The sequence below is a fragment of the Canis aureus genome, chromosome 14 (genome assembly GCF_053574225.1).
Source record: "Canis aureus isolate CA01 chromosome 14, VMU_Caureus_v.1.0, whole genome shotgun sequence".
Lineage (NCBI taxonomy): Eukaryota > Metazoa > Chordata > Mammalia > Carnivora > Canidae > Canis > Canis aureus.
Genome location: NC_135624.1, coordinates 12,474,654 through 12,763,011, shown reverse-complemented (window position 1 = coordinate 12,763,011; position 288,358 = coordinate 12,474,654). Strand labels below are relative to the sequence as shown.

The 288,358-nt window shown below is 37.8% G+C and overlaps 2 protein-coding genes, 1 long non-coding RNA gene and 2 pseudogenes across 10 annotated transcripts; 3 read left to right on the top strand and 2 right to left on the bottom strand.

Annotated features, from left to right (window-relative positions):
* Positions 1-38,612: 38,612 nt before the first annotated feature.
* On the bottom strand, positions 38,613-78,184 carry TRHR (thyrotropin releasing hormone receptor). 2 transcript variants are annotated; one of them, XM_077846986.1, is made up of 3 exons: positions 78,065-78,184; positions 76,629-77,671; positions 38,613-45,956 (listed from the first exon to the last, which is right to left on the bottom strand). In XM_077846986.1, exons 2-3 carry the CDS (start codon positions 77,415-77,417, stop codon positions 45,549-45,551), a joined length of 1,197 nt encoding a protein of 398 aa, XP_077703112.1. In that variant the 5' UTR covers positions 77,418-77,671; positions 78,065-78,184; the 3' UTR covers positions 38,613-45,548. The 2 variants fall into 2 exon arrangements, with proteins under 2 accessions (XP_077703112.1, XP_077703113.1); XM_077846987.1 differs by having other exon boundaries at positions 76,629-77,502; positions 78,065-78,155.
* Positions 78,185-96,970: 18,786 nt separating this feature from the next.
* Positions 96,971-105,397, top strand: LOC144282838 (uncharacterized). The gene is made up of 6 exons (XR_013351249.1): positions 96,971-98,369; positions 98,951-99,423; positions 100,158-100,420; positions 102,736-102,920; positions 104,383-104,420; positions 105,273-105,397. It is a non-coding gene; the product is annotated as an uncharacterized LOC144282838 (long non-coding RNA).
* A 3,770-nt stretch (positions 105,398-109,167) lies between these two features.
* On the top strand, positions 109,168-110,175 carry LOC144283796 (protein BTG3 pseudogene; annotated as a pseudogene).
* Positions 110,176-166,903: 56,728 nt separating this feature from the next.
* LOC144283179 (uncharacterized) lies at positions 166,904-264,212 on the bottom strand. Of its 7 annotated transcripts, none has more exons than XM_077846982.1 (6): positions 264,113-264,212; positions 263,619-263,709; positions 229,132-229,205; positions 185,468-185,573; positions 176,224-176,272; positions 166,904-167,112 (listed from the first exon to the last, which is right to left on the bottom strand). In XM_077846982.1, exons 1-6 carry the CDS (start codon positions 264,127-264,129, stop codon positions 167,051-167,053), a joined length of 399 nt encoding a protein of 132 aa, XP_077703108.1. In that variant the 5' UTR covers positions 264,130-264,212; the 3' UTR covers positions 166,904-167,050. The 7 variants fall into 7 exon arrangements, 3 of the variants coding, with proteins under 3 accessions (XP_077703108.1, XP_077703110.1, XP_077703109.1); XM_077846984.1 differs by lacking the exon at positions 176,224-176,272 and adding an exon at positions 171,816-171,867; XR_013351602.1 differs by lacking the exon at positions 229,132-229,205.
* On the top strand, positions 256,629-257,410 carry LOC144283178 (large ribosomal subunit protein uL30 pseudogene; annotated as a pseudogene).
* Positions 264,213-288,358: the final 24,146 nt, after the last annotated feature.

Genomic DNA, 288,358 nt, shown 5'->3' with positions numbered 1-288,358 from the left:
TAGCTCCAACATGTAATGAGCTTACAACAAGAAAAAGTGAAATAGCCTGAACATAAGTGACTTTTCTTGGACTCATCAGAGAGTGGAGGTCATAGGGCTAGGTGTCATGCTGAAACCTGGAGAGATGGGTGAATCTGGAGAGTCGCTGCTGAAACCTGCTTGCCAGAACCAGAAGTTAAACTGGCAGCAACACTGAAATGGTGATTTTGATAACCTTAATAATAAATCTTCAAGAAATCATTTAGGCGGCCAGTGGATCATAGAATAAATACAAATTGCAACTGTATCACAAATGTACAAAACAACCTTACTGAAGGGATTGGGGGGAAAATGCTGACCTAAGTAGCACTGGAAATGAATCTGCAAGAGTAAAGGCAGAAAGAGCTTTACAAGAGAACTGTAGTTGATAAACTTTTATCTCACTGGGGGATGAATTAATAATTCTTATACCACTATATGTATATACTGGAATTAAATGATTAAATAAATGGATGGCAGATGGTGGGGTCAAGTTTTCTTACTGTTGGAATGGAGGCTATAGACAAGTAAGAGAAGGAAGTTAGAGATATCCACGTGGTAATGGATTAGAGCTAGAGACCTCAGTATGATCTCATGTTTAGTTGCATATAGATACAGATGGCTATGCATGTGTATCTGTACATGTGTGTATGTACATGGGCTAGTATATGTGCTAGTAATATACATATATTTTCTTATCCTGTGAGTTAAGAAGGCCTAAAAGTGATGATACCCAAATGGCAATAAGCACACCTAGCATCCAGATCTTGTTTTTTAATACCATTCTCCAATAAAAGGACGTAGGGCTCCTTGGAGAACAGCTGATTCTAGGACTGGGCAGGAATATACATGATAAGTGTCAAGCCCCTCTAGTGCATGAAATAAGAAAGTGCCAAAAATAGATAAAAATGAAAATAGCCCCCCCTCCACAAACATACATGGGAAAATCATTGAAGTATTTTATTTTATTTTATTTTTAAAAATATTTAATTTATTTATTCATGATAGACACACACAGAGAGAGAGAGAGTGAGAGAGGCAGAGACACAGACAGAGGGAGAAGCAGGCTCCCAGCAAGGAGCCTGATGTGGGACTCGATCCTGGACCCCAGGATCATGCCCTGAGCCAAAGGCAGATGCTCAACCACTGAGCCACCCAGGCGTCCCTCACTGAAGTATTTTAATCAAGACATTGACATTATGTTTTTGAAGAGATCTCTAGCTAAAGTATACAGTGTAGATGAAAGGTGGGAGACAAGAATGCATGTGAAGGAGTTAGAATTCCAGTTCTAATGCTAACTAGCCCTGACTAGCAATTTGAACATGAGTAAAGTCACTGACCTTCCTGTCTCTTAATTTTCCTCTGTTGTTAAAGATGTGATAAACAGGGCAAAATCCAATGTGTAGTTACCTCTTTAAAAGAATTTTTCTACAAATGAATTTTGTGGATTTTCTACATTTGTAGAAAATTCTACAATTTCCTACAAATTCTAAAAAATAAATTTCTACAAAGTTGCAATATTTGACTATTGTTTCAAAGAAATAGCATTATTTACGTCATAAAAATTGAGAAATAATTTGCCTGCTTACCAAAGCATCATGTTCCATTTTGTTCTCCACATCTTTTAAAAACATTTTTAGTGCTGAGAATTAAAAACAACATAATCTCACACAGGACTAGTGAAGAAAGGTTAAATGAGTTGAAATTATTTAGCTTACATAAAAAGAAGAGGAAGAGATGCTTTGATGACTATTTTCCAGTGAAAGAAAAGTCACAGAAAAGGACATAGTTAATTATTGTCTCTTTCACAAGGGCTATAATGAGAAGAAATGGCATAAATGCTAGGAAGGAGTTGGGAAGTATTGTTGACTGTGTCTGAGAGGAACACCAGCATGGACTGTAAAATTTCCAGGCCTGAAATCTACAAAACGAGATCAAACAATGATTTGCCTTCAGTGTTTCATGTTTTCCCTCATAAAGACTGGTGGTTGGACCAGTCTTTCAACCTTCCCATTCCTGGACAGAGGGATGGATATCTCCTGATTCTTACTTGGTGGCAGCAGCTGCTTTTGTGAGGCAGGGAGCTAGGCACAAGGGACAGGGGGATGGACCTTAGATGTCCTGATGGAGAGCCCCAAACCAGGGCCTCCCCATTCCACCCATCTAGCCATTGGTCTGTGGTCACAGCATCCCGGCAGCCTTTAAAAACACTTAAAAATATTTTTAAAGACAAAGCAGCCTCTTGTTCTTATGTGCCCTCTGTCTCCAGGATAGAGAGAATGTTGCAGTTTCCTACCCCGGCAGGTATTTTGAATACATCATGGGAAAGGACAGGTGTAGTTGGCTACTTATATAATCCAGGACTGTTACTCAAACGTTGGGAGGGGTTCCAGAAGCCTCTGTCTTTCTTGACCAGCTGCTTCTCTCTTGGAATGTACTTTAGTAAAACTTTGGTCTGCTTTACTTTTGTTTCTCTGTCCTGTATTTCTTTATTGGGGCAGCAAAAAGAACAGAGGCTTCTTTCCCATCTCTCTCTCAGTAACACTTTCATCATGTTCCAGAATCCTTATAGTAACCCTAGGAGTTTGGATAATTATTCCTGCTTTATCCATAAAAGACACATACTTTCCTTCGTTTCTTTCCCCAAACCTTGCAAGAAGCATCTTTTTGGATGTGAAGGACATACCAACTGGGGCCTCAGAACTGCATGTAAATCTTTTTCTGTGCAGCAGTTAAATGGTTTATAGTCACAGACTGAGGGTTTGCAAAAATAAAACTTTATTCTTCATTTCTGCTTGGTGGTGAAAAGCATGCTTTGGCCAAGCTAAGGAAATTCAGTCATTTCCACTCAGAGTGGAGTCTCTGTGCCCGTCCTCCCCTACCTTCCCCTTATCTCCTTGGGTGGTGTCTAGGGTCAGGGCCCGGCTACTACCACGGGGCGGGTGATGTGCAGATTCCATGGTCATCGCTGACCTTGCTCGCGTATCCTGATGGGTGCCTGGCCCTCGTAGGTCCCATGGGTCAGTGTCTGCTGCTGCTGCATCTGCACACTGACATCTCCATCATAAGCTCCAGTTATCTGGGCACCAGGGTCTGCATCTGCCTTAAGCTATCGGCTTTCTTTTGGTCTACTGTTAATTTCTATGCCTCTCTTGCGACCTAAGAACCGTTAGATCTTCTGCCAACTGGCTTTCGATCTGGAGAAGACCTGGAGGGGTGTATTAGATCCACTTTTCCTCCCTGACTGTTCCATACCCATTGCTTCTCCACTCTCTGGTGTTTGGATGCAGAGCTTCCCCCAGAGGTTTGCTATTTCCTTGGGCTAATGCCTGGGAAGAAAGGCCCTCGCCTCCATGCCCCGGGGTTCCTCACGCTGACCTGCTGCCTGGGATTATAACGGGAGGGAGGACAAGACAGAGGCTCAGGCGCTCCACACGTACGTCTAACTCTTGCTGCTGCTTCTTCTTCTTCTTCTTCTTCTTCTTCTTCTTCTTCTTCTTCTTCTTCTTCTTCTTTCTTTCTTCTTCTTCTTCTTCTTCTTCTTCTTCTTCTTCTTCTTCTTCTTCTTCTTCTTCTTCTTCTTCTTCAGATTTTATTTATTTACTTATGAGAGACACATAGAGAGGCAGAGACATAGGTAGGGGGAGAAGCAGACTCCCCGCGGGGAACTGATGCAGGATTCGATCCCAGGACCCTGGGATCACGACCTAAACCACCCAGGCGTCCCACTTTTCTTTTTGAGTTGTCAAATTCCCCTCTTCCCCCACAGCCCCATAAGATGTTTTGATCACCTGCCTGGTGTTAACAAAGTTACTCTTGTGCTATCACATGCTTTTCCCTGTTCTATGTTTTGGGTCTTCTAGGCTTTGCTTTTAATCAATAAAACCACATTTTTAGAAATCCCCGAAGTCCATCAGAAACTTCCCACAGAAAAAGCAAGCCACATACAGATTGTTTTCTCTTTCAAATTCCTGGTTCTTATAATGGAAAACCACTGCTTTCAAGACTATTTTGGAACAAAAATCACAAAATTTGACAATTTTTTTTTCCTTAGTGGATTGCTTTATATTCTCTCTTCTAGGGCTATAAACCTCAGCTTTATGGTGTAAGTAATTTTGACATTGAAACGTAACAAGCATACAGAAGAAAAAGCATAAACTAATCTGTTTACTGCAAAGTGAACACCAGTGATGCCACCACCCAGAAAGAGAATATTGCCAGCATCCCAGGAGTTCCTTAGCGCCTTCCCAGGTACTGTTCTACTTCAAAAGTAATCACGGATCTAACTTCTAATACTATGGATTAATTTTGCCTGATTCTGATATTTTATATAAAGGAAATCATGGAAGATGCATTATCTGTGTCTGACTTGTTTAGCTCAATGTTACATTTGTGAGATTCATTCTTGTTGTGAATAGCAGAAGTTTGTTCATTTCCATTGCTGTATCTTGCATTTCATGAATATTCCATAATATATTTACCCATTTCATTGTTGATCAACATTTAGGTTGTTTCCAGTTTGGGGCTATTTGTACACAATACTTCCAAAATTATACTTGTAAGTCTTGTTTGGCACATCCAGTATGCATTTCCATCAGGGAAATTCTTTCAAGTGACAATCTCCAACTTTTAATTGGAGTGTTTAGTGTAGATGCACTCTTAGTATTTTAATAGCTTCCTATCTTGTCTTCTTGCCTTTATCTAATGCTTTTTCTGCACTATAGAACACTCTTTCTAAAATTCAAGCCAGGCCATTTCTATTCTTCAACCATCATCATTGTATTCTTTTCCTCTGGGAGTGATTTGCAAGCTTTTTACATGGGCCCCAGAGCCTTCTAGGATTTGGCTTCTGCTTGCTGTGTCTTTCACTCTTTGCTCTCGATAAAAGCTTGTTCACCTCTCCAAACTGTTTCTTTCACAAACTGTTTCTTCTGCTCTTAACCCAGTTTTCTGTCATTCCCGGTGCCTCTCCTTTTCCGCCCCTCATGATGATTTTATCTGGCCAACTCCTGCTTACTCCTTAAGTCACAGTTTGTCATTTCTGAGATGACACTGAAGGTTGAATTGTCAAATTCAGAACATGTGGGCAATTGCAACCCTCAAGTGAAACATGAAAATGCTCAACCTATAGACAAAGTTCCCAAAAGTCTGTTTTTCCCATATTAGGATGTACATTAGAAAATGTGAGGTTGTAAATGATGCTTGAGTGATGTATGCAAAGGAGCTATTTCAGTTATAGAATATCTCCTTTATATACCCCATTCATCACATAGTTTCCATGATGTTCTCTAGTGAGGTGTAAATTCCAAGTTTAGTTATCATAAGCAAAGTAGGTAGACCACAGTTAGACAATTTCATAAAGAGGACTTTCCTTCTGCCCCCTGAAAACATACCATCAGGTCTCATGTTCATGAAGGGATTTAACTGCGGCATCTCTTTCTAGGCATCCCCCAGAGGAAGAAAATAGAGTTCAGGCCTGTTGTGCATCCCCCCATTTCCAACTTCCATAGCATTTCTGACCCTCTAAACCTGGTTGGATGTCTCTGTTAATTTTCATAGGTTCATGTTTCTCCCCTGTGAGTGATTTCTGATGTTCTGGAAGTTCTTGGTTGTTTCCCGTAGTCCCTTCAATCCTATAAACTCCATTAAGATGGAGATTATATATATTTTATTTACCATTGTATGTCTGATGCCCAGCACAATTCCTGGGGCAGAGTAAGGACTCAACAACATTTGTGAATTGTTGAATTGTTCAAATATATCTACTTGTTGAAAATAAGATCGTTTGTTTACTCGGTATGACATTGCTGGTTTTTCAGCTTGTTTGATTAAAGTTTATATATAGTTGATGAATGATTCTAGCACAGCAGGAAGAAAAAGATTCATGGGCTTCTTGTATAAACCTTGTCATAATAATTAGATTTCATATTCTTATCGAATATAAGGCATAATATGTCTTTGACCTTTCCAGAAATCTTTTATTCTCAGACATATTTCCATTGACTTTATTTCATTGTCTTCTTTTTTTGGGGTCATTTTCTCAGTCTTCTCCATTTCTGTCCTATTTTCTATCCACATCTATTTGCAATTTAGATTTCCTTTATGCCTTTCTAAAAAATCCATTCCTTTCCTTTATTTTTTGTTACTTCACAGGGAGGATTTAAGGAATTAGATTTCCCTGGCATTTTTTATTTTAATTTTAGGTAATCAACATACAGTACAATATTGGTTTCAAGAGTAGAATTCAGGATTCATCACTTACATACAACACTCTGAGCTCATCACAAGTGCCCTCCTTAATACCCATCCTCCATTTATCCCATTCCCCCCACCCCACCCCCTGCCCCAGCATTTGATTTTCAGATTGAAATAGCCAGGTTCTTGTTTCTGTAATTGGCAATTTAGATCTACCTTTGTTCCACATGGCTGACCTCCAGTTTATCCATGAAGTTGACAGATTAGATTCTGATAAGACTGATAAGACTGAAAAGATTACGGGCTCTGCTCTTTCTAAATTATGCCAAAACATCTCAATGAAAAGAGATCTATTCACTTATTTATCTGGATTCAAACCATACCTCACTCAAACATAATTCATAATAATAATATTGAGTTTATATGACAGATGATATTTTTCTGAAACTAAAGCACCATTCACAAAGAGAATATGGTTCTGATTGCTATTTCATGAGTTCTTTTGAATTTGACATGCTTATGTTTTCCTGTGCCATGGGATTGTCCATTTGTGCCAGTCCTTTTTCTCTGGCATGTTTCTCTATTCAAATTACTGCTAAGTCTACTCAAATAGCATTTATAATCTCATTTGATATTCAACAAGGACACATCATTTATGTATTTAGTCCACCTCTGTTCTCATCCCATTGGCCAGTCTTATTAATGGCAACTAAACTACTACTCTTGGTGTTGGTATAATTATAATCCTAAATGCAAATATGAAATTATATAGCAGTAGTCAACAATGAGGCAGAAATCCAGATGTTTAATTTTCTTCAGATACTTATTAAGTAGATACACAAGATTTAAAAATTTTATGGAGGGCTCCTGGACCGTTGAGATTGTTTTTTGATCCCCAGAGGTTGCATATAATGGTTTGAGAAATCCTAGGCTCCCCCTTGAATTCTTAGGCTTGTGATTCTCAAAGCTTGTCCACAGAACAACAGCTTCTGCATCACCTGAGCACTTGTCAGAAATGCAATTCATTGGCCTATCCTGAACCTACTGAATCAGCAGTTTTGGAAGTGGGGCCTTGAAATATGTGTTTTAGCCCCCAGGTGATTCTCATATACATGAAAGTTTGAGAAGCACTGTCTTAGACTCTGAAGAGATGCCATTTGCCCAGGATATAAAATAAAAGTAGGGTAATATTGCTGGATATGTTCTAAATTATGCATATGACTTGATGTATATGGCATGAATCATTTAAACAATAATATACAATCTCAATTACATAGTAGGTAAGGTTCTTATAAGTTTTAAGCACCATGAAGGCAGTAGTAAAACTAAAATAAGGCTATTCTAAGACTTGAAGATGGGAAACTTGAAGTAGGAGGATCAAACTGTTCCAGAAAAGAGTGGTGGGTCGGAGAGCCAAATACCACCAGGAACACACCTGCAGTTCATCAAGGTGGATTTATGACTTATGACATGATGGAGAACACACTCCATGTGATGCCTTTGTAAAAGGGTGTTAGGAAAACTATAGGATTTGGGCTTGTGTTAAGTGATTTGGGGAGGGTTTAAAGAAGTAGGATTTTGCTTTTAATGGGATGATGTCAGCAATCAGGGGTAATTCTGTGATTTTGTATCTTAATAAATCTTTAAAAAAATTTTTTTTAAAGATTTTATTTATTCATGATAGATACAGAGTGAGAGAGAGGCAGAGACACAGGCAGAGGGAGAAGCAGGCTCCATGCAGGGAGCCCAATGTGGGACTCGATCCCGGGTCTCCAGGATCACAACCTGGGCCGAAGGTGGCGTTAAACCAGTGAGCCACCCAGGCTGCCCGGTATCTTAATAAATCTTATTTAGGAGAAGGAGTTTATTTCTCAAAGAAAAGAAGTGTTGCCTTTGAGTCGAGAACAGATAGTTTTCCTACAGCCACTTGGAAATGCAGCTTCATAGATGTTATGTTGTGTGTGTGTGTGTGTGTGTGTGTATGAAAATAGAGAACTAATCATTATTCTTGAACCCAGTAGTTGTTCTTGTTCCATCTTTGACATTTCAGTCACTGGAATGGAGTTGATCAAGTACAAACAACAGTCACAGTGAAGGCCTTTCGGCTGTCTTCCCAGTGTAAATTTATCAGTCAGCAGTGGAAGGACCAGTTGAGTCACAATGTACATTAAGAAAGCAACAGGATTGGGACGCCTGGGTGGCTCAGCGGTTGAGCATCTGCCTTTGGCTCAGGACGTGATCCCAGAGTTCCGGGATTGCGTCCCACATTGGGCTCCCTGCATGGAGGCTGCTATTCCCTCTGCTTGTGTCTCTAACTCTCTCTCTCTCTCTCTGTATCTCATGAATAATAAATAAAATCTTAAAAAAAATAAAGAAAGCAACAGGACTTAAATCCTTTCTGTAATTTTTTTTTAATTGTCTGCTAGATACTGTACTAGGAACCTGGTTGGGAAAAGACAGGTATTATTTGGCCTCTGCCCTCAAGAAACTTATGCTTTAGTGAGAAAAAGAGTCTTATTAACAAAATACAATATGATAGGTACAAAGAGGGAATGTTGTATAATTATAGAAACAGCAGACAGGAAGAAGTTATTCATTCTCTAGATAGAAAGGCTTCAGATAAAATTCTCTCCAAACTGGGTTTTAAAGAATGAAGAAGAATTGTCGAAACAAAGGGAAGATGTGGGGCAGGAGGAAGGTGTTAAAACCAGGATCTTGTTCATAATTAAAACCACAGAATCCTACTTCCAACAGTATTGTGGTCTTAGGGACTGTTAGCTCTCTGCCACAGCAAAACACCTTCAAAATGATGTATTTCGCTCACAAGAAGGTATGGGAATCGTTGAAGAGCCAGAAAATAAGAGAATGCTGAGATCACAGAAAAAGATGAACAGAGACGTGGGGGCTGATGCTAGTCTGGGGCTAAAAGTCTTATTATTGACCTAGAATTGCAGGTATCCATGACCACTGGGCAGAAAGATTAAGTTTGGGACATGTGACTCTATGTTAGATAACACTCACAAACTGAAAAATGCTGTTAAAAGCACAGGCTTATACTAGAGATTATCCTTATGTACAAATCTCCGTGGGAAAAGTAGGACTGCCTAAGTATGCAGACAATCCATATAAAATAAAAATGCAAGGGGTTGATTATGAGTATATATTGAAACTTCTATCTTACAGTCAGTGCTTTTGAAATGATCTTGGCAAGTATAGGAACTAGAAGATATGAGAGAATATAAATAGGAGGAAATGAAAATTGGAAAGGTGAGCTAAAACCAACCTAATAATTTTAGTCCCCAGTCACTGTCAAGAGCTTGGATAATAATGAGTTTGTACTTTCCATGTTGCAGCCTTTTGCTGGGAATCAAAATCCCTCCAAAAGCTAAGATAAATAGTAGCTCCCAAGACAACTCTCTGAAGCTGTAGAAGCAAACCCTTTGAAGAATTTCTGTAAAATACAAATGATAACTGGAAAAGTAAGGAGTTATTTAGAACCCACAGAGGAACATAAATGAAAATAAGTGAAATGCTGTCAAAAAGTATAGCAAGTCTCTGCAGAACTAAGTCACAAAAAGGGTGGGGAGAAGAATAAAGTCTTTGAAGGACTTTCATATTGCAGGTGAATGTGTGCATTTCACAATTCACTCTTTTTGAAAGCTGTTCATTTATTCACACTTGCGTTCATTCACTTAATAAACATTGAAGGCCAAGTGTGTGCCTGTGTCAAAAGCTGAAGGTATAAAACTGAATAGAACTCATTCCCTGGGGATCCCTGGGTGGCGCAGCGGTTTGGCGCCTGCCTTTGGCCCAGGGTGTGATCCTGGAGACCCGGGATCGAATCCCATGTCGGGCTCCCGGCATGGAGCCTGCTTCTCCCTCTGCCTGTGTCTCTGCCCCTCTCTCTCTCTTTCTGTGTGACTATCATAAATAAATAAAAATTTATTAAAAAAAAAAAGAACTCATTCCCTGTGCTTCCATTGTTTATGGTCTAAGGTATGGCTTTCATGGTACACATGACTGTAAGACTGTGAGTTAAAGGCTAGGATGAGAAATAGCCATGACATATGCAGCCTGGGAAGGAGAGTGGGGAGGAAAGTATATTATCTTTTTATTTGAGAGAGCTGCATGAACTGAACTTCCCCTCAACAAATGTGTTTAAGTGTGCACTAAGAAGTGATGACACAGAGCCACTCTCCAGAGTGTCCCTGAGGACCGAATGAAACGATCCCTGGGATAGATGTCTGCTTATTTCCACCATCTTCATCTTTAGTGTAGGGTGCATGGGGAAACTACCTAGTCAGTGAACAAAGCTATTGCACATTCCTGAGTGCAAGTTAAGAAGCCATCCTCCTCCTCAGAGTGTGTGCTCTGTTGGTAATATCCTCCCCAAAGACACTGTGAAGGAGAGTAGCTGCAGAAGACATAGGTTTGGGAGCTTCCGAATCCCTTTCTGAGCTTTATAAGTGAAATTTTATACAAATCATATTCCTATCTAGGTATATTCATGTCTATGTATATTCCAGCTAGTGTATATGCAATATATCAGCAAAATAAAAAGAGAAGCAAAGCAAAAATAATAAATGAAGGTACAATAAGATGTATCAAAAGAATAAATTAAGTCATATGAATTTTTAGACATGAATCTGTTTCCATGCATAGTATCTTGCTTTTTCTTTAGTGCTGGAGTTACACAGAGAATTCCTTAAAAAAAAAGAAAAAGAAAAAGAAAAAGAAAAAGCTACTCATGGAGCTATAGTTAGGGCAATGATGAAGAGTGTAGGATTCAGAATCTGGGTGGCCAGGTCTCAATCTAGGCAAAGCCACTGCCTATTCCTCAAAGACACCAGGAACAATACTTAATTTAGCAAAGCCTTAGTTTGCTTATCTGAAAAACGGGGATATAATTGCAGTTTTCCCCTTTATAATGTTATTTATTGCAGGGATTAAGTGATGCTCACAAACAGCTTAATATGTGTGAAGACAGTGATGATGATGATGAAAAGCCACCCTAGCTACAGGAGTGAGGCTTAGCTGGGGAACCCCTTGGTCTAATGGCTTTCAAAGTTTTAACATATTGACATCATGTGGTGCAGGGCCATTTTCAGGGATGTGTTACCCTTGTAGTCAAACGACGCCTTATTCAAAGAAGGGCTCCGCACTTGGTTTCTGTTGTGCTCTTGCCATCTTAACCTTCTTCATTTTTAAACAGTCCTGTACTTTTATTTTGAAATGAGCTCTGCAAATTATGTAGCTGATCTGCCTGGGGAATATTTAAAAATCCCAAAGCCTAAGTTCCAACCTATATCAACTACATCAGAATCTCTAAGACTGGGACCAGAGATTCTTTTTTTTTTTTTCTATCAGTTCCATAGATGAATCTTATATGTAACAAAGAACAAGGGCCTTGGTTTTCTGGTTGATTGCTAACAGTCCAGGGATTTTTTGCATCAGTAATCTATACGACCTTGGTGAGGAAACCTTGTTTTTAGGTATGGATTTTTACTGCAGGATAATTCACATAGATTCTCCAACTTTGAATCATGTCTAGAACTAGGCTGCACACACTGGGATATCTGCCAATACGACTGCAAGATGACTGGCTCTGCAGTCAGATCATAGGAACTTCTCTCTTTAATCTATAAAATGGGGCTTAAAATAACACCTCCATCATATGGTTGTTGTTAGACTTAAATGAGATAATTTATATTACTTAACAGAAAACCTGACATAACAAGTGTTCAGTAAATGTGAGCTGTTATTAATATTATACTTTCTACAGGTTGTTTTGGTTTGATTAGTGGTGGGATCCTCTGATGGCCTAAGCAATTCCTATCACAGGAAGAGCAGGGTACTTGTTTCCAAGTGCATATTTAGCTATTCTTTAGAGATAGAAGTATAGAAGGCATTTAGTCAAAGGAGGAAGGACAGTGGCTTGAGGCAAGCCACATCACAGCAAAGGGATAAGTTGTAGATAATTTACTCATACTGCCCAGCCTTCAAATTATTAGAATTTTCCAAAGCAGCATCTGACTGGGTTTTTCAGACCCTCCTCTTTTAAGGAAGACATAGCTAATTAGAAGAGAAGTCTGTCCTCAGTCCTTATGCTCTACAAACATCAAAATGTGCCATCTGTCATTCCTCTCCTCTTAGTTACTACACCAACCAACAAAATCTCTCCATTGGCAGTTGATGTACTTAGATTTTTTCCTTGATCATTATTTGTTTACTCTGATGTCCTTCATTTTTAATAGTAAGTGACAGAATGGAAACCACAATTCACTTTATTTAGAGCCTCAAATACTGCTACATCGCAGAAAGACAGGTTTTAAGCCTTAGAGATTAGGACAAAGAGAACCATAGATGTTGTTTAAAGGCATAAACAAACCATAAAGTTACAGCCTTTATTTAAAATTTTTAATTTCCTATTTTCCTTTATTAAAGAGATCATTTGGCATTTTTCTAGTATCACAGTGGGAAAAAGTTATGAATGCCTTTTGGTAGAGAATTACAAACAACTGTGTAAATACTAATTTAATTAGAATTCAGCAAGAAAGCCAAAAGCCAGAAATCATTTATCTGCCTGACACCTGGTTGTCATGTTTACTTGGAATGATGGTTCTTAACCTGGAAGCACTTCAAGATCACTCAGTGAGCTTAAATAAAATCGCACCAAAGTTTTGGCCCTACTATTGGCCAGTTGAATTTGAATCTTTGTGGATGGAGACTGGAACATCATTTTTTCTCTTTTATTTATTTATTTTTCATTTTTTCTCTTTTAAATAGACACTTTTCTTTCTTTTTTTAAAGATTTTATTTATTTATTCATAAGAGACAGAGAGAGAGAGAGGCAGAGACAAAGGCAGAGGGAGAAGCAGGCTCCATGCACCGGGAGCCCGATGTGGGACTCGATCCTGGGTCTCCAGGATCGCGCCCTGGGCCAAAGGCAGGGGCTAAACCACTGCGCCACCCAGGGATCCCAAATAGATACTTTTTTAGAGCAGTTTCAGGTTCACAGAAAAGTTGAATAGAAAGTACAGTCAACTCTTGAATAACCATAGACTGAACTACACAAGTCCACTTATACATGGATTTTTAAAAAAATAAGTACAGCACAGTTCTATAAATGTATTTTATTTCCTTTATGATTTTTAATAACATTTTCTTTTCTCTAGCTTACTTTATTGCAAAAATATAGTATATAATACATATAACACACAAAATATGTGTTAATCAACTGTTTATGTTATCATTAAGGCTTCCAGTCAACAGTAGGCTATTAGTAGTTAAGTTTTGAGGGACTTAAAAGTTATATGCAGATTTTTGACTACACAGTGCCTTGGTGCCCTTAACTCAGGAATTATTTAAGGGTCAACTGTAAAGAGAGTTCCCATACACCCTGCCTCTACTGCCAACATCCTATAGGAGAGTAGTATATTTGTTATAGTTGATGAATCTGTATCAATGTATAATTATCACTAAAAGTCCACAGTGTACATTACAGTTCATGGTTAGTATGCATTCTATGACTTGGACAGATGTACAATGGTGCATCTCCAACAATGTAGGATCATACATTTTCACTACCCTAAAGGTCCTCTGGGCCTTCACTGCCTATTCATACCTCTCTCCCTATTAATCCTTTGCAATTACTGATCTTTTTACTATCTTCATAGATATGTCTTTTCCAAATGTCATATCGTTAAGACTCATACTGTGTGTGGTCTTCTCAGATTGGCTTCTCTCATCTAGTAATTTATATTTAAGATCACTTCATGTCTTTTCATGGCTTGATCTTTTCCTTTTAGCACTAAATAATATGCCATTGTCTGGAAGAACCACAGTTTATCCATTCACGTATTGAAAGGCATCCAAGTTTTGGCAATTATAAATAAAAGTGCTATAAATATCCATGTGCAGGTTTTTGTGTGGATGTAAGTTTTCACCTCATTTGAGTAAATACCGAGGAGTGCAATGGCTAGATCATACAGCAAGAGTATGTTTAGTTTTGAAAGAACCTGCCAGACTGTCTTCCAAAATAGCTGTACCATTTTGCATTCCTACCAGCAATGAATGAGAGCTCTTATTACTCCTGGTTCTCCATACCGACATTTGGTGTTGTCACTGTTCTAGATTTTGGCCATCTGATAGGTGTGTAACAGTATCTCATTATTGTTTTCATTTGCATTTTCCTGGTGACATATGACAGTGGGGTATCTTTTCATATGCTTATTTTCTATTTACATATCATTTTTTTGATGAGATGTCCATTCATGTCTTCTACCTATTTTTTTAACAAGGTTGTTCTTTTTTTTTTTTAAGTTGTTGAGCTGTAAGAGTTCTTTGTGTATTTTAGGTAACAATCTTTTATCGGTTGTGTCTTTGGCAAATATGTTCTCCCAGTCTGTGGATTATCATCTCTTTTCTGTGATGGGGCATCAAATAATAATAATAAAATTTTCCCCAGTTGATTCTAACATGTAGCAGAGTTGAGAACACAGAGCCCATGCTAGAAATGAGAAGGATTCTTGCAAAAATCTCAAGGGCTACCTGCTTTAAAGGGTTTGAGAAAATGCAAAGGCAATTTAAAAAAAAAAAAAAAGCCCTATTTGATTCTGATTGAACTGTATAAGCAAACAATAATGCTGATGCTTGGTTTAAAAAGTACATACCAAAATACCTTCAGGCATGTAGGCACAAGTAAACCATTTGTTAGAACTTCCTCATGCTAAAAACAACTTCAAGGCTCTTAGCTCCCTGAGCATGAGCAAATTCAGTGCAAAACAGAGTGTGGCTTCTTTTCCTCAGTTGTGTCTCACTTTTGGGCTTTCCCCACTCAGCTTGGCTGTATGGAGTTCTCCTTGTGCACCTACGTCAGACCCAAGTTCCCCTGAAAGGCAGCCACATCAACCTTCCTTTGTTCCCAGCTGAACATGGGGAGTTTTTCTTCATTATTGTCTTTGCAATGCCACCCACCTTCTACTCACTGCTGCCTTCAGGTTCCTGAGGGACCCAGTATTGCCCCCCACAGAAATGAATGTCTGTTTCTGGAAAAGACTTCTGCCTTGAATCTCTACAGAACTGCCTGCATCATGTAGAAGAATTGCAAATGTCTCCTTTACTCTAATTCATAAAAGCCTACACCCATCTACAACTTGCTTGCTTCCTCTAGGTTTGCCTTCCTGGCCCTTGTTAGATTCTGAAACAGAATAACCTTCTAAACTACACAGCCAGCTCTCCTAGGCCAACTGTATGCAAGAAGCAACTCTATAAAGGGAAAGCTGGAAGAAAGACAGAAGTGGAAAGCATTTAATTATTTAAGAACCATTTAGACTGAGGTACAATGTAAATTATCTGGGTTAACCCTGTGTGAAGTCTCTTCTTCACCTAATAGCCAGTGATCCTTACTTATATAAGTCAGATCACATCACCCTTCTTCTTAAAAATCTCCAGTGGTCTTTTAATTCACTAAAGAGAAAGTCTAAAGTCCTTCTGGCCCACAAAGCTCTATAGGATCTTACTCCACTGGTACTGCATCTCTGTCTTCTGCTGCTCACTGAACTTCACATGCTTTGGCCTCCTGGCGGTTTCTGGGACACACCACACACTCCAGTTTTAATTGCCATTTCCTGGGTCTGCAACGCTCTTCCCCCAGAGGTTAGCATGCCCTGTCCCCTCATTATGGAGAGACAGGGTGGCCCTGCCTATTTATAACACCATTTCTACTTACCTGTCCTATTCTCTTCCCTTGCCCTGCTTTCTATTTTTTCATAGTATTTATGTCCTCCTGGTACATCATAAAGTCCTTGGTTTATCGTCTGTTTTCTCCCACTAGAATGCAAGCTTTATTACAGCAGAGGCTTTGTGTTATCTGTGGCAGCTTTTCCAGTGCCTAGATTAGTGATTATTAAATCTATATTGGTCTCAAGTAAAGTTCCAGAACAAATGTGGAGGGATCTTTCAAATGGCACCTCTTGGCAGAGACTTCTCTCTGGAACACTACAGACAGCTGTCTGACATTTCCATTTGAATGTCTTAGCATGTTAATACATTATAAGTCACAACAGGGCAGGGTCTCTATTGTTTTGTTCACCAACTTCTTTTCAGACCCAAGTTAATGAGGGTGTATGGTCTGCATTCAATATATATTTGTTGGATCGAATGTTCAAAATTGAACCCTCCCTCACCCTCCAAGCCAACTATAAACCTGGGAGTCAATCTAGCCTTCTCCCTATTCTTCATCTTGTACAGCAAGTCACTTATCAGTCCTTGTAGACTATATCCTATTTGAATCTATGAAATATATATGCTTCTCTCTAATGCTACAGCTTTATTCTGGTGTAGGCTTTGCATATCTACAATATTCCTAACCAACAAAATACAAAGATAATAAAATATATAAAAGATTATTCATTCTGGAAAGAGAACTAGAGAACCTCTACGGAGATGTTTTTAATGGAGGTAGTCTTTAAATTTTCAATATTGGGTACTTTATGGTGTGGGTTTTAGCTATTTTAATGTAAATCATAGATTAAAACTTGTTTTGGGGGGAGGAGATTAGGTGGATATTTTTGGACACAGCTATTAAAGATGAGTACTAAAAAAAAAAAAAAAGAAAAGAAAAAAAGAAGATGAGTATTAGGAACAACCAATGAATGGACTGTGTGTGAATGATGGCAGAATGCAACACACCATCCTGACCTTTCGGCCTATTGAGAAAACTGGAAAAAAAACCTCACAACTCTCCACAAAAAATGTGTATTGAGTTTTCTGAAGCTCAGCAAGAGAGAGCAAAGAAGCTTTCTTCTTTTGACTTCCCAAAAGGTTTTCTCTAAGTTTCAAGTAATGAGTCATTTAGAAGGAACATCTGTTGCATCTAGAAATGGACTATTGGGAGCAAAAACATTCACTGGAAAACAGAGAATTTGAACCTATGTCACAGGCAGTTTCACAAATAGCTTCTGAGGCTAAAATAAAGAGAATTAGATTCAGCTCTCACGGTTACCAATGTTCTGTTGCATCATGCCAATTTTACTGTTTTTGTTCTATTATGAGTTCTGATCTTTAAAATTCCTAAGACAAACAATCAGAATGAATTCTGAATGTCATCATCACCCAAAACCATTCTCTCAACTCTGCATGCATGTGTATTTGTTTTTCTGAACAGTGGTTACATTAAATATAGAAGACCACCTGTCCAAAATAGACTCTCAGTGGCATTAAAAGGTGATGAAAAGAGAGTAGGTTTTGTAGCCAGGTCTAATGTGAATTTTGTCTCCACCACTGATGAGCTGTGGGAATATGGATTTACTTCCCTTTAATCGAATGGAGTTGCCTCATATGTAATGTGGGGACCAAAGTATCTACTGCCTAGATTTGTTGTTAAGAATATATATTTGATGTGCTTTTTGCTGAGTAATTCTAAATGTTTTCTCTTCTGGCTTCACAAACTCCAGGCCAACTCTAACACCATCTCCTAGGATAGTGGGACAGGGACAAGAAATGTTATTGATGGAAATACATCTTGCAGTGGTCCTTGGATCCTGTGGGTAGCCGTTGTTAAATTTGATTTTCTGATGAATGGTGTTCAGAAGGGATCTAGTGTACTTGATGATCAGCTTAGAAGAAAAACCTTTTGTTTGAGATTTGATTTTGCATACAAATAATTAAGCACTAATATGCCAGTTATTTATTGACTGACTTTTATGATTCAGGTACTTTTTTTTTTTTTTTTTTTTTTTTTTATGATAGTCACAGAGAGAGAGAGAGAGAGGCAGAGACATAGGCAGAGGGAGAAGCAGGCTCCATGCACCGGGAGCCCGATGTGGGATTCGATCCCGGGTCTCCAGGATCGCGCCCCGGGCCAAAGGCAGGCGCCAAACCGCTGCGCCACCCAGGGATCCCTGATTCAGGTACTTTTTATACAATATTTCATTTAAACCTCAAAGCAACCAGACTTAGTTTGCATTTTTATCACTGCCAGCATACAGAGGGAAGTCCTGAGATGCAGAGTTTTGCTTACTGAAAGTCAGCAGCAGATTCAGTGTTTAAACCCAGGCCTGTGTGATCCTAAAACTGGGCACTTGTCACTTCACCACTCTACCTTCTAAAATCATGTCTTCTGAAAGGTGTGTTTTGGGGCTACAGGATTATGTAACATGACCTCATCAGTATATTCTTATCTTAATTTTAAGAAGTTGCTTTCCTTTGCTCCTTTCTATGATTATTCCAAGACCTCCATGTTGCCTTTTATTACTTTAAAATTTTGATTCCAACTTGATGTCCAAATAATCCAAGCTCATACTCCTAAATTGTATTCCTCCTTCCATTCCCACAAACTCCTTGCCTCCTCCCTCTTCCTCTCCTTCCTTTGGCCATTCAAGATCTCTAAATATTATATATGGATATATAAATATGTGCACATAGAAACGTATCAAACAGGGCACCTGAGTGGCTTAGTTGGTTAAGTGTCTGCCTTTGACTCCTGTCGTGATCTCAGGGTTCTGAGATGAAGCCCCATATTAGGCTCTGGGCTCAGTGGGTAGTCTACTTCTCTCTCTTTCTGCTCTCCTCGCCACCCCCATCCTACTCATGTGTTTTCTGTCTCTCTCTCTCTCTCTCATAAATAAATAAATAAATAAATAAAATCTTTTTTTAAAAAATGAAATGTATCAAAGAACTCCAGATGTCCAATCAAGAAATAATGCTGAGACAAATATGGCTCTTTTCCAGTTTTGCCTGTTACTAGCTCTTGCTATGTACCGTTTACCTTGTAAAATATGGATGTGCATCTTAGAACTATAGAACCTGGACTAACACTTCTTTCATGTTTTCTCCATGAGTAGGGCATGTCTGGTCTAGGCCAAGAGTCCAAAGTCCTTCTAATTTTAGATGAGTAATCTCTAAATGGAAGAAACAATATTTAATAAGTTGACTTTTTACTCCTTTTCCTTCTGTAGAAGCAGATTTTGTCTAATTTTGTATTTGGAAATATTTCACTAATCATTTAACTAGGGCTTTTGGAGTTTCTTCATGACATACCTGAAAGAATATATTAAAGAATATGCATAATAAAGGAAAGGTATACGTTAAGGATGATGCTTTAGTTGGTAGAATCAACTTATCCTAAACATGTTACCAGAGTAAAATCCTCAAGCACCATGACATATATGCAATAGTTATATGCCTCATATTTCAAACACAGTCCTTATTTTGATATTTCTGCTACCATATCAGATGCCATGTACATATTATGGCACATATCTCAAGTTTTGGGCTAGGAAATAGTATCAAAGTACACATGAACAAGACAACAAATAAACTAAAAAACAAAAAAACAAAAAAACAAAAAAACAGAAAAACACAACATCCAACAATTTTCTGTTTCAAAGAGACCCATCTAAGGGAAAGAAAATCAGGACACAGAAAGACTGGAACTAATAAGATGAAAAAGAAATGTACTAGGAAAATGTTAACAAAATAAAAGAGAATTGTGGTAGTCTTAATAGAGAAAAAGTGCATTTCTGTGAACCACTATAATTTTTCTGGGATGAGAATATTAAATGAGACACAGAGATATTGCAAATGTTAGGGGACAAAGATTTTATATCAAACAAGTAGATATGGTCTATATAAATCTAAAAGCACAGCTATGAAATAAGTAAGGCAAAAGTATTAGAAATACAAGAAAAAATGAACACACCTACAATTTTTGCAGAAAAATTTAACACACTTTTCTCAGAAATTAATTGATAAAGCATAAAAAAGATATAGCAGATGTAAATAATATAATTATCAAACTACATCTAATAAACAGAGAACTTTGTATCCTTGAACTGAGAATATGCAGCCATTTTTTATATGTATATGGGTAAGGAAACTCTAAGACTCTACATATTAGTCCACAAAATATAAAAATTATTTAAAAAATAGACTTGATAGGAGTATATGTTATTTGGTCATAGTCCAATCAAATTACAAATAAAGAAATTTAAAACAAATTTTCTAGCAAAATACCTAATCACTTAGACATTTAATCCTTTCTAAATGAATTTTGGGTTGAAAAGGAAATCAAGAGAAATTAAAATTTATACTATAAACAAACAAAAATGAGAACATGATTTGAGCATAACACTGATATCAAAATCAGGTAAGAACGACACATGGGCACGTACTCATAAACATCCAAGGCTGTTAGATCACAACACAGGAAGCACAATTGTGTAATTACTTGAGGATGATAAGATTGGAAAAGCTAAGTAAATAAATAACAAAAAATGTTAGTTGTCTAGATTCAAAGTCAACATACAAAATTGGTATAATTTTCTATACATCCAGAACAGCCAATTTAAGAAGTCAGTGGAAAAGAATCCCATTTATAGCAACACCAAAAATCTGTAATGTTTTCAGGAAAAAAACAAGTAGTAAGTATTCAAATCTTATCTGCAGAAAATTACTACTTTAGGAGCACCTGGGTGGCTCAGTTGGTTTAGCATCCAACTCTTGATTTTGGCTCAGATTACAATCACAGGGTTATGAGATTGAGCCCTGAGTGGGCTCTGTGCTCCTTCTTGGAGTCTGCTTAGGATTCTCTCCCTCCTTTTCCCTCTGCCCCTCCCCCTGTTTTCTCTCAAAGGAAGGAAGGAAGGAAGAAAGAGAAAACTACTATTTTAGTGAAAGACAAAAAAGGGAGACTTGAATAAATGAAAAAATACCATATTTCTGCATGGGAAAGTTCAGTGTGGCAAAAATTCACAAATTCATAATTTGATTTGTTTTGAATTAAAATAATAGCAGATGTTTTCATGGAATTTGATATATGTAGGAGAAATATACTCAAGAATTTGATAAAAGAAAAATAAGAGAGAAATAGCACCCTCAAATTTTAAATTAAGGTATAAAGCTAAGGTAATTAAGATACACTGGTATTGGGCAAGAAAGACATAAATAGATTAATTTAGTTGAGGAATCCAGAATCAGAAAAATATATATATATAGAAAATATTAGGGTGTCAGCTCAAATCATTTTGCCCCTAAACAACTGAAGAAGAGGAGTTGTCTGATTTCCTGAAGGCTGATATCAGAGAACCTCACCTAAAAGATGTGACCAAAAGTATGAATAGTGCATATGACAAATGAGTACTTTCAATGCTTGAGGAGATAAGAAAGTCTTTAATTAATGTGTTACATCTGTTGACTTTCAATTGGAAAGATTATTAAATTTTGTTTCATATTTTAGATATTTCAAAATATAAAATAAAAAAAATAGCACTAGTAAAAGACACTAGTGAAATTTTTAGTGCTTTGACATGGGCAAGACTTTCCCAAGAAAGGTAGAAAGCAAGAAATGATAAAGGAAAAGATTAACAAGTTTTACAGTTAAAGAATTAAATTTGTATAGTAAAAGATACTATAAAGCAAAACACCAAACAGGAGATAAAAACGACCAAATGGGAGAAAATATTTGCTATAACTATAACAAAGAATATTCAAAGTATATAAAGAACTTTTATAGAGCAGTGAGAAAACTCAGTCCAAAGAAATGGACAAGGACCATGAAAAAGCAACTTACAGAAAAAAAAAAGAAAATGAGGTGGGGGAGGGAGAGAGGGAAGAAGAGAGAGGCAGGCAGGCAGAATGCTCACTTTATTAGTAATAAGGAAATTAGAGTTTAATGTAATTTTTTGTCTATCAATTTATGAAAACCTTAAAAGATTGATATATTCAGTGTGGAGGAAAGTGTGTCATGATTACTCTCATGTACTGCTGCTTGGAGTGTGAATAGGTATAGTCCTTTTGGAGGTCAATGTAGCAGTATATACCAAAATTTATAATGTGTTTACCCTTTGACTCAGTAATTCTTTTTAAAGAAAATATCCTATAATATTGCTGGGAAATGTATGTAAAAATATCTTCATTATGATGCTCACTGAAGCATTGTTTGTGACGGTAAAGTACTAGGAACAAGCCAGAAGTCACTGAGAGACAAATGAAATTAAAGCACAGTACAGCCATCCAGTGCAATAGCATGTGGTTGATCAGTGTTCTCCAATTTGAATAATGCATGGATCTCTTCTTCAAAGGGATTTTTAAGTTAATTCTCAAAGTAGCATGATGGAATATCTACAAGAACAGACCTTAAAGATATAAAGTTATCTTAAATGACAAAAAATCAGATCACAAAATTACATGTTTAATACAATACTTTTTTAAGACAACAGACTCAAGCTACACACATTCTTTCTCTGAATGCAGAGAAAAGACAAAATCATATCAAAGACTTAATAGTGGTTACCTTAGGGTTTGAATCAAGATGAGGAAATGTGGTACTTTTTTTTTTACTCTCTCTGATTCTGCTTTTTAAAATTTATATTTCAGTAAAATTGTGTTCTTAATTTTAAAAATAAAAATAGTTTTTAAAAATTTTAAAAAATAATAATTTTGGAAAAAGAACAAAACCGCCTATTTTTCTAGAATTTCATTTAATCTTAAAAAATTTGCTAATGGGATGGGAGTTATGAGATTCAGAAGCAAACCGAGCCACACTTCAAATACATCATTGCAAAATGAATTTTTCATTAGTGATCTCTGAAACCAAGTACGGAAATCATGAGATGCATAGGGAAGTCAAACGTTCTTTGTTAGCTTTTTGAAGTGTCATTTGTCACCCTAGCTTGCTCTGAAATATTCTGTTATCTGCTGCATTCCATGGAGTGCTACAGACAAAGTTCAGCATTCATTTTGCTACATGTGAAAAGTGTTCCAGGAGAGAGTATAATAGTATGAGACTAGGGCCTCAAACCTCACTACAGTTGAGGGCTAAGGAGTAAGTCAGAGAAGACAAGAAGGCTGACACCATGCAAGCCTCTTTTTCCTCCTAATGTAAAAATTAAATATGTAAATTCCTAACCTGGTGGCAGGAATTAATATCTCTATTTTGTATAAGAAACTGAAATTTAGAGGACTTCAGTGAATAAAATTTTAGTAGCTTCTCCTGCCAAGTAGGACATTAATTTATGGTTTCTCATTGGTTTTAAGACTTGTACCAAAACATCAGGAATCAGGAAGGAGTGAAAAGTCCTGAAAAAAATTAAGGCCAAATTAAGTAACAAATCACATAGTAAAATTGGGTAATAACAAGAATTTAGTTAATTTTTCAGAGCAGGCAGGTTTAACACTGGTAGTGCTGGGGTGGGCACCTATCAATATGCTATGATGGGAGGGAGAAATGAGTTAATAGCTCATTGGATGGTGTACTACCTTAATGTCCTTTATACAATGATATTTTATTTTTTTCTCATTCAAAACTTATATAAGAATTGCAAGCAAGAACTCCTGTATAAATAGTTATTTATTTATTATACATCTAAAAAATATATTTTAGGGGTGCCTAGGTAGCTCAGCCCACTAAGCAACTGACTCTTGATTTCAGCTCAAGTCATGATTTCAGGTTGTGAGATCAAGCTGAACAATTGGCTCCCTGCTGGGCATGGAGCCTGCTTAAAATTCTCTCCCTCCCCACCTCTCTCTCTCTCTCTCTCTCCCTCTCTCTAAAAACAAAACAAAACAGGGATCCCTGGGTGGCGCAGCGGTTTGGCACCTGCCTTTGGCCCAGGGCGCGATCCTGGAGACCCGGGATCGAATCCCACATCGGGCTCCCTGTGCATGGAGCCTGCTTCTCCCTCTGCCTGTGTCTCTGCCTCTCTCTCTCTCTCTCTGTGACTATCATAAATAAATAAAAACAAAACAATATTTTATGTAAAATTTATCTGAAAAACAAAGCAAATAAAAAACAGAAACCAGAATCATAAATACAGAGAACAAACTAGAGGTTGCCAGAGGAGAGGAGGCTAGGTGGATGGGAAAAATAGGTGAAGGGGATTAAGAGGTATAAACTTCCAGTTATAAGGTCAAGTTATAGGGATGAAAAGTACAGAATAGGGGAGATAGTCAATAATATTGTAATAATGTTGTATGATGACAGATGGTAACTACACTTATGGTGGTGAGCATAGCATGACGTATAGAATTGTTGAATCACTGTGCTGTACACCTGAGACTAATATACATTGTATGTTAACTATGCTTTAATAAAAAATTGCAATAAGGAACTCCTGTATACACATTTATATTTACATCTATTTATAATTTTTTCCAACTCATTTGAGAATAAATTGGAGGCATCATACCACTTTACTGCTAAATAGTTGATTGTACAATTTATAAGGAGATATTATCTTACATAACCACAGTGCATTAGTGAAAATCAGAAAAGTTACCATTGATACAGTAATATTAGGGAATCCAGAGTCCATACTCAAATTCTTTTCAACTGACCTCAAAGTTTCCTTCACAGCTATTTCCTACCACAGTCTGGGATTCAATCACATATTACCTTTACCTATTTTATTCCTAGTGGTCAATTAACTCTTCAAAAAATAATTGTGCCCTATGTCTGCTGAGTGCTAGGTAACATGTTAACATAGGCCAGTGTCCAAATCCCCCTCGGAGGAGAGGAAGGGCAGGCTGGAGCTGGTAGAAATAGAGTGGGCCTAGGCAGGAGCTGTAACTGCTGCAGAATGGTCAGGGTTCATCTCATGAAGCATTTAAGGGAGACTGACATCAGTAACTTACAGATGAAGACAGAGACCTAAAATATAAAGTGGCAAAATAAAGATTAACGCCTGTGTCTCTAGAATCTCAATCTTGTTATTTATTGATTCCTTTACAACCTATTCCTTTCCTGAGATCATCTTAACCATTTTTCTGCACAGTAACATTCTGTGACACTGCCATGCTTGTTCATGTTTTGTGCTTTTGCCCACAAAATTCTCTTTTTCTCAAAATGTATTTTTCAGCTCTTTTCTCTATCTCAAGATTTTACCTATTTTTTTTTTTTTTAAGAAAGGGATTGGGGAGGGACAACAGGAGAGGGAGAGAGAATCTTAAGCAGGCTCCACCCATGGTGCAGAGCCCTTCTCAGTTTAGAGCCCTACCCAGGGCTCAATCTTACAACCCTGAGATCATGACCCAAGTTGAAATCAAGAGTCAGATGCTTAGCTGATTGATCCAACCAGGTACCCTGAGATTTTACTTTAAAAAAAAAAAAATTTATTCATGAGAGACAGAGACACAGGCAGAGGGAGAAGCAGGCTCCATGCAGGGAACCTGATGTGGGACTTGATCCCGGGTCTCCAGGATCAGGCCCTGGGCCGAAGACGGCGCTAAACCACTGAGCCCCACCTGGGCTGCCCAAGATTTTACTTATTTTAAATACCTTTCCTAAATGTTGCCTTTTTTGAAGGGCTGTCCTGAATTTATCAGTCTGTGTGATTCCAAGGTACTTTGCAGATCTATAGGTTAAAAAGCATACTTCACTGAAGATATATATATATATGTCAATTCACAATTTGCATTTGAGGATGGAGTGACCTATCACAGTGCCTGATACACAGTAGATACTTAATAAATAAATACTTAATATGAGCTTTTATAATTTATACATTCACTGACTCCAGTTGGCATGGGTTTATGAATTGGAGAATGTATAACATAAGAAAACTCTCAGAAGCTAACACTTATAGGCAGCTGATATCTGAAGGATTTATAAACTCAAATAACTGCCTTAGATCACAAAGTCTGATTTAAAAAAAAAAAAAAACTGATTTTTGGAGTCCAACAGACTAACTTAATCAGATCACATCAATTCTTCCACTAGGTGAAATGGATTTTAGTTTGAACAATCCTTTATTTGATTTCTACAGAGTACAGCTTAGTTTTGAATATATGCAGACTATTTCATCATTCTGGTATAATTCTATTTTTTAAAAAGATTTTATTTATTTGTTTGACACAGAGAGAGAGGCAGAGACACAGGCAGAGGGAGAAGCAGGCTCCATCTAGGGAGCCTGACGCGGGATTCCATCCCAGGATCCTAGGACCACACCCTGGGCCGAAGGGAGGCACTCAACCGCTGAGCCACCCAGGGATCCCTAATTCTATTTTCAATGCTGGAGAATGCTAGGGGTGCCAGATGGAAACCCAGGCTGAGGATCCATAGGGGGGTTCATATCAGCTGTGTCTGAATGGCTGACAGGGTGAAGTCACCAGCCATTGACTTCCTGGAGGTGATCTAATGCGTCATTGTAAGAAACTCATGCCCAGTGAAGGAAGAGTTAAGGAATGAACTCTTGTGTAGTACAATGGGGCATTTTGAATTTAGCAACAGTATGACTTCTGGCACAATACTACTGGCATCAATGAAGTAAAATGACCATAACTGCTTTTTGTGTTCATACTACTTACATACTGATGACAGAAACACTTTTAGACTTTTAGGAAGTTGTTCTCTCAAGTTGCTCAAAATATAGAGACGTGCCTGGAATTTTCTGAGTAAGCTATTCCCAGTAGATTCTTGGTCCATTGTTCCTCTTTTTCCTACACACATTTCCTCAGAAAAAGAATCTTTCCACACAGCTACTAAGCCAGCGACTGCTGCCTAGCTACCTGACATTCAATGCCTTTTCCTCTTTCCTAATTTTGTGCGGATATCCATTCCTGCCCCTCACAGCTGATTAAGAGGAAACTGACACAATCCCTGGAACCAACATGGATAATAATTAACCTAAAGCAACCAGCATGGTGGCATTTCCTCCACAACTGTTTCTGATGCAGGAGTGGGCTTCTGACATTTTTGGCTCAGACTAAAGTCAAAGACATATTCCAAATGGGGCAATGATTGCCCCCACTCCCTCTCTCTTTCTAGATGTGAATAAGAAACAATGTTGCTATGGTTGCTGCTGGCAACCATCTGATGACCAAAACAAAAAGGACCCCAAGGACAGAGCAAACACTCTAGACAGAAGAGCAGAAAGTTAGAAAAGTCTTGGGCGCCTGATGTGATAGCTTCAGCCACTGAATCAAATCACTCTGCAGTTGACTACTGAACTTCTTGCTATTTGAATAATAAAGCTCCTTATTATTTAAGCCTGGATGAGTTATGGCTTCTGTTACTGCAGTTGAAAGGATACCAACTAATATATTATAGAAACATCTAATTATGAAGACTGAGAACCCAAAGTTTTGTTATACTCAAACAAAACTTAGTTAACCTGACTCATTTAGTGATTTGCATAATTGTTATCACACCATGTAACAATTAGATATAAAGTATAAATAATGCACCTGAATGACTAATTTTCCAGGGAAGGTGACGTGGAGCAATAAAAAGCATACCTTATTCAGAATTTTATGGGTAGAAATCTTCTACTCTGCTTTTTCTACGCAAAGGAGCTGCTCATAAATTTGTAATCAGCTCCCAAGTGAAAAGGGCCTGCTGTTTATTGAATACTTACTGGAAGCTGGGCACAGTCCTGGGTGCTTTTTAGACAGTTGGATTCAGAACCAGTTTCATTGGTGTTATGTGCCGGAGCCAGCCAGTTTTGAATTGAAAGAACAGGGCAACTGTGTATCTTCCCTTAGCTTCATCCATGTTCCACACTTGGATTCCCAAGATTACTGTTCTCTTAGCTAAATCACTGTTTCCCAATGCATAACCACTATGCTTCGGGCCTCGCTCCAGAGGAATTTCTGGAATTAACCACATGAGGTATCAGAATCAGCTCTTCCACACAAATTGTTAGGCTCTGGTGTTAAGGCTCAGCCAAAAGCCTTAAGCTACCCTTTTCATTAAGGTCAACATATCTCAGGTGCCCCCTTGCTATTTCTTGCCAATGAAACCTCATCAACACAATCCCAGAAAGCTCCATCAGGCCTCCCTGAGGTCTTATCTTGTCTTGGCAGTGGTAGGGCTATGGCCCCTTGTCTCCCAAAAGTCCTCTAAATTCCTAGGTAACTCGTCTGAGATCATGACCTGATCTGGCTACATGAATCTAAGAGTGCTTACTTTCCTACACTGGAAAAAAAAGGGGGGCTGTCCAAGCAATTCTTCCCTGGGTAAAAGATTTTAAAGACTTACATAAAAATAACATATTCAAATTATAAACATAAATAAGCATGGAAAATCAGGTCATTACACAAATGCTGTATCTTTTTAATGGTCCCATAAAATTCCATCTATAAGAATACCATAACTTACTTAATATTCCAATGTTGAATTTTTAGACTATTTCTAATTTTCCCCTATTATAAATATTTCTTTGCAATGTACACCAGATGCATGAGTTTAAATGTTCCTGTAACACTTTTTCTTAAAATAGGCTCAATGCCCAGCACAGGGTGGGGGGTTGAGCTCATGACCCTGAGATCAAGACCTGAGCTGAGATCAAGAGCCAGCTGCTCAACTTATGAGCCACCCAGATGTCCAATCCTATAACATTTTGAAAAGATCACTATAAAATGAATTTGGGGACTTCTTTGGAACATGTCACTAAATCTACCAAAGAGATTGAGCCAGAACCACATAGCTGTTCCTTTTCAGTGCAAACACTACCCAAGCAATGGGCCCTAATTCCTCTTTCTTGAGTGTTCCTTTGTCCCTGTCTTGGCGGACTCCATTTGCCTCCCAAATATACTTCCTCAGTCTTCAGTGTCTCCTCATTGCTTTCCTCCAGGTGACTTTTCTTGATGCAAATGAACAAATCTTTAAAAGAAAGAAAGAATTTTTTTCGAGCCCAAGTGAGGACAGATGCCTGGGAAACACAATCTTCATGAAGAACAGAGCACTCTGGAGAATGAATAGTTTTTACAGTTATAGACATTTTTTATATCTTGTAAGAGCTCAAAAGATTATAGAGTAACATATAGGCAGGAATCATCAGTTTTAACATCAAGGGATGCAGGGAGGAGGTGCATTGATGGACAAGATGCATTTCCTTGAGGCCACTCATTCATTCAGCAGGTGTACTATGTATGCTTGGTGGGCCATAAGTGAGGCTTTTGGTTTAAACAAAGTTTGTGTCCAGTCATGCTGACTTTGAAATCTAAAATGTCTTCCCTTACATTTGAGGCCTTTAGAAACATTTTCTCCCAACACCCTTGACCAAGGCCTTGCTCCATTTCTCCCAGCCAGGCATGGGTGCTTCTGCGAGCTCAGGCCAATGCCTCTCTGCACTTGTCCCCAGCTCTTTGCAGAATTGGCAGCTTGTACCAGCCCTGCTGTCAGACGAAGCACAACGAGGGGACCACAGGAGAGTTTGAAAGTGTTCGGGGTTGGATAGGAGTGATAGGAAGGATGAAGGGGGTTGCTGAAGCCAGGTACTCCGGAACTCTGGAAAATCCACTTCTAGAGCACATTCTGGCACTTTCCCCAGGGGCCTTTCAGCCATAGCATTCTGCCACGGTGCTTTCTGTCCTCTTTCCGACCCAGGCTAATGTGTTGGCAACTGCACCCGAGCTGCAAGTTTCACCCATTTTGATTTTTCTCTTTGCAAGTATCTGGGCTCCTACATTTTACTCAGATGGCCTAGCTTCTGACTGGATTTCTCCTAAGCCTTCTTGGATCTCCTGGAGACCGGGCGCCTCTCCTGCATCAGGCTCTCTTCCCAACGAAGAGGCCGCGTTGCTCTGCCATTTATTCAGTCATTCATATTCATAGAAAAGCAGAAAGACAATTTTCTTAATTACAGTACTTGATGCTGCAGTGTGCCTCCCAATTTTCTGTGTGCGGTTTCATCTGTGTAACAGGCGCTCTGCATGAATTCAACACCTTTAATTGCTGGGCAACGTTCTCCAGAAGCAGGAATATGCAAGAAGAGAAATGGACTTCCAGGATTCCATTTAAACGATGTCTATTTGCCTCTGGTCTTATTGGGTTCAGGGGGCCTGGCTGAGCTGCTGCTTTGTGATTTTGCATGTACAAACCAAAATTAAGCTTCTGATTTGCATCCTTCATTTGCTAACGGAAGTTCTGTTTTTTTATTTACCAGCAACTGAAGATTTAAACCTCACTCTCTCCTGAGACCACTGTGAATGGAAGGAATGAATCATTTGATAGTCTTTAACACATGGAGAGAGAAGTGCTGCAGTCTTTCACCATAAAATTAAATTTTGTGAAGCCATCACTGAACAGTTACAGATTGGGGAGAAAGTGGAGCGTAGTGAGCTTCTGTGGCCTCCCTCCAAATGCACTGAATAAAATCAGCGGGTCTAGGTTTGTTGGTTAGAGTGCTGTATGGAATCTCAGTCTGGTCTATAGGATTTCGATAAAAAATGGAAAGCTGAATACCTTTGCTTTTAGCATCGTAACAGCTGAATTTCCCAATTTGACTTCAAAATTCCATTTTTATCAGATATCAGTTTTGGTTAAACTAAGCAGTTTTTTTTTTCTTTCTGTTCATTTGTAGGCTAATGAGAGCCAAGTATGTCTCATTTTGGCCCTTACTCGTTCATTCCACCTGAATGCTTTGGGAACCTGCTGATTGAGAGACAGTCTGAGGCCATGAATGATGATGTGTAAAGTTGATATCAAAAAGTCCTGCTTGATAAGAAAAACAAAACAAAACAAAACCTTCTTGTTTGGGTAGGGTTGAACTCAGATTTTTAAAAAAAATTTTTTTTATTGGAGTTCAATTTGCCAACATATAGCGTAACACTCACTGCTCATCCTGCCAAGTGCCCCCCTCAGTGCCCATCACCCAGTCACCCCAACCCCCGGCCACCTCCCCTTCCATTACCCCTTGTTCATTTCCCAGTTAGTAATCTCTCATGTTTTGTCACCCTCACTGATATTTTCACTCATTTTCCCTCCTTTCCCTTTATTCCCTTTCACTATTTTTTATATTCCCCAAATGAATGAGACCATATAATGTTTGTCCTTTTCCGGTTGACTTATTTCACTCAGCATAATACCTTCCAGGTCCATCCACGTCGAAGCAAATGGTGGGTATTTGTCATTTCTAATGGCTGAGTAATATTCCATTGTATACATAGACCATTTGAAGCAAGCTATGGATCCCTTGAATATTTCTTTCCTTTAATATTTGCTCTCTCAAGTCCCCAAAAGAAGTAAACCAGCACATCTCCTTTGTTCCTCACACTTAAATCTGTTTTCAGTACAGCTGTAATTTTCACTGAATCTAAGCTGGGATTCTGTCTGCTGCTCTGCTGAGCTAGTGACCTTCATCATTTACATTCATGAGCTGATTTATATCAAAGGAGAAAAAGACCAGAGGCAGAAGTTTTGTGAGAAGTGTCTGAGTCAAACAAGAGATTAGAGGGAGGCAAAGGACAGTGTGCTGTTTTTCCTCAGCCTTGCTCCTAGGTTGGATTTGATCTTCTAGCAAGAAAACATTTGCAGGTGGAAGCTGGAGCCTTTTTTTCATAGGAATCATTGTTATACACAGAACATAAGCAGTGGTATATAGAACCAAGTTTGTTACAAAAGATGGTATAAAGTAGGAGAGAGGAGCATTTTATGTGGAGCCAAAAAATAAGTGCAGTTCTTTTTGGCAACTCAAAAGCTTTGTACCTTTTGAAGTCAAAATAAATGGTTCCTTAGGCAAAATTATGTTATAATGGTGAGAACTGGCAGTGTGGCAGCTGGGAGATGCTAATTGTTGGTGGTTTGGGATTAATGAGGAGGCTGAGGTTGAAGAACATAACACAGGATCTGAGCAATGCGATACACTCTGGGTCTGCTCGTAGTAACCGGGATACTGATGCCCTCTGATTAGGCAGGCGGGTTGACCAACCAGTGAAATTGATTTCATTTGTGTTCATGGATTGGTGAAACCCAGGAAAATTCAGGATATATTTGCTTCTATTTTAGACAACATAAACCCCTCTTCAGGACCCCAGATTTCAATTCACTGGGCAATGGAGACATTGCAGTCTTGCCCTAGGCCACCTTGAGTTAATGTCAAATTATTAGCAGAGAAGATCACCCTTTTGGCTGCATTTCCATTATTTCAGTGTATTTGCATTTGATATTTTTTCTAAAATCTTTATTTTTTTAAAGATTTATTTATTTATTTATTTATTTATTTATTTATTTATTTATTTATTTATTTATGATAGACATAGAGAGAGAGAGGCAGAGACACAGGAGGAGGGAGAAGCAGGCTCCATGCCAGGAGCCCGACGAGGGACTCGATCCCGGGACTCCAGGATTGCACCGTGGGCCAAAGGCAGGCGCTAAACCACTGAGCCACCCAGGGATTCCCTCTAAAATCTTTTTTAAAAAATATTTTATTTATTTATTCATGAGAGACAGAAAGAGAGAGAGAGAAAGAGAAAGAGAGAGAGGCAGAGACAGGCAGAGTGAGAAGCAGGCTCTGTGCAGCGAGTGGGACTCGATCTTGCGACTCCGGGATCATTCCCCGGGGCCGAAGGCAGGCGCTAAACTGCTGAGCCACCCAGGGACTCCCTTTTTTCTAAAATCTGATAAGCCTTTTTTTAATTTGCTTTGTATCATTTCAACAATAGGAGACTGTAGAATGTGGTATCCTGTGGTATTCTCCTAGGAGTGACACCAATAAATGTAAAAGCTGCCTTTTGGCAGTCTGGATGGTTTATGGGGTGAGTTCACTACCCTTTTATAGAGGGGTAAGAATGGAGGATGAGGGTACAGGGAGGGTTGAGACTTCTAGAATGTGAACTTACAATGAAAACAGTAAGAAGAAGAGGTACTAAAAGTAACCCTTCAAACATTTAAAGAGAGAATCTGTCACTCTTTAACAATTTAAATATTCAAATAGTTGCCTATTTAGTATACATAATACATTTTGTCTGCCTCCAGTCATAGTGTTTGTGCTTGTAGATGTTCACTACCCACTTGTTGTCTTAAATTGAATTATGTGGATGCCATTTTCCTAATGGACCAGATTCCCCCTCTGATTCTGTAAATAGATGACCTTTGCCTCAACTTCCTTCTCAGTGTTTGCTTCATGGAAGGAGCAGTTTTGATGCTGGATCTCAGTGTCTCTGGGCTTTTTAAGTGTGTCACTCTATTTGACTACATCATTCCAGTCATAAGATACAACAATATTCATTTTCTTTAAAGATTTTATTTATTTATTTATTTGAGAGAGAGAGAGAGCACACACATGGGCAAGCATGAGTGGGGGAGGAGCAAGGGGAGAAGCAGATTCTCTGTGGAGCAAGCAGCCAGGCCTGGGACTCATCAGGGATTGTGACCTGAGTCAGAGGCAGATGCTTAACCAACTGAGCCCTCCAGGTGCCCAATATTCATTTTTATAAAAATCCAAACATATGTAACTGACATAGAAATTAAAGGGCAGAGGGGTGTCCAAGTGCCTCCATCAGTTGGGCCACGGGCTCTTGGTTTCAGCTCAGGTCATTGTCTCAGGGTTCATGCTCACTGGGCAGTCTGCTTCTCCCTCCCTCTGTTCCCTCCCTCTGCACTGCCCCTGCACCCATTTCCTGCAGGCATGCATGCTCAGGGGCACTCTCTCTCTCTGAAATAAATAAATATTTAATAAAGAGAGGGGTGCCTAGGTGGCTAAGTGGGTTAAGCATCTGCCTGCTTACTCAGGTCATGATCTCAGGGTCCTGGGATGGAGCCCCACAGTGGACACCCTGCTCAATGGGGAATCTGCTTCTTCCTCTCCCTCTGCTCCTTATCACCCTGGCTATTGTGCTCTCTCTGTCTCTCAAATAAATAAAATCTTTAAAACAAATAGAAATTAAAGGGAAGCAATTCATACTAATTTATACTAATAATGTCCGTCACTCTTCTATCAGTAAGCAGGACAATATGAAGTATAGCCTAGATGAACGATGTGCAATGTGGGTAAACTTAACAAATGTCCAATATGAAAAAAAACTGTAGATCACCATTTGGCTGTAAAAATCAATGTTTCCACATCCTTCACATCTTGGCATTAAAAAAAAATGTCTTCAATGTTCCAAGCAAAGGCGCCGATTCTTTCAGCTGTCTCATGTCCTTCTGGTAACTAATTACATTCTTCCCAGAGAAAATGACTGATTATGAATGAAATAAGGGCGCTTACATTAAATATTGAATATTAAACACTAAAAGAGCTCTTTCTCCTAAAGATCTAACACAAAATATGTTATTTGGAAGGGTTATTTTCATTGATCCTGGATTTTTTTTTTTTTTTGTTCTTGCTTTTCTTCCTTTCATTTGACTGTTGGGGTCGTGTTTCCAGATATTTCTGTATATCTCTATCCAATCAGAACTGATAGGACTAAGAAGCTAAACAAACAAACAAATGGATATTCTAATCGTTATTATCATCACCAATTTTCACTTTTTTTTTTTTTCAGATCAAGCATTAGTCTTTCTCAGAACTTGGAAGTTGCCACAACCATGTCACCAACCATAATAAGACATGTGACATTCAAGGTTTAGTGGAGGGTAAAAGTTGAAACATCATTTTAATAATCAGTGCTGGAGTTTCTCTGAGAGTAAGTTGGTAAAGGCTGTCATTAGAAATGTGTTGGAGTCAACTAGAGTCTGTTTTATAACACCTGAGAATGACCAAAGTCATGTACTAGATAATATGTTATAGATGATGAATAAATGTGTGGATAAAGTGAAGAAAAAAGGTGTCTATGGTCATTCTGAACTTCCTATTATTTTATACTTCTATAAACTCAGTAATCTGGGAGTGTGTGTATGTAGGTGTGTGTATGTGTTTGGGGTTAGGATGGAGCTTTTCTGACTTTCATTGCTATAAAAAAAATATGAAGCTAACTGCCTCAAGTGAGAACCATTTAAAAGGCTCCCTACAAAAAAAAAAAAAAATCCCTGTTGCCCTTGAATTATAGTTTGACAATTATAAACTTTGTTAGTGATTTTGATAAGAGGATTGGCCTAATTTTGCCATTCAACTAATTTAAAAAAAACTGTATATGTCAAAATAATTTTGGGACTCATAGGGAAAACTTTCTAGATCAAATTGCTTTCCTCCTTGATGTCCATCATCAACATTTAAATTTTTTTTAGTAAACATATTATATTGGAATAATTTAGGTTTATAGACAGGTTCAAAGATAGTACTATCATTCTGCTTACTTTCTATTTATTCTAAACCAGAAACAAGCAAAATAGTATTTATCTTAGCTCATCTGGGCTGCTAACACAGAATACTGTAGAGTAGATGGCTTATATAAACAAAGGAAATGTATCATAGTTCTAGGGTCTGGGGAGTCCAAGATCAAGGCACTGATAGATTTGATGTCTCATGAATGGATGGTAGCCTTGCTGTGCCCTAACATGGCAGAGGATCAAGGGAGCTTATGGGGTCTCTTTATGGGATTAGGGTGCTAATCCCATTCATGAAGGCTAAATCATGACCTAATCACCTCCCAAAGGCTCCACCCCCAAATATCATCATCACCTTGCAGGGTAGAATTTCGACATATGACTTTCAGATCCATAATAGTATTTTCAAAAAATAATATTAGTATTTTCATGCCTGATATTTTCAGGATGTCTTAGTTTGAAAATAAAACAGCTCAACAAAATTCCTTTTTCTAATGAGCACTACATGATTTAGACTATTATTCTGCTTTTGCTATTGTATTGTAAGCAAGTTAATTTTTCATAGTTTCTGTCACACTCCTTTTCTCCACACCATCTTATGCCTTCTCATTTGCTGAAGTGTGCTTTGAATGCCTCCCTTTTTGTCTATTCCACCTGCCTCTTCTTGCTGGCTTAGTCTGGAAGGCTTTCTCTCTCAATTTTCTTGGCGATGATCCTCTATGTTAATTATTGGGAATTCACCATGCACTTCCTTTTTGGTTCTCTTGGCACCTTGAACCGTTAGTTAAATCTTGTGCTATTACCTAAATTTTAAATGTTTGCATTTGGTCTTTTTAACAAGATCATAAATTATTGAGGATAATTCTTCCTTTTTATCTTACCCTAGCATGTAGGAAAGTACTTTGGACACAGAATTTCTCAATGAATATTTGTAACATGATATGGTTGGAATTCTGATTAGCCTTGAGTCTGATTAGTAATTGTTAGTGTTGAATACATATTCTTGGCAGTGTATCTTATAACTGCTTTTAGGTGTAATTTAATTTAATCCTCACAGTGCATGCATAAATTAGGTGTTTCTATCTCTGTTTTACAGATGTAATGATTATATGTTGAGTTAAGTACTTTATGAATTACATAAGAGAGAACGAGGAGACAAAAATGAATTGACAAGATCCATTATCGTTCAGTAGTATAGAGAAGTATGTTTTGTGAATCATAAAACTGCACTATATTAGAGGTGTAATAACTGATTTACATATGCAATGTCAGCTCTTTGAGATTTCAGAAGGCAATATCTGCTTAGAAATATGATAAGATCTATTCTTGGTGTCACTTTCTGACGATGGCATCTGACCCACCACTTATTAGACATCCACTTAAAAAAATTGTAGCACTGAATGGCACCTAAAGCAAAGCCTCAGACAAGGACTTGGGTGGACATATTACATTTTGCAGGAAAATTCAGGAAGCAGAAGAGAGAAAGTTGGGATAGTTGGGACAAGGAAGGAAAAAAGTGAATGAAGGGTATGTTTTTGAGTTGGTTATCAATATGGAGAATGGGGGCTCAATTATGCTGAACCTAAATAGCCATTCTTAATATTCCAAAATATTCCACCAAAACAGGGTGGAGCATTTGTCCATCAGTTCTCTTTCTTCACTTTTCCCTCCTCAGTTCTTGTTTCCCACCAAAGGGGAATTAACTACTCTCTAATTCTTGGCTACCTATGTTGAAGCTGAGTAGTTTCCACAGATTTGGAGAAAGCTGTGAGGAAGAAAAGTAGTCACTTTGGTTTGCTGGAGATGGGAGAGTGGCCATGTGTGAGGAACTGTACACCACAGCTGTGCTAAAATCTTGAGGACTAAAGAGGAGCTGGAGCACAAGGTTCCATAAGTGGCTTGCTACTACCATGCGAATCTTTTTTTTTTTTTAATTAAGATTTTATTTCTTTATTTGACAGTGGAGGGGAGAGAAAGAGAGAGAGAGAAAGAGAGGGAGAGATTGAGAGAGAGAGAGAGAGAGAGCACAAGCAAGGGGAGGGGGAGAGGAAGAGGGAGATGCAAGCTCCCAGCTGAGCAAGGAACCCTGATGCTGGGCTCCATCCCAGGACCCTGGGATCATGACCTGAGCTGAAGGCAGACACTTAACCAACTGAGCCCCCCTCCACCATGCAAATCTATTTGCACAGATTCACCTACATTATCTCACCTTTTATGACAAATTTAGCAGCAGAGTTGGCAGTCTTGTGGAGTGCATGGGGTGGGCACATTGAGCACTGAGGGGATTTTCACATCAGAGGAAACAATATTTAATAATGAAGCTGAATATATTTTAAGGTTAGTATGAATTAGCTGGTGATGTTTGAGAGTTAGGAGGTCTAGGACTTTTCAGTGTCTATATGCAATCTACACTCTTAATAGTTATTATCTGTGGTATAAAATTCTTTCTTTTCATTAAATTTAATTATTTAATAAACACATTCATTTGCATCCATTAATAGATATTTGTGGAAGATCCATTGTATGCCAGGTACTGTGCTAGTCATTGTGCTTTGCTAACCACAGTGAGCAAAAACATGTCGTTATTGATTTTTACAGCATTTTCAGGAGTTTTGGGAAAGAAGAATATGCTACTTGGTATAATTCCACTAAACTAATTTAGTTTCCTGGGGGAATTGAGAAAAATTTACAAAGGCTGGAAGTGCTATACATCGTAATATAAGAACAAATACTTTGAAAGGTAAACAGTGTTAGTGGTGGCAAGATCGCTTTATTCTTGAATAAAGAGGATTCAGAGAATCTTCTATTGTTCACTGAATGTAACAGTGCTTCAAATATGTTTTTTATTTTCCCTGTGTTCTCCAAGAGTGAAAGAAAAAGGTCATTTAAGCAAAGCTTAAGATTTACCTAAGCAAGCATTTCCTTTTATGCCAAAATGGACTTTATCAAATGGAGTCTGTTTCCTAGAGTGGTGGCCCCGGGACTAAATAAACCCACTTTCACACAGAGCCAAACTTCTAGTTTGTGTATTTTTGCCTGTCTATTCCAGGTATATTGGAGATTACTTGGAATTACAAAGGTAATGGAGCAATCTGTCCTATAATAACACACAAAAAGGAACAGGTAGAGACATTTCAAAGAATTACTGTAGACTTGCCCAAATGTCAGCTTATTTAATTAACCCTCATGGTTTTGTCTTATCTAATAACATTAAGTGAATTCATTAATTTCAACATCATGAATTTGATGAGATAGTTGTATTTGTTCCATCCAATACACATTAAATTTATTATTAAAGAGGGAAATGCCTACCTGCCTATTACTTATAATCATCTCAACAAACAAACAAACAAACCCACAGTGGATCATGTTGAGTACCATTAAAATAAAATCTTCTAGGCAAATGGTTTAGGGTTAAGTCACAACAAAAATTAAATGATTAGGAAGGAAAAGAAAGTTAAAGAGCTAGATCTTTCAGTTTGATTCTTTATTGCTCACAGTACACATATTGGAACAGACACATAGTTTTCCACAGCAGCACACATAATACTGCACTTTCTTATAGAAGAGTCTTTGTCCCACAAGGACACAACAGTGAATTCCCAAGGGATGAAGCGAGTCAGCACACAACTTTGTAAAACTGATAAGAAGGAAGCCAATGCATTCAGGAGCACATCATAAGCAACATGCAAGTCTATGAAGTTGTCAGAAGTAATCTGAAGCTAAACACTACATGCTCTTCAGTTTTAGATTTCATCTTAAAGTTTAAGTTCATGAAGGGCCTAGGTCCCTGAGCTAGCTCTGATTTCTATATTTAGCATAATTGGATAAGTCCAGAGTTGTGAAGGACCCCTGAATAATATATACAGGTATAAATACTTTTAAATATATTGTGACAATATAATATAGAAACAAAGACATATATATATATTTTGTATATATGTGTATACACATATATTTTTTCACTTGGAAAATCAAGACTATAAGAACACTTTTAGAATTATAACACCTATAAGACGAATAGTGTAGTATATTTTCTATAGATAATAAATGAAATTCACAAAGATTAGAAAACAAACATGCTAACCTAGAAGCTGTTTTTCTCTTTATATTCATAGTATATGGGTGGAATATTTTCTCATCAGATATAAATTGACTTCATTCACTTTTCCCTTACTTGGGGCTTTATTGTAGTGGCAAATATTAAAGGACTAGCTGTCTTTCTTCATTAATCCCTCATAAAATGGACATGTTTTGGGTAGCTATCCTTAATGTCCAGAAGATTTCTCTAAGATCTATTGTGTCTCCCTATCCCCACTCAGCTTATTTCTCCCACATGTATTGTTTTTCCTTTAAATATCTGAATCTAATGTTTCCTTGAAAGAAGTCCTAATTTTCCTCCAAAGTCCTCCTTGATTACTCCAGGTCCCATTAATGCCTCCTTTTCTCTGTAGCACTCAGTTATTTGTAGTCTGAAATCATACAACTTGGCTTCCAATTATGTATTCTATATTTCTTATATGTTTCTCTGTTAGTATGTTGTCACTAAATTATAATCTCCAGAGGGCAGAAAGAATATGTTGGTCTCCTTTATTTTTCATTATTAAATTAGGCTGTGGACTTGTTTTTGAAATTTCAAGCATTATGTATATATAAGGGATAATTCTATGATCCAGTACACTTAATGCAGTGCCTTTCACTGAGCTGAAAAAGTGTTTAAAAACAAAGAAACCCAAACTCCAAATAGAACTAGTCATCTTATTGTGAGGACAGATCTATAGGTAAATTGGGCATCACCAGAAGATTTAAGATATATTCCTTAGTTTGGGATTGGTCATTAGTTTAACAGATACCTAGGGGCATTATCCAAGTTTAAATAATTTGTGGAGTACAAAGATTAGATAGGCTTACCCACAAGAAGTTTTCCATATAGTTGCTTATTACGATTTGTGAAGTAAATAATGACTTTAAAGGTCCTAGTGAGGGATCAGGACTCAGTAGTTTTCAAGGTGTGGTCAAGGACTAAGGCATCAAAATCCCATAATAAGTGAGAATCTCTTGGGGCAGGGCCAAATAAAGTGTATTTTAAAATAAGCTTCCAGGTCATCTTATGTGTACCAAAGTGGGACTGGTTTATTATTCCTGGCTAAGGTGTGAACACTTGGCTTCTTTCCTAGAGAATTTAATGCCATTCTAGGAATATAGAGAATGTTCTTACTGACTTCTAAATTCAGACCTCTAGTTAGGTAGATTCTTATTCTGATACCATGTTGTATTTGTTTTTCTTTTTTGGAAAGTCTCTATCAGCATCAGTCCATAACATTCTTGAGAAAGTTTATATTCCCTTTGCTGCAATTCAGAGAACAGTCATATGCATACAAGTTAAGTCCATTATTCTGAGAGGAACAAAATAATCACTAAAGAGTGTTGCTTTGGGGCTCAAATAAGTTTGCAGGAGCTCTAGCTAACTCCACTGCTTATCCTATCCTTCTTTTATAATTTTCAAAGTGCTTTCATTTCCATTATTCTAGTTGAGAGCCTGTGGTATGGACTTGATGCAGATGTTCTTCCATGAGGACATACAGGTGATCATGTGAATTTGCTCTTTATTGGCCACAAAATTGTCTTTTTTTTTTTTTAATCTTGCTGAATCCAGATTTGACAGTTCTGACAATGCGCTGTCCCAGCCGCACCATTTCACTGAATCCCTCTATTCTTCTAGACCATGTTTCTAGAACATAAATCAATCACCCCAGATTGGACTTCCCATGAATGCATTTGGTGTAGAAGATGGTAAACAGGCCTAACAATATTGTATACAAGCATTAACGGCTACTCTTTTCAAAAGAGATTATTTGAATTTCAAAATTCGAACCACCAAAATTTGGTTTATGTCAGCATAGCCTGTTGGTGCTAACCATCTCAGCAACAAGACTATTCCCTAGTGTGCAACTTTGTAAATGAGCTTTTCTGCTGAGTAATTTGAAATTATACTTACAGACCAAACATATAAAAAAAATATTACAGGGCCTTATCTGACCTTTTCCCCCTGTGTAATCAGTGAAATGAACAATTGCTATTTCTAATTATAGTTCACAAAATAGAATCACAACACATAAATTATTTTAACAATTGCTTCTTTAAAACATTTTTGACGTCTCTAATTCATGTTCTAAATATTGCCAACAGTTGTATCTTGAGATGGTGCCACATTGGTTTTGTTTGTCCTCATTGGACTGTGAGATCTTTAGAAATGGGAAGAGTCTTTTGTTCCCTTAAACACATTTCTGTAGTAGTTTTTCACATATGATGTGTTCTTCTATTGGGGTCTCACTGAAGCTCTGAGATGCAAAACCTCTGCTTGTTTCTGTGAGGAAAAGGCCACATCGAGTGGCTCAACTCTACACCTGAGCCCCACCATGAAAACAGGGACTTCAGTTAAATAGAAATGTCAGAAGTATACATTTTTCCATACTTGAGACATGATTTTATGAAAATATGAAAATGTTTCAGAACAAAATATTTTCTTACATATAAATATATTTGAAGGAATATTTACACTTTTCCTTAAGAGAGTTCATGTCCAGGTTTAGTCTTGAATGAAGTCAGATGAAATTGCCTGCTCTAAGGAAAGTCATGTTTTATAGGAGAGATAAGAGTTTGATAAGGAGGAGGAGTGAGAGAAAGGAGGAGGGGAGGAGAGAACAATGTATTTGTTATTACAGAGCTCTTTAAGACTTCTTCATGAATATTCTTCTAAATACATTCCCTCAGCCAAGTCTTGGTTTTGATAGATAAACAGAAAACAAATTGCTTGAGGTTTTCATCCTCTGCTTTTTCCAAGAGTGATTCCAAGCATTTGAAAAAAGTCTCCTTTGAACCTGGGATTGACCAGTTGTTTCTGGATGCTCTTTTTCACATCTAGTTTCCTTACTCTATATATGAATATTCCAACACTTTTCTGAGTTGTAGTTGAGAGGCAAAAATAATGTTGAATATAGTACATATGTAATTCACAGGATCATAAGGGGACAATTTAAAATCTCCTTTTCTTCCAAAAAGTTAATATTGTCTCTCTTCTATCAAGTTTGCAGATTGAACATAGTGCAGAATGAGATAACTCTTTTAATCTTTAAGAGCAGACCAAAATTGTATGGACCCAGCTTTACTAAGACATACTGCCCATAGTATTCCAACACATTCTTCTGAAAATGACAGGAGTTTAAGATTCAGTTACACTAAGCCTTATGGTTAGAGTTTTCCTTTTACTTCACCAGTTGTTTTGCTCAAACCAGCCATTTGTTTTGGAATATTTTCAAAGTGTATTGTTCTGTGTACTTAGCTTGTTTAAGAATGAATATGGTTTGGACTTTTCTCATTTCTCTTCAGCATATTTGTGTTGGAGTGAAGCTCTAGAAATACACTCACAATAATGACGGAAGAAGTCTTAAGAGGTAATTTATATTTGCTTGTTTTATTTGTGATCTGTGACCTTTACCTAATTACCTCAGGTGCAAGATCTAGCCAAAGACACTCCGAAATTAATTGAATTGGAAGTAATAAAATAACCCAAAGGATTTTATTAAAGGAGACCCTTAATATTACTGTCCTCCATCAGCAACTTTTTCAAGTTTTTAATTTTTCATTTGATGGAGTATTAAATTTTGATGATTTAAGGAAATACTTTGTGATTTAGTAGTGTGATAAATAATACTTTAGAAAGCCATATCTCCTCTGTGTAAACCCAACTATCTATTGGATCTTGCATGTGAACATTTAATTTCATAATGGCATTTGCTTTGGAGTTGAAACACTATGAACTATGCTCCCTCGAATTTCCCACGTGGTCTAAAACTAACAGGTTATTAGCAAATAACTCCTTAAAAGTGGAAATGGAAAAGCTGAGCCCTTAAATTAAATTTCCAATGGTGAGAAGAGCATATTGTGTTCCATGTATGACATGTAAAATTAACTGTAATTTTTTCAATGTCTAATATTACCACTCAGCAGAATATTTATATTTTTTAGTTATTTAGGCCATCAGGTCACAAGTTGCCATCAGCATGCTGGCTTAAAAAAAGGGAAACAAAAAAGAAAGATACATTTTCTCTTATTAATATCTACACAATTTAGAGAAGCTGCATTGATCCCTGATCCCTGATCCTTGGATTTATCATCAGGGAAATCACAGCTGTAGTGAGACTGTGATGAAGATAATGTGGTTTGCGTACCTATCAGCAAGGCTGAGACATAGTAGATGCTCAATGATATCAGTTCCTTTCCCTAATGAAAAAGCTAATATAGTCCAATCCCTTCTGTTAAGTAATTTATGTACATGTATATATATGTTTGTATGCACCTGCACATATGCCTGTGTGATTTGAGGTTGGGTCACTCTGGTGCTTCTATCCATACGATTTTAAGATTAAGATTAATATTTAATCCAGGATGAAAAGTCAGTTAAAATAGATTTCTTGGTGTCATGCAGATAGACTTTTAGTGTATTTCCCATAAACATTTGCTTGCATTTGTTTGCTTGCATATAGTGACAGGATAAGAATATCTTCCTGGAGTAGACAAGACCAGTTTTCCCAAAAGCATATTCTAGTCTGATGTTCTAGATAGTAGACACTCTGTGTAGCAGCATTTTAAAACTGAAGTTTCCAAAACAGAAATGATGTATGCTTTATAAATAAGGTGGGGAGGGGTAATTGTTAGCAGTGATTAGGTTTCCAAAAAATCCATGAAATAGGGATATAGGCTGAAGAGGGAAAATACCATTATCTGGGGAAGCCAGTACATGAATTATTATTGAACCATCACCAAGGAGATACACTTGGAGATACTGGTTGGCTATATCCCAGGTGGTGACCCATCTGGAAGAAACTAAATTGGATCTTGACCCTATGGCTTGGGCAGATTCACATTCACACTCCTGAAATAATCACTGGAATAGAATAGCAGGTCTAAGTCATACCTAGAAAAAGATATTAATAATGAGATGAGATCAGTTTTAGATCTATTGAAAGTAAATCCAACAGAATTCTGCATTGCTTTGACTTAGAATCTGTAAACAAACTATCAGTTGCATAAAAAAAAAAAAAAAAACTAAACTAAAAAAACCCCAAACCTACAAATGACAAGCAGGCAGGCAGGAAGGGCAATTGCAGACAAGTTAAAAATCCATAGACTTCTATCCTCCGTGGGGAGTCTTCATCTGGAAGTGTAAGTCAGACTTTGGCTGACTTAGAATAGCAACTAGACTTTTGAGAATGTTTCAGACTTTTAAAGCTAGATTCACTAGAAAGATTCACTTGACATGGCTCAGTAACATACACAAGAATGCTCGAAAAGGATTTTCTTCCTTAAAAATTTTAGAGAAAAAGCCAACCCTTATTTTACATACTTGGTCTTGTCCTGGCTCTACTTTTCAATAATTACTTACATGTTAGTTTGTATCTTCAGAGTTACTTAATCTGATATTTCTCCTGTCTCACTCATCATTTAAGAGGCTCAAAGAGTTGCTTAAGAGCTGGATTAATCTAAAAATCAAATCTTCATGTCTTCTCAACTTATAATTCTGGCTATTTTGAGGTTTATTTTACGTTAGAGTTGAATGATGACATCTACTTTATAAGACATAAAAAATTCTCTCGGGATGAGATGTACAGTCAAGGGAATATAGTTGCTGGTATTATAACCATGTTGTATGGCAACAGATGGTATCTTCGCTTGTGGTGAGTATGGCATAATGTATACAGCCGTCAAATCACTATGTTGTACATCTGAAACTAATGTAACATTGTGTGCCAACTACACTTGAATTTAAAAAATTATCTCAGAATTTTATAAGCATTATGACATTTGTTTTTGTTTTTTTGTATAGTGAACATATTTGAAATCTCATTTTTACTTAATAAATTTTTTTTCTACTTTACTCTGTAGTTTCAGATATTCATGAAATAGCACTATGCTGTGTTAAAGTGAAATGCTAGATGCAAACATTGAAACATTGCCAAATTATCAAATGTACAAATAATTTGGGGGAGTTTGAGAAATTACATTTATTATGAATAATGTGAAATCAGTGTCTCAATTTTATCTAAGCTTTGAAGCCCCAGAAAAATAGTGAATTTCTCAACTTAAATGGAAAGAGCTACACTTTTAGTTTCTATCATTTGGCTCCTTCACAAATCTGCTCCATTTTGGGGGAAACAATTTTGTGATACTAGAAGGAAAATATGAATCATTCCTATGGGTTAAAATATCTTGGGCCAGGATTTATTAGAGCACTACTAAAGACTTTTTCTGCTCGGTTTCCAGGTACAAGTACTGGCTGTTTCCTCTTGGGTTGATAACGGCACAGATTCTCATTTACTTTGTGGTCCATTTTCTTCTCATTCATGAATCAGCTTTGGCTAAAGGTTATTTCAGAAGCCAAGCAGGTATCATCAAAAGATACTTTTGTGGCAGATAAATAAGTGTCAGTGACAGTGATGTCATCAAGCTCTGTGCTGAAATGATCTGACTCCTTGATGACACTGTAATTTAGGGCCACACTGTAGTTAGCGGGTTTCTCTACCGGCTTCTGCTTGCAGTTGCAGAGCTTTCTGAAGGCGGCACGGAATTTCTGGGACATGAGATTGTAAATCACCGGGTTGATGGCACTGTTGAGATAAATGCAAATTCTGCAAAAGAGCAAGAACCAATTTTCTTGGAAAGGGCTGGTGAGAAATGAGTTGACAACCACAAGAGTCCTGTAGGGCATCCATAAAAGGGCAAACAGAATTACAACCACTGCCAGCATCTTGGTGACCTATGGAGAAATAAAGAGAAATGCAGTGCAAACACAAATGAAAACAAAACAAACAAACAAATGAAAATAAAACACCTTCCCCCTTACTCCCATCCCAACCATTAGTCCCCAAGATGTAGTCTGAGAGAAGGACTTAAATAAATGCATGCAGTTTTGTTTGTGAGATCATCCCAGGAAGCAGGATTAAGGAAGGGTAAAAGAGAGATTGTGATAGAAGAAAAGCTAAAATAGGGTGTATTATTGTGATGCTGCCTCTGTGGGGCAACTCTGGATTAAGTAAGGCATTTCAGGATTATCTTTCCAGGGAAAGAGAGGCTGGGGCATTTATCCACTGGCTGCCAATCTCCCCACTTTGTTGAGGACTGCCTTAGGGGCTTTAACAGGCCCACACTTCCAGGATTCTCCTGCATGGAAACTCATGGGGGCTTTAGAGACTTTGAGGCAGAGAAGATAGACTGGGGACAGTGGATACTGGAAGCAGGATGTTCTCTGCAAGCAGGAACCATCCACTATCACAATGGCTGAAATCAGAGTCCAGCTAAGAGAATGTGACACAGGCCTCCAAAAATGTCTGTGGCAAGTGTTAGGAGACATAGGGTCTAATCCTGTCTTTACTTACCTTATATGTGATGCTGAGAAATGATCTTAACCTTATACGTCATCTGTAAAATGGAGCCAATATTGCTCCCCTAAATCAAATGAGGTAACATAATAGTCTGAAAAGGATAAAATGTCTTTAAAATAAGCCAATGGTTATGGAATGTCTACTATGTGCCAGACACTCAACTAGCTGCTTTACATATGTTATCACATTTAAAAGGCTGAAAATCCTCCAAAATAGGTATTGCATCTTTCATTTTGCAAATCAGAAAATGAAGCGTAGATGCTGGTAAGTACTTTGGCAGAAGTGGTAGAGTCTCAGAGCCAGGATTGGAATCCAAGTCAGCCTGGATCCAAGGTTTTGCCCTTCCCACCACACAGCTTTCCTGCAGGATCAAGGGAGATGCAGGACAGAGAAAACAAACCTTGAAGTTTTACATAGAGCTGACCCTACTCCTAAAGACAAACAAAGCACAGGAGCTAGAACAATAGGGGGGATGAGGTTAATATCCAAGATTGCCCAGGATCAGATCATCAAAGAGCATGATTTGGATTCAGTCCTTCTCAATACATCCTTTTGTAATCATTTTAAAACCTCCAGATAAAGACCCTACTAGCAATTTTTCTTCATTTCTTTTTTTAATGTGAACTGGATAGATTTCTATCTTCTGATTGTTAAAGTTGAGATTATGGTTCCTTCAGGGGCCACTAGTTCAACTGTGCATATATGTGCTCCAGGTGAAACACCAGGCTAATTAGGTTCTCTATTTCAACCTGCAAGGATCCTTGTATTATTAACTACTATCTCTACTGCTAGTACTATGACTTTTACTACAAGTTCTAAAACTAATAACTAAGGTTTGTATATTGCTTTTTTTAAAAAAAAGTGTTAGATATATGGGAAAGTTGCAAATATAATGGAGTTTCCATATACTTTATACCAAAGTCCTCTATTTTCAACACCTTATATGGGTGTGGTGAATTTGTCACAATTAACAAACCAATGCCATAATTTTGATGGCCTTGATAGTTTTGAGGAGTACCAGTTAGGTGTTTTATAGAATATCTATCAATTTGAGTTTGGCTGCTGTTTTTCTCATGCTTAGAATGAAGTTATGGATTTGGGGGAGGAAGGCCACAAGGTGAACTGCCATTCTCAACACAATATATCAAGGGTGCATGTTATCAACTTGACTTATGACTAATGCTAACCTCATATATTGCTTTATTGAGATATAATTTACATAAATTAAATTCACTCACTTGAAGTGTACAACTCAAGAGTGTTTAGTATATTCATAGAGTTGTATAACCATTACTACACTCAAATTTTAGAACATCTTCATCATCCTGAAAGACACCTTATACACATTAGAAGTCACTCTCACCTTCCCCAGCCCTCTGTTGCCCTATGCAACCACTAATAAACTTATGACTCCATAGGTTTGCCTCTTAAACATCTCATACGAACGAAATTAGTCTTATGTGGTATGACTGGCTTTTTTCACTTAACATAATGTTTTAAGGTACATCCATATTGGGGTATGTATCAGTACTTCATTTCTTTTTATTGTTGAAAAATATTCCACCCTGTGAATATGCCACATTTTATTTGCCTATTCATGAGGGCAGTTTGCACTTTTTGTCTGTAATGAATAATACTACTATGAACATCTATGTAAAAGTTTTTATGTGGTTATATGTTTTCTTTGGTGTATACCTGGGTTGTATATTGCTTGTTAAGTTATAAACTTAAAAAGTTGGGTGTATACCTGGGTTGTATATTGCTTTTTAAGTTATAAACCATTTGGGAATATTAAACATTTAATCATTGAAACAATTCCTAGAGATAATTATTAATATAATACCTAGTGAAAAATACGAATTGGTTAGACATATTAGGACTCAAAAAAGATACAGAATAAAGACAAATCTAAAACACTTGGGACATAGTCTTAGGCTGCTCTTGGAAACTGGAAAACTGCAAGACAGAAAAACACAAGAAGAAATGGATATTTTTGGAGAAATGTATTATTCATTTATACTAATAAAAACTTTCATTTATCAGGCTAGCTTATTTGGAGTGGGTTCAAGAGAAGGTGGAAGAAGTGGATAGTGACTGTAAACATATATTTTTAGGACTTTTGCTGGAAAAAGGATGGCAAAATAGAAGGGTTGCCAGAGGGAGATGCAGAGTCAATTTATTTTTTTTTTTAATGGAAGATATTATATCTTTGTTTGCTTGGGGAACAGTGCCACAGAGAGGGGGAAATTTGTGATCCGAGAGAGAGAGAGAGAGAAAGAGAGATAATTGAAAGAAAGATAACTGAATAGGGAATAGTATGGGGGTGCACAAGTGGTAAGGTTGGCCTCTTCTCAATCATACATACAAAAACACTTGTATAATATATTCTCTTTTTTCTCAGCCACACTTAATCTAAGATATCTAGATAATGCAGGGGAAAATTCTACCTTTCTTGTCAATTCCCTGAATCCTGAGTGGAGTCCTAGTGGCAGCTAATTGTTTAATTCCTTGGAATTAACCAAGTACTTTCATGGTCAGCAAGCCATTTTGTGTTTATATCCCTATGTGACCTATAGGACAAGTGTTATAGTTCCCATTTCATTGATGAGGGATGGAGACTGATTTCAGAGAAGCAGAGAAACAAGGTCATACAATTTACATATATAAATACAAACAGCAATGCTAGTTATTGGATTAAAGTCTTTTGATATTACATCTAGTTTTCTTTCTAGATAGTTACAGAAGTCAACATATATACCAAGTTGAAGACTTCTAATTGTTGTAAATAATGTTTATGAAATATTTGGAAGGGGTAATATTTTTCGGCAGGAATCATTGGTAGCCCTGGGATTATGCATGTTTTTTGCCCCTCATCACAATGCTACATTTATAAAGTACTGATTAGGGAGAAGAAAGGCAGATAGGGCTCATTCATTCAGGGGAAAAAAAAGTAAACAATAAAACTTAAAATGCAGAGGTAATAAAATAGAATAAAAAATAAAATGGGAACTTCTATTTTTGGGGCCACAGTCCAATTAGTAGCATGTCATTCGTGAGAATCTGGTTACCTGGTTTTTGGGGACATTTTGATTAATTATCAGAGATTATTAGTCTGTCTGGGAAGTCATAAGCAGTTGGTTGATACCTCAATTCTCTGGAAGTTTTAGTTGGAATTCTTGTAATGATTCAGAGAAAAATTCTGACTTTTGATTTTGTGTATGATTCAGAAAAGGTTCTGTGCATGGTCACAGGTCTTGCTATTATCTAGACATTCTTCCTTGAGAGAGACAGGCTGCGGCATACCACTGTATGCCCGTGAGTGGCAAAGTGTGGTGGATATGGAAGAAAGAGTTGGAATTGGCTTGTAACATCTTGGTTTCACAATCCCTCTCTGGGTGGATCACATGACTTAATGTCTGAACCTCATTTCCCAGAGTCAGTAAATGTACAATCTGTATTCCTCCCCAAAGTTTCTCCATTTCCAACATTCTAAGAAAATCTAACTTATATGTTATTAATGTTAACACAATATTCAGACATGTTTGTGATTATTTCCACATAATTGGGTTTTGTTATTTGGGGAAGGTAAGGCCAGGTAAAGGGAGATAGTACCTGGAGCACACTATTCCTCAAGTGCTGATAGACTATAGGAACAGAGTCAATGCTGATAGCAGTGATTGTCAGTAATTACCTTAATTGCTGTGTTCACAGGGATGATGTAGCTTCCTGAAATGCTGAAGAAATTACTAGAATTCATTTTAACTTCCTGTAGCAAATTAAGAACACGGTGTATCTCTAGATCCAGAACCCTGGCTTCCTAACCTTTTATTATTTTCCCTTTAAGGGCATTCTTACTGAAATATTATTGAAGAAATTGAATCATAGAGATGTGTTGGAGCATTACCTTGGGAAGAAAGCAAATAACTGACTCCCCTTTAAGGAGTACTGTCAATTTAAAGATGGAATCTATAGACGTTTTAAGAGGAATGCTGAAATAAAAATTATTTTATAACAGGTACCAGGGTCCACTCAAATATTTAGCTGAAATTCAGTGGTAGAAGATAAAGATTTCAGGGCAACCTTAAATACTGTGGAAAAGCTTTCTTAAAACTAAAAGGGCAAAGCTATGTAATGGGAGATGATAACCATATCAGTAACTTGTGTTGGAAGGCTCTTTGCCATTTTTTTTTTTCTCTTTACCATTTTTACAATGAAAGATCTTCCAGACTGTCATAGCAGGTAACTAATTTGTGGATCATAGGCTCTTTACTTGTTTTGGATCCCACATTCTATAACACCAAAGTTCTGGTTTTGGTTTCATGATCACAGTAAATCAATAAACTTATATTGGCTCTCTAACATTCAAAAGGTTGGGAGAAGTCCTTAGTAAATATGCTTCCCACATAACAAGTGCTCAATGCGCAGCTGAATTATTACTGAATAAATATTTGTTTTTCACAAATGTAAAATATAATTGTGGAGGTATATGTAGGTTTAGGACTCTTTAAATTAGTAAGTGTTCTAGTTCTTGTACTTCTGGCTGGAATATTCCCAATTTCAAAAGTGTACTTCCTTCTGGAAACATTCTCTTGGTTAATGAATACAAAACAGTTAGCTTTAATATTCTAAAGCCATTCTTTAAAGAGTAACAATATGTTCTGTGTTTGGATCCTGTCCATGTTCTCCTGCACTGCTGCATTTTAACAAAGTGTTCTGTCACTGGGAATATTTTGCTCTCAGATGGCCTTCAGCAAAGTGATCAATGACCCTTTGCATTTTGTTACATTAATTGAGCCAGTTGAAGAATAAACTTGAAGAGACAATTATGTAGGTCTGAATTTAGGTAAGCTTCTACACTGATTGGGAGCTCTGGGATTTTCTTCTTCCAGTGTTCTGCCTTGTTTTGACTTAGAGTCTGACAATTTTTAAAAGACGGTTATAATCAACGTGAGGTTTTTTGTACTATGGAATGAGATCATTGGTAGGATTTTAAAAAATTGAATGATGGAGGCACCAAAGGGTTTGGAATCAACTCAAAGTCAGTTAAAATACAATAAAAGTGAATAAGGTCTGAGTGGTGATTCATGGTGGAGAGATCATGGACTGTCAAATCCTGCTTATGGATTACTTAAAGATTTGTTGGCAAGAAGCCATCTCGTGATGCTAATGCATGGGTTCTTGACTCCACCTGTCAAGTACTATATCTAAGTATTCCTTTTTTTTTTTTTTTTTTTTTTATATCTAAGTATTCCATTAAGAACTTTGAGCCATTCTGGCTAGAATTACAGAGTACTTTCTGGACTCTATTCTGATTTTAAAATGTCCATGAAAATAGTAGCAGAGATTCATAGTAGAGAAATTTTGGTTGTATTCAGTGAAGCTTGAGGAAGAAGTAGAGATTAAGGGAGAAGTAGGAATTAGGGAAATAAATAGTGATACAATATTTTTAAGTATGAATTTATAAGAGTAGTATATCTGAAATAGAAAAAAAAAGTCTCCACAATTGTAAGGGTGCTGAGAAAGCAGACTTGTCAAGCAGAGCTGTTTTCTGAGTGAGGCATTTGTGGGGAAAAGCAAGTGGGCTCTATATACTAGGATGGGGGCTGCATGTGCCAGTATGGTCATGAGCTGGCACTGCCCTTGGTCAGATATACGAGGACAGTTGAGAGGTGGAATTACACAGGACATATTTCCATGTAGAACACCATGCGACCCTTCCTCCATGACACCCCCAGATGCTTTACTAAGCATCACCAAATACCAAGTATGAGGACCCTCATGGGAAACAGAGAGAGCTCTGCACCCAAGTCTGATTGTAGGAATGAACCCTCAAAGCCCATAATTTCTTTCAAGAGCAAAGTTAGGGAAAGGTACAAAGAGTGGAGAGTGGAAAACATGATGGACACTGAGCTATTAGTGGAACTAGAATTCAGGGCTAAATCATACCAAAACCTTTCAGGATAAGAGAGACCCTGAGCGGCTGTCAGTCTCACTTTCTGAGAATCTCAGAATCTCTGAGTCTGTTAGAGGATGACTGTGCAGTATTTCTTAACATGTTTCAGTCTAGAATGAGGAAATAGGGATGAAAATGGACGGCATTCTAATCTAGCAGTAGGAATTAGTGGATGGAAGGGAGTAGGAACATTCAGATATATGCAATGCCTACTATGTGCTGGGCAGTGTGCTTGGTATTTTCTTCATATCAGCCCTAATATATCTGCATTTTATAGAGGATAAGACTGATGCCGAGTCACATGCTTATGAATAAAAGCCACACTTTAAGAGCAAGTATATTTCACTGCAAAGTCTCCCTATGCTCTTCTCTACACTTACCTTGAATTGCGCGCAAAAAAAAATTTTTTTGAAGTTTGCAAAACTGAAAAACAAAAGGTAGGATGAAAGTTTGGAAGTGGTGAAGACTGAGTGGATGGAACAGAGAACTTAAAAAATGAATTCCTAGTTCTACCCAAGAGTTTATGCTCAGGACCTAACAGAGCTATCCCATTCCCTCCACTAGGTTCTGAGGGAACATGTTTTTTGAAAGTTTTCTGTTTTGTGGGCTATCCTGGTAACAGTAGAAAACAGCCTGGCGCTAGGCAAAATGTAGTTTTGGAGGATTCTCCACAAAACTTCCCGCAACATTAGCAACTATTGTAGTGTGGAGGTTTCAGGGTTGGTTACAGTCTGATAGAAGTAGGAAAGGAAAGGATGGCTTCCCTTCTGTTGCTTTGATGTTTTCTTGTTCACAGGAGGCCGATATTTGGAAACATGCTGGGAAGGAGAATTGGGATTTAAATTATAATAACAGCTGTAGAAAATAAAATGTCACTAAATTCTTTCAAGAGCCATCCTGGAACAATGCTACAGTGTGTCTGGGGTTGAGTGTGCTACTTAGCCTTTCCTAAATGCTCTCTCTTCCAGGTAAATTACTGGTGAATGAGTAAGCATGTGGAAAAGACTGCCTTATCATCTTATGTTGGTTTTCTTACCTTCGCTCTCTAGGATGTGTTTACTTCTCCTGATCATTTTTCTCTTTGGTCCCAGTCCTTAGAAATTCTGAATGAGGGATCTTGGCTGGCTATGAGCTGGGCAACCAGTTGCTGGCTCTAACACTTCTACGAAGATATTGATTCTTTCTGAGGGAGATATTTCCCAATCTCATCTCTCCCCTGTGCTTCTCTGGCCCTAAAGCCTGGTGAGGATAACAACGTAGACAGTGATACAGACAAACAATCCCTCAGCTCACCCAGCAGGGGATGAGAAATCAATGAGAATGTTTTAAAATGTAAACTCTGAATGATGGAGGGGAAGAGAGGTAATCTCTAAATAGAAGTGAACCTCTCAAGGCTGCCAAAGTTTTAATGGGCATTTAGTGGTCTTGCTCCTAAAGATCTTGGACAAAGTGCCTTATCACAGTGCTAAGAGCAGCTGGAAGGCAGCTAACTCCTTCTCTACCTGGGTTTCTCTCAGAAGAGACCAGCTCTACCATGATTGGGCCTATCTGGAGTTACAGAGTAACTTTTCTAGCTATCCCAAAAGAACTCACAGAAACAGCCAAATAGAGAAAATAAGTTTCTTTCCTTCAGCAAGTCATAAATTCAGCACTTTTTACTGATTTTTAGTTCTCTCATGGGCTAACCATGGGACTCAAAATCAGAAGACTTGGTTTGAAATGTCAGCTTTGCCAATCATCACCACTCAAAGCTTTCTGAGCCTTGATGTCTCAGTTAATATGAGAATATAATATGTTTGAGGATTAATTGCAAAGAGGATGTGAAAACACATTGAAACAAATTATACACCTTTCTAATACAAGGTGCTATTATATTCCCTACCATGTCTTGAAATCTGCTTCCTTGGTAAAGAGGTGCTAGCTTTATCACCCCTTGTTCACCTAACAGATTGAATGGAGCTACTTTGCATTTATCTGCTTTTACCCGTTTGACTAAAAATCTGTATGAGTCTACAAGGTGTACGATGCAAACTGCAGCATGCTGGGCTTGTGCTATGAAGTCCAAGCTTTTACCATAGATTATTTCTATTTATTTAATTTTTAAAAGATTTTATTTATTTATTTGAGAGAGTCTACGAGCAAGGGAAGCAGCAGAAGGAGAGGGAGAAGCAAGCTCCCCACTGAGCAGGAGCCCGATGCAGGGCTCAATCCCAGGACCTTGGGATCATCATCTGAGCTAAAGGCAAATGCTTAACCAACTGAGCCATGCAGGTGCCCCTTACCATAGATTATTAAGTCATTAGTTTCTTTTTAATGGTATTGTCCAGATAGTATTAGCATAGTGGTTGAGGGAACAGGCTGGATTCTAATTCTAGTTCTGTGTCTTTCTAGGTGTATAAAATTGGGCAAGATATCTCATGCCTATAAGCCTCAGTATACTCATTGTGAAATAGGAGTAAGTGTAAAGAATACATGAGATAATTTATGTAAAGGGCCCACATAGAGTATTGTCTTCAATAAATAACAGATCAAAATAATAAATAAATAACAGATCGTTTTAATCATCTCTGGGAAAATGTGGAGGATTTAACTAAATGAAAGAGAAGATTCTGACAACAACAGCAAATAATAATTCCTTACTGTGTTCAATATATCTTAAACATAGTATCAGGGACTTTATTGAATTATTTAATCTTTGCAGTATTTATGAAGTAGGCATTCTTTTCATTTTAAAGATAAAGAGAATGATATCCAGAGAAGAGAATATTAACTTTCTGGAGAGTTTTCAGTACTAATCTTTCCCTAGGTTCCTTTCTCTCATTTCTTCCTGCTTATTTCTATGTACTAACAATCCCATTCTGAGAGAATCCTATTGCATCATCTGTTTGTTTCTTGTCTCTCTCATCTGTAGAATGATGGCTTCTTGAGGATCCCTGCCCTACCCAACATGCAAGGAGCAACATGAACATCTGGCACCTAGTAGGTGCTGAATGTATTTATATATTCAAGAAATGAATGAATGAATGAATGACAATTCACTAATGCTACCCTACATATTGCTTCTTCCATGTAGTTCCATGTGGTTGTTTGGTACTTCCAGTCCTAATCACAAATGCCATTATTATTTTGGGTCTGATTTCTTTTCTGATATGTAAGATCTTGATGGCAAGAATACTGTGTACTGCATATTTTTATCTCAAGCCCCTGAATCAAGGTTTGGCATTAAAAAAATGCTTTAAAGTTAACAATTAAAATCAATGTGAAAAGATTCAGTCTCAAGATGGGGCATGATAGATCAGACTGGAATCATGATGAAGAAAATTTTCTGGAAAACAGCTTGTTATTCTGTAGAAATAAATAATTGTTGGATATAATGTTATGAAGAACTTAGGAAATGTGAAGAACTAAAGAGATGCTAAGTCAATATGATTTATGCTGAGGTCATTTCCCATTACTGATGTTGATTGATAGTGTATTAATATATACCAAAGTGGGGTTTGTCTTTAAAAGATACAAACCCACTCTGACAGTCATTCTTCTCTGTCTGCTGTCACATCTAGTCATGTGTGGTTTCTGTCCCTCATGAAGCTGTAGAAAACCATTTTTCTGGATGTCACTCTGCATCTTAAATTTGTATTTTTAGAGCCCATTGAAATCAAGGATTCTCCCATATAATGGGCAAAGTATTTTCTTCAGGGGATAAAGAGCCAAGATGACATTAGGGAATACACTAGCTACTAATTTAGGCTGCCTGCGATAAGCTTGAACCTTCCTGTTTTCGGTGATTTTGAGATAATTCTTGTTTTCGTTATATTGATTTAATATGTATTTTAATTTATTTCCCACACACCTACCACGTACCTGTACTGAGTATATATTTTCACAAATAAACTTTTTTTTAAAGATTTTATTTATTTATTCATAGAGACAGAGAGACACAGGCAGAGAGACACAGGCAGAGGGAGAAGCAGGCTCCATGCAGGGAGCCTGAGGTGGGACTCGATCCAGGGTCTCCAGGATCATGCCCTGGGCTGCAAGTGGCGCTAAACCGCTGCGCCACCGGGGCTGCCCCACAAATAAACTTTTAAATACGAATAGTTCAAGGGTCAGCAAACCTTGACTATAAGGAGCCAAATGGTAAGTATTTTAGCCTTTAGGGGTCCCACAGTCTCTGTCATAACTATTCAACTCTGCCACTGTACTATGAGAGCAGCCACAAACAACACATGGATGTATAGGCATGGCTGTGAAGGTTAGCTAGAAAAACAAGCAGGGGAGCTGGATTTGGCCCATGACCATAGCTTGCCAACCAATGGAATAGTCTAATACTTCTGGTAAAGCAGATAAATGTCATATAACTTATTTCAAACTACTATGGTGATTTATGGCTAATTTCTTCAAATTATTCATCTAAATATGAACAGATCCTCTGAGAAATATCAAATAATGCTGGCTCTCAGCTTGTGGGCCAAAGTTTTGGTTTTGTTCTTTTTTATTTTTTAAGATTTTATTTATCCATGAGAGACACACACACACACACACAGAGAGAGAGAGAGAGAGAGAAGCAGAGACATAGGCAGAGAGAGAGAAGCAGAAGCCCTGCGGGCAGCCTGATGCAGGACTCGATCCTGTGAGCCAGGATCACAACATGAGCCGAAGGCAGATGCTCAGCTGCTGAGCCACCCAGGAGCCCCTGGGCCAAAGTTTTGATGGAAAATTTGACTTCTCTTATGGCAGAATTACCTTGAGCATTATCACTCTAAAAAATGTCACCTAAAAAAATTATGCTAATATGGTACTTTTAATAATCCTAGGAGCTACTTTCCCAGAAGATGTGTGCTCTTTGGGGTGATGAATTCAAGAATGGTGTAGAAAGCAGTACAGGAGCCAGTTGGAGAGGACGGTGGTGGGTCCTGCTGGCCCAGAGCAAGCCAGTCCCTTGGTTCTCATATCAGACTCTCCTAATTTTCCAATGTCAAATATCCTCTTTTACAGAAGCCACTCTATGCTGGAATCCCAGCTCCAGCACTTAACAGCTGTTGGACTTTGGGCCCGTTTCTATTTCTGAGTCTTAGTTTTCTCTTCAGTAATAATGGTGAAAGAAATTTTACCTGTCTCCCAGAGTTGTGGGGATAAATGAGATGATGTTGATCAAGTGCTTATGTAGTGTTTGGAACATAGTAAATGCTAGAAAAGAAAAGCTAATTTTGAAACTAACAATTAAAATCACTCATTACTTACTGTGCATCAGATCCTGTTCTGTGTTTCATTTACATATTAGCTAATTTAATCTCAACAATAGCATTGTGAGGAAGGTAATACCATTAGCTCCATTTTACAAATGAGAGAACCCATATATACTTACAAGTAGGCAACACTGGGATTTGATCCAGACAGTTTGCCCCCATCTGTGTTTTAACCACTCTGGCTACCACCAAAAAGATAGAAGTCTCTTGTCCTATCTGTCCCTAAAAAAGGAAACTGTTTCTTATTTCTCAGATGGAACTAGGTAGATGTCGTCATATTTTCTCTTACAAAAATGAAGAGAACCAGCACTGTTCTATATAAGTAAGAGAACATTGTCACAAACCTCTCTCAATCTCTGACCTACCTAGAGGTCTCTATCTCCGCCATAGGAAAAATGTTTCGGTTCTGAATTAGACTGTAGAATGCCTTTTCTTCTAGAAAAAAGTGTTATAAAAGTTAATGAAATATAATTGAATACTATCACTGCTATACTTCCTGTGCATAAAAGCTAAATGACTTCTGTAGGCTGGCATGGTGTTTTAACATTTCATTAATGGGAAAAATCCTGTTGTTTCAGGCATTGATTTATAAATGACATTTGCTAGTGTCTGCATATAGAATCAAAATAACACTGCACTCTGAAAATGGGCTATTTATTTTATATATCTGCTCCCCTATTTAAAACCACCTCCCTCCTATTTCAGTATTTCATATCCTCCTCATCTGCTTAATTTTTCTCCAATATCTGATATACTACTTGTATTTTATATACTGTGTTTATCTATTCTCTGTTTTCCCATTTTCCTTAAAATGTAAGCTCCACAAGACAAGGATCTTTGTCTCATTTGTTCACTACTGTGTTCCAAAGGTCTAAAACGGTGCCAGGAACACCCAAGCAGGTGTTCAGCACATTTTGTGCAATACACGAATCACTGTAATCGTCATATGTATATATATATGAGATATGTACTCATCTCTGAGTTACTAGCACTGTGGGCAAGTGCATGAGGGAGCAGAGTGTAACGTTACTGTCAGAGGCTTTGGATTAGATGCTAGGATTAGATCCCTTGTTCTTCCATTTCTTGATTGGATGACTTTGAGGTTAATGCTGTTAACTCTCAGACTCCTCATCTTTAAAACTGAGATGATAACTTATACCCATGTTCAGGTACAAATGTGATGATGTGCAAAAATCCCTGAGCACCATACCTAGCACACGGTACGAGCTCAGTAATACTAGCCGTCTGGAAGGTGAGCACATGACTACCAGCCATGTAAGTGGGACATACTGTTTTCCGGGTTAGGTTACACTGGTGGGAGGGAGACCAGACAAGTAACCTGATGCATGATATTGACTAAAGAATCTAAGCTAGAATATTTAAACAGTGACTCAAACTGGGATGCAGAGATTTTGAGGATCACTTGGGAAAATTTTTCAAAACACTTCACACTCCTGGGGAGTTGGCGACATTGCCTCCCTTTACAATTTGTGGGAGATGTGCTTCTGTACTGAGGGAACATGTCCTATTCCTCAGGGGCTTTGGAGTAAAATAATAGTTGATAGCAAATTTACAATACATTATTAAGGTGTGATATATTCAAATCTTTCTGATGACTGTAAGCATGGCATATGTATGAAATATTGGCTAGTTAGTACACAGGGAATGAATCTCTGCTCACTAAAGAGGCTTTCGTGCACAGCATTTCCCTAGCATGACTATGTACTGAGATGTTTACTTACTTACATCTTACTTACATCTTACTTACTGAGATGTTTTACTTCTGTGAAGGTGTTTCTATTGCTCTGTAGGGAAAAATGGTTTTGTGAATTTTATCATAGCTAATTATCATAGTTCAAGTCACCCTTATGATAAATTTTGTTTGTGGAAGAATTCTTTATATTCCTCAGTGTTACTAAAGAACTTGACTCTATCCTTAATACTGAGATCGTATTGGGTCAATTTAGCTGAGGCAGAAAGGTGATCTTGAATAAATACATTTCTAATTACAATAGCTTTATTCTCACTCTTTATGAAAGACAGCAGGATTGTCTGAAAGTGGGCTTACATTTAGGTTTTGGTTTGCAAAAACTAGAGAACCTTCCTCTAATGCTACCAAAATTTCTTAGTGATCATTAAAAATTATTTAAGAAGATTATTCACACTGTCACAGCCCAGAATTTTCTGTCTTCTAACTGGGCATAATAGGAACATGAGTTTTCTTTTAGGACCTCAGTGTTCATGATTAAAAAAATAAATTCAAGACTGTATTTTTTACTTGTGGTATATGCATGGATAATTGTCTGTATCAAAACATGTTTAGGGCACTTGCCTTGGGCTCCGGTCAATGCCAGGGTCCTGGGATCAAACCCCAAGTTGGGCTCCTGCTCAGTGGGGAGTCTGCTTCTCCTTCTACCCTTCTCCCTTGCTCATGATCTCTCTCAGAAAAATAAAATTCTTTAAAAAAAAAACATATTTAGGATGAATACAATAAGCCTGATTTGATTTAATAACCATTCTTAATTAATTATTCTGAGGAAATGAGCAGAGTTGGGAAGGAGCCAGTAACAGAAACTATTCATTAGCTTAAAAGCCACAGCCCGTAACGGCAGGTTTTCCACCTGTCTGAAGTTTGGGTCTGCACTGGATTTTGAGTGGCCGACACAGACTCCTTGAGTTGGGAGAGCTCCTCTCAGGAATACACAAACATCGTGTGGGATGTAGTCACTGATAAAGGAAGGGTTATTCTGTGGAACCTCTCTGGCTTTTGCCTTTTGTATCTCAAGAGTCTCAGTGAGGCACAGAAACTCCGTGTGCTAGCTTCTGCACGAGAAGGGTCAAGCACCCTCAATTCCGCCCACCCCTGTTTATTAAGAGTGTTTGCACTTCAGAATGCCCTCTTCCTATGAGATAAAGTCAGTAGCAAAGTAAAATCAAGAACCATCTGCAAAATGGAGTTATGTTCCTTTTATCAAAGGCTAATTGCTTTTAAGTATGTTCTGGCGTCCTTCAATGATAAGTTAGAAAGAGCCAGGATGTTTAAGGGGACGGCAAAAGACTGTGAACATCAGATACATCAGCTGAGGGTGCTGATAAAGGAGAGATCTAGCTCAAGATTGTGAGGAAAGAGTTATGGTCCATGAACTGGTCCTATTCACAACTGAGGCTCCTGGCTTCTATGGATTTAGAGGCAGGGCTTCAGATGGAACTTTGTGGCAAATGAAGAAATTTCTGCCCTTGGTAATGCATCAAATCCTATCTATCTTTATCATAAGACCCTTGCCTCAATGAAAGGGAATGAAGCACCAAGTGTAAATTGTACTGGTTGTGTGGGGGGTTATTCTTTGTAACAGAAGAGGGAACAATGAAATGGCTCATGTACATATGGCACCACACACATAAAGACCTTCAGGATCAGTGCCTTGGTTGCCCAAACAGAGGGATGGATTTTCCTAATCCATGCTTAAGATATTTATTGGGAATGAATCCCAGAACAGAACCACTACAAAGTGTTTGGGTGTCACTAAGAAATTCAGATTTTCCTGTAATTTACTATTATACCAGTTTCTTGTTTCTAAACATGAATGCCTTAATCCTGTCATCCTTCTACCTATCATCTACCACTCCTGCTTCTCACAATGAACTGCCGTGCCTCTGTTCATACCCCCTCCCTCTGCCACTGTCTTTTCATTTTTAGTCCATGATTTTCCATTCTGTTTCACCAAGAAGAGAGACCAGTTTGTGAAAGCGAACCACCTCCTGCCCCAGAACCTAAAAATAATCTGCAACCAAGATCATCCTTATCTGTTTTTCTATATCATTTATTCTCTTTAAGTCACTCATTTATCCATTTATCTGACATTGGTGCTTCTATATGCCAGACACTGTGCTAGGTGCTGCAAATGGAATGGTGAATTAGATGCAATCCCTGCTCATAGGTAAGGAAAGAAGTCCTGCCTCCTCTCCAAGATCATGGCTTTGCCTTTGCTCTTGCTGGTATCCCCTCGTGCCTCCTGTGGGATGGACCCAGCCCTATCAACAGTGAGTCTGGCTCATGTATCTGCAAGTAATTCCTCCCACTCTGCTCGCTCTTTCCATCAGGATTTTAAAGCTTCAGGTTTCTCCTGTCTTACGCAGGAAACAAAATAAAATAAAATATTCTGACTTTTTTTTCTCCCTTTCATTACTGTACACTCCCCACTTACCCCTCTATCTCACAAACAAATTTGTTAAAAGTTGTCTACTCTTACTCTTTGCCCGGTTTCCTGCTGCCCGCCCCCTCCAATCCATTCATTCACAACTTCATAAAATCTAACGTAGTCCCTCTAACACTTTATGGGAATTGTACTCACAAGGGCTGCCAATGCCTGTTTTGGATGGTTTTTCAGTTATCTTTACCTCTTTCTATTGACCTCTATGGAAAGTCTCCTCCTTTGTTTTTTGTGACTCTACTTTCTCCTGGCTTTCTTTCTCCCCCCTCTGGTAATTCCTTTTATTTATTTTTTATTGTATTTATTCCTTTTATTTGTCTATTTTATGGGCTCTTCATCTCATTATCCCCAGAATTCTAGCTCCTCCAGGGTTTCTTTTCTATTCCACAAAACTTCCCCCAATAACCATGTCTACCCCAGAGTCCCCAGCAAACCATCTGCATAGTGACTGCTCCAAATCTGTATCTCCAGTCCAGGTGTTTCTTATAAGCCCTAAATCTGTATTTTAAACTGTACCTTTGTATTTTCTAGACACTTCAAATGCAACATGGGCAAAGCTGAACTTAATATGCTCACTGCCCTGAAATGTGTTCCTCCACCAATGTCCTCATTCAGGCAAATTACACTATCCAATTAATAATAATAGTACCTAGTGTTTATTGTTTCCATGTTCCAGGCACCATGCATGATGCCTTATATGGATTTTAGCACTAAATCCTAATAATTACCTTGAAAGATAGGTCCATTGTTAGCATCCCTTTTATAGACACACAAAATGAGTCAAATTAACTGGCTCACATCACATAGTGGCCAACCCTGGTTCTGTTGTGAGGCATAAGACTCTAGAATGCAGAATCTCAACCATCACACCACTTTCTCAATGGCTCAAGTAACTTATCTTTGATTCCCTTCTCTCCCCCTTTCTGTACATCTACTCATACCAAGTCTATTGATTAGATCCCAAATGTATCTCTTTCTAGTCTTACTGCCATTGACTTCATTATGTGAAGCCTTTGCAGAATCATCCAGATTATTTTTTCCCTATTGTTGCAGTCCTTTTCTAACAAATGCCCTTACTTTGGTCCAGTCCTTTGCCTACATGAAGACAGTGATCTCCCTCAAGCACAGATCTGATTAAAATATGCCTCACCTTGCAATCTTCCAGAGACTTTACATAGCCCTTAGAATACTGTACAAATCCCTCAGTATCCTAGCTAAAGACTTTGCTTCCTGATCCCTGCCTGTCTCATCATTCTCAGCTTTTGTTGTCTAGTCTTAATGGGCTATGTGCACTTCTCGGACAGACGGTTCTCCTTTCTGGGCCCCTGGCCTTTCCCTGTATAGTTTCCACTGCATAAACCATTTTCATTCCCTTCTTTACCTACAAAATTTCTATTAATTTGCAAGGTGAAGCTTAGGAATTCTCTTCCAGAAAGCCTTTTTGATGCCCATCTGTCGCCAAGCCATCTAGGTCAGTAGAACTAAAAGTACACCACTCTGTGCTTTTTTTGATGATCATACTTATTCCTTTACAGTTGTAATTATCAGTTTCCTTTCCTGTGTTTCCTATTAGACTGTCAACTTTTTGTGAGCAGGAGTTCTAACTTGTTCACGTTTGTATCCTAGTACATAACCCAGTGCCTGATACATAGTAGGTTTTCAAAGAAATCATAGATGAGTAGGGGCAAATCTGTCCTTACCTCCACGATTTTCCCATTTCCTATAATAACACATTGAAAGGATTGTAATAATTCAACCAGGATAATACTTCCACTGTGCACAGAGTTGGTTTATACAAAAGTATTGACTTGATTGCTCTTAATTGATTAACAGAGAAATAGCTGGAGATCCATCCTAGCACTTTATAATCTCTAGTTTACTATTTCTGTAAATTTACCCTGAATTGGAGCCTATTCCCATCCTTCCTTGTAGAGCAGAAAAATCTATCAGCGCACATTTTTTTCTCCTGCCCTCTCCCACCCACATGCGTGATCTTTCAAATGTTTGCCAAGTAGAATCAGTCACAAAGCCGAACTCCCATCAGAGGAAGCATGGGAGGGTGTCCGTCCAGCACGTTGCTGGAGGCTCCAGTTACTTGACTTTACAAATGATCTTTAAAAATTCATGGGATGCTCTGCACTTGCCCGGCCTCTGTTCTCTCTCACTCTCACGGTGGGTCTCCTTCTCTATGCTAAGAGCTGCTGCCTGCAGAAAATCTGCCAAGTTCTCCTAAGCCATAAATTCTGTTCAAACTCAAACAATGAAGGCACAGAACAGAGAGGCACAGGATGCTTTACCTACTTGCAATTACTCTGCGATTATGCTCAGGCGAACTATCCTACAGGTACAGGATAAGAGTCACCAGTGCTGTTTATGAAAGGTCACAGTATTTTCTTTTCCAGAATGATTTTATCTATTTTTATTACAATTGAATAGGGCTGTCAGGTGTTTTGCATTATTCATTCTATTTCGTGTGCACACTTAGCCTTGTTCAATTTTCAGAGCGAATTTAATTTGTGGCTTAAGTTCTTCTCGTGCACCTTGCATGCAGTTCTGAAGAGCTGTGTTCAACCCTAGTGGCAAGGCCAGGACTTCAGTTTTAGATAAATCCACTTACTCCTTCAACCAAAACTTGTGTCTCCTTGAACCTTCTCTCTCTCCTTGGCTCATTCTTCTTTCTTTATTTTCCCTCCCAACTGGAGGGAAAGCATCAACTAAAACTCTGTCTTTGGCCCTTTGGCTATGTTCCAAGAGGGGAAACTAGGTCTTTTAACTTCAGCAAAGACTCCAGTCCTCTTCCAGCCTCCTAATTATAAAGATTCCTCCAGAACTCAGTTTTTGTCAGCTGTCCTCTTTTCAGATTCAACCCTAATTATACTTTCTTTCCATTATTTTAATGAGCCCCAAAGGCATGTATCTTATCCTGACCACTCATCTTACAATGTAGATTGTTCTAGATCCCAAAGGCTTACAACCTAAATGTTCAAATCCTCTTCTACTGAAGATGTCTGACAGTGCTTTTGGCATTTTTCCCTCCACATTTCTCTCAACAATTCCACCATTTGCAGTCTCCTGAAAAGAACTGCTAGAGTCATGCTTGACGCTTTCATCTTCCTCATTCCTTGCACCCGGTCTTTACTATTATTTATCAGTATGTCCCTAGGCGCCATGGCAGGCACCATGGACCACAAACCAAATGGGATAATGTTGCCACCACTGTGGGATGCAAGATCTAGTGGGAGAGACATTTGAGCAAAGTATTAGAGCAAGTGGTGTGCTGTACAGATGGGAGAACAGAATACTGCCCAGGGGAGGGAGAAGCACCAGCCACTGCTGCTAGTGGGCTTTGGTTGTAGGTGACAGGTCCAAGGAGGGGCTGCAGAACCCTGGCAGTAAGGGGAGTGTACCCTGGCGTGGACACATTATGAAGTGGGGCCAGTTTAGGAAACTGCTTGTGGAACGGTATGGGTGTGCTTGTGCTGGGGGACAGGGAGAAGGTGGGCTTGAGGGAGTAAGCAGGGAGCAACCCCAGGTGCCCCAGGATGCCATGCTAACAATGTGGTGTTTATACCTGGAAGACATATATGGTTATTGGCAATTCCAGGTGTCTTAGCGGTGTTATCAAATGTGCACTGTATAGGATCCTAGCAGCACTTTGTGGGGTGAACTGGAGGAGGGTGATGAAGGACTGCAGGAAGCCTGGGTAATAGGTCAGCAAGGCAGGGGTGGGCCTCCCGGTCGACAGCGCAGAGGGCTGAGGAGACACAGGTGCCAAGGAAGGAGCCCTAGAAGGAGAGGTTGACACCAGAGCACTTTCCGTGCAAAACATTCCTGGTATAATGGCTTAAGGAGAGCTGGGAGCTTTGAAATAGGCATTTGTAGCATGTAAAGAAGGAACTGCTTAGAGTCCTGCAAAGGGCCACACAGAGGTCACCAGTGGGAACTCCAAGGGTGATGCAGCTGCCGGGTACCGCGTGCCACCTTCCCTGGCATCATTGGATGGCAAGCCCGAGAAGCTGGCAGGCCGCAGCTGGTGGCGGTGCACAGGGTTTCTGGTCTCAGGGATCCATTCCCAGCCTGTGTGTCCTCCAGATTTACTTCCCTTGTCTCCCTAACATGAACCCTTGGCTCACGTCTGGCTAATCTCATCACTATTCCTCAGACAGAACATGCGTTCTTAAATTCTGGGCTTTTTTCTCCTATTGATGATACATCACATCCTTCCCTTCTCCCTCCTTTATCTGGGACGACCTCTCTTCTCTCCTCTTTAACTAGCCCCCATAAAACCTCTAGATCCCTTTCATCTTATCAGCTCCAGGAAACTTCCTTGAACCTTTACCAATCTCAACTTTATTTGATTTTCTCTTGCCCTTATGGTTGAAACTGTAAACTCTGGAGCAGAGGAGTGTGGGTTCAAATCCTGGCTTTGCCACAACTGTTTATGTAACCTAGACCACAACACTTAGCAGCCCCCAAAGCCTTCAAATCCTCTTCTATAATTAGTTACTACTTCTCAGAACTGTTGTGAGAATATAATGAGTCAGTTCACATAAAACAGCACAGAATACACAATAAGTCAGTGACAGTTTCTATGTGTGTGAGTTTTGTATTGCACTTGTATTTCTCTCTGGGCACAAGGTAGGAGCTCAGGAAGTATTTGCTAATTTGATCTTTTTTTAAAACTTTTTTTTAAGGGGGGTTGGTCAGAGGGAGAAGGAAAGAGAATCTTAAGTAGGCTCTATGCCCAGCAAGGAGCCTGATGAGGGGCTCTATTTCACAACACTGAGATCATGATCTGCACTAAAATCAAGTCAGTCCCTTAAACAACTGAGCCTCCCAGGTGCTCCTAATTTGATATGCTGTTAGATGAACTTGGAAGATCTATCTCTATTATAACCTCTAAACTTAGTCTTCTTCAGGAAATAATGACCAGTCCACATCTCTGCTATTTCATGAGTAAGGAGGGAATAAATGCCCTTTAAATATAGCATATAGTTTAAATATATTAAATAAGAATTACTGAATACTTTTTATGAACTAGGCATTTCCTCACAGCAATCTTAATGCTAATGGGAGAGTGGGTCTCATTAGCATCCTATTTTGCGTATGAACAAATTGAAGTATGAAGAAGTAAAATAACTTATCCAAAGTAAAAGAGCTAGGATGTATATTTTTCTGATTCTAGAGCTAATGCTTACCTGCCTTCTAATACATGTCTAATATATGGCACCTCTTGACCCAATTGCAGCCTGAGTTGGAAACTTGAGATTCACAGATAGGTATAGAAGTGTCAAGAGTAGGGAGGGCTTTACAGGTGGGAAAAAAATTACATGAGCAAGGTTGCAAGATATAAATGAGCCTGGTATGCATGGGAGAACCTGGGAGAACCTTGGTTTACATAAATGACAACTTCTGCTGGTTGAAGGTGTTCTTGTTTCTCATGTTGGCCGGGTAAACGCCCACTTATCATTCTAGAGTAGAAGTGACTCTTACTCTGTTAGGGGCTTGCTTTCTATCTTTAAGTACAGCATTTGCCCTTCTCTGTTGCCTCTTCCACACACTGTACAGCCCAACTTTCATTTCCAATTGTGTTTTGTTTTTTTTTTTTTACAGATTTTATTTGAGAAGGAGCATGTGCATGAATGGGAGGAGGAGCAGAGGGAGAGGGAGAAGCAGACTCCCCACTGAGCATGGAGACCATGGGGTTCAATCCCAGGACTCCAAGATCATGACTTGAGCCAAAAGCAGACGCTTTACCAACTGAACCACTCAGGTGCCCCTCCAATTGTTTTCAATGGCAATCTTTCACATTTCACTGAAAGTTCCTTAAGATAGTGACTATCGCTGGTTTTTCGCAATGCCTGACTTGAAATTGGCACTCAATAAATGTTTATTGAATTAAAGAAATAATGGATAAACAAAGCCAAAATAATGATGAGAGGGTCAGATGTTAGAGTTTTAAAAGCTAGTCGGAGGAGATTGAGGATATTCTTTTTGAAAGATGATGTGTACAAATTGTTTTAGGAAAATGAGTCACATAGGGGCACTCAGATTTATTCTCATTTTTATACCTCTGCTCATGTTGTTTCTCCTTCCCTGGGTTGCTATTACACTGCCTCTCTGCCCATCCTGTCCAGTGAGCTCTCTCATTACAGAAGGTATTTTAAGGCTTATTGGAAAGCCAACAGAATTTTGTATAAAAAGCAAATTATGATTTGAGTCTGCCATATTTCTAAGTTAGCATGTCCTGTCTGGGAGGGGGAAATCTCCATAAAAGTAAGTCTTTTCTACTCACATAGTCACCATCATACTGGGTAGCTGCTAGTTTGGAGTAGAAAGGGGATTTAAGAGGGATGCTTGGCTGGCTCAGTCAGTGGTGCATGTGACTCTTGATCTCAGGGTTGTGGGTTAGAGCCCCATATTGGGTATAGAGATTACTTAAAATAAAATATTTTTTTAAAAAAATAAGCTTAAAAGGGGATTCAATAAAAGATAAGAAAATTTTAGTTAAAATCAGAGAAGGATACGTCATAAATCAGCAACAATTTTTCATGGAGCAAAATAGTGTTGGAATTGATTGAGCCCCAAAGTAAGTAAGCATGCATATACTCTTATACTTTCATTTATTACATATGTAAAATTATACATCACACACACACTCACACACACAGAGAAGTGTGCTGATAATTACTTAACAATTGGCTCTCCACAGAAAAAGAGGGAGGCGCTGAATTATCATATTTCCTGATTTCTGTAGTCTACAAAACTTCACCCACAGCCAATTTTTAGCAACTAGTGTGACACCACTGAACACAGAGTCAGGAAGAGATGCTAACAACCTGCTCTTCCAAAGCCTATGCTTTTAGGCCACAACACACAACTGTGTGTATACATACTTTGGAACGCCCACTATATGCACTAGACACTGCACTGAGGTCACTGAGGATATAAAGTCCAACTCTTAAGGATATTAGCATCAGTGGGAAGACGGACAGATTAACAACTGTGAAACTTCAGAATTACTAAACTAGCAGTATATGCAAGGTATTATGGGAACATAGGTAGAGCACCTCACATACGTAGTTATAGTTAAGGTTTTAGTTATATAAGTCTGCCTGGGAAATTCTGGGAAGCCTTGATGGGGTGCTTGGGGCCATCATTTGATCTGAGACTGGGAAGATAATTGGGAGTTTGCCAGATGAAGGACATTCTAGCCAAAAGGACATAAAAAGTTCAGAGAACTACAAATAATTCGGTATCACTGTGGCATACCAAGAGAATAAGCAGAGCACACAGGAAGGAGCTGGGATCTTATTTGTTAAAGCTAAGATGCTGAAATTGTAGGCCTCGGAGAACTATACACATCACTTGGATAACATATCTCTGTTAGAGCAGTCCCCTGGTGAGCAGTATACAGAATGACTTGGGGGAGACTGGAACTGGAACCCAAGCAGCTGCTGAGGTGTGTGCTGAATGACAGCAGGGAGAAGTGGTGAACAAGGACAATAGTGGTGGGAGTGGGGCACAGCAAATAGGAAAGTCATGAGCTAGAATTACTCAGACTTGGGAATATAGGGCAGAAGACACCTTCGAAGGGCTCCCAGATTTCTGGGTTAGGACTATCAGATAAGAAAGAGGAAAGTTGGGGTTTATGAGGAAAAATAATGGGTTTAGTTTTAGACATATTGGATTTGATGCACTTTCATAATGTCCTAAAAGCAATGAAATGTCTGCTAGAGCTACGTGCTAAAGACTCATAAGTGGGTGTGGACGAAAGCAGGTGGAATGACAAAGGATGAGGCTGCAGAAGCAAGAATGGAGTCAGATGCAGCAGGTCCAGACTTCCTTCACTGGACAACTGTATTTCATCACCCCACAGTAAGAATACAAGACTGTTCCATCCCTGGACCTGCCCAGTCATCTCCTGGCCTCTCCTCTGTGGAGCTCTGCTTCTTGCTTCTCTCCTGTCTTTGTAGTGCTGCTTTTAGACGTTCTGTGGATCTTTAGAGGCTCAACTCAATGCCATGCACTCCATAAAGCCTCCCTCCTCTCTCTCCTATTTCTTCTCCCCTCCTGATGCCATGCCCTCTATCTGGCACACAGTGAACTGCTTAGGCTTATTTGTGCACATTGCCAACAGTGAGTTCCTCTGCAGACAAAGAGTTCATCTCTGTGTGTCCCTGTGACTTCCATCCTTAGAACAGTGCTAGGTGCTTTTTGGATTGTGAGTGGACATTTCATTAAATTGAGGAGGATATTTCTGCACAATTTTGCTTAATGTTGACCTCCCTCTAGCTTTGTATTTCCCACCCTTCCCCAATTCATAAGGACAAGGTGAGGGAGCCTAAAGACATAGTGCCAGCCACCACACCTTCCTCTATCTGGAACTTAAGATATCTGCTCACAGTTTGAAGAATTCACGAGAGGCTATGTAAAGAAATATAGTTTGTCATTTTCAAGGTTAGCTGATTTTTTTTCAAAGATTTTATTAATCTTTGAAATTATTATTTTATATTAGAGAGAGAGAGAGAGAGAGCATGAGCAGGAGGAGGAGCATGGGAGAGGGAGAAAGCAAACTGCACTGAGCAGAGAGCTCAGTGCAGGGCTCGATCCCAGGACTCTTGTGATCATGACTTGAGCCAAAGGCAGACACTTAACCAACTAACCCACCCAGGTGCCTTGTTAGCTAATTTTTTTTTTTAAGTTTTATTTATTTGAGAGAGAGCATGAGCAGGGGAAGGGGCAGAAAGAGAGGGAGAGAACCTTGAGCAGACTCCCTGCCAAGAGCAGAGCCCAACGTGGGCCTTCATCCCATGACCCTGAGATCATGACCTGAGCTGAAATCAAGAGTCTGACACTGAATCAACTGAGCCACCCAGGCGTGTCTCAAGGTTATCTGATTTTAAGTGTGTGTGTGTGTGTGTGTGTGTGTGTGTGTGTGGCCAAATTAAGAATGCTATAGGAGTATAGGTTTCTCCTTTTTTGTAAGCATGTAGGAAAAATTTATTTTTCTCTACTGGTGAAATTATGGCTCAAAGCTGCAAATATAAAACTAGGAATAAACAATGTTCATCTAACCAAGGGACACAAAGCACGTAACTGCAGGGGAATTTCACAGAGTCAGTTGATGGGGTCTGTATAAAGTCTTTCCTTATATAGGATGTGAATGGGAAAATGGAAAGCTATTTTTTGATGATAATAAGCTGGCTCCCTTAGATACCTGTGTGCTAAGTGACAAAAATCACACTTTTTTTCATTCTTAGTGACCTTTATATTGTGAAGGGTATAGCTGAACCTAGACAAATAAATAAAACTATTAGAAATGAAAAATGGATTAAAGTCCCAGTAAATTTGAGAAACCTCTGAGTTAGGCCTGATGCTGGAGGGTTTAGTATCACGAATTTGCCTGGTAAGATGAACGAATGATTAAGCTCCCCGTACAACCTAAGGGATTTATCCTCCCAAACACCACCCTACTGCCGGATAGTTTACTGTTATGCCTCCTTTCCCTCCTGTTTTAGTGGGTTTGCCTTGTTTCTTCTTTAAAAAGCAAATAGCACTGGAGGCAAGAGTTGGCAGGAGGGAGGGGGAGAAGAGAAAGCATGTATATAAGCCCTTTCTTTATCTCAGTTCTTGATTTTTCAAGAGCCCATTGCACCACTCAATCATGCCTACGGGACTGCCAAAGGGGCCAGAGATCAGTGAGAAGGACAAGCTGGAGGGAGGGGTAGTGGAAAGAACAGACAAGAGGAGAACAAACATGAATTTTGTCACATGCACCTCTTTGTATTTGAACAAAGAGTCTATGAGTAATTGTTATTCATCTTTTATTGATGAGAAAATCAAGCCTAAGAAAAAACTGACTCAATCTTACCCATTTTCTTTTACTTTGCTATTTTCCTTGAGAATATTAATTTCAACATTTTATGTAAAGGCAGGGTATAAATTTTACATACATGTACATATATATATTACTGTAATTATATAAAAAAGACCAAATGAAAACATAAGAAAAAGAATATAAGCAAATGCTAATGAACAGCGGTTTTGGGAGGTAGGTTAAGGGATGCCTTTTTTTCCTTATTCCTAGTTTTCTGTGGTTTTCCATAATACACATGATTGCTTTTATATCGTCATCAACAGTAACAATAGCAACAGCAACAAAAGGCATGGATTGCTTTAAAAAGAAAAGCTTCTTTTGTTTCTTGGGCGAGCAATGTTCCCCTGTTAAGTTGGAAGGCTTGTAAGAAATTTATGGAAACAAAGACTGGTATTTTAAAGGCTTCTTTAGTCAAATAAAACCCATAATGAAAAATTTGCCATAAACTCATGGAGCTTGTACTTGGACTTTGTTCCACAGTTCTCCCACCAGACAAAAAGGAACTAATTAGGGAGACTCAGTGCAAAAGAAAATTGGTAGTCTGTTCCATACAATATTCTGCACACCCCTACACCCTATGGAAAGCAAATATTTGCATTGAATGTGTGTATGTGTGGTATAGTCTGTTACCAAGATGTTCTTGTGCCTCCAAAATACCAAAGGATCCAATCAATTCCTTTGAAATATACAGTCAATAATAGAGATACGCTCCACACCAATGCCCCACATCGGAACTGACAGGCTTTTTTGGCACTGTGTGGATAGAGCTGAGATGTGACAAATGGGATCATTTAATCTGTATCTCACCAATATCAAAACAACCAATTGTAAAGCAAAAGAGTTAGTCAGATAAATCTTTTGTCTACACAGTTCCAAGCCATTATTTTGAGTAGCTTCTTTCATTCAATTTGCCAAATATTTAGTCAGTTTCCTAAAATATAACTGAATCTCTAAATAATAGGGAAAAAAAGATCTGATCTGGATTTTCCACATGGGGGATACAAGTTAAAAATAAACAAAAATGCACATTTGTCCCTTACATATAAATACTCTTTTATTTCCTTTTTAAATGGAGTCCTCTGAGGCTATGCACATTTGACTTTAATAACTTGGTTAGAAAGATCTGTCCCAGAGAAAATATTTATTAAAATGTAAATTAATCTTGCCTGAAAGAAAAAAAATGCAGAGGAGATATTGAAATAAAAGACTCTTGGTTATAGGAGGTGGGGGTTTGAACCTTTTGAAGATTTAAGAAAAGAACCATTTTAGAAGACAAAAATGCCAAATGAAAGGCACATTGATTTTGGACAAAGCTGGCTCCCCTGCACGGTTCTCACTCTGACTCATCAATCAGTGAACTAGTATCTTCTAGGCTCGGAGCCCTGATGCTGTGCTGTCTTCAGCTGGTGCATCTATGATGCTCACACCTCACCCTTTCTTTCTTTGAAACATGTCTCTGGTTCACACTTTCCTTTAAATTCTCCTGATGGAGAATCTTATTACCTCAGGCCTGAACCACTACCGACAATTTCCAAGGTAGCCTTTCTGCCACCAGTCTCCTGCTCTCCAAATGTGTCTCATCCACATATTGATCATCCCCCAAAACATTCTGCTCACTGCTGCTTCCTGCTCACCACCCTCATTATTTGTTGCCCCCGCATGAAGTTAAAACTCCTTTCTCTGTCGGATAGTTGGGATCCTTCACAGCCCCTTCTCTGTCTCTTACACACACACACACACACACACACACATACTCCTATTAGTTCAATCTTTCTTTATACTGCTCCCAGATACATCACTCATTTTCATCAACCAAATCACTCAACACCATAAAAATCCCACCCATGTGCCCTTCTTTGTCTCCTCCTCAAATATAGAACATTCTCATCCCAACCACGTCCTTTCTGTATGGAGGCTGTCCTCTGGACTTTTACTTTCTAAATCAGCTCCATCCTTTCTGAGCCTTCTCAAATGCCACCTCTTCTATGGAGCCTTCTCTGATTCCTTTAGCCCTACAATTTCCTTTCTCTTCTCTGAATTCCCATCCCACCTGTAATCAAGATTGAATTTTCTGACATATTACTTAATTGCATTTTATTGATTTATATGTCATCGCATGTTTCTCTGCGAGGGCATTACTGGCATTTGTAACAGGGCACTTCATCCATGTGGAGGACTGTCTTGCAAATTTCAGGACATTTAGTGCCCCCTCTCTCTTGAATGCTATTTGACAGTGATAAACCCAAATGCTCTGAATACATTTCCAAATGCCTCAATTACTAAAAGGTTTCTTATTTTTTAAAAAATATTTTATTTACTTATTCTTGAGAGACACAAAGAGAGAGAGGGGCAGAGACACAGGCAGAGGGAGGAAGCAGGCTCCCCACAAGGAGCCCCATGTGGGACTTGATCCAGCATCCTGGGATCATGCCCTGGGCCAAAGGCAGACACTCAACCACTGAGCCACCCAGGCATCCCTAAAAAGTTCCTTAGAGAAGTTCTTCTATCATATACACATCTGTTCAACAACTAGTGTGTTTAAATGGTGAATTCACATACTATTTTAAGGAACAAATATGTATTTTTTCTTACAGTTGCCAACACACTATAAAACTAGGAAGAAGGCTAATTAACAGTCAGGTTTTAATTGCCACTTCATTTCATGAGATGTTTCATTGAACCCTCATAGCAACCCCGGATGCTGCTACTTACCTTCCTTTTCTAGATTAGGAAACTGAGACTCAGAGTTCTGTTCATTAAAGGTCATCCTGTTTGATTAGAACCCTAGCATTTAAGCCCAGGACTGTTTGAAACCAAATCTCTGGCTTTTTCTTCTACTACCGGCCTCTATAAAGAGGTTGTAACAGCTTTGAAATAGGAGTGTGAACATGTAACATAATTAGCAATCTAAAGCACATTATTACTGCTGATAGGTACTAATGGCTACAATTGAGAAGGACGCTAGACCAATTTTTTTTAGAATTTATAACAAGAATATAAATTGGAGTCTAATGAACAAATTTACTCACTGACCTTCTTTGCTGCAGACATTAACCCATGGTTGATCTCTAATTGAGATGTACATATTCTTTACTTTCTTACTGTGTTTGTTAATGTTTGTCTTGGCAGATGGTCAACAGATCTCTCTAAATTTCCCTTAATCAAGTTTGGGTAATGGATCCAAACATGCCTTGTATTACGTAACATTGCTAAACCCAAAGCAATAGGGATTGAAGAGCTAGCAATAGTTCTCAGGTCTTCCCTGTCCAGTATCGAGATACCTTTAAAAATAAATGTTCTGCAAATCAAATCTCACAGTATCATTTAAAATGGTGTATACTCCCCTTTTAAGTTAGAGTTTCTTATTCATTTATATCTACAATACCCACACTTATTAGTAAGTAATTTCAGTGCATGCCCATATCTCCAATTAAAATTCTTCATCTATGAGCTAATCTAGAGTTTATGAAGTAATAGCATGTATAATCCACAGGCATACTTTAAAAAGTATGCTCAGTTTCTATCTATGCACACTGGAAGAATTGTATTGCTTGCAGGGGAAAAAAAGAGAGAGAAAGAGCCAGTATTGTCAGTTTCAAGTTTTCTTTTTCAGCTATGAGAATAAATGTTTACTATGTGTTTATTCTGTTTAGCAAAGAAGGAAAAGGAACTGAAAGCTAAGTTCATTAAATAACTTAGAACAATTGTGTAACTATGGCTGAATATGTACATAACAGTATTTTATTTCTATATTGTCTCATAAACCTCGTCTACTATAACAAAGTTGCACTTCATCCACCAGTAAAACCACTATTCAGCTGTAACCACATCCACATTTGGTGATCTGAAAGCATAAAGTCATTTTTAGTTATGCTTATCAGGAGAAACACAGTTAAAAAAAACCTAATCATTCCTTGTAACAAATGAATTGAGCTTGGTGTTAGCCTTTTTATCACAACATGGCCTGAGCAGAGTGCATTTACAGTTTCTGCGTGCTGGGACACTTTGTAGGTTGCTGGAGGAGAGGGTGATAGAATCGTTCCTCCCTAAAACTAGTAAGTCCAAGACCAGGAGCCCCTCTCAGTTATATACCTCAGTGTGCAGCTGTAGAATGGTAGGAGAAGTTTCATTGTTGCTTTGACTCATCTTTCTCAAACTATCTTATCAAATCTTTGTCATGCCATAGAATTCTTAAAGATATCTAGCTGCTCCCCACAGAAGCCACAAATGGTACAAAAATTTTGATAACATTTCTCAGAGAGTCACAAACTCTTTAAAAGTGGATTTCTAGAATTTCTGTTTATATTCCCTTAATATCTTCACAACACCTACACTGATACCTAATGGTGTGCTGTCACATCTTCCCCACTTATTTTTATTTTTTAAGGATTTATTTATTTATTTATTTATTTATTTATTTATTTATTTATTTATTTATTTATTTATTTGAAAGAGGGAATGAGCAGGGGAGAGGCAGAGGGAGAAACAGACTAGCCACTGACTGGGGATTGATCCCAAGACCCTAAGATCATGACCGAGCTGATGGCAGATGCCCAGGCGCCCTCCCCACCTATTTTTAGATCTTCATTTGTTTTAGAGATGGATTTAATAATGTAAAGCAGAAGCTTACACTGTGAAGCATTTGCATGATTGCATTTTGATTTTGCCATCAGCTAAGTAAGGCAAAGTTGATCCCATCCTGTAAGGAACTCTATCCTACATTTCTTCTGTGGACTTGGTGGCTCACGTTTGCTTACCTGCTTCCTTGAAGATACTGTGCTGTTGAAACATCTATTAGAGGTCTTTGAATTCAAATTCTTGTTCTGATGGGTTGAGTCATTTTTCCATGTCTTAGAATTTTCTTTAGGATCTGAAGGAATGGGATTTAAGAACAGGATCCTAGCTATGAATCCATAGAGGACGGTGGCCAGTATCATTGGCACAACATAAAAGACACCAAAGTCCATTAGGTAAATAGGTGAGTAGTAATTCCTGGAGATCTTGTAGCCACAGGACACCACAATAGCATCTTTGTAAGTGCTAATATTGAGATCCAGCAAGAAGAACCAGAGCATACAGTAAATGGATGTGAAAGCCCAGACAAAGATGATGATCTTTTTGGCTCTGGAAAATGTGCAGAGAAACTGGGCTTTGATGGGGTGACAGATGGCTATGTACCTCTCAATGGTAAAGGCTGTGATTGAACAAGAGGATGCATTAATGCCCAAGTACTGGAGGTAAGTGATGCAGAGGCATCCAACATAGCCGTAGACCCAGGAGCCATAGATACTGTCTGTTATGTTGGGGAGGCCTGCGGCCACCAACACCATGAGGTCGGCTACGGCCAGACTCACCAGGTAGCAGTTTGTGGGGGTCCTCATGTGCTTGGTTCTCATGACCACCAGGACTACCATGATGTTGCCCACGATGCCCAAACCACAAATAATGAGCACAAGCAAGATGGTGACCACTTGGTATTCTAGGGCCACCACTGCTCTTGGCTGAAGCTGTGTTTGGTTCAGTTCACTTACGGTCTGGTTTTCCATCTTTACCGACTTGAAGTTTCTCTGAAACACTTCTCAAAACATCCTCTTCCCGGCGGCCTGCTTTTATCTCTGCGGTTCTCTCTCCCTGAGAAGAGTCACAGTCCAAAGTCATTCACAGCGTCACCATTTCAAAGGCAGCCAGTCGCTGTGAGGCCCCTCTCTGTTCCTCTGCTTTCCCCTCCACCTCCCCGATACTGGGTCGCCAGTAACAGGGCTCACGGGCGCTTCTGGAAACTCTCTTCAGTCCAACTGTCCTGTAGGATGGAGGAACTGTTTCTGACCAGCTTAACTAGAGGCACCTGTTTCCTCTTGCGGGGGGGGGGGGGGGGGACACCTAAGAGAAACCGAGGAAGCTCCCTCTTTTGCAAGAGCTCCCGGAAGGAAAAACGAAATATGTGCTCGCTGAGAGCTGAAAGATACAGAGAAACCTCTCCGATGCTCGGGAAAGTGCAAAGAAGTAAAAGGGACCAGGGACGGGGAAAGCCCGGAGGCTCGATGATGAAGCTTCGTAGCAAAGTAGCGTTCGCCCCCTTTGCTCTCGGGAGGGGCGGGGGGATCCCCCGGCTGCAAAACCGCCAGTGGGGGCTGTGGCCGTTCCCGCTGCCCCCCGCCCGCCCTCCCCGAGAGGGGCCGGTTTCTTCTCTTACCTTTCGGTCCGCGGCGCTCGCTGCCTTGCGCTCTCCTCTCCGGGCGGGCGAGGCCGGACTAAGCGCAAGTTTGCGGCCCCGCGGGGGGAGGTCTGCTCGGCTCGCTCGGCGCCCGGACCGAGGCCCCGCGAAGCCCTCGCGCCGCAGCCCAGCGCCGCCCGAGCGCACAGCCGCAGCCGCAGCCGCAGCCGCAGCGGGAGCCGGAGCGGGAGCGGGAGGAGCCGGAGGAGCCGGAGGAGCCGGAGGAGCCGGAGGAGCCGGAGCGCGAGCCGCGCCCGGGCAGCCGCGGGGCCGTCGGGTCCTGGGGCGGCCCCTGACCGGCGCCCCCGCCGCGCGCCCCGCACCCCGCACGCCCAGCCGCCGCCGGGCCTCCTGCTCCCGCACCCGCTCCCGCACCTCCTCCCCCGGGAGGATTTCCTCTCCCAGGTGCCGCCGACCCCCGCCTGGCTCTGGAGGGTGCGGATCGCAAGCAGGGGCGCCGCAGGCAGCGGGGGTGGGGGCTGGCTTCTAGCCCAAGTGCGGCGGGAACTCCGGGACCCCAGCGCCCCGACTGCCTGGGTGATAGGACTTTGGGGAGAGCAGATCCTGCTCCGCCCAGACGCGGCCCTGAAGCTTGAAATAGCTGCGTGAACTGCAATCAACTTCTTTCTCTACGATGGAAACCCTTGAACCATTGCTCCAGTGAACCTGTGAAACTGGCTCCCCCTCCCCTGTTACATGAACGGAAAAATGAGTGAAAATGGCTATTAAAGCATTTCAGCGGCAATCTTCTGAGGCTTATAAAAATTATTTTTCTGACAATTGATTCAGCTGAGAATATTGACTTAAGGCTGCGGACGGTCCGTTAAGTTTGGTTTTCAACTCTGGTTCCGCACAGCTTAAGAGGATCTCTCCACCTTTCTGGGCGGTCTCCGCTCTCCACCCGCCTCCCTGTACCAGCCACATATACCACCCAGCTATGTTTGGTGTCCACTTATTTCCAGGTGAAAACACACCCAGTGGAAATCTAGGCCAGGGCCACTGTGGCACCACAGCTCTGAGATGAAACTTCATGGATGCATCTTTTTCAAAAATGTGTACTTAAGCTTAATTTCTTTCTTTAAAGTGGTCCGCAGGCAGATCCTTACAGTTTTCTCTATTTTAAGATGTTTAGATGCTCTTCTTTCTAGATGTCGATAGAAGTGTACAATTTTGAGTATATGCAACCATGGGGATATCTAAACCATGTTCATGGCTAGGTCCCAACAAGATGAACATAAAGCTCTGGATCATATTGAGTAATTCCACCCTCTGAACCACCGAGTGCTCCTTGACTCTCTACTTCTCTTTTCAAATCATCCTATGACCAATGAACCACCCATGACCCAGATTCAGCTTTGAGACATTTATTGTTTGGTTTGTACAGTGTAGGCTCAAGTGTGATTGAAAATAATTTGATTATTGTCTACTTTTCAAAATCGGGAGATTGTATACTAAATCTGAATTTCTGCCTCTTATAAAGATTAGAAAGATCTGGCAATCCTGGGCCTCTCTCTATTCCTTAATAGAAATAATCACCTGAAGTTGAGTTGTGGCTATGGGCAGCAGTTTGCGGGGGTCCTTCACGCAGGGTGCACCTGCTTCCATTTCCTCACCCCACACTTCCTCCCTTTTGTCTGCCACACATGCCAGCCTCCCTCAGCCATCACACATTCCGGCCTCTGCAACCAACTGAGTCTTGGTTGCTTATCACATGCAAGCTCCTCAGAGAGACAGTGGAGTTACCAGCCAAATGCACATTCTTTCACCCCGAGTAGGATTTCTGCTGGCATTGTCATTTCCACCCCCAACTGGTTTAGCATACTGGCTGGTAGCTGCCCTTCCTGTCTCTCTCTCTCTGGACTAGAGGACAGAGACTACTCTGAACATCACTTTTCTTGCTTAGCCCTTTACATTTGGAATTAAAAAAATGCTCTCGGGGCACCCGGGTGGCTCAGTGGTTGAGCATCTGCCTTCGGCTCCGGTCATAATCCCAGGGTCCTGGGATGGAGTCCCGCATTGGGCTCTCAGCAGGGAGCCTGCTTCTCCCTCTGCCTATGTCTCTGCTCTCCCTCTCTGTGTCTCTCATGAATAAATTAACAAAATCTTTAAAAAAAAAAAAAAAAGAAGAAGAAGCCACTGCCTCCCTACTCGGCCTCAACCCCACCACCCCCAACCCCAAATATCTCTTGAAAGGTCATGGTTCATATAGAACATCTTCTTACTCCTCCCCAGGATTTTAGTCACTTTCAGATCTCCTGAGAAGACCTTACTTCAAGTCCTACCCTTAGGTAGTTAAGATGAAGAGAGAGAACATCTATACCACTATCTGCTCTGGCAACTCCACCTCCACTCCAAATCTTATCTTCTTTACTGTTTCTGTATGAGGTCATCATTCTGAACCTCTATTTTGCATCTTTATTCACTTTTGAGTATGTAATTGTTACCCTCCTACTATGCACCAGGCACCTAGTATGTAACATTTCGTTCTTTTTTTCTTTTCTTAAGATTTTATATATTTATTCATGAAAGACACAGAGAGAGAGGCAGAGAGAAGAGAGAGAAGCAGGCTCCATGCAGGGAGCCTGACATGGGACTCGGTCCAGGGTCTCCAGGATCACACTCTGGGCCGAAGGCAGGTGCTAAACCACTGAGCCACCCGGGCTGCCCAACATTTCATTCTTATCCTCCAGTAGGTTATGGTCTATTGGGAGAAGCAGATTCATACACACTATAGGGAGCAATGAGCTAAAAGCTTATGTTGAGAGGGTTCAGGTGTGATGGGGAAGGCATCTATCTGTCAGTGGCGGGTGGGGGGGGAGGGGAATGGGCCCAAGGACCCAGGAAGACTTCAGAGGTAAGGCAACATCTAAGAACATTCCTGAAGAGTCCAGGCACTTTTTGATAGGTGGGAAGAGGGAAGATATTCTGCGTGGAGGCGACAGGGTGTATAAGGCCTGGCTCTGTGAACTAGGGAGGGTAGGGCTCAATTGTCTGATCTTGCTCTGGCGGTGAGGAGTTGGAGCTCGTGATGACCACTGGCAGGCTTTCTAGTGAGGAGTCCTCCCTTCTGCTCTCGGACCCTCTTCCCCCCCACCCCCCCAGCCTGCTTACCTTGCTGTTCCTTCAACTCGGGAGAGTGCAAACTTCTGACTGCACCTTCCCACACTTGCCTGCTCAGAATGATTCTGTTTTCAAACCACTTCATGCTCTGTGCCAAATGGTATCTTCAAAGTAGCTGTGATTTCATAAGCTAGGCTGCATACCTCAATCAGACTGTATCAGATAAATGTTCTCTGTGGTAAAAAAACTACACAAGCATGGGGTTCCATTCCGATAAACCTTACCTTTTGTATGATTTTTTCCCCTCACAATAGTATCCTAGATTATAATCAACTGTGGCTTTTGTATTGTTTGAGTACTTCTGACTAGGAAGAAGTTTGAAAACAGTCCAGTGGCAGCTGTTTTGAAAAAAAGGCTGGTGAGTCCTGAGTACAGCCATGCAGACGGCAAACCTATATGCCACGCACACTGCTCATGGCCATTTCAGTCCCAGACTATTTTCTCTGGCCTGATGCCCTTAGTGAAGCCTTGTCACTCACATGCCACTTGGCTAGAACCAAGAAAAACTGAGCATGAGACTACACAGGCTCCTTTGTAAAATGTCCTTGGACTTAGAGCTGGGACTTTCTTTTTGGTCTGGACTCAGATTTGCCCCTTCAGCTTGAGGAAAATTTAGCACTTCTGCTTCTGACCCCTGGCATTTCTAGTCACACAGCTTACTCTCAAAATCTGACTTTCTCTTTGCTGGGTACCCTAGGAAACTATTTGCTTAGTGAGTCTCTGTTCCTGGGACACACCGGCTAACATTGTTACACCTGCTGAGCCTACCTGCCTCCACAGGAGAAGAATTAGGGCAGGCCTCACCCTTATCTCTGGAGGTGATCTTAGCTATCTAGGGAGGAGGTGGCTGTCCATGGGTTGTCATGAATCCGTTAGTAGATAGAAGATTATTTATACAATCAGCATTTCTCAAACTTTAGGATGCATCTGAATCTCCTGGAGAGCTTATTAATATCTAGATTCTTGGTTCCATCCTCAAGTTACTGTTTAAGTAGCTCAAGGATGGGATCCAAGCACTTCTTATAAACATTTCTTATAAACTTCCAGCTGATGCTGATGCTGTTGGTCTGTGGACCACACATGGAGTAACATTGACCTAGCTCAGTGGTTCTGATGTGGGAGGCAGGGAGCATTGATGGATCAGAGTCACCTAGACAGAATTTTTTTTTTTTAAACAATTCTTTTTTTTTTTTTTTTTTTTTTATGATAGTCACACAGAGAGAGAGAGAGAGAGAGAGGCAGAGACATAGGCAGAGGAAGAAGCAGGCTCCATGCACTGGGAGCCCAACGTGGGATTCGATCCCAGGTCTCCAGGATCGTGCCCTGGGCCAAAGGCAGGCGCTAAACCGCTGCGCCACCCAGGGATCCCCTAGACAGAATTTTTAAAATGTACATACTGGCTTAGTCCTCCTAAATATTTTGGGTGTTGGTGTATTTCCTAGAATTGGACTAAGGCTTGAGAAAGAGATTGGGACTCTGGGCGAAAGCAGTTGACTTATTCTTCATATATGTATAATATATATTACATGCAATATACATATTATATGTATATATATTTATCTAACTTATACTGTCAAAACTGGAGCTTACCTTGGCAGGTGGGAAATTGTTGAGAAACAGAATATCGGTGCTCACTACAGTCAACTAGCACTAGGGTTCAGAGATAATGTAGAGCATCCAACTAGATCAGTGGTTTATAGGACCCAGAACAGGGTGAGGAGAAGGCAAAATTGCAGGGAGTACCCAAAACCTCAGTAATTAATATAATCAATATTTTCATGGACTATTTTTTAAATTAGTATAAATGTGAACAAATCTATAATGAATAAAATATCAAAATTTTACATAAAGACACTATCAATATTATGAATTTTTCCCTTTCACCTCAGGCTCCAAATACTGATCCTTTAGTTCAAATTTTGATATTTTGCTTATGATGCATTACTTTGCATTTTTTTAAAAAGATTTTACCTATTTATTTTTTTGAGAGAGAGTGCAAGCAGGAGGAGGATCAGAGGGAGAGAGACAGGAAGACTCCCCATGGAGCCTGGAACCTGGAGCCTGGAACCTGAGCCAGGGCCTCCAGGGGGGTCTGCATCTCAGGACCCTGAGATCATGACCAGAGCTGAAACCAAGAGTTGGATGCTTAAGCAACTGAGCCACCCAAGCACTCCTCCTTTGGATTTTTAAAAATAATACATTAAAGTTATATCTTGATTACTATTTTTTTGGAGTTGCCTTAAATTTTGCACTATACCTTGCCTCACCCTATTCTGTCTTTTCTTCCCTGTCTGAATTTCAGAATCATGTGGAGGGTTTTTAAAAATGCAGATTCTTAGGTCTCTCTCCCAGGTGTTCTCATTTAATCAGTCATGAAGCAAAGCCTAAGGTTGGTTGGTGCCACAGTGGTCAAGGATCACTGAATTATACCAACGGAGGTTGGTCTCTGGAGATGAAAGACTGGTGGTCATTGGTGGTCCAGGCTGTGGGAGGATGAAATAAACTGGGTGCACAGAATGTGCAATGATTCAGAAAAGTGGCAGCATCAGAACATTTTGGCAACAGAACACTGGCACAGGATTTAGCTTCCTGAGAGAAACTGTAGAACTATGCAGGTTTCTAGGTTTAAAAGTGTTAAACCCGATACTATTAGGTTAAGATTCAGATGCAAAACCAAGGCAAAGACTTGGTCACTGGAACTGAGATATCAGGTCTGGGTTCTGGAAGTAGGAAACAAAGTCAAAACAGGATTTGATGCTGAGTCACCTGAATATTGAACTAAGGATCCTCTGGTTTCCTCTGTGGAGGTAGAAGCTTTAGTCTGGAGCCTGGGGTAGGAGAAGGCATTTGGCAAACTACAGAAAAATGTCAAAATCCATTTTTGCTGAAATTTAAATATTAGCTAGAGAAAACTGTTGGCTGTTGATCAACAAAAGAAAATACTTTATGTAATGGGTTCATGAAGTTTGGCTTATGGTAATTGAAAAAGGCATGGAATCTTTGTGCCCTAAATGGTAAAGTAGGTTGGATGGCAATGTGTCTTTGGGGCACAAATTGGCCTTCCATTTTGTTTCTCTATCATATATACTTTTATATTACCTAATGTCCACATTTGGGGAGAAAATAGGACCTTAGATTTAAAAACAAAGCACAGTAGAACTCAACCTAAAAACATCTAAAAATGAAAAGTATAAACACAAACACAGAGCTCTTTCTTCTCTGCAGTCTGTACCATTGGTAATCTGGTAGGTGAAGCATGTTTAGGAAGAGCTAACACCCTTTAGGAGTTTCCCCAAAGTGTCACTTGGAAGCATGACCTAAACAAAAGATTTAAGACTAAGAATTTTAATCAAAACATCTAACTTCTGAACTTGTGTTTAATCTTGATTTATCGCATGTTTTATGTAACACTAAATTTATGTTTAAACATTTGTGTAATTCAAAAATGTATTGCAGTTATTGTAAAATTCTGTCTTTGTAGCTGATCATGTTTTTTAAATTAATTAATTAATTTATTTTTAATTATTTTTATTTTTTAATTTTTAGCTGATCATGTTTTATTCTTTATTTTGGCTGCTAGGGATCTCAATTCCAAATGTATATATGCCTACATGAATAGTTGTATAAGACCTTCCTGATAAAATTTTCTTTTGCCTACTAAATCTATCAACTTACTATTTGACCTTTGGTTCATCCTCTGTTCTTATTTCTTTTTTAGGTCATACACACAAATGCAGATGCAAAACACTGCTTCCCAATGTGCATATATATCATTTTTTAAAAATCAATTTTATTGAGGTACAGTTCATATAAAATAAATAGAATTCACTTTAAGTGTACAGTTTTATGAATTTTAACAAACACCACCATAATTAAGATAATAGAAAACTTCCATCATACTAAAGTGTTCCCTATTTTTTTCCCCAGCCAATTCTGTATCTCCTAAACTGTTCTTTGTTCAGGTAAACATTGCTCAGTTTTCTATGTTGAGATTATATATATCTCTTGAAGAATTTCATGTAAGTGGAATTATACAATATATATTCCTTTGTGTCTGGCTTCTTTAAATCGGCATTTTAAAAAAAATAAATATCCATTTGTTGCATCCAGTAGTTTGTTCCCTTTTATTCCCTTTTATTTATTCCATTGTATGGATATATAGAGAGATACTCTATTTTATTTATACAATCACCTATTTGTGGACAGTTTGTTTTAAAGTTTCGGTTATTATGAATAAAACCTTTATTAATATCTATGCAAATACAATGTTTGTGGACATATTTTGTCATTTTTCTTGGATAAGAATTACAAAATTGCCCAAGAGTGAAATTGTTGGTACATAAATTTAGCTATGTTTATATTTTTTAAGAAGCTGCCAAAATGTTTTTCAAAATGATTGTACCATTTTCATTCAAATCTACATAATAGTTTGTTTTCATATAAATCTACATAATGGCTAGATGTAAAAAATTCAAAGCAGAAAATAACCATTCATGTTAAGGGTGAACTCTGTTTTATGCATTCGTGTGCCTAGCAGCATGCAGCAGACAGGATATAGAGAGTCCACAGACAAGGCAGTTTGTATACAACACAAATTGATGTACAAGTGAATGAGTTAATATTCTCAAATTATTGACTTAAAATATAATTCATAGAATAGATGATGAGTTAATGACATAATACATATCAAACACTCAGTCCAGCCCTTGGCACAGAGTAAAAGTTCAGTGTATTTACTACTCTATAAACACAATGCGTTTGTAGAATATAAAACTAGTATTATTAAACTTGGTAAAACACCACATAGTACCTTTAAAATATCTAAGTTAATAAAGGGTGTCTTTCTGCATGCAGTGGAGTTTTTTAGTGGTTTAACTAAATTTCATCTCTATGGAGATTCTAGTACCATATCATCCTTATTCTTTAAAACCAAGTTAATATAAAATATGACACTGAATGTTTTTATGCCTCAGCAATTTTATTAACTGATCAAGTAAAATGCAAGCATTTGTTCATTCATCGTAATTATGTTCATAACAAGTTAGGGAATTTGTGGAATTGAAGTTCTTATTGGTGCCTTTGAAATCAGGATTGTGACAGAAAATTGTGAAAAAGTGATTTGCTTTAGTTGTTAGGAATTGTTGGCTTAAAAAGTATTCTAAGACAGAAAGAAGAGTGCAGATTATTGAGGTTATATATAATAATTATCATTGGATGAACAGGTCACTTAATTATCAGGTTGTTAATTACAGTGCGATATTTGGTGTCACCAACGAGTTCACCCTAGGTGTGATGTGCAGAAGGGACCACATCTCCATGAGGAAAAGTTTTGTGACAGTCTCATGGTGGCTCAAAGCCACAGGAAGGTGGGTGGAGTGGGAGTCTGAGGGTGAAGGTGATAGGAATGGAGGTTTGTTTGAAGGAGTTAAGAAAGATCTGCCAAAATCAGAAGTATAGCATCTTTGAGAATCAAAAGCCATTCTAATATTGAAAATGATCAAAACACAAAAAAATTAAAAAGAGGCATTAACGTGGAACAAATTTTCAGTTTGTGAAATTGTCACAGTAATCTCTCCTAAGGTAAGATGTTTATGAAATATTACATTATGTTATTACATTTTTTCTTAAACTTTTCAGTCTTCAGGGAAATCCTCTGTAAAGGATAGCAAGGAAGCAGTGTGGTGGATCACTCAGGAGATGACATTACAGAGCGATTTCTCACCTTCAGGAGGAAAGGTTCATTTGTCTGTCCAGTTGTTCTTCCATTCACGCTTGTTAAATGCTTACTTAGTGCGTGCCAACTGTTTGACAGGCCCTGTGCCAGACCCTATAGATAGAACCTAATATAAATATGAAAAGCATAGAGCAGCTCCCAGCCTGGCAGGGGTGTCTTACATAAACCGTTAATTATATTGCAGTGTGTTAGCTGCTATAATTGAGGTGTGTACACATTTTTAAAGACGTGCAGTGTTAGAAGAGACTAATTCTATGTGAAAAGGTATGGAGTAATTACTTTCAAAGGCCAGGAAGAAGATCAACAAGACTTGTGGCCAGGAAAAAAAAAACCAAACAAACAATAAAGGGTTAGGCAAATAGCCCCTGGCAACCACCTGAGGAATAGAGAAGGTCGGAGGCATAGAACATTCTCAGTTGGAGAGCAGCAGGTTCCTGGTCTCTCTCTCTGAGGATGTTCCACAGTGAACGCAGTGCCTGACTCCCCCACCCTTGAAGGTAGAGCCCTGTTGCAAAGGCGTATGCTAAGCTCAAGGTTCTTGATGCAGACTGACTGGTCCTCAGTCCCAGCTCACTTTACTGTCTGTGTGATTTTGGCAAATCCTTTAACTAGTGTGTGTCTCAACACCTGCCTTTGTAAAGTAAGGATAACAATAGTAGCTCTCTCATAGGGTCCTGTGTTCTTTTTAAGGATTACATGAAATAGTATGAGTTAAAATTATTAGAACTATGCCCACACAAAGGGCATACTGAGTAAACATTAACAGATAGTATACTTAAAGTAGAAGAAAAAGACTATCTTCTAATTCTGCTGATTTTTGAAGCATGGGCTTCTGAAGTTGTATCCTGCTAACTGCTTATTTGTTTTAAGAAGTGGCAGGGCCAGCTACGAAGTTGAATACTTATCTGTATTTCAGAGTAATGACAAAGAAAAGACAGGATTCAAATCTATTTAATGATGAAAGGGATAGATAGGGTAGGTCCTCTTGTGCTGAACAAATTTTTGAAATAAATTAGGGAGGCTAGATTGTCCATTCTTATGACCTCTTCTGACAGAAGCTTTATGGTTCCTCTTCCTGTTCCAAAGGGATTTTTAAAAATAATTGGCATTTACCAAACTCTAGCAAATGAATATTTAAAAAGAACATGAAATTGTTAAGCATTGTTATTTTCAAACTGCAGTTGAGACCTGATATTTGCTTGTGATATCAATTTAAGTTTCATGAAAAAAATTCTTTTAGATTGCAGATAATATGGGTATTATTTCATTAACTTCTTATTCATATAAGTAATAATATAATGGCTGAGACTGACATAAGAACTCTACACATATGGTATTAAGAACTTGATGTATACTCAGTTAATTTTCATAACAATCTTGTCAGATAGATGTTATTAGTAACTCCATTTTGCAGATGAGGAAACCAAGGGGTTAAACAACTTTATAAGGACAGAGTTGATATATTCCAAAGCCAGGGTACAGACCTGGAAGTCTGGCTCTAGAAGATATGAGGTACATGATTATAATATAAAATGTACATCTTACTGTGAGTCTGGGCCAAAGGAGTTTCGAGATGCACAGCTCCCACCTCCTACAGCCCTAGACAAGTGCACTGCCTTTGCAGAACTTCCCCTGGCTTGAAAGTCATGTTAATGTTCTTGTGATTTCTGAGTTTTAGCTGGATGACTTAATCAACTTAAGAATGAAAGAGGAACCTAAGTGTATGCAAAAGAGCAAGATGTCCAAGTCTTCAAGGGCATGCTTTCAGAGAGAGAAAATGATGAACTAGTAGAAAGTGCAGGTCATAAAAAATTCAGTTATTATCATTCACAAAACATTATTAGAAGATAAACATTTACTATGCACCTATCTCTTGTGGGGCACACAGATAAATAAAACAAGATTCCTTGTTCTCAAGTAGTTTATGGTCCAATGTGAAAGAGAAACAAACACAAAATACGAGTTACAGTATTACCTTGTAAGTTCAATGCGAGAATATGATAAAATGCAGTGAGCTCTTCAGTTGTACATAAGAGTGGCCACCAACTTGGCCTAGAGGATCCAAAAAACTTCAGAAGGAACTAATACTTGTCTTGATTCTTGAGAGGAGAAAGAGGAGGTGGTGTTTCAGCCTGTGGGGAGAATGTGTGTAATAAAGCAGAGGAGTGAAAGGGTGGAGCGTGTCTATAGAACAAGGGGTTGTTTCACCTTACTCATTACCATGAGAATGTCTTTGGAGATAAACATTTTATATTTTTCTACAACATCCTAATAACTGAAGAAATGCCAAACCTTGCCAAGAAAGTGGCATTCTCCTGGTTCTATTGAGTAGGTGTAATTGAATACTAGTGCTGCTGGAAAAAGAAAATTTCTACATTATGCCTGTCTCTAATAAATTCTAGTTGAATTGACTTACCTAAGGGGTTAGTGTACTTCAAAGATCAAAACACTTCCTGTTGATTGATTGTCTGCTTTTCAAGGAAGATACTGCAGGCAGCAACTTTAAACTCTCCTTGCTCATGTCAATTCGATGATGGCAAATGTTCACCATCTCTCCAGGGCACAACAAGCCAGGAGAATTTTTTCTCCTCATTCTAGACACATGCTTTTAACAACATGTTTCAACAAGCAACATGAGTTCTTGGCAACCAGAGTTCAGTATAACTCCAAGGCTATTTTTAAAAAGAATTAGTCCATGTTTGGAAGGACAAGGGGATAAGGTGGTATATGTCATGGAAATGAAAGCCTTGAGTGTCCCTTAAAGATATGAGTATCCCGTAAATCAGCTGGATGACCCTCGGCAATTTGTGTCAGTTCTCTGGGCCTCAATTTCCTGGTCATTAAAATAATGGTGTTGGAGTTATTCCTGGGTGGCTCAGTCAGTTAAGCCCCCAATTCTTGGTTTCAGCTCAGGTCATAATCTCAAGGTGGTGGGATTGAGCCCTGCATCAGACTTGGCTCTCAGTGAGGAGTCTGCTTCAGATTCTCTCTACCTCTCCCTCCTGCTCTTGCACTCATGCTCTCTTTCTGTCAAATAAATAAAATTTAAAAAAAATAAGGATGTTGGAATCATTGACATGTTCTGGTTTTAAATGTCTGATTTCGAGAGTATTTTAAGCTATTCTTAAGAAGCAAGAGATGCTTAAGTTTCAGGTAGCTTAGGGTCCTCCTATAACATCTCCTTTTACATAACCTTTCATTTCAAAGGAACTAAAATGGAAGGAGTCAGTTTCCTCTCTGAAGTTGAACAAAGCTGCCTCTGAATTGAGCCTGGGGAAGTTGAATCCTCTGGTTGTGTCTCTGGAATTTCATCATATCTGTAAAACTGCACTGCCTGCTTCTATTGGCAGCAGACAGGCTGCTCTATTTGGCTCTCCTGTGTTAGTTTACCTCCAGCATGGAAAAGGCCCAAAGCTCTTCTGCATCATAGACTTAATGCCATTGGCTTATAGGGTCTGTGGAGACTAAGAGCTGCATGAGGGAACAGAGCAGAAAAACCCACATGATGTCAAAGAATCAAGCTCTTGGGGACCTTTAAGCCCACTGTACATATGCAGATAAGTCCCCTGGAGAATACAGGGTTAGATTTCCTCTCTGGAGATAATAGTTTTCTTTACCTTCCTGCTTTTTGTTCTTATGGAATGCATATTAATGCAAGAGAAACCCAGAGCTCTACTGGTCTAATGATGCATATTTTATGGTTGTTCTGTTGTAAGTTCATCTCTTTTATTGGTTACTCACTTAACTGTGGTTAAGGAAATGCCAAATCCTGCTCCTGTGCTGTTGCTATAGTGATTCCTGAGAGATAAAAGCCGAGCATGAAGTATTCAGGTGAAATTTTTATCCAACTAATGTTTAAATTAAATGTGGATTTTATTTATTAAAATATTTGAAACCCAGTGATCAGGAAAGTGAAGCACTATTTTCCCAATTACCTTTGCTGCTTCCTCTTTGATTGCTGTTTTATGCACACAGTATCTTTAGCTACAGTGTCTCACTGGCACTCTTCTATTCTCAGGTGAGGATCACTGAGCCACAGTGAAGGCAGGGGTGCAAGGGGTAACAGTTTAACCTATGCTTTGATGGGAGCAATCTAATTTTTAAAAAGATTTTATTTATTTTATTTTTTAATTTGAGTATAGTGGACACACAATGTTACATTACTTTCTGGCATACAACATAGTGATTGAACAACTCTATAGGTTATGCTGTGCTTATCACAAGTGTAGCTACCATCTGCCATTATGCTACGTATTACAATACCATCCACAATATTCCCTGTGCTGTACCTTTAATCTCCCTGACTTATTCCTTCTATAACTGGAAGCCTTCCACTCTCCTTCACCCATTTTGCCCACTTCCCCATGCCCCTGATCTCTGGCAACCATCAGTTTGCTCTTTATATTTCTAGGTCTGATTCTGCTTAAAAAGAGATATTTTTAAAAAAAAGATTTTATTTATTCATGAGAGACACAGAAAGAGAGAAGCAGACACATAGGCAGCGAGAGAAGCAGGCTCCATGCAGGGAGCCCGATGCGGGACTCGATCCCAGGATCCAGGATCACGCCTTGGATTGAAGGCAGGCACTCAACCACTGAGCCACCCAGGTGTCCTTAAAAAGAGATATTAAATGCTTCTTTCCCCCTCCCACTTGAATACTGGCCCCAATATTTTTAAAGTCACAGTAACTATACTTTGGAAACTTGATTTTGTGTCTAGTTCCATTTTGAAGAATGCCATTATCTGGTTTTGCTAGTATACTAGGCTTATATTTCTATCCAAATATTTTGAGACACAATAAGCTAGTCTATTGGTGGTAGGTCAGAAATTTGGCACTGTGTCACATTCACACATAGGAGCAAAGATATGAGAGTGAATAGACGGGGGGTAGATGGGAAGGAAGGTTTGCCAGGACAGCGGTGGGACAGATCATCACTTGGGGAAAGCAGATCTGGAGAATCCTTCTCAGCTCTCGCTCAGCATTGCATAGACCAGGCAATGGGAAACTTAAATGTTTGTTTGTTTGTTTGTTTGTGAGTTTTTGAGTGGGAAACTTGTTTTGTACGAGGCCAGAGAATAAATATTTTTGACATGGCAGGCCATACCACCTCTGTGGTTAACTGCTGACTTCTGCCATTGAAGCCCAAAAGCAGTCTTGGGCAACATAGAAATGAGAACATGTGGCTGTGTTACAATCAAACATTGTTTATGAACAATAAAATTTAAATCTTTCATGTGTCATGAAATATTATTCTTCTTTTGATTTTTTTACCCAACCATTTAAAACTGTAAAAACTATTCTTGGCTCATGGGCCACTAAAATAACAGGCAGTGGACCTATTTGGCTAGCAGGCTGCTGTTTGCTGAATTCTGGCATGGAATATTAAGAAGATGAAATCTTGGTTGTGATTGTCTCCCTTTGAATTCTGGGCTTTTCCTTTTTGCCTATTTTACCTTGGACTAATTAGTTAATTTCTCCATGATTTGGTTTACTCATGTGTAGAGCAAAGTTGGCAATGGTACCTACTCATGGCGTTTTTTTTTTTAAGGTTTAAATAAGGGGACACCCCAGAAGAAACCAACCCCGCCAACACCCTGATTTCAGACTTCCAGCCTCCAGAACCATGGGACAGTAAATGTTGTTTAAGACAAATAAATAAGTAAACAATACCAACAACAAAAATAAATAAAGGGACAGATAAAGAGTATTTTTAACACAAGAAGTGCTCACTATTAGGAGTCATTATCATTTCATCAGCACTCAGGTCTCAGGGTACAATGGAAGCTGCTCTGTCACAATCTCTGGCACTGAAGTAGCTAGATTTGATATCACTAAAGAGCCAGGTGACTTAGAAAGAGAATGTGAACACCCTCCTTTCTTCGGCAATCACCAAAGTATCAGAGGCCTCCTTTCGTCCACCTGCCCTGGCCACCTGCCCCTGGCCACCGCCTACTGGCCCCCGCCTGCTGGGCATCTACAGCTCGCCTATAATCAACGTTTCCTTATGGAAAAAACTGCTTGTGTGTGGCATGCCTGCACCTTCGGTCACCCATGATTTTATGGTTTTTATTTCCCTTCCACTGCACTTTCTAAATGTTGACACGGCGATTCCAGGACTGGTCTCATCATTTTCAGATCTTATGATGGCTGTTTTTATACTCCATAAATCCAGAGAGGCAAATTTTTGCTGAACATTACACAGCTGTTGGGCTGCTGACAACTGCCCTCCCAGAGTCATATATGGAAATACAAAGTTTTTTAATGATGTTTGTTGTTTTCTCTTCTCACTTAACCATTTCCATTTATTTCTGGTTCTTGGGCCTGTAGGGCAGCTTAGAGCTGAGGAATATTTGTTTTGAGGGAGAGTATAAAGATATAGAATAGGCATGTTATGCAAAGGAATTTAGGAAATATCTAGAGGCTATCCGCCTGATGATTTGCTTTCTTTTTCAACAATCAGTTTCAAATTTTTCAAATCTTTCTCCTAAGAGAGGCCAAACTGAAATCATAATGAATTTTGCTTTAAACATACAAGCCACAAGAAGAGTGCTGTACCAAAATATTCTCTCTCGCTTAAGAAAAACCACGTGTCCTTTTGGAGAATTTCATAACGGAGGCTACTGGCAACATGTTTTATTACTTCTTGAAAATGAAAAATGTTTTGGTGTGTGATTCTCTACTGAGTTGTGTTATAATTAGTTCAGTGTCTAAAAACTTAATTATTCATTCATAGAACCTTGGTTCTGGAGCCAGTTCTAATCCCAGTCCCATCACCTGCTAGGCTTTGTGGCTTTCAGTAAGGTATTTCAGCTCTCTCTGCTCCATTTCCTTCTCTGTAAAAAATAGGGGGCCGAATAATCAGCCACCCACTTTTACAATTCTGTAAAAGAATTGCAGAGTTGTAAGGACTAAAAATCAAAATTCACATAAAGCCTTTAGAATGGTACAAGTATAGAATAAGAATTCAAAAGATAGGGATCCCTGGGTGGCGCAGCGGTTTGGCGCCTGCCTTTGGCCCAGGGCGCGATCCTGGAGACCCGGGATCGAATCCCACATCAGGCTCCCGGTGCATGGAGCCTGCTTCTCCCTCTGCCTGTGTCTCTGCCTCTCTCTCTCTCTCTGTGACTATCATAAATAAATTAAAAAAAAAAATTAAAAAAAAAAAAAAGAATTCAAAAGATATCATAGCTTTTCTTATTCATGAGTTATTCAGCAGGGAGTCCGTTTGCCCCTACTGTGTGCAGACCCCCGCCCCTGTCACTTCCTAGATGTGTCTCCTTGGACACATTCCTTCATATCTCTGAGCCTCAGGGTTCTCCTCTGTGACACAACCATAGTAACAGTGCTTGAGAAAAAGAGCTAATACATTTAAAGCAACCACATCAAGTCTGACACAAAGGAACTACTTATTCAGTGTTAGCTATTATTACACTTGCTATTTGCCAAGGTCCTGAGGTGAATTCTGGGTATTTTGAGACAAGAAGGTTGTTAAGCAGAGGCAGCACAGTAGACTCCACACACTGGTGAAGAAGAGAATGGATCAGCCAGCAACTGTAAAGCAGTGTGGTGACAGTGGAGACGCAGGTGTGCACAGGCCATGGTGTTTAGTTGAGCCCTGGGGGAGGCAGGTGAGCTCACAGTAGGGGGAGGCCATGTGCTCCAGAAGAGAGCTGATGGAGTCTGACAGACCTGGGTTTGGGTTTTCTCCTTGCTTATTAGGGAAGTTCCTCAGCATTCTGACCACAGCTCCATTTTCTTCTTCGTGAAATGGGGTTGATCTGACCTAACTGCCTCTTGGGAAATACTATTTTACTCCTCAGCGGGCACATGGGAGGCATGTGGGAATGACTGCAATTATTAGCTGGGAGTGGAAGAAGCAAAGACCACTGGCAAACTAATATTCAGGTTAGAAAAGTAACTATCTCTTGATTTAAATAAGGCCTCATCTCTTGGCTTCTAAAGACAAAACTTCAACATTCCAGTGTTCCAAACTTATGGAGGTTCAAACAACACAAATGACTATTGTAGAGATAAAATAATTTAGCTCACAGGAAAAATATGATTAGAATTTCTAGGAGAATTAATTAAAAATTAATGCATTGGCTAATCATTAATACAGGCCTTAATTGGTGATTATTGAGAGAATGGTTCCCTAGGTGTTTTCCTGAAAACTCAAGTCCTGCTAATTCCAAGTGATGAGGATTCTGTGGTTCAGATATGTAGAGAAATTTTAGGTTAAACAGATTTCTTCATTACAGTGCACTCCATACTTTTTAAGATAATAAAGTGTATTGGATGTCTCTAGGAAGGGATAGAGTGTGGTGTGTAGCATTTCCCCAATGTATTGGACCATGGAATTCCCTCTTCTCCCACCTCTCCTGCTCCATATGTGTGTGTATGTGTGTGTGTATTTCATACCCAAGTCCAGTAGAATTCATTTTGGAAAATGATACTTTATCTTCTCATGCATCCATATAATGCTCATATATATCCTGCTGCCACTTACTGACATTCCTACTGGTGTTCTGAAGGTCAAAACATAATATCATGCCAGATACAACGGTGTTCTTCACATCTCCTAAAACTTACAGAAGTCCTAGAGATTTTCCTTTGAACTGCTTACAGTGAGTTCATAATGAGCATCTAAAATGTTTTTAAAGGAAACTCTCAAAGCATCAGATTAACACTTTGAAATAGAGGGGACAAAAGCAAATAATAGGGAAAGAGTAAAGATGATAGTTGAAATCCACTGCAAATGTGTACTGCAAAAACAGTCTTTCATCTTAATTTGAAAGAATTCTGTTTTGTGCATTAATAAAGGTTTCCCCCTCCATCTGATTCAAGCTCATTGTATAAATTACTTCCAGGTATTGCTTGTACACATGCAATGCTCACAACCAGAAAGAACGCCTATACATGTTGCATAAATAGGGATACACCGCCTGAAAACAAATATATCTTTTTGGAAATGAATGAAGGAGACAGCCATGGCCAATAACTAGAATATTCTACCCATGGCCATGAGTTGCAAAGTACCTAAACACACAGTCAAGGACCCACGTGGCTTCTTCAAATCTGGGTCTATCTGGGAAAAAAGAAACACACTTTTGGTCAAAATTATTGTTTGCATAGTCATCCACACACCTGAATTTACATACTCATGCAAAACCCCAAATGCCCCTTAACATTTCTAGAGCGTGTGAACAGTTTCACAGCAAGAATCACTTAATGTTGGCAGGCGTGCTTGATTGGTCTGCTGTCCTGCCCTCTGTGTGAGTTGTGGAGCCCAATGGATCCATTGGCGCCAGGGCCTTGTAACTACACAGAGGGTGGTCTTGTTTTCGCGTGTGGTTTGAGGATAACTGCTCTGTTCTTAATGAGGAATAAAGATAGATTTGATAAATTCAGTAAAGACTGTAATTAAGCAATTTGAAGATCTTTAAAAGTAACCAACAACTGATTCTACTTTTTCAATTTGTTCGCTCAAACTAAATTTGACCAGGCAGGCTGACACAACTCTAGGTACATAGATTACTGAGAGGAGGCAGTCAAATCATCGCAGAGCACAGAGCTTTGACTCCACGCTCTTGAAGAAAAGCTAGATGAGGAATTAGAGACTGTCCTTTCCTTTCTCTGTAACTTTTAATTTGTCTTCAAAACAGGTATGCTAATTTAGAAGCACCTTGTTCTGCTCCTTCTTTACATTATTGAGAATCTGTTATTTTTAAAAGATTTAAGAAATTAATTATAAAGAGTGCTCCATTTTAATTTTCTTTTAAAATAGCAGGTACTCGATTGTTCATATTTAACTTAATTGCTTAAGAATATTTTGTGAGGAAAAAAATATAAGTTTAATGTTCATACTTCTTTGTTTAGCAATATAGTATTCCTCTTCTGGTTGTTCCCAGGGACCTTATCTTTGCAGCTAAAATAACTTAAACCTGACCTGAAGCCTCAGGTCTGCCCCAGGCCCTTTGAGTAAAACTATTTTTAGTATCCCCACTTTGCAGGTGAGAACATCGAGAGCAAAGATGGGAAGAAACTCACTCAGGGTTGCCCAGCTCATGTGGAGCACAGCTAGGGTTTGAACTTGGGAGCTCTGTCCCTGGAGTCTGTGCTCTTAACCATATGCTCTGGGCCTCCGCAGACAGTGCCTACCATTTGAACAGACTCATTCTTTGAGTCCTCCTTTATTCAAGCAGGATAGAAAACAAGAAGCATACATGACAGTGCTCCCCCACCCCTAATAGCCACACTGTCTTTGAATCCTAGAATATGAGCTCCCCAAATGTTTGGAACAATAGCAGCCACTGGAACCCTGCTTTCCTCCCCCACGACACTTTGAAGTAATTGGCATTCACTAAGATGCATACATGCCACTGCATTTGTAAGATATTAGTCTCGTTAGAGTGTAGTCATATTTCATATAAAAAATCAACATGGCTAAGTGACAAGCAAATTTTGACTAACTTTTTTTTTTTAAAGCTAAGGGGGAAGGCAGTACAAACAAAGTTTGTTTCTTTGGCATAACACTCTTAATGATGAAGACAGGGAAGTGTTTTGACAACAGTATAATCAGGTGAATGAACAACTACCTTTAAAGTAGTACCTGCAAGGAACTGTGGGAAGTTCAGGCTCACGCCCTACGATATTAAACAGACACGAATTCTGTGTCCAAAGTAAATTCTGCATTGCTTCCTCCACTTCTGCAGGTCCTCTGGAACCATATCAAGTTCTTCTCAGGGTCCCCTCCTTCCCTCAATTGGGAAAAGGCCTGCTGGTAAACTGATGAGCCCCCATCTGGCTGACCCTTACAGTCTCCACAAGCTGGTTTCAACCAGGATGGTTTCATGGAGGTCTCTGTGTGCAGCCTGGGCCCCATCCAGAATCCCATCTCCATCAGCCTCCAGCTCCTCTGGCCATCACTGCCCACTGATGTGTACCCAGTGTCCCGCTGAGCTCTCATAACACTCTGCACACCTTTTACAGAAATTCACATTTCGTGTCTTTGACCACAGAATCTGGGTTTCTGTATTATCTCCACTGCTTCAGCTTAAGAGTTTGAAGACTTTCTCTGTAAGACCCACATTGTAAGTGCAGAGCTTCAAAAGTCTTTGTTGACAGTGCTGAATGAAGTCACTTGCCACAAAATTAACTGTTTTAAAGCTCACCTCATATTCAGTACTATTCTCATTCTTAGGAAGGTAAGCAATATCTTATCCAGGTAAGTATGATTTGTGTAGGAAGTTTTTCTTCTTAGGAACTGTGGCAGATGTTGCTATTTCCTTCCCAATATTCATTACCCCTGAAGCAATGTACATAGCTATAATTCTCAGCTCTTGAATTCTCTTGAAGCTCTGAGACACAAGTGAAAGTTGCTCTTCAGGATTTCCAGGAAATCTTCAAGAAATCTGCAAGGGAGCTGGGAGGTAAGCTCTTTGAATTTTTATCTCTTCCTGGAAAGTAGGTGCAATGGTTAGAGATCTAGCAGCCTTCATGGACCATGAAGTAACTTTAAAGATGCTACAACTTATTGATAGAGAAAACTTGAGTTTCTTATGTTCACAGACAAACCAGCTCTAGACTTCCTCTTTTATATGAAAAAGAAATACTTTTTAATTTTCCTTAAAATGCCTTAAAATTATAAAATAGTTTTTAATGCCTTAAACATTTTAAGGCATTATTTTTATTTCTGTGTTTATTTCGATTTAGTGTTATTTGTAGACAAATGTATAGAGAAGTTAATTTAAGTGACAGTATCCTATTAAATTGTAAGTGGCATAGTAGAGGCAAGACATAGGAATTCAGTAATACCTTAAGACCTTTATAAAAGACAAAACCAGTTTCTAGTCTTTATTAAGGTGGGTTATTAATCACTGGAAAAATAGGAAATGCAACTCAAAACTGTCATGAGCAATTAATTGGAAGATATGAGAGGCAGCTTTGTAATGTGTCAACTTTGCTAAACTGAACTACATTTCTCAGAATTCCTTTTTCTGTATGTTTCCAGATGGGGTGAGCCACAAGGGATATTTTTGTAAGCTATATGGAGGACCACTTTGTAACTTACAGATGTCTAACTCATTCACATGAGGCAACTGTCAGGCCTCTGAGGGCTCCACCTTCCTCAGGATTCTTCTTCAGTGTCTCTGAATCCTGTGGCAGGTGTGTGTATTTAACTCTATGAAGAAAGGCCCTGATTTCTGCAGATTCCTACATCATCAAGGTCAGAGGCAAGAGGAAATGGCACAGGTTTCAGTCTTTCCTTGTGGATTCCAGATTATATTCATGGATTCCAACTTTTTCTTGCTCTCTCCTACTGTATCTCCATCTTCCCTTCCTGGGAATGGCTGCCTAATGAGTGGACCTGAAGCTTTAACACAAGATGTAAAGACAAATATCTTGCAGAGACCACCTAACCAGATGCCACAATTATAGAAGGTGCAATACCTAGAACTTGAGGAGCCTCAGTTGTTTAGTCAGGTAAGTGTCTGTACATTGATTTTAGCTCAGGTCGTGATCTCAGGGTTGTGAGATTGAGCCCTGTATCAGGGTCTGCAATGGACATAGAGTCTGCTTAAGATTCTCCTTCTCTGCTTCTCTCCCTGCCCCTCTTCACTAAATAAATAAATAAATAAACAAACAAACAAATAAATAAATAAATACAGAATGGGTCAATTTGTTATGAAAAGTCAAAAATAAAATATAAGCAGACAGAAGTAGAAAAGGAGTCTTGTGTGTCATTCTTGATCTCTTAATTAATTCAACAAATATTTATTGGGTGATACATAAATGCTAGACATTATGCTATGCTCTAAATTAAAATGATGGGTCCTTGCCAACCTGTTACCAGTTCTAGGTACTGGTGATATGGTGATGACCAAACAAATATCCCTGTCCTCATGGAGTTTACATTCCAGTTGGTTGTGGCAATGAATAGACATATAAAGTATATATGTATGTATCAGATCATAGTAAGTGAAATAGAAAAGAGCCACATAGAGACAATAACCTCTTCACTGCATGGTACTGGGAAGGATTTAGAGACAATGTATACAAAGTGCCTGACCCACAACAGACCTTCTATAAATTGTAGTTTTATTGTTTTTATCAGGATTGTGTCAGAGGGATTAAAAAAGAGAGATAGAGAATATGTGATAAAAACCCATGGAAGTGGAATCATTAGAACTCAGTAAATGATTACTCTTTTACTTAAGGGAAGATGCAGTAATGGGATGTGAATTCTAGCCTCCAGCCTATGAAGACCTTCAAGAAAATAAAGAAATAGTTCTCCGTATAGTTAAGATAGTAAAAGAAAAACTTCATTAAGTAGGAGAATCAAAGAAGATAAAGCAGTCTGGAATGTGGCAGAGAAATGTGGAAATGAACATGAGGAGGAATGTGAGCCATTCAGAAGATGAAGCCCTGCATCCACTGCTGAACTTGAATCTCAGAAGAGCCCCACAGGAAATTTAAACAGGTAAAAATTCACCGATTGAGTCACTTTTGTTTGGAGGGACCCAACTCCAAGCCTGTATAAAATTCCATGATCTTCTGATTCCAGGATGCTGCTTCTATGGGTACCTGGACTGGCCTATGAAGGAGATCAGGAAGGTAGCCTGGCTTGTGGTGGGACTTAACTGAATCATGGGCCACTGTGGCTAATGGTATACCCGTGTGGCTCTAGAGATGGGCTCCAAGCTTCCCTGTAGCCGCTGCTCACTCTTTAGATGCCATACCTATTTGCCCTTAATGACTAAATGCACAAGGTAGAAGCAAGGGGAAAGATCTCATTACCTTCTTTAACCACTTTTGTTTCTCCAATGAAGAAAACTGAGTAGTAGGTACCATGTTGTTGAGGGAGTCAAAGGAAGAGTTTGGCAATTAATAAAACCAAGTAAGATATGATGGGCATGATTGTTTCAGTAGGAGTAGTGTAAATAATAATTACACTTTTAATAATTGTACCCAGATGCACATCACTAATCATCTCCCTGTGTGGTGAAAGGTGGCACACTCTGCAGAATTAGGGAGAGACTAAGAACAAAGTGGGAAAGCCAGGAGAGCAGGATAGAATTTGGGGACAGGGAGGGGGGCTGTGACAAATGCCTGATGACAGCATGGCTGGCTGAGTGAGACATCCTCAATTATACCCACATTTATACTGAACTATGTGGAGAACAAATTTTCAGTTTTCTAATGGAAAACATATTGATGTTCTGGCAACATTTCTTTGAAGACAACCTATGAAAAGGTTAGGATGAAAACAATCCTTTGGTTTAGAGCACCAAGGAAGCACATTATTAACACAAATATTCAAAATAGAAGGCAGTGAGACAGAGGCAAAAGCTATTTTTGTTGACCCTGGTATGTGCCTGAAATGTTAAACGTCCTGATGTCCTATTTGGGAAGAGAAGTTACTGAAGACTAAATACACCTGAAACCTGGAAGTGAATTGAGATTAATTCTAACAGTAGATTCTATGAAGCTTGTAAAGAAATGAATACATAGAGAGGTTAGGCCCCTTTCCTAAACTAAAGGCAGAGAATAAACACAGCGTTCTTTAGGATAGCCTTGCTTGACCTAGACCCAGGATCACTTCCCCAAAGCATCTGTATTGCTCCTTGAAGGCCATAGTCAAATTTAGTCTGTATCTTGCCCTCTCACTGAAGGCAGTGATTGGTTCAAAGTAATAGCATGATACAATACTTTTTAAAATACTTGGATTGTGCCAGGTCTTGTTCTAGGTTTTTCTCCTGTATCCCTCCATGTAGTCTTCATAACAATACAATGGGGTGGGATGCCTGGGTGGTTTAATCCATTAAGCGTCCAACTCTTGGTTTTGGCTCAGGTCATGATCTCAGGGTGGTGAGATGGAGCCCCATGTCAGGCTCTACCCTCATGTGCTTAAATCTAGAAAGTCCCCAGAAAACTGGGACTAGTGGATCACCATCTGTAAATCTAATTGTTTATATGATTTAGAAGAAAGCAAAACAACTGTTGTTGGTTTCAAAGGCCATGTGTTTATATAGGGGGAAAATCATGAAAAGATTGACATGCCATTAGGTGAGTTGTCACCAAGAGTGAATTAAAAAATAAATGAAAATATTTATTACATTAAAAGTTGAAGGACATAAACATAGCAAAATGTGAATGCTCCTCCTTCAACTCATTAATATCATGTAATCATAAAGTGTAGGAGCACGGAAAAGTTTTGAGTGGAGGGTAGTTAGTGACCAGTGATGTTTGAAATATTGTTTATAGACAGATGGGATATTTTTCTCTGAGTATTTTATGAGAATATGATGAAGATTAGAACAAAATCCCTGTTTTTCACAACTAAATTGAAGTATCAATGGAATTTTGATAATTATAGTTGACTCTTGAAAAACATGGGAGCTAGGGGTACCAACCCCTGTGCACTTAGACTTGAAAATCCATGTATAACTTTGACTCCCCCAAACTTAACTATTAATAGTGTATTATTGACCAAAAACCTTGCTAATAACATAAACAGGCAGTTAATACATATTTTGTAATGTTGTATGTATTATACACAGTATTCTTACCATAAAGTAAGCTGGAGAAAATGAAAAGTTAGTAAGAAAGCCAAAAGGAAAATCCATTTATGGAACTGTTCTGTAAAAAAATCTGTGTGTAAGTAGAGCCATGCAGTTCAAATCCATGTTGTTTAAGGATCAACTGTATACGGCTATGGAGGTGGAGAATTCAACTTACTACTTCTTCAAAATATTAGCAACAGCTAACATTTACTGAAAACCTACTCTGTTCCAGGTACTATTTGTTGTTCCACACTTAGCCTTCACCACAACTCTGTGCGGGAGATGCTGCCATTACCATATTATATATATGGAGAAATGAAGCATGTTTCACATGCCCAAGTCTATGGTAAAGCTGTGATACAAATCCAAGCCACACGGCTCCAGAGTCCATGTTTCTAACTTCTCTGCTACATCTAGGTATGACAGGAAGTGTTATTTATAGGCCCTCACTTTGAAATAGTTTCCAAATGTCTGAGATGTAAAGTATCTGGGAAGAGCCATAAGGAAGAAGAGCTAGTGGAGGATTAGGGGTGTAGCTGGGAAGAATTACCCACAGACATGCAATGAGCAGGAGGTTTAGAATCTCCGATTCTCCTCGGGTCCTCATCACGCAGTCTTACCTTCAGTGACAGCCTCCTTAGCTCTTGTGTTGTTTAAATACCTAAACAAGACTAGAAGAAAAGGAAATCCATGAAGCTCATCACTGGCCCTGCCCCTGCCTTAGTTTCCCTGAGGAAGCCTGTGGTTCATTCTGTACCTTATTTCTTTTTTAAATGGAATTTTATTGAGGCAGATTTTCCAGAATTGGAATCTGGAAGGAGATTATGGTTAATTTGTGATAACAATAACAACATTCTTGGAGAAATTTTCTTGTTTAAATGTTTCACATTCAAGAAGAGATGAGAGAAGGTTCTCTACCTTTGTGATTATATTAACAGCCACAGATGTCAATTTTTTGTCTATAGAGTAATATTTAAATGTGAACCACAGTAAATAGAATACATTCATTTTGAGTTTCTTCTGTTTAGAGTACTTTAGGTGGGCTTTTCTATAGGGATAGGTGATTTTAGACTTTTCCCCATGACAATGAATCATCCCTTTTATTCTGAAGGAAAGACAAGTACTGATGTATGAGCACCAGGACTAAAGTTGCTATATATCCCAAACCACTAACTGCATATTTCCAAAAGGCTTATGTAGAATTGGCACTTTGTGGGTAGAGAAGAAAAAACAGAGGCTTTGGGGTTAGAATTCGATTCAAATCCTGGTTGCTCCTCTTCTAAGCTGTGTCATTGGTCAAGTTTGTCTTCCTCACTTTCCCTACAAGGAAAATAGAAATGATAGAGCCAACCTCTTGAACTCATAGAAATGTGAGAATTAAACTAAATCATGGAAACATAATAGTAGATAGTAGACAAATAGTAGACATATATTTATTACATAGACCTCCTATGGAGTCTCCTAAAAGCCTTAGGCTTCCTTATGGGCAAAAATTCATTATTTGTAGTAGGGACAAGTTTGTCAAAGTCTCCCCTGCCTCTGGACTTAAATCTATCTTCTTACACAGACATCAATTTGCATGTGCTCTTCCATCCTTAGATGCTGATTTGCTGAAAGAAATGTTGTGCTTATAGATTTCATTCAAATAGGCTTTGATTCTAAAGCAACTTGTGTGATTGGAAGAACCCTTGAATTTTAATTGCTTCTTACAAGCTGATCAGTAAATATTCCCACATGAACTCAGAGCTTGCAGAATTAATGTCCTAGTAATTAAGAATTAAGACATTTAAAAATTCTTAGAGTTAAAATATGAGCTCATAGGTTAAAATGAATAGATGCTGGCAATTGACAATTTATTTTCTTCTACCTTCTCCACAAGTGTATCTGAACAAGACAACAGGTACCTAAGAACAATAGGTAAGGATTAACCATTTCTTTCCTAACGTACTTTAAAATTAATATTATTATCATTAAGTACTCAGATGGATACACATGACCTCACATGCACTTGTTATCCCATTTATGTGAGTTGCCTGGAAAAACTCCCAAAGTACAATTGTTACTAATACATTATATATAATTCAGATTTTCTTCTTTTAAGGGAGGTGGGGAATTCTGAAGGCAATTACAAGAAACTGAATAATGGTTGCCCTTTAGAACCTATCTCTTCAGTCTTCCTGTTTCTTCACTTTTATCCTTGTCCTTTTACATCTTCATTAGAGGCATTTATTATAATTGGACATTTCTAATTGAAATAAAGTTCTCAGAAGCTATTGCTGCAAGCACAAGAGAGAAAATGTTAATTTTCAGATTGATTAACAGTATCTTTAAATTATAGCATGATTTTCCAAACTTCCCAACCATGAAAATTCAGATAAAGTCACTAAAATTGGAGATAATTGTAAATACATTGTATTTCAAATCTCACATGTGCTTATACCCACAATGATAGATTCATTTATTGATACCCCCATAAGTGCAAATTGACATAGAGAAGGTGGTTTAATGTTTTATTAACTAGATATTATGATACGCTAGTGAATGTTTACCCAGCCCATAGAAAGGGAAACAGTTTAGTCAGCAAGGCATGATGCCAAATGATTGAACTGAGCAGTGATTGGACTCAATTACATTTCTAACTTTCAGATCTTATAAACCTCTTTCTATTCAATTCTCTTGCTAGTCTGGGCTATTTTATGTTACAGGAACTTCTGTTGCATAGTCTTCCTTCCTTGCTTTTTTTTTTTTTTTTTTTTTTTTTTTTTGCAGGGTTCTGCAAATGCTGTTCACTCTGCTTGGAAGATTCTTTCCTACCCACTGAAACGTCCACATTCCCTGGCTAGTACTTTCATGCGTCTAAGATTCAATCATCCATTCATACATTTGATGGTGAAGTACAATCCAGCACTAGCTCATGTGCAGGGTGTGGGTGGGAGAGGGATTTCATCATGAACAAGACACTCATGAACAAGTACAGTGCTTGAGATATTTGTAGCTCTGGGAGAAGGAGGTTTCTCCATCCCCTTCCCTTCCTGTTTCTTCTCAGCTTTGTCATTGATGGGAAGAGTCTGTTAGTCTAATAACTTTGACATTAAAAAGAAAGACAATCAAGTCAGACACGGGTTTGTTTGCTTTATAGATTAACTACCTAAGAGATCTATAATGAACCCACATCTCTAAGAGTCCACCATAATCTTCCCATAAAGGAGCCAGGAACAAGGCCATCACTACTTTGACCTTCGGTGCAGCACTACCTGTGTGGAGCCGAAACCCTAGGTTAGTGGCACAAGAGTAAAAAGCCCATATGGTAAGAAAATAGAGGCAAATCCCAATATTCACTCCTCCTCTAAATTAGAAGTCTCTCGTAAGAGTCACCAGTTCATTCTGCTCTCACTATGATGTATTACAATTACCTGTCCCTTTGCTCATTTTCCCCACTAGACTCTAAGATCCCTCCTAATCTTTGTGTCCTCAGAGTCTATCCCAGTGCTTAGCACGTAGCAGACACTCAGTAAATATCTGGTGAATTAATGAATGAACCAGAGCAACCACCAAGTGTAGTCGTGAAAGTGGCCTGCTGCACACCTGCAGAAGAGCCACTCGCCCAGACCATAGTGCGAAGTACTGATTAGAGTTCTCTATTGAACAGCCATATGCTGTGACTCTGGAAATAAACTCATAATACTACTGTTTGATAGATAGTAATATGACAGTGTGTCTAACTTTAGGTGCTAAAAGTATTCCACTTCCATTTTTAGTGCTTGGTCGTACATTTCAGGCTGAGGGAAAATAGATGGGAAAACTTGTCTGTCCATGACACCCCACAATATACAATGTAGTCTACTCACTGCTGGCATATTGAAAATAACATGGAATTTAGACTCAGCAGACATGGGTTTAAGATCCTGTCACTTAATGGGTAGATAACCTCAAGAACATTTATTCTCCACGGCATGTCTCAGTGTCTTCATTTGTGATACCAGGGTAAAAATATCTCGCTCTCTTATTTGCTGTCTAAAGGTCTTTCCACTTTTGTTTTCTCTACAATTAGGTTTTGGTTTTACTGATATTCTGCATTGATTTTTCTATTTCATTGATTTCCACTCTTACCTTTTTTCCCCTTTTGAAGATTTATTTGAGTAAGTGAGAGAGAGTATACATGTGTGCATAAGTGGGGGAAAAGGGAGATGGAGAAGGAGACTCCCTGCTGGGCTCAATCCCAGGAGATCCCTGAGATCATGACTCGAGCTGAACTCAGACACTTAACTGACTGAGCCACCCAAGTGCCCCTACTCTTATATTTATGTGTGATTTAGGTTTAATTTGCCCTTCATTTTTTAAATTTTTTTAAATGTAGAGATAGATCATTGACTTTAGACCGTTCCTCATTTCAATAATAAAAAAAGAGGGTATCTTTGACCTCCAACAAAAACATTTTTGAAGTGTATTTGTCAACATATACATAAAGCTATTAGTAGATAATTGATTGAATATTTAAAAACATTTTTTTCAAACAAATTTTCTGGAATTTTATTTTGGCTAGATTAAAAACAACTGATCAAAAGTTGTCCACAAATAGCTTGTTATTTTAAAATGGATGTCTAGGCACTAAAGAAAGGATGGCAGATTAGAAAAAACATTGAGCTTCAGAGCAGAAAATCTGAATTTTAATCCAAATTTTCTGAGTGATCTTGAGCAAGTTATCTTTCAGAGGTGTGCACATTATGGCCCAAGGACCTGTATTTTGTGGCTCTGCTATCTCCTTCGTGGATACGATTCTACTGGAACACAGCCACAGCCATTCCTTTCAGTCCAGTCTATGCCTTTCACATTCCGGCAGCAGAGCCGAATGGTTGTTGCAAAGTCTTTAATGGTCCACAGTGTCTAAAATAATTACTCTCTGTCCCTTATAGAAAAAGTTTACTGACCATAGCACTATTGTCCCAACTTCTTTATCTGTAAAATAGGAATGATAGCCTTCACTTCATAGGGCTGTTGTCAGGACACTTACTTTGGTATATTTGTGTGAAAACTTTTGGTACAGTGCTTAGCATATGGCCATGGTGCCAGTAGGCTTGTTCAATTGGAATCTAAAATCTCTACCCACCACCCAGTGATTGATTTAAAACTTTTCTTTTAACCTTAGGTTTATAAGGTGAAACAATCATATGTTAGAAAGTAAAATCTCACATTTTCCTTTTTAAAAACACCATTATTTGCTTGTCAACATGACTCCATCAAACAATATAATCTTTATCCATCTTTGTCATAAATAATTAAAATATCCAGAGATTTAAAATGCCACGGCTGATGCAGTGTGGAACTCCATAGACTTTATGCAAATAGAAATGGGATAGGATATGTCTGAGTTTTTAAATGGTAAAGATCATAATTTTGTTTATACAGCAGCAAACAAAAAAGCCTATAATAGAAATCAGGATTATTGGTGGTTCTTTCTTGAATGATATTGTTAAAGGTACAGCATTATTTTTTGCTTCTGTGCTTGATTAGAAATATATTGCATAGAGAATAAAGTGATAATTTGGAAAGAAATAGGAGAATTCTGCATAAGGGACTGTTGTGGCAACTGCATGCTGTGTATACTATAATTCTTAGCTAGTCACGCTGATTATAGCAAGTAGGTAAATAAGGAGAAGCAAGTCACCAGCAGCTATTTCCTCCTTGCAGAACTGCTTTTATTAAATTGTTCTCTACTGTGATCATCAGCCTATATTAAGGTATATAAGAACATTAGTAAGCACATCCTGTCTGATCTTGGGACAGTAATCATCACGTTCATCATGATAAATTGCTGTTTCTGTATTATAAACCCTGTGTGTTGAGGAACTGATCAGGTTTCCCTCTGCCAGTGAACTTGGTAGAGTGCTCAGGGCCAAATTTGTGACTCAGTTGTAGTAAACCATACGGGTCTTTATGATGTACATTTTACACTCATTCTTAGTTGTGTTTTATATCCTTTGTTTCTTTCTTTTGCTCTGCTTTTATTTATGCTTTTGAAGTAGTTTATGTAGTTCTGCAAGCCACATTGAATCTTTTCTGGAATAAGATTAGGTATAAATAGACAGGCAATAGGGAAGTGGATAGGCAATTTCCAGTAAAGTGCTAATACGTCTTTTGGTTCTCTCCTTGAAATACCTCATAAGGAACACAACAAAATAATTCCCAGCTTACCACTTGATAAATCTTATAGTTTAAAGAGAAACATTGAGATGATATGGGAACCACACGCTGGGGACCAGGCTCTCTGAGGGGAGGTGGCGCCTTGGTTCTTGCGGGGCTGGAAGGCTGTGCAGCTGCCAGGTCTGCTGCCCCAGAGCCCAGGGGGTGGTGGGAAAAGTGAAGAAAGAATTTGCTGCTGTTATCTTCTTCCTCACAAGGCGAGTTCAAAAACATGGTAAGTGGAGAAAAGAGGCCATTGTGAGATTTTCTGAGAAATTGACTCTGCTACTTCCAGAGTAATACAAAAATCAGTGATATCCAGAAAAGCCATAAAAAAGACAGGCCTACAGATGTATTCGTGTCAGTGAGTTTCACAGTTGATCCAGAGGTCCTGAGCCTGTGAGAACAGAGGCATCTTGTATGTCGACCTAGGTTGCCAAAGGACTCACTCTGGGTGGGGAGCCATGGGAGATGTGCTATCGGGATGGAGAGAAAAACAAGGCGTTCATTGGTGCTTTTTAATTTTTTTATTTTATTTTTATTTTTTAAAAATATTTTTTATTTATTCATTCATGACAGAGAGAGAGAGACAGGTAGAGGAAGGCAGAGACACAGGCAGAAGGAGAAGCAGGCTCCATGCAGGGAGCCCGATGTGGGACTCGATACTGGGACTCCAGGATCACACCCTGAGCCAAAGGCAGATGCTCAACCGTTGAGCCACCCAGACGTCCTGGTGCTTTTTTTTTTTAATTTAAATTCAATTAGCCAACATAACAGTACATCATTAGTTTAAGACATAGTGTTCAATAATTTATCAGTTGCATATAACACCCAGTGTTCATCACGTCACCCAGTTACCCTATCCCCTGCACCCATCTCCCCTCCAGCAACCCTGTTTGTTTCCCAGAGCTAAGAGTCTCTTCCTCTCTGATTTCTTTCCATTCCATCTTCCCTTCCTTCCCCTATGATCCTCTGTGCTGTTTCTCGTTATCGACCTATAAGTGAAACATACGATAAGTCTTTCTCCGACTGACTTATTTCACTCATCATATCACGCTCCAGTTCTATCCAGCTTTGATAGCATTACCTCTGATTTTCATTCAGGATCCTCTCTTTCAGATGAAGAAATAAGTAAGGAAGTAGGAGTGAAACCCACTTCAGTGACTGCAACCCCACGCCTTTGTACCAGATTTCAGAACTGATATTCTTGCCTCCTCCAATAAGGCACCCTTTGTCCAGAAAGAAGCCAGGAATGTGCTGAGGGAATGGCCATCAGAATCACTATTCTCTTCCTATTCAATCTGGTTGTCCAAATCGGGGAATTAAGAACAAACCATATCACCCAAATCCAGTAACATGGGTACCTCCTCCTGGAAAGCATTGTGACAGGAATCACTGGATTAATCTTCACGTGTTAGCACTCTACTACCTCCTTTTGATTTGGTTGGTGTTAATGTTGAGAGAAGGTAGGATAAGCCTGACCACATATTAAAAGTTAAATGTTCATACTCATAGTAGTAAAGTTAGATAGGCCAAACCATTAAACTTATTTTTATAGATAAGTTGTTGACAATAATCTTTCTTAAAATATATATGTACTTTAAATATATTGATAGAGTTTGAGAAACTTTATTAAAGTTAGTCAAGTACCTGAGTTTTTAATATTGGATTTGAGTATTTATATATCGTGCATCAACTCTGTTGGATATGAGAACAGTACAGCAGCAGGTGATCTGTTCTAGCATCTTTGAGCATTTACTTTATGGGAGGTATGTAAGTTATACACAAGGAAATCTCTTTTATGTCATTGTTTAGAAGAATTGCGTGAACCATGCTGCAAATAAAAATAAATAAAAAGAACTATTTAGTTATATTAGTCATTTGGCTCCCTATACCATACAAAAATATTGAAATAATTTTGGCTGCAACCAACCCACTGTCTTTTCTAAGGGTAAGCCTGTGATTTAAATGCCCAATTTTCATTTAAGTATCAAAAAGAAGGAATGCTTATGGTCTATATTCAAATTATCCAGTCACACTAATTTGATTTGCTTGATAAAGATTATTGGAATTGTTTGCATTTTAAACAGTTATGCAAGTGGAACTATAAAAAAATCTATATTTTTAATAAGTGGCAAATCTTATATCACTAATTAAACTAAGTAGATATTTGTTAAGGTATGTGTGAAATAGTGTTTGCAGAACTGTGGATACAGCACTGAACAAGACAAAACTCTTCCCTTGAAGAACAGCTTTCTTCTAAGAGTTGAGAAACAAATGGAACAAATTTATGGTAACATTATCTTATTGATTCTGGTCTGTGAGGCTTAATGCTGAACGTGTATGATACTTTTTAAGAGATCTGTAACTTACCTAGAAATCATAAAATCCTAGTCAGAATTTGAAGATATAGAAGCAGGTAGATTTAAAAAAAAAAAAAAAAAAGACGAATTTGACCCACTGTGGGCTTGGATCCCTGAGAAGCCATTGGCCTGGAGGTGGCGCTATGAAGTTTTTCTTTAAGTGAGGGGGCTCCCACTACTCTGGAGGGTGACAAGAGAGACAGAGAATGGAAAATTAACACTGGTCAAACAAGTACATCCTGGAGGGCCAAGATTGAGGGAATACCTATTAGCAAAATGAAAACAGAGCCTGGGACTAAAGTCTAGTCAGGAGTTAGAGATTGCCAGAGGTTCCCCTAGAACCATGGCATCAGAAATCACCTCATTGTTAAAAAAAAAAAAAAAAAAGAAAAGAAAAGAAAAAAAATAACCTTGTACTTATTTACATTGCATCTACTGTTTCATGCCTTTTCTCCTTTATTCAACTTGCTCACCTCTCAGCAAGTCTTCTTTTCCTTATCCTTCTAGTCTCAGGGAGGCTTCATCTTCTCCAGAAACTCCGGTTGAATGAAATGATCTTTATTGGTTCTCATACTACCCTGGACCTACTTCCATTATTTCTTGCACCATATTACATATGAAGTTCTCCTTCGAAGTATCTGCCACACTCATTAGACTAAGAGGTTCTTTGATGGTGTGGACTGAACCTTCCTTCATTCTCCTCAGTGCCAAATACTCTAGGTGCTAAGCAAAGATTTATTGAGTTACACTGAACTGCATCAGGCAGTGTTAAAGAACCAGGGAGCATGAAGGCACTATACGTATCATCGATCACATTCTCAAACACCCACAAGGCCTGGCAGGTAGTATAAATAAACAAGTGCATATTCTGTCTATGGAGGACAACTGCTCTAATCCAGATGGTTCTTACCCAGTGGAGCTGCAGCCCCATATTGCCAGGTCTGAAGTTCTGGAGAAGTCAGAAGGGTCCATTTTCTAAGTCAATATTTTTATCTTAGATCTTAGTGGCAATAAATTCAGTTTTAGAGATTTTCTTTGGGCCAAAATACCCTGGCTATTTCCAGCATGGGTATGCCAGTTGTGTTGCTGCCGTGATTTTTTTGCTAGAAACTACAAAAAAACGACTTTACATACCTGAGACAAAACAACAACGACAATCACAAACAAAAGAAAAGAAAAAAGAAAGAAATATAGTGGAGGATTTTGGGGTAGGGATAGTCAAAGAACTGGGGGAATAGTTAAATAACCAGGTTTGAGGCAGGACAGAGCCTGGGTAGTGACAGTGAATCCTGGAGACAAAAAGTAGTGGACAGAAGAGTAGCTGGACCCCAGCAGTCTTCTGTCTGTGTCAGGCAACCAGGACTTTTGATTACTATGTGGCTGCCAGATGTAGCAAAAAAATATACTGGACACGTAATTAAATCTGAATTTCAGATAAACAACCAATAATTTTTTACTATAAGTATGTCCCGCACAAACCTTCATTTTAGCAATTCTAATTACTAGGAGTCAGAGTCTGAGTTCCCTCCTTCATTTGGGTCACACATCTATTCTTTGTCCCCTGAATGAACCATCTAGGAACACTGCACATAATGGTAGAGAGACTTCTAAAAGAAACTTGGCGTCTTCAACCATAGGAAAAGGCAAGAAATGTTACGATGTCAAAATGGACCACTCTCTCTCTTTCTCAAACATCAACATATATATACTCATTATTGTCTTTTTACATACACTCCTAAGAGGGTTATACTAAAAATATTTTTTAAATGTTGATAAGTCTGGTAAAGGTTCTCTTCTTCTATGCTGCATGTTATCTGTTCAGTGGCTGGATTATAGGCAGGAGGTCTGTGGTTCCAGTGGAGGATCCAAGAAAGTGCTAGAGAGGCACGAGGAGCTCTTGTTAGCAGCTGTTTACTGTGCAATATACAAGTATTACATGGCACAAGGACAAACCTTAAGAAAGTGATTGTCTTTGTTTAGAAAAATACCTTGATGGGATGTTTTGACAGAGTTGGAGTGCTGCTATGAAATAACGGAGGAAGAGAAGGCGAAAACAGTCTGTGAGAAGTTAACATGAAGCTGAATCCATGCCAAGGAAGAAATTGGAGAGGAGATGAAGAAGCAGCAATGTGAGGATGCACACAGCCACTGGCTGGGCTCTGTGGAGAAGGGTGGTCATGGAGGAACACCTGACGGCATGGGCGCTAAAGGACTTCTAAATGGTAATGTTTAATATTAAAATTTAAATTGGTGGTTGTGCTAGGGTAGCATACAAATGCCTTATGAGAGTAGTTTTGGAAGAAATAATATAAAAGGAGGTATGTTCTGCATGTGGGTTAGTGCAGACAGGAGAGAAGACAACAGTCATGGGAAGTGGGATGTGAGTGAGCTTGAGAACTCATGGATGCAGAACTATAGAATGTAGGCACCATAGGAGATGTGAGCTGTTAAGAATTCCTTTGAACTTCATGTGTATGGTGGTGGTGGGGGGGGAGTCTAGCATTTTACAAAAATTTAATTAAATATCAGAGTACAGGGTGAGTCCAGCTGCCACATGAGTCATATATATAACCTAGGTGGATAATTTATATTATGCAGTTGTAGCTTTTATATTAACCACAGATTCCTTCTTTCTAGAGACTCTTAACATCTCTGCTGTCAGGAGTGGGCTGACTGTCTCAGCCCTGTTCCTCATTCCCAGAGTCTTCTCTTGTGTCATTCTTTCATCCCAAATCTTGCATAGCTCAAATCTTAACTCTCCCTCTTTCTTTTTCTTTTTAATTTTTTTTTAATTTTTATTTATTTATGATAGTCACACAGAGAGAGAGAGAGGCAGAGACACAGGCAGAGAGAGAAGCAGGCTCCATGCACCGGGAGCCCGACGTGGGACTCGATCCCCGGTCTCCAGGATCGCGCCCTGGGCCAAAGGCAGGAGCCAAACCGCTGCACCACCCAGGGATCCAACTCTCCCTCTTTCTTGTAAGTTGCATCAGTTCTTTATTGCCCTGTGTTTACGTAGAGTCTAGTAATTACTGTACAAGAGTAAGTTAATGGAAAGATAATACATATGCTCCCACTCTTGCTGCTACTATCCATACTATTTTATTTAGTTAGTTTTATCTTTTACATCTGCACATTCCACCCATTTTAGAGCATATGACTAAGATCATGGGCCTCTTGGGTCAGACCATCTGTATAAAAAAATCTTAGCTCCATCACTTGTTATCAAGCTATGAGTACCCTCTGTGCCTCAGTAGCCCCCTCCTATAATTTAATGAGGTTATTATTTTAATAGGGTTCTTATTTTAACTGGGTCTCAGAATCATAAAATTGGATGAATATGATTGTTGATTGATGACTAATTCTCATTAGTCATAATAATTCCATTATTACTCCATTCAAGGCAACTTTTTAAACCGTCTCTCTAGAAGACTCTTATGAAACCATCCAGAAATACAAAACTAGGATGCTGATAATAACTGATTCTATCTGCTACCCCTTTGTCTCTCTTGTCCATGGCAACTACCATCCCAGATGTGGTACTTACCATTGTCTCTCTCCTGGTAGTACACTTCTATTATGTTTCTTTACCAAAATGTCTTAGTCATTTTTAAATTTATAAAATGAAAATGTCAGACTAATATATAAGCTTTTATGACTTATTTTTGAGAATAAAAAATAAGTATTAAATGAAGGGAATATTATCATTAACAAAGAAAGCCCAAAAGAATCTACAATTAGCAATGATGAAAGAAAGTTACCAAGGAGCATATTCATTCTTATACAGCAGGAACAGTTAAGAAAATTTAATGAAAAAGAAGGTTATCTTTGGGCAACAACAACAACAAATCAAAGATACAAAATTAAACCTGACAAAAGATATGAGAGACATCTTGGGAAATCTATAGACATAACTGAAATTAAAGAACTACGTAGATAAAGAGATATACATGTTCGTGAGAGGAAGAACAGACTTTAAAATTAATACAGAAGGCCAAAGGGCCCAAGAGATCTCAGGCACTACCAAATATCCAGGCTTGTTTAAAAGCTACAGCAATTATATCTTGGTGGAGGGACAGAAAAATCAATCAATGAAACATAGATTGCAAGACACACCCACATATATGTGGAACTTTGATATATAAAAGACGTAGCACACCAAATCATTTGGGGAAAACAGCTTTTAAACAAGTGGAGTTAGATGAAGGTTATACCTAAGGAAACAGATGAAACTGAGTTTCTCCCTATACCATACCAAAAAGCAACTGCAGATGCCTCTTTAATTTGGAAATCGGTTTGGTTTTATGCTGTAAAGTGGAGCATATGCATAGACTATGATCCAGCAATTCTTCTCTTAGGTACATGCCTAGAAGAATGTCCTGTATAACCTACACCAGGAAACCTGTACAAAGATGTTTATAGCAGCTCTGTTGCATAGTAACAAAAACTAGGAAATAACAAAATTGAAAAAAGAAATGGAAAATAAACTGTCTTATTTTGGTATGCGCTTAGAATAAAGTACTCTGCACCAGTCAACACAAACTACACCTAGACACCAAGATATGGATAATTCTCAGCAATGCAATTTTAGGTGAAAAAGGCATTCATGATCATGAGAGAAATGAGCTGGCTTTCCGTCCTTTGTCTGGCTTTGCTCTCTTGGTTGCTGTCTTCACAGAAAGAATTTAGGAATCTTTCTCTCAGTACCCATCACCCAGTCACCCCATCCTCACCCACGTCCCCTTCCACTACCCCTTGTTCATTTCCCAGAGTTAGAAGTCTCTCATGTTTTGTCACTCTCTCTGATTTTTCCCATTTTCTCTTCTTTCCCCTATGGTCCCTTTCACTATTTTTTATATTCCCCATATAAGTGAAACTATATGATGATTGTCCTTTTCTGATTGACTCACTTCACTCATCATAATACCTTCCAGTTCCATCCACGTCAAAGCAAATGGTGGGCATTGGTCGTTTCTAATGGCTGAGTAATATTCCTTTGTATACATAGACCACATCCATTGATCTTTTGATGGGCACTGAGGCTCCTTCCACAGTTTGGCTATTGTGGACATTGCTGCTAGAAACATTGGTGTGCAGGTGTCCTGCTGTTTCACTGCATCTGTATCTTTGGGGTAAATCCCCAGCAATGCCATTGCTGGGTTGTAGGGTAGCTCTATTTGTAACTCTTTGAGGAACCTCCACACAGTTTTCCAGAGTGGCTGCAGCAGTTCACATTCCCACCAACAGTGCAGGAGGGTTCCCCTTTCTCCACATCCTCTCCAACATTTGTGGTTTCCTGCCTTGTTAATTTTCCCCATTCTCACTGGTGTGAGGTGGTATCTCATTGTGGTTTTGATTTGTATTTCCCTGATGGCCAGTGATGCGGAGCACTTTCTCATGTGCTTGTTGACCATGTCTATGTCTTCCTTAATGAAATTTCTGTTCATGTCTTTTGCCCATTTCATGATTGGATTGTTTGTTTCTTTGCTGTTGAGTTTAATAAGTTCTTTATAGATCTTGGAAACCAGCCCTTTATCTGATATGTCATTTGCAAATATCTTTTCCCATTCTGTAGATTGTCTTTTAGTTTTTTTTTTTCTTTTAGTTTTATTGACTGTTTCTTTTGCTGTGCAGAAGTTTTTTATCTTAAGTCCTGATAGTCAAAGTCCATTTTTGCTTTTGTTTCCCTTGCCTTCATGGATGTATCTTGCAAGAAGTTGCTATGGCCAAGTTCAAAAAGGGTGTTGCCTGTGTTCTCCTCTAGAATTTTGATGGATTCTTGTCTCACATTTAGATCTTTCATCCACTTTCAGTTTATATTTATGTATGGTGTAAGAGAATGGTCTAGTTTCATTCTTCTGAACATGGCTGTCCAATTTTCCCAGCACCATTTATTGAAGAGACTGTCCATTTTCCAGTGGATAGTCTTTCCTGCTTTGTTGAATATTAGTTGACCATAATGTTGAGGGCCCATTTCTGGATTCTCTATTGTGTTCCATTGATCTATGTGTCTGTTTTTTTGTGCCAGTACTACACTGTCTTGATGATCACAGCTTTGTAGTACAACTTGAAATCCGGCATTGTGATGCCCCTGGCTCTGGTTTTCTTTTTCAATAATCCCCTGGCTATTCGGGGTCTTTTCTGATTCCACACAAATCTTAAGATGATTTGTTCCAACTCTCTGAAGAAAGTCCATGGTATTTTGAGAGGGATTGCATTAAACGTGCACATTGCCCTGGGTAGCATTGACATTTGCACAATATTAATTCTTCCAATCCATAAGCATGGAATATTTTTCTTCGTCATATTCTTTCAGAAGTGTTCTGTAGTTTTTAGGGTATAGATCCTTTATGTCTTTGGTTAGGTTCATTCCTAGGTATCTTATGCTTTTGGGTGCAATTGTGAATGGAATTGACTCCTTAATTTCTCTTTCTTCAGGCTCATTGTTAGTGTATAGAAATGCCACTGATTTCTGGGCATTGATTTTTGTATTCTGTCACACAGCTGAATTGCTGTATGAGTTCTAACAATCTTGGGGTGGAGTCTTTTGTTGTTGTTGTTGTTGTTTTTAAGATTTTATTTATTTATTTATTCACGAGAACACAGACAGAGAGAGAGGCAGAGACACAGGCAGAGGGAGAAGCAGGCTCCATGCAGGGAGCCGGATCCTGGGACTCCAGGATCATGCCCTGGGCTGAAGGCAGATGCTCAGCCACTGCGCCACCCAGGCATTCCTCTTTTGGGTTTTCTATGTAGAGTATCACTTCATCTGTGAAGAGGGAGAGTTTGACTTCTTCTTTGCCAATTTTAATGCCTTTTATTTCTTTTTGTTGTCTGATTGCTGAGGCTAGGACTTCTAGTACTCTGTTGAATAGCAGTGGTGAGTGTGGACATTCCTGTCATGTTCCTGATCTCAGAGGAAAAGCTCTCAGTTTTTCCTCATGGAGAATGATATTTGCTGTGGGCTTTTTGTAGATGGCTTCTAAGATGCTGAGGAATGTTCTCTCCATCCCTACACTCTGAAGACTTTTGATCAGGAATGGATGCTGTAGTTTATCAAATGCTTTCTCCGAATCTATTGAGAAGATCATATGGTTCTTGTTTTTTTTCTCTTTTTGATGTGATCTATCATGTTGATTATTTCACAAGTGTTGAACCAGCCTCGCATCCTGGGGATAAATCCCACTTGGTCATGGTGAATAATTTTCTTAATATATCATTGGATCCTATTGGCTAGTATCTTGTTGAGAATTTTTGTTTCTTTTTTCATCAGGGATATTGGTCTATAATTCCCCTTTTTGGTGGGGTCTTTGTCTGGTTTTGGAATTAAGGTGATGCTGGCCTCATAAAACGAGTTTGGAAGTATTTCATCCCTTTCTATCTTTCCAAACAGCTTTAATAGGATAGGTATTGTTTCTTCTTTAAACGTTTGATAGAATTCCCCTGGGAAACCATCTGGCCCTGGATTTCTGTGCCTTGGGAGGTTTTTGATATCTGCTTCAATTTCCTCCCTGGTTATTGGCCTGTTCAGATTTTCTATTTCTTCCTGTTCCAGTTTTGGTAATTTGTGGTTTTCCAGAAATACATCCATTTCTTCTAGATTGCCCAATTTATTGGTGTATAGCTGCTCATTATACATTTTTAAAATTGTTTGTATTTCCTTGGCATTGGTTGTGATCTCTCCTCTTTCATTCATTATTTTATTAATTTGAGTCTTTTCTCTTTTGTTTTTAATAAGGCTGGCCAATGGTTTATCTATCTTATTAATTCTTTCAAGAACCAACTCCTGGTCTTGTTGATCTGTTCTATGGTTCTTCTGGTCTTTATTTAATTGAGTTCTGCTTGAATCTTTATTATCTCTCTTCTTGTGCTTGGTGTATGTTTTATTTTATTTTATTTTTAAATATTTTATTTATTTATTCCTGAGAGACACAGAGAGAGGCAGAGACACAGGAAGAAGGAGAAGCAAGCTCCATGCAAGGAGCCCAATGTGGGACTCGATCCTGGGACTCCAGGATCATGCCCTGGGCCAAAGGTAGGCACTAAACCACTGAGCCACCCAGGGATCCTCTGGTGTAGGTTTTATTTGCTATTCTTTCTCCAGTTCCTTTAGGTATGAGGTTAGATTGTGTATTTGAGGTTTTTCCAATTTTTTGAGGGATGCTTGTATTGCGATGTATTTCCCTCTTAGGACTGCTTTGCTATATCCCAAAGATTTTGAATGGTTGTACCTTCACTCTCATTAGTTTCCATGAATCTTTTACATTTTTCTCTAATATCCTGGTTGACTCTTTCATCTTTTAGCAGGATGCTGTTTAACCTCCTCGTGTCTGAGTTACTTCCAAATTTCCTCTTGTGACAGTTCTAGTTTCAAAGAATTATGGTCTGAAAATATGCAGGGGACAATCCCAATCTTTTGGTATCACTTGAGACCTGATTTGTGGCTCACTATATGGTCTATTCTGGAGAAAGTTCCATGTGCACTTGAGAAGAATGTGTATTCAATTGCATTTGGATGGAAAGTTCTATAAATATCCTTGTAATATATCTGGTCCAGTGTATCATTTAAAGCTCTTGTTTCTTTGGAGATGATGTGCTTAGAAGATCTGTCATTTGCAGAAAGTGCCATGTGGAACTCTCCCAGTATTAGTGTATTATTATCTATGTATGTCTTAACTTTGGTTATTAATTGATTTATATACTTGGCAGCTCCCACATTAGAGGCATAAATATTCATGATTGTTAGGTCCTCTTGTTGGATAGATCCTTTAAGTATGATATAGTGTCCCTCTTCATCTCTTACTACAGCCTTTGGGATAAACTTTAATTTATCTGATATGAGGATGGCTACCCCTGCTTCCTGTGAGGACCATTAGAATGACAAATGGTTCTCCAACCTTTCATTTTCAGGCTGTAGGTGTCCTTAGGTCTAAAATGAGTCTATTGTAGACAGCAAATAGATGGGTTTCACTTTTTTATCCAGTCCAAAACCCTGTGTCTTTTGATGGGATCATTTAGCCCATTCATGTTCAGAGTAACTATTGAAAGATATGAATTTAGTGTCGTTGTAATACCTTTTCAGTCCCTGTTTTTGTGGGTTATTTCTTTGGGATTCCTCTTTCTTTTACAGGGTCTCCCTTAATATTTCTTGCAGAAGTGGTTTGGTGGTCACATAGTCTTTCAGTTTCTGCCTATCTTGGAAGTTCTTTATCGCTCCTTTTCTTCTGAATGAGAGCCTTGCTAGATAAAGTATTCTTAGCTGTATGTTCTCATTTAGTACTCTGTGTATATATTATGCCATTCCTTCCTGGCCTGCCAGGTCTCTTGGAGAGGTCTGCTGTTAATCTGATAGTTCTCCCCATATAAATTTAATCTCTTGTCTGTTGCTGCTTTAAGGATTTTCTCTTTATCTTTGGAATTGGCAAGTTTCACTATTAAATGTCAAGGTATTATATGGTTTTCATTGATTTTAGGGAGGATTTTCTATTTCCTGGATATGAATGCCTGTTTCCCTCCCCAAATTAGGGACGTTCTCAGCTATGATTTGTTCAAATATGCTTTCTGGTCCTCTGTCTCTCTCGGCATTTTCTGGACCCCAATTATACGTAAATTCTTCCTTCTGAGGCTACCATTTATTTCCCTTAACCTTTCCTCATGATCTTTTAATTTTTTTTCTTTTTTCCTCAGCTTCCTTCCTTGCCATCAGCTTGTCTTCTATATTGCTCACTCTTTCTTCCACCTCATTAACTCTTGTCGTTAGGACCTCCAGTTTGGATTGCATCTCATTTAATTGATTTTTAATTTCAACCTGCTTAGATCTAAATGCTGCAGTCATGAAGTCTCCTGAATCCTTTATGCTTTTTTCCAGAGCCACCAGTACCTTTATAATTGTGCTTCTGAATTGGTTTTCTGACATCAAATTTTAATCCATATTCTGTAACTCTGTGGCAGAGAGTACTGTTTCTGATTCTTTCTTTTGTGGTGAGTTCTCCCTTCTAGTCATTTTGCTCAGTGCAGAGTGGCTTTATGAGCGGGCTGAGTCAAGAATATCAACCACGACTTAAGTAAATTTCACCCTAGATGATTCTGATGAGGTCAGAGACCAGAAAATAAAAACAACGATCAGAACAAAATAAAACAAAAGGACCACTAAAGTGAAAAACAAATCTTAAAACAAAGTAGTAAAAAATAAAAGGACAAGAATCCCAAAGAAGAAGAAGAAGAAAAAAAAAGAGTAAAAAGCAAAATAAAAAGAAAAAAAGACAACAGAGAAGAAAAAAAAGAGGGGACTGGGAGACGGTGGTGGTGAAGAAGTTGTAGTGGAGGGAGAATGTAGTCTACTGAGGGGTCCTAGATGGTGATCCTCTTGGTTCTGAGTGTATTAAGTTTTGTATGTTAGAAGATGCTCAGTCCCAAATTTTGTATAAACCAGTGATACTTGTGGAAAGCCCCAACATTGACCACCAAAACATAAATGAGATAAAAGAGGGGGGCAGAATGGGAATGAAGAGGGAGTATAATCTCACAGAATGAAGCAGCATAGTATTCCACTTGGTTCTGGGTGCATGCTGGTCACGTTTTAGAAGGTATTAACTCCCGCCATTGTAGAACAAAATGAGGCAGAGAAAACAAAAAACACAAAACAAAAAAAAAAATATCTCGTATATCTCCCAAAATTAAATTAAGTATGTTGAAGGGAATCTAGAAGTGGAAAATATATCTAAGACATGTACTTGTAGAAATATGAAAGTCAAAAAGGAAGAAGCTTAAAAATGAAGTGGTAAAATATTGTAGTTAAGGTGGGAAAAGAGAAAAAAATGGAAATTTATAGTCTAATATAAAAACGAGTTGTACTGGAAAAAGGAAAAACAAAATAAAGGAGGGGTACCCTCTGGTTCTATATACTGTAAATTCCTTGACTTCCCCTGGAGCTTTCCAGCGCTGCTCCGCTGAGAACTTGCTCCTCCCCGTCCTTCCAGCGGGTCTTCCGGGGGAGGGGCCTGCTGTGCTGACTCTCAGGTGTGTGCACCTGGGGAGATGCCCCCCCTCCGGGTAGCTGTGTACCCCGAGGCCCCTGTTCCCTGGCGGCCGCCCCTCCCAGGCACAGGGTGACACCAGGAGGGACACCACCACTGGCGGCGGCCGCCCCCCAGCCCTGGAGTCAGCTCCCCAGTAACCACCGCAGCAACCAGTCCGCAGGGGCCTGGATGCTCCGGGGGCGGGGGGGGCGGGGGCGCTGCCCTGCACAGCTCAGGGGCCCCGGGGCAGGAGCGTCCCCGCTGTCCTGGGCCCTCCCTGCCCCCGCCTGTCCCGGGGGAGCAGGGTCCCGGGCTGTGTCCCCCGCGCCCTGGGCTCCGGGGCCTGTGCCGCTGGAATCGCGCTCCCGGGCCACGGCTCCCGAAGGCAGCAGGTGCAGCCCCCTCCGCCCGGAGCCCCCGCCCGCCCCCCGGCTCCTCCCCGAGGCCCCCCGGCGCGGCTCCGGCCCTTCCCCGAGCTCGGCCCGCTCTCCCCCGGGCGCCCTCCCGCTAGCGGCTCCGCTGCCTCCTGCGGTCCCGCCCGAGCTCCCTGCGAGCGCCCTCCCGGCGGGAAGACTCCGGGGACCGTCGCGGCCCCGTCCCCGTCCCCGTCCCCGTCCCCGCTTCTCCCGGGCCCTCCCGGCCTGAGCCCGGCTCCTCGCGGCCCCGCCCCGCTGGAGGCGGCTTCATCTTTGCCCCCTTCCCGCCGCGTCTGTCGTGTTCCGGCCGCTCTCCCTGCAGCTCTCAGGCCGAGTTCGGAGCTGGTCAGGACGGCTGGACAGTTCTGCAGCGGCGCGGGGGGCCGGGGGAGGTGAGGGCCCTGCTCTTCTGCTGTCTTCTGGAGCTACCTTCCACATTTGTTTTAATTTAAATTCAATTTGCCAACATATAACATCCATCAGGTGCCCTCCTCAGTGCCCATCACCCAGTCCTGTAGTTAGAGATGACTTACGGGATCCTGGAGGTCTGCCCATTGTCAAGCCAGGGTTGCTTTTGGCCTCTAGCGAAGCATGAACATTAAGACAGCTGCGAGTTCCTTGAGGAATGTCCCATCCTACTTGTCTCAGGTATTTATCTTATCAACGGGCTGTAAGTTGTAAGGAAAAGTAACTTTATCTACATTTCTCTTAAGGCCTCAGGGTCCTCATTTATAGAATGAGGTTTACAGAAGTTCCTGCCTAATGTCTTTATCATGAGAGTTAAAGAATGAAAAGCTCATAGAATAAGGCTTGGACCATCATAAGCCATTGTTATTTTGTAGCCTTTCTCTGTGCCTCGGTGGAAACTTCGAAATTAGCATCCTTTTGCTTTATTGTTTCCTTTGAGTCTCTTTTATTTTCTTGTCCTGAGATTGATTGGGATTCAAGTCCATCCAAGGCACTCATTCATACCTAGGCTTCTGCGGGTCGTGACATTCTCCCACACAAGTTTTTTTTCCTTTTTTGTGTTCACTATGTACAGTTTACATAATTATGAAAAATGAGCCACTTCATCAAATTTTCCTAACCTTGTTTTTGAAAAAGCAACTGCTAAGCTATTACCAAGCAAGGAAGAGAGCATAGTGAGCATTTTTCTTTTTAGTGGCAGCTAGAAATTAGAGCTTTCTGTGGGAGGAATTTAGGAGTAACTTTCAATGTTGGTTTCTTTATTTTGTTTTTCAAGCAAGTAATTCTTCAGTACGAGTGACTGACTCTTAAAAGAGTTAAGGCAATCATTTTTCATGATGTTAGTGATGGTTGGAAATAATATCCCATTCTCAATTTGTGACATATTCGAGGAAAATACATCTCTATTTCATTGCTTTTCTCTGATTTTTCAAGGGTTATAATATGAACTTTAGGTTCACAATAGATCATTAGAATCATAATTCAAATAATGTGAAACTGGACCACTTGATGCAAGATTTCTTGATTTCCTGATGCAAGACCTCTGGAATTGCAAACTAATCAAACTCCATATTTTACCTACTTAGTAGAATCAGGTGCCAGAAAAGTACTTTGCAGTCTTCCTCACTGAAGGTCGTGGAGTTTTTGAATATTCTCCAGTGGAGATCAGGCCAGGTTATAATTCACACAACTTTAGGTCAGCTTTGTGAGCTGAACATTTCCTATCTATAAAAAAAAGTAGGAAACCTCCTCTAAGGAATTAGAACATCATACATCTCAGCAATAAGAGATTAAAAGCTATTTGTTCTGGGATGGTTCTGGAATCTCACGTAGAAAAAAGGTTTAGCCTAAACATTTTTTTTTTCTGGATTGGTTTTATTAGCCAAATAACAAGTTTTATGTTTTTTTTTTCTCCTCCTGCTTGTTTGAGTTTAGTTGATTATTTGAATTAATCAAATCTACCTTTTGTTTTGGCATTATGAGAACCAACAATTCTTGAATATATTTCATGGGATGATGTTGGTCCTGTGATATATTAATTAATTAATTAATTAATTAATTATTGAATACCTGCTGTATGTCAGAGACAGTTGGGGATAAAGAGGCAAATAAAACAGAAAAGATCTCTGTTCACACACTTCACATTCTAGTAAAGGAGAGGAGAAATAAGCTAATAAACTGGTAATTCTATAATATCATGTAGTGAATAGTACTCTGAAGAAAAATAAGATAAGGTAAAGGCCTAAAGGATAGAGAAGGAGATTATTATTTTAGAAATGATGTCTTATGTAAAACGGTAAAAACTTTCTGATTATGTGATATCTGAACAAGGATCAGAATATGGTCAGTGAGAAAGACAGACATATCTGGGGAAGAATGACCAAGTCAAAGAATAACAGTAGGAAGAGTCCTAAGACCAAAAAAAAAAAAAAAAAAAAAAAAAAGGCTTGACATATTGCAGACATGTCAACAAGGCAGTCTGTGTGGCCCAGGGAGGCATATGTGAAATAGGTATTGATAGAAGTGAGAGACCAGATCATATAAACTTTATGGACCTTGGTGAGAGCTGTGATTTCCATGCCGAGTTGATGTGAAGCCATTGGGGATTTTTGAGCAAAAGGAGAGTGACATATTTGGTTAGTGCTTTAAAAAAGATAATCTTGATGGCTAAGTGGAAAAATGAATGGCAAATTGGGAGTGGAGGTAGGATATAGTATTTTTTTTCTTATGATTCTATGGTCAAACAAGTTTTGGAAACACTATATTAAAAATATACTTTATACTTTATAAAAATACTTTATAAAAAATATAAAAGTGAGTAGGGATTTTTTTTTGTACAGCCTTAATATGTTGATGTATCTCGTGTATCTCAAATAGTGTGATATGAAATTACCAACTTTCACCATGAAAGTATTATTTTTAAGGATGCTCTTCAGAGATTAGCATCCATAGACCTCATGTAGAGTGTTGCTGATGCTGACACCATCTAAATAAATCATCTGTCTTTTGAGAAACATAAACACTTTCAAACAGAGCTGAGAGGGAAGTTTTCTATCAGAGTTGCTCATAATTCTTCTGCGACCATAATTCCTGACCCTGGTGAGATTGTTTCCTGTTTTTTAGCAAGGTATTATGAGAGTAGATTTTTTCAGAATTCTGTGTGAGAATTTATTTGATTTATATTTTAAATCCGTACACAGTCTTGGTCTATGCCTTTTGGTGTCCAGCTTTTGATTAAATACCCACATTTCTCCATTCACCAGAGGAAATAGTGCATAGAAGATTCTTATACATCAGTGGAAAGCAAGTCTGCCTTCTTATGGAATGGCTAGTTTTTAATGGGCAGAAAAATCCTGGATTTATCAAGAGAAATGTTATGTATGCCATTCTTGGTAGGATGTTAACCTGGAAACAAAATTATTTATGCTAGGAAGCATGCTTAGTATTTTAAAAGTAGTTCTTTAGCTAATGGAAACAGCAAGTCATGGAAACCTTAGATTGTTCTTACCTCCATGACATGATATGTGTGTCTCTTTATTATCAATGGCAACACATTCAATGCATAACTGTGTTGTGATTCACCACATTTGAATCTCTCTGAAAAGACACTGGAAAAATTTCTACCAATTTTTCCCTATAACTTTGCTAAATTAAAATGTTTTAAAGGTTAATTGTCAAATCTCTGGGTGGGGTGAGCTTTCAAAAGGTTGAGTTTGCAAACTAAATAATGGGTCTTTATCCTATCTAAAATCATTTGCTTAAGGTGGTTTGGGGTTTGCTTTGCAGAAGGTTTAGTAACCTAGGGAAAAAAGGGGGGGAATAGATGTACAAAGGGATAAAGTGAAATAACCCACATCCTTGGGCCTGATGAGGCTCTCTTCCTCAGGACAGGAGGTAGAGTATGGAGCCCATGAAGTGGGCACCAGGCTATAGGGCAAGGGCTTTGGAATCAGGCACTCTTTGGCTGGAATCCTAACTTTTTCACTTCCTAGATACATGGCTACTAGTTGTTTTTTATGTTTTGAGCCTCCATTTTCTCTTTTAATAAGGAAATGGTGATAGCTCCTTAATGGAGCTGTTGTGAAGATAAAACAAGACAACACATATGCAACACATTTGTCACTATCTCTGGGTGGAGCTTTTGTTTTCACCAGTGGGTCAGCTTTGAAGCAGAACTTGGCTACTTACATTTACTAGAAAGAAACCACTCCAAAACACTAGTGAACAATGTGTATTTTCCTAAGTATATTGGGGGAAAATTAAAGGTGATCATTTACACAGCACAGGATAAAACATTACATGCCCAAACTGGCAATTAGCTATCTCCTGCCAAGTGGGCAGAGACTGCTAAATGTGTCACTGTATCCATATACTCCTTCTTCCTTTTAGCAAGAGAAGGCTCCAGGTTTTAGCTGAGATCATGACTGCCCAGCTAGAAATGACATATGTTAGCATCCCTTGCATCTGGGTGTGACCAAGGAACCAAGTCAGGCCTATGAGATATGAACAATGATGTGTACAACTGCCCGATCATCTTCTTAGAGTCAAAGCTGCTCACCTTTCACTCTTTCCCATTTATTATGATCTAAAGAATACTGACAAACAGCATTAGAAGTTTAGAAGTTCCCAACTATTAATCCTTGAACTATTAAATGCTAGCAAAATAATCTATCTCATTTAAGCCACCACACGGTGAGGTGTTTTTGTTAGAGCAGCATGGTCTGCTGATCATACACAGACCAGTTCTCAGTTTCAGATTTCTTTCTTCTTGTCCTTCATGGCCTGCTTTTCCAGGCTAATCTCTCCCTTCCTCCACCTAATGCTTCCATTCACTCCCTCTTGCTCCCTTTCTCATGCAGTTCAATTTAACTTTTATCCATTCCCTCTAAACATCATTGCCCAGGCATCATTCTTTTCAGTCCACAAGAGACCCTCCAATCATTGGGGTCTATCTTCTTTAGAAGGTAGAAGAGAATCTTAAAACACAAATAATTCTTCTCATGTTACACATGGAAAATACTTCATATACTATGTAACTACTGTGTAAAATCAATGAAAACCATTCAACACCTTGACATTTAATAGTGAAACTTGCCAATTCCAAAGATAAAGAGAAAATCCTTAAAGCAGCAAGAGACAAGCGATTCTTAACTTATATGGGGAGAAATATCAGATTAACAGCAGACCTCTCCAAGAGACCTGGCAGGCCAGAAAGGAATGGCATAACATATACACGGTACTAAATGAGAACATGCAGCCAAGAATACTTTATCCAGCAAGACTCTCATTCAGAATAGAAGGAGAGATAAAGAACTCCAGGGTAGGCAGAAACTGAAAGAATATGTGACCACCAAACCAGCTCCACAAGAAATATTAAGGGGGACTCTGTAAAAGAAAGAGGAAGCCCAAAGAAATAACCCACAAAAACAGGGACTGAATAGGTATTATGATGACATTAAATTCATATATTTCAATAGTTACTCTGAATGTGAATGGGCTAAATGATCCTATCTAGAAGACACAGGGTTTCAGACTGGATAAAAAAGCAAGACCCATCTATTTGCTGTCTGTAAGAGACTCATTTGAGACATAAGGACACCTCCAGATGGGTTCCTCCATTTCCCATTTCCCATTTAGCCCTCTGCCTTCTCCAGGAGTTGACATTAGTTCTGGAACAAACTGGAAAGACTTCTACTGTGGTACTGTAACTGTAACTTTGAGTGAAAGAGAACCTTCTTAGTGAATTGCAAACCTGACTGCTGGTCTGGTCTGAAGGTTAAAAATTCCGGGGTCCCATATGACCAGCACACTTATCATCCAAAGCACTCTTAAGGTGTCTAAACTCGGCTCAGGTTATCACTGATCTGGATCTTTCCCATGGCTCAGTTTGGGAAGTTTGATTTTATAGGTTTGCTGCACAGTACTATTAGCCTATATCTCAGGAAATTTTGATGCAGCCATTTAGCGGGTGCATGAACTGACTAAAATCTCAGATATCATGAGTCTAGGACTTGACAAAAATCAAGTTGAGGAGAGGCAAATGACAGGTAATGCTAATTCCACTACTTCACCCTTCCCCCCTGCCGCCCCAACTCTCAGCTCCCCTGATAACACTAGAAAAGATTAAACTGATAATTCGACCATAGAATAAGGAGTCTTAGACATTTTCAACTACTTCAAACTATGAGTTGGAGTCTATTCTCAAGTTTATCCATATATGGCCAAGGACTGTAATGGGCTTTGAGCACATCCAAGTAAGCATCACAATCTGGCTTTGGTACACATATAGAAATTGCCGACAAAGGGAGAATAACAGAAAATGGGAACACATCTGTTTGGAGGCCCAGCTACCTGATATGTTAGCTTTGGCAACCCTTGTACACTTTGTCCTGCCAATGAAGCTGCTGTCAGGGAAATTGAAACACTGACCTCATATGGCTGGGATCAGCACCAGTAATGCCTCTATACATATTAGGCCTTCAAAAACACTTCTGGATGTTGATCTGGGGCTCAACTTGGCAGCCCTGAACCACACAGATCATTACCTATAATGGGAATTATGTATGTTTATTATTGAGCTGATTTATTTTGAAAATGTTCATGGCCTAGAGCTCCAAAACTTGCATACAGAAAATAAAGTCAACATTTAAATTAAAAGCAGCAACTTCCAAACAGAAAAATAGGTGGTAGAATTTCAGATTCCACACATGATGCTGCAAATGTTAGAGGTCAGAAGACTATATTAGAGGGGAAAGTGCTGGGGAATCAGAGGTGAGGAGACAATCTTCAGAAGATTTCTCTACTGTCCTCTACAAGGAGATGGGTGCCCTACAAGTCATGTCCCATTGCTCAGACATAGGGTCACAGGAGGAGGAGCTGGAGGCCACAGAGTCAATGTTTAGAAGACCTTCACTACAGGACCAAATATATGGGATTTTATCCTCTTTGTACATTATAGTTTTAAGGAACATCAAGAAGCACCATTTATAATGTAAAAAGTCTGGAATTTAATTACATTTAACTTAATGAAAGAGCTCATACAAACCCTCTGGCACTACTTTTGGGCACAGTTGTGAGTACTGAGCTGGCATGTGAACAAAAGCTATTAATAAAAAGGCTCATCCTCTAGATTAACACATTAGATTATGTGATTTGCCAAGTTGTCAGACATGAAGAAGAAATTATTTGCTCTTGTTTTGACAGAAATAAGCTCAAGCACTTATGATTATCTTCCGGGCTTCAAATGTTCAGAGAATCTCAGTACCTTTTGACCCAATGGTTAATTCAAGTTACCCTATTATTCCCTTTTTGTGAAAATTTGTATTCTACATGTCTGATGGCCATTTCTCTGGAAAATTCTATAATAAAGACTTTCTCACCTTTATCTTATTGCTCTTCTTTTCCTGGTCACAGACTTCATCCCCTAGCAAGTTTCTAACAATGTTTATTGAATCCCTACTTCGCATCAGGTTTTGTATTTGGTGAGCCACACACACATATTTATTTAATACTTCAAGCACCTCTAAGTAAGTGATATTATTCCCATTTTACAGAAGAAGAAATTATTACTCAGAAAGGATATGTATATAACTTGATCAAAATAATGAAACAAGACAATGTTTAAGCTAGAATTTGAATCTCTTTTATGTCCAAACCAGTGATATTTCCTGCTTTGTTACCTTGCTTTGCTATCAGTGTAAGTAAGCATTTGGAATTTAAGCATATGCCCTTTTGAAGCAAAGGAATTCCAGAACATATATTATGCTATCTGAATTCAACTTGGTAGAATGTCATCTGATTAAAGGATTGGGATATACAGACCATAGAGTATAGAACTAAAATCAAGTCTTTTTGTTTTATATCAATTAAGGAATTTCAGGAATAAGAACTTCAGGAGGTCTGAACCTGAGAGAACATTCTCAGTTGCTTATGGGACAATGACACAAAATAAAGGAAATTTTTTTTTCTTTATACACTGGCACCCAGGCTAACATGTCTTAGAAAACCATGTTATGATGGAGTGTCTCAAATAATAAGTAAAATAATATTACTTCCAGTTGTAAATTTAATTTAATGGAAAAAAGAAATAAATCTATAGTTATAAATCTACTATTGAGTTCTTGCTCTGACTCTTAAAAGTTATGTAGATTTGGCAAATCTCAATCTAAGTTACTGCCCAGTTATTAGGGACAATTTCTATGTGTCTGGAAGAGTACTTAGCACAGTAGAGGGGTCCATTCTTTATTGAATTGAAGTTAAAATATGCTAATGGATAGAAAAGTAACTTGGAAACTATAGAAGGAACTGAAGTAATTATTTTTCTTAAAAAATAAACATTTTATTTTAGAATAGTTTTAGATTTAGAAATTGTGAAGGTAATACATAGAGTTCCCAGTTTCTCCTGTTATTAACATCTTATGTCAAAAAAACAAACAAACAAAAAAAAAACATCTTATGTCAGTATGGTAATTTTTTTAAAATTCATGAACCAATATCAATACAGTATTATTAACTAAAGTCCATACTTCATATTTTCTTATTTTTCAGGTAATATTATTTTTCTTGTTCCTTGCTCTAGGATCTCGTCCATAGTACCACATAACATTTAGCCATAATGAGACTTTAGGTTCCTTTTGACAGGAACGGTTTCTCAGACTTTACTCATTTTTGATGACCTTGACAGCATTTTGTAGATAGACTCTCCAATTAGGATTTGGGAACTTGGTGTGATCAGATTGGAGTTATGTGTTTGAGGTAGGAAGACCACAGAAGTTAAGTGCCATCTCCATGACATTATATCAAAGGTACACATGATCAATATGACTTATCCTTGCTGGTGTTAACCTTGACCAACTGGCCGATATAGTGTTCATCAGGTTTCATTCCTATAAAGTTACTTTTTTAAAAAAAATCCTCTTCCCATACTGTATTCTTTGGAAGGAAGTCACTATAAGCAGGCCATACTTAAGTAGTGAGGGTGTTATGTTCAATCTCCTTGAGGGTGGAGTTTCTACATAATTTATTTGGAATTCTTCTTCATGGAAGATTTGCCTATTCTCCCCACTTGTTTAGTTATTCAATCATGTATCATACCAATAGGGACTATGAATATTTATTTTATATTTTGGGCCATGATCCAGTGCTATTTTATTTTGTTGTCCAAATGAAATTATTAATTTTACTATTAATATTATTATCAAGCAGAACCCATAGTGGACTGGTATTTTTTTTAAAGATTTTATTTATTTATTCATGATAGTCACACAGAGAGAGAGAGAGGCAGAGACACAGGCAGAGGGAGAAGCAGGCCCCATGCAGGGAGTCCGACGTGGGATTCGATCCTGGGTCTCCAGGATCACACCCTGGGTCAAAGGCAGGCGCTAAACCGCTGCGCCCCCCAGGGATCCCCATAGTGGACTGGTGTTCTGCAAAATTCTATTTGATAAAAAGGTAATTGTGAGGTTCAGGACTTGTGTTTATTCTGCTGACTTCTGTGCTCTCAGAACCTGGTTCTTGTCTCATGTGCCTTGTAAATACTTTCTGAATTATTATTTTTTTAAAAGATTTTATTTATTTATTTATTCATGAGACACAGAGACACAGAGACACAGAGAGAGAGGCAGAGACATAGGCAGAAGGAGAAGCAGACTCCCTGCAGGGAGCCTGACGAAGGACTCAATCCCTGGACCCCAGACACTCAACCACTGAGTCACTCAGGTGCCCCACTTTCTGAATTAATATCTGAAATATTAATTTGAGTTATAACTGTCATTGATTATAAAGATCATGAATAAACAGATTTGTTGCTGCAGGATTTATATCCAGGATCACAAATGTTTGGTAGCCATGGAAACAACTTGCAGATTTATCACTGGACTTCCGAATGTCCTCTCCACCCACACCACGCTATACCATAATCACAGCTAGAACAGAAAATGCCACTCTTTGGTGAATTCCCACTATGTGTATCACAGAGAAACATCACATGTAACATTGAGAAGGCTTGTGTATTCCATGAAATTCTCTGTTAACATAAAATGGTCATTATAGTTTACCCCAGCCAGGCTCTGAAGTGGAGTGCAATCACACGGCTGAAATAACCAGCACTCTGTGACGAGACAGCAAAATCCTGCTTCTTACCTGCCTTCAAAGCTCCCTTCATTTATCAGCTACAAGCACTCAGTTTGAGTTTGGAGTGGGAGCCTTTGACTGTGTGCCCTGCTATGTTCAGTTAGAGAATGAATCTTAAAATTCCAACTGGTGCCAGCCCGAGCAATAGAGGCAGTAAGTTAAGTGGAGTCCATCCCTCTGGTAGTGCTCCACAACAGATATCTGTCTATAACCAGGGACAAGTCCAAGTGTTGGCTTTAATTTATAGTGTCTTGGCAGTTTCTACAGCTGGGATCTTAGCCAAAGCCAAGTTCTCTCCCTCTGTCTGTCCTTATCCAACTCATTTCTCAGTTAATATTTTGAAGTATTCTTCATGAATCCCAAAATATGCCTTTTGGAATTTCATCATGATCCTCCCAACATCTGTTATGTATTCTCAATCACATTTTGCCAAATTCTAGTTCATTCTGGATCAGTAAAATATGAAATTGAATTCTAGTTCTGTCATGAACTAGGCCAGTCAAAAAACTCTCTGAGCCAATTTCCTTATCTGTATGGCATCAAAATAATGCCTGCTAGAACAAGATGGTATTGTGAAGGTTAGAAATGATTGTAGGTGTGCCTGGGTGGCTCAGTCAGTTAAATGTCTGCCTTTCCCCTCAATTTTGGGATTGAGTCCTGTGTCGGTTTCCTGCTCAGTGTGAAGTCTGCCCCTGCCCCCTGCTCCTGCTCGCTCACTCTCTCTCTCTGTCAAATAAATAAATAAAATATTTTTAAAAGAAATGATTATATGAAAATATTAGCCCATTACAGAAGCTAAGTAAATGGCAAACATTTGTTTAGTTAAAGGTGCAGAGGGAACTCTTTTCATGGGATAAATGAAATAACACATTAACTAAAAAAACAAGTAGGACAATGTATTAGGAAATGATTTTTTTAAAGATTTTATTTATTTATTCACGAGAGACAAAGAGACACAGGCAGAGGGAGAAGCAGGCTCCCCACAGGAGCCAGATGTGGAACTTGATCCCAGGACCCCGGCATCACTACCTGAGCCAAAGGCAGATAGATGCTCAACCACTGAGCCACCCAGGCACCCCAGGAAATGATTCTTCAGGCATTATTCATATCTCTCATAAATGGGAGGTTGAGCAGGTCATTGTGTTGGTTTGGCCAATTTATATTTTATCACTTGAATGCCATTTCTCTGATCATTTCTGAGAATAATCCCATTAATGAATTCTTTGAGACAGAAGAAAATTCAAGGAGTTAAGACCAGGAACTAGACTCATCTCCAGGTATGAGTCAATAATGAGAATAATGGATTTGATTTTGGATTCCACCTTAAACTCTGGGATGAACAGAATCAGGTAATAGGAGCAGCAGGGACAGAGAAAGAGCCAGAAAACCAAATGTGGAAATCAAGAAAATGTAAAAGAATATAAAATATAAGGGAAGGAATAAGTCAGAATTAAAAGCCATATCTAGTGGATATGGGGACTGGTCAGGTAACTAAGAGCAGAGTTGGGGTCTTGGTATAAGAACTAATCAAGGACTTGTTCCAATTCTAGCCAGTTTCTAAAATAAATTATACATTTTGGGCATGCATTTTATCATTATTTCCTTTTCCCACACCACTGCATCCACAAACCCACTCTATTGGCTTGTTTTTACCTATATGAAGTTTTACATAGATTCCATAGCTTTTATGCACATTCTAAATAGTAACAGGAAAAGCCTTAATTTTTAAGACAATAAACTATCCAATCCAACTTAATGTTAGAACTCCAAACACTCCTTCAATTTAAAACTTCTCTGCTCCACCCCATCCCACTCATTGGGCTCAACCCAGGCTAGCAACCAGCAGTGGAGGAGAGGGCATGGTTACCGCTTCTCCACCTGCCCCCAAATCTGCCTGGCTGCTTTTTCTCCCCATTTAGAATTCTGCATCAAAGGCTAGAAGAGAAGGGGCAGGGCTATGGCATGGTGGGGAAAAGGAGGAAGGGAGTATTTGATGGGTACAGTTTCACCCATCACTTTGCACCCTGGGATGTCAGACACCGAGTCATTCTTTTTTTTTTTTTTTAAGATTTATGTATTTCAGAGAGAGAGAGTGTGTGTGCACATGGTGGGGGGAGGGAGGAGGAGCAGAAGGAGAAGGAGCAGAGAAGCAGAGTCTCACTGAGCACAGAGGAGGGGCTGGATCTCACGACCCTGAGATCATGACCATAAGATCATAACCTGAGCTGAAACCAAGAGTTGGATGTTTGACTGACTGAGCTACCCAGGCACCCCAATACCAAATCATTCTTGATTGATTGTGCTTTTGTGGTTATTTGAGGTGTCCTCCCCTGTCGGGAGGTTTCCCCCAGCAGTTCCCTTGATGTAGGCAATTGCTCCACAGGTTGGAGGCTCTGGACCTTAGCTGGCTTCAGCACATGCCTCAGGGAGTTCCCAGGAGTTCAAGTCCACAGCAGCCCCATCAATGGAAGAGTTTAGACAACTCCGGAAAGCCCATTTCACTGTGGACTGGGTATTCTTGATCAGCTTCTTATGTTTAGGCTTTGATTTTTCTAAGTACTGTGATAAAATTTTAAACTGGTTCCTTTGAAATCAACTTCACAAAGCTTGAAAGGGCAGTGGTGGTGAAGTTTGGCAGCTATCTTGCAACTGTTCTCTAGAGAATCATCCCTGTAGAACTTCACACCAACCTCATCACACTCATCTTTATATAGTCTAGAGATAAGCACTGGACAAGCATCACAAAACTGGAGTTGGAGTCTCTGGCAGGTTATGCATTGATGGTAGAGCTTCCTGCTTACAACCAGAGGTAGGGAAAAGGAAATTCCAATCTCTGTGGAGATTGATCAATGTTCCAAGATCACACACACACACAAAAAGTCATATCTAACATGTGGTGACCCAACAAGAAGCCTCTCTCGAAGCACTTTCCTGTGGTGCTGTGGTCTAGCTGCTATTCTTGCCTTTGCCTAGGGGAATCTTCAAGGTGTCTGATGGCTTCTCATGTACAGGCTAAATTTTTTTCTGCTGGGAAGTCATTGCAGTTTCATGGTTAAACATACATGGTTTATTGTTCACTGTGTTCAGCTAATAAACTCTGCCCTTTATTTCCTGAATTATCTAGTATAAAAAATTTAAATCTCTCTGTCCCATGCTTTCAAAATATTTTAAGACATGATACATAACTCACTGGATTGTATGAAGATTAAGTGAAAGCCTATTTGCACAGTACCCACTCTTTCGAAGGCACTCTGTAAAAGGTGGTTTCAAAAAGTTGTCTTTGGGGTGTCTGGCTCAGTTGGAAGAGCCTGTGATTCTTAATTTCAGGGTTATGAGTTTAAGACCCATGTTGGTCATAGAATTTACTTTTAAAAAAAAGATAAAAAAGTTGTCTTCATGATATGGATCAGCCTGTTTGAAGGAAGGCTCTTTTTGTGAAGCTCTGGGGAGAAGTAAAGCAGGTTTACTTCTGTGTACTCCAAGTCTTGGTTCAAGAGCACCTTTCTGTAGCAGTGTAGAAGCAAGGTCACATTGTTATATGCATGGCCCAGAGAGAATGTTTCAGTGAAAAAGCAAAATAAACCAGAGATATTTGACAGATTAGTTTGCTTAATATATATTTAATTTCTGAAGAATCAAATCTTGTCTCTTTATATATGATGAAGTGAAACAGTGATAATTAAATGCTGCATACCTGCCCTTTGGGATTTAGTAGGAAGTTGCCCTGGTAAACCATGGTCTGTGTGAGATGCATCTGAGTTGAGAGATAGAAAAAAGCTCCACTGTTCACATTTTGAGCACAGCTGTTCTACCAACCATGATTTTTTTCTTCATATTCAGTCTTTATCTCATCTTCAAGAATATTCTATGAGATGTTGCTAAATATTCCGCCAAATTTCCCAGATAGTATTTCTGAAAAGGTTCCATCTATAAATCCTCTCGCCTTAACTTTAAAAGTCATTAATGTGGTTTAATAAACTCCATTTTAGGAAAACTACCTGCCCAATAGGCCTCTGTATCCTCTTCTCTATTACCAGTAAGTATAACCTAAAATGGACCTTCAAGTTTTTTTTAATAATCCAATTCCTAGCACTTAATGTTTTTACTCTCTGTTTTTTGAGGTAGTAGTTTAAATATGTGGAAACCAATTACATTTAAGAATGGTCTAAAAGAACATTCATTAGATCGGAAGACATATTTAGACACCCACCTGTGACCCAATTTAGGATAAATTACATGGCTAAAAGTTTAAAACAGGCTGTTGGATTCAAGTCAATTCTTTGAGAGTGGAGATGCTAAGTTCAATTTAACATATATTACTGTAATCAAGACAAAAGCATTACCATAGTGATACTGGTCCAAAATATTTTTTAAACAGACATATTTTGAGTTCCTGCTTTTCTGTTGATGAAAGGGGTTTTCTTAATAGGCAACATCAGTGTTCTAAAAAGGTAACCCTAATGATGGGGGAAACTCTGGAACAGAATTCACATTTTACATGTGTCTGTGATTCATACTTTCAAGTAACTACTGTAACTTGGCTTGTTCTAGAATGTGGTTGAATACTAATCCCCATAAGTTATTCCAAACCAAATAGTTAAGACATTTCTGGTTTTTTTCGGTATTTTTTTTTTTTTTTTTTACTTTGGCTTTCTTGTATGAGAGGTCTAGAAATGGCCCTAGAAGGGACAGAGCCTGGAATTTTCTACTTCTATGCTCCCTCTCTCAATCTTCTGCATAATATTTGGTATATAAACTTATCTAGTACAGGAGCAAGTGCTTCAAAATATCTTGGGAATCTGAAAATAGGAAAGAAGTCAAGAGACATGAAGGCTAAGAGAAGTAGATGTTGAGAGAAGGATTCTCATCTACCTTGTCTGTGTGATGGACACACAGAAGGGTGAGTTGGAGAATGGGTGGTTGGAGAGAGCTGCTTTTCCTCATATGCTCAAGTCTATCTCAGTGGGTCAGGTAACACTTTGGATGCATCCTCTTGTAAAAAGCCTGAACACATCTGTCCGAACTAAAGAAAACAATAGGAGCAAAACTTTCCTTGGGGAAAAAAAACAAAAGATTTGTGTTTGAAGTCTGATTTGGCTGCTTGGTCATTGTGTGAGCTGAGAAAATCCCTCAGTATCTCTGAACTTCCGATTCATTAAATATAAAATGAATGCATTAATACATAGTAAAAAGGGTTTTTGTTAAAATCCAGTAAGATAGTACATAACATAACTTTTCAAATAGTTATTTGGATATATTACATTTTATTTTTCTAACTTTACAGGAGGTTTCTTCAATATAAAAGATACAGTATAAGTTTCAGAGATCATAATGTCTAGATGGAATATCCATCAAACATATTAGAAGCATCTTAATCATCAGCAGACCACCTCTGATATCTCCTATGCAAATTTGGCTGCCTCAAAAAAATGTTCATCTAGACTTAAAGGCTATTCAATTATCAAATAAATTCATTCATCCAAAAATTGTGTGTTGGATGACTGCTCTGTGCTAGATACTGTGCATATAATTTTTGCCGGACCAAAGGTAAACTGACATACAGGATTTATTCTGTCATATGTGTTTAAATGACATTAATTAAGATTAATTAAGATAAGTAGCTCCAGACTTAGAGCTATGGTCACAATTCCAAATTAAATATGTGATATGGCCAGGTATACAAAAGTAGGGAATGGCGGGGACTCTGCCCCCCACTGGAGGGCTCAAATCCATCCTAAAGATAGTCAATTTCAAATTAACTAGAAATAAACTGTACTTACCCAATAAAAGATGGTGGCAAGCTGAATTTGGCCTGGTGGTTCTGAGTTTATGATTCTCTGTTATATGCTCAGTTATAGAGACATTTATAGCAGAAACCAGGAATAGGTTAAGCTTTACATTCTCCTTTACGTGATACAGAAACAGAGTGATCCTAAGCAATTGAGGAATAGCTGTCTTCCAGGTAACACACAGTGAACTAATTGATTAATTTATTTCAGAATAAAGTTCTTAGTCTGTCACCTGATACCTAACAAATCTGGTCTGAAACCATTTTTTGATTTTCTTCTCCAACTTTTTCTCCTCTGTGCTACTCTGGCCAAATGAGACTACTCCCTGCCATGTGTTTTGCACTTTCCCACTGATGTATCCTTGCTTCACCTGGACTGCTTTTTCTGCATTTTATCAAACTCAAGTACTACCCACCTTTTAGGACTGAATCAGGAGTACTCTCTGCTTCATCTAAATGTTTTATACATAATAGTCCTCCTTCATGATATATGTTCTTTCTCTGTTGCAGACAACAGAATCCACTCCAGTTGGTTTAAAGAGAAAGTTTTATTAAGGCAGGCAGAAAACCTCAGTCACTGGAACAGTGGAGGAGCAGTATATAGGCCCCCTGAATACCACAGTATTTGCTTGGTACAGGGACTTTTGCTACAACCCACCTCATAACCTTACTGCCTCTCCTGCCACTTAAGTTCATCAGAACAAATACTCAGAACCTCACCTATTTCTTCCATAGCTTATTTCTGAGCCAGAGTTTTATTCAAGCATATCATACTGGCTGAGCATATATCACATATTTGTACCATAGAGGCTAGTAAGGGTGGGAAATTAGATTTTCATTATAGTAAGATTCACAATATAGGGGAACTTTCAAAACGTGGAACAAAAGATTTGGGTAAGCCCGAATGACATATGTCCATTGAATCTGGATTCTCCTTTATTTGAGATTTTGGCTCTGTATTCATTCATTCATTCAGCAAGAATTTTTATGAAGTATGATATATCAAGTACTATGCTGTCGCTGGAAATCATCATCCTCAAGATGCTTATAGTTGGGAAACCCACAGAACTGTAAAACACAAAGAATGTATCCTGTGTAAACTATGGACTTTAGGGAAAAACAATGTATCAATATTGGTTCATCAAGTGTAATAAATGTACCACATGAATGCAAGAGGTTTAGAATAGGGGAGACTGAGGGTGAGGGAGGAGAGAGGGTTTATGGCAACTCTCTATACATTCTGCTCAATTTTTCTTTAAATCTAAAATTTCTCTAAAAATAAAGCCTATCAATCAAGAAAAAAAAGAAGCTTACAATTTAGTAGTTGGAAAAATAATAAGGCAACAATTAAAATACAAGGTAAATAGTGTTATAGGAAGGAGAAGAGGGTTTAAGTCATATTGTAAGGAGATTTGTAGTATGAGTAATGGAAAAGTGAGGAACGGTTTCTGAAAGAAGTACCACTCGGTAGTAAGCTGCAAATGGGAGGGAGCATAGAGGAGGAAATTAAAGAGATTTGCTGTGTTCAAAGGGAGAGTATGTAAAACTGGAGAACAAGAGGGAAACTGAAATTAGTTGATCATAACTGTAGTAAAGAGAGTGGTGTGGGAGTTACACAAGATCAGACTGGAGAGACCCTATGAGGACCAGGTCAGAAAGGCCTTATGTACAAAGCCTCCGAGGTTCAGACATTGTCTTATTATCTCTACGACGGTGTCTGTTTTTGGATAATGTTTATCCCCAGCATCTAGCACAGCACCGAGCATATAGTGCTCTCTATTCATTAATGATTTGCAAATGCTTTTACTTCTTCCACATCTGTTGGTATTCTACTTAGGGAAGGGCTTTCTCTTTTCTTCCATTTATTTATTTATTGGCTTTTTAAATTTTTTTTTTTGATCAGTAGGGGCTCGTGGATTCTTATTCTATTCAATGAGTTATAATCCGTTATTATAATGAGTTATTTTGATGCTCTAGTTTTCCCAGATTTGACCAATAGTAGCCTCTTGAAGCTGGCATCTGTGTCCTTTGACATGTCTCCATCATTCTTTGAGTACTTTCATATTTTTTGGCAGGACAAAGTGTTCTGGATTAAAGAAAATAAAGAAACATAGCTGAATGCAAAATGAATTCTGACCTAGTTCCTAGACCAGAAAAGAAAGTTTTTCTATGTTATTTCTAGAACTTATAGAAAAACTTATAGAATAACTTATAGAACTTACAGGATAACTTTTTCTATAAGTTATTACTAGAACAATTGGCCAAATTTGGTTAGGCCTATGGATTAGATAATAGTATTGTATCAAAGTGAATTTCTTGATTGTTAACTGAGAGCATATTCTTGATTTGGGGAAATCCACAGTGCTATATTTAAAGGTAAATGGATATGATATCTATGACCTACTCTCAAATGATATTTAGGAAGAAATAACAGTAGAGAATTATATATATGCATATTTATGTATACATGTAACTAATATATGTTACATGTAGAATACATGTATTCTATATATGTGAGAGAGATTGATAAAATAAATGTGGTCAAATGTTACCATTTGGGAAATCTGATATATGCAATTTTTTATACTGCTTTTGCTATTGTCTATAATTCTGAATTGTGTTAAAATATAAATTTAAGAAAATAAGCAAGCAAACAAAAAAAGATCTTTACTTACTGGGGAAAATAAATTGCCTGGAAAGAAAAATGGAGAAAAGAATCCAAGAAAGAAGGCTATTATAGTTGTCTGAGGAGAAATGGCCATGACATGGATCAGACAAGAGAGCAGTGGATGTACTTGAGTAAACAGACTCAAGATACAAATTAGGGGTAGAATTGACAGGACTTGCTATGGGTTATATGGGGGTTGAGAAAAGGGACACATGAGTGAGGATGCCTGGGTTTGGGGCTTCGGTAATTTGATATGTGGTAGTGTCATTAACAGGTATGAGAACCCGAAGAGGGAAATTTTGTAAAGAAGGGGAAATCAAGAACTTTCATTTGGACATAACAATTTGAGATGGGCATTAGTCAACCAGGTGGAGATATGGGGCTTAGTGCAAAATAGAAATACAGAGCTCTTTGTTCAAAAATTTAAAATTTCAAGATGGTGACAACAAGGTATTAAACCAAGTTTGAGGTCCATCTAAGGGGTGGCAGGCAGCCCTGTGTGACATCCCAGCACTGTGCAGAAAGAAGCTCCAGTAAAGGACATTGAAAAGGAACATTCAGAGAGGTAACTCTCTGAGAGTGCTCATTTCATAGAAACCAAGTTAGGAGAATTTTCAAGAAAAAAGGATGTTGGTTATTATTATTATTATTATTATTATTATTATTATTATTATTATTTAAAGAATGTATTTATTTATTTGAGAGAGAGGGAGAGAGATGATGCACAAGCAGTGGGGAGGCGCAGAGGGAGAGGGAGAAGCAGATACAGGGCTTGATTCCTGGACCCTGAGATCATGACCTGAGCCAAAGGCAGATGCTTAATCAACTGAGACACTCAGGCGCTCCAAGGATGTTGGTTATCTTGAAAATGTTTAGGTAGGTTCAGATGAAGTAGGAGAAATCTTTGTGATTTGGCAACATGCTTCACTTGATAAAAGTCATCTAAGAATATAGGACATAGAGGGTCACCTAGTAGCTGAGTTGGTTAAGCTTTTGATTTCAGCTCAGTCATGATCTCAGAGTCATGGGATTGAATCCTGTGTCAGGCTCTGGACTCAGGAGATAGTCTGCTTAAGATGCTCTCTCTCCCTCTCCTTCTGCCCCTCCTGCCGTTCTCTCTCTCTCTCAAATAGACAAAAAAAAAATCTTAAAAAAAGGAATATTGGACAGAGATCAACAGAATAAAGCAAAGGTAAAGAAGCAGAGAGAATAAGTGTAATTATTCTGTTTGAGGAAGTTTTGCTCTGAAGAAAAGCAGAGAGGTTAAGTGATAGATGGAGGGGAACTTGGATTTTTATTTTTAAAGTGAAAAATGGAGACTTTGTAGGCTGATGGTCATAATCCAGTAAAAAAGGAGAGTGGTGATGCAAGAGGAAGAGACCTCTCCGTTTAATTGGTTGACTTCTCCAGCAGTTTCTCTGATTGCTTGGATACAGGCATAGATGCATTTCTACACAGATTATGAGTGGAAGCACTGACTATAATTTGTCATGGACTATCTTCCCAGGGATGTTTCTGTAGGGAAAGGGCTCAGAAAATAGAAATAATAGACTCTCTTCCTCCAGAGTAAAAGGTTGGCATGCTTACCCTCCGGCATAATAAAGATAATGTCTTCAACATAATGGTCATGTTTCTTGCCCATTACACAAGATTCAGTTCTCCAAGTTTAGGACTCCTCTCCGGTAATGCAGCCCACTGAATGTGGAGGTGTCATCCAAACATCTTTGTGTCACCCTGTGGGAACTGGGGCTCAGGGAACCAGAGGAAAACTGCTGATAATCTGGCTACCACTACTGCTGAGTAATAAAACTCTTCTTTATCTCTGATCCAGGAGGCTGGTTCTTTCACTAGCATCCAGGAAATTGTGGCAAGTAGTAAAAACAGTTCTTGACAATGAGCTCCAAGGGAAGCAAGAAGCCAGACAGTTGAAGGTGTTTTCCAGAGAGAGGTTAAAATCCTGGGATCATAAAATCTAACCTGAAAAAACAGGCAAGTGAGGACAGAAAAACAGTAGTGAATAGTAAATGTGTGTGAGGGAGCATGTGTGTGGGGGGGGGGGGTGGGGGGGGAGGGGCGCTGAGTATATGTTGCAGAGCTTCATTAGTTGGAAGAATTGTTTGAATGTGTTATCTTTGGGTAGAGATAATAGATTATAAATGCAAATCAGAATGTGGAATGCTTGAAATCCATATTTCAGAGGTGGCACAGCTGCTAGAGGCAAGAAGGTCCAGATAAGTGGCTAAGGTTGGGTGAAAACAAGTTTGGGGAACGTTTCTGAGAAGGTCTCAGAGCAAGGCAGTTGTTCAGGTTTTGGTCTTAAATACTTACCATGCCAGGTCCCTAGACAATTTCTCCTTGCCACAGCTCTTAAAGAAAGGGGTGGAAATGGTCATGTGAATGTCCAGTTGTTCCCTCTGACAGCACTCCCTCATGGATTCTTGACCCTCCTCTACCCTGTGCTGTGCCCATCCCTCTCCCCCGCGCTCCTCAGTTTTCAGCCTTTTTTTGGAGTCAGCCAATGAAAAGCACTCCCCAAAGTCTGGAAGACAGGAGAAGGGAAAGGATCTAGTGTAGTGGCTTCCCTCCTCCATTTCCTCCTTTGTGTTGCCATGGTTCTGCTCATGACTACATCTCTCCAAAATTATAGTTTCTCTCAATCAACCCCTCTTCCACGACCTCACTTGTCCCTTCCGGCCTGTGAACCATAAATGCTTCCCCATATCGCTAGTTCCTATGTGCCTCAAAATCACACGTTGGTTCCCTTAACTCTGCCACACCTCAACAAAGAGCTCCTTCATCAGAAAGCCTCCTCCAAGGACCAAGTTCTCAGCTGTGCCATCTGTCACCTGCTGGGACCCCAAGTGACGCACTGCAATTGGACAAGGAGTTAGTGTCACGGGGTGGGATAGACAGAGAACATTCTTAATGAAAATAGAACAGACAGCTGTTCTCTCACACAGCTGTGTAGGGGGCCTTATCTGCCAGGTTTTGGGGTCAAGGTTATGGCTAATTTAAGGCATTAGAAACGTTTCATGCTTTTTCTAGGAACTTGAGTATAATTACAAGTTCTATTATGAAAAGTATGTACTTTGGGGAACTTTGAAAGAAGTACTTGATTCAAACACCTGGACCGAGTATTTTTTGGCAGTAATTTTAGAAGTGTTTTACAATTTATGTTGTTATTTTCTTCTCTTTTTCTAATTTCATTGTGAATCAAATTTGACATTTATGTTTTTCTTTCAGAAAATGTCCATTTAAATGGAGATACTCAAGTATGTAAGCATGTACTGTATATGGTTAACATATTTATTGGATTTTATGTTCCAGGTACTATTCTAATTTTTCAAATCTCTAGATTTTTCTTCTTCTCATTGGGTTTCTTTCAGTTTTATTTGAATATATATATATACATATATATATATATGTATATATATATATACCTATTTTGTTCAATGTTTCTAGGAATTAGTCTTTTTAAAAATTAATTTAATTTAATTTATTTATTTGAGAGAAAGAGAGAGAGAGCATGAGTAAGAGGGAAAGGTAGAAGTAGGACCCTCACTGGGTAGGGAATCCAATGCAGGACTCCATCCCAGGACCCTGGGATCATGACCTGAGCCTAAGGCCAACACAACTGACTAAGCTATCCAGGTACCTTGAATTTATTAAACTGTTTTTGAGGAGATTTTGCTTCATCTGCTTTCATATTCATTTATTCATATTTTATCTTTATGATTTCCATATTCCTGCTATACAAATTTTTATTTCTTAATTTTCAAATGACCACAATTTTCACTTACTTTTGTAAAATTTTTAACTTGTTTCTATTTCCAAAATTAAAAATAGCTGTCATATAAAATTAAAAACAAAGAGGGATCCCCTTTATCCACATCCTCTCCGACATTTGTTATTTCCCGTCCTGTTAATTTTCACCATTCTCACTGGTGTGAGGTGGTATCTCATTGTGATTTTGATTGGTATTTCAGTTATACTATATGTTGGCAAATTGAACTCCAATAAAAAAATATACAAATAAATAAATAATAAAATAAAAAACAAAAGTTAACATTATGTACTTCCAATAATGAAACTTAATATTTTAGTATATATCCTTTCAATGTTTTTTTTCGGTCAATATTTTTTGTTTTGTTTTAATTTTTTATAAAATTTAGAAAAGGTTATATATGCAGAGATTTATAATTTGCTTTTTTTCACTCGCAGTAGAATGAGAACAGTTCTTCATACTGTTGAACGATATTCCAAAACTTATTTTAATGGGTACATTTTTACACATTTTACATTTCAATTTCTTATCCTTTATTATTAAAAAGGGATAGTATTTCCAAAACTCAGGTATTACAAATAGAATTTCAGTAAAGATCACTGTCATTTTTATAGTTGGTATATACTTAATACTTACTAACAAATTACATTCTACAGAAAGTACACTAAAGTGCCCCTTCTGCCCCCTTCCTGAAGATCTTTTTTATCTTTTCTTAAGTTTTTTTTTTTTTTTTTTTTTTTTGAGTAATCTCTACACCCAACATGGGGCTCAAACTCACAACTCCTAGATTAAAAGTCTACTGCCTGAGCCAACCAGGCGCCCCTATCTTTTACAACTATTTAGTTATATATTTTTATCTGAGTATAGTTGACACACAATGTTACATTAGTTTCAGGTGTACAATTTTGTGATTTAACTAGTTTATACATTATGCTGTGTTCACCATAAGTGTACCTACCTTCTATCCCATTATATCTCTATTATAAAATAATAGACTGTATTCCTTATGCTGTGACTTTTATTCCTATTACTTATTCATTCCATAACTGGAGGCCTATATCTCCCACTCTCCATCACCCATTTTGCCCCACCCTCCACTCCCCTCAACCCCACTGGCAATCATGTTTGTTCTCTGTATTCTCTGTATTTATAGGTCTCATTCTACTTTTTGTTTACTTAATCATTTCTTTTCTTTTTTTTTAGATTTTACTTATAAGTCAGATGGTATTTGTCTTTCTCAGTATGATTTATTTCTGTCTGTTCATGTTGTTTCAAATGGCAGGCCCTCATCCTTTTTTATGGTTGCATAATATTCCCATATATGTATATACCACATCTTCCTTATCCATCCATTTAAATCTTTCTTATCTATTGATGTCACTTTGACTACTTCCATATCTCAGCTATTGTAAATAATGCTGCAATAAACATAGGAGCACGTATATCTTTTCATGTTAATGTCTTCATTTTCTTTGGGTAAATATCCAGTACTGGAATTACTGGATCTACTTTTGATTTTTTGAGGATCCACCATACTGTTTTCTATGGTGACTCCACCAATTTACATTCCCACCAACAGTGCATGAGGGTTCCTTTTTCTTTATATTCTCACCAACATTTGTTACTTCTTATCATTTTGATTTTAGCCATTCTAACTGGTGTAAGGTGATAGCTCATTGTGGTTTTGATTTATATTTCCCAGATGTTAAGCATCTTTTCATGTGTCTGTTAGCCCTCCGTATGTCTTTGTTGGAATAATGTCTATTCAGACCCTCTGTACATTGCTTAATTGAATTATTTATTTTTTTAGTGTTGAGTTGTATAAGTTCTTTATATATTTTGGATATTAACCCCTTCTTGGATATGTCATTTGCAGATATCTTCTCCCATTCAGTAGGTTGTCTTTTTGTTTTGTTGATGGTTTCCTTCACTGTGCAAAAACCTTTTATTTTAGTGTAGTCCCAATATTTTAATTTTGCTTTTTGATTGCCTCAGGAGGCCTATTTAGAAAAATACAGCATTTTTTACAGGACTAGAACTAATAATCCTTAAATTTTTATGGAACCACAGAAGACCTCAAATAGCCAAAGCAATCTTGAGACAGAAGAACACAGCCAGATTTCAAGATATATACAAAGCTCTAGAATACTACAAAATAGTATGGTACTGCCACAAAAGGAGGCACACAGAACAATGGAACAGAATAGAGACTCCAGAAATAAGTCTATGATTACACAGTCAATTAATCTATCACAAAGGAGGCAAGAATATACAATGGGGAAATGACAATCTCTTTAGTAACTGGCACTGGAAAAATTGGAATATAAAAGAATGAAACTAAACCACTTTCTAACACCATACACAAAAATAAGCTCAAAATGGATTCAAGATCTAAATGTGAGGGATGCCTGGGTGGCTTAGCGGTTGAGCATCTGCCTTTGGCTCAGGGCATGATCCTGGTCCAGGAATCGAGTCCCACATTAGGTCCCTTTGTCTATCTCTTTGCTTCTCTCTGTGTCTCTCATGAATAAATAAATAAATAAAATCTTAAAAAAAAAGATCTAAATGTGAGATCTAAAACTCTAAAAATCATAGAAGAAAGCACAGGCAGTAATTTCTCTGACATCGACCTTATCAACATTTTCATAGACAGAGTTTTAAACTTAGCACTTTTTGATTATTAGTAAAGTTGAACATGATTTCAAGTTTAATATTTGTTTACATTTCTCCTTCTTTTAATTATGTTCATATGTTATGCCCATTTTCTCATTTAATGTTGAAGATTAACTCTTTGTTCCATATGTATTACAAATACTTTTCTCAAGTTATCATTCTGCTCTTTTCTTTTATGTTGCCTTTGATATTGAAGTTTTACAGAATTTTTATAGAACACTTTTTTGTGTGTAGACCTGTCAAAGTTTTAAATCTCATTTATTTTTATACTTAACAAAAGTTTTTCTCCACAGAGATCAGATATATAATTTCCTGTTTTTTCTTATTTATCATGATTTTATTTTATATATATATGTATATCTATAAACATATACATAAATATCCCTATAACTATATCTCCTGTTGGTTCCATTTCTCTGGAAAGCCTACACCTACCAAAAGTCATGAAGATATTCTTCTCTGCTTTTTTTTTTTTAAGATTTTTATTTATTTATTCATGAGAGATACAGAGACAGAGAGAGAAGCAGAGACACAGTCAGAGGGAGTAGCAGGCTCCATGCAGGGAGCCCGACGTGGGTCTTGATCCCGGGTCCCCAGGATCACGCCCTGGGCTGAAGTCCGTGCTAAACTGCTGAGCCACCCAGGCTGCCCTCTTCTCTGTTTTTTAAAACAAGTTTATTGTATAATATTTCACATTAAGATCTATAATCTATCTTAAATTGGTATACCATTTTGTCTTTTTAAATTGCATATTAAATTGGTATATATTCATAAGATATTATTGATAGGATCTTTGCCATGATTTGTAATCTTAATAGGTATCTAAAGTGCTTCACCACTAAAACTTTGTTTTCTCTATTTTCTTGAAAGAGAACTTTAAGAAAATTCCATTATGGGAGTATCATTGGATTATAAAACTACTGAATTGTTTTTGAGATAATCAAATTTACAGTGACATTTTAGTCTCTATTGAAATTATATCAATGGTCTCATGATTCTCACATATTTCTGTCATAAATTACATTACTAAATTTCTCAAATTTAAATTAGCATTAATTTCTTGATTTATCATTTTCATTATATTGTTCTGCTAGATCTAATTTTAAGATTCTGATTTAACCTTTATTCATATATAAGATTGCCTACTGAAATTTTTTAAATTAAAGATATATTCTATTATTCACAAAAAGAGGAAAAGAAAGTCTAAGTTCACATAATTAGTTTTTTTTTTCTTTAACAATCTATGAATTTAAGATGATAGTCTATCTTAAATATTGTTGCTTTGGCCATATTCCATACTATTTTTTAATGAAGTGTCCATTAGTGACATATTCTAAATGATCTATAATAGATTATTCAAAGAATAATTTGAAATAGTGTTTTAAATTTTTATGCAACTATTTATAATACATTTAAACTTTATTGGTCTGTGATTCTAGGATATGCTTTGTACATATTGTGATTTTGAAATTAAGGTTACCTTTATAGCCTATGGTATGATTAATTATTGTAACTATCATATTTTTGTTAGGAAAGAAAGTACAATTTTTACATTGTCAAAGTTATATATTAGGTAAATTAATCTTTTTATTTGTAATATTTTAATTGTATTATTCATCCATTAAATAGTTATTTGTCTACTTAATCAATTAAAGCTTAAGAAAATATATGAAATTTAACACTTTTGTGTCATAAAAATTTCTCCTTATATTTCAAACAGGTTGATATGTATATGTATACATACACATTTGCACACATATTCATGCAGTTTTAACATTTAGTATGGTAATTTTTGAATGTATATAAAAGTATAGAGCTAGGTATAACAAACTTGAATTATGTTCTACTGAGCTTCAACAATTATCAACATATGATTAATCTTATTTTACTTATATCCCCATTCGCTTATCCACTCCCATACCTGATTATTTTGAAGCAAATCCAATCACATCACCTGTAAATATTTCAATATGTATTTCTAAAAAATAATTCTTTATTGAATATAATACAATATCATTATTACATTGCAAAGATAGATAATTGTTCAATATCATTAAATATATAATTGTATCCACTTGTCTCAGCTTTTTTAGAAAAAAACTATTTGTATTAGTATCTAAGTAAAGTGCATATATTGATTTAATGTGTCTACTAAATCTCTTGAACTATTAATTTCCATCTTTTTACTTACAAATTTTTATTAAGCAAAATAGGTCATTAGTTCTGTAGAATTTCCCATGTTTTGGGTTTTGTTGATTGCACTTCTGTGGTGTCACAATGTCATGTCACTTAATATATTCCTCTGTCCTTTATATTTCCTGCAAATTGGTAGTTAGATCCAGAGGTCCTTGGTCAGATTTAGTTGTTTTCTGTTTGAGTTACAAGATCTCTTTACTGTGGTGGTGTCTATTTCCATCAGATATCATTTTAACATTTTCTCATTTCTCATTTTGTTGTGCTATCAGCCATTAGTAATATTCCAAAATCCATTAATCCTTAGTACTTGTAAAATGGTGGTATTCAAATTCTATTACCTCTTCCTTGATTAGTTGAAATAATTCTATACTGAGAAACTTTTCTTTATCAACTACTTGGTTATTCTTTAGGTCCAGATTATAAATGATGGAGTAAATCCTTGAGGCTTTTCTTTTATTTACCAGTTTTCAAAATAATGAATGAGACAGCTATATTGGATTTCCTTCGTGGGAAAGCAGAGCCTGGGACTAAGACTTTTGTATAGGTTGTTTGTTTTGGAATGAATCCTGTGGCGCAGGTGTGAGTGGTATGGGAAATGAAGAAAGGAGGAAAGACAACACACAGGCAAGGCACCTATCAAGGTCACTGTTGAGGACAACTGCAAAATGCAGACGACCACTTCTCAGGGTTGTGTCAGAAAAACAGAAGGTTGCTATCAACATAATGTGAGACATAAGCCCACATGGATTGTCCTTTCGATGCACCTGAGGCTTCACTCAGAAGTGTGTCCATGGGAGTATGAGATAGGGTATGAAAGGCAGTTGCACACTTGGTATCTTAACATCCTGCAAAAGTGACAAGTGTGAGCTTGTGTAAGTGTGTGTGTGAGAGAGATCAAGAACCCACAGATTTAAACATATTTGATGTTTTAATAGATTGCATTTATTATTATTATTTTTTACTGATGCTCAATCATCCCTTATATGGCTATCAGGAATCTCTTCAAGTCAGCTCCTGTGTCTTTTTTGACATGCTCCTGGTAGTGGTTGATGGCATCATTGATATATAGTTTGACAAGGTATTGCAGGCTTCTCATATGCACTTTTGCTTGAGACTTGGTATCAATCATTTCTTCAAGAAGCCTTGGTTTCTTTTAATGAGAAATGGTCATTTAAAGAATGTAATTTGATGCTAGGATACCATAGCTACTACACCAGTTACGTAAAAGGCCTTTTTGGTAAACAGATCTAGGAAATAGTTCCGTATTGTTAAAAGAAAATCTTCTGAAGAATACAATACCATATTGTTAACTATAGGCACCATGTTTTTACCACAGATCTATAGAATTTATTCATCTAGCATAAATGAAACTTTGTACCAATAGAGTAGATCGCAGTAAATCATCTTACCACAAAACAAATAAACAAAGAACAACAAAAACCAAAATGATACAAGGAAACTTTGGGAGGTATTGGATATGTCTAGTCCCTTGAGTATGTGATGGTACTGGGGGGTTTTGTATATGTTCATACTCACTAAATTGTACACATTTAATATGTACAGTTTTTTGTATATCAATTATAGCTAAATAAAGCTATTAACAATTTTTTAATAAATCAAGAAATTAAAAAGAATCATTTTCAGTTTATAGTGACACTTTTTATTCAAATTCAGGACCAGAAGGTTTTTCTTTAATCTCATCAATTTTAGTAACAATCTCATCTATCTTCTTTATCCAAAGCCAAAAATTTGTGACAATATAATTATTCACTTGATTTACCCCAAAACATACACATACAAATCTGAGATTAACAATAACATCACCCCCAAGAATATGGCCACTGAAAAAAAGCTCAAATTTTTTTCTGAATTATTTTTGTCTTTTCTTTATATCCTACTAGGGATACACAATCCAGTGTGTGAACTACAGTCATTTGGAATTGTTCATCTCTGTATAGTTATGCCACCAAATGGTTAGATAATTAGGTTTATTTGTTTAATTTCCATTTTATTCTTAGGTATTTAAAAAAGATATTTCATTTTTTAAAATGACATTAAATGGTGTTAAGCTAAAAACAAAACAAGTTAGCTTCTCTCTTTGTTGAAATTATTTTCTTCTTCCTATGATAGATAAACCTTAAGAAAAAGATTATTATTTTTCCATTTTTAAAAATAAAATCAAGAGTGTGAGTATAACATATGTGTGTGTATAACTTATGTATATGTGTGTGTGTGTGTGTGTGTGCAGATGCATGTGTGTGGTACCTCTCCAGTACCTTGCTTAGACAGTGGTACTCTATATACACTTTTATTCACTTTGCTTTCTTCATATAACATCACATTTTTCATTTTTAAACTTTCATTGTGATCTCCAGTGTATAACTGAGAGTTGGATTTTACAAAAATAATTTATATTTTTCGAATTCAGGTCTTTCTTAGGTGAGCTTTTGTCCATTATTTTTTTCTTATGTGCTCCTATTAAGTTTGTTCTAGTATCTTCACCAGTATACACAGTAAGAATTTCCATTCTTTAATGTCTCTCAATGCACTTTTAACTCATTATTGAACAAAGCTTTCCTAGAAAGCTTGAATCCCAAAAGGATAGATTTGCTTTTCCTTAGAGTATTTATTTCCTTTACTAAATTCTGCTATTGCAATGGAGAGAAACTAGCTGAGTGACTCCTACACATTGAGTGAATGCAAAATTACATCAAGACAGGTAGGAAAGGCTGAGACACATAGGACTATGATAAAGAAACCATTTGTCTTTTCTTAGTTCTGGTGACAATGTAACTCATCATAAATACCATCCACAAGGCAAAGGTAAAGAGAAGATGGAAAGACAGCTCAGGGAGACTGACATAGTTGTGCAAGGCTGGGACTTGACACCATTTAGAAGGATTAAGCCTATTGAATTAAACCAGATGATGCACCTGAATCTTGCTTCCTTCTTAGGACTTCACTACTATAGTAAGTTGATGCAATACAACTGGTTTTGAAATCTAAGGAATACTTAACATATATGTGATGCATCACATATTTATTGTCTACTAAGTATTAGATCAGAATAGAGAAGATTAAGAATATTTCTTTTTGGGGAGGTAGGGTGGGAAGGTGGAAAGAAGCAAAGGTTGTATAACTTGGTCAGGGTCATAGTGAAAGCCTGTGACTTGCAGAATCCAAAATAGCATTTTTCTCCAGCACTACCTTGTGCCCTAACCACAAAGTAACACTAGATTCTTTATAAACTACAACTATTGGCAGTCCCATGTGTAATCTCAGCAATATTTTGGCAGAACCATAATTCTTTATTGAGGAGTTATCACTCAGAGTTTTATTTGTCCTTTTTCTGAGTAGAACACTGGGTCACATTTTAGATAGCTGCTTATAGCTTATTGATTTTAGTTTCCCTTGTCATCTAGATGTCTTCTGTTCTTTTCCCCTTTAATAAAGTTTAAATTAAACTTAATACTTCCAAACATAAATCTATACAAAACAAACTTCTAAATGCAAATGTGTTGAAAGAGCTTCCTCTCAAATAATGTGATTTCTATGTATTGGAGTAGATATGCAGATAAAACAATGAGATAAAGATTATACATCTTTGAGTTTATTCCACAGGACAGCTTTAAATGCGTAATTACCATATTAGGATGGCCCCTTAAATTCCATGAACTCTTGATTAGGGAGTATAATGCAATCTTGAGATGGAGAGAACTTAAGAGAATTCATAATTCCCTAAAACTGAATGTAAGAGTTTCTGTATATGTGCTTTTTTCTATAGATAAGTTCCATAGAGTTCTTAAAACTTTCAAAGGGGCTTGTGGCCTCCTCTCTAACCTCCATGTGAGAATTAATGCTAGAGAGGAAAACTAAATATGTTATGAATTAAAAAAAAAATTGTTATGGAAGGGCAGCCCGGGTGGCTCAGAAGTTTAGCGCCTCCTTCAGCCCAGGTTGTGATCCGGAAGACCCAGGATCAAGTCCTGGGCTCCCTGCATGGAGTCTGCTTCTCCCTCTGCCTGTGTCTCTGCCTGTCTCTGTGTCTCTCATGAATAAATAAATAAAATATTTTAAAAAATTGTTCTTGAAAAAGTGCTCTGTAGATTCAAGTATCTTAATCTAGTTGCTGTAGTCTAGGATGATATACTATTGGCATTTCTAATTCTATTAAATCGTAACTGCCATTCATTAAATGTCTATTACTTTAAATGTTTTATCTCTAATCCTCATAAATCTCTCTAGGGTAGGTAATATTGTCCTCACTTTACAACTAAGACACCAAGTCTCAAAGAGTCTAATGGACTTATAAAGTAAGTAATCGGTAGAAACTCTATTTGGCTACAAATCCTGTATACATTTATTTTTCTCAAAAGGCACTGAAATTTCTTGTTTCATTGAGCAACTACTGTATAGACCATGAGCTAAAATCTTTACAGTTGTTGCCTTTAATACTCATATTTACCTTGCAAGATGATATCATTATTCTCATTTAACAGATAAACCAATGAAACTAATGAGGTCTCACAACTGGAAAGGGGCAGAGCTGGATTTAAATACCAAAAGGTTGTAACATGTTTGTTGCTTTCTACACACTCAATAATATCTTCACAGTGATTGACTGAATGTGTTAGAAATATGTTCAGATGCAAGTTTAAGCTCCTAGAGTAAACAAATAAGGAGCTTATTCTTTTTTTTTTTTTCTTTTTTTAGGAGGGAGGGGTAGAGGAAAAGAGAGAATCCTAAGCAGACTCCCTGCCCACCGTGGAATCCAAAGTAGAGCTTAATCTCACAACCCTGAGATCATGAGCTGAACCAAAATCAAGAGTTTGATATGTAACCAAATGAGTCATCCAGACTCCCTGAAGAGTTGTAAAAGGAAATCTAAAAGTGCCTCAGGACTGCTGCCACGCCTGGAAGATATTTAGCAATGAACTAGGCTCATCCTATCTTCCTGTTCTGTCATAATTACTATGTAGTTTTCATCCTGGTAAGATGGCAGCTTTACTTTCAGGCATTACATTCTTTCTCAGCCTAGAAAAATGGGAATTCCAAAAGGCAAAGTAAAGCAAAAAGCAAAGTAAAAAATAAATTTGGGAAGAGGAACCCTCTGTGGAATGTCTTAGTAGCCAGAACTTAGTGGCCACTCTTAGAAACAAGGTAGGGAGATGAACTATGAATTAGGTACACATTGCTGCCCTGTACTAACTCTGGGTTTGGCTACTAAAGAAGAAGAATGGAACTGGATAAGAAACCAGTGGATTTTTATCTCTTTGCTAAGTGATTATTTTCTCTTTGACCTTATTAGTGGACCATTTGTGACTTTATTCAACGACTAAAGAAAACACTAATTTAGAAGACATAAGAGTCCAACTGACCAGTAAAAACTAATTGATAAATAATAGGACCTGCTTTGTAATCTTGGGATTCAGTGGTAAACAAGATAGTTAAGATTCCTGACTCTATGCATTTTAAAACTTAGTGAGGAAAATGTTCAGAATGTACAGAAATACAATGATCCTTGCCAAAATGAAAATATAATGTTGAGTATGGATAAATATTATGGAGACCTAATCTAGGTTGAGTGCCTAGAGATGAGACCTAAAAGATGAATAAGAGTTTGTAAGTCTAAGACCTAAGGGAAGGCCTAAGAGAAGAAAGACTACCTATAGATTTGTAGAAGAGGAAAGAAATATGGTACATGGAATACATAGAGAAAATTAGGTGTGCCAGAACATGGAGAATTTAAAAGGAAGAGTCACAACAGACAAGAGGTAGAGAAAGGAGCCAAATTATGATAGGTTTCTTAGGAGATGTTTAGATTTCGGATCCTTAAAATCTGTGAGGAGGGACACCTGGGTGGCTCAGCGGTTGAGCATCTGCCTTTGGCTTAGGTCGTGATCTTGGGGACTCGGGATTGAGTCCCACGTCAGGCTCCCTGCATGGAGCCTGCTTCTCCCTCTGTCTGTGTCTCTGCCTCTCTCTGTGTGTGTCTCATGAATAAATAAATAAAATCTTAAAAAAAAAAAAAACGAAATAAAGTCTGTGAGGAGGCAACAATACCCGTGATGCATGATTGAATTTTTAACATCATTCTGACTTCTTGTAAAATGTGGAAGAGAGGGAGATAATAGGGCATTTTATTTTTTATAAATGAGAGAATGGAAGCTTAGATTAGTATGGCAGTGGAAAAACTGGAAAGATTCCAGTGATATTTAGGTAGAAGAGTCTATCTGTCTGGGTCATGGATTGGATGTGAGGGCTAAGAATAAGAAGACTATAGCTTCTGGGTGACAATCAAAGATTGGCAAGAATAACAGGTTGGTAAACTTGATAGACATCATTTAGTCCAATATCAATAGTTGACAGACAGGAACTCAAAGCCAGGATGTAAAGAAACTTCCATAATAGTGTTTTTAATAGTTGAATTCAGATGGGTTAATTTGCCAAAATTTATTAAGCATCTTTGATTTTTCAGACCCTGTACTTTTGCACCTGGAAGTGCAGGTAGAAATGATAAAGATTTGGTTTTGGTTCAACCTCTGAGAGTTCAAGCCCAGGATGACTAACTTCAGTCCAAGGTATCTTCCTTGCAACTACATGCATTTATTTCTTCATTTCTCAGCATTTATATGGAGTAATACTTTATGGTACTTTGTTCATCTTTAAATAAGTATACTGAGAAAAATTATTTTACCAATTTGAATCTCATAACTTTCCATAATTGCAGTTAAATCTTACCAACATTTCTCCATACCAACTACACAAATCATCTTTTTAAAAGATATACAATCTTTCTCTAATATTTTGATCTTCCAGTTATATAACTTTATCTCTCTGTTATAGTTTAAAATAGTTAAAAGCACAATTATGTCCAATTTCATTTGTATTTTACATAGTGCTTAAGACAGTATAAATAATTGTGGTTGAGAATTTAATATTTTAGGTTTTAAAATTCTATTAACTTTACTTAGAGAGGAATGTCAGAATTCCACCTTCAAAGTTATTCTGATCTTTGCAATGCTTTATTTGAGAGTTTAAAATTTAAAAATTAAGATCTTTAAATTTTTATGAATTTTTTAAAGCCATATTTTGTTGGATTTTATTTCATATTTTAGTGTTTATTCTGTTTATCTTTCAGGCAATATATTTCATTTGGAAATCAGAGGAAGTTTTCCTTGACAACCATAAAAATAGATAAGAGTTTTTCATCTTAAGGTCATTGTTGCAATCATGATTTTTTTGAGTGTTATGATTGATTTCAGGCCATGTGAAGGTTTATGTGTTTTCAGCATAGGGGTTTTCCTGGAAGTAAGTCTACAGAACCCCTGTCGTATTATTTTACATTAAAATGCTCTATCAGTACATGGGGTTAGTTTTAAAATGTTTTCAGAAACAATAGTGGACACTAAACTCAAATAAATGAGCTGTGGATCAAGAAAGAAATGCAATGTCTTTTATTTTCAAATAAACTAATATTTTCCCCATATTATGTTTCAGGGTACATTTTGAATGATTGACCTTAAATATTACTTACAGCTTGGATTTAAAGGCTTAATCAAAAGTCTTCAACTGTAACATTATACAATGATAGAATTATCTGGCTCTGGAGGTAGTGAGGTTCTATCATTAGATAAATTAATATGATTAAATTATTAGTATAATAAATGTGATAGTACAGAATCCAGGTACATAGTGCTCATTAAAAGTAATGGTGGAAGTAATGATGGTGACAGTAATGGTAGCAGAAGTAGTAATATATAGTATTTATCATTATTATAATCACCTGAGGTGGTATATTCTAGAGGAAGTTCAAATATAGGATAGATGGCCAGATTGAAAATTTGGAATGTTTCCATACTTAAGATGTATTAATTCTCTAAGATTTATATGTTTAAATTGTGTAAATGAATATTAAGAACTTCTCAGTGAATAGTTTCATCTTCCTAGATTAGTTGACTAGAATTTTAAATAAAGTTAATACATGAAACACTTTAAAACTTGGTATTCTAAACTGAGGAATATTCTTTTCAACTAACATTAATAAATATTATGCACAGAATTAGTATCATAGTCATTGTGTAAGTATAAGATTGTCCCATATTTTAAGGCCTTGCCTATCTTGAGTGGTGCTAGATAAGTGGTTTTTCTGGGTGTTATTTGCTGTTCTGGCAATAGAATTGAATCAACTTTGTCCACTATACAATTCCAGAATGGTGTGTGGAGATGAGGCATTATATACACAAGGCATATATTGATTAGAGTGGGTTGAAATGTCATAACAGAGAGACCTCCATATTCAATGGTTCCAACAAGTTATTTTTTTCCTTCCTGTCATGTAGCTAGAGTGGGATAGGGTATCAATAAGTTACCAAGCACCACCCAATCATTCAGTAAACAGTTTCCTTCCATTTAGTTTTTTCACCATTTCCTAGGCTATTCATTGTATGATAGTCAGAATAGAGTCACCAATACATTTGGGTTTCAGAAAATGTAGAGGGCAAATAAGGGATGTAGGATATATACCCACTTTTTGAGGGAAATAGCCAGAAAATCGCACTCACCACTTTTGCTTATGCTAGAGACTACCTAACCACAAGTAAAGCTGGGAAATGTCGTATAGTTGGGCAGCCTTTCGACCAACCTGGCCATATTACTGTGGGAGGAAAGAAGATTATACTTTGGTGGACCAAACTGCTAGCAGAGGTCAGGCTTGTCCCCCTAGCTGTGTGACAGGATGCTTAAAGATCAACCACAGTTGACTCCCTTTCCGACAATGAACTCTTTCCTTGAAGACCAGAACAACACCTATCAAGTACACTTGTGAGAGATGGCCTTTCAAGGATGCTGAAGGTGGAGATATTGTTCAGAGACTCTTGGTCTCTGATACTGATATTTTAAAAATAAAGTGTCATTTTGCTAAGCCCGAGTTTGCTTTTAGAATCAAGAGGGACACAGATGTCTGCAAATGTTTTTTTTTTTTTAAGATTTTACTTATTTATTCATGAGAGACACAGAGACAGAGAGAGAGAGAGAGAGAGAGAGAGAGGCAGACACACAGGCAGAGGGAGAAGCAGGCTCCATGCAGGGAGCCTGATGTGGGACTCGACCCTGGGTCTCCAGGGTCAGGCCCTGGGCCGAAGGTGGTGCCAAACCTCTGGGCCACCTGAGCTGGCCCTGCAAATGTTTTTTATTAAGGATATAGGCTGTTTACATTCTCCCTAAATTGTAATGAAAGTCACTAGTATAAAAGGATGGTGGCCCATCAAGAACTTTGTTTCTCAGTTTCAGCAATGCCTGACTGTGCCCGGACATTGTCAGCTACTAAGGGAACATATACAATAGATGATCTATCTGCCCCTGCTTCTAGGGGCCACCTTGTTGTTAATAAATCCTTTGGAAATTTCTTATTGGGAATTGGGAATATTTATCTCAAAGTGTGATTTGTATGTGGCCTCTTGGCATGGATCTTAATATATATATTATATATGTGATATATATAATTAGATATAAAATTTTTGTTATATAACAAATATGCATTATATATATTTTAAATGTATCATTTGTGTTATAAGTCCTATGTATTTTATTTTATTTTTCTAGAAATATTATTCTGAGAAGAAGAACATAAGTTTTACCCAAAGGGATCCATGAAACAAAACAAAGAAGAACCAAGAAACTTTGAATGAGGAAAAACTGGAAGATCAAGAAACATACACAACTTAAATTCAAATTGAGGCTTCCTTTCTTCTCTTACAGTTAGAATTTGAACTGAACCTTCAGCAACCTCTTGTACTGTTGCAATCTTTTGCAATCTGTTGCAATTCCTTACCTCTTAAGTCTCATAGTATTTTGCTTATTCTGGGACTTCTTGATTTAGTCTGCAGAAGAAGCAAAGCTTTTGAGAGCTTCAAAATATTTGAACTCATAGAGATCTTTTATGTGCATGTTCTTTAAAATAATGTGGTACTGGGAAGTTTTAACTTAATTATTCTAAAAATTTAATAGCATAAACTTTTCATATTTTTAATAGCATAAACTTCTTCAAAAAAGCACAATAAGAGGGCTCTGTGCTGGAGATGCTGAAATCAAGAGGATGACATTTTCTATGAAAACCCTTAAAAATCTAGACATGTTCAACAACCATTTGTGGTAAACTTTTATTGTTTGCTTATTCATTAAGGTCTTAACTTGTGCAGTAGATATGTTTCTAAAATAGAAATAAAAAAAAACACAATTAAACAGGAAGAGTGAGTAGACTAGCTGAGAATCTCTGTTTATTAGGAAACTTTGCTTGACTTTTGACTGTAAAATATTTTAAATGGAAAAATAGCATTAACAGGCTCAGAGTTGTAGGGAGGAGTATGGCAGGTGCTTGTTTTGTAGAATGTCCTATAAGACATATGATTTGGGTGTTCACTTTCTGCACTGCACCCTGGTGGCTTCCTATTTTTAGTCTCTTTCCACTATTCTTAGTTCTCTGATAAGGCATTCCTGAAAATAGGGCAAAGTCCTCATTGATCTCACAGCATGAGATTTTCCTTACATGTTGTAGGATCCTGCATGTCTGGCTTCCTGTATTTAAGAGTAGCTTTGGTGGAGATTGACTATCACATTTGTAGGATTATGGAGGGATCTAACTCAGCCCTGGGTACAGTCTAGGACATGGTACATCTATCAGTGCTGGCTCATTGATTTGTGGACTGCCATTAAAATACGAACAGAAAATCCATGAACTAAATGTCAGGGGTAGGGTGAGGGGGTGGGGGTGGGGAGAGACTACTACTATATTAACTCTTTTGTAAGCCAGATTTATACTATGAGAAAATACCCCATAAATATTCCTTTTTTTTTTTTTTTTTGGTAGAAATGTTCCAGCCACTCATAGAAAAGCTTCTTAACTATCTTTTCATTTTCCAGCTGATAATGTGATTTGAGATAATTACCTAAAATTTAAACTGTGGATTGTAATAGTTGTGTCTGGATATCTGTTAACTATTGTTGAATATTACTAACTTTGGTCTTTTAAAGAGTAAAACTTGGGCAGCCCCGGTGGTGCAGCGGTTCAGTGCCGCCTGCAGCCTGGGGTGTGATCCTGGAGATCTGGGATCCAGTCCCAAGTCAGGTTCCCTGCATGGAGCCTGCTTCTCCCTCTGCCTGTGTCCCAGCCATTCTCTCTCTCTCCCTCTCTCTCTCTCTCTCTCAATAAATAAATAAAATCTAAAAAAAAAAAAAGAAAGTTTAAAAAAAAATAAAGAGTAAAACTCAATCAATACTGAAAAAGAATTGCCAGACATTATCCGATCCCAGTCTGACTTTTATGAGCATATTATAGTTGGCCGAGTTGTTTTAAAAGTTATTTTTCTTTGTCCCAGTGGTCTATAGAGTTTGAGATGTCTCCCATCAGTGATAAATCCATTTTGACCTTGTGCAAAGTTAAGTGCTAAAGCATAAAATAGAATTCCATATTTCAAAGTCTATACTTTGTTCAACAACACAACAATAAAATATATTGCAAATGATAAACTATATGAAATGAAAGTGTCAATAGTTATCTGGCCATTTTTGTTCCAGTCTAGATGGTACAAAATACAAATATTCATTATTATTGCTGCAAATTCCATTATTTTAGAAGACCTTCAGAAGCCAAGATTGAGGTATAATTTATATTGTGTCTATGTTTATCACTGTTCCAACTCATTTAAAAGAAGCTTTGCTTATACAACCTTAGCTATAAAATAGGATATTAAAAATTAACACATGTGCTTCATCTTTCTCTTTCTTTAGGACTTAAAACTAAGATCTAACACTATTAGTTGTTCACCGAGTCTCAAACTGTCCCTCAGCAAAGAAACACACTTCTATCAACAATTATTTTCTTTAAATATATTGATTTACTAAGTCCATTTTATTTAAGGATTAAAATTCTACTGCAGATACTAGTAGGGTATAATTTGATTTTTGAGAACATACTTTGTCAGTGTTGCTTGTACAAATTGATCTTGCAGATTTAGAAAACAAGCACAAAAAAGAAGCGTTGAGGGAAACTAAGCATCAACATATCATTTTCCTCTTTATTTTAATACTGTACTTTGAAATCAAGATTTTGTTAAAATGCAAGTATCTTCCTTTTGCTCATAGTAGTGCAGGTAGAGGAAATAAGTTCTATTTTTTTAAAAAAACGATTTATTTATTTGAGAGAGACAGCATGCATGAAGAGAGGCAGAGAGAGAGAATCTTCTAGCAGACTCCACACTGAGCATGGAGCCCACTGTAGGGCTGGATGCCATTACCCATGAGATCATGACCTGAGCCAAAACCAAGAGTTGGACACTTCACCAGCTTAGCCAACACTTAACCAACCAACTTAGCCACCCAGGCACCCCAATAAGTTCTAGTTTTTTGAAGAGTGATGAGATTATTTTTGTTTAGAAAATACATAAGTTAAAAAATAGCAAATATTCTCTAAAAGCTAATATATCACAAGCTCTTCATAGGGTACTTGTATACATTTTAAACTTTAAGCTTAATAGCTAGAATTGAAACTATGATGGGGGAAGAAGTGGTGGATTTCATTTGAAGGCAAATGGTGTGTGTGAGTGTTTTCTTATAACCCTATGACTTCATTCTGCTAACTACAGGACATAAATTGTCTTGGTGGTCATCATTCATTTTTCACAAGATCCACAATATGTTTTTCATGATTATGCAATGTTATTTTCCTAAACCAATAAATAAGTTTCGATATGCTAATCTGTTTCTACAATTCACATTTAATAAAAGGCTAAAGAGCACAAAAATATTATGAAATGCTTTACCATGTAGAAATGCAAATTAAATGTCAGATTTTAATATTTAAAGTTGCTAAATTTATTCATCTATGTAGGAGCTGGAACTTGCTATACTTTAATAATTAAATTTGATTTAGGACTAGCTGTTACCCTGTTTTTCAATAACATAGTGCAACATTTTTTAAAAGAAGGAAAAGCTTTAGACTTAGGGTTTTTATCACATTTAATTTGAGAAAGGCAAAATACAAGATTTGTTGCCTATATCTTGGAAGACACCTTTGAGTGTCTTTTGTAAAAGAAGAAATGTAGAGCAATTGGGTTTTCAAATTTCCCTTGGAAGCAGAAAAGGAATTCCAGGGCATGATGTTTGTGTTCCTGATACATTTACCCTGTAAAACAGCACATTTCCACACTTAACCAATCTGCCTACCTTCCATGCCGCTAAGCAGTGGGAACCTATTCGTGGACCAAGGCCAAGAAAATTCACACCACTGGGTCACAGGAAGGAGTTTCTAGGGCAGTGACACATTCTTTCCCTTATATGTCTTCCCTTGATCTGCTTAGTCTTTTCTTCACACTCATATCATTTGCCTTTGGCAAAGGAGAGAAACCCCATTTGGAAAGGGAATTTGTAGACATCAGGACTGGTATCTGTAGATAGTGACAGAGTTTTAGACTTACCCATTTGCTAATGATTTCTTAGCATGAGTTTTCAACTAAGTAGAAAACAGTCTGGGTAGTCTCATGTCTACACAGTCTGACAGCTTCAGCCCACTCTATTATCCCATAATAATTCTGTGGTTCCCCTTTTCTCTCCTCTATAGCAGTAAAGAGTAAATGAACTAAAGGGAGGCTGTGGTTTCTCCCTACCTGAGGACCACACAATAAGCAGGTTACCTACAGTCATGTCCTGCGTCAGTCAGGTATTTCTGCCTGCGAATACAAACCTAAGGTTCTTAATTTGGAACTTCTAAGGAAATAATTCAGTTAAGAATAACAGAAGAGAAACAAAATGAATAAAGTGTTCATAAAATTTAGATTTATGGTTTAATCAAAGATGTATCTTTAATTATAAAGACCTTTAAAAATGAATACTTTTTTTTTTTTTAGTTCAAGTTTATTCACTGGTTATTTCTCCCAGGGTAGTTACATTGTTCGGTGGTTTAGAGAACTAGGTTCTTTCTCACATTATTTTAAAATCCTTTGGGGTTTAATATTTTGTGCTCTCTCCATGTGTACCATTTTCTCCCTATTGATGCTTTTATACCTGGTTATCATCTCTTTGGCTATCACTTGTATACATTTTAGAGAAAACTTGTCATCTCTTTTTGAGTACCTTAAAAACTAGCTTTTGCTATCACTAGCAGGGTTTGTTGCACTTAGTAAAACACTTAATGATTTCTCAATTTTCTCTTTTAAAACCAAGATCTGATGCTGCTTCCCCCTTAACTGTTAGACATCCCACTCCCATTTATTTGGCTGAGATGCCCTTGCACTAATTATTTTGGTTTTCTATTCTTGACTTATTTTCTGGCTCTGTTCCTGGTGGATTGAGTTATTTATATTCCTCTTTTCAGGGCAGTAGTATTTTGATTTACAGGTAGTGCCTCCGGAAGGAGAGAGTCACTTGGGAAACAAAGCAAAATATCTCTTGATGGCACGTTAGGTTTCTTCTGTAAGTTTTTTGGAAATAACTTTATAGTACATCAAAGGATAAGATGACAAAAGTTCTGGGACACCTGGGTGGCTCAGCGGTTGAGTGTCTGCCTTTGGCTCGGGGTGTGATCCCGGTCACGGATCGAGTCCCACATCGGGCTCCCTGCGGAGAGCCTGCTTCTCCCTCTGTCTGTGTCTCTGCCTCTCTCTCTGTCTCTCATGAATAAATAAATAAAAATCTTTTTTAAAAAATGACAAAAGTTCTATCACTGCAAATAACCCATTACATATTATGTGGGGTTTCTTAAATATTTAGAAAGAATATTTAAGAATATTTAAGAAATATTTCTTAAATATTTAGAAATATTCTCATCAAGAAGATGAGAATTGTCCTCATTTCCATCAAAATGCAATCTGTTGTTAGGAAAACAGTGTAAGAGACATCTGGTTTTTTGAGTTTATTCCCCACCACTCCCCCTGCCCAGTATGTGTTCTTCTTTTTATGCTTATAGCACTGTAATTTTGCTCTGGGGATCTTTTCTGACCACCTACAAGTGTGAGTGACATTTCGTTCAAGGCCTCCAGCCTCTCCATGTTGCCATCAGGTTTGGAGGGCTTCCTGAGATGCATTGACCCAGTGCTCTTCAAAATTGGTCAGCATAGGGTGATAAGATATCAATAAAAGGATTTCTCTCCCCAGCTCCTATGGGCTCAGAGTCCATGTCAGGATCTTCTTCCTGTACCCATGCTAACTTTCTTTTCTGACCTTTGTTGGTGAGCCACTGCTTCAGATCTGGTCACTACTTGCCTCTTGCATTATACTCTTCACAGTGTTCCTTATAATCTTATTCTTTTTTTTTTAATTTTTATTTATTTATGATAGTCACAGAGAGAGAGAGAGAGAGAGAGAGAGAGGCAGAGACACAGGCAGAGGGAGAAGCAGGCCCCATGCACCGGGAGCCCGACGTGGGACTCGATCCCGGGTCTCCAGGATCGCGCCCTGGGCCAAAGGCGGGCGCTAAACCGCTGCACCACCCAGGGATCCCATAATCTTATTCTTGTTCACAATATGACTGCAGTTCCATTTTCTCTTTGCTCCACAGCTGAAAGTCAAAATTAACTATCAGTGCATCAGCCAAGCTAGGCAATCCTGGAGTCCCTTACTTTTTCAAGATAGCTGATTAGCACAAATTATAGCTGAAAAAGAAGGAGCTAGCCAGTTGGGAGTGAATAGGGGGCATATTAAGGGTTTCAGAAATAACTTAACCTATTGGATGAGTTCCATATGCTGAATCATCTTTTTCCTGTTTTAAAATTCTCTCTGGACACATGCTTCTCTTCTGGCATTATCGACTCTGAAGTAAGAACCACATGGGTCACATAAACCTGGGGAGTATAGCTAATCCATCCTACTCATGGCTATGTTGTGACATTATTAATTAAAGTTTGCTTAATCGACATACTCTTCTGCCAACCTTGGTTTCAATGGAATCTGACACTTACAAATGTACTTCAAAGAAAAGGTATTCCTTGCTTAACTGGTCTACTTGTAATTCTTTGCACACTATCAAAGATAACTTAATCATATTTCAATCAACAGCTATGTCTTTGTTTTCTTTTTTGGTATTACTTATAAATAGATTTTTTTCGTACATTTGACATATTCTATTTCATTAGTGTCAGGTATACAACATAGTGTGATTCAACAACTCTATACATTATGCTATGCTTAAATGTAGGTACCATCTGTCACCATGCAATGTTATCACAAATCCATTCGCTATCTTTCCTGTGCTGTACTTTATATCCCCATGACTTATTCCATAACTAAAAGCCTGTATCTCCACTCCCCTTCATCTTTTTTGCCCATCCCCCTCCCCTCATCTTTTGGCAACCATCAGTTTGTTCTCTGTATTTTTAGGTCTGATTCTGCATTTTGTTTATTTGTTTTGTTTTTTAGATTCTACATACACATGAAATCGTATTTATTGCATGGAATATTACACGGTGGAATATTACTCAGGCATAAAAAATACAAGACCTTGCCATTTGTGACAACATGGATGCATCTAGAGGGTATTATGCTGAGTGCAAAAGTCAGTCAGAGAAAGACAAACAGCTGTTTTTGATATACAACGTGTTTTTTTAATGTTTTCTAATCCACTTCATGTCTTTTTCCTTTGCATTAAAAGGATCCTCCAGAGACTCAATTTGTCCACTATTTTGAAAGAGCCCTAGTGGTAGCTTAATTTTTCTTTTCATCTGTCCACTTCCTCCCATTTTCATTCCCTTTGGTTTCTGCTTAGGTTGACACCACCCTCAGCAGTTTTGACCCAGGTGTGGCCATCAGGGCATCAGATTTCTGTTAGCCACAATAATTGATTCAGGGATCGGCAAGTGACAAAAGCCAAGCAAATCATGGTAAATCTGGGAGATTTGGCCAGAGTTTCTAGGGAAAGCAGCACTCTTTTCCAATTGGTATTTGTAAACTAGTAGCTTAGAGCCTTCTGGTCATTATCTTAGCCATGCCATGTGGTAAACCTATGAATTAGGCTCACACACAGAGGAGCAGAGAGGGAAGACCCAGAGGGAGTAGAAACTTAAGGAAATAATTTGAGTTGACATTTCAGCTATGCTTGAAGTAATATCACTCCCCTATCTCCAGTTTTGTAAGTCAATATTTTATTAAGCTATCAGGAAGAGAATATCATTAATGTTATTAGAAAGGCAAACTAAGAAATTGAATGGGTATCACTCTGCCAAAAAATATAGTTTTTTTTTGCTTTTAATTTTTAATGTTGATTGCCTATAGTCATTTTAATTTAATAATCATTACAGCTTTTATAGTCTTTAGTGTTTTAAAATATGTGAAACAGAAAAATACCACAATTGAGGACTACCACCCTGCTCATTCTTCTATCTTCTTTCTTGGGTTATCACCTGTGTGTGAGATACTGACTGTAGCATAGAGTCTCCACCTGTTTATGAAAAAGAGAAGGAATTTAGAGCCAAAAAATATTTCAGATATGTTGGAGGTTCATGAGACCTTGCTCTGTTATGTTGTTTTAATTCATAATTATACATTTATTACTAATGTAAACATATGAGCATACAGCACAGGTATCTTTCACAGTACCATCTATGCATGTCTTAGGTTTATTTACTCATTGTATGATTTTAGACATGTAGTAAAGGTTGTTTGTTCAAATGTGTATCTCCCTTGCCATCTGTGCCTCAGTATCTAATAGTCCAACAAGAGAGGCTCATTCCAGTAGGTTCTGTCTTTTCTAGTCTCCTAGGAAACATGCAAGGATCAGCTATAACACATAAATTCAGGGCACCCCAGGTGGCTCAGCAGTTTAGCACCACCTTCAGCCCAGGGCCTGATCCTGGAGACCCAGGATCGAGTCCCTCTTCAGGCTCCCTGCATGAAGCCTGCTTCTCCTTCTGCCTGTGTCTCCTTTGCCTCTCTCTCTTTCTCTCTCTCTCTCTCTCTGTCCCTCATGAAATAATAAATAAAATCTTTAAAAAAACATAAATTCACTAATCTGTCATTAGTATCCTGGCTTGAATTAATATATAAGATTATTTTTTCAACAAGTGTAGAGAGAGCATGGTTTTGAGGAAGAGGTCAACAGACAGGTAAATTTTAAAAGTGACAGAGAGCCAATTTTATTTTAAGCAGCATGAATTTTGCTGAGTTTAGGACAGAACATCTTGAGAAAGGAAGCTGTGAGGGAGTAGGAGAAGAACTGAAATTGGATCTAAAATATTTAAATTTCTGATAGAATCTATCACATACCCATGCATGACCTTGAAAACATATTTAACATTAGGATCTCAGTTTCTTAATTTATAAAATGTAAATAACCATATGTTCACCAGAGTTGTGTTGTGAGACTTAAGTTGGGACAAACTGCAACTGGCATATGTAAGCACTTAGGAATTATCAAGAAAGCAAGCAAGCAAAATGATATATCAGAAAAAGCAAAGCTTGTAGAGCTATGTAAAGTAGAATTTATATCTGTCATCCACTAACTGAGTGACCTTGGATTTGTGCTCCAGTTTTTGGATAATTAAAAATATAATCTTTACTTGAAGGAGTTATTGTAAAGATTAAATGAGGTGCTACACAGTTAGCATCTGATACAGTGTCTACTTCATGTCATCCACTGAAGCTGAGTCAACCTAAGCAGGCCTGTGTGGCTCAGTCAACTAAGTGGCCGACTCTTGATTTTGTCACAGGTTATGATCTCAGGGTCCTGAGACTGGCCCCTGTATAGGCCTCTGCATCAGGCTCTACATTCGGTGGGGAGTCTGCTTCAGGATTCTCTCCCTGACTCTGCCCTTCTTCCACACACACATGCATGCATAAATAAATGAATAGTTTTTTAAAAATCCCCAAAAACAAAACTGAGTCAATTTAAATTTCACTGGAAACCCAGAGCACTATTGGGTGTTTTTTGGTCAAAAGGTAAATTTCAAAGAACTCTTTCATTAATACTATTAGAATGAAATCATGTAGGAAGTAATCAAATCTGTGTGTCTGTGGCCCCTCTGACATTAATCAGTACACACTGAAATCCACAAAATTGAGTTTATTTGGTTGCCAAGAAACCTGCCGTATACAAGTTGTAACCCCAGACAACTTTTCCATTTCATGTGTTTTCACTCTTGCTTTGTTTAATCTACTGAAAAGTAATGGCAAGACATACAAGACAGAAGTCATTTTTAATAAAAGAATATTCCTTGATTTCTATTTAAGGTAACTCCAAGTTGATACAAAGACTTGTAAATTTATTTGGAATTCCAAGCACATCTGCTCATAGAAAAAATACTAGCCATAGTGATTAGATTTCCCAGTCAGCTGGAAGGAAAAATATATCAATACAAGCACAAGGTCCCTGAACTGTAGGATTCATGGCACTAGTCTGAGGGCTGCCTTCTGTGGAGAAAAGACTGTTGTCTCTAGAAACAGAATCAGCCAAGCAAAGTAGACGAATGAAGTTTGTATTTGGCCTCTTCACATTGTCCATTCAGCACTCCTCAATGACTATTTGAGCTTTCTTTTCCCAAGACTCACATACTACCTTTTAATAAAACACTTCACACAATTCTACTAAGTTTCCCCCCCTCTCTCTGTCTCTCCCTCTTAAAGCCATCACACTTTAGAACAATTCACCTTTCCTTCATCTGTAATCAAACTCTTGTTCCCTCTGTGTCAGAATTCCCAACTGGGGAGAAGCAAGAAGACTACCTTAATTTGTAGTAAAGTTAATTATCTATGGTTTCATTGGCTAACAGTTCTTTACTTCTTTAGAGGAAAATTATTTTTCTAAATTAACATATAATTAGGAGATAGATACTATATATTAAAATACATATACTTCAGGAAATATAATGAAGTCAAAACAAAAGAAACTGTGTGTCATCTTATGCAGGGCTTCTGCCTAAGGTCATTCAGGTTCAAGGTTGGGGAGATCATAGCAGGTCTGTGTTGGGGGTGAAATCTGTCTTTATTTTCCTGGCCAAGCTTTATTCCTAGATGTTGAGTGGCTTCAGATGAGAGGGAGACACCCTTTGCTAGTTTATAAAAAAGTGTGGCAAGGTCTAGCAGTGGCCCCGTGTGTGGTGTAGGTAAGCTACTTTTTTGGCAAAGCAGAAGCTCTACAGAGTCCAACGCTCTACCGAAGAACATAGCCTTCAAACGCCATTCATGCTTTCTCCAGCTAGTTTCTGTCTCCAGTTTCTGATTTAGGATATTATGTAACATTCTAATTAACTTTTCCCTTTGGAATGGATTCTTGGCAGTACAGTAGTGAGAGAAAACATGATGAGGATCATGTGTGGGTCAGAGTCCATCAATTCTGAGAAAGGGCTGTTTTCTTTGGTGATCCTGTGTACCCTGGTGAGCAGCCTTAGTGCACATCACTTTTTTTGGCCTATTGCCTTAGAATATTTCCCAAACTCTTTTAAGAGATTTACATGATTATTTATAAATTACCCTGCATATACTCTTACCTTATTTACCTCTTCTTTCCTGTCTCTGTTTCTGGCACCCTCTCCTTCTCTTCTCTTGCCATTGTGAACTACTTTCATCTCCTCCAGAAGCCAGGCTTTCTCTTACCTCTGGAGTCTAGATGTTTATACCCTAATTCCCTTTAGTGGGACCCCTTTCCCACAGTACATCATCTGGCTAACTCCTGTTTAGTCTTCAGATTAAATATTACTCTGATAAATTGTCCATATCCTTCATCTGTTATTAACTCTGCTTAACCAATACTGGGTTAGGTGCTACCATCAGATATTAAAGCCTTATTACTTTTAACTACTTGTTATCCTAGAAAGACCGGAAGCTCTGTGAGGAAGGGGCCCAGTCTCTCTTCTCATGGCTGTGTCCGTAACACCTAGCGTATCAGAGATTAACAATGAATTTTTGTTGAGTGACTATTTTCATTCAGGTTGTACCTATACCTTTAGATCTATAAGCCTGTGTAGGAATAAAACTGCCATCTGGATTTGAGGCAATGTAGCTAGTCATGATTAGAAAATGCTCTGATTCAGGGCAGCCAGTGTGGCTCAGCGGTTTAGTGCCGCCTTCGGCCCAGGGTGTGATCTTGGAGACCCTGGATCGAGTCCCATGTCGGGCTCCCTGCATGGAGCCTGTTTCTCCCTCTGCCTGTGTCTCTGCCTCTCTCTCTGTCTCTCATGAATAAATAGATAAATAAAACTTAAAAAAAAAAAAGAAAGAAAATGCTCTGATTCAGTTGTATTAATGAAGGGCTACACATGCTTTAAATCATTCAGTTCTGTATCTTCAAAATCATTTAACATGAAAACCATGTGAAAAGGTAGAAGAGGATTAAGGGTCATTTGGAGGTGGAAGTTGACTTGGGTAGGAAAAGGGAAAAAATATATAAGTCACTTGGAGGATTTGGAGGATTTGGAGGCTATGGAGGGAGTATATGCCCCAATGGTACTGAGGTTTTCAGTCTGCACACAACACTTGGGAGGGAGCTGTTACCAAGACCCTAATGTCTTTCATTCTTTTCTTTCTCTTCTGTTTACAGCAGACTTGGAAATAGCAAAAGTGTGTCAACTAAAAGGTAGAAAGCCAGTTTGTGCTATTCAAAGCAAATTTTGAATGCATTATCCTCACAGAAAGCCAGCAATTATAATGAAGATATTTGTAAGATAGAAAGGAATCTCCAAATGTCTGGAAGTCTAATGAGTGTACCTGTTACTCCATATCCTTCTTCCCTATAATCAAAGAGGCCAGAATCAAAGCCTTAAACCCTTTACCTTTATAATCCCATAAATGATCCTCTCAGGAAAGATAAGTCATTCTATCTAATTCATTTATTTTCTTAATCCAAGAAAAGGAGAAATTGTCTGTATAGCTATTCTGAATTGAAAACAATTGATGTTCCCCTCAGATTTAGCAAGAAACATTGAGATTTTACTTACAACCTGAGATTTTTCTTTGTTTAGGAGAGGGCTGGAAAATTGCTAGGCACAACCAGTCAGCTCGTCTACAATCTAGCACAGGCTATTACTCAAGTCTGAGACTCTGACCATGATATTGTGCATCTCCGGTGGGTGCACCCTACTGGTGTTTTGAACAGGGCAGCTACATGGTAATTTCCTATGTCCCCATGGATGCTTTCACACCAGCACTCACTTTCCTGGGGCTTCAGGCAGACGGGGATTTTCTCTCAATACTGAAGTACCTCCTGGGAGAGGAAACAGAATGAAAACAGAATATTACCTGTTTTCTACGGTGACACCAATTTTAAAGCTGTGCTATTTTAAAACAAAGAAACAGACGGAGAAGTTAAAAGGAAATGAATCCTATATTTGCTCTTTGGAAAGCACTTACTGGGTAATTGCTGGGCTCTGAGTGACTTGAGGTGGGAAATGGGACGCAGATTTAATGAGATCCAGCTTAAGGCACCATTTGCGGAGGCCCAGAATGGCAATAGTAGAGGGTTATTTTCCTCCCTTCTGATTGTGTTTGCTTGGCCTCTGCGAAATGACCAGAATTTCTTAGTCTAGTACTATGGGATGCATCCTATCCCATAATAGTAGCTTTGAGGGACATCAGTCTACAAGAGCACACAGGCAAACCAGTGCCAGGGAACTAATGTCCTCCAGGTCTAGAGGTCAGCCTGTTCCATAACAAAGAGGTCAACGAAGATGCCTGTGATGTTCCCCTCAGCTTGGCTAAACTAGGTTTCTCCCAACTATAGCCTCCTGGCCTCCCTTTTCTTAGAGCATTTACTTTAGAAGACTTAAAATTATAAATTCGTTCTCTGCCCCTTTGAAATATATGTAAATCTTCTTCCAGCCTTTTGCCAGACTGATAATCCAGGAATCTTTCTTGAGGACCTGGGAACCATCTCTTTGAAATATAAACACTGAAAGAGACAACACCCCTCTTTTCCAGTCCCTGTGATAAGGTAGGAGCTCAGCTATAGTGGAGACCAGTTAGTAAACACAGATGGCTTACTTACAGAGAAAAACATTTGCAAACTCAGAATAACCCATCATGCCGGACAGAGTACACAGATGAACCTTTCTCCTAATTTCCTCTACTTGCTCACCCTATGACTTAAAAAATTCTCTACTGTTTGCTTTAATGGATTTAAGTTCAGTCTCTTCCTTTATTTCAATAGTCTTGAATAAAGCCTTTACTGCCTATTTAACTGTGTCCAGTGCAATTTTAATCTGAAAGGATCTAATGCAAAAAAATGGTGGTGAGGATCTTGCATCATTTAACAAAGTAGGTACATTAGTTTGCTGGAGCTACCATAACACCATACCATAAAAAATAACAAACTTTCCCAATACAGGAGGCTAGCAATCCAAGATCAAGGTGTCAGCAGGTTGGTGCCTCCCAAGGCCTCCCTTCTAGACTTGCAGATGATCATCACCTCCTCCCCATGTTTTCAATGGTCTTTCTTCTATGCGCAAGCATTCCTGCATGTCTAAATTTCCTCTTCTTATAAGGATACCAGTCAGATTGGATTAGGATGGTTTTATTTTAACTTACTTACCACTTCAAAGGCCCTATCTCCAAATACAGCCACATTTTGAGGTACTGGGGATTGGGGCTTTGATATGTAAATTTTTGGGGGGTACACAATATAACCCATAACTCTGGGTCTTTATTTTTCTTGCTGCTGTCTCTGACATAGGGAAGCAAAAGGGACACCATTTTAGAATAGCTCCATCTCTGCTGTTTTTCTGCTAGGCTCCATTACTCATGATCTATATTTTGTCCCTGAATAAGCCAAAGAAGCTATGTTCCCATTTCAAGGGGGAAGCCAGGAAGTCAATCATTCTGAGTTTTGTGTCCTAGGCCCCAAGTACCTGATAACACCTAGGAAGAACCAGATCTCAAACATATTCCAGGACATTAGCTTCAAACACACGTTGGCTGACACTGGCATCAATACTCCTGCCTTTGGTATTTGTGGAATAATACCTATTGTTCACCTGACACTTCCCTTTGATTAAACCCTACCCTGGATTCCTGAAGGAACACATCTCTTTTCTAATATAAACTTCTAGCCCCAAGCAATGACAAGACTCACTCTCCTTTCCTTTCTGAGTCTCCCAGATACTCCATCTGTTATTCTCTACCTGTCACACTCTTCAACAAACTCTGTTTCCACTTCTCTGGGTTATATTTGATTTCTATCTTGCATGAAGCCAAGGTCCTGTGGGACCTTCCCTTGGGTTCTTGGACTCAGACTGCCTGCATCATCTCTACCACTTCCTTCTGAGAAGAAACTGCTTTCTGAAGCTACCAATCCAGCCATCTCCAGGATAACAGCCACCCATACCCTACAAGGTCCCTACTCTTAGCACCAGAAAGAATGTAGATGAGTATTCAATGCTTGCCAAAGGAGTAAGTTACACACACGGAGAGGGTGCCAGAGGATAGGACAAAGCTACTGAATAGGAAATGCGGTTTTGGAAGATGAAGATCTTTGTTATGAAAGTTTCCCTTTTGCTCCATTACATTTCCATAACACCCTGAAGTGCTAATCAGTATATCTTTTTAAAAAAAAAAATCCTATAATTGTGTTGGAACTAGCATAATTATATTTTTTGTTGCAAGTGTTAATTAAACAAATATCAACTCTTAATATAATGACAATTTTGGTTACTCTATTTTGGCACTTCTCTTTCAAGAGGCCATCAACTCCCCCTCGCCCTCCCCCAATACACACATACATACACACACACAAACGAACTTCTAAAAGACCCTGCCTAAGGCAACTCAATCAGCTCTTTCAAAGAGCTGTTTCAGAAGAACAGAAGTACAGCTAAAAAGTTCCTTTTAGAAGTCCATATAAAAGATCAGATTCTACTTAATATTAGAAGAACCCAGAAACAGAATAATCCATGAATATATGATATATCTCTGTGTAAGACATGCCATGTTCTTTGACAAATTTATTTGGCTGCTAATTTAAAAGACTGATAAGATTGTGAGCCAACATGCCTCATTAGCAGCCCGCTACCTGCCAAGAAACACTGGTGTTCTCTAAAATAAAACTATAAATACAAGTAGAGGTATTTATTATGAATTGGAACTAAAAACTCCTTTCAGAATGAGAAAATTGTCCTTGGGCAATATGAAGTTGAAAGCCAATTTTTCTGTTGCCAAGCTATCGGATGAGCAAATAAGCAAGGAAAGTATGTCCTTGGCCATTTAGATGGAAGTTCTGCTGCCTCAATAAGTCGCTGGAAAATATGTGTAAAGATGTATGTGTTTTCCTGTCATTCTAATGATAGGAACATTAATGATAGTACACAATTTAAGTATGTATTTGTCTTTTTTTCTTCATTTTTTTTCTAACTTTACTTGAGAGATCCATATTTCTCCTTATTGAAAGTGATTTTATTCCTAGGAATAAACCTAACCAAAGAGGTAAAGGATCTATACCCTAAAAACTATAGAACACTTCTGAAAGAAATTGAGCAAGACACAAAGAGATGGAAAAATATTCCATGCTCATGGATTGGCAGAATTAATATTGTGAAAATGTCAATGTTACCCAGGGCAATTTACATGTTTAATGCAATCCCTATCAAAATACCATGGACTTTCTTCAGAGAGTTAGAACAAATTATTTTAAGATTTGTGTGGAATCAGAAAAGACCCCGAATAGCCAGGGGAATTTTAAAAAAGAAAACCATATCTGGGGGCATCACAATGCCAGATTTCAGGTTGTACTACAAAGCTGTGGTCATCAAGACAGTGTGGTACTGGCACAAAAACAGACACATAGATCAATGGAACAGAATAGAGAACCCGGAAGTGGACCCTGAACTTCATGGTCAACTAATATTCGATAAAGGAGGAAAGACTATCCATTGGAAGAAAGACACAATCCACAATCTCAATTTTTAAGCACTTTACTCTGACCATTATCTCCTATCTTTTTTCTTAAAAGATTTTATTTATTTATTTTAGAGAGAGAGAGCCGGAGCAGAGGGAGAGGGAAAAGCAAACTCATGGCTGAGCAGGGACCCCATGTGGGGCTCAATCCCAGGTCCCTGAGATCATGACTTGAGCCGAGATCAGACACTTAACTGACTGATCCACCCAGGCGCCCCCTCCTATCTTTTCAGATAATCCCCCTAATACCTCAACTCCAGAAAAGCTCTGATCTATGTGGAACTATAATATCCTAATCCTGTCACCATTCATTGCCCTTTACCCCCTTTATGTCACAGTCCCCTTCCTATAGGGCCAATCTCTGTGTCACCCTACCCTGTTTATGTTCAGCTCTCTGCCTCCTTCAGATGTGCACCCAGGCAGCTGAGTGAGGCTGAACATCCTTGGCTGACTGTGTTCATTAAATGTATCACCTTGAGAAGAACATTGGTGGTGACAGAAAAATCCCATTGCATCTGTAAGGTCCTTCCCCCTGCCACTCATCTTGATGATTTCCCATACCTTTCCTCTTCGAACTCCCAGTATGTCCTTCCATCTTCACCCTCAGCTGATGACCTTGCTTCTGTACATCACTATGAAAATGCCAGAAATGAGAGGACATCTTCCTCACACTCACCTCTGCCAACACCAGGGATCTGTGCTGTGTACTCAGCCTTCCTTTTTGTCTATAAGACAGAAACTTTTATCACCTTCTCAGACCACTCCCTCCATTTTTGTACCAAAATCCATTTCCACTTAGTTACCTTGACACGTCACTCTAGTGCTTGCCTCCTCTCTCTTCTATCATGAATTTTCTCTATGGATGGCTTTTGATAACATACAACTGATCTGAAATATCTATCATCTTAAAAATCAAAACAAAAAAAAGCATCCCCTTCCAGCTACTGCTATATTACCATATTTCTCTTTCTCATTTAAATCAAAACTCTCTTGTGAGATTTGACTGTAGTTGTCCCTTATTTTTATTATTCCCCCATTCTGTCTTGAACCCTCTTCAGTCCATCCATACACACACACACACACACACACACACACAAATCTTGAAAATATAAATGCATAAATGACTGCCATGTACTAAAGCCAATTACCTCATCCTGTCCTTTCTAGCAGCAACTTTTTTTTTTTTTTAACTACCCCTGCAAAAAAACAGGGCCACTAGCAGCACAACTTTTGCCCCTCTTCTTTTTGAAGCAATTTCTTTATCTGGCCTCCTAGAAACTGCTCTCTTGTTTCTCTTTCTACTCCACTTACTGGTCATTCTTTCTCAGTCACCTTTCCTGGCTGCTCTCCAATATCTAAAGTTTGGCCTCTGACTGGTCACTATTCTATTCCCAGTGCATAGAGTCATATAGAATGTATAAATATATAGGAATATTTCTTGGTTTTGTTCTAAGAAAACAGGGTCATATCATTCACAGTTTTTTATATATTGCCATTTTAATGCAACAACACTTCATGGAAATCCCTTTAAGTCAATTGGCATAGCTCTATTTCATTCTTCTTAATATCTGTGTTATATACTGTAGAGTGAATATGCAAACATTTATTAAAATATTTCCATCCTATGGGCAAATCTTTGTATGTAGTTCTTTTTTGCTGTGATAAATAATGTGGGAATTAACACAGTAGGATCCCAGAATAGGACTGCTGGAACCAGGGAAACATGTAGATTAAATGATAACTATTTTAGGATTGCTTCCCACAAAGCCTGTATTATTGATGTTTTTGCCAACAATGTTCTCTATTGGTGTATTCAATGGATGTTTTCACTCAAATTTTAGCTAGACTGATACATGATGACTGTTTCTTTCATTGTAATTTTCCTGACTAGTATGTTTAAGCAGCATGACTTAGTGGATAGAAAACTGCTCAGATGTCAGACTTCCTGGATTTCAACTTTCGTTCCAACACTTTATTAGCTGTGCGATCTTGGACAATTCTGTTAAACTCTCCGTGCCTCAGATACTTCCTATGTCAGAAGGAGATAATAGTAACAATTATTTCATCTCTTTTATTTTTGTGGAGATTAAATGTGTTAAACAATGTAAGTCACAGCCATAACTGGTACAAAGTAATAAATTACTTTCAATAAATATTGCTTATTATTATCACTCCTCCCTCCCCCCCTGTTATGGCCTCTTTTCTTATGTTTCAATCACAAATCTGTGTATTAAATTTTATTTCCACTGTTCATTTTTGATTGGATTATCCACCTAATCACATCAAGTTGTAAATACTCTGTGTGTGCTGTAGATATTAACACTCCGTTGGTCATGATAGGCTATGTTACATCATGGTAACCATGTCTCAAGGGCTCAGCACAATGAGTTTATTTCTCAACTTTCCAAAGTTTCTTGTGGGTCAAGAAGTCTTCCTTCATCTTATAGATATGACATCCAGGAAATGTTGCTTCCAAAACCACTGTGGCAAGAAGAGACCTGGAGAGTTGTGGCAGGCAGCTCTTGGTTTGTTTGTTTTTGTTTTGTTTTTTGTTTTGTTTTTTGTTTTGTTTTGTTTTGTTTTTTGAGACAGAGAGCATGCAGTGAACATGAGGAGGGATAGAGGGAGGAGGAGAGAGAGAATCCTAAGCAGGCTCCATGCTCAGCGATGCAGTTCAATGCACGACCCTGAGATCATGACCTGAGCCAAAATCAAGAGTTGGTTACTTAACTGACTGAGACTTGAGGCTCTTGGTTGTCATGCATGTATGTAATCCTCTGTTTGAGCATGGGCTGGGTTTAGTGACTTGTGTGTAGCAAACAGAGTATAGTAGAGATGATGGGAGGTCACATTTTGTTTCAGATCAGGCTGCAAAAAAGACCATGGCTTCTCAACAGTTCCTTCCTTTTGTTCACTGAGTGAAGCCAGCTGTGCACTTGACAGGGGACTGAGAGAGGCCTTCAGGCAACAGACATTGAGGAAGTGACATCTTCAGTCCAACAGCCCTTGAGGAACTGAACCCTGTCAACTACATGAACAAGATTAGAAGTGGATCCTCCCTCAGTTGAGCCCTCAGAGGGATGAAAGCACAGGCCAATACTTTGGTTGCATCCTATTAGAGACCTTGAACCAGAAGGCCTACCTAAGACTCATCCAGATTCCTGACTCACAATAACTGTGAGATAATAAATTTGTTTTTTTTCTTTTTTTATGCCTCTTAGTTTTAGGGTAATTTGTTTTACAGAAACACATAACTAATACAAGGATAGAACAGGGTATTTTTAAGGCCAGCAAGTGGCTTATATCGTATCTGCCCACATCCCACTGGCCAGAATTTTGTCTTGTAGCCCCAACTGTATGTGAGAAGAGAAAGTAGGATGCTCTACACATGGTGTTTTCTCTGCTACTTCTTCCTATCCTCTTTGGGAATATTTTTTTTCAGTATCTATTATTTATATCTTATGTCTATGTTATATTCTGCTACACAATATATTTTTAAAATTTTTTCACAGACAAATATCTATATCTTACATCTTCCAGCTTTTGGTTTTCCAGAATTGGGTAAGAAGGGCTCCATTAGCACTTGATCGGGTATGAATTCTACTTCATTCTCCTGCAAGATTTCTGTTACTTTATTTTTTAGATGATTTTTAATTCATAAGTAATTTATTTTTGCATTTTCATAATACTTTAATTTTTTTCACACATACAATGATGATATCATTTATTAATAACCCCCCCCACACACACACACACTGAATTGAACTACCAACTTAGTCACATGTAACAATTTAGTCATCATATAGATTGGGATCTAATCTAATTCTAGATTTCCTTTTCTGATCTACTAATCTCATGTCTATCAATGTGCCAATACAAAATTGATCCTATTACAATGGCTTCCTATAATTTTCTTTTTTTTTTAAAGATTTTATTTATTTACTCATGAAACACACACAGAGAGAAAGGCAGAGACATAGGCAGAGGGAGAAGCAGGCTGCCTGCAAGGAGCCCTATATGGGACTTGATCCCGGACCCCAGGATCACACCCTGAGCTGAAGGCAGATGCTCAACTGCTGAGCCACTCAGGCATCCCTTACAATTTTCTTATATCTGTTAGGCAGGACCTCAGCCCCATTGCTCTTTTCATTCTTTTTTGATGACTTCTCGGCAATTTTTCTTCAATATAAAATTTAATATCTTTTTATCTAGTATTCTACCTACACCATAAATAAAAACAACAAAAAATCCCTTGAGTATTCTAAGTGGAATTATACTATAGTTTAATATTAATTTGAAGATAGTATTTGTGTGATACATTGTTTATATTTATTCTTTGTTCTCAAAAAAGATACCTTTTCATTTTCATACATAGTTATTATATAAATATAATTACAAATGTTAATATAATTTATATATTTAATATATACAAACTGAACCAGCTTGAAAACCACTGTAGTATCCATCAAATTCTGGTCCTTTTGTGTTGTTTCCTGTTCTGCCTTTGTACCACATAGAAATTCTCTTTTTCCCACACTGTTTCTTAATTTATTACAGGGAAATCACCTTTCCTGTGCCCTACTTCACTCATCTCTAGTTAATTAATTGTTTATGTGCATTTCTGGAGACTTATGTACCTGAACTATTTGGGAAATACCAAGAATTTTGTATCATTATTCACCCCCAGGGACACAAGACCCAAGTACAGGGAATGTCAAGTGTATCTGAAGAAAAGGAAATTATAGGAAATTTCAATTTTTTTTCTCTCCATCATTTTCCTGCTTGGTGTTATGGTTCATGATATTGCTTATGTGACATCAAGGGAATTTCCCCTTGACTGTTTTAGAGCCTGTCCAGTGGTTACAGCATTCATTCATCCATCTGTACTATCATTCATTTATTTATTCAACAAGTAATTATTGAGTGTGTTCTAGCCATTATTCTAAGGAAGCATCATGAAGAAAACAAAAGAAAAACAACATTGCCAACAAACAAAGTTCCTACCTTTGAGAAATGTACATTTTGGTGAGGAATTCAAACAATAAGTGAGTAAATAAATTAATAATACCCAGGAGTCATAAATACTATGCTTATCCAGAGCTGGTCACTCTAAGTAGGTATGGCACAGGGATTTTTTTTTTTAATTTTTATTTATTTATGATAGTCACAGAGAGAGAGAGAGAGAGAGAGAGAGAGAGAGAGAGGCAGAGACACAGGCAGAGGGAGAAGCAGGCTCCATGCACCGGGAGCCTGACATGGGATTCGATCCCGGGTCTCCAGGATCGTGCCCTGGGCCAAAGGCAGGCGCTAAACCGCTGCGCCACCCAGGGATCCCTGGCACAGGGATTTATAGGAAGCCAGGACACCAATGCCACAGAGGCCTGGAAGATTGTAACAGACAGAGGACATCAGGATTACAAATATCCTTGGTGCATTTGAAAATTGGCAAGAAAGCCAATGAGGCTGAGCACATGGGCATGGGGAAAAGCTCTGGGAGATAAGCTCAAAAGGAAGCTGGAGGCCAGATCCTGTAGGTCCTTGTAGATCAGAGTATGAACTTTGGACTTCATCCAAAACCAACAGCTGTGCTGGTTTGTTTACTGATGGCTTTTACCTATGTGGACCACTTGAAGGGACCAAGGGATAGCTGATACTCAGATGAAACATTATTTCTGGGTTTGTCTGAGAGGATGTTTCTGGAAGAGATTAGTCTTTGAATCAGTAGACTGGGAAAAGAATATTTCCTACAAGTGAAAGGAAGACATTGAGGAAGAGTTGAAGACAGGTTGAAAGGAGTGCCAATTTATATTTTAAAATGATATTATATTTATCCTTTTTTTTGTCAACATCATTATCTTCCCAGTCCCCACATTTACCATGTCTGGTAAAGCTGAAAATTTGCTTCACTCAGTGAGGAATGAGCGATGGTGTTAAGCATCTCCATCTAAGAGGGGAATTGGCTGGGTGACTCTGGAGCCAGTCCTGACTCTCCTTAAAAGACTATCTGAGTCTTGTTGAGGTCTCTCCAAGGAAATGGAAGTTAGAATCTTTGGCTTCATCTTGAATGAATATTTAGGCCACAATTATAAGTAAGGCTTTATTCATGCTTTTTTTTCCTTTCATTCACTCATTCAATAAGTATTTACTGAACATCTACCATGTGCCATTGTATGCTAAGCCATGGAAATATAACCACAAATGAAATAGACAAGGTTTCTATCCTCATATCCTCACAGCACTTCTAGTCTATTAACTTACTTATTAACTTATTAACTCTTATTAACACGAGGGTATGCTCTTCCAAAACCAAAGTAGCTAGACTTACTCTCCTGGTTTCAGAAAGTACTGCTTTACAACAATGTATTATATTAGATCAGCCTGGCCACCTTAAGTGGTCATGCATCTGCCAGGCTTCAATATTTATAACAATGAAATGTCTGGATTTATAGTCATTATTAAATATGTACTCTGTGCCTTGTTCCTGGTAGTAGCACATCTTTAGGCAAAAGGCAATTTAAATTAAGTTCATGTTTCTAAGTGAAGGCACTTTGCTGTTGGCACATTGGCCATTCACATATTATGTCTTTACTAATCTAAGACTTTAGAAAGAACTTACTAAATAAAAATGAAGCATTCATAGACACAAAGGCAATCATGTCTTATGAATGTATGTAACAGGATTAAAATTTCCCTCTCTTCTAAGAAGAGCCAACAGAGAAATCAAGATTTGGGGTGCAGAATCAATCATCTTATATTGTAGGTAATTGTTTTAAAGGTTTACAAAGAGTCTAAGAAAGCATCTTTCATAGCTTTATATAGGTACAAATGGATTGGAAATGTGAATGAATCACTTTATTCAGTAAATAAACTCCTTAACCCAAACAAGCATTTGCTGAGACCCTATATGGAGAGAACTGAGATTGCTCTATGATTCTTTCTGAAGATATCTAGGTATCTGATTTTGGCTGTTGGCCATGATAAGGGTAGTGGGATTTACAACATGCTGTTTAAAGTCCAAAATGCCCCAGAGGACAGCTGTTTGTTTACTGATGGCTTTTACCTATGTATATCAACTTGACGGGATCAAAGGATAGCTGATACTCAGATAAAACATTATTTCTGGGTTTTTCTGAGAGGATGTTTCTGGAGAGATTAGGATTTGAATCAGTAGACTGGGTAAAGAATATTTGCCTCACCAATGCCAGCGGCATCATCTTTTATAATCCAATTCTTTCACGCCCTAAGTAGAACAAAACGGAAGAAGGTTAAATTTGTTCTATCTGCTTGGGGCTATAACATCCATCTTCTGTTCTGAGACATCAATGCTCCTGGCTTTCAGGTCTCTGAACCAAGAATGAGACTTATACTATCCATCCCTAGATTTTCAGACTATGACTGAATTATAGCACTAGCTTCCCAGTTCTCTGGAGTTTGCAGATGGCAGATGGTGGGGCTTCTCAGCTTCCATAATCATGGGGGCCAATTCTTATAATACATTTCTTCATATACATAAACAAACATATAATATGAATAAATCTCCACATATTTATGAGTATTATGTATATTTGTGGTGAAATTTATTATGTATATATATAATATATACACTCCCATACCATGTATGAATTGGCTCATGTATATATATAATCTGTGTGTGTGTGTGTATGTGTGTGTATCTTATTGGTTCTGTTTCTCTGAAGAACCCTAACTAATACAAGATGTTGGCAGCCAGGTTTGGTTATGTGACCAGAGGGACACAGAAGATCTTGCTGGGAATTTCTGCTCTAAGTTCTCCTGAATTAAGATTCATCACATAAATCTTTCAGTTTAATGTATAGATGAAGCACATTACTGTATGAAAAAGAACTCTGAAACCCATGACTTGATGTCTTTCCGATTCCCAATGCTGACTGATGTTCTCTTTCTCTTACTGAATGTAGTGTCTGCCTTTAAATAAAAGCTTCATTGAGTATGCTCTGAAGAGTCACAGGAATCCTTTAAAAATTCTAAACTTGTGAAATCTTCACACTATATATATTTAGCACTATTCTAGACAGGTCTTTTGGAGTATACAAGAGTATCATAAAACTGAATCCAGTTGGGAAAATGGCAACAAATAACACATGGGGCAGCTACAAATCATAAAAAAGATATTAAAAGTTAAATAAGATTGTAGGGACTATATCTGTAACTGTGACTGAGAGGTTGAGGGAGCCCTAATTGAAGAAGAGATGGGAGACAGCTACTGAACAAAAAACAGGTAAGAAAAAAAAAAAAAGCCAGGTAAATAAGGAGTATTATTCTAGGTATCAGGGCTATAGTGAAAATAAAATGGGCATATGGGAATGGGCATAAAGTGAATTGGTATGTCTATGACAAATTAATGTTGACCAGACAGGAAACACCAGGGACGGTACACTAGACAACCAAGTAAACAGAATGACTTTGGCAGGGCTGGAACTAGCACAGGGCAAGTGAGGCACCTAGGATGTAAAAATACAGGAGGCACTCACTCACGAGGGCTGACTCTGCAGGTGCACAGCCACAAAGTGAATGTCCTTAAATTTTGTGCCTCAGGCACCTCACTGATCTCACTGAAATCCGTTGATGTCAGGCTTTGTCATTGTTTACATGAATGAATTAGTCATGGTGGCTCTAAATGAGCCTGACAACTTGGGTTCCACTTTACCAAGGTTGATCTAGCTCCTGCTGCTGTGTTTCTAACCTGCTAGTTGCAGAGACCGACATTAGGTTCCTGATATGCCATCATCTCTCAAGCAGACCAACTGGCCACTAAATGGCAAGGTGACTAGATTGAGCTCCTTCCACCATAGAAAGACCAGTGATTCCTTCAAGCAGGAATAGGCACAGATTCCAGGTAGAGTTTTGCCTTTTCAGTCCAAAGAACCTCAACCAACACTATTCTCTGAAGGTATATGGTATGTCTGACCCACCAGCAAAGGATCTCATCAAATAGAAATTCACTGAGGCGCCTGGGTGGCTCAGTCCATTAAGCATCCAATTCTTGATTTTGGCTCAGGTCCTACCTCAGGGTTGTGAAAGTGAGCCCCACATTGGGCTCTGTATTCAGTGTGGAGTCTGCTAGAGATTCTCTCTCTGCCCCTCCCCTGACTCTTTCAATCAATCAATCAATCAGTCAATCAATCAATCAATATCTTAAAAAGAAGAATAGAAATTCAGTATAAAGAAAAAGAGGAGGGAGCCCACGACCATAGAACCTACTGGTTATATCACATATCACATCATCCAGAAGATGCTGCCTGATAGAGCACTGAAAATAGTCTTTTGGAGGCATAACTTGTGCTAGTTGAGAGGTGATACTTGTAAGAGGATCGGGCGTCATCTTCCATGTCACTGTATATATCTTAAAGAACTTTATATAGAACTATGTGTTGAATGAGAAGAAAATGATTGGCCCAGGATTAGGGGATAGAATCAGGAGTAGCTCTCCTTATTATCATTCCCAGTAACCAACTGGAAAAATTTGTGCCTTCTGTCCCAACAACTCTGGGCTCTTTAGGCTTTTAAGTCCTGGATCCTTAAGAGAATATACTTCTATGAGGTGACAGAAAAAAAGTTATGACTGATGCCTGGGTATTACAGTCTCCATGTATCCAAAAGTTATCAAACAAGAAGAGAAGTTATCATCTTGGCAAAAATATTTGACTCTGATCATCAGCAGAAAGAAGGGTTGCTATTAACACAATGGAGGAACAGGGACACCTAGATGATCCAACTGGGCACCACTTGGTATCCCCTTGCCCAGTTTGATGGAAAATGACAATTCTCAGGCAGCCTCAGTCTGAAAGTGTAGCTGGCCAAGCCTCCTAGCAGTGCTTCATGAGGCTAAAGGAAATTTAGATGGGTAGTAAAGGGAAAAAAGCAATGAGTCTCAGTGGTACCTTTAGATCAGCTGTAGCTGTAGGAGTCAGAGCCAGCACCATTAATCTTCCTCTTCTAAGTCTTCCCTCAGAAGAGAGACCTCTCAGAATCCTGGAAGAGCTGCTCCTGGAACACATATGAAGAAATGGATGAACATAACTTGGTGATGCACCTCTGGGTCTCCCTCTGAGGCAGGACATGTTAGTGAAGCTACTGGGGAGGGCTGCTGGCAGACAGCTTACAGCTATCAGTCCTTGGAGGGATTGCTTCAGCTGCAGAGAGAAGCTTGGCCAAGGTCACATGTGTTTCAGGACTGGCTGATCAAGGAAGGAATATTCAAGACCAGCCATTTTGGTCCAAAGCAGAATAAGTCTCATGAGGGGGGCAGAGGCGTCTCTGGGCCAAGTTGACTTCTCTATTTGGCCAATCTTGCTTCTTTCCAGACTCTTTCACAAGAGATGATCCCAAGGATAATCCTCAGTAAGCCCCCCAACTATTGAAATTTTCTGGTCTGCTTCTTATGCCAATTATCTACTGCTTTAAATGGAAAATTAGTGAATTCTAATAACTGGTTGACTTTCTTTCACCCATTTCATGGAATCAAAGTTAAACTCTTGGAAGTTCAATCTGTCATACTGTGATTGCTGTTGTGAATTCAGTTAAGAAGTTCACCAGTAGAGTTAGTTGTTTTGTAGGAAAATATGAATACAAATTTTGGTAGAGCATGGCATCATTATAAAGATAATATTGATGATTAAGAAACTCATGACACAAATATACTTGGAATTCATCATAGTGTATTCTTAGAGGGATAGGGAAATTTGTGTCTTGCAGAGTGCCAGATAGAAAACATTTCCGGCTTTGCAGGTTGTATGGTTTTTGGTGCAACTACTCAATTCTACTGTTTAGTACAAAAGTAGGAATAGAAAATCCATAAACAAAAAAGCATGGCTATGTTCCAGTAAAACTATATTTACAAAACCTGGCAGAGTTCCAGATTTGACCAGAGGGCTGTAGTTTGCCAACCTCTGCCCTAATTCATCAGCATCCAGATGAGCTCTAAAATTTTATCAATCAAAATAGAACTTATGTTTAAAATTTAAAAATATATTTGTACAAAACAGTTAAAGTTCTGAAGCTAAAATGTTTAATGAAACTGATGTATTTTTTTAAAAAGATTTTATTTATTTATTCATGAAAGACACAGAGAAAGATGCCAAGACATAGGCAGAAGGAGAAGGAAGATCCTTGCAGGGAACTTGATGAGGGATTCAACTCCCAGACCCCAGGACCACGACCTGAGCCAAAGGCAGATGCTTACCACTGAGCCCACCCAGGTGTCCTGAAACTGATGCCCTGTATAAAACTACCAATAGCAGAGTTTATAGTATTCTTTCTTTGTACCCAGTATCAATCATATTTTATGTATTTGAAGATCTAAATAATATCTTTTCATATTAATTTAAGTGTCCTAAAATGGTATTAAACCTTTTAAAACACTTCTCTAAATTTTTTACTGTATTTTACTCCAAATTAGTTTGAAAAATTTAATCAACATGTGTTCATAAATGGAGTACCAAAAAGTCTAGTGTCTGAAGCTTTTAGCATATTATAATTACTGAAAACAGAGTTTGCAAGGAATCAGATATTGCAATATATCCTTGTAAAAGCAAGAGAGAAGCTGAATGAGTTAGTTTTTTAGACCTCAATGCACAAGATTTAATTGTGAAATTCAAAAATTGCACTTCTGAGTATCTCAGTTTGCGGGAAGAATCTTCTAATGGGGATCCTACTTTTATTTTTTTATTTTTTTGGGGGGGCTCCTACTTTTAATTTAATATATATATCTTGCATCAAAATAAAATGAAATTGAGAAGGGTTATGACTTTCCCTCATATAAATTTTGTGAAACATTCAAAGAATTATGAATAGTGGCAATTTACTTAACAAGTTTTATCCTGTAAGAATTTTGGTGAAGAAAGATACTTCTCAACACCAAAGAAACAAACAATCCAATCATGAAATGGGCAAAAGACATGAAGAGAAATCTCACAGAGGAAGACATAGACATGGCCAACACGCATATGAGAAAATGCTCTGCATCACTTGCCATCAGGGAAATACAAATCAAAACCACAATGAGATACCACCTCACACCGGTAAGAATGGGGCAAATTAACAAGGCAGGAAACAACAAATGTTGGAGGGGATGCGGAGAAAAGGGAACCCTCTTACACTGTTGGTGGGAATGTGAACTGGTGCAGCCACTCTGGAAAACTGTGTGGAGGTTCCTCAAACAGTTAAAAATAGACCTGCCCTACGACCCAGCAATTGCACTGTTGGGGATTTACCCCAAAGATACAGATGCAGTGAAACGCCGGGACACCTGCACCCCGATGTTTATAGCAGCAATGGCCACGATAGCCAAACTGTGGAAGGAGCCTCGGTGTCCATCGAAAGATGAATGGATAAAGAAGATGTGGTTTATGTATACAATGGAATATTCCTCAGCCATTAGAAACGACAAATACCCACCATTTGCTTCAACGTGGATGGAACTGGAGGGTATTATGCTGAGTGAAGTAAGTCAGTCGGAGAAGGACAAACATTATATGTTCTCATTCATTTGGGGAATATAAATAATAGTGAAAGGGAATATAAGGGAAGGGAGAAGAAATGTGTGGGAAATATCAGAAAGGGAGACAGAACATAAAGACTCCTAACTCTGGGAAACGAACTAGGGGTGGTGGAAGGGGAGGAGGGCGGGGGGTGGGGGTGACTGGGTGACGGGCACTGAGGGGGGCACTTGACGGGATGAGCACTGGGTATTATTCTGTATGTTGGTAAATTGAACACCAATAAAAAATAAATTTATTATAAAAAAGATAGATACTTTAAAGGAAGGGGAAAAAACTAAGACCGATAAAAATTTGAGCTAAATGACTTGCACATTAAAAAAATAATTTTCCCCATGCAACAGATGTTTTTCTGATCTTATTAATAGGGACAATTTTTGGTCAATTAACAGAAAAGAGACAAGATTAATTTTAATTTTGCATTAAGCATTAAGATTAATGCTTAAATGAAAATTTGAAAAATATTGCAGGCAATTAAAAAATAAAAATAATTATATCATATAGAAAATATAATCTTGAGAAAAGTATTAAAAATAGACACAACTAAGAATGACTAATGTGGATAAATAGGTACACTACAAATATCCTATTTATTTGGTAATATAATCACTACAAAAAGAAGTGTTTTAAAATTTTTTCTTTATTTAACATGGTATTTCATTTTATTTTAGAAAGAATTTAATTTTTTTATTGGAGTTCAACTTGCCAACGTATAGTATATCACCCAGTGCTCAACCCATCAAGTGCCCCCCTCAGTGCCCGTCACCCTGTCCCCCAACTCCCTGCCCACCTCCCTTTCTACTACCCCTTGTTCATTTCTCAGAGTTAGGAGTCTCTCATGTTGTCTCCCTCTCTGATATTTCCCACTCATTTTCTTTCCTTTCCCTTTTATTCCCTTTCACTATTTTTTATATTCCCCAAATGAATGAGAACATATAATGTTTGTCCTTCTCCGATTGACTTATTTCACTCAGCATAATACCCTCCAGGTCCATCCGCGGTGAAGCAAATGGTGGGTATTTGTTGTTTCTAATGGCTGAGGAATATTCCATTGTATACATAGACCACAGCTTCTTTATCCATCATCTTTCGATGGACACCAAGGCTCCTTCCACAGTTTGGCTATTGTGGACATTGCTGCTAGAAACATCGGGGTGCAGGTGTCCCAGCATCTCATTGCATCTGTATCTTTGGGGTAAATCCCCAACAGTGCAACTGCTGGGTCGTAGGGCAGGTCTATTTTTAACTCTTTGAGGAACCTCCACACAGTTTTCCAGAGTGGCTGCACCAGTTCACATTCCCACCAACAGTGCAAGAGGGTTCCCCCTTCTCCACATCCTCTCCAACATTTGTGGTTTCCTGTCTTGTTAATTTTCCCCATTCTCACTGGTGTGAGGTGGTATCTCATTGTGGTTTTGGTTTTTATTTCCCTGATGGCCAGTGATGCGGAACATTTTCTCATGTGCGTGTTGCCCATGTCTGTGTCTTCCTCTGTGAGATTTCTGTTCATGTCTTTTGCCCATTTCATGATTGGATTGTTTCTTTGCTGTTGCGTTTAATACGTTCCTTATAGATTTTGGATACTAGCCCTTTTAGAAAGTTCCATGTGCACTTGAGAAGAATGTGTATTCAGTTGCATTTGGATGTAAAGTTCTGTAAATACCTGTGAAATCCATCTGATCCAGTGTATCATTTAAAGCTCTCGTTTCTTTGGAGATGTCGTGCTTAGAAGATGTATCATTTGCAGAAAGCGCCGTTTTGAAGTCTCCCAGTATTAGTGTATTATTATCTATGTATGTCTTAACTTTGGTTATTAATTGATATACTTGGCAGCTCCTACATTAGGGGCATAAATATTCATGATTGTTAGGTCCTCTTGTTGGATAGATCCTTTAAGTATGATATAGTGTCCCTCTGCATCTCTCACTACAGTCTTTGGGATAAACTTTAATTATCTGATATGAGGATGGATACCCCTGCTTTCTTTTGAGGACCATTTGAATGGTAAATGGTTCCCCAACCTTTTATTTTCAGGCTGTAGGTGTCCTTACGTCTAAAATGAGTCTCTTGTAGACAGAAAATAGATGGGTCTTGCTTTTTTATCCAGTCTGAAACCCTCCGCCTTTTGATGGGGTCATTAAGTCCATTCACGTTCAGAGTTACTATTGAAAGATATGAGTTTAGTGTCATCATGATATCTATTCAGTCCCTGTTTTTGTGGATTGTTTCCTTGGACTTCCTCTTTCTTTTACAGAATCCCCCTTAATATTTCTTGCAGAGCTGGTTTGGTGTCACATATTCTTTCAGTTTCTGCCTATCTTGGAAGCTCTTTATCTCTCCTTCTATTCTGAGTGAGAGCCTTGCTGGAAAAGTATTCTTGGTTGCATGTTCTTCTCACTTAGGACCCTGAATATATCCTGACAGCCCTTTCTGGCCTGCCAGGTCTCTTGGAGAGGTCTGCTGTTAATCTGATACTTCTTCTCATATAGGTTAGGGATCTCTCGTCTCTTGCTGCTTTAAGGATCTTCTCTTTATCTTTGGAATTTGGAAGTTTCACTATTAAATGTCAGGATGTTGAATGGTTTTTATTGATTTTAGGGGGGGATCTCTCTATCTACTGCATCTGAATGTGTTTCCCTCCCCAAATTAGGGAACTTCTCAGCTATGATTTGTTCAAATATGCTTTCTGGTCCTCTGTCCCTTTTGGCATCCTCTGGAACCCCAATTAACGGTAGATTTTTCCTTCTGAGGCTGTCATTTATTTCCTTTAACCTTTCCTCATGATATTTTAATTGTTTTTCTCTTTTTTCCTTAGCTTCCTTCCTTGCCATCACCTTGTCTTCTATGTCACTCACTCTTTCTTCTACCTCATTAACCCTCATTGTTAGGACCTCCAGTTTGGATTGCATTTCATTTAATTGATTTTTAATTTCAGCTGATTAGATCTAAATTCTGCAGTCATGAAGTCTCCTGAATCCTTTATGCTTTTTTCCAGAGCCACCAGTAGCTTTATAATTGTGCTTCTGAATTGGCTTTCTGACTTCAAATTGTAATCTAAATTCTGTAACTCTGTGGGAGTGAGTACTATTTCTAATTATTTCTTTTTGGTGAGTTCTTTCTAGTTATTTTGCTCAGTGCAGATTGGCTAAAAACAAGTTGTACTGGAAAAAGGAAGAGAAAAAAGGGGAAAAAAACAAAGAACAAAAAAACAAAAGACAAAAACAAAAACAAGGAGGGGTATCCTCTGGTTCTATATACTGTGAATCCCTCGACTTCCCCTGGAGCTTTCCAGCGCTGCTCCGCTGAGAACTTGCTCCTCCCCGTCCTTCCAGCGGGTCTTCCGGGGGAGGGGCCTGCTGTGCTGACTCTCAGGTGTGTGCACCTGGGGAGATGCCCCCCCTCCGGGTAGCTGTGTACCCCGAGGCCCCTGTTCCCTGGCGGCCGCCCCTCCCAGGCACAGGGTGACACCAGGAGGGACACCACCACTGGCGGCGGCCGCCCCCCAGCCCTGCAGTCAGCTCCCCCGTAACCACCGCAGCTCCCAGTCCGCGGGGGCCTGGATGCTCGGGGGGGGGGGGCGGGGGGGGGGCGCTGCCCCGCACAGCTCGGGGCCCGGGGCAGGAGCGTCCCCGCTGTCCCGGGCCCTCCCCGCGCCGCCTGTCCCGGGGGAGCAGGGTCCCGGGCTGTGTCCCCCGCGCCCTGGGCAGCCCCCTCCGCCCGGAGCCCCCGCCCGCCCCCCGGCTCCTCCCCGAGGCCCTTCCCCGAGCTCGGCCCGCTCTCCCCCGGGCGCCCTCCCGCTAGCGGCTCCGCTGCCTCCTGCGGTCCCGCCCGAGCTCCCTGCGAGCGCCCTCCCGGCGGGGAGACTCCGGGGATCGTCGCGGCCCCGCCCCGCTGGAGGCTGCTTCATCTTTGCCCCCTTCCCGCCGCGTCTGTCGTGTTCCGGCCGCTCTCCCTGCAGCTCTCAGGCCGAGTTCGGAGGTTTTGAGGATGATTTGAAAGTAATCTAGGTTAGTTGGTGGGGCGGGTGACTTGGGGACCCTACTCTTCTGCCATCTTGCCCCACCCCCAGAATTTAATTTTTGAAAATAGTTTTGAATAGAACTGGTTTATAGGCCCGTTAACATAATAAACCAATTTGCATCCGATCTATATGTTTTAAATTATATAATTTTAATTGACTTTAGTGTCTGTTTTTATTTTCAAACTGTCTAATATAAATTATTTGCAGGGTGCCTAGCTGGCTCAGTTGGAGAAGTGCGTGACTCTTGGTCATGAGTTCAAGCCCCTTGTGGGATGTAGGTATTACTTAATAAATAAAATGTTAAAACATGTTTTCTAAATTATTTGCATCTTCTTTTTAACACTGATCAACAAAACCAAAGGATCTTCTTTACAACTCATGCTGTCTTCATGGCAGAGAATGGGAGAATTGCTAATAATTTTCATTAAATATCTTTGATCATGTCACATATAATTTTATCTAATCCTCACAAAATCCCATGCTGGATATTTTCTTCATTTCAAATCCAAAGAGCACGCGGCTTAGGAAGGTAAATTTGCAAGGACAAAATTAAAACTTTCCTTATCTCTAAAGTCCAACCTCTCAATTTTCAGGCTATAATTTAGAGGCCAGATATTCACCTTATTATCAAAATCATGTTTGTTAAATGAACTGATTATAAAATTGAACATACAGAGAATATTTTTAACCCTTATTAATACCCACAAATAACATTAGTCGTACTTTGGGCTATTTCCTCAATGATTTTTCTATGCATGATTGTTTGTATTTATGTGATTGAGATCATACAATGTACTACATTCCTTTAGCCTGAGAGAAGAAACAATGTAATTAATAATTGACACTAAACATCCAAATATCCTTGGAATGTTGCCCTTACAACAACTTAGTCTTATTCCATTAGCCACTGATTTTGCATCTCTAGGATCTCAGAGAATGGCTTTAACAAAAGAACCCTCACTTATACTACATAGATAAGCAAACTGTATATAGAATATTTAAATGGTACTAAGTTCCATTTGTAGGCATCTTTCATTAGACCATTAATTTTTTGAGGGAAGAGACCATGTTTTGCTGAAGTTTGTGTTGGAGTTATACAGGACAGCTACTCAAATTTATAAGGTGCTTCAAAAAGATTCGTGTAATTGAAATACATTTTGCCATCAGAGAAACTTTCATGGTACATATAAGTAATGGTGAAATTCTTATATAGCTGATATATGTAATTAGAGGAAGGTCCAAATGGAACAAATTGTAATATGCTACCTTTTTAGTGTTACTTAGGATGAAAGACTGGTGACAACTTGAAGACTTTTATTTTTTTCAGCATAAGAAGTACTTCTGAAATGCAATCTGACTGGACATTTATAACAACGATTGCTTCTTCTATATGTAATAAAGAATCCTTAAGCAACTCATCATTATGAGTGATATTTATAGTCATTTTTACCTTTCATTGTGAATAGTGGAAAAAGAAAAATATCCTTTTGGTTTGTAATGAAATGCTGTTTGGTTTGGCATTTAGCTCTGGTTTGTACTCACAATAAAAACCTGAGGCAGGAATAGGAGCTTGCCTTTATATAATGTTGACTATATTCTTTCCCAAATATCCATAGTTTTCTGACAATTTTATCTTAGACGTTTTTACATCAAGATTGTTTTTATTACTTGTGTTAAAGTTCTTATTTATTTTTAGATACTTTATTTATTTATTCACGAGAGACAGAGAGAGAGGCAGAGATATAGGCAGTGGGAGAAGCAGGCTCCCTGCGGGGAGCCTGATGTGGGACCTGATCCCAGGACCCCAGGATCACAACCTGAGCAAAGGCAGACCCTCAACCACTGAGCCACTCAGGTGCCCCTAATGTTCTTATTTTATTAATACTTAAGAAATTATTTTATGAATTATTAATTCAATGAGTTCATTATGAATTTATGTATTATGAAGAGACTTCTTGATTTTAGACATAGGTTCTTGTTGTTTTACTGAGGGAGGCAGACTGACTGGGTTCAATTCTAACTCAGCTTTTTTATTTGTTTGAGCCTTAAGTTCCCATTTGCAAGAGAAAAGATAACTACCTCTTAGTGGTATTTTGAACAGGCAAAGACTGAGCCATAATACATGCCATCACAAAGAAAATTGTTTTCCTTCCCTTTCTTGAAAATGCAAATGCAAGAAGAAGAAAAAATATATAAAAAGTAAGGACTGCAATCTCCTTAGAAGATGCATATTCCAAGAGATCAGATCTAGAAAAAGTATGCAGAATTCTTAAAGTATCATATGTGTTGAGACATACTTTTTCCTTGGGTTTCTACAGGAGGGGTTGTGAGATAGAATTTATAAATCAGATGAGGAAGAAGGAAAGCCATACAGGAGAGAGACGAGGTGTCATCTCCAATTAGCAGACACAACCCCCATTGTGTCACGTTTTAGGCCAAATTCTATGGATACAAGTGCAGATCACACAAGCTCTGTCTTCAGGGGAAATGCAGTTCATTAAGAGGGTTATTCAGGGGCAGCTCTGGTGGCTCAGAGGTTTAGCGCCGCCTTTGGCCCAGGGCCTGATCCTGGAGACCCATGTCAGGCTCCTTGCAAGGAGCCTGCTTCTCCCTCTGCCTGTGTCTCTGTCTCTGTCTCTCTGTCTCTCTCTCTCTCTCAATCTGTGTCTCTCATGAATAAATAAATAAAATCTTGAAAAAACAAGGTTATTCATGAACAGACTATGCCATAGAAAGGACTATAGGTCTCTGAGCTAAGCCTGAAGGGAAATTTGGAGTTAGCTGGGCAAAGAAGGTGCATTGGAGTCCGTGAAAACAACAGGAGTGAAGGAAAGAAAGTGTCATTGCTTCAGGTAGCTGAAAACAACTGTGTGTCTGGAGCTTAAAAATCATCTGAGGGGTGAGAAGTGATGTGGGGAGAAGGTGGGAACCAGAAATCAGATCATAAAGGATCCTCTCTGGCATTCTGTGGTTCTGGTCACACATAAATGCTTGCAGTTCCCTGGATATATACCCTCAGCTGTGTAAGTGGCCTTCCTCTCATTCCTCTGTTCCTGTGGCCCGTTCTTTCCTCAAGGTCTTTGAACTTGCTGTTCCCTCTGCTAAGTACCTCTCTTGAATTTTGATGTGCTGTCTCCTTCTGACTGGTCAGTCATGTCTCAAGGCAAACATAACCTGCACAAACCCTTTATGGATGTCTCTATCTCTTAATAGCTTACTCCAACACTTCTCAAAACCTATCGCTCTGCTTTCTTTCTCATAATGCATGTCATGATTTGAATTTGTATCATACACTTTCTCGTGCATCTCTGTGTCAATCTCCTCCCCCCCACGATATCAAGGATAGGACCATAAAAGTGAGAACCTTTTTTTTTTTTTTTATCTTGTTCACTTCTGTAATTCCAGTACCCAGAACAGTGCATGGCACACATCAACACTAACAAATCACAGGTTTTCCTTCTGCTGCAAAGTCCCATCATTTCTACATCAAGCCATTTCCAACTTCAAGTGGTATCTAGGGACCTTTGTATTGGTCTCACCTACTTTTCAGAATGAGCATGTTTTCTGACTTGATGTTCTCTGAGAGAGCACCTTGTGTATATTTCTGTCTTGTTCCTGTCATACTGCACTTTAGTTGTCTATTTGCTTGTCTGTATCTCCTATTTTATTTTGAACTCCCTGAAAGCATGATCAGCTGGTTCTTCTATTACCAATGTCCAACACAGTGGCTGAAGAATTATAGATGCTAAGATTTTTGTTGTTGTTATTGAATGACAGTGAATAAATGAAGGTGGATGGTAGAGGGTTGGGACAGAAATAGGAGAGCAGACAGGAACCTCTGATATCCAATGCTAGGAATCACACCTTCAAAAGTATCCTTCCACATGCACAACAGGTGCACCACATAAGGATGATAGAAATTTATTGATTTGTAACAGTGAAAAATGGAAAACGGCCACATTCTCAGGAGGTTAAATTATACTTCCTGCATCATTTACGATGGAATACTAAGCAGCTATTAAATCACATGCATCTGTAGTGTCTAAATGGGGTGTCTTGATTGGATGGGGGGTGACGATCAGAGTGGAGGCTGGTAGTATGGGTGGTGAAAGAATTCACCTGAGGCAGAACAAAGGACATAGAAGTTTATTGAATACACCACAAGGGAGTGCAGGCAGGACAGCACTGGAGAGGCTGTCCCCAACCAGGCAGTGGGAGGAATTTTAAAGGGGGAAGATGAGGAAGTATGGCGACAAACCGAATATTCCCTCTTTTGGGAATGGTGCCTCATTGTAAGCCCATGGGTCAGTTAGGGCCTATGATATTTTGAGGTGGGTTGCCTGATGGGCCTGTTTCTACTCAGCCAAGTGGTCACTGTGGGACCTTTCTACATTCCATTGTTCATGCTTGTTTGCCTAAAAGCAGCCTCTATAAAATGGAAATTTCTCCAAATCTTTTATATAAAGCATGTTCCCATTTATGTAAAACAAAACAATAACAAACCCTATATCTTTGCATCTCTACATGCATATGCAGGCAATTGTAAGGAACAAGAACTAATGAGGTATGAACCAAATGCTTAATGATGGATATACCTGTGGGAGGAGAGAGATTGGGTGGAATAAGGCAATATGGAAAGAGACAATTTACCCTTTGTACTTTTATTTGGATCTTTTTCAATGATAAAATGCTTACTAATTATGCAATTAAAATAATTTAAGGAATCTCTGTTACTAAAATGGGCAAGAAGTTATGAGGATCTGAAGCACAACAATGACTGAGAAAACAGCATCCTTGGGATCTATTGGGAGTAAAAATGACAGAAATTGATGAATAATTAGTTCTAGGAAATGAGGGAGAAGGAAAAGTCTAGGGTGACCAACATTTCAAGCTTGGATGGCTGGGTGAATGGTGGTATCATCCAACGTGTCAGACAATAAGGCAAAGAATATTAGACTTAGATGAGAAGATGTATGTAGTTTAGGCAGGTAGAATTTGAGGCACTTCTGCAATTTCCAAATGCACCCATTCACTAGTTGAGTATATACAGGTCTGGAGTACTGGAAAGAGATTGGGAATAAAAATTCAGATATGGGTCAATCAACACAGATGGGATATTGAAGCTTAAGAGTATGTGAGTTTTCCCAGCAGGGCTTATAAGTGGAGGGGGAAACTAAGTGCATAATTTGGGAATATGTCTTCTCCAATCTTCCACTGCTCTGAAAGAGTTCCTGGTTTTCTTTTCTTTTCTTAAGTTTGTTTGTTTGTTTATTTATTTATTTATTTGTTTATTTATTTATTTATTTATGAGAGACACAGGGAGAGGGGCAGAGACATAGGCAGGGGGAGAAGCAGGCTCCCTGAGGGGAGCCTGATGCAGGACTCAATCCCAGGACTCCAGGACCTTGACCTGAGCCAAAGGCAGATGCTTAACCACTGAGTCACCCAGGTGCCCCGACTTCCTGATTTCTGACAGATTTTTAAAAGAGGTTTGTAACTCAGAAAGGCTGAGAAAAATGCTTAATGGAAAATAGCTGAGGGTAAATCCTGACAAAAGCTGATATTTTTAATGAGATGAAGTAACGAAATCATGATGAATACTTAGAATGACTTGAATTATTTTTTTAAAGATTTTATTTATTTATTCAGGAGAGACACAGAAAGAGAGGCAGAGACACAGGCAGAGGGAGAAGCAGTTCCATCCTAGAACTCCAGGATAACACCCTGAGCTGAAGGCAGACACCCAGCCACTGAGCCACCCAGGCGTCCCAGAATGACTTCAATTATAGGAGAAGAACAAGGACATGAAGATATTAAAGAAGCCAAGGATATTGAGGGGGAGAAAAACTCAATAAAATGGTCAAAAGTGTGAAATTCTGCAGAGAAGTCCACTAAGTGAAATCTTCCTGCAAAGAAGAAAATAGGAACATTTTAAGGTTATGTTCTGGCAAATAAATATCAATCTCATTGATCAAGAGAAATAAAACAGCTAAGAGGAGGGATGCACAATGCCTATTTATTTACAAAACATCCTATCTTGCCTTGATATTTTGTTCATTTTTCTTGAAAGCTCTGGAAATTATCCAGCTAGACTAATGGTCTATGACTATGAGCCAAAAATTGGAGAACGTTCAGATGGGAAATGTTTATTGGAGGCTGTTACATAGCAACATGTACTTTGTGTAGTGAAAGCATGTAACAGCCTCCAATGAGCCTTTCCTATAGAGGTGTTAATTTGTCACTGTACTATGTACGCCTTATTGTATACATATATTACTGAGTACAGTTTCCTACAAGCCAGTAAGCGACTGAGCCAGAATATAATCTTGGGGGTTTGGCTCTAGATGTAGATTATTAACACTTAAACCATTCCTTCATTAGAGGAGCGACTAGAGGTAATGTTATGAATCCAGTAGCTATCTGGGAAATCAGATTACTTCCTAAGGCTTTCCTGCAAAAAATGATAATTCTTTCTTTTTCTAAAATTTTATTCATTTAATTAATCTCTACCCCTAATGCAGGGCTCAAACTCATGACCCTGAGACCAAGAGTTAGTTGCATGTTCTTTGGACTGAGCCAGTCAGGTGCCCCAGAAAGTGATATTTCAAATAGCATAATGCTGGAACATACAAATGTCTTAAATATTTTCTCCTGGATGCCTAAGCCAAGAGTCTTTGTGGGGTTTGAAAAAGGAGGCCTTGAGTAGGGTTGTGGTGCAGGGAACCAGCACCTAGACAGTAAGCCTTCAGATTAACTGCACAGGACTCTGACTCAGAAAAGCTTCCTTCAGTTTAGGCTTGAGTTACCCTGGAGATTAGTTAGAAAATTAGTCCTAAAATTGTAACGGAAATGTCATTACTCATCTTAGATATCCAATTAGATTTCATTTCATTTTTGCATTTTCCTGCCTTCTCACAACCTTCTGTAGTTTCCCTCTACCATGTACATTCTTTCCAGGACTCAACATTTAGTTGGTATGATTCATACACATTGAGAACCTGTGTGTAATATCTTTAATATCCTAAGTCATGCTGTGGTGTGGAAACTAACTGTTAGAAAGAACAGCTGATCTGTGAGTCAGAGATTTCTGCCAAAGAGGAACACAAAATAAAGCCCTTTCATGAAAATAATAAAGAAAAAAGGAAAAAGAGAGGAAAAGAGCCCTTTGTTATCAAGCCACCCAGTTTCTTGACTACCTGTGAATCAATTTCAGCAGAGACGGTGCCCAATTCCTTTCCAGTACAGAGTGAAAAATTTTCTATGTCCAAGATAGGAAACCAAAGAGGAATTAAACAGACTTTTCTCTGCTAGGATCACATAGCATCTCTGGGAATGTTCCTGCATCTGATGGTGTACAGACAGCCCAGCAATACATATTTTCCCTTTTATTTAAAGTAAAAACTGAAATGAATAAATCTTACATTGTTCTATGTTTTCATGTAGTCTCTCATAATTTGGGATCTCTACTGGAAAGGACATAAACTTTCATGGTAAGAGAGAGATTTGACATGCCATTAAAGTGTTCATTTCTAGACAAACTCTTCCCTTGTCAAGTTAAACTTTTTCCTAAATCGTCTAGTTCACCGATTTTGGTTTTCTTTTTTCCTTTCTTAATCACCGAGTCATTAGTGAAAAAAAAGCAGCAGAAGAATGAATGCATTATAGGTGCCAATGTTTGTAGAAATGTGCAGCAATATGCAATATCATAGGAGTCAGTGTCAGCTTGTTTAAAGCACATATTCTCACATGGATTTTGGTTGTAAATATATATCCTTAAAATTCAATTTCAAGTTTGATCTGTTCCCAAATAATAAAATTGACACTAAATTTGTTCAACTGTGGTTGCTTTCTGAATCATTTCACTTATGTGGTTGAACAAACAAAACTTTGCTTTTTGATGAAAAATAGAGTTCTCAGTGTTGGAATTCCTTTTTTTTTTCACATTTATTCTAAGTATTTAAGAGAATATGGAAATTTTAGGGAAAATGAAGGAATCATGACATTTCTGTATCCAATTTCCTTTTTCCAAAACTGTACATCTCAATCCACATAGTACCAGGTTTGACTATCTGAATTTAGCTATTACAAATTAATCTGGCCTTAGGAATTTTTTAAAGGTGCTTGAGAGATTACAGCTTTAATCTGGCAAATCTATTGAAAACAAGACATATCAAGTGGAGGTGGAGGAAGAAAAAGTTATTCTGGACTGAGAATAAAGCGTGAGAAGACTGGGGGAAAGCTGCAAAGAAAAGACAGGATATGGGCAGCCTTGGTGGCCCAGTGGTTTAGTGCCATCTTCAGCTCAGGGTGTGATCCTGGAGACCTGGGATCGAGTCCCACGTCAGGCTCCCTGCATGGAGCCTGCTTCTCCCTCTGCCTCTCATTCTCTCTCTCTCTCTGTCATGAATAAATAAAAATCTTTTAAAAAGAAAAGAAAAGACGGGATCTAGTGGTTCTAGTCTTTTCATGAGGCTTGACAGCATCTCTGCTTTCGCATTCTGTTAGATTTCTCTGTCTTTGTGGAGTAACTTTGGCTAGTTCTGGAGTGTTTCTTTTGCTAACTCTTCCTCACTCACCAAAAAAAAAAAAAAAAAAACCTAATTAATACACTGCAGGATGTCTAAGTACTTTCCATCATGACTCTCCAAAACATCTGGGTAAGTGATCTGGTTCCAGTTCTACAGTAATGAATTCATGAATGTACCTGTCAGAAGCTGTACTGCATGGGGACATGGAAAGTGATGGATGAGGAACTTGTTGCAGTTCAGTATTCTGTGTATGGGTCACTGGCATTCATTATGTTCCTGATGTTACCTCATGTTCAGCAACTGCACCAGGCCCCAGAATGGTGGTCTTGAGCATTTTTCCAGGTCAGACTGCATCCTGGGTCACTCCAGCTAAATATGTGTAAGGATTGGCTTTCAGAAAGTTAGTTCAGAGTCCGATTAACTCTTACTTGTAGCATATGCTATCATCTACAACTATTCTATTCTGTATCTAGGATATACAAGCATATTCCTTTACCGATTCTTGCTTTTCTGTCTCCTTATTGACCTGATTTCTTTCTGTACCATTTAGACAAGTAAATCTAACTTTTTTTTTTTTTTTTTTAATCTCTGGGGTCTTTTCTACAACCTAAGCCTACTTTTCATATTTGTTATTTTGCTAATTATACACATGAGTGGAGCTTTGTTCTTCTAACTCTTTAGTGCAGGTAATTCATGATCACCTGTTGAACCTCACAATGAATTCATTATATGTGTAGGATCTGGATTTTTTTACTTTTTAAATTTTTTAAAAGATTTTATTTATTTATTCATGAGACCCACACAGAGAGAGGCAGAGACATAGGCAGGGGGAGAAGCAGACTCCCTGTGGGGAGCCCAATGTGGGACTCAATCCCAGGACCCTGGTATCATGGCCTGAGCCGAAGGCAGATGCTCAACCACTGAGCCACCCTGGCATTCCAGGATCTGGATTTAATAGAAAAGCTTCACGAATGCTCCTTGATCCTTAGAGGCAGAAGCAAACCCTCCGTTCTTTTCTCTTCTGTACCATCTTATATACTTTTCTTTTGTTGACTCCATTTATTTTTCTTTCCCTTCTAAGCTATGATATCTTTTAGAACAAGTAATCTTATCTTCTTAATGTTTGTATCTCTAGGCACCTGGGTGGTTCAGTAAGTTAGGTGTCCAAGTCCTGATTTTGGCTCAGGTCATGATCTCAGGGCTGTGAGATCAAGCCCCACATTGGGCTCCAACTTTAGTGGTAAGTTTGCTTGAAGATTCTCCCTCTCTCCCTCAACTCTGCCTTATTTGTGCTCTCTCTCTCTCCCTAAAATAAATCAATAAATCTTTTAAGAAAAAAATTATATTTCTGTTACATATCCTAGTCCTAGTCATGAACACAGGCACCCAACAAGCTTTGGTTTCATGAGGAATTGAATGAATGGTTGAATAAATTAATGAAAAATATCTAGTAAGAAGAATCTCAAGGCTATTTATTACTAAAATCATATCATCATCATAGGCTGGGACCAAATAATACTGCTTTTAACAAAAAGATAAACAATCTAAACCTCCCTCTAAACTAAATTTGTGAGAAAGCATTTAATGATCTATAAATTATATACACATGCTGTGGAAAGGACTTTTTGAATCCTTACTATGGATTTCTTGGGAACCTAACAAAGAAAGTAAGATTTTTTTTATTTGAGAGAGAGGGGTGAGTGGGGAGGTGGATGAAAGAGGAGAAGACAGAGATAGAAACAGAAAGATTATGCATATGTATTTTCTTTCACATATAATCTTGATAAATCAGTAGTTGATAAAAACCAAGTTTGTGGACAATCTTAAACACACAAACAAAAAAACTGTACTTTGTATTTGCTGCAAACTAATAATAAAATACATTTTATTTCAGTTTTATTCTCCTATATTATGTTACTAGAGTACAGATGGGGCAGAGGTAAGGGCAAAGGGAAGGGTTCAGCAGGAAGAGGGGGTAGGGTTAAGATGAAGTCTCAGTAAAATTATAAGGGTTCTAGTACAAATTGGTTGCTCTAATCACTAGAGGTACAAAGTAATTTTTTTGGTTGTGGGTTGTTCGTTTGTTTGTTTTTAGTGATATAAGAGAATAAAACTAAAATAAAATCCAGAACATATGAGTTGAAAGCCACATCTAATAATATTTTGATTGCTGACCAAAGTGGGAGCTGGGCAAAGAAGGACTGTAGGTAGGGGAGAGAATTGCATGCTATTCTCCATTTATAAAATGGTTCTAGTGTGTAACAACAATTTACTTTAGCATCTTTTTTTTGTTTTTGTTTTTAAAATGGGGGTCACTTCCTCTAGAAATCCTCTGATCTCCTCTGATGGGCATTTCTCCTTTTTTCCCATCACATCCCGTACTTCAATTATAATAGCATTTGTTACATTGTAGTAGACTTACCTGTTTGTATTGTGTAATCTTCTTGTGGATGTATTAATTTCCTGGGCTGTTCTAATAGAGTACCACAACTTGAGTGGCTTAAAACAACAGAAATTTACTATCTCACAGTTCCGGAGGCTGGAAGTCTAAAATCATGGTGTCAACAGGGCCATGCTCCCTATGAAACCTATAGAAGATATTCTTTCTTTGTCACCTCTAGCTTCTGGTGTTTGCCAGAAATCCTCAGAATTCCTCGGCTTGGAGATGTACCACTTCAGTCCCTTTTTCTGTCATCACATGATCATCTCTTCCCTGTGCATTTCTTTCCTCTTCCCATAAGGACACCAGTCATATTGCATTAAGGGCCCACCCTACCCTAGTACTGATACATCTAAACTAGTTATACCTGCAATGATTCTATTTCTAAATAAGTTCACATTTGAGATACTGGGATTTCACTGTATCTGGTTTTTCTTTGGGGAGTGGGCCTAATTCAATCCATAACTGTCGTCAAAGATTGTGTCTATTTCAACTTTCTAACTTTTGGATCCCTTAGCAATTATCCCATTGCCAAGCACATAGAACATGCTCAATAAAAAACTGATGAATAACTAAATGTATGAATAAGGGGATGAATTTGTACTAAGAAATCACTTCCCATTCTTGGATAAAAGAAACTCATGGAGAGACGGTAGAGGGTAAAGCAAAGGAACTCTAAGGCCCTCCCAACTCCACAGTTCTGATTGTTTAGTCACAACACTGATTTGACTTCAGTTATTAGAAAAGATCTGTGAATAGTTATCTGCCCATGGGTTACATTTCTGTAAACCCGAAACAGGATGTATGTAAATACAAAGAAATCTTAACATATTGAATTGTATGCCACTGTTTGGAGTTTTAGGGGATTTTAAAGGTCTTTGCCCTTCTATCTTGTTTTTACGTGATTTAGGAGAGAGATCAAAATTGGTTTGAGTTATAACACTGACATCTTCTGGTTAATTCTGGGTAGTGCAGAAAGGTTGAAGTACCAGAAGGAAATAAATGGTCATTCTGGAAATAAATGGTCATTCTGGGTTTAACTGTTGAACATTGGTAATAAGAAAGATATATATATATATATATGAAAATAACAGAAAGATATTCACAGATAGACAAATTCATTCATTTTATGAAGAGAGAGTGTGCATATAGCCTAATGGATATTTGGTGGAGTTGACCAGAATTGATTTTGGTCTTGAAGAAAGTAAGCAAGGTAAAACACAAATGAAGAGACCATTCAGGAAATGAGCATGAGGAAATACATTCATTGTAAATGTTCTTGATGAAAGATTAATGCCCCAGAGTTCTTACAAGAGATGTGGGAAAGAGGTTTGTGCATATTTTGACAGACTATTGTTTTTGCTTTGGTCCAGAGGCAGAGTTATGGTTAGATAGAGGTCTGGGTAGAAGTTTCCATTTGTACTTTCTGCCATTTATGATCGCCATGCCTTGTCCCCATTTCAGGAATACCATGAGGATAATTATCCATTCTTTTATGAGAAATGTGCTGTTGACATCCTTTCTGACCCAATTTTCCCCTAGTTTGTTGTTCTCCATATTTCCAAATGGTTTCATTTTTCCTTTCATTATGATGCAGAGCAGAGCACATTTCTGAGCACAGACGTATTCTGGGTGCCCCTAATGCCTCCCTGCTAGCTAGATCATTCCTTGCTACTACAACCCTGAAAGGTCAGGAAGAGAAAGGGAAAACGAGTGAGATTAATCAGTCAATTAAGCTATTGAGAGTCATTCATATGTTAGGGGTGAGAGAATAGAAAGGTTACAAAGTGGTAAGCAGGATGGACTGGGTTTCTACCCTCAGGGAGCAGCAAAGATAGACTCAAGCAAAAGAATGAAAGGAAAGAACAATTAATTATCATTATTGTGGTAAGTGCTACCAAGGACATACGGGGTGCTAGGGGAGTGTATAACAGAGAGTTCTGATCTAATGTGAGAGGAAGGAAATGTTTTATAGACAGAACATTTAGACTGATATATAAAGAATAAATATTCTTTAGCTAAGGAAAAGGATCAAAAGGCAGCACTGAAACAGAGACAAAAGCATGTCTTAAGTCACTTAGGCAAGAATAACACATAATAGAAATCTTCTCATAGTTCTTTCTGTGTACCAGAAACAAGTAGACACTTTTATATGTAACATTCGATCTCCATAATAACAAAACTGTCAAGTGAGTACCATCATTGCATCCATTTTACATATGAGCAAACTGAGGCATAGATGTATCACATAACTTGTCTAATCACAGAGCTAGTAAGGGTCCAAGTGAGGATTGAAATCCAGGCAGTCCAGCTCCAGAATCAGGGAGCATAAAGAGTGAAAGAAGGTTGGAGTAGCTGGATTCTGGGAAAGGGCAGAGAGGGGAACTTGACATTGGAGAGGGAGGAAGAGACCAGACCCTGTTGGGCCTTGTGGCCATGGTGAAAAATTTGCTTTCTATCCTTATAGTAATTAAATATTGTTGACCAACACCAAGCAGGGAAGGAGCAAGGAGAACTTTGTCTTTTACAAATGTCAGTATGGATACAGTAAGGATAGATTTCCTGTGAGATCAATAGGAGGAAAATACACTTGCTAAATTACATCCATGTTTTCTGTAAAAATGGAATTGCCGTTAAACGCTTCACACTATAGTATAAGAGAACAAAGCAAACTGTTTTCACACATTCCCGACAAGGGAAAGGTTATACAGTGTTATTTGTGCAAAATATATTGAATATTAGATATGGAGGAAATAAGAAATATGTCATTTGTATGTCCATAGCCTCAGAGAAAAAGAAAATATTTTACAATATAATGTAATAACACATGGTAAGTTCACACTACACAATATGTACAAGAAAAAATTATTCATGATTGTATATAGTTTCCTGATAATTCATTTCTGCATATATAGTGCAAACCATTTTAGAGAAAAGTTGCAAGGAAAGACAGGTGTGCTGATGATATACAGGGATACTTAACAAACTTGACAATTTTGAGTCTCATTTTCTCAGTCTCTCAAGTTGATTGCATATTGCAAGTGACATTACCATATACACAACCCTTTTTAAAAAAATTAGGAACAGTAGTATCTCTGTAATAGTTCTTGAACAATCACCTAATTGAAAGTTTGGTCACATACAGTTACCGTAGCAGAAACACAAGCTTCTGAAAATCAGGTACCCTGCCTGGGGCGCCTGAGGGGCTCTGTCGGCTAAGTATTTGATTCTTGATTTTGAATCAGGTCATGATCTCATGGTTGTGGGATCAATTGAGCATTGGGCCCTGCACTGATAAACAAAATGTTTAAATATGCACATATATTTTTTAAAAAGCAGATACCATGCCATATAAGCCTCCCTTTCACTGTGTCTAACTTAATACTTTGCACATGTAAGTGAAGAAAGTTAGTGTTGAATGAATGCATGGTGAATTAACAAATGAAGAGAGAATATTGCCAAATAATTGAAGCAATGTTTTCTTTAGGTGCACTGGCCTCCTACATATTCAGCAAACGTAGTCTGAGCCTTGTTAGCCATCAGCTCATAACAAATGTAAACATTTGCTATACTTAAAATCTGTTTCATGGAGGCCTAGAGGAAGTAAAAATACAGAACTCACTTAACACAGGAGGAGCTCTGAACTTTTTTTTGTTTTTAGAAGGCTAGCATTGAAAAAAAAATTTTTTTAGGCTTGCATATTTTGGCTTGCAAAAGATATCTGCAAGAATCAAATTGTATTAAGGTTAAATTTAGTGGAGACAACCCCCCTGTGTATAACTGGAAGACTAAAGACCAAGAGGATGACAGACCCGGCATCTTACACGTGGCCTTAATACCTGAGAAAGTATTTTAAAGAAGATATGTATGTAAAGCAGCTTTGGAAATATCTTTTCCAAATATTAATGAAAATGTTAATGGAAATATCAATGTAGAAGAATTTCTATTTTATAATTATTATAATAAAGCATCTGCTTGTTCTCCAATGTGTTAAAAAACCAACTTTGGTGTTTGGGTCATTAATAAAACTTCTTTATGCATAATTGCTATAATTGTTTCTTCTTTTCCCTCACAATTTGAAGTGTTTTTCTTTTTCATAGTTGTAATGATTATTCACCTCAATTTTTCTTTTAGCATCTAACATAAAGTCTCATAGACAAGGTCATACAACATTAATGAAAAATATAGATCATTTGTTTATTACTCAGAATGCGTTAAGGCTATCATTCTGCATGCAATTCATTTAATAAGTGATGTAATAGTAGAAGAGTACAGGAAGGGGGTCAAGGCTGTGTCCAGCGAACAGAGAAAGAGCTAGCTGCCATCATGGCCATGCTCCACATGCCCACAGTGCAGGCCCTCCCTGGACAGATTATGCAGTGGCCTGAAATAACCCAAACTGCTGCAACAGGAATTCTCCACTTCCTGGGCTCTCTGGACGCATGAAGCTACACTCACTGCCAACCACCAGTTCCCATGTTTGGTAAAATGAGAAAGAAATTGTGCTTTGAAGGGAAGACAGTGCTGCAGTTACGGTCTTTTACAAATGCCAGCTGTGTTTTCGTTCAGTGCTCTGCAATCTGTGGCTAATTTTACATGTCAAATTGGGCTAAGGGATGCCCAGATAGTTGAAACACACACACACACACACACACACACACACACACACACACACATTATTTCTGGGTATGTCTGTGAAGCTGTTTCCAGAAGAGATTAGCATTTGAATTGGTAGATAGAGTAAAGATAATCCCCATCAGTGTGGGTGGGCATCATGCCATCTAATGAGGACCTGAATAGAACAAAAAGGTAGTAGAAGGAAAATTCTCTGTTTAAGCTAGGAAGGATATCCATCTTCTGTCTTCCAACATTGATGCTCCTGGTTCTCAGACCTTTGGATTCAGATGGGTACTTCTACTATTGGCTCCCTTGGTTCTACTGACTGGACTGGAACTACCATATCAGCTTCCTTGGGCCTCTAGTTGGCAGACAGCAGATTGTGGGACTTCTCAGCTTCCATAATCATGGGAGCCAATTTATATAATAAATTTCTTTGTATATATCTCCTATTAGTTCTGCTTCTCTGAAGAAACTAATACACAATTCTTTGCAAGCAGATAACTGAAGTGGGGAGGACACGGGCAGGAGCTACCTAAGAAGAAGATATGGGAGAAAATATAAACCTATTGGGGAGACCTTTATAATGTAGAGGTATCTCTTGCCATTTCTAGTGTCATAATTAGATATTCTATGCCAATATCTATATTAAGTGCTATGCATACACAGCCTTTAAATTACACAGTAACTCTAAGAAAGAGGTGTCACAATTTCTTTTTAACATATGAAGCAGGGACTCAGTGTAAGTATGTTAATTGCCAAAAGCTTTTGTTTGATTCTAAAGTCTATGGTTTTCTCTCTATAAAGGGGATCTCTGGAGCTCTGGCATGTTTCTCTTTCTCCACCAGACTATGTGCTCACTTAGGATGGGGCCCTCGTCTTTTTTGGTTATAGTCATATTCCAGTGCCTAAAACATTGCCTAGATGCTTAATTTTTTTTCACCATCTGATTGATAAGAGAATGAAATCATGAGCATTTCTCAGGAAATATATGTGTCTTTAGATTGAAAAGAATGATAATGAAAGCTATAAGAATTTGTGCTGGGTAATGTATGAATGCCTCTCCACATCCACTTGGCTCTTGGAGTTTGACTTTGAAGGCTTATATCCAGGAGGCTCCCTTACCATAGGGTTTTGAGTTGGTTTTAGCCAGTGGTCAGTACCAGTGAAAGATCAACAAGCTGATAGAAGGAGGGCCAAGTAATTATTCCACTGGATCCCCTTTTTTTTAATATGTTCAAATTATTATTTTTTTTCCAAGAAACCCACTTTATTATTTTTTTTGTATATTTTTTAATTGGAGTTCGATTTGCCAACATATAGCATAACACCCAGTGCTCATCCCATCAAGTACTCCCCACTGGCTCCCTTCTTTGACATCATTTTCACTTGGCTGGATCTTTCCAACTTGGGTCACAACTTCTACAAGGAATCTACTATGTATGTCCCAAATTTCAATAACTGCTTCTTCTCCATGTCTCTTCAGACCTGGTGGTGGAAATAGCTTCACAATGTTGTCATTCCTTGTTTTTGTCTTTTATTATGCCCACTTATTTAGAAATAGTTCTTTTATCAAATTCTCTTCAATTCTACATGAGTGTGGCATCCATTTTATGCCAGGAACCTGAATTATCCAGTAATGTTCATCCATCCACTTGGCAAGTATTTATTAAATTCCAATTATATGCCTATTATATGTGGGTTTTTTTTGGAGAGTAGTGGCTCTCAGAAACCTGATTGATTCATTCTATTTAGATAATATTGTTTCCCTTTTACCAACATTGCATCATCCAGGTAAACAGATATGCATGGTTAAAGTGTTTCTTCATCTTCATTTTGTGTGTGTGTGTGTGTGTTGTTGTTGGGTTTGTTTTTCTTTTTTTATTCTGCTCAATGGATAATTTTTTTATAAGCTTTGTAACACTGGAGGGAAGACAAGCTTCTTCCCGTGAGAGCTGACTTTTTCATACTAACTCTTGGAAGTCTAGTACATATTTACAATACACCTTAATTTGGACTAGTCCCATTTCAAGTGTTCAAAATGCATATTGACTAGTGGCTACCGAAGTGGATTGTGTAGTTCTACAGCCTTGATGGAACTCTCTCTGTCATCTGTTTTGTTCATATTCTGCCTTTATTATCTTTATCTGTTTATAGATTCCCTACTTCAGAGATCTCGTTACTCCAAAGGAATTAGCTATCTTGATGATTCCAAATATTATATCTTTATCTAGAATGTTTATGGGCACTATACACTCAATGTAACTTAAAGTCTTCCACTGTATCCAAGAAAGGGGCTTCCCCCTCACTTTATCATTTCTAGTAATGGCATACTAGTCACAAGGGGATAAAAGTTAAGAATTTCCCCTTTTACCACCTATGCCTTCATAGTCAACCAATTGTTTCCAAATCTATGGCTACATTCCTAGAGTACAGCTCTCCTTACATTCCTATTTCAGATCCCTTGAAGATATTGCTGTTCAATTTACCTAAAGTGTAGTCCTTATCTTGTTATACATTCTTCAGAAATATTCTAAGGTTTCATATTTCCTACCAAATAAAATTAGAGATTTTTTTAGTTTGGAATTCAGACTGCTCTACAATATTATCTTTATATGTCTTATCTCTGAGTAGTTTCTTATACGTGACCTATATTCCAGGAAAACAAACAAAAAGAATCCCCAAACACTCTTTGCAGGTTTTCCCCTTTTATGTCTCTCTTGTTTACTTCTCTACATAGAATATCTTCCTCCCTTACCACCTGGCTCAATCCTGCCCATGCTTCAAAGGTACTTATTATATGGATCATCCCTATATTTTCTCTTTTTTCTTAGAAAAAATTGAATAATATATTCTCTCCCTCCTTGGAATGCACAATTAACTTTCTTTGAAGGTTTCTTTGAGGGTTATCTTACATTTGGAAAGCCATGGAGATAAATAATATCACTCATACAGAGGGTTTTGGAAAGCAAAAGGATCCAAGTTATCATCTTGAGATAGAACATTTGAATATTAGGTGAATAATAGGAGTAAGTATTCTTAACTGTGGAATAACTGTCTTCCTTCCACTACCGTCTCCAAATCTAGGCAAACTTGGTATTCCCTTAATGTGTCCATTAGTTCAATTAAGTCAGACTTTGAATTTTTGTCTAAATAGACGCTAGGACAAGAATTTCTAATATAGAGGTGCCTGTGTGATTCAGTTGGTTAAGTGTCTGACTTTGGCTCAGATCATGATCTCAGGGTCCTGGGATCAAGCCCTGCATAGGCTTGCTTCTGGCTTCACACTCAGTGGGAGTCTGTCTGCCTCTCTCCTCCCTTTCCCTCTGCCCCTCCTCCCACTCATATTGTCTCTCTCTCCCTCGAATAAAAATAAAAACTTAAAAAAAATTCTAATACAACCTTACCTTGCCAAGGCAGATACATACAACTAGACAACTTGCTTTAAATACTTTGATTATTTCTGTTCACTTTTCCCATTTCAGTGAAATACATAGAGATCTAAAAAGACATTTACCCAAGTTTTGAAGTAATTTGTCCCAGTGATATGATATAAAAGGGTGTTTTCTCTTAAATGTGTCTGTATTTTTGGCTTTTTATTTATTTTTACAACAAGCCTTTATATATTTCTAATCATAAATATCAAGTTAAAAATGAAGAATAGATCATGAGATTTTCTTTTTGGCTGAGCTGCCTTTTATTCCCTATCCAAACCTTTGCCAAGTTGCATACCTCTTAAGATCAAGGTAACAAATAAGAGATAAAAATGGACGTCAGCCAAAGTACTTAGCAGCCTGTCAAAAAGCACTATACTTGCTTCTGATTAAAACCAAACCAAACCAAACCAGACTTTCTTGAAAACAGGTTTCTAAAGTAATACAAAAGTGATAGCAAATAATTCATTTTGAGGGCAATTGCTAAGAGCCTGGAGGAGTGACTCATACAATACAAAGAACTAGAAGTTTCAAGAGTGAGTTTGTAGACTTTGGGGGATACTTATAGAGGTTTCTATAGGGTGTCAGATGGGGAGTTTTTGTAAAGAAGGTCTAGAGCTCTACCCATTACTCCTAATAAGCATAGGGAAAGCCTAAGCTTAATAATGACAAAAGATGTCTCCTTAAAAATCACTGGAGTCCAAACTTGTATGTCTCTGTTTATGAAATTTATACTTCATCTACACCATTTATCTCCATGATAACACAAAAATTTGAGAATCTAAAGTTAGATTAGTAGTTGGTTTTACATTTATAAAAAAATGACTAATGAACATTCCACTTTATGTAAAGTACATGAGGATCATCTTACCTTTATATGTGGCAGGTGAGGTAGGAGGAAGATTACAAAAAGTCAAGTGGATATAACATTAGAGGAATAGAAGGAGGAGCAGGGATTCAGGGAGAAGATCTTGCAGCTATAATTTGATCATTGAGGGAAATTACCACTGCTTTCTGTCTCTGACAGAAGCAAGAATTTCAACAACCCCATACGCTAGGGATAAAGTGGAGTATATTAGGACACAAGTCTAATGACCTGTCACAAAGCAGCCACACTGTGCCTTGAGGGCTCACTGGATAGGTTTGTTGGTCAGGACAATCAAAAGCGCAGCAAAACAAACAAACAAACAAACAAACAAACAAACAAACCTTTGGCTTTGGGGTTAGAAACTTCAGTTAATTCAGCTCTTCCACTTACTATAGCTGGGTGACATTAGAAAATTGTTGAACATCTATGGAATAATTTCCTTTCTCTCAAAGCAGAGAAGAATACTTTTGTTTTTGTGAGAGGTAAATGGGACAGAGGATTTATAGAACATGATCCATGTGGGTACATAATTACTTTGGCTAGATCCATAATTACATAATTACTTTGGTACATAATTTCTCTTTGGTAAGAGAAATCATGAGAAATCATAAGATTGAACATCTCCAGTACCTGCCACTTAGAATGTACCTGCAGCTGCCAAATCAATGAATGAATAAAGCAAGAGGGATCCTCAGGTCATGGAGAACGAGAGACTTGAAGATGCCTTCCCACAAAGCACCTTCTTGGAGACCATAGGTGAGGGGACACTTGAAGATGATAATATAGAATAAGAGGGAAAACAGGAAAATATGGGAAGTGGAAGGAGATAAGAAAATGTCAGAACGATGGATCCTGAATTTTTCCATGGTAGGAAAATTGTATTGGAGTGTAAGGTGCATCTCTGTGTGTGCACATGCATGTGCATTTTGGTTACATGAGTGCACATGAGAAGTTCAGTATACCACTACCTATTCAAGAGTCCTTCTCCTTCTTTTTACATCTATCTCCAATGTGTGCATACTTTGAGTGGAGAACATAAAATAAGCCATGGTTATCTCCTAGAATTGTAGAGCAAGACAAACCAAGTAGAATTAAAGTGAGTCTTTGGAGTTCTTCTTTCAAGAAAAATACATTTTTTAAACTCTTGATAATGACTATTGTTTTACTCTTTTTGCATTATGGTCTGTGTTTTCAAATAAACTTTTTAAAGGGTCTCTTATTTGCTATGTGAAGTATACCTTTAAGCTGATAAATTGAGTTTTTGCTATATTCCTGGCAAGTAATTCTGGCTATAAAAGAAAGTGTTTTTTTTTTTTTAAGAGTAGACACTGAATCCACTGATAAATTAAAATATGTTATCAAAGGAAGAATGCACTCACTTTGGAACCAAAAAGCTCATGAAACACTTTTATAAATCAATTGTGTTGAATAAATGCTCCCTTTAAAAGTATGCACTGAATATTGGGGCACCTGGGTGGTTCAGTGGGTTGAGCATCTGATTCTTGACTTTGGCTTAGGTCATGATCTTGGGGTCATGAGGTTGAGCCCCACATGGGGTTTCATGGTTGGCAGGGAGTCTGCTTGAGATTCTCTCCCTCTGTCCCTCCCCCTGCTCATGCATGCCCTCTCTCAAATAAATAAATAATCTTTTTGAAAAATATGTACTACAGATGCACTGCTCCCCAACTGCTATGAGTTCTCAGCTGAGAGGAACCATATGACCAGGAAGTCACCCATGTGCATAGAGCCAATGGTAATGTGTTGATAGATATGAGTGTTTAGAAAGCTGGTCTCTTCTATGATCCATTTGTGTACCAAAGCCTTACTGCTGTGCATCAGGCCAAGACAGACTTTAGCTGAGATTACATCCCTGCTCTTTTCTTTCCCCTGTTTTATCCTGCTTCCCCCTCTCTTAAAGTTTGCACCTGGGGGTACACTTTCACAATATCTCTTTTACAAGAGTCCACATTTCAGGCTTTGCTTTTAAAGAACCCAAATTAAGTCAGTCATTGTAAGGACTTTGGCTTTTGGTCTGTGAGTGAAATGGGAGTTACTACAGGGTTTGTGACATGACATTGTCTGGCTTATATTTGAAATTACTCTTACACTTGCATTGAGAAGAGACTCAGAGAGAAAAGGGCTGAGAGCAGAGAATAGAAGATGAAGAGACTATCACAGTAATTCAAGTAAGAGAGAATGGTGGTGAGAAGTGATTGATTTCTGGAGATATCCTGAAGTAATACACAAGACATCTTGTCAGATCATTTACAATATTGACATTAATTGTAAAGCGTAACTGTGCACTCAGAGAGCTGGTTGATTAAGTGGTCTGTTACCTGAAAAGCAGTCTTTGTACTTCATTCTCCATAGAAACAGGACTTAAATGGCCATCTGTTTGATTCTGATTCATTGTTTCTTCACTATGAAGCTATGACAATTTTATTTTATTTTAAAGATTTTATTTATTTATTCATGAGGGACATAGAGAGAAAGGCAGAGACATAGGCAGAGGGAGAAGCAGGCTCCCTGAGAGCAGCCTAATGTGGAACTCAATCCCAGGACCCCAGGATCACGACCTGAACCAAAGGCAGATGCTCAAGCACTGAGCCACCCAAGCATCCCATGAAGCTACGACAATTTTTAAAGGAGTTATAGCAAGATCAGTTTAATTCTGTTGAGATCAGCTGCAAAATACTGGTAAATATTAAAAACCTATGCTCAAAAATCTAAAGATCTAAGTACAGTTCACTAAAAGGAAACATTGGGTCAAACATCTTGCTAAAGAATCTATCTAAACCACTGATGTTTTCTACACTTGTTTTGGAAATGGATCTGTACCTTAGTGGCCATTTTACCTTCCATATGCTTTCTCCCCCAAATACATCTTCAGAGATCTTCTACATTTGTCTAGATCCCACGGCTTCTAATATAAATCAAGTTTGACATGAAGAAGCTTGAGTCTGATAATCACCAGATTACAGACTATTAGCAGAGCTGTGAAGGTAGAATTCTATCAAAGAGAACATTAGTAAACCAAGTGTTTAATTTTGTGCACTCTGTAAAGAAGGAAGTTAGACATGAATCCTACTTGAATATACAGACATTAAACTATTCTTTCAAGGCCCGAAGTAGATGGCAAATCACTTACTGAGCAGTAAGTAGTAGCTGTCTCATTCTGAGTTTGACTTCTTCCCCTACTCCCCATTCAACTCTCCACTACCCCCACTGAATGTGGAAAGGATGAATTTGTATCCTCCTAATATCAGATCTCCATCTGTCTGCTAAAGGCAGCAAATTACAGGGAATTATGTCAAAGAGTATCACATGAGGAAAAGGCATGAGTATTTTTCTTGCTCACCTGTTTCCAGGTAAGTTGAGAAGATGAAACCTTTGTAATTGAACCTTCAAAAGCTTTTATTGCCTTAGGATTCTATTCCTCCTCCTACTTTGCAACCTCTCTTACAAAAAAAAAAAAAAAAAAAGCGAAATAAGTTCTAAAAAAAGAATCCCATATCATCACATTTACCTTTTGCTATTTTCACAGGGTTAATGCATTGAATTTCAGGAATTGAATTGTCACAGCTATGTCAACGAAGTGTATTTACTATTCAAATAATAAATTGTATTGTATATCCTCATAATTCTACCGAGATCTCTGAATGAATTGTTAATCACATATAAAAATTCAGTGAATGCCGTGGTTTCAAATTAGATCTATTTTGTTTATTATGTGCCTATAGAAGAGTCACCACTTTAGGACTCACAAGTAGGCACTTAATACAATTTTTTTATTGGCAATACATATTTTGAGGAAGCTTTAGATCACTCTTCTAACAGTTTTCTCTTTTACCTTCTAACTTGACCACTTCTTGAGAAAAATCTTAAAACTGTCTCTCATTTCTTTTCTTTTCCTTTTTAGAGAGAGAGAGAGAGAGAGAGAATGCAAGAGCACAAGCAGGATTTGGGAGGAGCAGAGGGAGAGAGAGAGAGAGAATTTCAAGCAGGCTTCATGCTCAGTGTGGAGCCCATCTTGGGACTTGATCTCATGATCCGAGATCATAACCTGAGCCAGAATCAAGAGTTGACTACTCAGCGAACTGAGCCACCCAGACACCCCCGTATCTCATTTCAAAGCTTAGCTTCTTCTTTTAGTAATGTCATACTTAATATATGATGTGGTGTCTACTTTGGGGATACACAGAATAATACAATCTCTACAGACACAAGAGCAGAGTTTATGGTTAATGTCCTTAATGTAAGAAATTAAATCCTGAAGTTACCAAATTCTATTAGAGTCTACATCTATACAGTTCCCCTGGAAATGTATAATCTTGATCCCTTCAGACTCCTGTCTCCCTTACGATGACTCCTTATTTCCTTATTTTTTTGGCATATGCCTATGCTAGAGTATAACTAGGCTGTCTCCTGCACTTCTGTGATTCTTGCCTTAACAAGTTGCCCTGAATGTTAAATTCCTTTTAGCCACTGCTTTCCCAATGAAAGGTAAAAATATCACAAAACTTTCTCTGAACAGTGTAGTAGAGAAGACAGGTGGCTGAAAGAATTATAGGAGTCAGACTACAGTAAATTCTCTACTTGAATAGAAACAAAGAACTTGTGAGATTTCAATGAGAACAATTCATTTTGATCAAGAGAATTGTAAAAACAATGCAGAAAACATTTCAATTGCCCAAAGAGAAAGAAGGAGGATTTCAGTATGCAGATAAGTGAAGAAGGACATTGTCAGGGAGAAGACGTCCTCAGCAAAGATCAGAAGAGCCATTATTCTTGATGCCTTGGGGAGGAGGCAGAAGAGGAAACTAGGGAGCCGTGGTGTCTGGACTATGAAAGACTTTAAATGGCAGGTGTCGGAGTCTGGACAGAAGTCTGGAAAATTCTTAGCCATCAGCTCTTCATATTGCTTCTGCTCCATTCTCTCTCCCTCTTCTCTTTTTGGTACTTATATTACACATCTATCATACTTTTCACCTAATCTCAAATCTCTCCTGTTCTTTGTTTTTGTATGCTCTATTTTGTAACTCTCCACTTATATCTTTATTATTTCCTTCTGCTAGATTTGAATTTAATCTGTGGTGCTTTTTCTAGTTCCTTAAGGTTAGGTTTTGATTGATAAAATTACTTCTCAGTTTGATAACATTTTAAATTTCTAATGGAAAACCATCAATGGCAGAAGTAGATACATGAGCATACACACACACACACACACACACACACATACATGCATGCACATGCACATGTACACAGGGTTAGGGTAGCTCATAAAAATAAAGAGTTAAAAGAGAATTTCACATAAAGCCATTAAAATGTGTATATTTATATTAATATATTAATTTATTAAATGTAAACTTTTATAACAAATATTTTAATAGTCTAATTTTCACTGATGTCCCTCTTCCTTTATAATCCTCAAAAGATACTTTTTCTTTTTAAAGACCTAGTAATTTGCTAAACACTAGATAATATTAATAAGGACAATAAAAGCAAGAGAACAAAATTTGTTATATATCCTCTATATGAGCTCTATTTTGTATCCTTATCTGCATACTCATCCTAAAAGCCAAAACTTAAATAAGATTATTAATAAACAGAGTAAGATTAAATCATATTAAAAATAAGATTTGTAAATAGTGGGGAGGCCTGGGTGGCTCAGCGGTTAGGCACCTGCCTTCAGCTCAAGGCATAATCCTGAAGTCCTGGGATTGAGTCCCACATCAGGGCTCCCTGCATGGAACCTGCTCTCCCTCTGTCTATGTCTCTGCCTCTCTCACTCTGTGTGTGTGTCTCTCAATAAGTAAGCAAAATCTTTAAAAAAAGATTTGGAAATAGTGATGTTTAAAGGCTTGGTTATGTCAATATATCATATAGTAAAGTTGGTGAGAAAATAAATATGATGTTGAGAGAAATGCTAATAACTCAGAAAAGACCGAAGATAAATTAAAACCTATGCCCAAACAAGGACAAAATTTTCTTTTTTTTTTTTTTAAAGATTTGTTTATTTATGATAGACATAGAGAGAGAGAGAGGCAGAGACACAGGAGGAGGGAGAAGCAGGCTTCATGCCGGGAGCCTGACGCGGGACTCAATCCCAGGACTCCAGAATCACGCCCTGGGCCAAAGGCAGGCGCTAAACTGCTGAGCCACCCAGGGATCCCCAAGGACAAGATTTTCAATGAAGTTGAACTTGAATTGGATATGCAAACCTGAGTGCTTTAGTCAAACATATAAATTACAATAATATTTCCTTATTTTTTATTTTTGTTTCTAACCGAAGGCAAAGTTGCAGTAATTTATGAACATAAGCCTTATATATTTTAAATAATTTCAGATGTATCAGATGGTTGTCTCTGTTAGTCAGGTAGACTAACTGCTATAATAATAACAAATTGTCAAAGGCTTAACACCATAAATATTGAATACTTATTGAGCACAATGAATGTTATTGAAAGGAATATGGGTAGGTTCTGCTCCATGCAATCATTCAGAAATCCAGTCCCTTTCCATTTTGCTCATCCTCTTCTCTCCAGAAATTCCTCTTTACTTAGGCCATAAGTGGAAAAAAACAATGAAAATCATATATAGGAGGTTTCTATGAACCAATCCTAGAAGTGGCAACATCATTGACCTCTCACTGTATTGGCCAAAATTTGGTCAAACTGTCATACTGTTTAATAATAAGAAACATTGAGAAGAAAAAGGTTGTTTGGAAGAAGATGAGGAAAAAACAAAAACAAAAAACCATTGGTGATTACTAATACCATTTGTCCCAGTGGTTAAAAGATACTTCAAATATTTAGGAGAGTTGGACTAGCTTCCACTGCTCTATATGTAAGCTAGTAGTTGAAAGCTGCTGTCAGGTAAACACTTTCAGTTATAGGAACAACAGCAGTTTTAAATTTAAAATGAACCTAAAATATTGGAACACAGTATCTAATAGGAAATTTGACATAATCACAGCAGAATGAGGAATTACTACTATTGACTCAAGAGCAAAATAATTTGCACAATGTTTGTGGATATATTCAAAGGATGGTTGCCAAAAGAAACTATGATATTAATATTATTCATTTCATAGTTTAAGTACTATTATATTGAATTTGTTTTTTGTGTTAGTATAGAAAATAAATAAGTAATTACATTAGTTTCCATCAGCTTTTCACTTAAATGGAAAACTATATAGCTTATTAAATTATAAAAGAAAAGAGAGTACAACTATACTCACTTGAGTGTTTAAAACCCTATGTTGAAGGGAGAAGAAATGTGTGGGAAATATCAGAAAGGGAGACAGAACGTAAAGACTGCTAACTCTGGGAAACGAACTAGGGGTGGTAGAAGGGGAGGAGGGCGGGGGGTGGGAGTGAATGGGTGACGGGCACTGGGGGTTATTCTGTATGCTAGTAAATTGAACACCAATAAAAAATAAATTAAAAAAAAAAAGAATCTGATACCAACTTTGTAATGAAAAAAAAAAAAACCCTATGTTGTTATGTTGCAGAGAAATGTTAATGAGATCAATACAGATGCACATCTTAATTTTTATACTTTATTTTTTAGTGTATCTACATATTTTATTCTTAATGCCTTTAATTTTTGAATAGGTAATACACATGGTTCAAAACACATTCTTTTAAAAAAATTAAAAGAAGATAATATACAGTAAAAAGTCTTGATAATATCTTGTCTGTTAATCACCTTGTTCCAAACTCTAACCCAAACCCATAAACACTTTCTTAAAGTTTCTTATCAATCTTTTCATAGATTCTCTTTGCAAATATAAGCATATATGCTTAATTTTTCACCTTTTTCTCATATGTGATTTTGTATAAAAAGCATTCTATTCTGCACTTGTTTGTTTTCATTGAACAACATATCTTGGCAATTTTTCTACATCAGTGTGAAGAGTACTTCCTAATTTTTTTCTTAAATGCTTACAGGAAATAGTTAATTAACAAGCAAGAGAAGCACATTCAAAATATTGGTTTATTTTGATGACAAATGGTTGCTCTTTAAAGACCAATGGAGGTAGGGCAAACCCATTTAGGTGAAAGGTTATTTCAAATACTCAATGGTTCACACAAAGTTTCAAAAAATGGTATTTTGAATGGTATACAGCTAAGTGTCTGTATCTACCAACAGCAATACAATGTCTTATTTATGATGACTTGCAATAAACAAATGGTTAAAAAGGGAAAACTATATCTTAATTTTGTCTAAGTTGACTCTGTTGACAATCCAGTAATATTTTCCTCCTAATACAATATTCCCTCTCTATATGACTCTTTCTGGGAGCCAGACAGTTTAGGTAATGAAGGTATTAGTTAGAGAGGAACTGCTTGCAGTTTAAACAAACAATAACTTTTGCTTCTCTCTTAGTAGGGCTAATAGTTGTATCTAAAAAAAAAGTGCAACTCTTAAGGATACCATTTCTGGTTACTTTATTATCTGTAACTTTTGGAAACTAATCCCATAAGACTACAAAATTAACAAATGTCTTGAGATCTATCCATGAAACAATCACCTCTTATTTCAACCTCTCATTTATTAGTGTACAACTCAATCTTAAAAAAATAAAACAAACAAAAAACCTGGCTTGGACTCCAAAGAATTTTCTACTGGTCTTTTAAAAAGGGAACTATTTCTTTTAACTTTATGCTTTCCCCATTCCCCAATTTCAAAACTTATCATTTAATTGTACTGGTCATAGAAATTTCCAAGATGAAATTTTACATCCTGCTCCCATAGTTTCTGGTTATCAGAATTCCTTTATTGAAGGTGTTCAGGCTGCTGGTGTTGGTGTATCCCCATTCAATATTCTTTATGCTCATCTTTGCTTCTGGAGGTGTTTCCTGTACTTTATTATCTTCAGCTCCATTAATAGCTGCTGCTACAGAGAGGATTTTTGGAGCAAGACTTGGAACAATTTCCTTAGGCTTACTTGATCCAAGCTTGATGGAAATCTTTGTTTTCTGACTATGGTAAATACAGACTTGCAGACCTTTGTTAAGCTTTGTGGACATCACAGCCTCTTTGCATGGTAATTGGAAATTTCCCCTCCATTACTCTAGTGGCTCTAGACTCCTTTCTGGCTACCCATCCACCATTTTCCCTGCAGTGGCCTCTCCTGCAGCCGTACCAATAACATAACCTCTTTTTATTTTTTTTTGGTAGTATATTCTACGAAGATACCAATCCCCTTTTGATAAGACATTTGAGTGTTTTTATTTTTTTAAATTATAAACTATATAATTTTATACTGATACAAATATATCTATATGATAATTCCCTCAAAGTGGGATTGCTAGTCCCATACTATAAATTACTATATTTGTAATTTTGATGGTATCAGTTCTCCTCCATGGGCAATCCAACTGGCAGTACATGAAAGTACCGTGAATATAAGATTTTCAAGTATAATTTTTCTAGTTCTTCTATTAGCATGTCCTAAAAACTTTTTTTATTATAATAAGGACTCATTAGTCTGCTTTGCATCCCTGATAATCAGGCTTTGGTTCCTAATTTATTTTCCAGTAAAATGGAATAGGATTCTACAAAAAGTAGATGATACACTATTTTGGGACATAAAAAAATTTAAGATGGTCTGGAATATCTGGTTACAGGAAAACAAAGATTAAATTTTGGGGTTCTGTTAGCAGAATCAGCTTAAATGAATTCTTACTTGCCAAGTTATGATAATTGGATTATCAGAAAAAGAAAATATTACAGTTATTTAAAGCAAAGCAAGTCTATGGAAGACATGAACCAATCATAATAATTTAAAAAATCAGAATTTTCATTCTTTTCAATAGTGAGTATCGATTGTCTTTGGCTTGAATTTATTCAGATGAAAACAGAATATATTTATTTGTGTATTTATTTTCTTTCTTTTTTTTTGATTTTTTTGTATTTATTTTCCTGATGGAGAGAAGCCTGTCAATGCTGCCACAGTAAGTCACTATTAATAAAGATTTTAAAGAAGTTATTTCTACAATTTGAAATACCCCTACCTGAATGACAAGGGTAGGCATGCCCTTTGTAACTAAGTCTGTGAGACTTTACAAATTTTATAAATTTGTCCATATCAGCTGAGAATTAGCAGAGGGTAGTAAGACATCAAAAGAGATTTTAAAAATATTAAACAGCTTGATATTTCTGATAAATCAAAAGAAAAAAAAAAAACAAAAAACCAGACTCAATGACTAGATATTTTGCCATAATTTTCCTAAGTAGGAGAAAAAAAAATCCAAATAAATATTGAACTCTTATTCTAAAAATATCTATGAGGCTTTCTGCTAAAATTCAGTGTTTGTCACTTATAAATGGAAGATCTATTAGAAATTAACTTGATAAATTATGACAAAACATTAAGGAAGTAAGTAAAGACATTCTATGCACACATGAGAAGTTCCCAACTGCCTAACCAAATAAGGTATGCCACAATCTATAGCCAGAATACTGTGTCCTCAACAATATTCATTGGAGAAAGATGTTCCTTTAAAGAAGGGACAACAGAAGGAATGATAGCTACTCCTCACTATCATTGTAGTGCCAGATTCCTTTCTTTTTTTTTTTTTTAAAAAGAGATTTTATTCATTTCCTTTATTTGAGAGAGAAAGAGAGAGAGAGAGAGAACATACAAGCAAGTGACACAAGGGGCAAAGGGAGAAGGAGAGGGAAAGGGAGAGGGAGAGAATCTCAAGCAGATTCTGCATCCATGAGCATGCTCAATCTCACCACATGAGATCACAACTCCAGCCAAAACCAAGAGTTGGTCACTCAATTTACTGAGCCATCTAGGCACCCCTGCAGTGTCAAATTCTAAGCCTGGATTGATATATCTCATTGTAAAAAGACAATTACCCATACAGTGTAACAATATAATGGCGAGCAGTTTGAGGGTTTTTTTTTCTAGTTTTTTTACCTTCAGTGTTACATACATATAGACAAGCATGCAAATCATGAATGCACACAAAGTATCACAAAGTGAACGTACTACTTTAGCCACATCCCAGGTCAAAAAGTAGAGTATCATCAGCTGCCCCAAAAGCCCACTTGCCATAGATTATCAGTTTTGTTAAAGAATATTGAAAGATAGCATATATATAGAAAAGCATACAAATCACATGTACAACTCTCTGAATTTTCACAAAGTGGAAACACTAATGTAATCACCGTCCAGGTAAGATAGTAGAATAGAATGAAACAAAAACAAAACATTTCCAACATTTTCTTTTTTTTTTTAAAGATTTATTTATTTATTCATGATAGACAGAGAGAGAGAGAGAGAGAGGCAGAGACATAGGCAGAGGGAGAAGCAGGCTCCATGCTGGGAGCCCGATGCAGGACTCGATCCCGAGACTCCAGGATCACACCCTGGACCAAAGGCAGGTGCCAAACCGCTGAGCCACCCAGGGATCCCATTTCCAACATTTTCAAAGTCTCCACCATTATAACTTGTAACATCTCTTTCTGGACTTCGTGTACATGGAATCACAACAGCAAGCATTTCTTTATGTCTACCTTCTTTGCTTCAATATTATGTTTTTAATATCCATGTTTTTGCATATAGCTATAATTTATTTTCATTGCTGTATAGTATGCACTTTAGAAAGAATCTGCAATTTACTTATCCTTTTTGTCATTGATGGGCATTAGGATTATTTCCCATTTGAACTATGATGAATAATACTGCTCTGGGTATTCTTTCTGGTAAGTGTTTTTGACAGCCCTATAATTAGCCCTCCAGAGTGCTCATTGATGCTTACTCTGTTAGGAGATTGCAGCTTTAGAAGTCAGATTGGATGCAGTAGTAACCTCTCCTCTACCAAAACAAACCAAATGAACAATTTAAGAGAAGAATAATTGAATATATATAGTCACTAAAACCATGCTGTTGGCCAATAATTGCTTTGGTTGCCATTTTCCCTTCTCCATTGCTTCATTATCCCTTTTGGAATGTTTGGGATGGTAATCAGCTTTAATTTCTGAGATTAAAGAACTTTAGGAATTCACAACAAATGGATGTGGCTATATCAGAGGAATATAGGCATTAGGCATTTTCAATATAAAGGTCTTTTTTTTTTTATCCTAATGGCTTATCATTGTGGTGGTGATTTAAACATCTCTACATGCTAGATCTATGCTTAGATTAATTTCAAAGAGGCAGTCCCTTAAGCCATTCTCTTTTACATGGGAGGGCATGTGTGATAATTAGAAACTCTGGATATATAGCACCTAAACTCTACTGAGAAAAGTATTAGCCATACCTTCTTGTTTAAAAAAATGGCTGATATCTATACAATTTGGCTTAAAAACACAGCCAACATCTTAGGTCACATTCTAAAACATGGTGATTTTAAGAATGATGATTTTACAAATTCACATAATTTTTTTCTAGCTAATTAAGACTAGAGAATGTGCTTTCATAGATAATGCTGAAGATACTATCCAGGTAAACAAAACTCAGCAATTTTAAGTATTCATGGTACCAAAATAATAGTTAAAATAATGATCTTCTAATGGTTTTAAAGATCTATTTAATCTATACCACCAAGAAATTTAGAAAGATTTACATCAAATTAAGCAAAGTGGTTCCAGGAAAGGTATTACAATGTGAAAGCAGAATTAAAAAATATTTTAGGCTTTTATTTCTTAGATTGATCGTTGTTACAAATGTGAGTGGTAACCAGGCATTAAAGGACAGGAATGATACCTTACTGTGTTTTGCTGAACTGTTTCCTGATCATCCTCTTTCTCCACCAGATAGTGGAGGAGAGGAATCTTTTCCTATGTTATTCACCCTTGTTTCCTTTGCATCTAGTACTGTGAGGTGAAGCATAAAAATGATGCTTCATAAATATTTATTAAAAAAAGAAAAAATGGAGAGAAAATAATAAGTATAGTTTGGGACACGGTTTATGATGTCTAGGAAAATGGCAAGTTTGGAGCTAGTACTCGTAGTTAATATTATTTAAGTCCTTACTATGTGCTGGACACTATACTAAGAGTTTTATAGGGTATTAACTCAATCCTCAAAAATAAAACGAAACAAAACATTAGGTGAATATTAGTATTATATCTAGTTTTTTTTATATCTAGTTTTTAAGATGAGGAAATCAAAGTAACAAGAAGTTAGTTAACTTGCCTGAGTTCATAGCTGAAGTAGAAGAGGTGGATTCTGATTCAGTTGATCTGGTTTCAGAGCTCATATAGAGTCATTATTCCTTGCTACCTCCCTTGGCTAAGGTGGGACACAGAAGCTTGAGATATGTATATAAAAGACTTGAAAGTTGTATTTCAAAGAGAATTGAAATAAAGAAAATTATTTACCTGGACTGAGATGACTCTAGAAAAGCTGTTCCAACTGTTATTAGGAAGCTTCGCAAGACAACTATATACACCAGAAACCAGCATCCAGCTGTCAGATATGCAAGTTAAAATTCTAGATCTAATCATGTTGCTGTTCATTTAGCTTAGGGAAGTTGACTCACTAATTCGTAAAGACTAAACTGTCAAAATCAGAATGCGAAATGACTCATTTGAAATGAGAAAGTTAATTGGAGATGGGATAACCATTCACACCAGGTTCCTAGTGAGAATAAAATAAGAACAACAACAACAAAAAGAATAAAATAAGAACAAAGAAGTTAAAATACTTTGAAGCTGAAAGGCACTAGGATCTTCTATGTTACCTTTCAATAGGGTATACCTGCCAGATAGACCTGACAGAGCCCCGGCTCCCTTGATCTATGAAGTGGGTGTGGCCAGTTTCTGCATCCGTCACCCTTTTCCATACTTGCTATGCTGTCTGATTTAAGTCCTTTTGGTTAAGTCTTTCTGTTTGTTTGTTTTTTTAATTCCATCTGGTTTGAGTCCTTCATTCTTTAGACTTCAGTCAAGATTTGCTAACATGATTCAGTATTTGTTCATAGCAGACGTGTTCATTTCTGGTTAAGTATGAAAAGGCAATACTGATTTTTCCACGTTATTTCCCTCTTCCTACTTCCCCTTTCCTATACAGTTCACTGACTTTCATCTGCTTCTTTTTAGTCACAGTACAGGAAATGGTATAGAAAACATGCCGTCTCTACTCCAGAGATTAAAACCCTCACTGTCCCTTTGTTCCCACCCCTTTCTTTACTTTCAGGACCCAGGCCATTTTCTGTGGTTCTTTCTTCTGCAGTCTTACCCTCAACCTCACTGACTCATAAACATGATCAAGTTTCTATCACTTAAAGAAAGAAGGAAGGAAGGAAAGCAAGCAAGCAAGCAGGTCTCAATTCCAAATTCCCTTGAAAAAAGAGCAGCGAGCTCTCCTTCAATACTATGTCCTCTTTAAATACTGCTCTGCTTCCTCTATCCACTGTCAGCCTCCTTGACTGATTGTACTCACTATCTCCACCTCCTTATTTCTGTGACTTGCCAATTCACAGCAATTTGGCTTTGGCACCCACTGCTTCAATATAAATATACTTTGGCACATATCCCCAGTGGCATTCCACTTGTCAAATTCAGTGACCTTTTTTTATAGTACATCTTACTTGACCTCATCAGCATTTGGCACTCATGAGCACTTCCTTTGTGAAGCTCTCATCTCTTTCCCTTTAGGATACCATTTCTCCTATCTTTCTTTCTATATTTTCTTCCTAGTTTATTTTGTATGTTCCCTTTCCTTTATCTCCTCCTCAAATATATGTGTTCCCCATGGTTCCATCATTGGCCCTTTGCTATTCATTATCTATATGTTATATGTCCACTATTATTTCCATTTTTATGGCTTCAACTGCCAATCATATCTCTAATGCAGATCCTCTTTTAGGTTCCAAATACATGTGTTCAACTGTATGGTAGACATCTCAAAAAATATCTCGAAATCAGCTTTTCAAAGCTGGATTCAATATTTCCTCAAGTATTCAATATTCCTCTTTCTCTTCTTGGTTCATGATGCCATTTGTCCAACTGAACCAGGAACCTATAAATCATTCCAAACTTTTCTTCTATCTCCCCACTCATTAAATTAATGACAATAGCCAATCCTATTAATTCTATTGCTATACTTCTTTGGTAGTTTTGCCACTCTCTCTATTAGTCATGAGCAGAGAGGAAGTCTTCTAAATTTTTGTTTTTGTCTTAGATCCTTTCAATGTTATAAAAATCTCATAAAAGAAGTTTTAATTATTTAATAGCGTGTTTTGCTAATGGATTTTGTCTATTGACATAAAACTTCTCCCCTATATTTTTTTTTGTTGGGAATGAGTATACTTCCTCTTAGATACTCTAGAGAAAATGCTAAATAGAACCAGACAGAACTCACTATAGTCATTTCTTATTAACAAATACATTTAAGTAAGTACTTAAATATGGTTGCCAGATAAAAATACTATACATCTAGATAAATGACTTTCAGATAAACAAAAAATGTTTTATTATAAGTATGTCCCATGCAATATTGGGACATACTTATACTAAAAACCTCACTGCTGATCTGAGATTCAAATTTAACTAGGCATTAGCTTAATCTGACATCCCTAGTTTTAAGTTCTTTTTTCTCCAAATCTGTACCCTCTCGGATGCAGGGGAAACAAAGAAACTCTGGGGACCTATAGAGCCACTAGGTAGTCATTATTGTCGCAACCAAAAAATTACTGAGACTATCTCCAATTTCCACTATTTTGGGATTTATATCACTTACCCTGGGGCCTGTGAAACACCCAGCCATTATTATGACCATATCACATTTCCTCTTTCCACTGAGGTCACTTACCAAACCTTGCGCTGGCCTTAGAATGTGTCCAGATCAAGACACTAAAGCCTAACTACTTCTCATGCCAAAAATGTCATCTTGCGGAGTTAACCCCTACCTCTCAAGATCTAGGTTTCATTAGGTATCCTCCCACACATACTTTTCTTTTTCGTCCACTGGATCCTAGTTCCTCTTCTCCTTAGTCCTAATTATATTTACAAACAATAAGAATTTGGGTTGTTCCCATGAACCAGACAACTCTTCAAGAAATTTGCTTAAATGTTCTTTGCCTGCAAGCCTCTTTATACAATTACCTGGTGGACAGCATACTGAGGTAATTCTAGTCAGAAATCAAAGGACATGCTTGTCATAATCCATCCTAAGGAGCTGTTACATGAGTCATTATATATATTTCAGTCACCACAAATCCTTCCATATTCATATTCTAGGACATTAGGCAGACCTTCATGGAAACACCAAATTAGTTGGCTTTGAGGCTACATGCAGAATTCTTCCCCAAAGGCCACCTGAGTTCTCTCATGGGTGCAGAATTTTGCTTTCTGAGACTTCTATACTTGCGTTGTCTCTAGGAACCATTCAAGCCACCACCCAAAATTCTTTCCCCCTATCTTTGGAAGAGATCTCCCTCTACATTTTCCCAAATTTGGGTGCTAGTAGATATAAGTTTTGTTGCCAGCCTTTTGTTGCCAGAATGAAATACATATTTGATTTGGTCTTGACCAATAGAACTAGACTAAAGTTTATAACTAGTCTCAAAATATTCTCTATCCTCCAGCAATGTTTTTTTTTTTCTTCTAGAAAGAATCCATATTTCTAATAAAAGTAGGCATATTTATGGAGCCAGGATTAAAAACAACTTTGGAGTCATAACTCTGTTAAGTTTTTTTTAAACTTCTTCATTGACATAGTAGTGCCTAAGTCTGGTTCTTCAGCTGGACCGGCTAGTCCAAAAATCAGTTCTCTCAAAAATTACAATTCCAGTTTAAGTAGTTTTCACATTGCTCTCATAACTATCATTCTGAGAGCTATCATGATCAATTCTGAGTCCACTGTTGCCACTAGTCAAAAATCTGCACCATCCTGTTGAAAATGCATTGTGGAGTCAGATATAATATACTATTGTTAATCTATAGTAAACTAGGTTGTGTGCAGTAGAGCTCAAATTCTGAAAAATTCCCTACTTACTCCTCCCACCAAAAAATCTGAGCTTGAAAGTTGTGACCTTTAAGAGAATTATAGCCCAATATTTATTTATGTATCTCAAACATTTACAGAATTTTAAGCCAGTGATTCACTAAAATGAATTAAAATAATTGGTTTTTTCCTTCTTTTTTACAATCCTTAGATACCTTATTACTCTACCTTTTCTGAAGAATTTTCTCTTCTTGAATCATGGTCTCATATCCCCACTTGTCCTGCTTCTGACACCTTCCTGCCTATTAGAATGGAGGGTCAGAGATGAAAGCTTAACTTACATACCCTCTCTTATTTCCTTATTCTCAGAATTTCCACCTTGACCTATATTTCCTTTTTTCCATCTTGGGAAATATTTCTCAGTTTCTTGGATCATGAAAAAATAAAAATGGTATAAATTTGTGGACCAAGTAAAGTTTAGAAAAGACTGAGGTAAATAAGTTGGAAGATACAACATATAAGAGAAAAAATGGGTTAAAAATTCTCTAAATAATTGCTACTATTAATGTATTGATGAAAGGGCATAAAAGACGATTCAATCAATTCATTCGTAATATTTCAGAATAATTTTGAAAACTAAAATAATGTAATAAAATGAACATCAGACATTGATCCACTTTGATTTCTCATTGAATAGGATTTAATGAAGACTGAAGAAAATCTCAGAAAATTCTAGATACTTGAATCATAGAATGTTGAAATAGGCAAGTCCTCATGATACTAACTCACTATAAAACATTAGATGTAAAATGATAAGTGCCCACTCTGTGCCAGACACTTAACAACTACTGATTATATCAGTTAATACAGAAATTCTGTTAAGGTGAGTATTATTGTCCTCATTTTTCAAATAAGGAAAGAGAAACTCAAGTTACTTATCTAAGATCATACAAGGACAAGTTGGCTGGGCTATTAAAGCTAGGGTTGCTTGACACCAAAGCTCTTTTTTCATTCTTCTTTACCCTGTTCTTTCTAGACTATCTCTGTCATGGTGTAGAGGAGGACATAAGCCCAAATTACTTATTATAACTAGATTCCATGGGGCACTTGGGTGGCTAAGTCGTTGAGTGCTGCTTTGGCTCAGGTTGTGATCCCAGGGTCCTGAGATGGAGTCCCGCCATCTAGCTCCCGATAGGAGGCCTGCTTCTCTCTCTGCCTATGTCTCTACCTCTCTATATGTGTCCCTCATGAATAAATAAAATCTTAAAAAAAAATAAGTAACTAGATTCCACAATCAGATCAACATAAATATTAAATTATTACGCAGCTGAGATTTATTAATCATCTTAACATCAGTAAACTCAGAACAGTTCTAATTATGAACATTCTAAGCAAAATTGTTTGGAATTGTGTTGAAATGTTCAGTAGTTAAAACATTAAAATTGGAGAAAATAAGGTGGTCAAGTCATTTAAAAATATTCTGTTTCTTTTCCAGACTGAAAAAAAAAAATGGTTCCTTTAGAAGAACAGTTAGCAGCTCCTGACACCAAGTGGCCACTTAATGTACTGCTCTTAATATTTTTGAGGACTACTGCCTTTTCTAGGCGGGAATAAAACCCAACAATATGAATGCATGTTGTGAGATGTATGATTTCATTTGTTGCCGTTTGACTATTTATGACTTGGAGAGTTTGGTTAGAGATATTAGTGTGTAAGTATCAAGTTCTTCATATCTGTACTTTAAACATTTATTTCCAGTTTTGTTGCTGGTACTGGCATGTGAGTCAATTTCTCGAAGTGAGCCAAGTGGTTTGTATGATCCCTTTTGAGCAAGCTAATGAGCATTATAGCATGGCAATTAATAAAAATTGGCTTTAGGACCAGATGAATTAGGGTCTGTCTACTTTCTTTCACTATTACCAACTGCACTGCTGAGACCTCTTCTAGCCACAGGTTAGCACATATCCCATAGCAGCATATACAGGACATTATTGGAGCCATCTTGGCTACGGGCTGACGCTTCCACAGCTGTGCATTGTCAGTGCCTCCCAACCACAGTTAATGCCTTTGAAACCTTCTTAGTGCCAATGAACACCCTGTTCTTGAACTACAGATTCAATGGAAGTTATGCTTTATTATCCACAAAAGCGAGAAGGATGAACTTTCTAATGCAACACTCAGTCTCATGAATACCAATGTGCTGCCTTGCACCCTAATGTCTAGCTGAGCTTTAGATGAAATGGGGTCTTGGAAGTCTGTCACCAGTCAGACCTGAAACCCAGTAGTAAATATGACTTAGCTGTAAGCTGGTGTCTCTTTTATATTCTTTTTTAAAATGAGATATATATGGTATTTATTTGTTTGCTTATTTAAGCTCTGCTCCCTATGTGGGGCTTGAATCCATGACCCTAAGATCAAGAGTTGCATGCTCTACCGACTAGGCCAGCCAGGCATGCCCCCTCTTACACTCTTAATGTGTACTTCAGGTTTCAAAAATTTAATTATAGGCTGTTGTGGCAATCACATACATATTCTTTTTATTGTTTGTTTAATTTTGTTGCTTTATTTTTGTTTTTGTTGTCATTCTTCCTTTAGAACTCTCCTTCCCAAAATCTATAGTATAAGTATTCTCCCAAAACATAGACTGAATAAGCAATAGATAGATGATAGATAATAGAGAAAGAGAGGGAGAATGCATACACACAAATATACATACAAAGATAAAAGAGAACATTTAACATATTAATTAGCTCAGGCATTATGCAGGTGGAGAGTCCCATAATCTGACATCCACAAGCTTGCAAACCAAGAAGTTCAGTAAAATAACTCAACCCAGCTCTGAAAGCCTGAGAACAAGTGACTACTGGTGTAAGGCCCAGAGTTCAAAGCCCCAAGAGAAAGAAGCAGCAATGCCCTAGGGTTGGAAAAGGTGGACAGTCAGCTCAGGAAGAGACATGGTGATTTGTTCTTCCTTTGCTTTTTTTTAAATTGGAGTTCAATTTGCCAACATATAGCATAACACCCAGTGCTCATCCTGCCAAGTGCCCCCCTCAGTGCCCATCACTCAGTCACCTCAACCCCCCACCAATCTCCCTTTCCACTACCCCTTGTTCATTTCCCAGAGTTAGGTGTCTCTCATGTTTTGTCACCCTCACTGACATTTTCACTCATTTTCTCTCCTTTCCCTTTTTTCCCTTTCATTAATTTTTATATTCCCCAAATGAATGAGATCATATAATGTTTGTCCTTCTCCGATTGACTTACTTCACTCAGCATAATACCCTCCAGTTCCATCCATGTCAAAGCAAATGGTGGGTATTTGTCGTTTCTAATGGCTGAGGAATATTCCATTGTATACATAAACCACATCTTCTTTATCCATTCATCTTTCAATGGGCACCGAGGCTCCTTTCACAGTACGGCTATTGTGGACATTGCAGCTATAAACATCAGGGTGCAGGTGTCCTGCCGTTTCACTGCATCTGTATCTTTGGGGTAAATCCCCAGCAGTGCAATTGCTGGGTCATAGGGCAGTTCTATTTTTAACTCTTTGAGGAAACTCCACACAGTTTTCCAGAGTGGCTGCACCAGTTCACATTCCCACCAACAGTGCAAGAGGGTTCCCCTTTCTCCGCATCTTCTCCAACATTTGTTGTTTCCTGCCTTGTTAATTTTCACCACTCTCATTGGTGGGAAGTGGTATCTCATTGTGGTTTTGATTTTTATTTCCCTGATGGCCAGTGATGCGGAGCATTTTCTCATGTGCTTGTTGGCCATGTCTATGTCTTCCTCTGTGAAATTTTGTTCATGTCTTTTGCCCATTTCATGATTGGATTGTTTATTTCTTTGCTGTTGAGTTTAACAAATTCTTTATAGATCTTGGAAACCAGCCCTTTATCTGATACGTCATTTGCAAATATCTTCTCCCATTCTGTAGGTTGTCTTTTAGTTTTGTTGATTGTTTCTTTTGCAGTGCAGAAGTTTCTTATCTTGATTAAGTCCCAATAGTTCATTTTTGCTTTTGTTTCTCTTGCCTTCAGGGATGTATCTTGCAAGAAGTCGCTGTGGCCAAGTTCAAAAAGGGTGTTGCCTGTGTTCTCCTCTAGGATTTTGATGGACTCTTGTCTCACATTTAGATCTTTCATCCATTTTGAGTTTATCTTTGTGTATGGTGTAAGAGAATGGTCTAGTTTCATTCTTCTGCATATGGATATCCAATTTTCCCAGCACCATTTATTGAAGAGACTCACACATATATTCTAATGACACAAGAAGGCATGACTCTACATTTTCCTGAAGAGCTTATCAAAATGTAAGGTAAAACCCCTTACAATATTATTATGAAGCTAATATTATGAGTATAAATGGCTGTCCCAAATTATTTGACCTTCTCTCTGACAGGTGTGAGTCATGTTTGCAAATATTCTATTCAGCATTAAAGGTTCAGGAAATGCATAGATATAACTCATGTGAACATGGTTGACAAGCCTTGAGCTATATAACCACTAGGGAGAAAGAATAAACATTTTAACTTTAAAAAATATGTCACAGATAATGTGTTATTGTATATATATTTTCCACTGACAAAAGGAAGTTTTAGTGTTATACATAGTTTTAAATGAAATTATCTTTTATATTAATATTTTCCTCTGAAGTAAATCAGAATTCCTCATATATTTCAGATATTTTTTGCTAGAACTTTTCAAAAACTTTACATAAATATATTACACATGCTTTTCTGTAAAAAAAAAGGGGGCTATTTCTGAGTGCTTTTTTGATTGATTAATATCATAAAAACTATCAAAATTTTATAAGTTGTAGGAAACCCAGTCAATCAATGGCAAGAGTAGCTCAAATGCATTACAACTATGAGTCATGATATTGATGCAAATGTTCTATATGAAACAGTCAGCACTGGGTTGAGTTATATTCTAATATTTTAAAAATTTCTGTTGAAAAGAGGTGACTTTGGATTATGGTAGTTTCCAGGAAAAAAATCAAATAAGTTTACTTCTCTCTCTCTCTCTCTCTCTCTCTCTCCTTTTTTCCTGAAATAAGATGCTCCATGTTAGAGAATTCTAACAAAGTAAGTAAATAAAAATTTGTTACAAAACTAGAGTCTTTTAAAGAAAAAAATGCATTCATGATAGAGTATAGAAAGGGGAAAATAGTAGTGGAGAAGCCTGGCAGATACCACTGTAACCAAATGATGAAGGTTAACAGCAACAGTAATGCCATACAGATATCACGTATCCCCTGATGTTACATGAGAAAGGCATTTACTTCCCCTCTGTGGCATTCTTTCCAAAAACCAAAAACCCTAGTGTAATCATGAGAAAAACTGCTGACAAACCCAAATTGAGGGACATTGTACAAAGGCCTGCCCTGTGTTCTTCAAAATTGTCAAGATTGGGGCAGTCCCGGTGGCGCAGCGGTTTAGCGCCGCCTGCAGCCCAGGGCGTGATCCTGGAGACCCAGGATCGAGTCCCACATCAGGCTCTCTGTATGATGCCTGCTTCTCCCTCTGCCTGTGTCTCTGCCTCTCTCTCTCTGTCTCTATGAATAAATAAATAAAATCTTAAAAAAAAAAACCTGTCAAGATTGTGAAAGATAAGAAAAGGTTGAGAAACTGTCATAGAATAGAAGAGACTCTGGAGATAGGACAACTAAATGCAATGTTATACTCTGAACTGGATCTTGGAACAGAAAGAGAACATTAATCAGAAAACTAATGAAAGTCAAATAAATATGGAATTTAGTTAATAATAATAATAAAACCTCCCTGAGCCACACACACACACACACACACACACACACACACACACGTGTGCGCGCGCGCGAAGACAATACACTTGAAGTGAGTTTTTCAATTGCAATAGGTTATACTGGATTATTCAGTCTTTAGCAAACTATTGAAGTCCTGTAGAGGATTATGACATTGTTGTTCAAACCAAAGGACTTTCTCAAAATAATATTTAGATTTTCTTTACTGCAATCCTACTTCTCTGCAACTGTCCATTTATGTCAGTGTTGGAATATGAACATTGTCAGATATTCAAGAATTCCTGGGAAGCAATAAGAAATTTTAGTCGTGCAACTGTCTGAATAGTAGAGCATTAATCCAAGACACAAGAGAAGGCAGATACAATTTGGTAGGGAAAATAATGAATTTAAGTTTTGGACATGATGTATTTAAGGGACCTATGGCAGCAGTTACAGTTGTGGCCCAGAGCTTGAGGGACAGAACTGTCGGGTGACAGAGATGACAGAGGTTTAGGAGTCATCTCCAGGATGACAGTGGGTCTTCCAGGTCAAGTGAGGACAGAGAGAAGAGAAGACAAAGGAGAAAATCCCTTTCAATGTACCTATTTCTCTCATCAATGTCATAAGCACACAGTCATGAAACAACCAAATGAGTTAGCTGATGTTATTTTTCCAGTCTAGATGGCTACAGTAATTTCAACCTCAAGGAAACTCTGCACAATAGTGATACCTATAGTCACATGGAGAATGTAAGCAATCTACAGATTACTAACTTTTTCAGCAAGTTACAGATATTCCAGTCTATTCTCTCACTCTTAGGCTGCAGTGTTCTGTTTGACATCTGACAGTGAAGCGGGGGTTAAAAGGCAAAAAGCCACTCGCTTTCATGAATGCAAAATGCATTCATCCAGGCCTTGAAGTCAACATGAGAGGGCCAAAATGAGAGAAGTTTTTCTGGTATCTATACCTGGAAGAAATCTTACTTTTGTTTTTATTTTTATTGTTCGGTAGATAGATGTCAGATTATAAATTGTTACAATTCTATGTAATATACACTCATGTTCCAATCCTAAAGAAGAAAGAAGACTCTTAAAGTCACAAGTGTTTGTCCACATAGATTCCTTAGGCTTTTAAAAGATATTTTCCTGTAAATCATTGTAGATTTTTATAAGGACCCAGAGGCTTTGAACAAAACTTACTGGTGCATTTTTAAAAGTCCAGATACAGGTTTTGGTGTTTGCACTGCATTCCTTTCAATGATCTCATTTTGTTTACACCCAGCAGCTTTCCTGTAAGAGCTCTTTGAGGTGGCTCTGCATTGTCCAGCTTAGAGGCCAGAGTGATCAGTCGATTGCTAGGAAGCTGGACTTTTGCCAAAAATGTCTAGGTCGGGAATTGCTATAATTTCCCACCAGGTAGAATTTCCTGAAGGTGAATTTGATATCAGGACATGGAAGGAGTAGAGAGAAAAAGATGTGGAAGAGGAGGCACCATACCTAAGAAAACAAAAACAGTAAAACCAAAACAAAATGAAAACAAAGATTAATCCCGAAGAATAAGAAGTACAAGGAAAATCTGCAGTAGATTAGTACTTGCCAATTCCTTTAGGTTGAGCTCTCAAATCTAATAACATTTTCTGAAAGGTTGAAAAGAGCATCTAGAATAATATTGCCTTGGGCATTAGGTGAAGAGAGATCTAGGAAAGTAAAATATTTAGGAGTGGTCTAATGTGATGAAACAAACTGACTTGGAAAATATTTCAGGCAGCAGTGTTTGGACTAAATGGAAGACAGAATGGCCTTAGATGGCAAAGTTGATCTTGGGAAGCTTCCTGCTGGTCCTCCCTTTAGCCAGTCACTGTTCTAGTTTTCCTGCCATGGCTCAGAATCTACCCCCCTGGGGCTCTTGTTTTCTCACAGGCTCCATAGCAATGCTGCTTCCTGCTCTCATTGCTTGTATAGTATGACCAATATCTATTGTGTGGTTAGTTCCCATACTAAACTATGCACTCCTTTTATCCAGGCAACTTCCATTCCATTCCTGGAGAATTTATAAACCCTCACAGTCACCCTGGAAGGTTGCTAAAACTCTTTGATTTATTGTTTGCATGTTTACTTCTCTTCTCACCAAACTGCAGGCCCCAGTAATGCCAATATCATATCTCTCTGGTTAAGTGGCGTATCCCTAGGGCCTACAGTAGTGTCTGACAAGCAGTACGTTCCCAGTAAACATTGATTAAATGAAGAATGGTCATAGAATCATTAACTCCATTTCTTACAAGATCATATGGCACCTAAGTAACAAAGAAAGATTTGAACCCAGTTCTGACTTCAGAAATCAGCTGTGTTTGACTTTTGTATGGATTCATGACTAAAACCTACTCAATATCCTAGGCCATCAACCAATAAATCAAGTAATCAATATCAATCAATCTCACATAATACATAGGCAGAGATGGAGTTGTAACTGGCACAGCACACATTGGTATAACTTTCATATCTTTATCCTAACAACTCTCAAGACCTGAAATGCCCAGAGCATTTAGGCCCTCCTCTTAAATAGCCAGTTTTTTTTTTTAATACTTGATATGTATTAGAATTATTTTAACAATGAGGTATATTCCTATATAATACTACAAAATCTGAGGACAAATTACTATTATTATGAATGATGCAACTGAACACAAAGAGTTTAAGTAACTGTACTACATCACTTGCTGAGAAGGGTATAGGTAAGATCTGAACTTGTGATGTCTTCTGATCATGCTTTTGACATGATATATTGCCTTTCTATGAACCTGACATATTGATGAGGTCAAGGGGAATAGTTAGCAAAATAGCCAGCTGTGTCTTTGCAAGGGCTAATTTTTCTTTCCAGTGCCTAAAACAATTCTGGAAACAGAAAGTGCTCATTAAATATTTATAGAATTAATGGGTGAGTGAACCTGATTAGCTATTGCCTTGTAAGATCAGTAAGATAAGAGGATAGGATTCACTGGAAAAGTGGGAATTCTTGAGCTTCAAATAATACTCCAGGATAGTAAGAACTAAAGAGAGGTATGTTAGAAGAGGGGGGTGGCTCAGCAGTCATGGAGAGGATGAAAGAAGCTCTTAAAAAAATAAATGGGTTGAATAAATGAGGTCAGAAGAACTACTACAATATCCAGCTTTACTAATGGTGTCCTGTCAATGAACTTTAATAAGTCCTTCTGAGATCAGCCTGGTAGCAAAAACATCACCAGTGAATCAAGCTAGCTTTAGATCTCCAGCTCTTGACAGATGTAACAAGTGAAGCATTTGGACCATGGATCTCTTCACTCACCCCTTCATGGCAGCTTCCTATCCTTTCAAAAAGTATGGTGAAGATATAATTTACTGTTCACACCTGGACACGTGGTCACATATTAATTAAGCATGAGTGTCTATGAGTCACCATGTTAGGTTTCTAATAATAGGCCACATATGAGAAGATGCATACCTTCAATGTGGCTGTTAATTTGGAAAAAGAAAGGATTGTTGAAGGAAATATTGGGACCAATCTCAATAGAACTTGATGACTGACAAAATATAAGGTGAGAATCAATGAGTTAGGATTGACTCAAAATAATGATGGCTAAGCACTGTAAAAAGTCAAGAAAGGGGTCTGGTTGAGGGAAACTCAGTGGTGAGAAAAGATGATGGTTTCAGTTTTCAAACTATTGGATATTTGCAGATGGAGTGACATCCAGATCAAAATATCTAAATACTACTTAAAATATTATGGAGTGTTCTCCATGGAGGTGATGGATGAAAACTTGAGAAAATTCATTTCCTATTTGTGAATTCCAGTGTTCCTTGCATTAGGCCAGAAACAGGGGATACAGAGAATGATTACATTTTTTCTCTCTAGAGGAAAGCCCTTATCAACCCAACTGGTGGCAGAAAATGACTGAGAAAAAAATTATGGCACAGTGAAGAAATTAGTATTCAATGCTTAATTAAAAAAGAAGAAAAGAGGAAGTTTTAGAGAAGTAATGAATGAAATGGTTATCAAGGATGGAAATAAATAAGTATGTTAAGACAAATGTGCCAGAGTGGAGGTAAATTCAGGGAAAAGATGATGGCAAAAAGAAAGTGGCAACTTCACCTAGGGAACAGGAAAGATTCTGGTAATACTACACTGAGAATAAGACAATTAAAATTGTATCCACAGATCTTCTCTATTTTGTTCATTGCAGTATTCCTAGTAGTGAATATTGTACAAATATATGAGTTGAATCTTTATGTATTGACCTGGAAATATAACCACAGTTGTTTTTTTTTTAATTTTTATTTATTTATGATAGTCACAGAAAGAGAGAGAGAGAGAGAGAGAGAGAGAGAAGCAGAGACACAGGCAGAGGGAGAAGCAGGCTCCATGCACCGGGAGCCCCATGTGGGATTGGATCCCAGATCTCCAGGATCGCACCCTGGGCCAAAGGCAGGCGCCAAACCGCTGCCCCGCCCAGGGATCCCTATAACCACAGTTTTAAATGAGAAAAGCAAAAGATAGAGTATGTCACAACCATTACCAAATTCTTTAAAAAATGGATTGGGGGGTTGTCAGGCATTTTCCACATTCCAATGTTTTCTTCATCTGTGAAGATGGAGGCTTGCTAAATTGTCACTAAAAGAACATGAAACAGGATAGGCCATTCTACTTCCACATGGTAACTTACTTATCACATACTAGGGGAATGTAACAGAATATAGGACCTTCCCTTGTCTTTATATCTATCTTGCATTAAGTCACAAGAGATTCTTACATGCATGCTACTTAATATTAACCTCTATTACAGATTAGAAGGAAACTTATTGCTCTGTCTCCCATGAGAAAATTTGTGTTTGGTTAACAACACCATCAATTATCTGGGAATAAAGAGAGAGACAATCGTCTCAACAGAAAGAGGAAAGGTTGGATCCTTAAGTTTAATTATAGCAAATCTCTTCCTGTCTCCTAGACTTTGGAGGTTGGGAATAATGGATGATCCTCAAATAATTGATCATGGTTTTCAGATTCTGATCCTAAAATTTTAGTGAAAGACAACAAAAGTCCAAGAGTAGCCAAAGATCTCTTGAGGTAAAAGGCTATCATAAAGAGGACTTTTCTCTGTAAGATATTGAGTTTGTATAAAGATGTAATAGCTAGTAGAGTGCAATACTGGTACAGAAATAAGCAAGTTGACCAAAGTAGTAGAACAGGGAAATTAGAAACAGACCAACAACCACATCTGTGGAAATGATACATGCAGAGGTAGCATTGCAGACTGAGAAAAGGAGAGCCTACTTAATAAAGAATATCGGAAAATCTTATATTCCACGGAAAGCATTTCTTTAAAAATATTTTAAATCTTACATACAATGTATGATTTAATTATTCCTTTAAAAGATAGGGCAGATAGGGATCCCTGGGTGGCTCAGCTGTTTAGCACCTGCCTTCGGCCCAGGATGTGATCCTGGAGACCCAGGATCGAGTCCCACATCAGGCTCCTTGCATGGAGCCTGCTTCTCCCTCTGCCTCTCTCTCTCTCTCTCTCTCTCTCTCTCTCTCTCTGTGTTTCTCATAAATAAATAAATAAAATATTAAAAAAGATAGGGCAGATAAAACTAAAATTTCTTTTACCTACAAACCCCAGGGCCAGCATTTATGTTCCCTTTCCTTAGGCAATAATAATAGCTAACGTTTGTTTAGTTTGACAGGGAAATTTGGCTGGGGCACCATGAAACAAAAGGTACCACATGTCAAAGGAGGTGCTAGACTATATGCAAAATTTATAAACAAATATCAAGAACAAGTTACCTGACATCCTTCCACTCACTTCAGTGGAACAAAAGTATTAAGAGTTAGAAATCAGAATGGGGAGGTTTATTTGGAGAATGCTGCATATTGAGTCCTAAGGAAGAGGGCTGAAGGACACTGTCCACTGAAGCCTAATAAAAGGGATTTGAGAAGCTCAATATGTGTCACATGTACCACAAAGACCAGAGTGGATGGAGACCTGTGTCACACCTGGGAAATCCAATGGCAGTGGCCAACTAGCTGCTTTGACAATGTATGGAAAAGAGGTGGCTGCTGTGGGACTACACAGGGCTTCCAGAATTTTCCAGGGTAAGAAATATGTGTTTCTCAAGAATCCAAATTGTACTACATGTAAGACAGAGCTCTTTTGAAGTCACTGTCTTAGTTCGTATCAGGAGAAACAGACCTTGTAGACAGAAGCAAGTAGTTTTTTTGGGCTGAAGAAAGAGTAAGCTATCAGCAAGAATAGGGATGCTTTTGTTCTCATCAAGGACATTCTTTTAGGAATTTTCCAGCAAGGATGTTTTCCAGAGAACACACCTAAGTACCAACAAGAAAAAGATTCAGCTTTGAACATCTATCAAGTCCAGTCTGCTGGACTTGATACTGGGCTGCCATGACAGTACTGTCCAAGTAGGAACTTCTCTGCACCTTATACATCTTCTCTCTTCCTTACTGCTTTTAGCAAGAAAGGATTCAAGTAGAAGGTTAGGTGAAGAAAGTAATTAAAAAATTGACCAAGTTACTTCCTCAACCACAGGCTTCCTTCCTGTCATAGAAATGAACTGAGAGAAGGGAGAGGGGAAGTATTTTGGCTTTAGAGCAAGACTGAAGATTTGACTATGACATGGAGTAACCATGTTGCATATTAACCTAAGATTGTATTTTATGATTAAAGAACTGTTTGTGTTACCTAAAAGTTAGCAGAAAGATCATGATTTACATCCAGGGACAAAGAAAATCTAGACCCACTGAGTAAATATAAGAGTATAGCAGGAGAAACAATGAGTATAGCTGTATGACTACATCCCACAGGTGATGCTATTATATGTAATGATTCGAACTCATTTAATCCTAAAAACAATCTTACAGGAGAGATCACATTATTATCCTCACTCAACAGCAGAGGAGTCAGACTCATAGAAAGGTTAAATAATTTATCCAAGTCAACCCACACAGTAAACCATGGAGCAGAATTCCTTTTGTTGCTCTTACAACAGGACATGGAAGTAGCTTCAGGATAGACAGAGTAGAAAGTTTAGAGAGTATGTGATAAAGGTTTATTTCTTCTTTCAGGGGAAGGTGGTGACTTAGGAGTAGAAAGATGGGAGTCACCTCAGTGTGGAAGAGCAGAATACTCCCACTTCTTGTTTCCTATAAGGTCAAGTAAGGCACAAAGGGAATTACTGTTTCCTTGGAGTCAGAATTAGCCAAAAACACAAGAGGAGGTATATATTCAAGGTTCTGTTTCTGGGCTTTCTTATTCGTTCTATCAAATTATTTGCCTATTCCCACATTATGCTGTGCCTTTAATTACCACAGTGTTAGAATATGTTTCCTGATCGGGTGGGTCTATTTCAGTCTCTTTGATCTTTTTCTAACTTGGTATAGTTGTTGTTATACATTTACAATTCCATATTAATTTTAGAATTAAGTTGCAATGATCCATTAAAAATCCTGGTGGATTCTACCTATCTGGGAACAGATATCATTTAGTATTTCTTGATTGACCTTCTGTATAGTCTTATAGTTTTTCCCATAAAGATCTTGAAAATTTCTTGATTAATTGATTACTAGGTTTTAACAGTTTTAGTAGATATCTTCTACTACTTCTTCTAGTACATCATGTTGTGTATTGGACACACAATAACTGATGTGTGATGGAATAACTATTGATAACTATTGATAACTATTGATTTTAATTTTGATATTATATCTCATATCTTATATAGTACTTTATATCTTGTTTAGTTATCTAAGTGACTATCTCATTAGTAGTAATGGTCTATCATGATTCTCTGTTTATCTGTAGAGATAGATATTCATTGGTGTAAAGAAGAGAAATGTGAAAATAGCTTTTTATCATGGCAAACATGTAGAAAGTCCTCTTTTTTCAGTTTGGCAAATTCTAAAGAGTGAATCTGTATTTTGGTATTATTAATACTTTTCCTATTTTATTTTCTTTATTCAGACATATGTAGGAAATGTGAAATAGATATTTTCCATGTTTCTGGCATTACCCACTTACTGCACTGGACAAATTGTATACATGAGCTCAAAATCCTCATGCTAATCCCATAAATTAAGTATCACTCACCATATTTTACAACCGTAGGAAGTGAATTTTAAACAATTTAATTAATATGACCTAGTGATTTAGCATAGATGAGCTGATGGGCCTTACTTTTACTGAAATAAAGAAAAAAATGAAGAAAAAAGATTTATATTAAAAGTAAAATGTAGCATATGAATTGGACTTTTCAAAAGAATCTCTCATGAGCTTTAATTTTTTAGTTTTTCTCATATATTTAAAGTATGATTTGTTTAACCAAAAAGAATGTAGTTAAACACAGAGACCATGCTTACTGAATAAAATAAATTGTATTCTTGTTCAAGGGAAAAATAAATAATAATGTAATGGGCCTGGACCAACATTCCCTGGAAGGCTGCCTTTTAGACCAATAAAGGCATCAGTTTGGTTCAAACACTTATTCTGCTAGCACATTAAACACATGCATACCTGAGTTCTAGAGAAGAGCTGAATACAAGCACACCAAGATAGGCTGTGGAATGCCTGCTCAATAGTCACCCCCTCCTTCCTTACTGGTGCAAGTGTCCTGCTAATCAACTACATTTCCCAGCCTGCCTATATACGTGAGAATTAAACGAAAGTACTTGGGTGGGGCTTGTGGGCAGCTCACATTGCCTTCCCTCTTTCTCCTGCTTCTAGTCTGGAACTCAAGTGGAAATCTAGGTCAGTCTCAGGAAACTTGACAATGGAAACAAATGCTATGATTGCCAGAGCAGAAAAAGAGATGAAATATGGGGCCCTGGTGATAGTGGAGCTGCTATGTCAGGCCTACACCACCTACTTCTGGACTTCACGAGAGAAAAATGAGCTTCTATAATGTGCATGCCACTGTCATTCTGAGTTTCTGATATAGCAGCTGAATATCCTGCCACAAATACTTTATTAATAAAAGATACTTTGAGGTAAATGTCACATATATGTGTATACATACAATGTGTCTCACATACACATATATGTACACACAGGTATATATTTTGCACATATGCATTACATACATGTATGTGTGCATGTAGCATGTGTATTTCAGTACATATATCTTGTGTGCACACACACACACAATTTTACACTGCTCTTGAAGCTGTTACCTTGGACAAACAACAAAGTTACTCCATTATAATTGCTATGGGATATTTGCTGTGCTGATTTGACAAGAGCTAGCCCAAGTTGTTGGTCATGCCATCAGCAATGTTCATAGAAAAAGAAGGAGGGGGAGGTGGAGAAGAAAGAAAGAAAGAAATTTTATTTACCATGTGTGCAGCCTTGAGGGGCTGTGGGTGGGGTGGGGAATCACTAACACTTGTTCAGTTGAAAACTGAAGATTGCTGATTCTTTTTTCGAATAAGTGAGCTAGAGATTTCATATTAAAACTTTGATAGAAGTGTAAACTAGGGGGGAAATATCAGCATTTAAATAAGGACTAATACCGAGCCAAATCTTTGTCTGGTAACACTTTATTTGTAAGGGTGATATTAAAACTACCTTCCATCCTTCTTCCATCTGTCAAGCTACATTTTACTTGGATTATATAAGTACAATTATATCTTTAATAAAAAGCTCCTTCAAAGAAAATTGCATCTAATTAGAAAAGAAGTAAAAGAAGCATGTTACACGTGGTGATCTGCAGCCACTTCACTTGTGAGAGTGTGAAAATCGTTCTCCAGATGGCAGCTTCCTGCTTTGCTGAGCTCATGATCCCCAGTAGGAAGCCTTTTCTTTTTTCTTTCTGAAGCCCATTTACTTCCTTGTACATGTGTATAATTAATTTTTAATTATCTGACTTGGCAAAAACAAACACCAATAAATTATACATAAAAATGAAAAATGTATCCATGATCTCTTTTGAGAAGCATTTTGAAAGCAAAATATTGTGTTGATGACCTTCATCTGTTTGTAAGATGATAAGTGATGATTAGCTACATTAAAAACATAGTTCCATATAATACAATTTGCAAATTTAGCAGAGCTTAAAGGTTGATGGAAGTGATATATCAGGTCTGCCAAGTCTTAATAAGCAATTTTCTTAATAGGCAATAGATACCTTCCATGCATGTATGAGAAATAAATAAGAACATACTGGTAGTTTTAAAAGTATTGCTTTATTATTAACTTGAAAAAACCCACAGTTATGCTGTGTGCTAGGATAACAAAATATATTTTTAAAGATTTTATTTATTTATTCAGGAGAAAGAGAGAGAAGCAGAGACGTAGGCAGAGGGAGAAGCAGCCTCCGTGCAGGGAGCCCGATATGGGACTTGATCTCGGAACTCCAGGATCAAGCCCTGAGCCAAAGGCAGACGCTCAACCCCTGAGCCACCCCACCCAGGGTCCCTAGGATAACAATATTGAGCAAAACATGTTCCTGCCCTCAAATGGTCAAGACTGACAATCATATGATCACATATTTATTGTCCTAGTATCCTTTGAAACAAAGTGCAGGCAGTTATGAAAGCATGTCTTGGAAAGAACTGATATATTGCAAGGGGTCAGAGAAGACTTCATTTTAGAAATAATAATGAAATGAGATCCCAAGAAGGACTAGAAGTTAACTGGCAAAAGTGAGGAAGAACTAAAAGGAGGTCAATGTGTCTGAATGTCAGAAGGCAAAGAAGAGAGAGATCCAGGATAAGTCTGGAGAGATCACTAAGACCTTTCAGATCTTATTTAGGATTCTGGTCTTTATTCTAGGAACATAGAAAAGTCTTTAATATTTTAATTACTGACATAGTAAGATTTACATTTCAAATGATTACAATAGCTATAGTGTAGAACCTGCAGTATAAATAATAAATAAATGGAAGAGGTTAAATAAACATAGACCTAGTAAAAACACTGAAGAGGACATTGATGTAATTACTTCAAATTAAAGGGAATTAATCCCCAATATTAAATTTTATTCAGACAAACCTCCTGTCATCCTAGATATAAAACAAAGCTGTATATATGTATGCACATTATGGTATGGACAGTGAGAATATAATGAAAGGAATATAGGAAAACAGTAGAGTATCTATTAAGGATGATGATTAGACCTTACAACAGATTTCTCATCAGCAACATAGAGGTGTAAAGATCTTGTAATATTTTTAGATTGCTGAACCAAAATAGTGAATGTAGAGTTCTATAATATGCTGAACTATTACACAAGAATGTGTATAAACTAAAGATATTTCCAAACATACAATGATTGAGAGATTTTCCTAGTCACCTGCACTTACTAAAAGAAAATGTATTGCAGGGAGAAAGAGTGAGCCAAGAATAGAACTGGATGCTAAAAGCAACAACAAATAAAGAAATTGAGTCAGGTAGGAGTATATCTAAATTACATAAAGAATAAATAATATTTTCATTCTAAAAACAAGATAATACACATTACTAAGAAGGGGGTAATCATATTTATAGCATTTGAAATCCTTTTTATTAAGGAGGATGATATAACTGTAGACAAAGTTAAGATATGGTTGAATGAAATTTATGTGTTATGAATTTAAGGATCACCAGTAAAATAGCATAAATAACATGGATAATTTCCCAAAATGGTTTTAAAGCAAAAGGATGAAAAACAAGCCTTAAGAAATCCAACAAAAAGTAGAAAAGAAGACCAGAAAGACCCCAACCTTAGTATACAGGAAGCCCAGAATAAGAAATAAATTTAAATATATAATCTCAAAATATATAAATGGAAGATGATACACACATCATTAAACATCTATTGTCACTATTTCTCCTTCCACCTAAACTCACATGATAAATTTAGCACGGGGATAGGTGGTTTTAGTGGGAACCCAGGCTCAACTTTGTGGAGTTTGCATTTCCTTTTTTAGAGAATGAATTTAGGAAGCCTTAGATATATGCCTCTGATTAATAGGCTTCCGTACTACATTGACAAAGAAGGAAATGCCTTTTTTTTTTTTTTGGCTTATAGTTCAGATTTAAATGAGATTGTATCAATTTCCTATCGAGTAAATCATACTCTAAAACATACAGGCATAATTTCACAAATGCTTATCGTTAGTGAAAGCTCTTTGCAGAACAGATATAACTGACCTGATCTTACAGATATGTCTTTCTAAATATACCAGAGTGGAGGTAGCAGGCAAGAGTTTTCATATGCCCTGAGGATCTACATCTGTTACAAGTGGCTCCTGTAGCAGATGGGAGAGTGTGCAGAGATCCTTACTGGCTTGGTAGTACCTTTGTTTACAAACTGTACTTCCTATTCATCTGCAACTTACTAATCAGTAAGTTCATGAAGCCCCAAGTACCTGCTCATTTACATTGCCCCATTTTTTGAAGTAAGAGATCCCAATTCTCTTCTGGCTCACTTGATATGACTGTGCCTGTAGGTTAAAGGAAACCAATATTACTATCCTGGCTCTTATTGATTTGGCTGGATTTTGGTACCTTATCTGAAGTATCTTCATGTCTGAACACAAGAGAGATCCATTACCTCAGAACCTCAAGTTAGGTTGTAAAAACTGGTACAATCATATCCTCTCTTCTTTAAACTTAACAAAAAAAAAAGGAGGAGGAGGAAAAAGAGTAGTTGTTTTTCTGAACAGTGTTTAGTTATTATTCTGGTAGTCACGTGTCTGCTATACATCTAAGTCCTGCTTGCCCTGGGTGCAAGGTAACATTGCTGTTCTCGCTACCGTCTGTGGAGAATTCCTACCATAAAACCACCAGCAGTGAAGGTAATCTGTACATTAATTTCTCTTTGTGACCCTAAGGATCATGAAAATTAAAGTAAAAAATGAAATCGAGGCTGGAGCTATCAGTCAGGGAACAAGGAAGGGGACTTTAATGTAAATCCAGGTTTAAGCAGATTTTAAAATGCCAGGTGTTGGAGCCGGTGTTGCTATATCCCCAATGTCAGATCAAGTCCTGTAGCAAGATGGTTTTAAGGTAGAACAAAAGACCTAACCTCTCCCACCTGCCTCTAACCAAGACAGGGCTGAGGAAGCCACATAATGGGATTATTTCAGGGACAAGTGAACTCTGGGAACAAAGAGCTAATGTAGAATATGTCCAGTATATTATTCTAGATGTAGTTTTCTCTAATGTTCTATACAGGGAATTTCAATATTTTATACAATACTTTGACTTTTTTCATAGCACTGAGATACAGAGTTACTACATGAATCTTTTCCCAAGTAGTTGGAAATGAGTCACAAAATAAATGACTTGTGTTTGACTTTCAAGTATTTCTAGCACCAAGCATTAGCAGTAAGTGAAAGTCTCCTAATATCTTCAATGAGTAGGAATGTGTCAGATGCCTATGGCTTTTAGATTAACTAGGAACAATTTAAATTTATTATGTTTCATCACATATAAAGTAAGTTTACTCAGAAACTATCAAGCATATGTCAAGGTGTTATCTGAAAGTCAGAAAATCTACTCTGCTTCAGAAATAAATACAGGTGGGGGGTGCCTGGTTGGCTCAGTCAGGAAAGCATACGATTCTTGATCTCAGAGTTATAAATTGAAGCTCCACATTCAGTGTAGAACTTACTTGATGAAAGAAAGAAAAAGAGAGAAGAAAGAAAGAAAGAAGAAAGAAAGAAAGAAAGAAAGAAAGAAAGAAAGAACAGAAAGAAAGAAATTCAGCTGAACCACTTCCCTCGTATACCTTTTTTTTTTTTTAAGATTTATTTTATTTATTTTTGAAAGAGACAGAGAGAGTGCCCTCACCCCAGGGGGAGGGGAGGGGCAGAGGAAAAGGGAGAGATAGAAAGAGAGTCTTAAGCAGACTCTGCAATGAATGCAGAGCCCAAGGGCCCAATCTCATGACCCTGAGACAAGGGCCCCAGCCAAAACCAAGAGCCTGATGCTTAACACACTGTGCCCCCCCTCCTGTATCTCTTCAAAACAATTTTTTTTTCTTCAAAACAAATTTATTTTGTCGGACATCTTAGGCATTCTGCCCAGAATGAGAAAATACAGAATGTCTTAATCAAAAAAAAAAAAAAAAAAAGAGAGAGAGAGAGAGAGAAAACTAATGAGATCAGCTAAGCTAACCTTTAGTTCTACATAAGAGGAAACCAAGACCTGCAAGATAAGTTTTTCTCTTGAGGTCACACAAAAAGCAAGTTGCCCAGTTACTGGTTTCATGGCAACCACTCCATGAACCTTTTGTTTATTTATTTTGTGTTTTTATTTTTTTAAGATTTTATTTATTCACTTAAGAGAGAGAGAGAGAACATGAGCAGGGGGATAGGGAGGGGCAGAGGAAGAAGCAGACTCCCCACAGAGCACAGAGCAGGACTCTGGTGGGGGCTAGAACCCAGGACTCTGAGATCATGACCTGAGCTGAACTCAGCCGCTTAACCAACTAAGCCTCCCAGGCACCCTACTCCAGTGGTCTTTTAGCAGTAAAATAATCTTCCTGGTGTTGAAGTTTCCTCTCTACCCATGCTGAGAGTATAAATTCTCCCATAAAGGGAATTGTGATCTTTTCTTTGCTTCAAATATGTTCCAGGTTTCTTTTCCCAGTTACCCCTTCATCTTACATTCCCTTCTACAGATTTCTAGGAATTTGTCTGGTTCTTTGACAACTAGGTGCAGTTTATCTGCCCAGTCCCTGTGGGAAGATGACTCAGTTGGATGGCCTGCCCTGGCTTTGCTTGAGGCTTTGTGCCCCTCACTCCTTGGACTTTCCCATATTAGCCTCATCGTCTATGTCAGCACTGACGTAGGTGACACAGCACCCTGCACCAGATGCTGCCCATTCTCAAGACCTTGAATTTTGAGCCTGTTCCCAGACTCAGCACAGTCCAACATCCTGGAATAGTCTTGGAAGTTTTAGGCATCTCCACATTAGTAATTGCTGCACCATCCAAAGCATGTATCCTTTCCTTAGTAGAAGAATTCTTTTCTTAGTAGAAGTATTCTTTCCTTAGTAGTAGAAGTACAAGTTCTCTAGAGAATTTACAATAGGAAGAATTTAAAAAAGAAGCAGAAGCCATCCATATTTTCATCACTCAATTATAAACATTTTGGGTTCATTCATGTTTCCAGTTTTTAATTATGAGTTATGCTGCTATGATCATTGGACTATAAGTATTTGTGTCAAAATACAGTATGTTTTTTATTTCTCCTGGGTAAATACATAGGAGCGTAATTTCTCATTGTGTGGCAAGGCTATATTTAACTGCATAAAAATATACAAAACTGTTTTCAACAGTATTCTTACTCTCAAAATTTGAGAGTTCCAGTTGCTCTACATTCTCACCAACAGTTGGTCTTTGCCCAGAAAGACTAACTTGGCTGTACCTTGCTGTTATCTGGTGTCCTCACTTTTAAATCAAAATTAAGTATCAATATTTCAAACAGACTTGTAGTAACAATACTACTCAAGAAATACCAGTACCAAAGCTTTAGACTGGAATCACTTTATTCTCTTACATTCTACTAAAGACTATTCCCCAAAATATGCCACCACAGTATCAGTACAGAACTGAGTTATCAAAGGAACTTGCAGAAGTTCTGATTGACTGCAGGCGTAATTCCCACTAAATGAGTGATTAGAATTAGGGAGCTCTTTGAACTGTCCTGTAGGTGGTAGGGGTCTAGGTTCAAATATAATATAATTTTTCTCCATGGCACTCCATCCTACAATTTCTTAATTATTAATAGGACCAACTAGTGATAATCTGCATTCTCTTGTCTTAAAACATGATAGCATCTTACTTTCTCCCTTTATCAGGTTAATGTGTAGGATTTGCGTAATCATATTTGATCTACTTCTGCTAGATGTAGAAGAGTATATAAGCTGGGGTGTCAAGCAGAGCACAATCAATCTGAAAATATGTTCAAGCTTATGGACAGATGCTATACATCATAAGATACCAACAGCTCTCCAAAAGCTGAGATCTGCAAAGTCAAATTATTTAAATCAGGATAAAGGTGGCAGTCTCTTTAAGCTCATCTTCTTGGTCCATAGGTTGCTATGATGATGAGAGAGGATGCTTATATATGAGTATTATTCAATATTTCTTTTTTTAAGAATATTATTCAATATTTCAATGAGAAAAATGCATGCATGTGTGTGTGCACATGTGCATGTTTAAATAAGCTATGGTCAAAATATATATTCTTTGGGGCTAGGCTTGGGAGAGCCATGGCTTTGTTCTTACTATCTAGGCAGGCATAAGCTCAATAAAGCATTCCAAAGTTCTTAAGCCAAACTGGGCTCTCTGCCCTTATATGACCCTTGGGACTCCAAAGGGGTATGACTGTAAAATAGAGAAGAGTCTTGACACCAGTAAATTTTTTTCTTCCAAGTTGCTGTATTCTTGCCAAGTTTGTCTTAAGGGGTTTTAAAATCTTTTATAGTTTTTCATTCACTTCGATTCTTTAAAAACTGGAGACATATAAGTATTTTATTTATCAAGGTTAATCTAAGTGTAAATGAATCTTTGGAATCATTAGAACCTGGAAGCAGTGTGGGAGTGAGATGGAGTCCAGTAACATGCCTTGCAACCCAGACATCGTTGCCCCTACTAACAGTTGGAGTGAAGCTGTGACACCAGCTGCCTAGTTTTGGAAGCAAGAAAGAAGAATTTTGAATTCACTGTGGTGAAACTTAAAGCTTTCATGCGAAAATCCTCCTCTCCTCCCGCTCCTTTCCCTTTTTAGGAAGCTTGTGGCTGACCACCTGGTGTTCTGAATCATTAATTCATGGAAGACATTCTGTCAGGAATAACATGTAACAGGCAGCCTGGCAACTGCTATCGAAACTCTTCCAGCTCCCCATTCACTTTAATTCACTTCAGTAATTATTTATTGTACACCTACTATTATGCCCAGCCTGGTGCTAGGCAATGAGTCTTTCAAGGGAAAAGAGCATAAAATTCTTTTCCTGGAGATTTAAAAAATTTATTTAACATTATACTTATTTTAGGAAGAATAGATGAAATATTTCATGAAACAGAAAAATGTCTTAAATTTACCTAAGTGTCAAAGCAATATAGAAGTAATAAGATCAAAAAAGATATGTTAGCATCACTGCTTAAATTCTTATTAAGTGAGCGGTACTACACATGTGTAGGCACTGGGTGCCTCTCATGATCATCTCGCTCAAATCTTAAAACTACCTTAGGAGAAAGATACAAAAAGCCACACATTAAATGTGAGGAAATAGAGGTCTGGGGTAAGACTGGTTAACTAATCTTTCTGAATAGTTGATTTTTTAGTCAAGGAATTGTGAGTCTAATTATCTATTAGAATCAGGTATAAACTTCCACGTGACTGCAATAATAGGTAAGGGACTCGAGTGGGCTAGAGAAACCACAAAAGCCCCCAGGTGGAACAGATTGTCAAGAGGCTGGAGTCTGAAGCATGTGTAAGTGCGACAAGAAAGGGGTGCCTGGACGGATCAGTTGGTTCATCCAACTCTTGACTTCACCTCAGGTCATGATCTCAGGGTTGTAAGACGGAACCCAGCATTGGGCTCCATGCCTGGCGTGGAGCCAGTCTAAGATTCTCCCTCTTCTTCTCCTTCTGCTTTCCCCTCTAAAAAAAAAAAAAGTGACAAAAAAGATCAAGAATACCAAAAGGCAGACGAGATGGGTACAGAAAACCAAAAGACAAAAAGGTCGCAGACACACACAGTCTGATATCCAGACAAAATGATCAAAAAGATCCTGTAAGAACTGAGGAAACAGTATCACAATGAGCATAAAGCAAATCACCGCTTAGGAGACTTTATTAGTAAGGCAGTCCTGGAATATGGGTCTGGATTTTCATGGTTCCCAGGTGGTAGAAACAAACCTATTCTATAGGAAAGAATGAGATAAGTGGGAGCAGATGAGCCAAAGATGGAACTTTAATGAACTGACTTTTTTTCCACTTGAAATGTCTGGAATTATAAGAATCTCCTTTAGTCTATATTGTCTTCAGGAAGCTTTGAAATAAATAATTTTCATTATGTTTCTCAATTATAATGCTTAGTTAATTGGCTAGGCTTAACTGATATTCTTTTTAGGTTATTCTACGCAAATATTTTGTGCTTTCATTTTGTATAGACATCCTAGGCCTAAGATCTGGTTTTTAGAATATATTGGTTGCCAAACAAGCAAATCAGTAGCACAATTACTTAGCTCCACGGAGAATAGCATGACTAGGGATTTCCTCTTTGGTTAAATCTTCTAGGTGATCCATTTGAAATTTGATGGTCATTCTCCTAATATAATTTTCCTTGTGTTCTTGCATGCATTTAGAACATAAGCTCCAATCTGGAGAAGATCTCTCCATCAAAAAAAGATGGTCATTATATTCTACTGAGAAATTGAACCAGAGGCACAGGGTTATAAGAGTTCCTGAGTGAGCATAAGTACCATGAAGTACTGTAGTGTCTGCTGGGTCACCGGAGAGCTGAATGTACTAGATTCTTGTGTAGGCAAACAAAATGGTTTCAAGTGCTTTACTACCTGACTGCAGGATGTGGCTGTTTGATAAACATGTGACAATTAGCTGGCCATGAAAATAATATATTAAAATAATTTAATATATATTTGAAAGTGTTATGCCCCTAGATAATTGTACCTGGAAAGAAGTAAACATTTGTGCTTTTCTGTTCCAGATTCCATTTGATTTGGAAATAGTCGGAATGTGTTATTTAACTCCAGGAAGGAGATTATGTGAGGCAACAATATTGACAAAACGGGTAGGAATTTGAACTGCCTCTAATTCTGTATTTTACAGAAACTTTGCATAATTCTGTATTTTAATATGTCCTGCTAGTTAATATATCCTAGTCGCAGTAAAACTGGCCCTTTCTCCTGATTCAATATTCACTCTGATGACTGAGGAAATATCTAAATCAGTGATTCCTAAACTACAGAGTAAAGAATCACCTAGAGACTAGTTTAAATGCAAATTCTCTTAGTTATTCTGATGCAGGTAGGCTGCACAATACACACTGAAGGTTAAACAAATGCCAGTGTAGCTTTTATTAATATAAAAATATTTGTGTTTGCTAAAAGCAATGTCAAAATTTTTTATCCCCTTCATAGGTTGTATTATGGCATGGTAGAAATAGCACTATGTTTAGACCCAACCTAGGTTCCATATACTTCATCATCTACCAGTTAAATTATTCAGGAGACATTTATTTCACCTTTAAAATGAAGTTGCCCTATCTCTAAAATGAAAAAATAAAGCAACAATCTATGTTGTGAGAGCAAATGGAATAAAAACTGTAAATCACCTAATGCCTGTCACACAAAAGATACTCAATATATGTTTGACTTCTCTTTTTTCTTGATTTAGTGTTTTGACTAAGTCATTTTGCTTCTTTTTTTAAAATCATAGTTCTCATAAGAATTTCTATATGAAAAATGCTAAAAGTGATCCCAAGGGACGGATATCTTTCCAAACATTCTGTACAGCTGTCATCATCCCCAGGAGAGCCAGGACATCTCAGCACAAAATATAACCAGGTTGTCTCTTACCAACTCAGGACCATCACCCTCCCTTGCAAGGATGGGAACTACATTTCCCCAGATCCCTCACCTGCATGATCCTGGCTTCAGAGACTATTTATGAGAGGAACTATGAGACCTGGAAGGCAAAAATGAGGAGGAAGCCATATTTTCAGAAAGCACGGCAGCAAGGCATGGTGGCTTTTTATGGATATCTCTGTGGTTGCTGTCTTCTGGGTCCTGGTGACCAGAATCAGTGGTTCTCAGATTCCAGTTCTCCACCCACTCTAGTACGTCAGGCTGAAGTCATCATGGATTGCTTCCCAATCCTTCAGCCTGCTAGCCCTTCACTTTTCCAGCTCCTTCCACATATGTGTAAACCTTAATTCCTCTATCAATTTCCTGATTCCAGTGACACTTAGAGTGGTTCTATTTTTCTACTCAAACTCTGACTTGTATGTCAGAGCATCCTGGCACTTACTCTGATGTTATACTTCTTAACTAATATGTTTTCTAACAAACACTTATTTGATAGAGGTTACCTCCCAATCTACATCCCAATTCTCTTAAAGTACCTCCAAGGAAATATTTTTGCTTTAGAGCAGCTTGGCTGCATTTCATCTCTAATATGTAGGTCTCTGCTACCATGTTTCATAAAGTTGAGGGCTGGGTACACCAGGTTAATGACTTCTGGGCCACACCAAAGCACAGTCTAGGCTCGAACAAGTCTAGGGCATATTCTATCCTAAAATTTTAAGTGGAAGTGTTCCAAAAACAATTAACATTAGCATTTAAACTAGCTATTGCATGTTTGATTTTAATCATATTTTACAACATCATCCATCAGTTTATTTATTACCTTATTTGTCAAATGGCACAGGACTTTGTTTTCAAGACTGGCTTTAAAATAAAATCTAAAAATAAACCCGAACCTTAGCTCCCAGTTGTGAATTTTTGTCTTGCTAAAGCCCCCTACAGCTAGACAGAATAAGGCTCCTGTCTACTAACTGGAGCGATTAATTCTACTCTTGTCAGTGCTAGATCTGACTGTCAGAGACTAGCTCATTTCAAACCATAAAAATGCTACACCTTGTCAGATATGACCTATGATCAAATTAGATAAAAGAATTTTACTGTAGAGTAACAACCATCATAGACACAAGATTGATAGTTCTTGTTAGTGCTATTTTGATTTTGGTATTTGCTTATTTGCTTTGTTTTCATTTCGGCCTAGAGATACCTAATTTATGGAATTCCTATTATGAGCCAGAAACATTACATGAGATATTCACATATTGATCATTTGATTTATATATTTTTATCCTCATGTTATAGACAAACAAACTAGAACTGAGAAAGATTAATAAACTTATTCAAGGTAATTAGCTAGGAAGTGACAGACCTAGTATCCAAACCCCTGGTCTGTTTGATTCTATAATGAGTGTACTTCCTACTCCTCCAGTATGCTTCACATGATCAGTCTTATTATTTTCTAAGAAAAAATAATTCAGAAGGAAGCATTTATTATGACTCACCAAACTGACTAAAGAATAAAATTTAGTGTTCATTTGCTGCCCTTTTATATCTCCTTAGGGGATTTTATTGAAAATGAAGTCTTGTGTGACCAGGTTCCTACTTCTATGCACAGCAGAGTCACAATAATTATTTTTTCTGCCAATCTATAGGAAATTTGAACATTGTGTGCCAGCAGGCACTCTTTGTAAATGAGGCATTAGATGATTCCTGATGCCAGTGGGACATTCTTCTGTATTTTAGCTAGACCATACTGATTTCACATAACTCCTCCCCATGCCTTAGTTTTAGGCATCTTTTTAAAAGAAGGTATTAATTAAATAAAGTATCATTAGAAGCTTTCTTGCAAAGTTTGTGCTGTTCTGTGGTTAGAATAGTACCATACAGACAGCTATAACCCAGTAGCTATGAATGAGTACATTTAAAAAAAAAAAAAAAGAATGAGTACATTTGTAGTAATGGTCTAATGCCCAACAGGAGACATGAAAATCTCCCTATCCCACTGGACTCTACTCTTTCCTACAGAGAAATGGAGAATTGAGGGGATGGTTGTGGTATGTGTGTCAGGGTCAAGGATTACAACACCTCATTTTTTGGTTGGAGATCATGGTCTCTTGACTCCACTAATGAAGGGTTTGCCTATCATATTTCAGATATAACACAGATCAGGACTGCCTCTTGCTGGTGGGTCTAAAGAGCCTTCAGGTGGGCAATTGAGTTTGGTGTGCTTCTTGCCTCCTGAGTGGCATAATCTCAAGAGCTAAGATAGAGGGCAATATTTGGGTAAAAGGCCCTAGGAGCCCAGAGTCTGTGTCAAAAGTTCCCAGCTGTGTTCCACGGAACGTTTTACTTAGATACTAATGGAAATTCCAGAACTGAATGTGACTAAAATGAAAGAGAGCATAATATATTAGTTGTAAATATTCACAATGTACAAGAGTTGAAGATCAAGCGTCTGAGAAAAAAGTTTGCCCAAAAGATGCTTCGAAAGACAAGGAGGATGCCTATCTATGAAAAAGCTAAGCATTACCACAAGGAATACAGGCAGATGTACAGAACTGAGATTCGCATGGCGAGGATGGCGAGAAAAGCCAGCAACTTCTACGCGCCTGCAGAACCCAAGTTGGCATTTGTCATCAGGATCAGAGGTATCAATGGTATGAGCCCAAAGGTTTGAAAGGTGTTGCAGCTTCTTTGCCTTCGCCAAATCTTCAATGGCACCTTTGTTAAGTTCAATAAGGCTTCAGTTAACATTCTAAGGATTGTGGAACCATATATAGATTTGGGGTACCCAAATCTGAAGTCAGTGAATGAATTGATCTACCAGCGTGGTTATGGCAAGATCAACAAGAAGCGAATTGCCCTGACAGATAACACATTGATTGCCCGATCCCTTGGTAAATATGGCATCATCTGCATGGAGGATCTGATTCACGAGATCTATACCATTGGAAAACGTTTCAAAGAAGCAAACAACATTTTATGGCCCTTCAAATTATCTTCTCCACACAGCGGAATGAAGAAAAAGACCACCCATTTTGTAGAAGGTGGAGATGCTGGCAACAGGGAAGACCAGATCAATAGGCTTATTAGAAGGATGAACTAAGGTACCTACCATGATTATTTTTGTAATCTGGTCAGTTAATAAATGACTACTTTTAAACAGGAAAAAAAAGAAAAGGTCTCGTACTACCTTTGGAAAATCTTAACAAAGCCTCCTTACCTTTCTTTAATAGTTTCCCAAGCTTATTTGAGCATGGAACATTATTATTTTTTTCATGCTGAACAGTGTTCCACATGACATTAAGTTTGGAAAACTCTGATCTAGATATTACTGTGAGAGGGCAACAGGAGACCTCAAGACACGTGCCAGAGCCAGCAGATCTGAGGCCAACAGCCTGCTATGAACACACACACACACACACACACACACACACACATACACGGTATACTTTTTTCTTTCTAACAATACTGATCATAGCACAGATCTTTCATTGCAAAATAGCAAATTCTTTCCATTTGTATTGGTGAATTGGACATCCTGGGTTATATAGGCTTGCCTAAGTGCTGGAGGAATATTAAAAAAGTTGTGCACCTATCTTTTAGCTGCTGATTCTATTTTGAAGATAAATCAATTCTAACTAGATTGACTGTATTTTATGCTTTCGGTCCTGTTCATTTGCTGCCTTTTGTTACATTCTTAGCAAAACATTGATTTCTTTTGTTTAACTTTCTTGTCTCCTGTAATATTAATCTAGAAAATTTGTTGAGGGAGCAGGGACTACAGAATATTTTTTCTTGGGATAGTTACCCATGTCAAGCATTCAGTGATTGGCCAATTGCTCTTCATTGTAAAAATTGTTCATCCAGGAAATAACTGATTGATCTTTTCTGACAATTGGTGCCAACCTTCCCTAGACTGAGAATGTCTTATTATAGGTAAAGATGAACAGATAATTAAAAATCATACCCAGATATTAGGTGCTTGGGTAAGCTCTTAACAAAATGTCTTTTTTAAAAAATGGAGAAAGCCATTAATTAAATAATGTAACCTTAGGGGGATCCCTGGGTGGCTCAGAGGTTTGGCACCTGCCTTTGGCCCAGGGCGCGATCCTGGAGTCCCGGGATCAGGTCCCGTGTCGGGCTCCTGGCATGATGCCTGCTTCTCCCTCTGCCTGTGTCTCTGCCTCTCTCTCTTTCTCTGCCTATCTAAATAAATAAATAAATAAATAAATAAATAAATAAATAAATAAATAAATAAATAAATTCTTTTAAAAAAATAATGTAACTTTAAATATAAACTTTCTTTGCAAACATATAACTATAGTTATTTATTTATATATGTGTGTTTAAGGAGGTAGAAGAACAGAAGGAAAGGGAAAGACTCTCAAGTGGACCCCCTCCCTGAGCATGGAGTCCCAGGAGGGGCTCAACCCTGACCTCGAGATCATAACCTGAGCCAAAATCAAGACTCAGAGGCTTAACTACCTGGGTGCCCCTAACTATAGTTATTTAAATAAACAAACTGCTTTTCTTTATTTCACGAAGAGCAAATAATGTGTCAAGAATTCAGGTCAGGAGCACCTGGATAGCTCAGTTGGTTAGGCACCCAACTCTTGATTTTGGCTCAGGTCATGATCTTAGTATTGAGATTGGGCCCCACGTTGGCACAGAGTCTGAGATCCTCTCCCTCTTCCCCACCCACTTATGTGAGTATGCTCTCTCTCTCTAAAAGAATAAAAGAAAAAGAATGCAGGTCAGATACACAATAAAATGCATTTTCTTGCATGAAGAGAGGATAAATAACAAAGGAATATTAGCTTCCTTAGAGTGAAAAATTTTTAAAACTAAGAGAAAATGGGGATCCCTCGGTGGCTCAGCGGTTTAGCGCCTGCCTTTGATCCAGGGTGTGGTCCTGAAGTCTGGGGATCGAGTTCCACATCCGGCTCCCTGCATGGAGCCTGCTCCTCCCTCTGCCTGTGTCTCTGCCTCTCTCTCTCTGTGTCTGTCCTGAATATATAAATAAAATCTTAAAAAATAAACTAAGAGAAAAATGTGTCCTCTGAGAGTTTAAAAAGTAAGGTACATGCACAGTCCAAGAGATCTGATGCATTAAAGATGGAAGAAATGGAAAATATTAGAGTCTGTTGGTACCAGACTGATATATCTGTATTTATAGCCAAAGGAAACTACAATTTATCAGACACAGGAAACATGATGCTGGACTAATCACAAGTTGTTATTTTCTGATTAAAGCAACATCAACTTGATTGTATGCTGTTTTATATATGAAGAGATGCTATAAACTGCTATGTGGGGAAGATGGAGTCTTGAAAAGAAAAAAACAAAAACCATTCTCCATGCAGGGAATCTTAACTGATAAACCAAAGCACATATTTCCTTGACAGGCCCCAATAGTGGGAAGTAGTGCTCTTTGTTATTTAAACTTGGAGATATTTTTTAATATCACCTAAATCCCTTTGTTCTGTGTCTATAATGACCAGGTAAAACTTTGATTTTTATACTGGCTACCCACATGGCTTACCTACAGTGACAGTGTACATATTTACAGACAGGAATATTATTACCCATTTAGAAAGAGCTTTCTGGTGGCAAATCATCCTTGGGAAAGGAAAAAAAAAATCTAGCTCCTACATTTGCAAATCTGAGGTCCCCTGTTCCTCAGATGTTGTTCATCCAATTTAATATTGTCCCCAAAACCACTTACTGCATAGGAGTTTGAACTTTATTGAGCTACCATGTGTTTTGCCAAATTATGTTTTCCAATCTACTGACCATTGTACCTTTCACCTTCCAAACAAGTAGATAACAATGATTTTTTTTCTTGTAAATTTATTATTGGTGTTCAATTGATTTTTATTATAAAATAGCTATTTTTTTAACAGTTAATGTATTAATCATTGTCATTAAGTCTGGTCACCTGTGAGAGTGCTACAAAACTGACTCCATTTTTGGTCCTCCATTTGTTCATGTCTATGTGTTCTCTTAGGGCTATGTGTTTTGGGCCCCTTGAAGATTAATGTATGCTCTGACCATGCAAGCAGGTTTGCTTTGATCCTCTGTAAAGCTGTTTAGATAACTAGCAGAGATAACATAGTTTCTTCCCCTCCCTTCCCTCTGGTACACAGATGGTGCCATGAAGTCTGTGAAATGTTAAACTCTTTGACCTCAATGACCTCTGCACATCCCCTCACTCTATAAAAGCTGTGAATTAGGGTCTGGACTTCGTAAAGAATATATGTGCAGCAACTGGATAGTTGTTTGCCCTATTCCCTGTCAGTAAGTTACCCTGAATAGAATTGTATAAATGGTATGGAGTGGCTTGCTTCAAGTTTTGGTTCCAAAGTGTCTTCTCAGTCTGGAGGATACTTTACTCTCCCTCCTCCACCTTCTAACATCATCCAACACAATTCCTTTTCCATAGACAACACTACCCTATAGTAGTAAAATTCTTTATCCTCACAATAATCCTCTTTACCAAAAATTAGTTATAAGTCAAATCCCTCAACTTATTTATTCCCAACAGTTTTCTTGTTATGATTTTTAATTTCCACAGGTTGTTAAAACTAATATAGAGACACTCCAAACAATTATACATATTTGTGTGTAGAGAAATAAGTTTTTCTAATTTTTGTCCTGAAAGGAGTAAAATAAACAGGAATTTTTTATTGCTTGGGAATGAGAAATGAGAGGGATAAAATATTCCTTCATTTGGCTTACAATGCATCAGTATATATATATAAAAGAACACCATAAATACAGAGAGAAAGGAAAAAAGAGAGAAAGGAAGAAAGAAATCAAAAGCAGAGAAGAGGTATAGATATGGGAGCAGAACCCTGCCATTATTATCACTGTCTACAATATTTCAAGTAAAACAGCAAAAGAAAAACAAACAAACAAACAAAAAAACTCTGGAGTACAAGTAAATGCATCCCTCAATCAATCCTTCTCACCCTCACCACCAACTCCAATACCATTCCCTTCATACTCAACTCTTAGGACAGGGATGCATATCAAGAGAGATCATATTTATGAGACCATGAACTGAGAGCATAAAATAGAGGTGGAGAAAATAGGACAGGTCAGAATGATTTTAGGGAGTAGATTAGGAAGGAATTGATGAAGAACTGGGCACTAGAGTAAAGGTAAAGAGGGGAGTCTAGAATAGCTTGTAGGATAATTACTATCTTGGGTGGTTAAGAGAATGACTTAGGAAAAGACAAGAATAAACAGACTTCAGTGGAAATGATCAATTCATTTTTAAAAACAGATTTATTAAGATATAATTCACATACCATAAATTCACCTATTTAAAGTGTGTCAATTCAATAGTATTTAGTATATTCAAAGATATATTCAACCATGACATGTCAATTTTAGAATATTTTTGTCAAAAAGGAAAAAGAAGCCCTGTGCCTTTACTTATCACCTTCCCTATATACCTACTCTTCCCTCTATGGCCCTAAGCAACAACTAATTTATTTTGTCTCTATAGATTCTAGACTTTCATATGAATGGAATGAATGGAATCATATAATGTATGGTCTTTTGTGAGTAGCTTTTTTCACTTAGCATAGTGTTTTCAAGTTTCATCCATGTATCAGTATTCCATTCCTTTTTCTGACTGAATAAGATTCCATTGTGTGGATATATAAAATTTTGTTTATCCACTTACCCACTAGTGGACATTTAGGTTTTTTCCAACTTTTGGCTATTATGAATAATAATACAAGTGGCTATAAACATTTGTACATGTTTCTGTGTGGATATATGTTTTCATTTATCTTGAGTATATACCTAGAAGTACAGAGGCTTTAAATGGTTGTTTTTTAAAAATAATTTTTACCAGTTTCGTTGGGGAGCAGATCAGTGGAACTTCTCATGTTGCCATGAGGGAATGATTGATTTAATTTTGAAAAAGAGTTTGGGATGCTTATCATTTATCTAGGTGGAGAGTTTGAACAGGCAGAAAGATAACATAGAACTAACTGGTTGTCCAGGAACAGACATACTGGATATGTAGATTTGAAAGTCAGTCCAGTGGCAGAAGTAATGGCAGAAGAGTAACAGAATTAGAAAGTCAAGATTAGAGCTTAATAGCATATTAGAAGAAGGTCAAGATTAGAGCTTAATAGCATATTAACATTTAAGGGATTTAGTGAAGGAATCTGTGAAGAAGTAGTTAGAAAAGTAAAAGTAAACAAAGTGTTTTCTATAGAATAAGACTCAGGAATTTCAAAGAAAAAATGGTCAGAGTATCAGAACAGGGAAGAAGAAAGTAATAGCTAAAATAATTCAAGATTTCAAGATGTAAAAAACTTTATATTTTACTTTTTAAAAATTCAAGATTTTCAAGATATATAAAAACATTACAAGACTGACATATGCTGTTGAATTTGACAATTAGACAGACACTGGTGAGATTTTGCCAGAGTTGTTGGGTGTTCTGTGGGTGGGGAAACCAGATTGCAGGAGGTGGACACAAAAGGAGATGGGGTTGAGGGGTATAAACTATTAGGAGTTTGGAGTGAGGCTAGGTCCAAATTCTACCACTTAACTCTGACTCTCCAAGATTCTGGCCAACGCTGTATATACATAAAGACCAGTCTGCATGATGGAGATCACAGCTTTATTCAGGGCTCACTGGAAATCTCTAGATTGGAAAACATAGTGGGCCTCTGATGACATACAGCCAAGACCACAAGCACTAATCTGACCTGATTTACCCCATCTATGGTGAGTGGAGGAGCGAGAACAGTCAGGGCATAAACCTGGCTGGTCCTACCAGAGAGGTAGATCATGCCTAATCTGCTTACACTTTGAGAGAGGGACTGAGAAGACGCAGGCCTTCTTAAAAATCCATGAGAACTACAGTGAGAAATGGAAGGGAATTGATTACTTTTGGAGGGGGGCTACAGTAGTTATATGCACAATTAATATGGATCAAGATAAATCAGATTTAGTACTTTACTAGGGAGAAGTGAATAAAGAGAAGGTGAAGGCTGGAACAAAGATGTCAGTGAAGAAGTAGAGATTGAAAACTTCAAACAAGTGGAAATAAATAGAAGGCCTATACTCCTAAAAAAAGATGTGTAGAGATTTAGATAATTTGTATATATGAAATCAAGAAACTTGTCTCAGTTTTCTTGAGAGGGAGGAAGTGAGGCTGTCTGCTGGGAGGGAGAGTGCAGAGGTAGGGGCTGGGGGAGGAGGGGAGAATCTTTGTGAGGTTCAACACAACACTGGAGATTGGTGTGGTAAGCTACTTGGAGCCACTGACAAGATGGAGTTTTAGGCTGTATAGACCATTGGCCTCATCAAAACTAAAGCCTCACATGTTTTATACTCACTTTTATTTTCCTACTGTCCCCTTGGGAAGAAGTTTTCAAATATGTGTTTGTGGAACAATCAGCATATGTCCATGATAAAATGTTCAGCAGTCTAATAAAATGAATAAAGGCAATGTGACTCTTATGTTACAGGCTTCTTCAAATTAAAAAATGTCCCTTATTTTAAATTGTCCTTACTGCTTTGAGGGGACAAAGTGTCCATTCTTTATAAAACTAGGGAAAGGGGTGGTTATTTTAAAATTTTTGTCTTTACTTAGCAATAATAAAAGTGGACAAGCAGATATTTATTCCTCTAATGTTTAATGAGTTCTTCTAGTTCATAAAATCCCAAATTCTGAGCATCAGTGCTCTTGAGGGTATTTTCTAACTTTCTGTACTGTGAGCATAATTGAAGCAAATGGAGGAAGATAAAATAATTATTAAAAAAAATAATTATTATTTAGCAACTGGAATATTAGGCTCTGAATAATAAAAGAAGGTAATGTAAAGTAAACCTCATTCTCAGGTACATGCACAGCCAGGTTCAGACCGGGGCTGGATAGGGATCCATAACAACAATATCTCATTGTGGAATTCATTCCGCTCATTGTGGAATTCTGCAGAGTAATTCTCAAATAGTTGCCGTGGCAGAGACCATAGCTTATAATGTCATAGTCTATGTTGCCATGGTAACAACACAGCCAGCAACAGAGGCTGACATTTTGAAACACGCATGTGATTTCATTATTTACAAGTTATAGAGAGGAGAGCAGAGCCATTGCGGTGACTTAGAAACATCTGTTCTGATACAGCCTACTTATATATATTTTTTAAGGTTTCATTTATTTATTTGAGTATGAGCAGGGTGGGGGCAGGGGTGGCGGGGAAGGGGCAAAGGGGGAGGAAAGAGATAAGCAAACTCCCTGTCAAGCAGGGAGCCTGACTTGGGGCTTGATCCCAGGGCCATGAGATCATGACCTGAGCTGAAGTCAGACACTTAAACTACTAAGCCACCCAGGGGCCCCAGCCTACTTACTTTTGAAAAATAGTGCATTATCATAGGTGGCTACATTCAGAAAGAGGATATGCAGACTCATTCATTCTTTCATCCATCCATTTATTCACTTACTAATTCAACAAGCATTTACCTACTGAGCAGCTCCTACATGCCTAACACTGGAAATAAAAGAGTGCACAATTTAGGCAGTCTTTATTATTTTTGCTATATAACTCATCTGTGAGATAAGGAATCTCCAATGGAGATCAAGGTACAGGATCTTAATTTTCGGGGAAAGGCAGTGCTCAAACAGGAAAAGGTTGTGCTTCTTTCTCCCTCATACTCATCATGAACATCCGGATAGTGATAACCTATGCTACTATTTGTTTTTATTCTTCCTTCAAATGGCAATTCTAATGGGGTATTTAGCCTTCAAGATATTTTCTGAAAGAAAGATTTCTAATCAAATAACTTTGAAAAATGCAACAGAGCATATTTTGCTTTTACGGATTAACAAAAACATTCCCCAGTAGATGTTTCCATAGAGCTCTATTATGCAGTGTTAGTGTTCCAAGGAATGTACTTTGGAAAAAGCTATCTTAATATCTGTTGTAAATGAAGATGGTAGTGATGACACTGGCAATACAGGCATGAGTCATGGGCCATGGATAGACTATTGGCAAACATACATACCATGGTGTCAACAAAGACTGCATTTGTAATTTATGAATCCCAAAGATATTATCCAACCTTTTATTACATCTTCTTATCAGAAATAAGCAGCAGTATTTCTACAATTTGAAAGTGATTTTCACAGCATGCTTCATTTATAGGTCACTGATGTACCTGCCTGACGAGTTTGAATTTAGTAATCTGGAAGCCAACCCCATGGTTATGCCTAGGAATATTGAAATAGCTGAATGCAATATCCTATCTTAAAGAAGTTGTTTATTAAAACACAGGTGCAAACCCAAAGATACAGGAGGAGAGCAATTGTAGAGATTTGTAAGGGGACATTAGAGGGCATGGCTTGGTTGCAGATGGGTACACTGTACGTCAAGTTGACTGTTAGTGATACCTGGTCTGTGCTGCTCCTGGCTTTAGATTTAGTGAGCAACACCACGGTGCTTGCATGGCACTAAGGCTCATGCCTTGCTGAGTTAGTGCCTTTGAAATAAAATCTGTCTCCCAGGGATCCCTGGGTGGCGCAGCGGTTTGGCGCCTGCCTTTGGCCCAGGGCGCGATCCTGGAGACCCGGGATCGAATCCCACATCAGGCTCCCGGTGCATGGAGCCTGCTTCTCCCTCTGCCTATGTCTCTGCCTCTCTCTCTCTCTCTCTCTCTCTCTGTGACTATCATAAATAAATAAAAAATTTAAAAAAAAAAAAAAATAAAATAAAATAAAATCTGTCTCCCTCAAACACAGCTGAGCACATTGGAATTCTCCTGTCTGCTTTTGTCATCAATTTTATTCAGTTGGCACTGCCCCGTTGCTACCTGGTAATACAATTTAATTCGTGAGGGGAAGAGAAATCATAGTTCTTATTCCCTACAGAGGGCGAGAATATTAAAAGACCCATGTAGAGCCCCTGCTGTGGAGTGACTACAAAGGTGTTATTAGATGGAGATAGTGCATAATTCTGATGCTCCTGCAGCCCCAGTGAGCAAATTGTATTCATGGGCAGGTGCTTCTGAATAGCAGCATTGCCACCACTATTGTGGAGGATGAGGTCTGCATGATGGTTTGGCTCAAAGCCTTTCTCTGAGACAGCTTGGTGCAGGCACAGATGTCCCAAGTAGTAATGCGACAGAGCAGCCCTCATGCTGAGAAATGCTGTATTGTCTGACTCTTTTCTACACCCTCTGCATATGTTCTTGTATTTTTATATCCATTTAGCTCTCACACTTCACTGATCTTTTAAATTTGTACATTATCAAAAAAGATGACTGTTTCAAATGAACCTAAACTAAATTGCCTACTAAAAGAAGACTGCTATGGGAAGGGTGCATATGTGGGAAGAAGACCACCATTTTATCCACATTTCAGTTAAATGCCAACTGGGGATTTTTTTTTTTTTTTTTTGAGACAGAAAGCGAATATGTGTGACCAGAGTAGGAAAGGGCACAGGGAGATGGAGAGAGAGAGAGAGAATCTTAAGCAGGCTCCAAGCTCATCCCGGAGTCTGACGAGGGGCTCCATCCCATGACCCTGGGATCATGAGTTGAGCTGAAATCAAGAAGGGGATGCTTAACCAAATGAGTCACTCAAGAGCCCTCAATTGGGGACTTTTAAAATGCAGATGAATTAGAATGAGATCTTGTCATTTGCAACACCATGGATGGACCTAGAGAGCATAACACTAAGTAGAATAAGACAAAGACAGATACCACAATGATTTTGCCTATGTGGAATTTAAGAAAGCAATCACCAAAACAAAGAAAAAAAGAGACAAACCAAAAAACAGACTTCTAAATACAGAGCACAAACTGGTGGCTACCAGAGGGGAAGTGGGTAGGGAGAGGGGTGAAATAGATAATAGGGATTAAGAGTACATTTATAGTGATGAACACTGAGTAATGTATATGATTGTTGAAACATTATAGTGCACAGTTGAAACTAATATAACACTGTATGTTAATTATTCTTTTAAAAATGTACTCAATAATTGAGATTTAATAAAAATAATAATTAAAAAATAAAATGCACATGAATATTAATTTCTATGATGTTAAGAAGTCACAGAAATCTAACAGGAGAAAGCAAAGGCAAAGGCTTTGGGGATTAGCTCTGTTTGAAGTGAAATATTTTCAAACAGTTTGGTCATTCTAGTTTCATTCATTCCTTCTTTGTTACTCTACAACAGACCCTTTGACACATGCTGGATGATACATAAAAATGAGTAAGACTAGATTATGGCATATGGCATCAGATACAAGTGGGTTTGAAACCAAGCCTTTTGGGACGCCTGGGTGGCTCAGCGGTTTAGCACCTGCCTTTGGCCCAGGGCGTGATCCTGGAGTCCCCGGATCAAGTCTCACATCGGGCTCCCCTGCATGGAGCCTGCTTCTCTCTCTCCCTGTGTCTCTCATCAATGAATATATAAAATCTTAACAAAACAGAAAGAAAAGAAACCAAGCCTTTCAATGTAAGAGCAATATGTAACTTAAACCTTCTAAACAATTTCCTCAACTATGTAATGAGGATAAGGTTGGAACTTATTTCATAAGAATATTGTGAAGATCAAGTGATGCATATAAATGCTTTACATAGTGTTTGGCATAGAACATGCTTGTTAAATAGTAGCTAATATTTTTCTCTAAAAGTGAATAATATCTGTTAAGAACTTAAAAAGATGAAGTAATGGCCTTATTCTCATGGAAATGTATGCATAGGGATCCCTGGGTGGCGCAGCGGTTTGGCGCCTGCCTTTGGCCCAGGGCGCGATCCCGGAGACCCGGGATCGAATCCCACATCGGGCTCCCGGTGCATGGAGCCTGCTTCTCCCTCTGCCTGTGTCTCTGCCTCTCTCTCTCTCTCTCTCTGTGACTATCATAAATAAATAAATAAAAATTTAAAAAAAAAGAAAATATTAAAAAAAAAAAAAGAAATGTATGCATACTTGTGTGCTTGATTCTATATGTTCCGTTTTTCCAATTGAAGGTGTAGAGGTAAGGAAAGTCACCGGTATACTTGTTTGAGCTAAAATTCTACTCCTCTGTGTGATTAGAGATGATTTAGACCAAATGTGAACTGAGTTTTTAAGAGTGTTTGGCAGTCACTAAAGTGGTGTGGAGGGCGGTGAGGAAGAACTCTGGGTTTATAATTCTACTTTTGCCACCAAGTTACTTTGAAGTGAGAATATTCTGAAAAAACACAGACTTTTAGAGTGAAACCAGAAAGTACAAGTAAATTGGAAGCATAGTGTGTAGTGTCATTTGAATTTATTCATTCATAGATTAATTTTCTAAATAAATATTAATAGCGCATCTGCCATGTGTCTGTGAGAGTTATGAGGTGTAAAAAAAGAGATGAATAAGAAGTGAGGTCCTAATGGAATTTGCAGCCTCAGAGGGAAGACAAACAAGCGAAGAAATGACATCAATGTACTAGAAAAGGAATTCTAATAAGCACAAATTAGCAAATTAGGCTGTTTGATTTGCAAAGTAAGTTTAGCCTCTCTCCCCTATTCAACGGAACCGGAAGTCTTTTTTTTTTTTCTTTTTTTAAAGTAGGCTCTACACCCAACACAGGGCTTGACCTCATAATCCCCAGATCAAGTGTTACATGCTCTCCTGCCTGAGCCAGCCAGCCAGGTACCTCAGGAACTAGAAGTTTTAATTCACAAATACATAGCAACAGTTCTTGAAATACTTAGATAATTTTATTTCAACTTACTTTTTTCTACTTTTGCTCTAGGTATATTGTCTTTGTCAAGAATGCCCAGCCTGGGATATTCCTTTTGAGTTTATATTAGCTTTTCATATATTTTAATTTTAGAACAACTTGTCATTCAGCTTATTAAATGCCATCACACACATAGGTGTGTGTATAAAATTTTTTAAAAAAAGGAATCATAACCCATTTTTAAGCAGTTGATCTAGGAAGGGTTTCATCCTGTTGTTACTTTTGTTACAATTGTAGATGGATTTTGTTTTGATTTGGTTTTTTTAACAGTTGCATTTCCAAGAAAAATACCACACCAACTGGCAGTTGAGGTGGTGGGAAGGGTTGAGAGTTGGGGAGCTGGGGAGCGGAGAACGAACTTCAGAAATGTTCTTGAGAATGTAAGTTACACTGTGTCATGCCTGCCTTCTTTTTATTAAAGAAACGATAGCTATTATAATGCTGGGTGGACATTTGCATCTACTGTTGTGGGTCTTATCTTTCTGGCAGAGTGATTCTTTAGGGTAAAGAAAATTCCTTACATATAATTTGTCTTACATTTTCATATGTTAATATTCTTTATACCATGAGATAAAATGTACCTCTAACGATTCTTAGGTGTCTTAGTCATGTTGGAAATCTCACTCTATTTTCACACATTATTTGTTCTCAGTATTGAACATAGTGAACAAATTCTATCATGTGTCCCAAGAGTAGCCCTCAAGAGGCTGTGAAATCTGGGGTTCATTTACTGTGACTCAGAAGAGCTTAATAGTTATTATTCTCCATCAAAAATAATTTTTAACAGGGGTATTTTTCTCATCCAGATGATGTTTTGGCAGATATGTTTTTCTCATTCAGATGTACATGTTACATGTACAAATGATAATTAATAATATTAAACTATCTGTAGAGTATCATGTTAAGAAAATGAGACATTGCATCCAAGATCAAGAGGAAGAATGCCATAATCAGTAAGAATGTCTGCCATAGGTACAGGGGGAAATGGTAATATTTGCAATAAATATGTTATATTACATGATTAAAAGAATATTTCACATGTTAATTTAGTTATCTAAGTGCAGGATTAAACTATCTTTTTTTAAAAGATTTTATTTATTTATTCATGAGAGACACACAGAGGGAGAGAGAGAGAGAGAGAGAGAGAGAGGCAGAGACACAGGCAGAGGGAGAAGCAGGCTCCATGCAGGAAGCCTGATGTGGGACTCGATCCCGGGTCTCCAGGATCAGGCCCTGGGCTGAAGGCGGCGCTAAACCGCCAAGCTACCCTGCCCAGGATTGAACTATCTTGTTCAAAGTTCATCAGGAGGCAGTTTTGCTCACAATTAAACATTCTTGGTATTATATTCTGGTTCTACTACGTACAGTACATGAAGCAACTTCACAAAATGACTCTATAATCTCTATTATAACTCTGCTATTAAGAATACCCTTCCTTACATTTTCAATATTCCATTTATAGGGTAGAGTCCCTATAGATGAACAACTTCTTCTGGAGTCCAGCATGTGAATGCATTTATGGCTACTGACTAATTGGCTTACTCTAAACCACTAAACACTAAAGGTTGAATGCTTCCATTTTTGCCCTGATTGCCAGGAAACCTAGGTACAAATATTCCATTCAATTGCTGCCATTTTATTCCAACTTGGGGACTAAATATCTTCTCATTTACAATGTACTTTTTTGCCTTTTTGATTGTGTTAATGTGCTGTGGCTTATTATACCTGTTCAGTGATCATAACTGCCTCAAATCCTATTTTAGATACATTTTAAGATAAGGTAAATATCTACATCTTGTTTATCTTATACACATCCATCCATTCTCTTCTCCAACTTTTCATTTCTTGCTAGTTATGATTTTGTTAGCCTGAGATTTCTTTGAAAGCAGAAACTGAGACAAGCATTTTCATGTAGATAATCTACTAGGGAAGTGAATGACAAACTAGAAAGTGAAATAGAAAAAGGAAAGCCAATCCCTTAACAAATGCCACATTGATTTCTGTAGTGGACAACTGATGCTTGATCCAGCCAAGACCTTTTGAGGTTTCAGAGATAATATGCTTCAGATTATCTACTTCACTGAGAGAAAATACCATATTCTATCTACTATAAGTGGGAAATGCCTTGTAGAGTGTCAATAAGTGCTCACATCCATCCCATGCTGCATATCCAAGAATTCCCCAAGCCAAAACAACAGATACATTGTGCTGTCAAATTATACCTGTGAAAATTTATTGCTGCAGCAGGGACTTAAAAGTAGTGAGCAATAGGATATAAGGCAAGGTACAAGAAATGTCCTTTATAAGTTTCAACCTGGTAGGACATCCCCAGAGGCTTTACCTGAGTTTTCCTTCTCATCAGGACCTGAACTCTCCATTACAATCCACACTAAGACAGTATGCTACTGCACCTGTTCCTTAGTGGGAGAGACCAATGCCAAATCATTTTATTTATTGGGGAAGTTTTTTTTTTTTTTGAAAGGACTTGATTTAATGGCAGATAATAGGGGTATAATTAAGGATCCAGAAGAATGTGCCAGTAAAAGAGAGTTGGAATTATTTCAGTGGTATTCTGAAATTTCTAACATGGTGAGATTATTCTTTCTCCAACTTCACATCTGTCAAACACCCATGGAGTTAGGGTAAATAGGAATTATAGTTTGTAATAGACTTTGGAATTATAGGAGTTGTCAATTAAGTAGAATGGAGATGTTGTTTTAGCAAGGGCAGTACAAAACAGATACTCCCACACACACCTGTCAAAGCAAATCAAACATCTGGTATCTCTAAGAGCACAGAAGAAATAGTTTACCAAACAGGGTTTAGAAACCAAGAAGAAGAAAGATATTACATTGATCTCAATAATTAAAAGCCATTAGGTCAACACTCATTGACCAGATATTTCTACTTCATCCACCTTAGAATTGGTACACAATGATTTGTTTGATAACCTTTGTCTCCGAGTCCATAAAAAATGCACCATTTTTAGTTTAGAAATCTATTTGAAAACATTGTTTTGTATTATTGTTGAAACCAAACTCAAAGTTAATGAGATAATCTTCTATGCAACTATCAGTGTTTGAGAAAAGTTGATAAACAAATAGAAAATCATGCAATTGCAGAAGATGGAGTTCTAAACTACTATTAATCTTTGCTTATTTTAATATTGCATTTTTTTAGTTAGTTCTCTTTTCAATCTAGCTAATCCTCTGATCTGTGAGCAAGAAGCCATGTCATGGTGTTTGGAACAATGTAAACTGCTATTAATCTATGCCTTTATCGTATTCTTTGATGAGATATTGAAAATAATATTTTCTATTATTGATTTAAAGGGACTTCTTTTAGTAGTTATTAACTAACTAACAAGCGTGTCGACAGAATAACAGGCAATCTTCTCTGAAAATGTGAGAGAATGCCTTATATTCTCCAGATAAGGAGTCATTCTCTTTCCACATGGGATTAAGCTATAGGGTGAGCTACAATTAAACTTTAGGACTTCTCAAGTACTCAGATAATCATTGAATTGAAGATTCTATAAATCAAAATTATTCAGCCAGTTGTTAGGTCAAGTGGACATAAATGAGTCTCAGAGGAAAAAAAAAAAGAACACTGCTGGTTGTTGGGGGGAAGCTCATTGTGATGAGTCTATCAAGGTGAGTAAGATGTTAATAATCTCTTCAAAGTAGCTAAATTATTTGATCAATTGAAGTGTTTCCCACATTTAGGGATGTGTGCCACAGGTAGTATATAGCATGAAAACACATTGACTCATTTAAGAACAAAGTTATGCATTTTTCAATTATTCTGATTATGTTAGTGAGATAGCCTCAACTTGGGCTAATTCTCTTGTCTTTCTAACATTTACTAATTTCCTTTTTTAATACATGAGGAATCAGAACTTAGGCTTATTGCTTTTCATAAGCAAGAACATTAATAATAACCTAATTAATAATAGATAATGATTTTTAGAGCTTACTACATACCAGCTGCATTTCTAACAACTTTATATATGTAATCCATTTTTAAAATTTCTCAGAGAAGTTTAATGTATCATACAGAAAGGCACATAAATCATATGTTTATAGTGACAAAAAAACCTGAACCCAGCCTTTTAATCAGCACACATATCAAGAAAGAATATTATAAAGCACTCCTTTGTGACTCGTTTCAATTTCTCCCTTCTCAAGGATAATTGTATCCTGATTTCTAAAAGCACAGGTTAATTTTGCCTGTTAATATACTTATAGAGACATCTATATGCAGTTTTTGCTTAATATTATGGTTGCAAGACTCATCCATATTTCTGTGTGTAATTATAGATCATTCATTTTCATCAGTGAATAGTATTCCATTTTATAACAATATCTCCATTTATTTATTCATTCCATTATCATCCATTCCATTACTGTTCATTTGTATATTTTCCAATTTGGGGCTATTAGGAATAGTTCTGCTATGAATATTCTAGTACATGTCTTTTGATAAAAACATTTTTTTTTAAAATATTTATTTTGAGAGAGAGAAAGAAACATGTGTGTATGAGCAGGAGGAGGGGCAGAAGGAGAGAGAAAGAAAGACTCTCAAGCAGACTCCCCGCTGAGCACATAGCCCCATGAGGGACTCCATTCCACCACTCTGAGATCATGACCTGAGCTGAAATCAAGAGTCTGCTGCTTAATAGATTGAGCCACCCAGGTGTTCCAATAAATACATTTCTACTGTGAATGCTCAAGAGTGGAATTATGGAATCACAGGTGTATATAATCAGCTTTAGTAGAAGAGTTTTCCAAAGTGGTTCTATCAATTTACATTCGCACTAAGTTCATGAGCATTACTTATTCCACATCCGCCTTAATAGTTGATGTTTTTCAGCTTTTTCATTTTACTCGTTATAGAAGAGCTAAAGAAAGATACAACACACTCTAGACTGTGCTTCTAGGAATGTAGTCATGCTGAAGAACTGAATTGCCTGTGTCTTTTCTGAGACCCATACCAGTAAAATGGATATTCTTTCACTATTTATTTTTTTCTTATTTCAGCTTTTAAAAATTGGGAAGTAGAGCATAGCATATACATAGGAAAAGTATACAGTTTAAATAAATCACTACAAAATGAACATTATTCATCAGTATCCAAGTAAAGAGAGAGAACATTACCTCCAGCTCCCAGAAAACCTCGTCTAACCCTTCTTATCCAAATTTCTACATCTTATGGGTAATTGCCATTCTGATTCTTGTGATAATAGTTATGTTACAATTTCCTTATTTTTTCATAATGCATCCACCACATGTCTGTAGACATGTTAGTTTATTTCCTTTCTGCTTTTGAAGAAAGTCATGCTGATCTATTCTTTTATTTCATGATTCTCTCTGAGATTGTTACATGTTGCATAGTCCATTCATTTTCATTACTTTATGGTATTCCTTCTTTGACTATACTAAAAATTATTTACCTATTTACCCATCAAAGGACATTTGGCTTGTTGTCTGTCTTTAACTATCTTAAACAATGCTATGAGAATTCATATGTATTTTTTGTACATGCAGATGTATTTATGGTACATTCCTAGGGGTACTGGAGAGTTATCAGTCACCTATCTTCATCTTTAATTGATAACATCTAAATGGTTTCAGGAAGCAGTAGCACTAATTCAAACTTCCACTGTTTACAAGTAGATGCTGTTCCAAATTCTCACCCACAGTTGCTAAAGTCAGACTTTAATTTTGCAATGTGGTCATAATGTAGTGATATCTTATTGTGGCTCTTAATTTATTTCCCTGATGATTAAAAAAGTTGAACACCTTTGCATATTTATTGGCTCTTTGAATTTCCTCCTTTGTGAAAGACCTGTTCAAGTCTTTTGCCCATTTTTTAATAGGAACTTTGTTTTATTGATTTGATTTTCAGGAACATTTTACATATTCCAGATACTAGTGTTTTGTCATGCATTTATATTACAGATAAGTCATCTTCTACTGTGAATATTTTAATTTTCATTTTTCTGATGGCTCATGAAGTTTGGCACTTTTTATGGTTATTGGACATTTGGGTATTCTCCTTTGATAAGGGTTTGTGTCTTTTTGTACAGCTTTCTATCAGGTTGTCTAATTCATAAGAAATTATTGACTTGCAGGAGTTTTTTTTTTAATTTTTTTTTTTTTAATTTATGATAGTCACACAGAGAGAGAGAGAGAGAGAGAGAGAGAGAGAGAGGCAGAGACACAGACAGAGGGAGAAGCAGGCTCCATGCACTGGGAGCCCGATGTGGGACTCGATCCCGGGTCTCCAGGTCGCACCCTGGGCCAAAGGCAGGCGCTAAACCGCTGCGCCACCCGGGGGATCCCCGATTTGCAGGAGTTTTGAGATATATTGTGGCTATAGGATCTTTCTCATAGAAATATATATAAACACTTTTCCTGTACATTAGGTTGCTTTTAGACACTATTATCAGTGGTTGAAACAGAATTCTTAATTTTAATATAATTCCAATAAATTAAAAAATATATAGTTAGTGGATTTTTCTTTTCTGCCTAAGAAATCTTTGCCTTTTCCAGGGCCATGAAAATGGTCTTCTCTAAGTTTTGTTTTCTCTTTCACATTTACATCTTCAATTCACTCGGAATTGAATATTTTGTATAGTGTGAGGTAAGGGTCAAGGTACATATTTTTTCTCACATTGATATCCAATTAATGCAGATTTATTTAATAAGAAGATCATCCTTTTCCCACTGCAATGGACTGCCATATTTATTGTATTTCAGGAGACTGAATATATGAAGGTCTGTTTCTGACACTCTATTTTATCCCATTGATCAGTGTCTCTATCATTGCCCCACTATCTCAATGTTTTGATCAATGTAACTTTAGAGTAATCCGTGAAAAGCTTCCAAATTTGTTCTGTTTCTTCAAAATTGCATTGGCTAGTTTTCAAATAAACTGCCTTCTATTTCCACATAAACTTTAAAATCAGACTGTCAATTTTTTTCAAAATAAGAAATCTGCAAAGATTTTGATTAGGAAAAAATGAAATCTATGGATCAGTTTATGGAGAATTGACACCTTTATCTCATTTAATTTTCACTAAAATTCTTTGAAATAAAGATTATTATTATCTACAGTTTATCAATGAGATAACTGGTGAAAAGCTCAGTTAAGAAACTTGTCTTACGGGATCCCTGGGTGGCGCAGCGGTTTGGCGCCTGCCTTTGGCCCAGGGCGCGATCCTGGAGACCCGGGATCGAATCCCACGTCGGGCTCCCGGTGCATGGAGCCTGCTTCTCCCTCTGCCTATGTCTCTCTGCCTCTCTCTCTTTCTCTCTCTGTGACTATCATAAATAAATAAAAATTAAAAAAAAAAAAAAAAGAAACTTGTCTTACACCACCCAACTAGTTAGTACTTGACTCTGGATTCCCAACCAGAGTGCCCAGGGCAGAAGATAACTAAAATCTAATAACAATGTTTGGTTTTCATAGTATTTGATTTTATGACTACTTTGTATTTATGACCTGAAATACAAGTCTCCAAATAAATAGTAAAATAAAACTACTTAATGAAAGCTTTAACCAAATAGTGTGGGTTCTAGGCAGGCAGTAGAAAATGAGATATTGTATATATGAAAGGTCGTCTGTGTTTGAAGGAAACTCTGATCAACTGAAAGTGTTTGCCTTGGCAGCTACTAAATTAATGTAAACTGGTTTGGGGCAATAACTAGTCAAGATGTCTAGTTAACGTCATTGGCATCAATGCAGGTAGTTTCCTTGATTTTACTCCTTCTAGCTGGATGATTTGTAATTCTAAAACCATTAGCTACATCAAAATAATTTAGGAAATAATAATGGAAACTAGGACACAGCCCTATTCCAAATTGCTTAGAATTGGCATCTAATCTATCAAAAAATATTTTCAACAACTCTCATTCTGGTAATAATACTAACTTTGAAAAGCAAGGCTAACTTGGGATTTACAGTAAAATTATTTTGCTTGGGAAATAGAAACATTCAGTTATGAAGGAACTGAGTGTATAATCCTGAAGTTTCCCCCAAGGTCTAAAAGTCTATTATTTTATGAAATCAAAGAGATGGAAAAGGTTACTGAGTAGCACACAAAAAAAGTTTCTTTTGTTATCCTATACCATTTTCTTGATGAAAATGAAACAGAGGTCATTCTATGGTGGCTATGTCTTTAACATGAACAGTCAGCAAATGTCTACTAAGCTGCAGGCACAGAGTTAGGTACTGGGTATATAACATAGAACCAAACATACACAGCTGTCTTTATGAAGCTTATGGTTTAAGAAATTAGTCTCGTGTAATATTACAAGGAAAAGCAGGTCTTAAAATTTATTAAAACATTGAGAAAATTACTTAACCCCATCAAGTCTCATGTCCTAGTTTTTTAAATGGAGCAATATAAAACCAGCTCATAAAAAAACTTATTTTGTTTTTGCTAGAATGTAGCATAGATTATTGGGAGTTGATACAAAATTTTACAGTACAGGTGAGTAGATTAATAGGTTTATCATTTGAGGATTTAAGGGAGTAGATGTTTTCCAGATGGAGTAGACTTTATGACTATCTGGATAGAACTGTACTCAGGGCATTAGAATAAATAGTAAGGCTTTGAATTTACCACTAAGGATAAATCTCAAACTATTCCTAATGTAATACATTTACTTGTGAGTTTTTTAAACTTTTAGGTAACTGATATTATCTTGAAAAATAAATTGTCACTTAATGCCTAATATAGAAAACATTACCATCTATGGATTGACAAATAGATGGGGTAAATATTTTATGTGGTCATCAAAAGAGATTTGTGATTTTATAGTAATTTCACAGAATTCATCCACGAGTAACCCCATTGCCTAATCTTAATTTTATATTGACCTTTATATTAGGACCAAATTTTCTTTTGGCTTCTAGTGAAGTCATTTATTAAACAAGATATTAACTTTAATATTTCCTAGGTCTAATCTCAAAAATTCACCAGGATTATTTTTTTTCCTGTTCTTTTCATTACATTGAGCCCAGAGTTGCCTATATTCTGCTACTCTGTAGAGTTTCTATGTTGATACAGATTTAGAAGGAAAAAAATCCCTCTCAGAAGAATCATGAGCAGAATACTGGGCATTTTATTAACTTCCTGAGATCACCCATGACATTCTAAAGAGCCTCATTTTGCTTTCACTATTGCAGTTTTATGCTTTTTCAGATCAGGTGCAACACTGAAGGACAGAGTGGAGTTAAGGGGGCACGGATGATCCTCACCTGAATCCAAAATATCTTCTTTAGGGAAGGAGGGGGAAAAAAAGTGTTGATCATCACATAATTAAGTCTATTTCTCCCTTAATCAGAAATGTAAGTCAAATTTCCTTTGGGCTTAACCAGAAGCCTATTTAGTAATTGAAAATTATAATCATATAAAGTGTAACCAAGGATTTCCATCTTTCATTAATATAGTTACTCCACTGTAATAGCCAGTAGGAAGCAGTTTTTCCAAATGAGATTTTCAATGTAAGGCTCCTTTCCAGAATTATTGCCAGTTCTATCTTGCTGATCTCCTAATATCATGATGTGAACTAAGAGACTATATTTGGTTCAGAAAATATGTGCACTCATTAGCATCAGCAGTTCTCTGTGTTAAACTATATACCAAGACAGCTTGTCAGAAGCTTGAATCAAGGAGCGCCTGGGTGGCTCCATCAGTTACGGGACTGACTCTTGGTTTCAGCTCAGTTCATGATCTCTAGGTGGCCAGATCGAGCCTCTGCACTTGGTATGGAGTCTGCTGGGAATGCCCTCTCTCTCTCCCTCCATTCCCCCCGGCCCCTCCCCTCCCCTTTTCTCTCTCTCTCTCTTAAATAAATAAATTAAATCTTAAAAAAAAAAAAAAAAGAAGAAGAAGAAGAAGCTTGATATCAAATGGAATACTTTTTTTGTTACAAGAATGAACTATCTCAAAAGCTAATATTTGGGAATTACCAAGATAAATGTGGTTGGCCCAGTGTTGTTTCTATCAAAATTATTTTGTTTGAAGGCAGAGTAAGAAAAAAGCCTGAGATCCCATTCCCTAAAAGTCAGATCTCTTGTATTTATAAGAGCCAACTGAAGCCCAAGGCAGACAGAGGAAATAAAAATCACCAAGATAAAGGGAATGTTCAATTATTCAACTCTTATTTGTTTTTGTTTTCTTTGTCTTGTTGGTGCTTTCGATGCCCCTAAGAAAGAGCCTCAGATCACAAAAAGCTGGATTTAATGCTGGTGAAAAGAGAATTAAATCTCAAGATAAGTGAGTTGTTTGCAATAATATATAATCTCAAAATGAGTCTGTCTCCTGACATAGGCAAATTATAACCTGAAAAATTATAAGTTTTTTCAAGAAAAACTGCATATTAGACTATTTATTCACAGTTAGTAGTCTCTGAGAAACAATAAGGAATGAAAGGGAAATCAGGAGACTGAAAGTGATGTGAATATCTTGAGAGAATATTCTGGAAACCAAGTGTGAGATTTACTTACCTAATTCCAGAAGAGGAATGGGTTACAAATTATTAGATTAGCAAATGATAATCCGAGGGCAAATATAATTGTTTTTCTTCTAGATGTGTTTCCTAATCTGGCAGAAAGGGAATAAATATTTGAAATGTTTCAATAAATAGACTGTAGAAACTCTTCATCTAATTTTCAATATAGTCATTTGACCCAGGCAGAAATAATCTCTCACTGTTCAATCCATAGCAATATATTTGTACATAGGTTCTTTAGAGTTTCCAATAAATATTTTATTTAGGAAACCTAATTCCAATGTGTACTTTGATAACCTACTCTTAATGAATATAAATAAAGAATTATTCAGAACAATATTATTACTTTGATTTTCAGAGTAAGATATGAATAAATACTCAAATTATTTAATTCTTAACTAGAATCTGTGTTAGCATTTCTGCTAAATAACTTCATTGATGTTCCTCCTGAGACATAAAGGATTTTATTGACCAGTTTTTGCAGGTGAGACATTCTGTGTTCCTGTCTGTTTCTACATCCCTAGAAACAGGATTGGGAAAGCATCTCAGTTTGCCCTAAAATTAAACTCTTCAACAGGGATCCCTGGGTGGCGCAGCGGTTTGGCGCCTGCCTTTGGCCCAGGGCGCGATCCTGGAGACCCGGGATCGAATCCCACATCAGGCTCCCGGTGCATGGAGCCTGCTTCTCCCTCTGCCTATGTCTCTGTGCCTCTCTCTCTCTCTCTCTGTGACTATCATAAATAAATAAAAAAAAAAAAAAAAAAAAAAACTCTTCAACAATCCCAGTTTGAGCTTTTCATCTAGCTAATTAGTACTTATTTTTCCGATTGCATTGCTGTCACCCATATGGGGAAGGAACAGCAGATTGCCTGCCTATTTCTTTTGATTTTCCTGCTAAATTGTAAAGAATGGTGTTTCCTTTCTGGTTTCTTGTCGCTCTTCTCTACAATCAAGAGCATTGTGAGGAAAGAGTAGGAGTAACTCAATCTCTGATGGAAAAGTCTTGATGTACCTGTTCAGATGCGTTTGGGCATGTAGGGCTCACCTGTACAAAACAATGGGTATGTTAATTAAAAATCTCAGGACAATAAAAGCTAGCAGGCAAACTGTTGTCTAGAAGTCACTGATGGCCAATGCCCTCTACATACATCCCTAGGTATGTGTATATAAACATGATTCATAACAACAGTTTCACTTCATGATGTTCAGTGGTAAAGATGTCTATTTTGAAATATTAACTGTTTTACACGATTCTTTTTTGTTTGTTAGTAACGAACAAATTCTTATCGCAGTGAGGCAGGTGCATTTATTTATCTATCAGTTGGAGTCCAGGCAGGGAAGAAAAGGCTCACACAGATGGGATTTTGAAAACAATGTAATGAAAGGACTGTCTACAAAGGGGTGGACAGAGATAAGGAAGCCAGGAAAGGGTGTACAGGCACTCATGTACTGCCAGAAAATAAAAGGCATTACCACCGCTAAGCCTGAAGGAACAAGAAGAGAAAAAAGTACTACTAGAGCCAGCTGAGAGAAGAAAGGGACATGGAGACAGTAAGGTAAGCAAGATGGAAGCAGAAATTCCCTGGCTTCTCCTCTCCTGCCCTCCAATCTCTTTCCAGCCTTGGGCAGAGGTTAGATGGGGTAAGAAAGCAGGGATTGGGGTATAAAGTGAGAAGAAATAAGCTTGCTAAATTAAAAAATCAGTATTGGAGTATAATTTGAGACCACTGAAAAATTCTATTTTACTTCATTAGTCTTTTGTTGTTCTTCAATCCAATTCTATGATCCAGTGTTGGAGATGAATATGATGTAAATTTCAAGCACCTATAGGATATCACTAGGGACGCCTGGGTGGCTCAGCGGTTGGGCGCCTGCCTTTGGCTCAGGTCGTGATCCCAGGATCCAGAATCGAGTCCCGCATCAGGCTCCCTGCGAGGAGCCTGCTTCTCCCTCTGCCTGTGTCTCTGCCTCTTTCTCTCAGTCTGTGTCTCAAATGAATGAATGAATAAATCTTAAAAAAAAAGGATATAATAAGCACTAAATAAATACCTCCTGAATGAACAAATGAATGAGTGAATAGGAAATTTGGTCGAATCATCTATTTGAAATTTTTCAAATTTAGATTAATAAAAGCCTTGGTTCTATTTTTATAAAGTAATTTTAATATTTCCAAAACTATTCTTCATAAATGTATCATAAATGTATCCTTCTTATTCCTATAGTCCCATTTTAATCTTGAAGTTTATCAATCTATTTCTCTAAGCTCACTGAGCTAGAAGAACTTCATATTTTCCACTGTTAAGCTAGAGTGCATAATTCAAATCAACCGTGACCTTAACAGAGTCTGGATAATTCAATCCCTGTCCGAAAGTAGGGGGATGAAATAGTATTAATAGAGTTGCATGATTCTTAAATCAAGCATTGTACATTGTGTTTCATCCCTGTTTTGTTCCAATAAAACACCAAATATTTTAAGTTAGAAAATGGCCCTGTGTCAAGGTAGAGATAGTCAATTTCTGTGGTGAAATATAGTTAAATAGAGGAGTGAGAGAAAACTTCAGTGCAGTGAAGACAAAAGAGACTTAACTGAATAGATTTTAAGCTGCTTCTTAGGCTGTCCTGCAAGTATCAGCGTCTCAGAATAATAATACGCAGATCATGATCATTGTAAGACCCATTTAGTGGATGCTCATTGCTTGCCAGGAGAAATCTGGGGCACTTTAAATAAGCTCTTTCTCCCCTACCATCCATACACTGCAATTGTATCCATTTGCACTGCAAATGATAATAATATCAATAAAAATAATAGCCATCATCTATTGGGTGCTTACTATGCTTAAGCCTCATTTTCATTCTCTAACTCAATTACCCAAGCAATTTTAAGAAGTTGGAATGAATATAACGTTGTAACCTTGCTCCGGGCCATTGTAACCTTGCTCGGGTCATGCAGAGCAGTAGAGTAACATAGTGAGTGAGTAAGTAGTAGAGCATAGGTGGGAGCTTGGTGTCTGTTGCCAAAACCTTTACTCTTAATCGATAAAGCGATAACTCTCTTTTGAGTCCCATTTAATATAATACATTTCTGGCTGAAATTAGAAAAGCTCATCTCTCCCCTTTGGCTCTGCAGGGTGCCAGATGCCTCTAAGAGCAGAAAGACAGAAATTTCATTTCTGACACTTGAGGTGTAGAGAAGGGCAATTCAGATCACTTTATTGAGAGTGACTATCATCAGAGGAGAGAAATCAGGAAAATGTACAGTGAGAAAAGTGGATATTTGAAGGAAAAAAATTTCCTAGATGACTAAGGGAGAGGATATTGTCATTTCACTCCACGTTTCCATCCGCTTGTACATATTTTCAAAATGAAGCTGGAGACATGCAACCTGACCCATTGCTGCAGCCTCCATATAAAAGCATTGGTGACAGTACCCCCTGGTCCAGATGACTCTTTTTTATCTTGATTATTGCTTCTTGCTAATCATGGTGACAATGGACTCCGGGTTTCCATATTAGTTTTTGGTCTCTAATCTGGTGGCCCATTTGCCCTTCCTTCTCTGGCTTAGCTCTTAACCTTTGACAGTGTCTCATCTTCTCATGTCATCACTGGCAACAGCCTAGAGGGAAAACACTCTTCTAAGTCTTGATCCACTCATACATTTCCAACTGAGCCAATCCCCAGCATACTCATTCAGAGAGGGATAGTTAGGCCTAAATTTTTTTTTAAGAAAAAATTAGAAACTTCTATAGACATTATTGAAGTATGTCATTTCACATCTCCACTCTTCAAACAATATTTACTGTACTTTTGTGTATTAAGTTCTGTAATAAGTACTTCTACCCCCAAGTTTCTAGCTAAGGTTCTTTTTTTACATATATAGGAGAACAAGACTGTAGAGTTCTTCACAGTAGAGAATTTTTTTGCAGTCAGTTAATTTCCAATGCTGCTTATAAATGATTTTTCATTATTTTTAATATAGGCAAAGTTAAGAGTGTCCCAAGATCTAATCTGCATAGTCACTTCTGGAATTCTAAAATGTTAAAGCAAGTGAGATGTATGTACTCAAAACCCAAAGAGAACTCAGAAAGATAGGAGACATGGAACTTAAAATAGACATTGCACCATACAGCGGCTAAACACACGAGCTGTAGAGTCAAATCTCCTAGGCTCAAATCCCACCTGTGATACCTATACTAACAGTATGACTTTAGACAATTTTGTTAACCTTTCTCATTATCTGTTTTACCTGTAAAATAGGAATTATTATAATTATAGCACATAGTATCCGGGATTTTATGAGAATTGAATGCTATGCTACTAAAGCATGGGAAGCTCTTAGAACAGCACCTAGCCTAGGAATTACTTGATAAATGGCAGCCATCATTGTAACCAGCAATTAGCTATGGAACTATTATAAGTCACAGATCTCAAGAGCACACTGTCTTCCTCCTTACCAGCATCAGCCTTTGATCTAGAAGTCCCTTCTGTCTTGGGTAATAGATTCTCACACTAGAAATAGGCTCCCTTGACCAAAGGCAATCAGTTAAATTCTGCTTGGTGGCATCATGTACATTTTAACATTTCTAAGTTCTAGTGTAGATCCGCCCTCTGCACCCCCTGCTACCACACACAGAATATGTCAAACTAAAGAAGGGGACAGTTAGAGCAGAAATTTCCTCAGTCTTATTATCCTCCATGCATGATGCAAAATGTACTGCTGTTTGTCTGGTATCTGCAGTAACTCCCAAGAAACCTCATTCTGTCACTAGAGATACAGCCTTTCAGGATTTGCCTGTGCTATTTGTCAAGCTTTGCAGCCTTCACTTTAATCTCTCAGCCAGAGTGGTTATCTTCTAAAGAGAGGTCATTCTAAAGGCTGGACAGGTAACGTATTTTCTGCTCTTCTTTTGTACTCTCTTTATGGGCTCCCTTTCCCTTTGTGATTAGAGACAAGAATTATAGAGAGGATTCATTCAAAATCCGTGCCCTTCTCTTCCCCTTTGTGTCAGGAGAATACAGTTATTTTAGTTCAACATGGGCGGCAGACAGATGTAATATACTGACTCCGCCACATATTAGCTGTGTAATACAAGGCAATTTTCTTGATATCTTTGAGCCTTACTAAATAAGAGCAACTGTGAGAATGAATTAAAAGAGGCGATGTATTTAATTGCACACAGTAACTTTTCAATTGTGGTATGTATTATTGCTATATTTTCCTCTAACGTCTGACACGTTCTTCCACATTTCCTCTCTGCAACTATGTCGAGATCTTTATATTTCATCAGTCTATTCTCCTCTCCCCTCCCCCATCAAAGCATATCCTCTTAGTGATCTACTCTGAATACTTTATTTACCACATGCTATTGCTCAGGATTTGTACCCTGCTCCTCTCATTAAAACATTTCTGGTTTGGTGATCTTTCACATTCCTTTCAAAACAGTTATTCCAATTCCTCTGCTTGATTATCTGCAGCACCACACAATATAAAGCAATTATCATTCCACTCTTCCTAATGCACAAGGGTAAAGCTTCAGTAATTCCTCTCACTTTCTATAAAGGCCACTTTTCTGAAACACTAGAGCACTCTGGAAGAGAGCACCTAGAGCCGCTGGTGATACTGATATTGAGGCAGATTTGAAACTGACCACAACTGCCTCAGACGATGCTCTTGGCAGAGCCACTGTCTCTGAGGTCACTCCAAAACCTGAGAGTCCAGAAGCTGAAGACAATCCCTGATACCAGTGCAGAGGGATAGAATCTACACATATTCTCCAGATCAGGTGGCAAGTGCACAACTGGGAAATGCTTAAAGATAATGGATTTTAGAATCAAGACACATATGAGCTCAGATCCCAGCAACACTACTTTCTACTGTATGGCCTTGAGAAAATTATTTTACCTTTCTGACTTTTGTTTTAATTTAATAACAGAATGATTAATAAAGAAGTACCTACTTTTTAAAAAAGAGGTTCTAAGCATTAAGTGGCATAATGCATTTGAAAGGGCTTAATAAATTGTCCGGCATTTTATTTTATCACTATCATCATAATTATTATAAAGATGGGATGCAGCTGAAGATGTATGTATATATGCATTCCATCTTTACAATAATTATGATAAGATAATATGCCAGACAATACACATATAAAATATTCATCCATCTCCTTCTCTACTGCTATGATGCTTCCTTAAGCATCCTTAAGCTATTATACCCTCCCTGGAATAAGATCATAGCTTTTAAGTAGTCATTATCCTGTTCTGCTCCTGTATCTTTCTACTCCATTATCTACAGAGATGTCAAAGGATTTTTTAAAACGTGTAGACTGTATCATGTCATTCTTCTATTCAAAATGACTTTTCACTGCATTTAGTAGAAACTCTAGTCTTTAACAGCTGCAATCTGGCCCCTGTCTACGTCTCCCTCTTCATGTCCTCCCACTTCCCTTCACTTTCAGCCCCCTTAGTCTTCTTGTGGTTCTTCAGGGGCATCTATTTATTCTCCACCCACAGGTCTTTGCATATACTGTCCCTCTGCCTGGCGCGCCCTTCATCAAACTCTTTGCTTATTATCGCAGTCTGCTTCTTCAGGTCTTAGCAATGCTTCCCCAAAGAGGCACTTCTTCATCTCTTGGTCTCCATCCCCTTTTGTATTCCCCATAGCCCACAGTGAATTTTTCTTTAGAAAGTTTATCTTTATTTGTATTTATATATTTACTTTTATGATTTTCAGCTTAATATCTGCCTCATGACCAGCATATAAGCATAATAAACACAAGAGTCGGATCTATTTTGCTTTTTTCTTCATATCAAGTGTCTAACCCAGAGTCAGACTCATGGTAGATGCTTCATGAATATCTACAGAATCAGTTTTGAATGAATATGACAAATACAGGAAGGAAGCTCTTTCTACTCTTGCCTTAGCATACTTATCACCATCAGCAACATCAGCAAGATCTTCAAAATAGCAGTAGTTATGATTTATTGAGTGGCTGCTGTGTGCCAGGCCCTGTACTAAATGTATTCTATGTATGTTCTCATATACCGCTCACTATCATCCTACCATACCTTACAGAGAAGGAAAAAGAAGAATACTCAAAGTCATACACTGGAACTCAGGATCAAGCCTATACCTGGTTGACTTAAAATCTATGACCCTGACACAGAAGAGAGAACCAAGCAGGTTACAACTTTCCAGAGAAATGAATTAGTGCTTTTCTTTTTCTTAAGAAAGCCAAATTTTCAAAATCTCCCTCAAAGGATACATTCCAGTGCTTAAATTTCCAAATGACCAAGAAATCAGGATTGAGTCAAAACTGCCTTCTTTCAATGCTAACTGGAAAGGAATAGTAAATTCCTTGGGCCCTAAGCTCAGTAAATCTTTTCGTGATGTTTCTACACTTTCAGTCTGTCACTAAAGTAAGAGAGAACTAGTAATATTGCCCAGACATTGCTGAACCACTGCATTGATCCTGGAGGGGTCATATCCCCTGTCATTTTATGAAGCTACCTCATCACCATCAGTGTCCTTTTTAATTAGTAAATAAAAACAGAGTCCATCTTAGTTTATAAACAAAAAAGAAACACTGAAATGTAACAGAATTTTATTTATGACTTCCCACAGCAGAGGTATTATGTCACATTAAATGGTCATAGGTAATGTGCCTTAGTTACTTAATCAACCCAGAACTGAATTAAAGACCAACGATTTTAATAGATTTTTTATTCCACTTTCTGTTCCTTTAAGAATAAAGAAAAAAAGACATTTACAAAAGTCGTCATGTATGAATGACATGACAATCACAGAGAGATGGGAGATTCTCAAAAATAACTCCAAGACTTTGTATTGACAATATTCAGACCACCAAAAAAAAAAAAAAAAAATCTCTTTTCTGCTTAGTCTTTTAAAATGCCATATTATTTAGCCTAGGGTAACAGATGGCCAATTGTATACAATTTGAAAGTAACTCTGAGTAACAAGGTCACCAGAACTCAGAATTTTTCTTTAAATTCTTCTGTGTGGCTTCCATGTGAGTGTTTGAGAGCATTAGAAGTAACTTTCTGGTTTTATGCTTGTGATATTGAATACATTTGCTCCCTTTCAACTTGACCTTATACCTCTAACCAAGAAAGAAAGTTCTCCATTATTTTGATATGACTATTATGACCTATTTCATTTGCTTGGAGTACAAAAGTGGTCACTGTATTAGTTGGCTCAGGCTGCCATAACAAATACTATTCACTAGGCAGTTTAAATAACAGAAATTTATTGTCTCACAATCCTGAAGGCTACAAGTCCAAAATTGAGATTCTGGCCAATTTGCTTTCTGGTGAGAGTTCTCTTCCTGACTGACAGCTCCCTTCCTGACTTGCAGACAGCTACCTTCTTGCTATGTTCTCACATGGCAGGGAGAGATTGTGAGACACACATACAGATAGATAGACACACAGAGAGAGACTGGGGTGGGAGAAGAAACTCCTCTGGTATCTTTTAAGGACATTAATTCTATAAGATCAGGACCCAAAACCTATGACCTCATTTAACCTTAATTATCTTCAAAATGCTTCATTTTCTAATACAGTCACACCATGAGTTAAAGCTACAACATATAGATGTTGGGGGGTGGTGTGGACACACAAACATTCAGTCTATAACATTCACATTTTTTTAAATTCTTAAATGAATTAATCCAGGCTCCATATAGTCAAATAAGCAGGAAGCTAAGAATCTTCTTGAGGCCACTTCCATCCTTAAATTATAGAACTCTTGTGCTTTAATCCGTACAAGAGTCCATTCTGCTTAGGCATAGAAAACATAAAAATCAGATTGGTTTGCCAG

What these genes read in the sequence shown, in the direction of transcription:
- LOC144283179 (XM_077846982.1), bottom strand. An exon ending in GGGACAGTAGGAAAATAAAA is followed by an intron (nt 229,206 to 263,618) that starts GTGAGTATAAAA and finishes CCATTCTAATAG; the next exon opens with GCAGGAAGGTGTCAGAAGCA. An exon ending in GAGAAAATTCTTCAGAAAAG is followed by an intron (nt 185,574 to 229,131) that starts GTAGAGTAATAA and finishes TATGTGTTCCAG; the next exon opens with GAGCAGCTCTTCCAGGATTC.
- TRHR (XM_077846986.1), bottom strand. Translation starts at nt 77,417, where the DNA reads ATGGAAAACCAGACCGTAAGTGAACTGAACCAAACACAGCTTCAGCCA. An exon ending in CAGTATCTTCAAGGAAGCAG is followed by an intron (nt 45,957 to 76,628) that starts GTAAGCAAACGT and finishes ATTTCTCCATAG; the next exon opens with GTCACCAAGATGCTGGCAGT.